The 285,483-nt window shown below is 49.2% G+C and overlaps 4 protein-coding genes across 18 annotated transcripts in view; 2 read left to right on the top strand and 2 right to left on the bottom strand.

Moving 5' to 3' along the window:
- Positions 1 to 239: 239 nt before the first annotated feature.
- SLC6A4 (solute carrier family 6 member 4) lies at positions 240 to 39,871 on the top strand. 3 transcript variants are annotated; one of them, XM_006122257.5, is made up of 14 exons: positions 240 to 484; positions 12,191 to 12,799; positions 14,354 to 14,488; positions 15,431 to 15,650; positions 15,897 to 16,035; positions 17,797 to 17,931; positions 19,731 to 19,834; positions 21,174 to 21,301; positions 22,176 to 22,288; positions 23,733 to 23,864; positions 25,400 to 25,499; positions 25,831 to 25,931; positions 29,321 to 29,488; positions 34,724 to 39,871. In XM_006122257.5, exons 2-14 carry the CDS (start codon positions 12,340 to 12,342, stop codon positions 34,796 to 34,798), a joined length of 2,010 nt encoding a protein of 669 aa, XP_006122319.2. In that variant the 5' UTR covers positions 240 to 484; positions 12,191 to 12,339; the 3' UTR covers positions 34,799 to 39,871. The 3 variants fall into 3 exon arrangements, with proteins under 3 accessions (XP_006122319.2, XP_006122320.2, XP_089628298.1); XM_006122258.5 differs by having other exon boundaries at positions 240 to 480; XM_089772172.1 differs by lacking the exon at positions 240 to 484 and adding an exon at positions 7,789 to 9,424.
- Positions 39,872 to 44,915: 5,044 nt separating this feature from the next.
- NSRP1 (nuclear speckle splicing regulatory protein 1) lies at positions 44,916 to 85,229 on the bottom strand. Of its 3 annotated transcripts, XM_075904616.2 has the most exons (7): positions 85,076 to 85,229; positions 79,246 to 79,333; positions 59,336 to 59,392; positions 54,891 to 55,022; positions 53,690 to 53,897; positions 49,180 to 49,288; positions 44,916 to 46,499 (listed from the first exon to the last, which is right to left on the bottom strand). In XM_075904616.2, exons 1-7 carry the CDS (start codon positions 85,093 to 85,095, stop codon positions 45,500 to 45,502), a joined length of 1,614 nt encoding a protein of 537 aa, XP_075760731.2. In that variant the 5' UTR covers positions 85,096 to 85,229; the 3' UTR covers positions 44,916 to 45,499. The 3 variants fall into 3 exon arrangements, with proteins under 3 accessions (XP_075760731.2, XP_075760732.2, XP_075760733.2); XM_075904617.2 differs by lacking the exon at positions 79,246 to 79,333 and having other exon boundaries at positions 85,076 to 85,151; XM_075904618.2 differs by lacking the exons at positions 59,336 to 59,392; positions 79,246 to 79,333; positions 85,076 to 85,229 and having other exon boundaries at positions 54,875 to 55,007.
- Positions 85,230 to 88,627: 3,398 nt separating this feature from the next.
- On the bottom strand, positions 88,628 to 151,226 carry EFCAB5 (EF-hand calcium binding domain 5). The gene is made up of 21 exons (XM_075904594.2): positions 151,061 to 151,226; positions 139,719 to 140,290; positions 135,724 to 135,880; positions 132,972 to 133,029; positions 130,668 to 130,738; positions 126,650 to 126,805; positions 120,197 to 120,296; positions 118,220 to 119,395; positions 116,789 to 116,881; positions 116,581 to 116,673; positions 114,850 to 115,064; positions 113,312 to 113,468; positions 102,285 to 102,574; positions 101,228 to 101,400; positions 99,756 to 99,984; positions 98,407 to 98,559; positions 96,868 to 96,971; positions 95,653 to 95,906; positions 94,951 to 95,180; positions 93,855 to 93,951; positions 88,628 to 88,842 (listed from the first exon to the last, which is right to left on the bottom strand). Exons 2-21 carry the CDS (start codon positions 140,282 to 140,284, stop codon positions 88,628 to 88,630), a joined length of 4,587 nt encoding a protein of 1,528 aa, XP_075760709.2. The 5' UTR covers positions 140,285 to 140,290; positions 151,061 to 151,226.
- Positions 151,227 to 155,685: 4,459 nt separating this feature from the next.
- The window catches only part of SSH2 (slingshot protein phosphatase 2), a 140,401-nt gene continuing 10,603 nt past the window's right edge, over positions 155,686 to 285,483 (top strand). Inside the window, exons 1-12 of one of the 11 annotated variants that reach the window (XM_075904604.2) lie at positions 155,686 to 155,908; positions 215,993 to 216,036; positions 265,466 to 265,569; positions 270,048 to 270,112; positions 272,106 to 272,227; positions 275,430 to 275,498; positions 276,060 to 276,125; positions 276,554 to 276,748; positions 280,464 to 280,557; positions 280,639 to 280,767; positions 282,616 to 282,662; positions 284,053 to 284,199. In XM_075904604.2, coding sequence (XP_075760719.2) covers positions 155,846 to 155,908; positions 215,993 to 216,036; positions 265,466 to 265,569; positions 270,048 to 270,112; positions 272,106 to 272,227; positions 275,430 to 275,498; positions 276,060 to 276,125; positions 276,554 to 276,748; positions 280,464 to 280,557; positions 280,639 to 280,767; positions 282,616 to 282,662; positions 284,053 to 284,199 — 1,145 coding nt within the window. In that variant the 5' untranslated portion in view covers positions 155,686 to 155,845. The other 10 variants (XM_075904603.2, XM_075904611.2, XM_075904608.2 and 7 more) reach the window with 10 other exon arrangements.

Below are 285,483 nucleotides of genomic sequence, written 5' to 3' on the forward strand. Positions count from 1 at the left end.
ACCTTTCTATAGCACAAACCCACCTGCACACTTCTAATTCACTGATCACTGAATCTTGTTTGCTGTCCCCGGGTCACCACCATCCCCTTGTTTCATAGCCGTAATTGGAAACATGAAAATTCTGCCTTAGCAGTGAGCTTCCCCTCACCTTCATCCTGTCTGCTTGGGCTGGACCCTGCTCTCCTGAGCTCATCAGAGCACACAAATGCAGCCACCCACCTCTAGGAGGAAAATTGAGCTGCAGCCCTGGTGAAACATAAAGTTTATTTGACTAAAAGTGACGCAAAAATTCTTAAAGAGCTCTTTGGCAGCAGATTATCTGGAAATCAGACCATGTGAGGGGGATTGGTGTACAAAAAGCTCACCAAGATGCTGAGTTGCCCACAGGCTGTGTTTCAGAGGCTCTGAAGCAAATGTAGGGTTACGGTTACTCCGGCTTGGATAACTCCAAGGGGAAAGCACCTCAAATTCATCCGAAAGGCAGGTACTTTTTCTATGTCTCTAGATTTAAAACAAAAGGAAAGTTTTATACTTTGTGAGCCAGGCAGACTCTTTGATCTAAAAGGGTCGGTCTTCTGCTTCAAGCAGATGTTGGCATTTCGTTAACTTTTACTGACTGTTTCATTGCGTCTTGCAAGTATGATTAGGAACTTTGAGAAAATGATGCTGACCTAAAGCTTATATAATGCATTTTGTTTTGTTTACTTTTAATGTTTGTTTTTAAATAAACACTTTATATGGCTCCCAGCACCCTCTGAAGTGTTGCGAGTAAGACCCGTTTGTCATGGCTTTGAGAAAAGATCTTGAATTTTGGTGGAAGTTTGCTTTGATTCATTAACCGTATGCCTCAGTTTGCTTTTCTGCTGCTACATGCCTGCTCTCTCATCTAGGCATTTGTCCAATACTTATTAATGTTGCAGACAAATGGCTGCAGCAGAACATGTTATGACAATTTGAAATTCGAATGTATGCTAATCTAAATTCTTGTTTTATGAATAGTGCATTTAATTCACATTCAAGAAAAATATCTGAAACTAAACTAGATAAGAATTATCTGAAAGTGGCAGACTCTGAGACAACCATCAATGCAAAATTCTAATTTACTTTAAATTTGGTTTATTTTTGTCTTTTTTTAATTAGCCATCTTAATTTATATTTGAAATGATCATTTGTTATTGGAGAATGGTTTAGCTAACTTGTTGGAACGGAATAATTGTCACTAATAGACTGAAGAGTATTTTGATAGTGTATTTCTTACCATCAGTGTTTACTTATGCAATTAAAGTTGTAACTAAGCCAACAAGCCTGTTGATAAATATCACAGAAGCTCCCGTCATTAAGAATATAATGTGATCAGATAGATAGTATCCAGTGGCTCCTCTTCCAATGACACACAAAGTGCCTGGAAAGGTAAAGATTTAATATGAGGCAAAAGCGAGATGGAAGTAGAATCCAGTGGGTTTAGATTCCAGGAGACAGGAGCACTGGAACAATGTGTAGAGTGGGGGTGCTCAGAGCCACTGACCCAAACTGCAGATCCTGGAGAGGATGGAAACATCTTCACCCCACCCAGATGGCAGTGGGGGGTGCATTTTCTAATTGAATGGAGGGAAAGGGGGTTAGTTTCAAACAATGCTACAATGCAACAAAAAGGGTCAAAACACCGCATGTACTCCCACATCGGGGAAATGCCTCCTCTCACTGGTGCCTTTCTGCGAGGATGTGAGCTGAGTTTTGCAACAGGAGGAAATGAGTCTGCCGCACTCGGGCGGCCTTCCTGGTGTCTTCATTCTTTTCTAAAGAGAGTTCTGTAGCCCTGGCAGTTTGACAAGGGCTGGTTTCATGCACATGGCTTTGTGCGATGAATGCCATGTGGGAATGAACTGTGCCGTCGCGCTTGGAACCACAGCGCTCCTGCCATACCTTGTGGATTGCCTTGTACCCAGTAGCCTTGTAGGAAAGATCAGCTTGACACATTTGTGACCATTGATTTACTCTAACATAAACATTTACCAACATAATTCTAGAGATGAGCGCTGCTAGAGTCTGACTGCACATTTACACGGACTCTCGTACTCTGTGTACGCACGCATCTATCTTATTATGCAGTCAGCATGTGGCATTACCTCCAGCTGCCTGTCTAGGGAAAGTCTGGACTTGCTGATGGGCCTCGAGTAATTTTGTGACCTTTACTGTATTATGTATGTTCCTTGGAGATTGCCTAAATGATTTAAGGATAATGTCGAGGGGAATGGCATTGTCTCTCAGCTCATCTGTTCCTTTGCACTGAACATTTAGACTCTGCAGCTGCAGAATGCATGTGTACCCTTCCTTGCTCCATAGTCTGAACAACTGTCTCCGAAAGATAGGGCAAGACAGACACAATCTACTTGAGTCTGTGACTTTGCCACTATTATGTGGTTTCCCTTCTCCCCACAAATAAGGCACTGTCACGTAACCATCTCTCAGGAAATGTTAGCATTCGAATGACATAAGAGTAAGGCTGTAATATAAAATTCAGAGTGAAGGCGGACGCATCCTCCTGAGTGCCCCAGCTGTGTGGCTGTGCATCTGCACAGAAGAAGACCATAAAGTTTGTAAGGTGACACGCAAGGCCCCCACCACATGCAACACTGTTTGTTCAGGATCGCTGTGATTGCCAGGGTAGCCTCACTGAGAGAATAGCCAGAAACAGTGAAACGTTTGCAGCCTACACACAGACATGTGGCTACCACCCTCACTCTGTCAAGTAATATTTCACCTGCTGGTAGATTTCAGACTCAGGCTACGCCAGTGAAGAGTGTTAGAATCTGGATCTTGAGTTATATCCCTTCAGTTGTCTCTTGTAAATGTATCCAATTATGAGGGGCTTGGCTTTTCTGGTGATGGGGGAGTGGTATAAAAATGTAAGATACAGAGGAGAGCTATTTCCATATGCATAGTGGATGTGATCCAAATCCCATGGACTTCAGTTGGCTTTGGATCAGGTCTGTCTGTTTCTACTTTAATCCTGTTTTAATAAAATGTGCAGACGACCGTTTTAGATCTCAAGCTGGTCAGAATCAGAGCTAGACACAAGGAAGGGCTAGTTCATGTCTAGTTCATCCCTCAGGCAATGTGGGGTTGATCTCTGCAGTTTGTTTTATCAAGCGGTTACATTCTTTTGTAGGCTGGTAAAACACAGTCCACCCTAGTGACTGTCGATTTGCTCAATGGAAAAGCCAGAGGAAGGGAAAGTTTTTCTCAGGGCCACGCTGTTTTGCAGGAAATCGATACACATGGGCCCCTTTGATAGGCGCCGATATTGAATGATTGCCAATTCGAAACAGTATTTTCCTGGTATAAATGGCAAGTAAAAGTCATTGGGACATATGCTGGGAGCAGGTTTTCAAAACAAGAGACAAACAGACCCATTCTAGCCAATTACGAGCAGCTTTCATCACTGTGGGAACTCTGCTCCTAAACTAACTGTCGTTTAAATATTTGAATTACAGCATCTCTCCTGGCCTGTGCCGGTGCAGAAAGCAAGAAGGGAGAAGGGGATGTAAAGAGCCTCTCTATTCTCCCCTCCACACGAACAGTAAAACAGGATCCTCCTTTCTCCAGAGCATTCCTGATTAGCCTCATTTCCTCAAGTCCCCTCTTTCTTTTGTCCGAATATATACTTTTGCCTCTGTGAACCTCCACTCCGCTGCATCTGATACCCACCAAAGCTTATGCCCTAATAAATCTCTGATGCTAGACCTGGAAGGTCGGCTTAAGCTACGCAACTCCAGCTAGGTAAATAACACAGCTGGAGTCGGCGTACCGTAAGCCGAGCTTGACGCTGTCTTCACAGCAGGAGGCCGACAAGAACAAACATTCCTATTGGCTTCCCTTACTTCTCACTACCAGGAGTACTGTGGACGTCCGCAGTGGTCGATTTAGTGGGTCTTTACGAGAGCTGCTAAAGCGAATGCCAGAAGATCGGTCTCCGGTGCAGCAAATAGAGACATGGCCTAAGGTGCCACAGGACTCCTCGTTGTTTTTGCAGCAGGGATAGTTTGTGCAAGCCCCGCCCCTCTCCGCAAGCAGCTTTGTGCAACAGGACAGAGGTGGAGCTAGGCAAGGCTGGACTGGAGAGAGGCAAGAGGGTTTAGACTTCAGTCCTACGTGGATCCAGTGTCTGGAACCTGTTGCACGTGCTGTGGAGAAGGATGGAGGTTACCCTTGCTGCTGGAGGCTAGAACCATCGCTGCAGAACAGTGCTGCCTTCTGCTTTGTGAGAGGAATGATTTGTTACCCTCAGAGACGCCTACCAAGTTCCCTGAAGATGCCCCACGTACTTGGGCTTTGCATCCATGTGTATGTGGTTCATCTTTAGCATAAAGTGTCTCTTGACCAACCATCTACATGTACAAAGCGAGAGCTAATTTAGGCCACATAAATTGAGATCACACCAGGTAATAGTGTACAAGAAAATAAGAACTAGCTTGTTCTGGTTTGAGTATTTGTATTTTCCTTTAATTCTTCAGTTCGGAGCACTTTGATTCTTAGCAGGTGCTGATACGTGACTGGAGGGTAGGAGTAAGCTAGATGGAGCACAGATTCCTATCACTCCCCAGGGGATAGAAATAACAGGAAAGTCCTATAGGAATTCAACTCTGAGGCTGAGAAATCAACAAGATCAAGGGCTGCTTTATTAAAATTAGTACACTTAAAGAGGAAAAGTAATAGATTTGAAGTGAAATACCCGTATTTCATGACTGCAGGATTTAATGTAGCCCAGATGACTTTATCCCTAGTGTGCACAATTACAAGAGTTGTTATAGGTCATAAACACATTTCAGGCTGCAGCGCATAAGCTATAATCATTGTGGGGGTCAGGAAGGAATTCACATACAGCTACTCCTCTGCATGCCCAGTGCATTTCGCAGAAGTCGCAAGAGGCATTATGGAGATTTGCCATAATGCCGGTGTGTTTCATGAGGCGTCTGGAGGGTATGCAAGATACCAGGTTTGGTTGGCTTAATCTTCGAGCCAGAATTCAGATTAAAGATACTAATCTTATTTTTCCAAAACTGTAGAGAAAGAAGTGCATTGATACTATGCGTCAGAATTTCCTCTCGCCTCTCTCACACGAGAGGAGACAAATTCTTTGTAAGTTAAAAAGAATTAAAAGGCTACCCCTCTGAAGCTCTTTGTAAGTTGTGCACCTTGTCACTAAAGGTCATCATATGCCTCATAAAAGCCACCAGCAGACACCAGTAAAACAATGAGCTGGAAGACTCCTCTTACTAGATGAGCCAACGATCTATGTCACAGTAACCATAAGTCATGACACTCTGAACCTCTCTAGTCTGGCACTCTGTGGTCCAGCAACATCCGTGGTCCAGTTTGACTTTAATTAGCTGGATGTCCACTTATCATGGGTGTGGCCAAGTTTCCTGCAGTCCCATAAATTTTGTTTATAGCCACCAGCCCTGGCTCTTCATGCTCTGTGCTGTTCTTTAGCTCGAATTTACCCCTACGAGCCCAGCAAGCAGTGGAAGTGCTGGTGATGCTGCTAGACAATACTGACCTCCCATGGTCTGGCACGTTCTCTGGTTCGGCACCGCTCAGGTCCCAAGGGTGCCGGACTGGAGAGGTCCAACTCATATTATCTAATGGCTGATTGGCCTATGTGAACTTATGGCACTGGTCTAGTTTCTAGTGAACCCATGTCCACAATTCACTGTGAGGCTGGCATTTTAAGCAGATAAGCCGAGGACAGACTGGGTACGGAGAACAGATTTCCCATCACACTAGCAGTGGCTTCTCTAGAGAACAGTGAGGTTGGCTGGAGGTGGGTGAAGCTTGCACAGCTATGGTCATTTCTGTGCAGTCCTCTGTGCACTCTATGGATAATGAGGACAGTGATTTACAGAGCTGTTGGTCTCACCTTTCGTGGGCTCCTAACATCTGTAATCTCTGTGTCCGGATGCTCTCTGCTCAGAGCCAGGAGGGCAGGGAAAGGTGCACTCTTCGGGCCTTGGAAAGGCTAAAACTGCACTTACAAACGAGAACTCCCCTTTCCAAGACACGGGTTCTTTATAAACATTCTCTCCCCCCCCCCCCCCCCCCGCGGCTGTTTCAATTGTTGATAAAGAGCCAATCAGTGCTGAAGTAAGAGTGACCTTTGCTGCAGCTCAGACTGAAAATAGCTAATGCACAGTTATCTCTTCTAGCAAATGGCAGCAGGAATGAGTGCTCTAGACGCTACAGTGACAGAGAGCGACAGAAAGCAAGAGGGATTTCCAGCACTGGCAGAGATCTCTCCAGGATCAGCTCACCTATCCCTAGGGCCCCTGCTCATCCCACAATGTGTTGGCTACTTCCAAGAAGTTCACTTCTACTCTTCTTAAATATTTATACTGTTCGTATAAATAGAATCCCATTGCACGGGGGCTGTCTTTTCTCTTACGTTGTAGCCAGTAAAACCACGAGACCGTGTCTCCTGTCCACACTCTGTGTGCTTTTCTGGGTGTTAAAATCCTAGGGCTGCGAGCAAACAGCGGCTAACATTAGCTCACGGAGGCTCCAGCATCACCCATCTCTGCTGATCCCTGCCCAGCTGCAGTCTATTGTTCCAGAGATATGTCTCACAACAAACAGCTGTAGCTGCGATTCATGCTCGGGCACCTGAAAGGACACAAACCATTCCATGGGCTTGAAATTACTGCACATCTTGCCCAAATATTCCAATTAATCTGGCACTGCCGCCTTCTCCATTTGAACAAGGGTGGCCAGAGCCGGGAAGGAGTTTTGTTCTGTGGTCACCCCATATCCCAGCTCCCACCCAAGCTGGGACATCTTGCCTGAGCCATGTGAGCCCAAGTCAGCTGTTGCGGCCCAGCCCCGGGTGGTGACTGCAGGGTAGAAATACCCTCCGGGCCCAAGCTCCCTGCCTTGGAAGAAGAGCAGCGGGATGAGATGCAGAACGCCAGGAAAGAGACTGGAAAGAGGCAGGAAAACTGAAAATAGGAAGTAGCATGTGTTGGGCTAAGATATGGTCACTGTTGTTAGCAACAGGTCGTGGGCAATAAACAAAATTCACAGAACCCTGTGACCTGTCCTTGACTTGGATCACAAATAATTAGGCCAACATGGGGGGAAAAGGGAGGCATCTCCCACCGGTGCTGGTGTGCCATGGTTCCGTTCCCCATGATGGCTGAGAAGTGGGGAGGGGGGGGGGCCCTTTGCTTCTGGCAGCAGCTTGGTGCTGTGGGCTCAGGGCAGGGAGGAGGGGGTCCCCTATTGCTTGGTGCTATGGGGAATACAGTGAAAACGCCACAGGGATCTCTGGAAGTCACAGATCAATGACATCTGTGACCAAAACTTAGCCTTAAGCATGTGTTAAACTCTGGATGTGTTATGCACATTGGAAAAAATAACCCCAACTATACGTACAGTATGATGGGGGCTAATTTGGCTACGACAAATCAGGAAAGAGATCTTGGAGTTATCGTGGACAGTTCTCTGAAAACTTCCACACAGTGTGCAGCGGCGGTCAAAAAGGCAAATAGGATGTTAGGAATTATTAAGAAAGGTATAAAAAATGACACAGAATATCTTACTGCCCCTGTATAAAACTATGGTACGCCCACATCTTGAATACTGTGTACAGATGTGGTCTCCTCATCTCAAAAAAGATATTTTGGCCTTGGAAAGGATTCAGAAAAGGGCAACTAAAATGATTAGGGGTTTGAAACAGGTCTCATATGAAGAGAGGTTAAAGCGACTGGGACTTTTCAGTTTAGAAAAGAGGAGACTGAGGGGGATATGATAGAGGTTTATAAAATCATGAGTGGTGTGGAGAAGGTGAATAAAGAAAAGTTATTTATTAGTTCCCATAATAGAAGAACTAGAGGACACCAAATGAAATTAATGGGTAGCAGGTTTAAAACTAATAAAAGAAAGTTCTTCTTCACACAGCGCGTAGTCAACCTGTGGAACTCCTTGCCAGAGGATGCTGTGAAGGCTAGGACTGTAACAGAGTTTAAAGAGAAGCTAGATAATTTCATGGAGGTTAGGTCCATAAAAGGCTATTAGCCAGGGGGTAGGAATGGTTTCCCTGGCCTCTGTTTGTCAGGGGCTGGAGATGGATGGCACGAGACAGATCACTTGATCACTGTCTTTGGTCCACCCCCTCTAGGGCACCTGGTACTGGCCACTGTCGGCAGACAGGCTACTGGCTAGATGGACCTTTGGTCTGACCCAGTACAGCCGTTCTTATGTTCTTATGGACGTGTTTTATTACCCCATCTTGCTATGAAACCACTCCCTAGGGAACCTGCTCCTTTAATTGCTCTCCAGCAGATGCAGGACGAGCACTGTGAAATTAACAAAAGATGCCACCTGCAGGGAATTCAGGCTAGATGTCTGTCTAGGGGCACGGGAGCTACAATACCAGAGAACATCATTGCTTGATCTAATCATAATACCCTCCCTACGCACACACACCTCCCCCCTCCTTCTTGAAGAAGTGCTGGACTGGAGGAGTCTCCAAGCTATTTACATTAGGGATGTGAATGGTTAACCTTACCGGGTGATGCTTACCATGTATTGGTTAACCAGTATCTGGGAGCACTCCCTGTCTGCAGCCTGCCGCGGGCTGCCCCAGAGTGAGCCAGGAACTGGCAGCAGCCCCAGTGCTGGGGCCAGGAGTGGGAGTCACGTGGACTGGAGGCTTCTCCAACCAGGCTGGAGCGTCGTTGTCCCCCCGTCCTCCTCCCAGGATCCCACTTAACCTAACGCTTAACCAGTTAACTGATTAACTTAACGTTTTACTGGTTAAGTGATTACTCCGGATCTTACACCCCTAATTTCTATTGTTTTGACTGTATATTTTTGTGTCATTGCACAGCCACTCCTTAAAGTTGGTCTCATTATAACATGCCTTTATTGTCCAGAGAATAAGCTTTCTGCAGAAATAGGCCGCTATGAAAGGCTTGGGAGAGGTGTAATTAGTGGAAAATCCTTTACTGATTTCTAGATTACAAGCACAGGTATAAAGTCCAGGCAGGCTCACAGTACTTCTCCACATTTGTATCTGGTGTTTAACGCCCTTGATGCAGAAAGGAGAGACAGAGCATAGCTCTGGCCGTAGGCAGGTCTTTTATGTTCACATCCATGCCGCGAAGGTCCTCCTAATCTGTATGAGTTCCTCTGGGAGACGGGCCAGGGCTTGGAGGCCAAAGATGCCCTGTTTTTATAGCCTGGCAGGCAAAGCAGAAACCACTCCTCTTTGCTGTCTTCTGATTTTTGCCGGGACTTTGAAGATGTTTCAGTCTTTGTGGATGATTAACTGACGTTAGTAAAATACCATTGAATCCTGTGATGAGAATATGGCGTGCCCTGCATTGTGATTGTGGCGAGTGTACTGCCTGGCTAAAGCACTGATAAGGTAGCTGTGAATTACTCTACTCTATTCATACGTCCTGGGGTCTAATCGAGGTGACTTGACAGCACACCTTTTTCCTCTTGCGTCCTTCCACCAGTTGACAGAACTTTCATCGTCCGGCACAAAACTGGGTTGCAGGTCATGGGTTTGATGGCTCCCTGCCTCCCGTTCACCCCCCTGCTTTTGTTTTCCCATGGATGGGATGGAGGGCGTGCTTACACCTCGGGCTGGGGGTTATGGTAATTGTTAGCAAGGGCAGGGCTTTGGAAAGGAGAGGTGCCACGCGACGATTACTCTGTGTGTGTATAAAACGGCAGGCAGGGGTGTGCGCAGCAGCTGACAGGCAGAAAGAAGACAAAGTCCACGACCCAAGGAACCTGCAATACGAGGGCTAAATTGCCCCCATAACCTCTCCTCTGAGCCTGTAGTGGAGCACAGTTGCATCACCCCTGCAGCGGACGAGAGAACGAAGTCACAGATTCTCTCCCGCTCCCTCCTGCCCCAAGGGAGATACGGTTCCTCCTTCTCCTGGAGCACCTGGCTCCCCCTAGGGCATCCTGGAGAGCAAGTGGGAGGAAAGGGAGGTGATGCCAGGGCTCCTTCCACTTCTTGCCCCTGCCTTGCAATGGGGAGTTGGATCTGAGCATCCTCTGGCTGGAGTCATCATCCTCTGGCTGGAGTCAAACATTAGGGGTGCATCTAGACTGGCAAGATTTTGTACAAAAGTGACTGCTTTTGCGCAAAAACTTGCCAGCTGTCTACGCTGGCCGCTTGAATTTGCGCAAGAGCACTGACTTTGTAATGTACAAAATCAGTGCTTCTTGCGCAAATACTTTGACGCTCCCGCTCAGGGATAAGCCCTCTTGTGCAAGAATACTTGCGCAAGAAGGCCAGTGTAGACAAGCACCTTAATTTTTTGCGCAAGAAAGCCCAATGGCTAAAATGGCCATCAGAGGTTTCTTGCGCAAAAGCGCGTCTATACTGGGCACGGATGCTTTTGCGCAAAAACACTTTTTGTGCAAAAGCATCTGTGCCAATCTAGATGCTCTTTTGCGGAAATACTTTTAACGGAAAAACTTTTCAGTTAAAAGTATTTCCGCAAAATCATGCCAGTCTAGACGTAGTCGAGGAGCGTGGGGGCGGGGTTACTGTCTCGAAGGTCAAGCAAGGGCTGTGACAATCTTGCTCGTTTTGAGCTAGCTTCTCAGGAAATGAAAACAAAGGAAAATGAAATGAAAACAGGAAATGAAAATAAACAAAAAGGGAGCCAGGAAGACCCTGCGCAAAGGACAGGAGGAATGCTCCACTGCTCTTGGGGAGACACTATTTGCAAATTGCCACTGTGTTGTCCATGAGAGACGTTCCCTCAGCTTGGAACGCACAAGCCCTAACCGTCCTCCCACTTATGAACATTGCACGGAACCTCAACAGACCTAAGAAAGTCTGTACTTCAGATACGTGCCTGGCCACTTGGCTACTTAGCTCAACCTCCTCCTACACCTCTTGGGTCTGCCACCTGTGGCTGGTTTTACAAGAAATCGGGGGTGAGGTTGCTGGAGAGGTGTGACTACCCTAACAAATCTCTACCCAGTTGCAAATTATTTTAAGTAGCACGGGCTCTCTCTTCCTTAGGGATGGAAGCGCCTCCACCAGTACAGCTAGAAGTCAGGGGCTACAAGTGCGAGTCTGGCCGGAGGTCCCTGATTGTCACACAAGGAGGGGAGGGAGGGCAGGACCAGGCTGGGCGGTGCCTCCCCAGGAATGCAGTGAGCCTGGTCCGGCACATGTGCCAGATGAACTTGGGAACAGGCTGGACTGGGGAACTCGCTGCACAGATCCCGCAGTGTAGAGGTCACAAATTGGTGGCTCCATGGAGTGGCTCCACTCCTGTTCTCTGTGGGTTTCCCCCACCCTGTTTTCTCTGTGGTTCTCCTCCATTTGAGACATTCTAGGCTTAGCCCCTAACTGGTACTTATCTCTTTTGGGGTAGTTTTATTTCAAGACTAGAAGAGGTAGCATTCCCAGGTCCTTCGGGGCATGGGGCTGGCGGTGTGGGGGTGCAGGAGTCAGGGCAGGACTTTAGGTATGTGGGGGGGACAGCGCAGGAGGCTGGGGATAGGAGGTGCAAGAGTGGGGGTTGAGGAGGAGTTCAGGGTGTGTCCCATCTGGCACAGGCCTTTTCTCTCCTCCAGCCCTCCCCTGCCACCAGGGCGTTTTCTCTCGCCTCAGCTTCCCCTCCCCCACCACCAGGAGTGTTTTCTCCCCCCGCCCGCACTCCCCAGCCACGAGGGGCTTTTTTAAATCTCCTCCTCCCCTTTGGCACAGCAGCCAAGGGCCAGGGAGAGGGCGAAGGGTTTGGGGCATGGGTGGCAGGGCTACCTGGTGTGCTCGCAGGCAAGTCTGTGGAGCCCCAGCTCTGGGGGCCACTCCCGTGTTGGTGCCCCCAGTGGCCACTCTCTTATTGAGTCCCTCCAAACAGCAGCCCCTCCCTTTGCACATTATGGAAAACAGCCCTTTTCCTGGGGCTTCCAGTTGTCCCGCACAACCGAGCCCTGAGTGCTGCAAGTTCAGAGAAGAGGATGCTGCATAGCACATTTGTGGTCCCAGCTCTTAGGGGGGTTCTTGAACAAACAGACAGACAGGCTGTAAAATATATATATTTATCAATAATGCGTTGTCCTCGCCATACCTGTGGTGCTATCCCAGTACAGCTGCCAGCACCCACAGCCATTGTAACAGTGTCCAACCCTTTTTTCTGCTTCTTTGAAGCTGTGCATGTCTGCAGTCCAGTGCGTGTGAAGACTGGTGAGGACCCAGCGGCCCGGGAAGGACAGAGCTTCAAGCAGCCACTTGACACAAAGGGATTCTGAGCCAGGTCACTCACAAATGGGCAGCAGCACCAGCTGTTAACCAGCAGAATGGAGAAGTCATCCAGCCCTGAGACCCAGCTTCTTAGTTCTAAGAAAGAGCCCTTGGACTGCACGGCAGGAGAAGACTGCACAGAAAATGGACTCCTGCTCAGGACCCCTAACTCCTCCCTGCAGCTGGTGGAGGACGGGAATAAGGCCCACCTGAGCCAGGGAGAGAAAGAAGCAGCAGGTCAGATCTCCAATGGCTACTCCGTGGTTCAGAGCCCAGTGCCTTGCAATGGAATAGGAGAAGGAGACGGCCCATGCACTGCCCCAGCTGCCACCACTACCACCACTACCACCACCACTTCCACCACTTGTGGCATGGAGGCTCAGCCGCAGCTGATGGAGCTGGAGGAAAGAGAGACCTGGAGCAAAAAAATGGACTTTCTTCTCTCGGTCATTGGCTATGCTGTGGATCTGGGCAACGTGTGGCGATTTCCTTATATATGCTACCAAAATGGAGGAGGTGAGTGTCCTGGCTTCTTTGGGTATCAATGGTTCGGGTCTATGGCTCAAGTTAATGTTTACAACTGGTCTCCTAAGTTTACGGGGCAAGAGAGACTGATTCGAGAGAGAGATGAAAAGAACAAACTATGTTTAGAGTCAGGACATATGCATCAACTAACAGTTGAGAGTTCTACACTCGAAGGGGGGGAGAGACATTCTCTAGAATGATGCAAGAGCCAGTACAGCTAGAAAGCACAGGCTGAACATAAGGAAAGAACAGAAGGAAAATGTCGACTACTCATTAGGCAAAGCGTCCTGACCATGAGATCAGTTGGACAAGGGAAAAGAGTGAGACGCCCAATCCCCAGAAACATTTAAATTCAGACTAAGCAATATAATTTCAGTGCTACGGTCAAACAGTGGTTGTAACCAGTGAGAGAGCTGAAGAAGTATCTGTGTCCCCATCATGCATCTAGGCAGTGTATCAGAGGAAGAAATTATTTTATTTTTTGCTCCATCCTGCATCAATGGGAGTGAATAAAATCTTAGAACCATAGAACTGGAAGGGACCTCAAGAGGTCATCGAGACTAGCCCCCTGCCCTCATGGCAGGACCAAGCACCAAGCTCATCCCTGACAGGTGTCTGTCCAACCTCCTCTGAAATATCTCCAGTGATGGAGATTCCACAACCCCCCTAAGCAATTTATTCCAGGGTTTCACCGCCCAGGCTATGTCTAGACTGCCGCTTTTTATCGGAAAAAGGTATGCATTTTTCCGATAGTTTTGTCGGAAGAGGCTTTTCCAAAATTTGGCCTGTCTACACTGGGCCAAATTTCGGAAAAACTTCCTCTTTCGGAAGAGCCTTCCTTTTTCATGGCACGAGGAAGACAGGGCTTCTGAAAGAGCACATCTGCTCTTCGGACATTTTTGCGGAAGAGCAGACGTGTTCCCTGCATGAACTCCTGGACGACTTCCGGTATCACAGAAAAACTCCGTAGTCTAGACATAGCCCCAGACAGTAGGAAGTTTTTCCTAATTTCCTAAAATCTTGGGTACCAAAGTCTGGGAGGAGACAATCTTGCAATCTTTCAGAACTTCATCCCACTGGAAACTTAGAGCCAGATTGTGACCTTACAGCGGTGGCTCGGGAGCGTTACCTGTGGCACTTGAGAATTGGACTCTTAGTCGTTTGTGATGCTCCAGCACGACAGGCAGTAATTTAACTGTTTTTGTGCTTATGGCATTGTCCATCGAGACAGCTGCCAGAGCCAGTGGTGAGCAGTTCCTCACATGTGTAACCCTGTTGAAGATGATGGGACTAGTCATGTGAGTAACTTCCCACAAGCGAGAGCAGAGGAGTCACGACCTAGCCCTTCAGGAGTAAGCCCACTTTTTGTGAGTTCTGTTCAGTGTGACATTACATGTACGTTTGACTGGACTGACCTCTTGAGATCAGGGGGCACCTGGGGTTTTACTGCTGAACTTCAGTGGTTGCAGCACATGAAGAACTGTTCTTTATGAAGTGTTGATACTATCCACGACAAGCTACAGTCATGTCCTTCCTTCCTTGCAGGAGCGTTTCTCATCCCATACACGATCATGGCCATCTTTGGAGGCATCCCTCTATTTTACATGGAGCTAGCCCTGGGCCAGTACCACAGGAACGGCTGTATCTCAATTTGGAGGAAAATTTGTCCTATTTTCAAAGGTAGTAAGGGGAATGGGAAACGTACTATGCTCCTCCAGGGATTTTCTATAAGGGTAGAACAATTACTGAATATAAGAGATAACGCAAAGGGTTAATCTCAAACGGTTTAGGCCCCCCATTTCGGTTCTATAAAACAAGCTTTCCTAACACCTAGCAGCAATCACTTTTAGAAATCATGTACTTTGAGAAAACAAGGTAAAATTGTGCTCTAGACATACACAGTGCCCAAATTGTTTTCCAACCTGGCAGATGCAGACTTGTGCTAGTGTACAAAAGCCAGGAAGGGAAACTGACTAGAAACAAACCACTCCTTCACTGTCCCAAGCCAAAAAAAATGCAAAGTCATATATAGACCATCATAATGGTGAAAGTCATATATAGACCATCGTAATGGTGAAAGTCATTTGAACTTTCCAAAATTTTCCATTTTTAATATTTGAAATGGTATTGGAAATGCGGACTGGGAAGAATATTGCAAATCCATTCTTTCTGTGCCCAAGAGAGATCTTTTAAACAAATGACCCTACAGCTTCATCTCACTTCTCTCCACCATCTCTGCTAGCAGTGATGCTAGAGTATCTGTCATACGCTTGTTATCTTGGCCTTCAGAACCAGAGCTGGATTTCCTTCCAACTTCGTTTGTTTGTTTGTGGGGAAGGAAGACGTGGGGAATATGCATCCCAGTCAAAATTCCAGAGACCGGGACCTGAGTCAGGACAGCTGTTATGCAGGTTCTGTTTAGAACTGGGATGCTTTTCTGAAGCGTGGTTTGGGCAAATCCTCCCCCCCCGCTTTCCCCATACACACTTTCTGAAGACCCCACAGAATTCTAGAACAAGGGCGGGAATGGGGCATGTCTGCTCTCTGATTGGGTGTCTCACTGATTGTCGTTCACCTGCTCTATGGGGCCAGCACTCACATAACTGTTTCCTGCCGTCCCAGGAATTGGCTTTACCATCTGCATCATAGCTTTCTATATTGCCTCTTACTACAATACCATCATGGCTTGGGCCCTCTACTACCTCGTTTCATCCTTCACGGCGGAGCTGCCATGGACTAGCTGCAAAAATGCTTGGAATACAGGCAACTGCACCAATTATTTCACCAACACCAGCGTTACCTGGACTCCACACTCCATCTCCCCAGCAGAAGAATTTTACACGTAAGTGCATGTAAGTGGAGACAGTGATATCAGAAAGCGAGGTAGAAATGCAGGGTGTTTTTTTTTTTTATAGGGCAACAGGGAGATTTATCAACCACAGGCCTTTTTCTAAACTGTCTAGGGATTAAAATTAATGCAGATGTTGGTATGTGTGTGGGGGGGTGTCTCTCCTCTCGTGACTTAGAGCCAAAGCACTCTGTGTTGGTTACACAAACATTAACAATGTGCTTTTCTCTCCTGTTTTAGCCGCCACGTTCTCCAGGTGCAAAGGTCCAAAGGGCTGGATGATCTAGGAGGCATTAGCTGGCAACTGACTCTCTGCTTGATGTTGATTTTCACTATTGTGTACTTCAGCATCTGGAAAGGGGTCAAAACATCTGGCAAGGTGAATGCAAAAGCAAGAGGAACTTGCTTGGGAGAGCATCATTTCTGCAGCGTGTCTGAAGCAGCCTATTAACGTGGGAGAAAGGAAGCTTAGATCGTCTTTACGACAGGGCCTGGAAAGTCGTGCACATGTACCGTGCAGTGAGTGCCACCATAGTCCATATAATAGAGGCTACCCATCTGTTGGGTTGCTGTTCTGGATCATCCGATCCAGGGGGTGTGCATGGGTGTGGAGGGTAATCTCAGATTACTGCTCTGTTGAACCACAGTTCCACTGTTTCTTTTTCTACAGATGGGCCTTGCTGTCTTCTGTCAGAGCAAATCATGTTACCAATCCAGGGCTGCTTAATACAAATTTACATTTACAATCGCCAGACCAGGGGAGATCATTTCTGGGCCCTCTGGTGCCACTCCCCCATTCTAGCCCTCCCCCAAGGCTCCTGGACCCTACCATGCAGCCCAGCTGGGCCACACGCTGGTTGCCAGACCCTCTTGCAGCCCAGCTGGGCTGTGCATTGCTCCCCCTTACATAGCGCCTGGCTCCTGGCCCCTCTATCCCCCTCAGTGAACCGGGACTCTCTGATCCTGGAACATCCATGGTCCCTTTGGATCATGGATGTTGCCTGACCAGAGAGCTCCGATTTACAAAGGTGCCACCTCTAATAATAAATCTTTCCACAGACAGGTCACCTCCTATGTGAGGAGCTCCCATCACTTTCCAAAGCTTGGTGCTGCTGTTCCCATTTTACAGGAGGGGATGCTGCAGGGCAGAAAGGTTAAGATGAATATTTTGAGGTGGGTCAGCAAACTGGGCCAAGTCTGAGACATGCATCGTCTGAGACAGGCAGGGCCCGACTTCCCAGGGTGCTGAGCTTGTGCATTTCCGAGTCTCTTCCTCTGGAGCTGACAACTCAGCAGCTCTGCAAATGTGGCCACGGGGGTCGCAGGTGAGGTGCTCGGCCCTTCTCAAAACTCCAGCATCTGTGACTTAGCTCTGGCTCACTCCGTTAGCAGCGGAGCTGGAAATGGAATGTGGACATAGGACTCTTTTCACCTGGCTAAGCTGACACAGCAGTTAAAGATGGCACCATGCACAGCAATGGGAAATGATTAAGCAATGTGCCTGTCACCTGTTTATTGACACAGCGCCAGCAAACCTGGCGTCAGAAACCAGAGCTGACTGCCTGAGAGGAGAATGTATAAGTATCGGTGGGGCAGTGAGACCAGTGATGCTGAGTAAACTAGTTTATACACCGTCAGCAGCGAGTTGGTGTATAACTCTTGTCTAAACACACTTCATCAGAGGGCGAGGGAGATGGAAGGAGAGAGGCCGTATGCAGAACTAGAGAAAGGAAGCTAGTAGGTCTGCTTGGAAATGGCCCACGTGTTTTCCTATTTGCACTGATGTTTAACAAAGGGGAATTTAAAAAGGAGCCCTGGGTGGGCACTGAAGGGCGTTGGCAGTAGGGAAGGCAACGTGGCCCAGGTGCTAAGAGGAGGCAAATGAGAGTCTGAAGTTCTGGTTGCTATATCTTAGCTCTGCTACTGATTCACTGCAGGATGTTGGGCATGTCATCTAGCGACTGTGGGATGTATTTTCTCCTTTGATAAAAGACAGCGATTGCCTTTGTAAAGCACGTTGAATGAAAGGTGTCATGAGTCTCAGTATTACTGTTCATTCCATGCACTGTGCCACTCTCATCATTTCAGTTTCCCTCCGTCAGCCCCCTGGCAAACACTGTCCTCGTGTTTTCTCTAACAGGTGGTATGGGTGACTGCCACATTCCCTTACATCATACTCTTTATCCTGTTAGTACGAGGGGCCACGCTGCCTGGAGCCTGGAGAGGGGTTGTCTTCTACCTGCAGCCTGACTGGCAGAAACTCCTGGCCACTCAGGTAAGGCTGTAGTTACAAAGGGGACATCCGCGTACGCGCTTACAGGCTGCAATTAGTGTCTCTCCTTTTCAGAACATGGCTAGTGCCAGCGCAGGAAACAGGGGCCCTCGGATTCGGAGGCCTAACTCTGAACTCCAGTTCTTTTAAATCTTTGTCCAAAGTGCAGTTGTAACAATTACGCAAGGTAGAGCTCACCACGCTGTCTCTGTTCCTGGTCCCACTCCGCTGGCTAACCTGGATCTGAATGGGGGGGGCACCCTGGCTGACCAGGAGACACTGGAATGGGCTAACTTACCTTTAATGGAGCCCATGGTCAGGCAGCTGGCCTCACAGCTCCCGTTTCAGAACCAGGATTATCGCAACCCCCAAAACTCAAGCTCCATGTCACGCCCTGGCAGGAGGCCCTGAAGAGACCTTCCCTTTTGGACAAGTGCTCCTTGACTCAGGTGGAAACCTCCCACATTCCTCCGTATCCACACAGGCAGCAGGAAAACGATCCAACTCAGCACACTCAGCCTGAAGAAGGGACGGCAGCTGGGGAGGTGGGGATGTGTGGGGAGAGGGAATGCCCCACGGAGGCCTGAAAATGCTCCCAAATGTAGGGGAGAGGGTAGGGATGGGGACGAGACCCCAATAAAATGAAACAAGCGTCACCCCAGTGTCTGGTTTCGATGTGAACCCGTCTGGAAGAGGCACAGAAGCCATCTAGCTCCTGGCTGTGTTTCCTTCGCTACCAGTGAAAGTCACTAATAGGGAGGGAGATGAAAGAAGCCCAAGGCAATAAATACAAAGATTAAAAACTCTGTCTGTGAGCCTGCAGCTGGCCAGCTGATCTGGAGCGTTTTCAATGAGGAGGAAATGAAGAGACGCCATTTTCTGATAAAGCAGCATCTCCAATAAGGAGCCACGTCGTCCTAAAAGCAATAAAGGACATGGCTATTGTACTGAATAGCTCTGAAGTGAGGACAGCAGATTGCAATCAGTGTGCTGGCTTCTAGCAGAGCTCTGTCTGGGAACATGCAGGCTCCCGGCACAGGGATGCGTCAGAACCAAGCTGCAACGTTCTCCACGCTACAGTCAAGAGGGAACAAGAGAGGCAGGACTCTTCCTTCCAGGGATGGCCCCGAGATCAGCAGTGTGGAGGTGCTGTTCAGTGCGACTCCGGCCAGGGTTACCACAGTGGTTTTGGAACCAGGTCACCACACTTGAATTTGACATGGGACAGCATGTTCAGGTTGTGTTCACACAGCTGGAGTTGTGCCCATACCACCAGATGGATTTAGCTCAATCCAGAGGACATGCCCTCTGAGACACGCAGGGCAATGCACTCCAGCTGTCATCCTGCAAAGGGATCCCGGAGGAAGGAAGGCAGGCCACACCCATTAGAGAGGCACCGCTCCAGGAAGCCTGCCAGCTGCCAGCCTCGGATCCCGCCAAGGGCGAAACACTGAGAGCTGCCACGGTTCGGGAGTCTTTACAGCGTGTGTTTAGAAATGTGGCAGCGTTTCACCCACGGTGCCCTCCTGCAAAGATAAACCCTAGTTATGGCGCAAGTGAAAAGGATGATGTTCTCACTGTGCCAGGTAATTGCCTCTGTCACAAAGCTACAAACGCATCTCTCATCCTTCTGCCCAAAACCTCTGATCCATGTAACGAATTCTTAATAAAATGTTTGTTAAAATAGGACTTGCCTGTACACAGGCTGTGGAAATCTAATTGGCAGCAGTGGACTAGAAAGGGGCATTTGCTCCGTGTTTAACAACCTCTTTTCTTCATGCTCTGCCTCTTATATTTTTCAGGTCTGGGTGGATGCTGCAGCTCAGATTTTCTTCTCTCTTGGTCCAGGTTTTGGGGTCCTACTAGCTTTTGCCAGCTACAACAAATTCCACAACAACTGCTACCAGTGAGTTTCACCTCGGTGTCACAAACAGACAATAAAAGGACAGTGCATGAATATAAAAAGTCTGGATGTTTAAAAAAAGAGAGAGAGAAATGTAATGCTGGTAAAAGTTCCCGGGTGGTCAGTCCCGTAGAGTGAATTCATCTGCAGAACAGATACGTTTAGCATCAGAGCAATCTTGCCTCACCCCACAACTGGGCCTCACATCAAGGCAAGATGGGGGGTTGCTTTCCATGTCTAGCTGCTTATTATTCTTTAGTATTTGTGTGGCGGTAGCACTTAAGAGCTCCCAGTGCAGCTCAGGATCCCCTTGTCCTAGGCTCTGTACCAATATGGAACACAAAGTTGGTCCCTCCCCCAGTTTAGAAGCCAGGCAATTCTTGATTTCTGCTGAGACTGCCCATAAAGGCGCAGTGAGGTAGATCCCTGTCCAGCTATGTCTGGACTGACTCCACCACAGAACAGCCATCAGATTGTCACAATGCGTAGTCACTGCAACCAGATCAGATATAACTTGGTAAAGGGCTCCGTGGGGCTGTTTTCTTATCTTCTTAAGGCTGTTTATTATGCTCCATGAAATGGAACCTGCAAATGGTCATTCTCCCTAAAGCTATTACTATAGCGCTCTGAACCCAGTATTAATCAGATTGGTGTGGTGTGTCTGGTATGCAGCCAGAGACAGCCAAGCAGCTGTTGCATGAACTATCCAAAGTTCTTACTCAGACACATATTGCGCAATTCAAAGTCTATCGCAAAGAGAGTGAAAGTATCTCAAGAGACAAATCTGTATTGCCCCGATCGGCTGGGGCTCAAGGAGCGAGACACCTTGTCTGATTCCAAGGCAAGACAGGGCGGGGGAACACATCACGCTGTAAATGCTAAATGGACGATCTCAAGGGATCTGGGAGCTTGTTTGATGATAATCTCAACATTTTTAAAAACGAGCAGTTAGTATCAGTCCAGGGATCGTTCCACCAGTGAAAGGCAGCTGCCTTTGGGGTAGGCCATGGGAGACAACTACCGTTTTCTCCAGCCCTGTTGGTTGTCCCCCAAGGACACCGAGACAAAGCCCTACTTTTCTTCTGGAAAATTGCAATGGGATTTTTAACATCCATGCAAAGACAGAACAGCCATTTTCCTGGGGTCTTTCCCATAAACACTCACCTATTGAAATATATGGGCCAGTATTTGTATACCCTGGCAAGCTGAAGGGTTGAGTTGATATTGCCAGTATGAAAACATGCCCCCAAGTGGTCTGGACAGTTCACACTCAATGCTATGCGAGACGCCGTCCTGTTTGGCACCGTCATTCTCTGACATGCATTGGGGTTTTCTGTTTCAGGGATGCACTGGTTACCAGTACCGTGAACTGCATGACTAGTTTTGTGTCTGGATTTGTCATTTTCACTGTGCTCGGATATATGGCTGAAATGAGGAATGAAGACGTGTCGGAGGTTGCCAAAGATACCGGTAGGGGAACTTAATTCTAATGCTATCTTAAATTTCCTCTAAAGTTTTGCTAGAACTTGTTTAATGACATTCCGGCTGGGAAAATATTCTTACCACCTAAACATAGATTATGGGATCCGTTTAAAATTCAAGACCAGGGAAGAGACCCTGGCTCTGAGAAACCAAATGATGCATGTTTTCTATATAATATGATTAATCATACTGCTTTATGCCAAGGGCCCTAACGTAAAACAGTCAGTGGCATTTGGGGTTCCATGAAAAGGACACACAAATCATGGCAACTAGGACATGTCACCTAGGGAACCTTATGTGACGTAGTGGGGGGGCTGTCTGCTCTGTGACCTGGGGTCCCCCTGTGCTGGGATGGGAGATTCTCACTGACTCTCCCAAATGTGGATTAACCCAGACACCCAGGCTCAGCCTCCCAGGGAGAGAGACAAAGGGAGGAAGGCGGAGACCAGCACCTGGCTGGGGGGCAGGGCTGGAAGAGAGTTTTTTAGTTTCTGTCTGGTATCATGGGAGAAGCAGCCTAAGCAAGGGGCTGGGATTTAAAGGCCCAGTTTCCCCCATCTCACGGGGGCTGAGGCATCCTAGGCTTGGCCCTGTAACCAGATTACATCTGTGCTGTGCTGTATCCCGGAGAAGCAATAAACTCCCTCTATTCTACTGGCTGGCGGAGTCTGTTTATGCCATTGAGGGGGTGCAGGAGTCGGGGGAACCCCGATGCGACGTCACACCTTACCACAGCTACACGTGGTAACACTACCCTGTGGGCAAAGGCATTTCCACTGGAAAGGAACACCAGGTGCGGGCAAAATGGTGCCGAGCAGTAGGCCGACCTGTAATAATCGCCTGTTTTCCTTCTCGGTACCAGGGCCCAGTCTTCTCTTCATTACCTACGCTGAGGCCATTGCAAACATGCCAGCTTCAACTTTTTTTGCCATTATATTTTTCTTGATGCTGCTCACTCTGGGACTAGACAGCACGGTGAGTGGATATCTTTAGTGAGAGGGCCCTCAATCGATGGGGGGGGTTAAGCATTTGGAATTATTCCAGCATGTCCCAAAACAAATTTCAGAATTAAAACATAACCTCTCCTTTTAATAATAGAACAACTCTACTAATATTTAGCACCCTTCATCCAAGGACCTCAAATTAAGTGTAAAATGCATTGCAAACATTCATTAATCTCCCCCGTCTCCAGTCACAGAAGAGTACTTATTATCCGTTCCAAAATGGGGAAAACTGAGGCATAAAAAGATTAACTGGCTTGCCCAAACTCACAGGCTGTGTCTACATTGGCAAGATTTTGTGCAAAAGCTACTGCTTTTGCGCAAAATCTTGCCACCTATCTACACTGGCCGCGAGTATTTGGCAAGAACACTGACATTCTAATGTAAGAAATCAGGGCTTCTTGCGCAAATAATCTGACGCTCCCGCTCAGGGATAAGCCCTCTTGCGCAAGTATTCTTGCGCAAGAGGCCAGTGTAGACAGGCAACGTTAATTTCTTGCGCAAGGGAGTGTCTACACTGGCACGGATACTTTTGCGCAAAAGCACATGCCAGTGTAGACGCTCTCTTGCGCAAATACTTTTAACGGAAGAGTTTTTCCATTAAAAGTATTTGCGCAAAATCATGCCAGTGTAGACGTAGCCACACAGTGAATCAGTTGCTTAGCTGGGAACAGAACCCAGAATATTCAGCTTCTAGAATCTTGCTTTTAACCATCACTTAACTGCCTACCAACATGCATGGCAGTGAGAGGTTTCTGGGATTTTTCACAGGTAACAAGATTTAGAAGGTGGGGACACGAGGTGGAGTTCTCATAGTGGGGCAAGGTGCTATAAAGATTTTGCCACGAGGCACATAGTACTTGCAGATTAAGGACCAAATTCGTTCCTGGTGTGAGAAGGCAAAACTCCATCATTTTCATGGACTTGGCTATAATGAGCCGTGTACGTGTTGCTGTTGTCTGTCATATGGTAGTTCTTGTTCTGTGGTAGGCACTTCCTCCATGTAGGAGACACAATCCCAGTCCTGAAGAGAGTAAGGTCTCTGAAGACATGGTGGGGGATGTCTCCAAAGCAGCCATCTCTGTCCTGTCCCATGCAGATACCATTAAAACAATGAACCTTTGGCACTTCATTGTATTTTGTGGTATTGTCTACACTTAACATGCGATCATAGGGCAGCTTCAGTGTGGACACACTACAATGACTGAGGGGTTCTCCCATCGCAGTATACAGCCCATCTGCCTAAGAGGAGGCAGCCAGACTGACAAGGGGGGGTGAGCTTGGCATAGCAATGGCCTTTGTGGGGTGGGGTTCGCAGGCTGGAGGGGCTTTTCAGCCCATCCCCGTGGTGGGGTGTGCCTGGGGGATGTAGGGTGGAAGGGCTGCTTTCTTTCTAAGACTCTTTGCTGTCATCTCAGTTTGCAGGGCTGGAGGGGGTGATCACTGCAGTGCTGGACGAATTCCCACACTTCTGGGGCAAGCGCAGGGAATGGTTTGTCCTGGGTCTCATCATTGCTTGCTTCCTGGGGTCATTAACAACCCTGACGTTCGTAAGTATCTTGGCATTGTGGGCCTGGCTTCTTGGCAGGAGACACTAACTGACATTTGCAGGAGGGGAGTGTTTCTCAGACACAACCTCCAGGAGTCCTATCAGACCTGGGAAACACACTCAGGCCAGTAGGGAGCAGAAGTTTCCCTTATGGGGTAGGAGATTGTGAGCAGTCGCTCTCCTGGGGGTATTTGCCAAGCTACCACAAATTTCCAGTCTACAGTACATAATAACACCATGCCACTGGGCAGGTTTATTCCAGGTCAGACCATGGCCCCAAATCCCAGCTTTGAAAAGTACACTGATTGTTTGTATGTTTGTAAAAGGGTTGGAAATAAATTTCAAACTAAGAACAGTCTGGATAAAAACCCATGTTCTAGAAACCATCATGAATGGAATTTAGGGATCTGGAGTCTAGAAACTCTGAACACTGGCTAATCTGCAGCATTGACCTGTTCCTTACATGCCAAATTCTGCCTGAAATTATACCTGCACAGCCTCTGTCTTGTTGTCAGGATTTCACTGCTGTAACTGGAGCACAAACTGGTACTAAGAGGTCAGCTTTTGCAAAAGATGAGGGGAAAATGCACTGGCTTTTACATGCCACTGCTCATTTTATGAGAAATTCCCTCCTTGTAAAGCATTGATAAGGAGCCAGCTTCCTGGATAAGACATAATTCTCTCTCCTTCTAGCTGAATCCAGATCCAAGAGGAAGCATAGAACCTGATGCTGCCCTTTAATGTTCATGGACAGGAAACAGTTATTGAGCAGGAAAGTTGCCATCAAAGGAGGGCATGGAAAGCACAGATCCCATCTGCTTAGCTCGTTAAAATCCAATGAGAAATGCCTTTCCCTTTCAGCTTGTCTGCATGACACTTTTACTGGCCCAGGATGATCCCAGGACGTTAAAGCAAGGATCCTGGTCAAGTGATTAGTACTGTCAAGGGCTATTAAAGGCCAGAGAAGCCAGGCAGTGATGGGACAGTGTATTTTGCTCTGCTGAATGCCCTCTTTCGAACTGAGGACAGCATGGATGCATCTACACAGCTGCGTTATTTTGGAATAACAGCTGTTCTTCTGAAATAACAATGCGAGCGTCCACACAGCAATTCCGTTATTTTCAAAATAAATTCGAAATAACAGATGGCTTATTCCGACTTCTGTAAATCTCATTCCACAGGGAATAATGGCTTTTCCGAAATAGCAGCAGTGGAGTGTCCACACTACTGCTACTCCGAAATAGCTACTCCCCAAGGCCATTCAAAGTAATTACTCCCCAGTGCCTCCTGGGGCTCTGAATCGAGGTGGCACGTCCACATTTGGGGAGCCTGCCTCAGACTAATTTTGAGGCTCCCCTGTAGTGTGGCCATGCTATTTCGAAATAAGCTAGTCCAGAAGAAATACTCCAAAATAGCTTATTTTGAAATAAGAGTGCAGTGCAGACGTACCCTATGGGACTAGATGTACTTGTCTACTAGCAGTAAAACTTCTGTTCTGGGGATTTTGGCTAACCTGTGTCTCAATCTCTTATCTAGGGTGGCGCATATATGGTGAAGCTGTTTGAAGAATATGCCACAGGCCCAGCTGTCCTCACCGTGGTGTTTCTGGAATCCATTGCAGTGGCTTGGTTCTATGGTAAGATTGTTCTCGCATGTACACCCCATCCCAGCCAGACTCCCTGGCATCTGCCGAATATCAGTCCTGCAAGCGCAGTGGACCGGAGCGCCCCTGTCACATAGCAAATGCAATTTACCGAGAACTGACCCTGCAAACAATATTACTTTGTCCTCTAAGCGCAACCCAGCCTGGATGGTAAGCACTGAATAATTCTGAATAATTCATGTTTTGGGGTAATGAAAAGGTTGCAGGGACATGACTACACTGCTTCATTTCCTGGTTATATCACATGCGTGAAGCACTTTTTTTCCCTCTGTCATTAACCTCTGTCCTCCAATTATTTTCATAGGAATCACCCAGTTTTGCAGTGACATGAAGGAAATGCTGGGTTTCACTCCAGGCTGGTACTGGCGCATCTGCTGGGTAGCAATCAGCCCCATCTTCCTTTTGGTGAGTTCCTGTTCCTCACCCAAGTCAGTCCAAGTTTACTAATGGAACACCTTAGCGTTCTAGACGTGGGGTTTCTATTTACATTATATTTGTGTTAAACTCTCTAGTGCCAGATTTTGGAAGCCAACAATATTCAGTCAATGAGATAAATCTGACAAAAGCAGCTAGGACTAGTTAGTAGATTAATACTGAGGGTTTTTTTGTTACTTACATATTACATAAGAACGGCTGTACTGGGTCAGACCAAAGGTCCATCTAGCCCAGTATCCTGTCTGCCGACAGTGGCCAGCACCAGGTTCCTCAGAGAGGTTGGACCGAAGACAATGATCAAGCGATTTGTCTCCTGCCATCCCTCTCCAGCCTCTGACAAACAGAGGCCAGGGACACCATTCCTACTCCCTGGCTAATAGCCTTTTATGGATCTAACCTCCATGAATTTATCTAGCTTCTCTTTAAACTCTATTATAGTCCTAGCCTTCACAGCCTCCTCTGGCAAGGAGTTCCACAGGTTGACTACACACTGTGTGATATTAAAGTTCTTCAGTATCATTGTTTATCTAGCACAGGACAAGACTAATTTTATCTTTGCCACTTTACATGTATGTGATGCTATGTCTAGACCGCAGGCTTCTTTCGGAAGAAGCTTTTCCAGAAGAGATCTTCCAAAAAACTTCTTCCGAAAGAGAGCGTCTACACAGCAAAAGCACATTGAAAAAGCGATCTGCTTTTTTGAAAGATAGAGTCTACACGGAATGGATGCCATCTCGCATTTCAGCTGTGATTACTATGGATGGAGTAGCCACCTGTGCTTTTTCCTCTTCCCTCGAAAGAACTCCCTTTTCCCTGTCCACACATGCCTTTTTCCGAAAGAGTGATTGCAGTGTGGACGTAACTGAAATTTTTTGAAAAACAGCCGTTTTTCTGAAAAAAAACTCTGTAGTGTAAACATAGTGAGGAAAAATAGTCATTTCTCTGTCATCATCATCTTTTAAGACTGTTTGTAAATCTGTTGTATGAACAGCCACTGCCTAGCAACCTCAGAATACACCTCCCCAAACTCTACCTCACCAGAGAGTATCCTTCACAAACCCATAATCAAGAACCTGGAGCCAGGGTCCTCACAACTGACTTGGTAGAGTTGTTACTAAGATCTTTAACCAAAGCCTCCATTCCCTGTTCCCAAATTAGTTCACCCTGTTTTTTATTGCTGCTTGGCTTGGATGCAAGGCAAGTAAGTCAATGTGGAGGTTTATGGAGGGAAAGAGTTTGAGTTCACAGGGAAGGCTTTAAATCTAAACAAACACTGTTGGGATGATTAATGTGTGTTTAACAACTTTCCATTTTATTACTTGTAGACAAAGGAGAAAAAAGCTATAAATAGATGTTTCGTCATAGAAATAACTTATACACTATTGTCCTGAAGCAATGAAACTAAATTACACAAAAAGCAATATAGTTTCAAGTGATGTGGTTACTAGGCAAAATTGATGTTTACACTCTCTATGGAAACTAAAATAAGAAAAGCCCAGAAGTTGTTGGCTGTCTATGGAAATGTTACTAAATTTCTAGTGCTGGGAAACCCCTGATGAAATCCTGTGAAAATTAAGTTAAGATGCTTCCAAGAACAGTCACTAACACTCATTTTGCAATGTACCAGTTTAATACTTAAGCACCTTAGATTTGCCTTCAATGGGGACTGAAAGCACCAAGCATCTCACAGGGTCCAATATGCTGTAGCATAAAACTGGAATTCTGTAGTCTTAGTATTAGAGTAAGAAAAAACATAAAAATCCAGGAATTATTGCATTCTGCAAGCCAATCAGAGGTACCAGGGATCAAAGCACAATGATTTCTGGCCTATAATCAACATCAAAGTTGGTAAGTTAATTTCTCAACCATACAGCTGTTGACAATGAAGCAAGTTCTGGAGAAGATTGCCAAATGCAGTGAGTTGTTGCTATAGACAGTGATGACTCCTCTATTTGGTGTTAAGGAAGAGTATTGTAAGTACTTGAAGAAAAACTAGAAATTCCTTGTGGCCTCAAAGAATTCTTGAAACATGTATACAACTAGTACAATACTATTAAAGTTTGACAAGCATGGAGTTACACAGGAAAATGGTCTCTCTAACTTTTCACCATCTGCCTGGAAAAAACATTCCAAAAGCTGGACTCAGAAAACACCTGAAAATTTGAAGTGGTTCGTGTACCATTTTTATCTTTATGCACGTTTCTTCAGTTTAATGCCGAAAGAACTTGAAGCAATAACCTGAGCAAGGGAGACAAAAAGCAAGGAATATAGATGTATGGTTAAATATACAGAACATAAAAAAACCTCTAATGAAATTGTGGAAGTAGAGAAAAAAAATCACACTAGGTCAGAAAAACTGTAAATGTGTATGGATGTGGGCTGAATAGTGTAAACAATAAAGGGAGAGAAGAATCCAAGAAAAAAAAATTGTTTACCCTGCCAGAGGATTCATCCGACTTGAAGACATTATCTCAGTTCATTATCAGACCTAATGATTGGTTACAGGATTCTTGACCACACAGAATTCAAACAGAATGGTCCAAAAATTCCATCTTTGATTACCAAGTCTAAAATTCAACTGAATTTTAGAATTGGCATTCAAATATGCAATGCCAGATCAGATCTGTGGACCAGTTATACTTCCCTGTTTATACATCCAATGATCATATTAGCTCTTAGCTGTATAAGGGTGATTTTTTAACTTCTGCATACAGTGCTGATAGCAGAATACTACATCTAGGTCTAGTGTCCATTAGGGATGCGAACATGTAATTATTTACACGATTAACCGATAAGCCTAGGCTTATCGGTAAATCCTAACGTTTACACACAGTGCCCCTTGCTGCCTCTGATACTGAGGCAGCAAGGTGGAGGGAGGTGGGAGCTGGTGCCCTTGGAGAGCCAGCTTTTAAGCCGACTCCCCGCATGTGCAGGCTCCTATGGTTCTGTCTGCTCTCCTTGTGCCTCCTCCCCCGCTGCCTCCCAGGCCTGTCTCTGGTCTGCAGTCTAGACTAGATGATCTAATGGTCTCTTTTGGCCTTAAAATCTAAGACTCTAGACCAATACCCTATCTTTGTTTGGATTCAAGAATACCCAGAATATGGAATAAATAGTCCGCAAGATAATTTTTTTCCTAATATTTTCCTGTTAGAGTGGCTTATGGCCTAAGCACGAGGGCTTACATCCTTTTTAATGTAACTGTGGATTTTGTCATTATTCACAGACATGCCTAACCCTTTTTTGAATCTTGCTACATTTTTGGTCTCAGTGACATACTGCAGCAGTTGGCCCCAAAGGCTAATTGTGCGCTATGCAAAAACATCGTGTATTTATACTATTGTCTTGGACTTTTATTTCAGTTCATCATTTGCAGTTTTATGTCCAGCCCTCCGGATCTCCGCCTTTTTGATTATAACTATCCCTACTGGACCACTATCGTGGGTTACTGCATAGGGACCTCCTCTGTTATCTGCATTCCGATCTACATGGTTTATCGGTTGATAATCACCCCCGGGACATTGAAAGAGGTATGTGATGTGTTTTATTTGCTAAAGTTAATTTTTGAGGGAATGTACTTCTGACCCCACTACTCAGCTGCATGTGAGAAGAGGTAGGTAGGAAAATACTGCATGCACACGTAAGATAAAAAGGTGGTCTATAAATGATGCTTCCTTATTTTCCAGTTGCTGGATGCATGGATCAGTATTGCAAGAATTACTTCTGTTTAACAGTGAAATCATGACATCAATTGAAAGAATTGGGTGGAGTTATGCATGATAGCAGAGTACCAGCTCTGCAAGTAATTAAGGCTGAGAATTCCTTTCTGTTTAAAGAACAGCTCTTCCAAGTGCTCTAAAATCTTTTTGGTTGTACCTATTGCTTTAACATTTGCTGTGCCTAGTGGGGATGTTGGCTAAAGTTAGTGATTGAAATAGGGGGTTCCCGAGCTACAGCTCTCCCCAAGAAACCAGCTTTTGACAGATTCTATCAATATTTTTTGCTTAGCCCTAAGGCTCAAACTCTGGCTCTGTATGCCCAAAGGAATTCAGTCACTCAGCATTTACCCCAGCTGGTGCAAGGTACCAACTAATCTTTAGGAGAAGCAAAATTGAATACAAGTCTAGCTTTGTAGGCAGACACATGCTTCCCCCTCGCTAGCCAACTGAATACGCTGTGCACATATGGATAGAATCCCCAAAGCCTTTCTAACCACGCACCCCTCACCGAATATACGTGACTTAAGTGGACGTGTTATGGTCACTGAATCTGCACACCACCTAGGCCCAGAAAATGCAAACCTTTGGTAGAAAGCTGACAGGAAACCGAGGCACGCTGAAGTAATCTGTCTCTAGCCAAGGGAAGTGTATGAGTATTAAATTTTTGAGAAATGTAATCTGAGCGCAGCAGAAGCTTCAGAAGGCATTTATGCTCTTTCAGAAAGAAAAGTTGCCCAGGAGTGCTTGCTGGGTGAGGAGGGGGACTGAGGGTGTGGAGCAGTAGGAGTGACAAGGGGGTTGGATTTTCAGGGAGGCAAGGGGGTTACACAGAGGGATAACTGGGGATGGGTAGCAGGGAAGGGGTTTCAGGGCAGGGTGAGGGTTATGGGGGGTATAAGGGATGACATGGAGGTGGGTGGCTGGCAGAGTGGGAGGAATTAGGGATGTCTGTCATCCTCACACGCTTTTCTTCCAGGTATGTGCTGGGAACAGGGGGACCCTAGTGCTCTTGGGGTGTCTAAGCTACTCTCCCGTCCCCCTTCTTATGTGAACTGGATCTGTGGGAGCCCCTCATCTCCTTCCCCTTCCAGGATCTGAAGCCCTTCCCAGTCTGGGAGGCCTGGTCACTCCTCAGGGGCCTGCGAGGGGGGAGGCAGGACCAGGGGCCCAGGCCCCTTCCAACATCCATTGAGAGGAACGGGCCCTTTGGCACCTCTCTGAGCCTGCTCCACTTTCAGATTCAGCCTGTGCTAGGAATCTGGGTGCAGCAAAGCAATGGCTGATTCAGCTGGTAGTGTGTTCCAGTGGAGCGCTGTCCAGTTCTGCCGCTGTTCAGGTTTCTGTTGGAAAAATTAGCCTTCTGGGCACGCTAACATCCTCATGGTTCCTCAGTAGGTCTTAAAATGTGCCATGTGCATCACTGGAGTAGGGTGAATGGTCAGAAAACCGGGCTGTACCTTGGGAATTCTTTTCTCACCTAGCTGAAACAAAAGACAGGACTATGTAGCACTTTAAAGACTAACAAGATGGTTTATTAGGTGATGAGCTTTCGTGGGCCAGACCCACTTCCTGAATCTGAGGAAGTGGGTCTGGCCCACGAAAGCTCATCACCTAATAAACCATCTTGTTAGTCTTTAAAGTGCTACATAGTTCTGTCTTTTGTTTCAGCGAGACCAGACTAACACGGCTACATATCTATTACTTTTCTCACCTAGGGACCATTCACATTTCTGCCCCCTTTCTTGTGCCCGCCTGGTTTCTCAAGTGCTAGGGACGTAAGAGAATGGGGAGGGTGGAAGGGAGCAAGAGATACTAAGCGTGCCCATCTTCCCCACCATTTCCACCTCAATCTATGCTCACAGACTTACAGTTCTCCTTGTGCAATAAAACTTGGTTTTGGGCCACAAATCACGTCTTGAGATTTTTCTCACTGGGCTTTTAGTAACGGCAGCCTCCAAGCATTTCAAAGCACAACGTTTCCCCTATGTCACTGTAACCGGGGGGTGGGGGTGGGGAGGCGCACTCCTAGGAATCCCGCAGATACCTACTGGAGAGAACAGTGGTCTGAAATGTGGAAAGCCTGCCTCGTGCTTGCTGGGCGACCCTGGCCATGTCACTTTGCGCTCCGTCCCCGTTTGTCCAGCTGTACAGTGCCAAGGAGGGAAACATCGTAGCCCCAAAGTGCCGTGAGCTCTACTGACATGAGAACAAGGTATAAGCATCATTACCTGGCCCCGCATGAATCTCAGCTGCATGCCTGCGTGATAACTACACCTCAAACTCCTTAGATTTCTCCTGTTAAAAAACATCTAGGAAATTCACTGACAAAAACGTCGCTAATGGAGAGTTAATGTTGCCCAGGGGTATCTTGTGTATGTCATGTTCAGCCAAACTCACAATGTCTGAAAGCCAGGAACTGGAGTTAAGGTTCACACCCAGGCAACTTCAGCCTTCTCCTTGGAGCAATGCCCCACTACACCCAAAGGAACACCAAAGGAACGGCCTACCTATGCCCACCACTCATACGCTAAGCTGCCTCCACCTGCTAAATGTTACTCCCTTGTCACCTGCATGCACATGGTGCCATCTCACTTACCTTTCTAACTCCTGGCCCACACTCCACTCTCCCCTCGATGCTGAGCAGCCCTGTGGCAAGATGATCCAGGAGCCCCACTGCCACAGAACACAGACCTCCAACAAGGCATTCGGGATCTCTCAAGTCAGCCATGGGCGCCTGTCCTTAACTTACACACGAGGGCTAGGGAGAGGCGTCATATGCACCCATGGAGGGGTGCAGACCACTCACAGGGCTGCAGATCTTCCCATATAACCCTCCTCTTTCAGTGCAGGTCAACCTAATGCAGTGAAGGCAGCAAGAATGCACACGGGTCAGACCCAGATGCTATATCCAGCTCCAGGCTGGCAGACTACAGTGGGGTGGGTGTGAGTCTTAACTCTGGCTTTCAGAAGTCTGGTGCCCCTGCAGAACTCTGCAAACCACCAAGAGCCCACTGTCACCTTCATTCACCGTGAGGGTGTTTGCAGTATTTTGGGTCCGTGAATAGTTAAGGCTATGTCTACACTACAGCCTTTTGCCGGCAGAGCATGCTAATGAAGTGCTCATTAGCATTTGTTGTGCTTTCATTTGCATATTATCTGCTGATGCTTTTTGCACAAAAACAAGCAGCGTAGCTGGGTCCATTTTGCACAAAAACCTTGCGCAAAAATCATTTGCATAAAAAGCATTGGTAGAGAATATGCAAATGACAGCACAACAAATGCTAATGAGCGCTTCATTAGCATACACTCTGCTGGCAAAAGGCTGGAGTGTAGACGTAGGCTAAGATGGCTACATGCTGAGAATTAATGTTTGCTAGGAAGAAGATACCGTGGTACGCGCTTTAAGATCTTGAATGAAAGGCACGATAAATGTGCAAGCTAGTAGCAGCAGTACAGTGTGGTGAGTGTCTCACCAATTACCCTGATTTAATCACAACAAGGTTTCTACTTGCACGGATTACTTCTGAATCCGTTGGGGGGGGGGGGGGGGGCATAGGGTGGTAGAAGAGAATTGCTTTGCTCTGACTGATGGAAAAAAAGGTTGTTGTTTTTCCCCCCAGATTTGGACTACACTAGGAAAACAGATCAGTGTAACAGTTGTTCAAGGGTATGAAAAATCCATACCCCATAGCGACATAGCAAACTGGGCTGGCATTTGGAACCTTTATTGAACACTACCCCTCTTAGTGGATATGTTCATGTAAATAATTAAAGTTGATAGTATAAAAGTAAATGATCACAAGAGCATTACTGCAAAAGCTCTGTAAATCTGCCTGCATGCTACTTTGTTGACTCAAAAAATACATGCTGTACAGCACTTTACAAATGTACAGGCAGTCCCCGACTTACGCGGATCTGACTTACGTCGGATCCGCACTTACGAACGGGGCTCTCTCGCCCCGGAGGTCGGGGCGAGAGAGCCCCGTTCGTAAGCTGCTCCGGTGCCCCTGGTCTGCTGGAGACCGTCTCCAGCAGACCAGGGGCACCGGGCGGGTTCCCGCGCTTCTGAGGCTTTGCCAGAGCAAAGCCTCAGAGGCGCGGGACCCCCCCGCGGCTGCGGCTTCAGTCCGGGAGCCTGTGGTCTGCTGGGGACCGTCCCCAGCAGACCACAGGCACCGGGACTGAAGCCGCAGCCGCGGAGGGGTCCCTCGCTGCCGCTGTGGCTCTGCTCCCCGTGTTCCTGGTCTGCTGGGGGGGGGGGGGGGGGCACAGCTAGTGTGCCCCCCCCCACCCCCCCCAGCAGACCAGGCTTTTGTTTTGGACTCTGGGGCAGAGCAGCTGGGGCGCTGCGGATTGGTCCTGCAGCGCCCGCTCTGGGCACTACTGGACCAACCCGGCAGCACCCCAGCTGCTCTGCCCCAGGTCCTGATTCAGCCGCTGCTGGTCAGTTTCAGCAGCGGCTGAATCAGGACGCCTGGGGCAGAGCAGATGGGGTGCTGCTGGGTTGGTCCAGTAGCACTGAGGAGCGGCGCTACTGGAGCAACCCAGCAGCACCCCAGCTGCTCTGCCCCAGGTGTCCCCAAGTCAGCTTCTGCTGAAACTGACCAGCGCTGACTACAGGAAGCCCGAGGCAGAGTTGCTCTGCCCCGGGCTTCCTGGAATCAGCTGCTGATCAGTTTCAGCAGCAGCTGACTTGGGGACGCCTGGGGTTCTTAAGTTGATTCTGTATGTAAGTCAGAACTGGCGGTCAGTTTCAGCAGTGTCTGAATCTGGACGCCAGTTCCGACTTACATACAGATTCAACTTAAGAACAAACCTACAGTCCCTATCTTGTACGTAACCCGGGGACTGCCTGTATAGTGCTACAGAAGCACAAACTGAGTTTCAGAATACCTGGGTGAGGCAGGTAAAAATGTGCATTTTGAAAGGTTGATCAGATTCTTCTGTCAGCTAAATCCTTTCCAGTGTCTCTTTTCAAGTAACTGCAAAGGTCTACCTGAAAGCTAGATTTGCACATTTGTCTAACATGTGTTTTCTTCTCAACAGCGTATTCTAAAAAGCATTACCCCGGAGACAGCCACAGAAATTCCCTTTGGGGACATCCGCATGAATGCAGTTTAAGTGAACACTTTTTGGGGAAGGGAAAAGGTGTAAGTTTAACTTTTCCCCACCCCTCCACACTGCCCTTTCCAAAGAATTGAGTTTCCAGCTGAGCCAAGGAATGGGAGGGCGTTTTCCACAGAGGCCCAGACTACGGCAATGTGCTTGAAAGTTGGTGCCTCTACCATACAGAGCCAAGCATTTCAACCAAATCTGCTACGCACTCCACACCAGACCATTCTTTTTGAAAACACGAGGCTGTGTGTATGTGAGAGAATGAAGTTACTCCATGCATGGGCCACGGGGCTGTATGAAAGCGTGTACGACTGCATAAACCACTAGAGGATGAATCTCATCAGTTTAGGATTAGATCTAGACTCTCAAACCTGTGGCAGTACTCCTGTATTTTTTTTCAATGTGATCATTTGTACTGGACCATGTTGTATTTGCTTCTAAAGATCTCATTGCTTAAACCAAGTTGAAAATACAGGAAAATAGTTCTTATAGCCATATATTACCTGAGTAATACGAGTGTTATTGCTTAAAAATAATAGGATCCTTGTTTTGCTGTGGAGTAGGCAGGCAAAGATATAGGAAACAACCTTGGAAAGGAATCTGTATGAAGATAATGCGTACTGTGGCACACCATTTAGTAGTCTCCTTCCTCCTTTAGCCCACTTACTTTTCTGCACTTTATGGACCATTTTATTAGCTGTTTCTTGCATAACAAGCCCTCCACAAAGAAGTTATTTTTAAAATTCTGGGCTTCAGAAAATGCAGATCCTCTTTCCCTATTATTCTCCTCTGATACCAATTATATAAAACCCTCAGCCCCTCTGAGGTCAGCTTGCAAATATTCAAATTGTTAACAACTGCTACAGGCCAGTGCACTCTCCCTTCGCTTTTGGTTGTATATTCATGATGACATTTTACACACGTATTGATTCCTTTGGAAACTGTAACCCAGTGGTGAAGTGTTTGGAGGTCAGATGCCAAAGGTCGGACCATCAGTGCAACAGACTTGTTAAAGCTCGTTTGTAAGAATCAACCTGTGGTATTGTTTCCCTGTTGCAAAACTAAAGCGTAGGGTGACACTTCATACTGATTTCACAACGTTTTGTAAGAACTTTGTGCCAAAGTTACTCTCATGTACTAAATAGCTCAGAAGATAAAGAGAACGAATAAATAATGCTATCTTACTCTGTAGAATTGTATTCACCATTGGCCCAAAGATGAATTCTAATTTGATAAATACAGGTTGAACCTCTCTAGTATGGCACCCTCGGGACCTGAGCGGTGCCAAACCAGAGAATTTGCCAAACCACGGAAGGTCAATATGGTCTAGCAGCATTACCAGCACTTCCACTGCTTACTGGGCTCTTAATTTAACCCTAAATTGAGAGCCAGGACTAGTGGCTGTAAACACTCTACATTTTCATCTTCTCTCACAAGACGTTTCTGCTTATGCTTACAGACATCCACCTCAAGAACACTCTCTTACACTTGAGCTGTAAACTTAAAATTACTTGCCATGTCACGCTCTAGCTCAGCTCATTACATGGCAATAATTTGAGTGATGACTGATTAATTCTGTCCCAACTGCTGGTAAAGGGTTACTAGGACCACGTGTCATTTTTAAAGGGAATAATGTCTCATGGTACCATGAGAAAGATAAATTGCTAATTTACTCCTTGCAAGTTATTAGACGCAGCTTCATTTTACCCCTCATGTATATTTAAAAATAGCTTGTACGAGGGCCTGAATTTTGAGATGACACACAGAGCGTAGCTGGCAGGATTGGAGGAAACTGAAACACGTCATGGGCTATTTTAATTTTGACTATTAGATGTTTGTATACACTCTATAAATATGACTACCCGGATAACGAGAAATCATTTGGTACAACTGTCAAAAGTTCAGCTTTTCTGTCGTAAGTTCATATATTTTCAGCAATGAAGGGACAGGGTGAGGCCTTTTATATTCCCTGCATCAAGTTTCAGAAGGAAGAAGCTTTACCGTATCCCCTCTATTCTACCCAGTTAGGGTATGTCTACACTAGCTCGTTAGTTCGAGCTAGGTAGGCAAATGAGGGCAACCGGAGTGGCAAATGAAGCCCGGGATTTAACTATCCCGGGCTTCATTTGCATGTTCCCGGGCGCCGCCATTTTAAATCCCCCTTAGTCCAAACTCCATGCCCACGGCTACATGCGGCACGAGCAGGTAGTTCGAATTAAAGATCCTAATTCGAACTACCATTACTCCTCAATTCCACGTGGAATTTTCCAAGTTTCCTCCCCAAGTCCTTCCACAGAAATTGAAACTCAGGACATGCGTTCTGGTGGAATAATAATTGTGTAGAGAAATAACTGCAGCAATCGCTGCTTTTTACTGGAAGGTGGAAGAGAACTGGGACTCATTGGCATTACAATTATGGTGCCATATTATGGCTTTATAGATGTAACTGTACTTGCAAAATAATGTCTAAATAATGCAAGTGAATATTTCTTTAACACACCACAATCTGACTTTCTGGCTGGTTACAGCCCAGAAAATTAATTGCCCTAGATGTACCAGTGTTTTCTAGAGGACTAGGAGACAACTATGAAGTCCCGAGTTTGAGAAAACAAAGGTTTGTTTGAGAAAACAAAGACTTGCCCAAGGTTACACAGTGGGTCAGTGACCTTGTTTTTAGTCTGTTTCCCAGATTAAAAATTAAGATAAACCTGCTTGTCTGTTTCACTGGAGTTTCATAAACACAGAGGCCTTTTATCAATCTTTACAGGGCTTTTCACCTTCAAAGTATTTGGAAATAGACATGCAATTTTCTATAAGTATGCTGCCAAATGGATCATAACTGGCATTACCCATTTCATATGCTGTAAAAAGCAGATGGGCTGAACTTTAACTTTGCTGACGATTACTGACAGGACTAGAACACTATGCCGACAGCTACTCAAGAAGTCCTACTGCCTTTTACATTTTTTCCCACCGGGCACCAAGAAAAGGCTTACATGAACTTTTAAGAGTCTAACGAAATATCAGCTGTTCCCTTTATTGCTTTTTCCAATTACAAACGAGTGTAATTTAGTTCCAAAGCATATGGGCCGCATCCCGTAGCACAATCGTTTCAGCCTGCACAAAGTGAATGTAAAATGCTACCAAATCAGCATGGTAGCACTTGACATGCTTTTGCACAGGCTTCCATGATTCCAACAGGTGCTAGGCTGCGTAGAATCCTGCCCATTGTCACTAAAGAGGGGATTCTGATTGGTCTTGAGTATAATGAAATATCAACCAAAGCAACAGCACTTCCCCTCTGCTTCCTGTTCCTTAGTAGTGATGATAACCAGGATGACTCAGTATTAAAAGATGGGATACAGCACAATCCGCTTAAGCAATGCCACCATTACACATCTTGGTTGGGTTTAATTATAATTAGAATGTGGTAGTATTGCTCACAATGTGCACAGCACTTTCCAAGCACAGATGAAAATAAAGGTCTGGTAAAGCCCATCCAGGAGGCACACCCTCTAAATCATTTCCTTTCCTCCCACTCACGGGCTATGTCTAGACTGGCATGATTTTCCGCAAATGCTTTTAACAGAAAAGTTTTTCCATTAAAAGCGCGTCTAGATTGACACGGACGCTTTTCCCAAAAGCACTTTTTGCAGAAAAGCGTCCATGCCAATCTAGACGCGGTTTTGCACAAGAAAGCCCTGATCGCCATTTTCGCCATCGGGGCTTTTTTTGCGCAAAACAGTTTTTAGCTGTCTACACTGGCCCTCTTGTGCAAAAACATGTCCGGAACAGGGCTTTTGCCCGAACGGGAGCATCAAAGCATTTGCACAAGAAGCATTGATTTCGGACAGTAGAATGTCAGTGCTTTTGTGCAAAATCAAGCGGCCAGTGTAGACAGCTGGCAAGTTTTTGCCTGCTTTTGCGGAAAAACTTGCCAGTCTAGACGCAGCCAAAATGATCAGTTGTCTTGGGTTTTAAAAGAATGCATTCATAAGCAGGAGAAGGAACCCCAAGAAACATTTCTTTGCATTTATCATCTGTTCCGAGGTAGGCAATTGCTATGTTTTCATTTCAGTCTTTGATCACCATGGAAGGCTGAAGCCTAGAAGTGTAATTTCATGAAGGAACTCTTTAAGAAGCAGAATGTAAATATGAGAGCACTGTATACTATCTGGCCTGTGGAAAACTTTGCTTTCCAGCTAGCTTATTTGCTGTTGAGTTCATGAATTGGTTGAGTAATTCTGTAAATACAAGGATAATTTTAAATGACACTGGGCTCTTCACAAGGAACATACAACTGAGGTCTTCGCACTGCATTCTAGGAACAGGGCAGGCAGGCAGCCTTTGAAAAGCATATGAAAACGCACAGATTTTTTTCAGTATAATGCAGATATACCACACACCTCTTTAAAAGCTGAGCCAGCAAGTTGTTCCTGTGATCTTTTTAACTGTAGGTTGGTTTGAATTTTTTTAAATCCTCCAGTCTTGACACCTGTTGATCTCCTAACAGTGTGTTAGAAAAATCAGCCCCATCAAATCTCTGACTAGCTCAGAGACAAAACTGAGACCATGATGTCTGAACATTATTTTATCATTACTACTTTGCATTCTTTTCACTTCCTTCTGAAATCATGTATGAATAATCAACTACTGTCCCTCAGTTCAACCAGTAGTTTTAGATACCTGAACATTACATCTTTGTGGCATTTGTAGAATTAAGGTTTTAGCCAGAGGCTACATTGAATCCATCTGCCTGAAATGCTTCCAAATCCATTCTTCTACTCCTTGGCTCACCCACCAGGTAACTTGAGCCGCTAGTAAATTGCTAGGAACAGCGATAAGGGAACTTCCAAAACCAGTTTTATCTTTGTGAACTGGGAGCGTGTTTACCTTTCAGATTTTAGTAAGAGAATTAAACTGGAGTTTTATTTGTATATTCCCTCTAACTTGTATATGATGCACTTGTATTAATTTATGCAGCTGTATAGTTATGAATGTTCCAAGCTGGATTGTAAGTCATCAGTATGTGCCTTGTCTTGTAAACTGTTATTGTAATAAATTTAATATCATAATAAATATGCATCTGTCTAGCCCATCTCTTGTGGAGGTAACAGACCGGATTCAGAACAACACACGTTTTCCAACAAAAAGACTCAAGTCTTGTCTGAAGTGAACTATGGGATAATTCTGCTTTTTACTGAAACTGACTGCTTTTGTGATTCTGTTTAATCAAATGTCATGAATATTCCTATTACAGTGGTGTTTTAAAGATGTGCCAACATACACGAGGATACTCCACACATTGTTAAAGCAAACTCCTCCATTTGATACCTAAGCAACTATTTCAAACCAATTAAGCACTAGGTATTAGTGAAGTGACATGGCATTGCAATTAGACTTACATATGCAAAAACAAGAGTATTAAAAATCTGAGGAACAAAACATGAGGAAAGCAAGCAGATGATGCCACTACTGTTGAGCACACAATGTATGAAGACCAGGACTTTTAGAAGGATTCAAAAAATAATTAGATAAAATAATGGAGCATGATCACTGCTTGTGTGTCAGGCTGGGCAGGAATGGTGGCCCTAGTCTCTTGTCAGAAGCTGGGAATAGGCAACAGGGGAGTGATCACTTAAGGACTCTGTTCTGTTCATTCCCTTTGCTGACAATGGCCAATACCAGGTGCCCCAGACAGGACACTGAGTTAAGTGGACCTTTAGTAGGACCCAGTCTGGCTGTTTTCATGTTCACTCACATTTGATTCATATTTCCATTCAAGACACATGTCAAAGATTAAATGTCACTTGTTTCAGACAATTCAGCTTAAGGGTTTGTCTTGATTCAAATCTAATGTAGACAGGGGCAACTCCACTCACTCAGACTGGGGTCTGGTTCCAGTGAACAGGAATTTGATCGTGATTGACAACGTTAGGCCAGTCTACATCCCATTTTTATTCCTTTTGCATTCTGACATTTAACCTGAGGGTACAGAGGAACCTCAAGCTATAGCCCATTCTATTACCTTTACAGACAGAAAAGAATTTTTTTTATTATTGAATTCCAATGGGAAACAGAAAATAAAGCAGATGGATCATATTCAGTATTTTGTAAATCACCATTTGCAGCAGAGAGAACCAAAATGTTTTTAGAAAGGCGTTGTCTGTACACACTCCCTTTCATGGAAAATGTTTTACAGCTCTGTTTACAATGAGTTAAAGGACCAGTCCTCACAGTTGTTGCTTGCACTCATCCCTGCTTGCTACTGCTAACATTTCCTCTAGCCCCTGAGGTGTATAGAAATGAATATCCTCTTTCCTTTGCATTAATGAAACAAAACTACATTTAACCAAAAAGCAAAATACACTGTTAAACATTACTAAAACGTACTGACATTGGTTTAGAAAAGGCTGAAGCAAGCAGATTTTGGTAAGGTCAGGAATGTTTTCAAAGCATGAGGGTGGAAGGCTAGCCACCAAGTTCTCTTTCTTATGTGCCCTACCTAAGATGAAGGGTCAGAAGATAAGGTATGGAGGCCTGTATTAGCTTAGCATAGAGACAGTCTAATTAAAGGCTGGGGGGGGAGGGGGGGAGAGAGGAAGAGCTGGCCACACCACTCTCTAGATCAGTGCTGTCACGCCAGTAAGACTGCAGGAAATCACAAGCTAACTGTAAAAGCAGATTCATCACCAATCAAAACACAATTCTGTCCTGAAAAACATTTTCTGAAGCTTCTGGCTGCATTTCCCAAAACGAAATAGTATAACAGTGCCGACTTGCTGGCTGTTCCTGAAAACACACTACAAAGTGTTGTAGTTTCACAAACCACAGCCTCGTCGAAGAAATGTTCTTAAACCTGACGTTCACTGGTATCAGTGCAGTGCTTTCCATCCTCCACAGCAGGACATGACCTGGTCACAAAATACTAGCAAAATGCAGGACAATGTAGCACTTTAAAGACTAACAAGATGGTTTATTAGATGATGAGCTTTCGTGGGCCAGACCCACAAAAGCTCATCATCTAATAAACCATCTTGTTAGTCTTTAAAGTGCTACATTGTCCTGCATTTTGCTTCAACTACCCCAGACTAACACGGCTACATTTCTATCACAAAATACTAGGTCATCAATTCTTTGTCCAAGGAAGCTCTGGAGTTTGCAAGAGTTGTATGCAATAACCAGCAACACAATTAGAGGTTTCATGACTGGAGTGTACAAACCCCTCTCTCAGCACCTCAAAATAGGAAGGGGTATTTTGAACAAAAGAGGATTTCCTAATCTTCTACTCAAGCACTGACAGATGAATTGCAAGGCATTTCTTTGGACCATTTTCACTTTAATGCCCTAGTGCAGGTAAGAGATGCCTTAGTGATATTAATCACTGGAAAATGCCTTGTTCCAAATTCCAATACAATGAAAAGTGAGTACACAAGGAACACAGATGTAAGGATATTTTATTGTTAATATAATTACAAACAGTTATATAGAACATTTGAGCATTCATGTCTATGCTGGACAACCGGACTGGCCAAATCTCCTCTCAGCATTCCATTCATCCGTTTCATAAATCTGACATACCTCACTCACTAGAACTGTGTCTGTACTGGACAGGAACAGAGACTGGACCAGAAGATGTAGGCAAGTGTAAGGATGATTATGATATTTAATGCAGGTTGAATCTCTGTAGTCTGGCACCCTCGGGAACCGACTGGTGCAGAACTAGAGAATCTGCTGGACCATGGGAGGTCACTGAGGTCTAGCAGCATTACTAACACTTCCACTGGTCACTGGGCTCTGAGAAGACATTTAGGGGTAAAATGGAGCTGAACAACAGTCAAATGTCAGCTTATCATGGGTGTTGTAGCCAAGTTTCCTGCAGTCCCATAAAGTTTGTTTTGCAGCCCACAGTGTTTGGTGCTAACTCAAATCATGCCAGACCACAGATGCTGCCAGACCAGAACATGTTGGACTAGAGAGATTCAATCTGTAAGCTAACCTATTTATTACAAACACACACTAATTTTCAGGAGCAATTCATATTGAGTTTATAAATCACTTCAAATTCTACATCTCTTTGCATTAAAAGGTCATTTGGCACAATGCCATGTCCAACTTCCTAGAATGGCCACTAGACTTTAGCCATGCCAAACTCCAGAGCACTAAGATAGATAACCAAGAAGATGAGTGAGTACCATCATGAGCACCTCTCTTCTTGTGCTGAAGCCCTATCCATTTCCCCAGACTTAACTGCTTTTTCCTAAAATTATCCTCAGATGCCCTTGTTAATAGTAGCTAAGGAAGAATGTTGAGCAAAGTGTATAAGTTTCAAGAGGGAAAGTCAGAGAAGATTTCTGCAATGTAAAACTGAGAAGCACAGCAGTGTAGACTTTGTCCATTTTCCTGCAAGCATAACGTGCAGACACCAGGTGAACCAATCTATGGAGTTGTCCCAATAAATCCCAAGTGAGTCAAAGACACTGCAGAATGAGTCAAATACTTGCCTACTGGTAACCCTTCAGAAAGCTGAACCCGACTTTTCCTTTTTTGTTTTAAATCTGTACGTGTGAATGTAGCACTGATGAACGATGGAGTGACAGCTACAGAGAAGGAAGGGTTCTCTTTTTCCACTTAACAGGCCTTGAACTGGCAAGATTCCTCACACTGCCCCATGAATGTGTCCACATAAGACCATACTGAGGGGAAGGGAGAAGATAGGTCAGCAGCCGTATCCATTAAATACTTGGCCTCAGTGTTCAGACAGCTGACAAAGGTGCAAATTAGTGTTAAATTTCACAAAACCTACCGTTATTATTTCTAAGCACTGTTGGCATGTACAGAGGCTGCATTCTAAAATAGACAGCATAGTTAGGATATACCATACACTAGCTGAACAGTGAGGTCTCAACTCAAAATGGTGCGGAAAAAAATCTTTGACAGACTGATTACTACTGAAAGCCTTCAAAGATTAATTAAGTTTTATAAAGGGACTGTATGAAGAGAGAGTAGCAGCTTGCCCAATAAAAATGGAAAACTATTCAAAACTTAGCACATACCACGAAGACAAGGAGGGGGATGGGGACCCAAGGAGAGCAGATAGTAAGAAAGCTTGGGGAAAAGCAAAAAGAAATGAGAAGAAAGGTACATGTAGGGGCAGACCTGTTCAGAGTCCACAAGGTGGAGACCACCAGCGTGAACTTGATATGAAAAGTTAAGGGAAGCCACTGAAAGGATTTTCGTATCTAACCCTTTACAAATCCCAGATCCCAAGCTGATAACCACTGATAAGTTTAAGTTTTTTTTTTTAAATGTCCTATTTTAAAGATTCTGCCTTCCTTGAATACCCAAATCTCCACCTGAAGCCAGTGAGAGTTACGGATGAACAAGGAATGCCAAAAAGCACTTTTTTGGGAGAAATAAATGATTGTGAGGATTTAGAAAAAGATATAGGACCAGACAAAGAAAAGTCATGGACATATTTTCTTTTTGATTGGTCATAATTACAGAAATTATGGCTATCTTGAGAGTCAGTTACAGACTACCTAAATGGCTTGTAGGAACTCAATCCCACTCTTACTATAGAAAAACCCTTGTCATATGCCTGGTAAACAAACACTCTCTCTCTAATTTGGCCATATAATTTAGCTTGAAAACACTCAAACGTAATGAGGCTGTATGCAAGTGGTCAGCTGCCATGTTTATTTGGGTTTTATTACAGGAATGCTGCACAATGACATTGAGAATGTCTAAACTCTCTTTTCAACCCCATGTGAAGCCCAAATTCTTCATGCTGGCACAGCCACTGTTAAGTAAAAGATACACACTTGCCAGAAAAAAAGATAAGAACTGCAAGGATGGTTGCTGAAAATATAATTTAAAAATATGTTTGCCCTATTTCCTGCTTGCCAAATTACAGTTTAGAATGATTTTTACTACTGTGCTGGAAAGACAAGTTTATTCTGGCAGGTTCAACATATTAACTATAGCACATCAAGTAGGTATGACTGTAATACATGAAGTGGAAAGGTATAATTGATGCCTGTTCTTTGCTAAGCTTTATAGTGGAAATAGCTGCAGTATTGCTTCCTTATGAGACAAATCAAAGAAAGACCTAAGCATTAGCTATAGTACATATTTTACATTTTATTTAAATATTTCTGTACAGCAAGCACTAGAAAAACAAAAACCCTTGAATACGTTATATACATTCAAATCCACATATGTCAAGATGAAATTTACCTGGTTTACAAAACACCACAATGCATACAGCATCACCTAAATTATTATTCTGGTTGTTTGCCTGTATATCCTTCCCATACACTCTGTGTTAATGCCTCTGGACAGTGATGTCTGCTACAGACAAGGGGCAGCACTGGTATAAACTCATAAGGATTACATGCAGGCTGGCACTGAAGTGTTCTCACCTGTACCAGACAGCTCCCTGTCTCTGAACAAATGAGATAACAAGCAGAGGCCATGGTGTGGAATGCCAGGACGAAGAGAACCAGTCAAATTAAATACCGTGCCTGTACAGTTGATTGGATGAAGGTACAAAGACCATCAAAATATTTCAAATCACAAGTTTGTTTTATTAAATTACCGAGCAGGTTTTCAAAAACTAGTCAGGAAATACTTGCACGTCAATGCTTTCCTGCTGCAGTGATTTTTCCACCAGTCTCCTCTTGTTTTTTGGCCACTGAAATTAAGCTAATCCTCTTCTTTCTCTATGTAGGATTTTGTGCTAACTCGGGCCATTTGTCTAGCCAAGTAGCGATCCCTTGCTGACACCACGGTCTCTTCGTTGCTCCGTTTGGCAAACTTGCTCACATACACTGTTTTTTCCCCCATTTGCTCTGCACCTTTTTGCCCTTCCTCAGCATCCTTATTTTTTGTTTCAGGAAATCTCTCTGAGCACGAATCTCTCTCGTCATTACTCCCTCTGTCCTTTGCCTTTGTCTCTCTTTCCTGGTCATGTGGTCTGTCTTTTTCGGAGGCCCTAGGACTACTTTCCTTCCTGTCCCTGTATTTTTTGTCATCTTTCTCTCTCTTTTCCTTCAAATGGTCATCCTTTTCTCTGCATTTCTCCCCTCTTTCTCTATCACTGTATCTGTCTTTGTCATTTCTTAGTCGCTCTTTTTCTCGTTCCCTTTCTGAATAACTGTCCTCCCTCTCTTTCTCTTTCCTACCTTCCTTGTCATATCCATCTCTCTCTTTTCTGTCTTTCCCCCTCTGTCTGTTCTCTTGTTCATCCCTCTTTCTGCAGCTCTCTTTAGTGGTACGATCCCCAGATCTGTGTCTGTCTTCCTTTTCCTGGTTCCTATCTCTTCTCTCATAATCCCTTTCCTTGTGCTGATCATCTTTTCCCCTTCTACCAGTTCCACTTTCTCCTCTCCTAGGATGATTTATATGGATTTTTGTGTGGTGACTTCTCTCTTCACTGGAAGAGTCTGATGAAGTGGAGTGCTTCCGGCTCTGGTGATGTTTGGAATCCTCGTCACTGCTCTCATAGCGGTCTTGAATTTCCTTCTTTTTAGTACTAGTTCTGTTATTTTTACAATCATCATCCCTACTACTACTTTCTAAGTCACTGTCCGCATCTGGGTTATCCTCTTCCTTAGCGGGGGTTTTAAGTATTGGTGTCTCATCTGGACTTTTATTTCTTTGGTTGGATTCATCAGACTTAGTGGTAGATTTTTCTTCCTTTATCCTACATTTTTTTTATTTTTTTTAGGAGGGAAAAAAAAGATATTACATAAGCCTGCAGTCACATTCTGGAATTGGCGATTTTTTGTTGGGACTTGAGCAACCGTGTTAAGAAGCGACGCAGCTGGAAATTACTGTTGAAAAGCTAAAAAAGTCTCTACTCTTCCAGTTCTAATATTCCAATTCTGAGGGATTTGTATTGAAAGTTTGCATCAGGTTCTTCTACACGTCATAGAAAACAGCTGCTTTGATTTTCAACACATTAAAAATTGCTGGGTTTGAATTTGAAGAATAAGTATAATTTTACAGCTCTGTTATACTTATTTAAGGAACAGACCAAAATTTGTATCCTGGTACTATTACTACATGGCACACCATTTCCTATGTGTCTCAATCCTACCCATGCCACATAATTCCATCTGGGGAAAAGGAGGGATTTGGGTTTGGGGGTTTGTTTATTTTTTGGTGCCTGAGAGTTACAAATACAACTCTTACTTTTTTAGTAATAGCCGTAAACAGAACACCTCATGCTAACATGCTATCCATGTCTCCTCATAAGACACTACAAAAGTTTAAATTTCAACATAATATTCCTGACTTTTTCTGTGCTTGTTGGCAAGATCTCACTCTTATGGTTAAAACGACACTAGTAACTCGTTAAATATAATAAATCAGAAAACAAGCGGGACAAACTCTCAGATATCAAACTTGGACAACACCCAACAACATTACCTCAGTCTTTTCGGACTGATAATGTGCATTTTAATGCCCTAGCCTACATGTCTGTTTTCACTGATCGTGTAGCTACAGCAACAGTCTGTGGCAATTCTCCTTGGGAATCAGTGGACCATCTAGCTAAGCTGGAAATTTGCTCTATGGTTTAAAATATGGATAGTCTTGGAAAGTCAACTCTAAAAATTACACTGTAGCATTCCAGAGTTATTCTCTTTTAGTGATGTTCCAGATTTATATGATGACATTTATAAGTCAAAGGTGAAATTTCTATTTGGCAATGCTGCAAGCTGTCTAATAGCTGAAAATCTAGATATTTTCTTTCTGTACCTTATACCAGCATAATAAAAAAAAAAACACACACACACATAAAAATCTACAACCAAACTTAGCTGACAGTTTTGTTGGATTTAGCAGAATAGATTCCTGCTTGTTTTCCCATAGATTAACTAATAATTCAACAGGACTCATAGCAGCAAAACGTATTTCTAAACCATAATTATGGTCTGAAAACAGACAGAAAGCAGATATACTGATTAAGCAGCCACCATTGAGAAATAGTCACTTCTCTGAACATAAACTAATTGTAGCAGTTGCAAATGGAGAGAACTGTTTGAGTAAATATAATACCAGGAGGGTTAATCACTACTGGTATTGTTTCATAAGCATAGATAAATCAGAGAGTAATCCATGGATAGCTTCATAAACAGATAAAAGTGAAAAGCACAGTTCATTTTACTATTATAGCAGAAGTTTTGTTGATGAACACTAAGATACTTACGAAATACAATGTGCTGATGAAACTATACCCTGAGGCAGAGTAGATTTTAAAAGAGCATATTGTTGTAGCAGCTGGTCCTTAAAATCTTAGCCAAGTTAGGGTTACTGTTGTTTGTCACTTTATTTTATACCTGACTAATGGAGGTAGGCTAGTAACTATTCTGAACTGCTGCTATGTCTTCTCCTGGCTTTCCCTCTTAATTCTGAGGTGATGGCTCAGCCTCACAATAAGTGCAGGCACGAAGTCTTGTCTCTCCGTAGAATGAGTAGCTTTAAGGTGATAACCTTCCTCACATCAGCTAAGAACTAACTCTTAGTTCAACTGAGACTCCATTCAATTTCACTGACTGAAGAGAATATCCATAGTCTGAAGGCACAGAACAAACATGTGATCACTGAGGACTTTGTAACATCCAAACAAATTAGTTTTTAACCGGAATGAAGTCCCTTCAGTGGTCTTTGGTTGCTATAAAGCCTTCAGAAAAATAAAAAAACCTAGCCAGCCCTTCTAAGAAGAGACAACCTGTGTTCTATTTCGGTCCAACAACACAGTACCATTTAAATTACTTTGTTGTACACGGTATATGTAAAATTCAAAATATTCCCAAAGGACTTGTTCTAGAAATGATTTCTTGATTTGTTTAATACCCATAATAAAAGGGAAGCAAATGGAAGTATTTTTTCATATGTACAGTTAAATGCTGCCAGCTAAAAAGACAGAGACTCAAGGCTTTCCAATTTTCCAATGGGTGGCAAAATTACGTTGCACAACCATTAAATATCATCCACCTGAATCCAAAACGATCTTCCTCTCGCACTGCCTCTGGGAGCAAAACTGTACGATTTTTAATAAAACCACATTAAATGAAAAATGTCAAAGTATAAACGGACTAAGAATGATGCTAGAACGTATTACTGGTGTACGTATCTGCTTGACAGCAGATAAACAAGATCCTTGCGTTGCTACCTACCTTCTCCTGTCCCATACTTTCACCCCATGATGATGAGCTTTCATTTTCCAAAGGATGGTGTAATCAGCTCTCAAAAGCAAGCTCCTCCCCCATCAGTGTTTTGGTTCTGACTCCCCTCTTACTAGGATTCTCGTGACACTGAATTCCAGAAGGATTTTACATGTAAAGTTTCTTCATGATGTTCTGAATTTTATGTCCTACCTGACTTCACGGAGGCTGCATTTGGGCACTTCTTCTTCCCCCACTGTCTGGTTTAAAAGATGTCTGTAAAATCCACTGAGATCCTTCTGTTTGGTCACATCCAGGCATGCTAAGGGAAGAAAAATAAAAATTATGTTAGTTTCATGAACGTGAACCTGATCCTATTTACATATGGCAAACCCATAATCCAGAAAGAGATGCTTGGGGGCTCATCTAGACTACAGGGAACGGTCAAAAGATATGCAAATTCTGCAGGAATTTGCATATCTTCTTCCAATCGCACTTTCAAAAACGGAGCTTTCAAAAGTGAAAGTAGTTAAGATGCGGATTTTTTCGGCGAACTTCCCCCCTTGTCGAAAAGCTATGTAAACCTCCTTTTTTGAAGAAGAGTGGCTTTCAACAAAAAGGGGGGAGTTCACCCAAAAAAAACACGTCTTAACTACTTTCACTTTCTAAAGCTCTGCAGAATCCCGCAGAATTTGCATATCTTCTTTCGACCATTCCCCGTAGTCTAGATGAGTCCTGGGATACTGAAAATGTAGAAGAAAGTAAATCTACCAGGCTTAACTATTTTCCATTCTAGTTATGCTAGCTACTGCTTCTTATGGCTAAAACAGCTGTCTTCATCTCAGGGACATGTGATTATAAATCTGGCAAGAGAATAGCTGCAAACTCTTCCTAAGCAGCACAGACTTACTAGTCTCCCTCTGACTGCTGCCTCTTTCCTCACATCCCACAGCTATCTGCCAGGTACATTACAGTGCCCTCTCATTCATTGCAATGTGTCACCCTCCGCTCTTCCTTCCCAGTAAGTACCAATAATTCCATGTCTTTCATCACCAGGACAGCTTTCCATGCCCCCACCTTCCGCCCAGCTCTCTCTCTGGCCACTGAGTCAGCTCTATGGTTTTGGAAGTCCCACCTACCCTTTCCAAGAACTGTTGGCCATTTAAAGAATATGCATTTAATTTATCCTTACTGGAAACCCAGATGGGTTGAACACTTCAAAGAAGTGCCTCCCCCACACCTCATCCAGCAACTCAGCTTAACGAAGAGAAGCTGCCAGATGAGGTTTTGGAAATTTTACACAAGCTAAAAAATAACAAGGCATCAGGGCTAGATGTCATTCACCCCAAAATGTTCAAATATGTGGGTGAAAAGTTGGCAAGACAAGTATGTTCATTATGTAATCAAAGCCACAGAGAAGAAAGAGATCCAAAAGAAGGGACACCTGGTACTATCAACCAGCTTCTGACAATGGGTGTCTGAAGTAATTGCTCTATTTGGAGAGGAATGACACTTCTTTCCATCACAGGAAGAGTCTTAGCTGGGAGTGTGTTAAGTAGGATGAAAGGAAAAGAGGATATCATTCTTCATGAGGAACAATCTGGTTTTAGGCAAGGTCACTCATGCAGACACAATTTTCACCATAAGAAGAGTTACTGAAAATGGGAATGAATTTCAAGGAATGCTCAGTATTAATTTTATAGACTTCCAAAAAAGCATTTGATAGCGTAAATAGGGATACAACGTGGAAAATTGTTAGGCAATATGGAATTCCGATGAAACTTAAAAGCGTTTTACACTAACTCCAAACGCTGTGTTTAAATGGATACAGGATTAAGTAAATCATTTTAAATTAAGACGGGATAAGGCAAAGGTGCATCCTGTCTCCATTTTTGTTCGCCACTGATTACGGCCTCAAGTGATGTAAAAATAATCGATGTGGCTTAAAGTGGAATCATTCAAGATTATTCAATCAAGATTTTGTTGGTGTAAGCATGCATAAATAAAGCTAAAGAAATGATGACGAGGGTAGGACTACGATTCAATGTAAAGAAATGTAAAACCACGGTAATCGGATACAGTCATTTAAACATTTAAAAAAAAAAAAAATCGACAATGAAGCATTCAAGAGGGTAGATCAATTCAAATATCTCGGAAGCCCAATGAGTGACAGGAGATACTGGGCTAGATGGATGTTTGTCCTGGCCCCTGCACACCCCACCCCACCAGGCCCCTGCCCTGGAGGACCCACTTATTTAACACTTCTGTTTGGTTTTTGGGGAAAACAAGAACATGTCATCATAACATATAAAGAAATACTTTCCAATCCAATAGTAACTTGGCAGGACGCAAAACACCAACCACAAATGTTAGATATTTTAAAATCAGCAGGTCTAGATAATTCACATCCAAGAATTTAAAAGGGCTAGCAAAAAAGCTTGCTGAATTGTTAATGTCAATTTTCAAAAGTGCCTTGGAAGACTGAGGAAGTTCAAGAAAGCTAATATTGTGCCAATATCTAAACAGGATAAATGGGACAACAGATAATTGCAGGTCTGTCATCAGTCCTGGGCAAAACAAAAGAATGGACTGACCAATACCGGACTCTATGAATAAAGAATTAAAGGAGGATAATATAATTAATGCCAATCAACATGGACTTATTGAAAATAGATGTCAAACTAATCCTGATGCTTTTATGAGATTACAAGTTTGATAAAAATAATGATGTTGATGTAATATACTTAGACTTCAGTAAGGCATTTGAGTTGGTACCATATGACATTTTGATTAAAAACTAGAAAGATATAAAAATCAACACAGCATACATTAAATGGATTAAAAAACTAGCTAAGTGACAGTCTAAAAATGTTACTGTAAACAAGGACTCAGCACTGGGTGGGTTTGTTTCCAGTGGGGTCTCGCCCAGCATCAACCCTTCCCAGCCAGCCCTTTAGTAATGGCTCAAGCTACAATTTGAATGATCTGGGGCTCCATTCACTGAGCAGTAACTGCGGCAACTGAGGGACCCAGGTCCTTTTAAACCAATGGACCCCAGGGCAGCTGCCCCCTCTTCCTACCCCTTGCCCCGCTGGCAGCCCTGCCAGTAGGGTCCTTAAAGTCCTGCTGTAGCATCTTTGGGCTGCATATGGACCCATACCAGTGGCCATTTTCTTACCGGTATGCCACACCAACCCGTACCAGCCTACTTGTACCTCTGCAATGACCTGAACAAAAACAAAATAATCACTGAAAATTTTCAGGAATGGTAAATAACCAAGAGCACAGGTCCCTGATCTGGACCGCACGGCAAGCTGGCTCAAGCAAGCAATATGAGTTGTAACATGGCCAAACATAATATATACATCTGGGGAAAAAGACTGTTGGCCAGACTTTTGAGATGGGTGACTCCCTCCTGAGAAGCATTGGTTCTGAAAAGACTTGAGGGCCATGGAGTTAATCAGCTGAACACACGCTCCCAGTGTGATGCAGTGAGCTAATGGGCCAAGACAATTCTTGGATATGCAAACAGGGGAATCTTGAACAAGAGATGATACATCACTGCTGCATTCCACAGTGGTACAACCCTGGCTGAAAAACGATGTGTACTTCTGGGGTCCATAATTTAAGTACATTGATACTTGCAGAAAGTTCAGAGAAAAGGCACAAGAATGGTTAAAGGCTTAAAAAACATGCCCATAGAGTCCAGTCTATTTGGGTTAAGAGGCAAAGCAGTGAATTGTTCAGTTTATTAAGGACCAATATAGGAACAAAAACATGATAATAGGCTCTTCAATCTAGCAGACACAGGAACAAGAGCCAATGCCCAAATGTTAAAAGCTAGACAAATTCAATCTGTAAATGTTTACCAATGAGAGTAATTAGCCACTGGAACGCTCTAGCAAGGCTCATAGTTAGTGGACCATCGTCACTGACTATTTTAAAAGTAAGTTTGTATGTTTTTCTAAAAGATATGTGCTAGTTAAAACAGGAATTAATTCAGGGATGTTTTATGGGATGTGTTATACAGGTCAATTAGACGGTCACAGTGCTCTCTCTGGGTTTTGGCCTTATAATCCACAAACACACTGGTGTGTATCAGCATTTCTTTCTTCCTCTGTCATTAAGACTTTGTACAATTAGTCAATTCTATACAGAACCATTAAATAAGTGCATAAAAGACACGATAGCTGTATGCATTAATTTATTGTTAATGTTTCTAGTAGGGAAAAATAAATTTTAAAATATTCCCTCCCTCCCACGGCATGTGTCCAAAAATGATAGTTGGGGCCCTGGAAAGGTTGGAAAGATGCTCAAAACCATGCGGCCAACTCTCCTATTTTTTGTCCAGTGAGAATAAAGAGTGGGGGAAGGAGGCATGGGAAACGGTGAATTGTACATGGATGAAAAGCTTCTGAGTGGCAGCTGAGTTAGTCTGTAACTAGAAAAACTTAAAGAACGAAAACTCTAGTAGCACCTTAAAGACGAACGAAACATGTAGAAGGTACTGACAGCTTGGATGGTTAATCCCATCTCAGTAAACTAACCTTTTGGTGCCCCTCCCAGCCCTACCTTTCTACGATTACCACAGAACCACTTTCCCCAGCCTAATTCAGAAGCCAGGATGAAAACTGCGCATCACCCCCGTGACCCTGATCTTTCACAGCAAAAGGCCAAACTCTTCTTTAGAGGGGGAATCATCCTGGTTCAGCATCAATCTCACCCTCTAGTGCTGCTTCCTTTTTTTCTCTTTCCTCTTCCTCTGCCCTCTCTTGCAGCTTCTTCTTATAGGCAGATGTCACAAAGGCCTCTTTGTCATCAAATGCTCCCCCTTCCATCTCACGCTCCTTCTGAATTTTTTTTTCCATTCTTTTTTCCTGCTCCTGCTTCCTTACCTCAGCTGCTTTGAGGATATGTTGGATGTACTTGGGCTGAGGTGGGGGAAAACAGTAATGAGAGAGCATCCAGGCAGTTGAGAAAAGACAAATGAAAGTTGCTAAGTAAAACTAAAAATCAATTTTTAGTAGAACAAAATTGGCAGTAGCCAGTCCAGCTAGTTTATACTGTCACCACTGCTGAGACAAGGATCTCCAAGAACTAACCCAACCTTTTCCCAGCTCCACATCATGGGAATTCTCTCCTTACGAATGAAACAGGTTGCTGCATTCCATAAAAATCTGAGCCTAGCTTCAGTGGTTGTACTGCTGCTCAGACTGAAATGAAGTGCTTTCAATACCACCTGTCTTCCAGCAGTTTTCTGTCTTGTGATAGGAAGTTGAGGAGGGCGACAACTATCAGGGAATGGGATGCACTCTTCATTTAGACCTTCCATAGCCTGACACACTTCATTACCAAATGCAATGAATAATAATGGAAAATGTGATTTGCCACAATAATTCAGCCATTTTCTGGAATAAGGAACTGGGTTATAGAAACTGGTTCATGTTACGGATTAAATGTAATTAGTTTTTGGCTTCTTGGCACTCCCTGTGGCCAATGACTAGTGAGAAGCGGCGTATACTCATTGCTACAAAATCTGATAATGCTGCTCTTCCCCTATTTAGTTGGGTTGCCTTTTAGGAGGAGTACTGTTGTAATGACCAAAAGCTCTCTTGGGATTATCCCATTGTAACAGGCTCTCCAGAAATTCACATGACCCTTGCCCCACAGAACTTGTGGGTGGGAAGCGAAGACAAAACCTGATGTCCTCCCACTCAACAGCAGAATGATGGGACTAGAGTCATGAAATACCAGGTGAACCAGCAGTCTTACATCATCACACTCTTATACAACACAATTCTGAGCTCAACACATGTAGGCCCTGCTACAGAATGTGCAACAGGTTACTTGGATATAAAGAAAAATAACCATGGTTATTCCCAGCATACAGAGGTAACAGATAGCATACATTTTCAGTTATGGACCTTTTTGTCATCTTTTCCTGAGAGTACTTGGGCATTACTTTCTTTCTTCTGCTGCTGCATTTCATCATAAATACTGTCATATTCATACACTGTAGAATCTTCTGCCAAGGCCTTCTGAATCTCAAGTTTGGTCTTAAAAAATAAGAGACAGACAAATGAAGCATAAAGCTTTAAGCTTTTAAAACTTTTTATTCATACACTTTGCTTTAACTAGATTAGCTCATGATATAAATCTATTAGGAAACTATATATGGAGTTGCGGTGAGCTTATGTTAAAAGTTCTTGGTTTGGTTTCAGAGTTAAAAATAAGAGTAATTATAAGAACAATATTTAAGAGGATAAGGAAGAATACAATGAGAAAACATAATTACAGCTATTGAGCTATTATGGATATACTGCTTACTGGACAATTACCCATCAAATAATATTCCTAGATCAAATACAATGGCATTTTAAATAAATACAAATAATAAAAAGTTTAGCCAATCTGTCCATCTATTTATCTACACTGTTTTATCTAAACATACTCCTGTAGGTTATTTGTCTGTCACCTGTAGAATTTTATCCTACACACATTACCACCTATCAATAGGCTTATGTAATTGTTTTCCTATAATTGGGTCTCTTTACAGAAGTATCTTGATCCTCCTAGACAACGTACCCCTGAACACTGTAGCCCATAAGGCCAAATTGCTATTTTATGTAATCTTAGTTTTGCCTATACTACTCTATCATATCCTATTATGGATTAGTCATATTATTTTCTTAGATTGTGTTTATATTGAATTCCAGTATGTTTTATTCATAGTAGTTATTCATACGAGCTGGCTGTAACACAAACAACCTACAGACTAGTTTACTGTAGGATTAGCTAAAGCAAGTCAGTTCCAGTGTTTATAACCTTTGGAATAGAAATGACCTACTGGCCCCTCTTGGCTTTGGAGGACTGAATGGAGAACCAAACAAAGAATTGAATATGTTCGTCATAAGTCTGGTACAAACTAGTAACCGCAGGATAGACCACAGAATGTGGAAGTCATAAGTTGGGTCAAAGATAACCATTTCGGGAATGAGATAATCAATGTATGATATAGGTCATAATATGTTAACCTACAGAATAAGTGTACCCGAAGATTTATGGAGGTGAGGAAATAGGATTTGAGCATGGGAGGTTGGGCCTAAATTAAGTCAGGCTACTATAAAACGACAACCAATCATGTGTAAGTAGTAGCTGTCACTTCCTCCTATCTTATCAAGTTATTAGCTAAGCTTTGCAATACAGCTTAGCTACTTAACATTCAAACCTAACCTGGACCATCAAATTCATCCAGCACGCCAGAGATTAATCTGGTCCTTTGTCTTCCACTACCAGGTCCTCAGAGAAGGGTATAAGCATGCTCACTTAAGGAGTCTTTTGGAACAGAGGTGCTACCACTAGTGTCCAAGAACTGTATTACTTTTTTGTGACTGTGTGTTACATCATTTATTGTTCTTTCATTAATTTTAATAAAGATCTTATCAATTTGGTACTGTCCTCAGTATAAGTGTCCTTGCCACATGATCCGAGAGGCCTTTCTTGACATTCAGCTCTCTGTTCTCTGACCCTATAGCCGGTATTGGGACAAGAATCTAAAAACCTTCTGGTCAGACCCTATTAGTGATGAGCTGTAATGTCTAGCTCAAATTCAGGTCAACGACACAATACAAGACTCTCTTGGCAAGAACTCCATTATGTAATTCATCACTTTTTTATAATCTTTAATTTCCTTAAAATATTATATTTTCCCTCCAAAATAAAGTTGTTTAAAATATTCATTCAATAAAGTATCACTATATGCTATGTCACACCAAGAAATGTAACTTCTTGTAGTTTTACAGTGTGTATAAAGTAAGTCTTCAAGTTTTATTGTGTGTTGTAACTATATCAGCTCTGTGGAAACTTCAGTTACAAAGTTTGCATTAGGCTGTTTTTCAACTATTCCTGGGCACAGCCAAAAGAATCCCAAGAACAGTCTTGTTCAGAAAAGAGGAATAATTTATTACACCCATAAAAACATGGAAGTTAAAAACCAGCCTTTGTTAGGTAAAAGACTACTACCTCACGTTTGCTAAATGGGAATAGGGATGTTAAATACTGGTTAAATGAATAGTCGAGTAACCTCATGAATTTTTAATCGGTTAGTCAACTATTCTATAGTCCCTGGGGTGGGGCTGGCAGCTGCTGTATCAGAGGCAGCATGGGGTGCCAGGAAGGAGCTGATCCACAAGGGGAGCCAGTTTAAAAAGCAGCTCCCCTTGCGGATCAGCTGCCTGTTGCCCAGTGCTGCTGCCTCTGATAAAGAGGCAGCAGCTCCTGTTTAAGGGGGATCTGAGCTCCTGGACCTGGTGTGAGTCAGAACTGAGTGGGGCTGCCTGCCCATCTGGCTCCTAATATACTTTAAATGCAGAGCTGCAGCAGGGGTAGGCTCTAGACCTGGTATGAGCCAGAACTAAGCCAGCATGCTGGCCAGCCTGCTAAAAAGTTTACTGGCAAGGGTGCGGGGAGGGAAATGCATGCAGTCTAAAGCATTAACCTATAAGCATTTGCTTATCAGTTAATTGACTACACTATTGCATCCCTAAATTGGAATACAGACAATTAGAACTACAGACTTTTACATCTGGTTGTAAAGACAACCTTGCAATACAGATGTGATCGAGAAAATCACCATAGGAGAGTGAATTTTTAAATATCAGTTCTAAAAATGTGTAGTAACAGAACCAGCTTTTGTGCACATCTTCTTAACGAGATGAAAAAAATTGAATAAATATCATTACTGCTTACCTATCATTTCTGTTCTTTAAGGCTGGTTACTAGAGAGCCTCACTTTTTGATTCTCATGCTTCTCACTGATTCATCCTGTGGTACCTCACACACTAACAAAAATACCACACGAACCCAAAAAAACTAATGATTCTATATATTTGTTAGTCTCTAAGGTGCCACAGGGCTACTCATTTTTAAAATTACAGAACACCACAGCTACCCCTCTGAGATAATTATTAATGTACCTTATGATTTGGAAAGCACGTTCCCAATGGATATAATGCACCTTATGCATACTTTTGACCTTAATCGTAAACAGGTCAGTCTAACTCCAACTAATCATAACTTTCAGTCTCCCCACACTTGAAAACCTAGAGCTAAAAATAGTAAATGACACCCATTCTAAGGCCTTGACCACAATAAATGTGCAATATTAATACTTTTATATGACCTGGTGGCAAATAAAGTTTGAATTACAGGCAGTCCCCGGGTTACGTACAAGATAAGAACAAACCTACAGTCCCTAAGTTGAATCTGTATGTAAGTCGGAACTGGCATCCAGATTCAGCAGCTGCTGAAATTGACCAGCGGCTGACTACAGGAAGCCCGAGGCAGAGTTGCTCTGCCCCGGGCATCCTTGAATCAGCCGCTGATCAGTTTCAACAGGCTGAATCTGGACACCAGTTCTTACATACAGATTCAACTTAAGAACTCCAGGCGTCCCCAAGTCAGCTGCTGCTGAAACTGATCAGCGGCTGATTCCAGGAAGCCCGGGGCTGGACCAACCAGCAGCACCCCAGCTGCTGTACCACAGGTGTCCGGAGCAAAGCCGCGGAGCACGGGGGCAGCGGGACAGCCCAGACGCATCGCAGCTGTCCTGCTGCCTGCGTGCTCCGCAGCTTTGCTCCCTGTCTCCCTGGTCTGCTGGTCTCCAGCAGACCAGGGAGACGGAGAGCAAAGCGGAGCAAAGCCGCGGAGCATGCCGGCAGCAGGACAGCCGCGGTGCGTCTGGGTTGTCCGCTGCCCACGTGCTCCGCGGCTTTGCTCCGCTTTGCTCCCCGTCTCCCTGCTCTGTTGGTCTCCAGCAGACCAGGGATACGGGTAGCAAACCCCATTTGTAACTGCGGATCCGACATAAGTCGGATCCGCGTAACTCGGGGACTGCCTGTATTTTCATATTTCAGCTATTGTACGAGTCATAAAATTTGTAAGTGGGTTTTACGCACGAAAGCTCATGATGCTGTATCTTTTTTTTTTTTGTTAGTCTCTAGGTGCGGTAGGACTAATCATTTTAAAGTTACAGACTAACATAGCTCTAAGACTACATACCCTCTAAGACTATATAATATTGGTGCACATATCAGAGCCTGACTGTTGTTAGTAGTGAATACTGGAGAAATCTGAGGACAAAGTCCCTGAAGGGCATGTACAATTGGATGAGCAAAACTAGTTATAAATGCATAGTCATGAAGGGAGTCGTCTTATCCACACCGTAAAACATCTGCGTTCTGAAGTGGTTATAGGAAGGCAGCCAGCCTAGGTAGCTGGCGAGGGCAAAACACTGTTAGCTGGCATGGTTACTAATCACTGCAATTTTTTACTTTGTTATATGCATGAGGACTCCCACGGCGCAACTTACTTGCTTCATTACTTGCTTTTTCAATGCTTCTTTTTGAAGACTCTCACCCACAGATGTCTATTAGAAGAGAACATTAGCAATAACATTATTGTGTTTACACAGGTTTTAGTGGATGTTGTTTTTCTAACACCATAATGATCCGCAGCTTATTTTTAATAAAGTCATTTCACTGCACCATTAAAGTTTTTTTCCCTGAAGAGTCATAAAACAAACTGAAAATTAGTTAATTATCAAACATATAACAGAGCAGTGCAGTTGTACCACGGAAAGATTTTTTGCCAAATTAATATAGAAATAATACAATTGTAGAATATTAGATCTAGACAGGACCACAAGAGGTCATCGAGTCCAGTCTCCTACATTTATGGCAGGACCATGCACCATCTAGATCGGGGTGGACAATAATTTTTTGTAGTGGCCCCGGGCCACACTGGAAGGGGAGGGGCCAGGATGTTTCCGAGCTTCCCCACCCACAGACCATGACTGACTTGGGGCGGGAGAGCGTGTGAAGCCTCCTCCCACCCTGCCAGGAGCACGTGGCGCTTCGAAGTGCAACACATTCCTTGTAGGGTGGGGTCAGGGCAGAGGAAACTTTGCGCATTCCCCCTGTCCCCAGGCCTATCAGGGATTTGGGGTAGGGGAGCATGCAGCACTTCTAAGTGCCATGCACTCTTGGCAGGGCAGGGGGAGGGTGGAGGAAGCTTTGCATGTTCCCCCGTCACCAGGGCAAACAGGCCTTGGGGGCGGGGGAGCATGCAACGTCTCCTCCCATCCTACTGGGAACATGCGGCGCTTCAAAGTGTTGCATCCTCCCGGTAGGGAAGAGGAAACTTTGTGCAACTCTACCAGAATTTCATCCTATTTACTTTAGACCATTTCTCCAGTTTGTCCAGATCATTTTGAATTATGTCCCTATCCTCTAAAGCACTTGCAATCCCTCCCAGCTTCATATTATCTGCAAACTTTATAAAAGTGTACCCTCTATGCCAATATCCAGGTTATTGATAAAGATATTGAACAGATCCCTTTCACCCAAGCTGCCTTGCACTTCTAAGTTCTCATCCAGTTCCTCCCTATGTAGTAATCAAATCTAAAACAGCTTCCCCATTAGTAGTTTTCTTAGCCTTCTTCTGAAACAAATAAAAAAAATAGTCTCCAATACATGCCAAGAACTTGTTGCATAATCTGTGCCCTGCTGTGTTATTTTTCCAACAGATATCTGGATAGATGAAGTCCTCCATCATCACCAAGTCCTGTACTTTGGATGATTTTGTTAGTTGTTTAAACAAAGCCTCATCCATCTCTTCTTCCTGGTTAGGTGGTCTGTTACAGACTCCTATCATGACACTGCCCTTGTTTTGTTTTTTTACCACTTTTAATCTTATCTAGAAACTCTCAACAAGTCTGTCTCTTATATTCCTCTCCACCTCAGTCCAAGTATATACATTTTTAATATACAAGGCAAAGCCTCCTCCCTTTGCTTCTATACTGAGCTAGCTGCACCCATCTATACCAATATTCCAGTTATGCATATGCTCTTACCACATCTATGTGGGTATGACTAGACTACTGGGTTTTTTTCGGAAAAAAAGTGGCCTTTTTTTGAAAAAACTTCACCTGCGTCTAGACTGCCATCGTGGTCTCTCAAAATTAAATTGAAAGAATAAGGCAGTTTTTTCAACAGCGGTAAACCTAATTTTATGAGAAAGAGCTCTTTAAAAAAACGCATTCTATCGAAAAAAGGCATTCTTGAGCACAAACAGGGCTTTTTCAAAAGTCACGTGGCTGTCTAGATGATCTCTTTTGAAAGAGGCTTGTAGTCTAGACCAGTGTTTTTCAACCAGTGCTTTGAGTACCATTAGGGGTACTAGAGAAATCTGGGGGGTACGTCAACAACTGAAATTTGGAGAAAACTGAATTTGCGTTTTCAGTGCTTTATTATTTTTGTACTTCTTACACCCTAAAATTTCATTGCCCACCTAGCTACCAGTAAGTTGTTTAAACAAATGTGTTACAATGGTAGAAAAAAGTGTGTGGGTCTAAACTGTAGGTACTGAGGGTACTTATATTTTTTTAAAGGGGTACTTTATAAAAAAAATTGAGAAACATGCGTCTAGACGTACCCTATGATACCAACTATGTCATAGTTGTGTTTATTTACTAGCATTTCAAGTTCTTCCTACTTATTCCCCATACCTCTTGCTTTAATATACAGACAACTAAGATACTGATTGGATTTTGCCTCCCAAATTCTGCCTCTCTCTCCTTTATCACAGCCCATGCTTCCCCCCAATTTCTAGCCCATTATTAATACCACGGAACCAGTGTCCTCTGTAAGCGGAGCACTTGTGTGGGCACCCAGCATAGATTCAAATGCTGCCCAGCTGATTAGCAGAGTGCCCACAATGCCCAGAAGCATGTGTTTCTACTGGTGGTGCACATCGGCACATGCCTTGGTGCACATGACAATTCTGCACGTGGGTGGAAAAGCTTAGAGAGAACATTGCACAGGACTCTCTCTATATATACTTGCACTGGTGTACCTTAGTAGAGCAGTGGTGTGAGAATTGAAGACAAATAGCAAAGGGTAATTCAGATCAAACTAAAATGCATTAGAAGTGACACAGAGAAGCTTAAACTGTGACTACTCAGATTATGATTCTAACTAATGCAGAATCAGCCCCTCAATTTCTTCAGCACTAAACCTCACTCTGTTTTTGCTACCAAAAATACAGAAAATTAAACATAATAAATCCTGAGTATGCTAAGTAGTTAAAGGTCTGTTCTCCCATCAATAAATTAATCTAATTTCTATTAACATCAGGGAGTTGTATATGAACAATGAAGGTTAAATATAGCTCAGGTTTTTTAAAGGTTAAGATTTCTAATGCCACAACAGGGGAAGGTCCTTGGTCAGAATTCACATGGCCTGTTTCTGATAAGTGAAATTCGTCAGATCTACAATACTGGACACACTATGAACAGCAGAGTTACAAATCTGTTAGTTTAAAATGTAACCATAATCTTAAAAACTCATCATGACCATTATAATACCATGAATATGAATGCCATTTAATTAATCTCTGAAGATTATGCTAGTTGATCTGTCCTCTTCTCTTGCTTCCACTCTTTACATCTGTTTTTTTGCTGCAGTCTAATTAGTGTCCATTAACAAGCAGACACAAAACCACAGTAGTTTTGTGTATCAGTACGTCCATAAGCTATGTGTAAAAAATTTCCCATGGAATCATAATTACACAAAACCTGTGTTACACCTCAGATACACATACACACAACTCATTGTACAATAACAAACATGTAAGAATTGTACTGAACGTCATAACCAGATCAACTGAAGATATTCTTGCAGTTATAAAATGGTTGTCCAGATAAAGTCCTTTCATTAGAGGCTGGGAATGAGCAACAGGGGAGGAATCCCTTGATGATTACCTATCCTGTTCATTCCCTCTGGGGACTTGTCATTGGTCACTGCTGGAAGACAGGATAGTGGGCCGTTCTTATGTCCTGAGCTATGTTAGTAGTTCAGCAATTTGAAGATACAAAATACCCCTGTATCTGAACGATGGTCATGTTGCGATAATCAGTTTCTTAAAACCCCCAGAAAATAGCAGGATTAGCCTTCTTGAGCATAATAAAATATCCATTGCTGAAAATGTCTGTTAGACCAAGAAAAACCTCTCTCTGGTTTCTAATTTTTAACTGTAAAAGTGTCTTAATGACTTTGTCTTTTTAACCAAATCTCCCCCCCAAAACAGGAGACCGTATTTTGTTTGTTAAATAGGTTTATTAAAAAGGACATGGCACGGTGCCTTGTTTAGGTAGTTAAGTATCAATTTCCAGGGGGAATACTGAAAAGGGGAACAAAAAAACCTCTTGCATTTTGACAAGTGATTTTTTTTCAATACTGCATGGAACATGCTCAACATCAGATTTTAAAAGGAGAGTTAGTATCATTAATCCCTAATAACTTTTCATTTAATTTTATTGTTTTTCAGCAGGTGGTTTATGCAAAGAGCCCACTATGCACTGAGGAAAGCCAAATACATAAATATAGCAAACACACATTCAAACAGATCTGCTGATAGAGGCAGCTTCTGCTTTCATTTGCAAACTAGCACTGGACCTTGTCCCTTGTTTCTTATGCTGTTGAAATTATAATAGAGATGTCAACATGGGAAAAGCAGAATGCTGCTTCTCAAGCTTTGAACAGCATTCGGTTTTATCAAATACAGATCTCTTGGTTAGCTCATGCCAGCAGCGAGTACACAACAGAACCAAACTTTTAACCTCTTTTGTAGCCCATCTCTACAAGCAACACCTCTGAAAGGACCCCTGGGTGTTTTCTATCAACCGACAAGAGAACCAATGGCCCTAAGATGATTGTCAATATCCTGAAGGCTGTCTAGCGATGTTCAGTGCATAGTACAACTCCTATTAAATTTACCTGCACTCTTAACTGTTTCACAAGACATCTGCTATAATGTAGTCTATATTCAGGTAAAAAATAGTAAAACAGAAAGACTTAAACCACTCAAAATTCCCCTTTCAACCCCCCACCTCAGTAACTAACTCCCTTTAATACAAGTTGGCCAGTATTAGACAGGAAAAAGGGAAGGATCTGAAAAAGCAGCTCTGAAACTTTGCACATACCCAAGCTTTATTTTTCTAAAGGTCAAATAGCTGTGCATGGAGAGAGAAAAATCAAACATGACAGCCAGGCTTCAAAATGGTAGAACCTGGAGCGGAGTCGTAAGTTGGGAAGCAAACCGGGGTGACTCCCGAATGGAAAGCTGAGGGTTACACGAACAGGAAGCTCTTTTCTAGCAGTGGGATAATCTACGACGTGGAAACAAGCCACATTCTAGGCCCAGGGCGTGGGGAACCAAGCATGGCACACAGACAATGCACTTATTGGGAGGAGGGTTTCAAACCCACTGCCATTCTGCCACAGTCATTGGCCAAATCACAGAATTACTGCAGTGGAGCCATCTGCCCTTCAACTCCTACCCAAATGTAAACCATTCACAATCAGCTCATACGCAGTCTAGGGGAAAGCTCATGGTAGGGATGTGAACAGGTAACCAGTTAACCTTAATGGGTCCTGCTTGCCAGGTAATAGTTAACCATTACCTGGTAGCACTGCTCCAGTCCCACGGGGAGGGGGAAGAGGTGGAAGTGGGGGAATAGAGAAGGAGGGCTGCCAACTCCCAGCCTGTGCAAGCCTGCTGACTCCCAGCCTGCAAAGGCTGGAAGCCGGCAGCCCTCCCCCCTGCTGCCACTTCTGCCTCCCTCCCCCTGCATGCGAGGCTGCCAACTCCCAGCTTAGATGGGCTGGGAGCCAGCAGCCCCTGCCCGTGGGCCATTCCAGCCAGCCGTGGTGGGTGGGAGGCTGTTCCAACCTAGCGGACTGGAATGGCCTCCCCATCCCACCCGTTTAATCAATTAACTGGTGTCTTAACGTTTAACCGGTTAACTAATAAAACAGGATTTTACATCCCTAGTCAGGGCTACATCCTTTTCACTGCAACATATTTTGGACTAGAATTAAGATGTATTCATCCACAATGTCTCTATTTTCAAACATTCTGAATTAACCCTGACTTCATTAATCCATTTCTTTTTTATTGTGGTTTCGGCAAGCAAATTTTAAAAACAGCATTTCAGATTCTTCTCAAATATTTATTTTAAACTAAACAGCAGCATTGGTTTTAATGTCACAGACATTACATATCTTCACGACATACAGTGACCAGGAGGAGTAGAACTTTCCCACTGTAAAAGACCATGTAGGGCAGACTTTTTGGGCTAGTGAGTGTGTTTCACAGGACACTGGGGACAGGCCTGGGCTTACTCGAAGATAACCTAAGTCACTCAAGGTGTGGAAAAGCCATCCCCCGACTACGAGTCGCACCAACCTATGCGCCAGCATGGACAGCACTGTGTCGGTAGGAGATGCTCTCCCACTAACACAGCTACCGCCACTCGAGGGGTGACGTAATTAAGCTGAAGGGAGAGTGGCTGGACAAGCAGCACTGTAGTGCAGACCTGCCCTTCGATACAACTTCAGTTGCTGGGGGCAAGACTGCCTGGCATATTCATAGATTCCAAGGCCCGAAGGAATCACTGCAATCACCTATCTGACTTCCCCAGAACTTCCCCCAAAGTAATTCCTAGAGCTTATCTCTTAAAAACTTCTAGCTAACTTTCCCATGAGACCCAGCTATGAAAGAAAGGCCTCTCCGAAGGGCTCCATCAGGGTAGAATGGAGGGGAAACAGGAAAAAACTATTGCTGTATTCATATCAAAACATTTAAAATGCTGGTTAGAATGTTTTTCTTCTTACACTGCCTACAAGAAATCAATTTGCTGGTCTATAAACATTACACAAACACAAAAGTAATATATGGTTCTTGGTTTTGTACATAACATCTAAAGAGGTCCACCTGTCATTGTTTGTCTGGAGTGTCAGTACGTTTAAGGAAAACGGCTCCAGTACAAAGACCTCTTCTTATAGCTCGTGGATGACAATTTCCTGTGCTGCTATGAGCACTGATAGATGAGAACTTCCTGTTCTTTTGTATTGTTTTTACTTATCAACAGCCCGTTTATTAAAGGGCCTACAAACTCAGCAATCTCTCTCATGCTTTCTGTTTGCCCACAATCAACCTATTCTTTAGAGGCACAAAGCTTATAGTGTCATATTTTCTGTAAAGAGCAAATATTTTAACCCTATAATGAAAACACACAGAATTCTCCCGTGCAAAACAAGGAAAATGTCTTGGGATAGCATTCGGGCACTACGATAAATTACTGATGAAAAATATTCCCAAATCCCCTCTTGATTTCTTTTCCCCTCACATTTGTGTTTGAGCCTCTTTCACTATTTTCGCAATACTAACACCTTCCTTCTCCTAATTCCAGTCTGTCAAGCAACTTGTCCCATTTTCTCATTTTAAATAATGTCTTAAAATACATTTATTCCTTGCAATCCTTCCTATGTGGGTGTGGAAGGATGTGAAGACCACACTACTGAACTGTGTTTTGAAATGTCTAAGGTACGTCTGTGTTCACACATGACTATGTATTTTATATAGCACTATGAATGCTGTACAAAAAGCTCAATTTTAAAATTCCTCAAATGCCTAAATCAAAACGAGCAGAATAAATCATAGGACTTCGTATGTGCGGGTTTTGAAGAATTTAAAGTTCAGTCTGATATATTAAATTAGAAGAACAGAGAAATTAAGTTAGGCACAATGGTCCCACGTGCTTTAGAAAATGGACCATTTGCTGACAGTGGGTCATGCACAATGGTTCTCCCAGAACTGGTGCTGAAACACATTTAATTGCTAGTGCAGATTAAGGTCGTTAAATATTAATTGAAAAGAATTCATGAGGTTAGTCGACTAATCGGTTACTCTATAATCCTTGGAGGTGGGACCGGCAGCCAATGAGCTCTGGCCCCACTCCCACGGAGACCCCTGCCACTCCACACTGCTGCCTCTGTATCAGAGGCAGAAATGTGGGGTGCCAGGTGGGAGATAGACCACAAGGGGAGCCAGCTTAAAAGCCAGATCCCCTTGTGGACCGGCTGCCTATCACCCAGTGCTGCTGCCTCTGTTTCAAAGGCAGCTGCGTGGGGTAGCAGCAGCACCATTCCAGGTTGGGGGGGGTCTAAGCTCTCAGAACCAGCGTGAACTGGAACTGAGCCGGACTGCCCGCCTGGCTCCTATTACACTTTCAATGCAGAGCCACAGAGGGAACAGGCCCCAGACCCAGTGCAGCCAGGACTGCTAGCCAGCCTCCAAAAAAAAATGTGCTGGGGGGGGAGGGAGAGAGGGAGGAGGTGCACGTAGTCTATAGCATTAACCAATAAGCTTTTGCTAATCGACCACACTATTACATCCCTAGTGCAGATGTAGCAAAACCATATTCTGCACAATTACAGAAAGCAGGATTGAGGGCCATAGCGGACACATATTCAGCACTGAGTCAGTGTCCTAGTGTAGATGGAGCTTTATCATCTGGGTTTATATATTTTACAGGAGCTTTGTAATTTTAGATTACATGGAAAAATGTAGGACATTCAATTACCTCAAATTAGGATCTCAATGTGCATGAGAAATGCCAGTGCATTCTTCCACTAATGTCTCTGGGAAGTATGTACAACTCCGATTAAATTTTAGACCACCTACAGTGAGTGTATTTTTACTACACTGAATCAAGGTATTTTTGATGAGGGATAAATGTTCTTATCTTTTATGGATTTGTGAGGGAGGGAAGCATGGTCTGTGATTACCACCCAAACCTTAAGTACTATAATTACTTGTTCACTGGACATTATATACTGCATTTTCTTTTAAATGGCTTCTCACTTTAGATGTTCACTGCCACCTTTGATCTGCATCTTTCTCTGACAAGATACCTCCCTGTCTTCTGGAGGTTTCTCCTGCAACACTTTCAACACTGGGCACATGGGATCTATTATCTCCCTTTGTCTCAGAATTCATTTCAAAGGGACATGACTTTATATTTAATAACCTGTCATACAATTTAAATGAGAGTGGATTTTAATCTAATTATAACCAGTGCTTTTTACCCTGGTATGCAGAAAGTCCCTGGCTAATCACCAAGCATAGTGTAAGAAGAGTTATTAATTGGCAAGTAAATGAGGAACGCTGAGATGGTTAACCTGGCCTCAAAAATCAAACTTTCAGCGTCAGATTTTAGGCTATTATAGTAGCCCCGAGGCTTAATTATAACATGCTATCCTGACCGAGTATTCGCTTGAAATAAAACGCTCAGCTGGAAAGACAAGCTCTCATTTTGACAATGTGAAAATACAGAGTAAAGATTCAAAGTGAGGGACTCAAATAAATAATACACAAATCTGCGCGCACACACAATACTGGTTTTTATCTCACATCCAAAGGCCTAGAGGCTGAGCACCTGCAAAAACTGAATTAAAGCAACTGAGTTTAGCGAGCTAAGGGCTTGTCTATATGTCAAAGGCTACAGTAGCACTGCCTACAGTGTTGGAAGGCGTGCTCCTGTCACAGAAGGTAATCCATCTCCCCAAGAGGTGGAAGCTAGATCAACAGAAGAATTCTTCCACCAAGCTAGCCCTGTCTACATTGGGGTTAGTTTGGCTTAACTCCCTTTCGCTGGGGCACGATTTTCCCACCCAAGTGATATAGTTTGGTCTACCTGACTTTTTAGCATAGTCCAGGCCTCAGTTTCTGCCGCCCCCTCATTGATAGGTGCTGGAATCTGCATATGTGGGTGCATGGCGAGAAAGACCGCTTCTCCTCTTCTTTTAAATTCCTTCTCTTTGCTGTTGTGTGTAAATTCTACACTTCAGTCTGACCTTGGGAGATCTACGTCCATCCTTCTCTTCTCTGGAAGAGAGGTGTATGATTCTTGTTGACAGAATCCATCATCCCACATCTGGAAAATCTCCCATGGCATGTGCTGGTCTCTCTCAAAGCAGGAGGTACTGGCTTCCTGGGTAGACTGTACGTAACCTGGACTGATGAAGCAATTTATAGCCTGGAAAGCCCAGACAGTACAGTGGCTGCAATGACCAAGAAAACAAGTGACCTATTTGATTCTATCCTATTGTCAATTAGGACTGCAGGAGATTCCTGTATTGGATGCTTCTGCCTTAAATTGTCAAGCTGGGCATTCAAATGTCCTTCCCTCCCTCTTTCATTGCTAGACTATCAGAGAATCAGGTTGCTAGGATAGTGAGATGTTTTGGTGCCATCTTCCAGGCTATTCACAGTGTACAATCAGAGCCCTGAGCAGATTCAAAACTGGTATCCGCATCTGCAAAAATGACCCATGGATAACTGCATCCATGTCTGTAGATGTGAATAAATGGTGGCTATAAAGTAGATATCTGCAGATTTGCAGGGCTCTAACAATCATAGCCCAAGGAAAGGAAAGCTAGACAAAATGCTAGCTGCTCTCTGAGGATGCTGCTCTGTTTATCTGGACCCGTAGTTAGAGATGAACTATAATGAGAGTCACCATCCTGTTTGAGGACTGTGCTTGGGGAAGGGAGCAGGTATGCCAAGAATAGAAAGATGATTTTTGCTTGCCCTACAGCCCCTCCTAGACTGAAAAAACAAATTGGGGCCATATGTGTAGGACTGGATCATGGCTGCTGGAGACAGGATGGAATGCTCCAATACAAAGGTGTTGAACTCTCTGAAGAAAACTTCAGACCAACACTCTGGTCATCTGAAGAAGTGGGCTGTGCCTACAAAAGCTCATGATACCATCTACATATTTTGTTAGTCTATAAAGTGCTACCAGACTATTTGTTGTTTAAGTTTTTCTCTGAAGAAAGGAGGCTCTTGGGCTTTGCCACCAGAACAGTCAGCATACCTCTGGGTCACCCCAGAACACCTTTTCTATCTGGAGGGCTGCGGACAATTAGTACATCTATGCTGATTTTAATAACTGACTCACAGGTTAAGTGGATACATTTAGATCGGATTCACAGGGATTAAAACACTTTTTCCATTTAAGGATAGAATGGAATAGTAGTAATAATATTAACAGCAACAAGAAGCAGTATTTCTAATGTTATATTTTATAAATTAAGGAAGGGAATAAAATGCAGGGCTATGAAGAACAGAAAACAATGCGGACTCAAAGTAAGAGGACATCTCTAATAAAAGCATAGATGTGTTCCAGGATATAAAAGTGTATTCTAGTACTATTTCATTAACTTCATAGCTGAAGTCATTTTAATTGTGAAAAGTCACAAAACAAAATTCAGTGGAAGCCAAAGTCGATTCCCAAACAGACAGCATAGTTAGAATGTCATATTAATCTGTCACATTGTTACTGAAAACCCTACTTTATATAGATTCCATACATTTAACAGCTAAACATGTATTTAAAAAGTAATACAGGACAATATCCAAGAAGTAGAGCAAGCAACAATACAGAGTAGGACAGAGGAGGAGGAATGAAGGAATACAGGGGACAAGTTCTTTTGAGAAAAGATATCAGAAATCATTTCTGTTCTGCCTTATTTTTAAAGGCAGGCAAATGATTTATTGCTTCCTTCGTGGTAAGGGAAAATAAAACAGAATTTTAAGGATTTTAACAGTGAAAGAACAGAATACTTTCCCTTGCTATGCCGGCCACATTCTAGGGTTTACCTAGTGTACTAGGATTAATGAGCCTCCTTTTCTTGCTTTGTTATTCATGACTAACATTTCATTTAAATAGAATGTCTGTCCTACTAAGAAACAGACATTTTGCTTCAGTGAACGAGCCAAAGGACTTTCTTCTACAGCAACTTACCTCCACTAACTGGCTTGGCTCCTGTGAGCAGACTTTATAAGACATTATCATCTTTCAAATCCCCTCTAGCAGATGCAGCAAGGATGCAGGCAAAATCTTAATGAAATATGCATAGTAACATTAAAAAAAGAGAACATGAGTTTGGTATCTAATATATAATCACAATGACCAAGTCAGGTGTGCAGATTCCCCAGCATGGACTTTATTAGAGTTCAGTTATAAATACACACTCTTCAGACATTGGAGATGTAGTTCTGACTGATAAAGTAGCAGACAGGAAATGAAACCCCTCCCAAATGCTGCTCCTTATCTTGAAAAGCTCTGAAATTATTACTGAACTAATAAAGTAATTTTGTTTAAAAAGAAATGATTTTTTTTTATAAAGGCAGTTGTGAGATTATTGCATTTTTCTGGCTGTGTACTGTGCTGACATAACATGGTAACTTCTGTGTGATTTGTTATAGTGGAGTCTGATAGTAAGGACGTAGTTAAACAGTATTTCAACTTCCATTCTAAATCCTTTGGAGGAAAGGGAATTTAAGCTCTTGGTTAGTGATAAATGTCACATTAAAATTTGCCATTTGCAATCTTTGCTTTTCGTTGTTTTGGTTTTATATGTAGCATATTAAGGAAGTGACTGAGATGCTTTCATGAATCTCAGTGAGGCTTTATAGAGCAATGACAGTTTTAATATTACCTACATGCATAGAAAAATGTTCCTGGACAAAAGCACTTGGGTTCTGAGACATAACACAGTTTGACTGGCAACCAGTAATTTTCCCACTGTCACTTTCAAATCACGGAGGTCTCTGTAGCTGCAGAGTCCTCATTCTGCAACCCAATCCTCTCATTCCGTGTGGAAGGACATACATTAGACAGCAAGGTGATCACAGGCATTGCCTTGGCTTGGGAGACATGGGTTCAAATCCCTACCACAGACTTCCTGATAGACCTTTGGCAAGTCGCATAGGCCTGGACCCACAAAGGAGACTTAAGTATTGTGATGCTGAGCTCCACAGCATGTAACTTTTAAAGGCCTAGGGGGGAAAAAAAACATCACAGGAATAAATGCATGCCACAAAGCCTGGATTAGGCTACTATAAAAGGAGTGGGGGGAGGAAGATGTCTCAGAATGTGATGCACAAAGACAGCATGGTATGCAGGAAGCCATCCAAGGCACACTATGGAAAATGCAATAAGGTTGTGTGTGCTTAGCTGCACCCCCCTCTCTGAATTTGGTGCCAAGTCCTGGATACAGGGGGGCACCTATCACATGCTCAGTCACGCAATGGGGTAAGACATTCAGCTGCCAGGCAATGGCCAACTTACAAATGAATGCCCTCACCACTAGGACACACAATCTTCCAACTCTTGTTCTGGCATAATCAGTATTTAATCATTCATTCATTCAAGTGGAACAACTTTAATAGGAGATTCCGCAGCCTAGTGGTTAGGGCACTCTGCTTCCCTTCCCCATACCAGGCAAGGAAGACCTGAACCAGCAGTCTTCCACAGCCCACATCTCATAGGCTTTAAGGCCAGAAGGGACCGTCCTGATCACCTACTCCAGGGGTTCTCAAACTTCACTGCACTGCACCCTTCTGACAACCAAACTTACTACACGACCATAGAAGGGGGACTGAAGCTAGAGCCCCATCATCCCAGGTGGAGGAGCCAAAGCTCATGGCCCTCAGACCCAGGCTTCGGCTCCAAGCTACTCTAACTCAACCTTGGCAACCCCATTAAAATGAGGTGGCAACCCACAGCTTGAGAACCATGATCTATTGTGGCAGGCCAGAGAACCTCACCCACTCCTGTAAAGGACCCCTAACCTCCAATTGATCTACTGAAGTCCCCAAGCCATGATTTAAAGACTTCAGGTGAGAGAGAACCCACCGTTTACATGAGTGTAAACTTGACCCATGCGCCTGCTGCAGCACAAGGTGAAAAATGGTAACCACTCAGCTATAAATTGTACAAGTCCTCCTCCTGCTCCTCCCCTTGGCTGTTGCTAACTAAGAGCTTGCTGGATTGGGCCCTGCATGCGACTTACATGGCCAAAGGCCCATCTCTCCCCTAATTCGTGAAGGACTCCAGGACTTAGGCTGCAGATAGGGGCCAAGTCACCTAGAGTAGGGCTGCAGTTCACATGATCAGAGATCATGTGCACATCCATCAGGAATGATCTGGACCAGGGGTGGACAACCTTTTTGCATTCGCAACCCCTGGATCCAATAAAAGGGGTCCGGAAAAAAAATTGGGGGGGAGGGGCGAGGGAGGGAGGGAAGCACAGCCATTTTAATTGCCGCTCTGCTCCTGCTACTCCCGCCACATGTATGGGCACTGAGCCAGGAAAAGAAAATACCGGCTGGCCCAGATCAAGGCACTCCGACCCCGCTGGAGGATAGCCGCACTGCACTGCTGATCTAGACCGTGCTTGGTTGTGCCACAAGGGCAGGGGACTGGACTCAAGGTCCCTTTCATCATATAATCATGGAACACTAGAACTGAGAGCAGAACCATAGGCCCCTAGGAAGCTTTTACAGCAAAAACTTAGGCACCTGAGTTGAGATGCCTACAAGACTAGCTGAGCTGGAGGTTGTGGATCACAGCAGAGCCTAAAATCAAGTTTAAGGAGCCTAAACAGCTCTGTGGATCCCATCCTTGGTCGCTCTGCTGTGCCCATTTCTCTTCTGTAATATATGACATTGCTACTTCCCAGGGGCAGTCTGTGCATTGCCCAGGAACTATGCGAATGAAGGACCTGTGTTTCTTTTCCACTCTGGTTTGCTCTAGATTGTCCCCACGCACAACAGAAAAAACCCTCAAAGATTAGTTTTAGAAAACCAACATTAATACTTGGGTAACAGAACTCTTCTTACCGCCACTGAAAAATTTTGGAGTGGCAAATGGAGTGTGCATAATATTAAATGAATTATAACATTTGTAAATTAGAGTTTAAAATTCAGACTATGGGCATGATTAATATTCTCAGGGGTAAATTTTGGTGGATAAAAACATAACATTGTAGTTATCTGATGTAGAAGTTAAATATGCTGTAACTCCAGTGCCATAATTCTGAATTTACTTATCTTCTCTTTATCTACAAGGCAATATTTAAAGAGGAGAGAGAGCCTGGTTTCAACTCCTTTGTTATATAACAATTTAACAGATAATTATTGTTATTTGTAAAATAATCAGATCTATTCAACACCCATTACACTGTTGTCTCAATACCTTTGACTGTGGCAGTACTCATCAAAATGTAATTTGTGTGGGTTGCTGCACCCTCTGCTGGAGCAGAGAAATTATTAAATTATTACTACTTTTTTAAAAAGTAGGCTGCACAATTTTACATAACTAATTTCTTGGTTACTAATAAGGCCACAGATTATTTAAAATAATAATACAATTTCCTTTTCACCATTTACTTATTTTGCATTCCTTCAGCTTGGACAATAAAAATTAATGAATTGGTTTCAAAGTTTTGTTTGTAATCTGTTCTTTCAGGTTCTGACTGCTGCAAAAACTATATTACTGTTATTCTGAATAGTTTAGAACAAATTAATAATTTCTGCTGGCCTTCTAATTTGTAAACATTTGATTTTTAAAAGGTAAATGTCAACTCAAATTTGAGCCAACAATATTTTCCTTATTAATGTGCCAAATAATTTGAGCATAAAGTATCAAGTAAAAATGTTAAGGGAATCACACTGCTATCTGAAAATTCAATACTAGTACTATGAACTGAAAGGGATTAAAGAGGGAAAATAATTGTCTGTCATGAATTTACTTTGTACATATGCTAGCACTTCGGATATAGCCATTTTCACTGTTTCCCATACATAGGCCTCCACTATGAAAATACACGTGCTTAACTTTCACAAGAGGAGTCCCATTGAGGTCAACTCATGTAAAAAGTCAAGCATTGGCATAAATGTTTGTGAGATCCAGAGATCAGTAAATTTTTCCTGATGCTCATAAGTATCCATCACAGAATAAAGAAGAGAAAAAAATACAATAAACATGAAATTATTACTTATAAAGCCATAAAAACCAGCAGGGGAATTCATGGACAGGCAATATAGTAGTACTTTTAAAATACCGGTATTAACATCTGTTTTTATTTACCACAACAATAGTTTAAATTATAATTCCTCACTATAATCTGCTAATGTGGGGTCTCTGCATTTTAATGGATCTCTGGGGTTATGGGGGTACAAGGAATCCATGACAATGGATCTTAAAGCAGCACAGGAGCCTTAAATGGAAACACTTCCAAAGTTAGGGTCTTTAGTCTTGAGACCTGAGAACTGGGAAGAACATTCACACATTCAAACTCTCTTACTAGTTTGTGCTGTATGTTGTATTTATTAGAGAAATAAGATGTGTGCTATATTTATTAATTACAAGAAAAATATGTTCAGCAAATAAGAAAACCTGAATATGCTTATGTCTTGCAATATAAGGTCTCAGCTTTGTGCAGTAAAGCACCTAAAAACAAGTTGCCTTTCTCCCACATCTTGATTTACACTTTTCTTTCCATACAGCAGCATAAAAATGATGGAAACTCTCAGAAGATATTTTTTCTTTCAGACACTGTTTAGTTTAAAAGCTTTGTGGTGGCAAACCTTTCAGCCTACTAATTAAACCTTTGGGATTTACCTTCTCCTTGACCTGTTATCCTCTACTTAGGATGCCAGCTTAGAAAAATTTAATGATTTTGTGTGAAATCTTGCTTCCACCAACTCCAGTAGGGCCAGATTTCATTCTTGATTTGCTATCTTTCGTGTCACTTATCTACAGAGCTTAAAATTGGTAAAAAACAGGAATTTGCGTATCAAATATGGAAAACTTGCATATATTTTAGCATATTTTGCACTATTAAATGTGAGAGAGACTACAGGAATGTTTCCAGAGCTTTTGATGAAACTTATAAGCATACATCAAATTGTGACTAGGATGCTTAGTATGTTTTTCATTTTAAACTTTTTACTGGGAGCATTGTTATAGGCAAATTGAATTCACTTTCACTGCTCTAAACTGAAGCTGACATCAGCTGTATTTCTTAAAAAAAGTCTAGAGTTAAAATGTGATATTTTAACAATTTTCCCTACGTCTCAGTTTGAGGGTTTTTTGAGTTTTAGAACTTGAAGTATTGTTCTAACAGTGGTGACCAAATATCTGAGATAGCTGCCAAAATATGAATGTTTAAGCAACACTGGGAAAATCTAGTGCCAATATAGATCAATTCATTTAAAGGAAAAATTGCTGAAATTTTCAAAGGAACATAGAAGAAGAACTACAGTGCCTGTTTATTTAAGTCAAGTACTAGGAGAACTATACACTGTTCTAATGCTCAGTTGGAAGTGTCATGGAAATCATCATCCAGAAACTAAATTGCATCAACAAGGACACAAAATACAAAAAGTATGCAGTGTTCTTCCGTATCCCAATTGACTAACGGCACCGCAGGAATTCTTTAAAATGTACTAAGTTTAGATTTCCAGAAGATCACTTCACTCCCTAATTATGATCCATGCCAATTATGAACTCAGTTTTTATGAATGCTTACCAAAAATTAGCTGCAAAGAATCTTTCTGCAGTTGGCCCAGATCCTGCAAATCCTTATTCGTGTATTTAACTTCACTCTTACAAGTGGCACCACTAAATTAAATTAAGTGTGTGGGTAAGTGTTTACAGGACTGGGACCTTTGTTTGTGAAATGTTAAGGATGAACAATAATTCATCCTTGTGTTTAATCCAACTTGTTTACAAAAACATCTTGACTAGTGAAGTTATTTCATTCTGTTCCTTAGATTTATGAGACATTTCATATTTTATTTTGTCCACATGTATAGTATGTTTAACTTGCTCACCCAGCCACCCCCAAACAAATCTATGGAATATTTCCCTTTATATACAGGAATAGAACATGTTGACAGAGCTAACAACATAGGAATATAGTGTAATTTTATCTGTTTTCCAGAGTACAGGCAGTCCCCGGGTTACGTACAAGATAGGGACTGTAGGTTTGTTCTTAAGTTGAATCTGTATGTAAGTCGGAACTGGCATCAGCTGCTGCTGAAACTGATCAGTTTCAACAGCGGCTGAATCTGGACACCAGTTCCACTTACATACAGATTCAACTTAAGAACCCCAGGCGTCCCCAAGTCAGCTGCTGCTGAAACTGATCAGCAGCTGATTCCAGGAAGCCCAGGGCAGAGCAACTCTGCCTCGGGCTTCCTGTAGTCAGCCGCTGGTCAGTTTCAGCAGCAGCTGACTTGGGAACACCTGGGGCAGAGCAGCTCGGGTGCTGCTGGGTTGGTCCAGTAGCGTGGCCATTCCTCAGCGCTACTGGACCAACCCAGCAGCACCCCAGCTGCTCTGCCCCAGGCATCCTGATTCAGCCTCTGCTGAAACTGATCAGCAGCAGCTGAATCAGGACTCGTAGGGCAGAGCAGCTGGGGTGCTGCCGGGTTGGTCCAGCAGCACCAAATAGCGGTGCTGGGGGACCAACTGGCAGTGCCCCACCTGCTCTACTACAGGCCCCCGGCTTTGCTCCACGTCTCCCTGGTCTGCTGGGGGGGCATTAGCTGCGTCCACCCCCAGCAGACCAGGGAGACGCTGAGCAAAGCCGCTGAGGACCGGGCCGGACCCGCGGCGCTTCCAGCTGATCTGGAAGCGGCCGCGGGTCCGGCCCCGGGTGCTCCGCCGCTTTGCTCAGCGTCTCCCTGGTCTACAGACCAGGGAGACGCTGAGCAAAGCTGCTGAGGACCCAGCGGGACCCGTGGCACTTCCAGCTGATCTGGAAGCGGCTCCAGGTCCTCCGCCGCTTTGCTCCCCGTCTCCCTGGTCTGCTGGCTCCCCCAGCAGACCAGGGAGACGGGGAGCAGCTTTTCTCGCCCCGGAGGAGGCGGGCGGCGGGACCAGGCGTCCCACCGCTCCAGTCCTCCGGGGTGAGAAATCCCCGTTCGTAACTGCAGATCCGACATAAGTCGGATCCGCGTAACTCGGGGACTGCCTCTATAAACTCGCAATTCAAGGGATCAACCTATGATAAATTATACTCTATTTCAAACTACACAAAGTAACTTCAAATGAGTATGGCATAGCCAGACAACTCTCAGGTGTATGGCTCTGACTGTTTATACCTAGCGTGTTAAAATAAGTAAGAATTTGCATATACATCAGTGCTAATTTTGCACTGTTTTTATCAAGTTCCAGATATGACTTCAAAAGAAGTTGGATCAGACTATGAAAGCACTGAATTGCATTTCAAAAATACCTAAAACAGAACATAGCCCTTTAAAAATAGTACAGATTTCTGTGAACTGCACCCTGTTCTTCAGAAATACCCCAGACAACACACTTAGGGTACATCTAGACTGTAAATTTCTTTCCAAAGACAACATCCACACCTCAAACCGGATCGTAAAAGCAATCTGCTTTTTCAAAAGAGAGCATCCAGACTGCATGGATGCTCTCTCGAAAGAAAGCCCTGACTGCCAGGGCTCGACAAACCACAGCAAGATTTACTCGTCAGCCACGCCCATGCATGCACCAGACCGGCGCTGAGCATACATGCAGCGCCAGTGAACGGGGCGAACGGCTGAAATGTACTCGCCACAAGCGAGTAGAAACAGCAGTTTGTCAAGCTCTGCTGATTGCTATTCACAGAACAGCCACTACAACACTTGTGCTTTTTTCGATTGCCTCTTCTTACGAAAAATGTCCCTGTTTTGCATCAACACACGTCTTTTTTTGAAAGAGCTCTTCCTCATAATTTGAGGTTTACCAATGTCGAAAAAACCCCTGCATTCTTTCAATTTAATTTCAAAAGAACGTGATTGCAATGTGGACGCAGGTGAAGTTTTTTCAAAAAAGGGCAGTTTAAAAAAAAACTAAAAACAATGTAGTCTAGACATACCCTTTTAGAAGCACTAGGGAAGACTTATTTTAGATAGAGACAAGCTGAAGAAATAAGCCATTCGCGGTCTTTTGAGATTCTGGAGGTAACATTTCCAGAACAGCACAAATCTAAAAAAGTACCTTGCTCAAGTCACACAAGTCAGTAGAGAATCAGGCAAAGAATCCACATCTCCACATCACAGATTTTTGCTTTAACCACTAGTCCATGCTACTCAAGAAGGCTTTTTAGAAATAAAATGTATATTGAGTTTGTTCTTCTTTTATTAGCAGTTGCCGGCCCATAAAATGTTCCCAATTAATACTCAGCTCAAAGTAACCCTCCACTGAACATACAGGGGAACCTCTCTGGCCCAGCACCCTAGGGACCAGCTCCAGCCAGGGCTATACCCTCCACTGCAGCAGCTCTGGACAGCCCCACTGCCTCTAGCCATGGCCGGGGCTGTGCGCCCCACCAAAACAGCCTCCACTGGGGCTGTGCTTCTGAATCTGGCCAGAGGAGGCTCTCAGATCCAACAATACCCATGATCCTGCCAAACCAGAGTGTCCTGGATTTTAGAGGTTTAACCTGTACTGAAAAGCAGCAGAATGAAGTGTACATTTCAATGATATTCTGGAGAAATGTATTGATAACTGACCTCCTCCTCAGAGTCATCTGCAAAGACTGAATGTTTCTTCAAAATCAGAGTTTTCTGCAGTGCTTTCTTGGGCATAATAAGCCCGTATCTGGAGTAAAAGGTTAGAAATCACCATTTTATTATTATTGACCACAACATGGTAAATAAATCCACTATGTAAATAATAATATATTCCAAGACACAGAAAACTACTCAAGCCAATTTAAAAAACAGAACTCGCACACTGCCAAGATCAGTATCCGTGCCAGTTACTGGGCCATAAGTCGGACGTTACCTGACACGATGAAGCCAGCCTTGCTACCCATTCATATGCTTCTCCTACAACTATCTTTACGCTTTTTTCCATGCCATCTACTAGGGATGTAAAATCCCATTTAAAAAGTTAATGGTTAAATGTTAAGTTTAACCAGTTAACTGGGATCCTGCCCGCGGCAAGCCTGGCCAGGCTGGAGTAGCCCTCTGCCCTGTGGGAGAGGCCGGCTGGAGCGTCTCCCTGCGCCTGGGACCACACCATACCGCGGCCAAATCGAACCTGCCGCAAGCGGGAGCTGCTTGGGCTGAGCCAGCCACACTGTGCCACAGGCAGAGGACTGCTCTGGCCAGGCCACTGTACCACGCCGTGGGCAGGGAGCTGCTGGTTAACTGCTTACCTGGCAAGCCTTACCCGGAAAGAGTGATGCTTACCAGTTAATCCTTTACATCCTACCATCTGCTCTGCAGTCAGAGCTGGTCCACAAAGCCAGTACTCTCTCACTTAAATCCCTCCTTAAAGTCCACTTCTTCCACAAGAACTGAGCAGGGCTCATTATTCTTCAAAGGATTAAACATGGCTGTAATCGCGTACACAATAATCAAAATTTACAGTAAGAAAAATGCTGCTTGAGAATTTACAGGAGTTTGATCAAAGGACATTTACTTTGAAAAAGTTAAATTTTATAACCATGAGAACACTCACTGTTAATATATCAAAATATACAATCTCAATATCTATTGTGGTTAAATAATTATTGTCTGCCCCTGTTGTCTCAGCTCCCACAAGGTCACACAACTGTGAAAATTTAAATAGATAAAAATAGAAAAAAGTTAAATATAAAACTGATATTGATTGTTGAAATGATGGCAGAATTTCATTTTTCTAAGTCTACAAATAAGCATTCGTCTTTAAGAGATATCAACTTTTTGGGAAGGGTCTGAAACTCAGAATGCTACTGCATATTTCCTCAGCAACACATGAACTCACAGTATCCTAACACCTGTACTTGCCCTCTACAGAGGCACCCTGTACAACACTAAGGCTATGTATAGACTGCAGGCTTCTTTCAAAAAAAGTTTTTCCAGAAGAGATCTCCTGAAAAAACTTCTTCCGAAAGAGAGCGTCTACACAGCAAAAGCGCATAGCAAAAGCAATCTGCTTTTTCAAAAGGTAGCGTCCATTTAGTGTGGACACTGTCTCACATTTCAGCTGTGATTACTATGGACGGAGTGGCCACCAGGGCACCTGTGCTTTTTCTTCTTTCCTCTTCTTTCGAAAAAAGTCCCTCCTTCCTCATCCACACACACTTTTTTCCGAAAAAGCTCTTTCGGAAAAAGGCTTCTTCCTTGTAGAAAGAAGTTTACCAATGTCGGAAAAAACCTCTGTTCCTTGTATTTTTTTCCCCCGAAAGAACATGATTGCAACATGGATGTCCGATTTTCAAAAAAAAAAAAAATATGCAGTGTAGACATACCCTATGTCTCAACCAGGATTAGGCATAACCTGGGAGTTCACAGAGGTCTTCCAAGAGGCACATCAACTCATCTAAATATTTGCTTAGTTTTACAAGAAGCTACATAAAAAGTACTAGCAAAGTCAGTGCAAACTAAAACTGCATACGACTTATTTATACTTGCCTATATACTATGCACTGAAATGTAAGTACAGTATTTATATTTCAAATTTTATTTTATAATGATATTGTAAAAATGGAATAGCGTGCTATGACACTTTGGTAATTTTCTCTCTGATTTTGTAAGCAAGTAATATTTAAGGGAGGTGAAACTTGGGGCACGCATGACAAATCAGACTCCTGAAAGGGATACACCTGGATGAAGACTCACTTTGGGAAGGCAAGGCTGCTGACCACACCTTTCCACCTAAGGCCCTGCCTCCACTCTGAACTCATCCTCTCCTCCAGAATAAGAGGAAAAGCCCTGAGAGACTACCCTGGACAGAAGAGGGACTCCACCTACCCCAGCCACATCAGGTCAAGCCACCACTGCTGGCCCCGCAACCCAGCAGCACCCCTAGCACTAGACGGAACCTCTACTCTCCTGGACTCTGAATACCAGGCCAGCCCCAGCACCTGCCTGAGCTGGCAGCCTCCCAGAGTGTCAGGCCAGCCCCTGTGCTGCCAGAGTCAGACCAGCCCCAGTGCCAAGCCAAGCTCCTGGCCCCCGCAAGCACCAAGCCAAGCCAGCAAAGGCAGCTTCTTTGAGTGCCAGCTCCTCTGACTCTGAAGACCCTGCCCCCTCTCCCAGGCCAGCATTCCCTGTAAGCTGAGTGTTTAGGCAGCCACCCCAAGAAAGGTTCAAATGCAGCCCAGCTGATTAGCTGAACGCCCAGAGACAGCAGTATCTGTTGCTACTGGTGATGCACATCAGAGCATGCCTTGGTGCACATGACAAAATGTATTCTGTACAGGGTTGGAAAAAGTTAAAAGGCACATTGCTGCCAGCCCCAGCAGAGCCTGGGCAAACTCCACAGTCCGCCAGCTGCTGGCTCTGTGTCATTCTTCACTCCCCAATCCTCAGGAGGAGAGATGCAGTGAGCAGTGGGGACCTTCGGGGTAGGGTATGGAGTGGAGGAGACTGTGGCATTCCAGGGAAGGGGATGCAACAAATCCCAGCTGTCCAGCAGCAGGTTGGTGGCAACACCAGAGAAGGCAATGCCTTCCCTAGCCTAGTATACCCACCACCCAAGAGGCACAGTAGTTTGTGACTTGATGTTTTATAGCCGTGGCTCTCAACCTTCCCATTCAGGGTCTCAATACTATCTTCAAGGCATGCAAAGGCCTGGGCCCAGGACATTGAAAAAGATCACCTATTATTATTATTACTTGTACTAAAGAAGTTTACCAGAACTTAAACATCCACTCCCCTGCACAAATTAACTCTTACAATGCAAGCAACAAAGGACTCTCAGGGAGCTGGTCCTGGATTGGGATGTTAAATTTAGTTTAATCAATTAATTGACTACTCGATAGAATTCCATCAACTAGACAATTAGTCGATAAGCGGGGGAGCCGCAGCAGGATTAGCTCCCAGCCCCGAGAGCTAACCTCACTACAGCTCTGCCTTTTAAATGTATTAAGAGCCAGCAGGCTTATTATAAGTTTATGTTTATCAGCAGGGCTCGACAAACTATGTAATCTACTCGCCCATGGCAAGTAGATTACAACCCGGAAGAGCCAAGTTTGGGCAATCTGCACATGCGCAAAACGATCTGTGCATGCACAGATCGCTGGACAGCACGGCTGGCAAGCAGGGCTCGCCACGGCTCGGCAAGCCCTGCAAAATAGTCAACTAATCACTTACATCTCTAGTCCTGGATAGTGAAACAAACGCCCACACAAACTAAGGACAATCCCAAATCTCACCACCTTCCACTCCAAATTAAGGGACACCTCTTTGACTTGCCCTCTCATACATACACACAGAACAGCAAGAATATTTTCTAAAAAAAACAAACTACCAAAACATTCCACTGCACATACAATTTTCCAGTTAACAGGATGAGAGAGGAGGAACCACGTGACATATTAGCCATGCCATTATGCAGCTACTAGAAGGTGCTCTAACACTAAGGTGATGAGTGCAGTAGAAGGGGAGAGGTATCTGCTTTGAATGACATAACTAGGTTGACCCCGTTTTTATCATAGAATCCTAGGGCCGGAAGAGATCTCAGGAGGTCAGGTCCAGCCCCCTGCCCAAAGCAGGACCAACCCCAATTAAATCATCCCAGTCAGGACTTTGTCAAGCTGGGACTTAAGACCTCTAGGGATTGAGATGCCACCAACTCCCTAGGGAACCCATCCCAGGGCTTCTCCACCCTCCTAGTGACAGTTTTTCCTAATATCCAACTTAGACCTCCCCCACTGTAACTGCCATTGCTCCTCATTCTGCCATCTGTCACTACTGAGAACAGCCCCTCTCTGTCCTCTTTGGAACTTTCCTTCAGGAAGTTGAAGGCTGTTATCAAACCCCCCTCACTCTTTTCTGCAGACTAAATGAGCCCAAATCCCTCAGCCTCTCCTTGGAGGTCACGTGCTTTACCCCCTAATCATTTTGGTTGCCCTCCGCTGGACCCTCTGCAATGGGTGAGGACTAGGCCTGGGAGGTCCTAAAAGCAGGGAACACAACTTCTTTCTTCTTTGGACAAGCTTTGTGAGTTGTACAGGAAGCAAATAATAATAAATTTGACCCCAAAATTAGATTTTAGGAAAAACAAATTTACTAGCTCTAAATCCAATGACACGTTTCTATTAATTTGGTTCAAGAAACTACCAGACTAAACAGCAGCTTTAAAAAAAAAAAAACATTCCCCTTGCAAATGTTTGCCCTCTCCAAAGTTGCATCCCTAAGACACTGGAGCCCAGACTGAATACAACCAAAGTGAAAGTGATTTTGTTGCTTTCTAATTCCATTGTCCGCACTAAGAAAAATATAGAAAACAATTACATATTGAGGATGGGGAAAGGTAAAGAGAGCATTAAACCCTCTTTGGGTTTAATCATTTCATTTCTGGGGTCACTGACATGGAGACAGAAATTGGTTACAACAGAATTTTAAAGTTTTCAAAGTCATTTGTAAGTCTTCCTTGTATCACACAGGTGCAGATTATTTCTGAGCACACCTCAATCCTCCACACTGTTTTCCCCAAAGCTTAACTATTAACTGGGTCTTTGCAGGAGCTGCCCAATAGCCCTAGCTCCTGCCCCAGGTCCTCAATTCCCTTCCTCCCCTTCCCTAACAGGTCCCAGGCTCCCCTCCAAGCCCAGGTCCTGGTGACCCCCCCTCTGTCTCCCTAGGGTCTATCAGCTTATTACACAGGACCTCCCTCCTATGCCTAAAGCCCCCATGCTCCACGCTGTCCTTCCTCCAATGCCACCATCCCCGCAACTGGCTCATATTCCCTCACCCCACCCCCATCCCTACAGCCTCATGGGCCTCCCCCCAGCCCTACAGCCTCCCACGTCCCCATGGGCATCCCCCCAGGCCCAGAGCCCCCCATGCACTTGCTCCTCCCAGTGCCCTCTGCCATCGCCCCTAACCCCACAGGCCTCTGCCCCCCTTCTCGTCACCGCCCCGCCCCCCAGGCCTCTGCCCCCCCGTCACCGCCCCCAGCCCGCCCCGCCCCCCAGGCCTCTGCCGCCCCCAGCCCGCCCCGCCCCACAGGCCTCTGCCCCCCTTCTCGTCACCACCCCGCGCCCCAGGCCTCTGCCCCCCGTCACCGCCCCCAGCCCGCCCCGCCCCCCAGGCCTCCCCCCCCCGTCACCGCCCCCAGCCCGCCCCGCCCCCCAGGCCTCCCCCCCCCCGTCACCGCCCCCAGCCCGCCCTGCCCCCCAGGCCTCTGCCCCCCTTCTCGTCACCGCCCCGCCCCCCAGGCCTCTGCCGCCCCCAGCCCGCCCTGCCCCCCAGGCCTCTGCCCCCCCGTCACCGCCCCGCCCCCCAGGCCTCTGCCGCCCCCAGCCCGCCCTGCCCCCCAGGCCTCTGCCCCCCCGTCACCGCCCCCAGCCCGCCCTGCCCCCCAGGCCTCTGCCCCCTCAGGTCCCTGCCCCCCCGCTCCGCTCACGGCCTGCTCGGCGCCGCCATCTTGGGCTCGTCCGCGCTGCTGCATCCGGGTCTCGCCGCGCGGCGCGATAGTTCCTCAGGCCCAGCCTGTCCGCGGGACTCAAACGCGGGGCGGGGCGGGGCGGGGCGGAGCCAGATACCCTGTGGGGGAGGGGCACATACCCTGTGGGGAGAATGGCGGGTAGATACCCTGTGGGGGAGGGGCACATACCCTGTGAGGAGAATGGCGGGTAGATACCCTGTGGGGGAGGGGCACATACCCTGTGGGGAGAATGGCGGGTAGATACCCTGTGGGGGAGGGGCACATACCCTGTGGGGAGAATGGCGGGTAGATACCCTGTGGGGGAGGGGCACATACCCTGTGAGGAGTATGGCGGGTAGATACCCTGTGGGGGAGGGGCACATACCCTGTGGGGAGAATGGCGGGTAGATACCCTGTGGGGGAGGGGCACATACCCTGTGAGGAGAATGGCGGGTAGATACCCTGTGGGGGAGGGGCACATACCCTGTGAGGAGAATGGCGGGTAGATACCCTGTGGGGGAGGGGCACATACCCCGTGGGGAGAATGGCGGGTAGATACCCTGTGGGGGAGGGGCACATACCCTGTGAGGAGTATGGCGGGTAGATACCCTGTGGGGGAGGGGCACATACCCCGTGGGGAGAATGGCGGGTAGATACCCTGTGGGGGAGGGGCACATACCCTGTGGGGAGAATGGCGGGTAGATACCCTGTGGGGGAGGGGCACATACCCTGTGAGGAGAATGGCGGGTAGATACCCTGTGGGGGAGGGGCACATACCCTGTGAGGAGAATGGCGGGTAGATACCCTGTGGGGGAGGGGCACATACCCCGTGGGGAGAATGGCGGGTAGATACCCTGTGGGGGAGGGGCACATACCCTGTGAGGAGTATGGCGGGTAGATACCCTGTGGGGGAGGGGCACATACCCCGTGGGGAGAATGGCGGGTAGATACCCTGTGGGGGAGGGGCACATACCCTGTGAGGAGAATGGCGGGTAGATACCCTGTGGGGGAGGGGCACATACCCCGTGGGGAGAATGGCGGGTAGATACCCTGTGGGGGAGGGGCACATACCCTGTGGGGAGAATGGCGGGTAGATACCCTGTGGGGGAGGGGCACATACCCTGTGAGGAGAATGGCGGGTAGATACCCTGTGGGGGAGGGGCACATACCCTGTGGGGAGAATGGCGGGTAGATACCCTGTGGGGGAGGGGCACATACCCTGTGAGGAGTATGGCGGGTAGATACCCTATGGGGGAGGGGCACATACCCTGTGGGGAGAATGGCGGGTAGATACCCTGTGGGGAGAATGGCGGGTAGATACCCTGTGGGGGAGGGGCACATACCCTGTGGGGAGAATGGCGGGTAGATACCCTGTGGGGGAGGGGCACATACCCTGTGAGGAGAATGGCGGGTAGATACCCTGTGGGGGAGGGGCACATACCCCTGTGGGGAGAATGGGGGGGTAGATACCCTGTGGGGGAGGGGTTGGGAAGGGGCAAGTACCCCGGAGGGCAAATAACTTGTGGGGGGGAGAGGGATACTCCAGTGGGGGAGGGATTTAGGCAAGGAGGGTGCATAACACTGATTGGGAGAATGGGGGGGACAGGTACCCCCATGGGGGATAGGGTTGGGGAGGATCATGTACCCCCAGTGGGGACAATGCAGGGAGGGCTTTGAGGAGGAGTATCATACCCCCCCATGGGGGAGGGCGCTGGGAGAGATGAGTAACTCACACTGGATAGATCCAGCTGGGCAGTAAGGTGTGAATTTGGCTGGGGAGGGAATTAACCCTTGGAGGACTTGATCCAGAGGCAGGGACAGTTCCCCACCACTGGTGCTGTTGAAGGCTGGAGTGGCTGTTGGGGGGAGCTTCGGGGGTACAGAGGTCAGACGAGATGCTTACTGTGCTCTCTTCTGGCCTTGCAGTATATGAAACATAGGGGGGCAGTGAATGGCGTTTTGCTGGGACATTTTACCCTCATTTTGGACTTTCTTCTCCATTACCTTACAGGGTGAGAAGTTGCTTATGCTAGTGAAAAATGGGTATCCAAGGCTGCCATTCATGTAAAAGAAGAACTCTCATTTGGTGGTGTTTTGCAGGCATGCTCCACAGGCATAAATATCTTCACAAGCTGCGAAGAATCAGGACTTGGAATCAGAAACCTAAAATCGGGCACCTTGTTTGTTGTAGGAAACAGTCTGAACAGTACAATAAAATGCTGTGAGATGTTTCTGCATTCAGACAGATGGCAAGGGGGTTTTCTTTTCAGAGAACTGATCATTTGAAAATGTTCCTGGTGTGAGAGGATGGGAAACTGGCTTTCTCCAATTGATGTTTAATCTAAGACAGCGGATACATACAAATACTGGTACTCCCACCTTCTGTTAGTGTGATCTCTACCTGAATGAAGTTCCCGTCTCTGCTGCCTGCCTCACATTCAGCTGTGTGCACTATAACCTGCAGTTGACCACTGGCTCCTCCATATTGTGATCAGGCTCCAATGCAGTGCAATATTCAGGTGGGTGATAGCAATAAAGGGAAGTGTAGTTGTGCTCTTAGCTTGGTTCAGTTGCCTGAAAAGGTGAAGATACTGAACTAGACAAAATCCTGGTGTGTTACATGACTCATTCATGCAAACTGTAATATTTAAGCATCCTACCTTTTTGTTCCATTCATAATGCTTAGTAAGTAATTTGTATTCACAATGACTTGTTTGTGAGAATCTTCTAAAGGAATAAGTGTTTGTGGCTATCAGTATAATATCTGTAAGGACATTGTTCCTAGAAATATCACTGCAAGTGACCTGAAAAGCCTTTCCTCCAACAACAATATGAAACCCACTTGCCAGTTCGAAGCAGGGATCAGATAATCACCGTCATCTTATATGAGGAGGTTAAAAGCAACCTGCAATCTCAAATTAGAAAGTATTTGGTAGACATCACACTTTGTCAACTAAATAAAGAAAAATAAGTTTAATTTCCCAACATTTTATTAAAAAATTGATTCTGCCAAAAGATTCTTTATTGCAAAGATGGAATCTTGCAACAGAGCAGTAAAGTTTGCTGTAAACAAGCTTCAACCCAATAAGAAAACTCCTTCTCTCATCTTAAAATTTGAAGGATTTTCCAGAACAAGCATACTGCCCATTGGGAGTAACTGAAAGCATGCTCTTCAACAATTCTTTCTAGGCTTAAAGTGACTTTGAAAACGTCACTTCAGGAAAATGAATCTTAATATGCAGTTCAATTCAGGAGGATTTTTTTCTGTTATCATTTATGAATCATGTAATGTGCTAGACATACAAGTTCCATTTTTCTTCTTGCTTAATCCTCTTCTCTTTTCAGAATTAAATGTAAACCAGGGAGTATTTTTTCAGTCAAGTACCCTGAGTTTTGACTGACCCACCAATGCTATCAAAATGGTTCCTTTTAATGTTTCTAAAGAAATTACTTATATATTCCTAATGCTTTTCTATAGCTGTTAAGCAGCTTAAGAATAGCAAACCTAAAGCCAAACATTTAAAAGTAACATTAAATAACAGATTCACTGGGCTTAGAGGACAGTAAAACTTCTCTTGACTTATTTGCAATCAGGCTGGGTCTTGGAGTCAGAGATGTTAAAGGTGAATCGTTCGTGTGCTGTAGTTCCTTTGTGAGCTCTATTAGCGTTAGACAGGTAAGTGCCCAGTTATACAGGTATTCAACTGGAACTGAGTTATGCTTCCACACCTCTTCTCTCAGTATATCTGAAACAAACGAAAACAACAACAGAAGTCCATTCCAAAATTAGGGCTAGTTCTCTAGTAGGGATGTAAAATCCCATTTAATTGATGAACTGGTTAATGTGATGTTTAACTTGTTAGCCAATTAAGGGGGCAATGGGTGGGGGAGACACTCCACATGAATTCAGGTATGTATGCTAGTGAATCATGCTAGATGAGAATAGGGATGAGAAAGATTACCTAGCTAATCAGTAAGCATCGCCCTTAATAGGTAATGCTTACCGGTTCTAGTAAATGGGTGGGGACTGGAACAGCTCCCTGCCCACTGTGGGTGGGGGACTACTCCAGTCCCGTGGGGCCCGCCACGGACAGGAGCTGCTCCAACCCCCACCAGTTAACCAGAACCAGTAAATATCACCCATTAAGAGTGATGTTAACCATTCACATCCCTATCAAGAGCATGATCCGCTAGCATAGATGCCTAAACCCACGTGGAGTCCAGCTGAAGTCAGTGGAATATTGCACAAGCTAAGGGGCTCCATACTAGCAGATTCTGATGCAGAAACATGACCCAGAGTTTTTCATTTAATGAAGGAATCCAAAATGAGTATCCCAAAAGTCATACTCAGTAGGAAGTTCCTACTTTAGGCCTTGAACTACAACAGACATATTTTCTAGCTGGGTGAAAATGAGTCACCTACATCCAAGGCTGCACATTTCATTGCTCAACGTGGCTTTTCTGCAGTAGAAACATACTAATGTTCGATGGCTGGTTATAAAGTTATTTGCCTTTTCAGTCCATTGAATTTGCTTTACAAATGCGATAGCTTTTTTAAAAGGAAACAAACAACATTCATGATTGGTATGTTAGAAAGCTGACACCTGCTGGGAGCAAACAAATCGTCTACCATTACTGTCTGACTAATCTGTGCAGTGTAGTTAGTTGTAGCAGTATCAGCGAGACAAGGTGGGTAAGGTAATATCTTTTACTGGACCAACTTCTGTTGGAGAAAGAGACAAGCTTTTGAGCCACAAAGAGCTCTTTTTTGTCTGCCTTGCCAATAGATGTTGGACCAGTAAAAGATACCTCACCTACCTTGTTTGACTATTAGGAAAGTTCGTTTTTATATTGTTAGATGTGTTTGCGTGTCTTTCATTTTGGATGGTTGGAATAAATCAGCACTGTGAATATCCTTGGAAAGATCATGTCTGGATTCAGTAGAGCAAGTAAGTCGACTTTCACCTGTGCTGAACTTTGCCCATAGAATTTTAAAAGGTCTTTTTGACATGTTCATGGTTGAACCCAAAGAAACACCAGTGTGTTGTGTATGCATCCCAGTGTGTTTTGACCCAAAGACAAGGTAATGGCATAGACACGGCAGATGCAGGTAGAAAATCCTGTTGAAGGGTAAATACCAATATTTGATATTGTATATGAAATTCCCTTGATAGTTATTCTTAGAGGAGTTGTAGAAAGGTGACGACTTCTCTCTGGCTCACTAAGATCATAAGTGAGCTCTAGAAGCCACCATCATGTTTAGACATGGTTGTAGCCAACAAGGTAGTAGCCTGGTTTCTCTGAGCAGCGTTTATTTTTTTCTGAGAATCATGCTGTAGCCTAGTTAGTCTATAGCACAGTTTTATTCTCAGGCATGCATGCTACCTTTTAAGCCAGGCACCCATATCCTATGTGATTCAAGCCAGGATGATCCGTTCCTTTCCAATCCTTTATTTCTTGTGCAGTTGTTAATATGCATTCACTCTTTCAGCTTGATGCCACGATTCTTCCTAATTATTTTCCATTTCTTAAATCTGAATTGTGTACCAACCAGGGATAATAATTGCTGTCCTGGATTGCCTGTGATAGCAAAAGTCTGGACTTGACCCCAGAGGTCCACCCCAGTTCTGTGCCCTATAGTCCTGTGTTTTTATTTGTGTTCCTGGTCACTTAGGTGCTGCAGAGATTTGTATAACTCGCCAAAGTCAGGGGTAGTCAATAGGTGGACTACAGACCAAGTCCGGACTGGCAGACACTTTTGACCAGAATCTGAAATCATTTTTTCTGGAGTCTGGCCTTTGACAATACCTTGACCAAGAAATTTGAACCTTGACACAAAATAATTACACTGACCTAAGCTGTGAGAGAGATCAGATGTGTCCTTGTTGTTCATCAGGTTGCTTTAGAATGCAGACATAGGCCTACATTTTTCCTGACCTGTTTTAATTCATCCTGCTCTAAAACAGATTAACTGTTCATGCTAATTTTAAATGAAAGTCTGACAGTTCCCCTAGCTAGAATGTCTGCATGAATCCATAAATGAGTTACGTGCTTTCAGAAAGTTTCTTCCATGGCAGCTTGATTTTTCTTGATGGACTAGTTGTATGTTTTATAGATTCTGCTTTAATAAAAAATGTAATTAAACATGACAGCTGTTATTCTGTAATATGGTTTGTTGTAGTGGGCGGTTTGAACTTAATAAATCAGTCATGTATAAATCAATTCCATCTTTAAATTACTGTTTATTGGTATTAAGATAGGGTTTGGCTAGGTGCTGCGCTGGACTTTAATACTAGACTTATGACATTAAAATGCTAGTGAAGGTGAGAAAAGCAAAGTGATTTTTCCAGGTTCGGATTCTGAGGACATTTAGTTGCCCTTTTTGGCTATTTTGATATGTAACAATTAAAGGTCACTTGGAGGTACATAGCATTAAAAGGGACCTGGAATAATTCCGATGTGTATATCACTGAGAAGTTGTATTTCGCTGCTCTCTGTTGCATTACTGGTGCATGCTGTAGGCAGTTAAGTGCTTAATATTCTATTAGAGTCCAGGTGGGGACATGTGAGGGCCACAGGAACATGCATCTAACTGGTGTGAAAGTTGTAGGACATTTGAAATTGATACATATGACTGTCCCTGTTAACTGCATGTAAGACCACTGAATTGTCCTATCCGTATTTGGTTTGAGTCCCAGAATAGTTTACATGCTAAGTAATTGTTCCTTTGTAGACTAGCAGCAGCTTGTCTTTACAAATGCAGAACTATATTTTCTCAGTCTACATGCAGGGCTTGAATTGCGGGGCAAGTGGGACCATGTGGGGGCTGCTCTTGTTGCTCCAATATTTGAATATCAGAAGGGAAGCAGCCAGGCTTTGTTCCATGTTTACTCTTCCTGCCTAGGCTATAGCTATAAAAAGGTACATGTGTCAAGATAGGATCAATAAATAAGCCAAGTTTAATTAGTGCCAACCACTCATCTGCTTTTAACAGACCCTCCATCTAGCATCAGCTCAGCAAAGGATAGTTTGTTCTTTAAACAAATGAGAGTATTGAAGGGGTTTTATGTAAAAAGATGCTGCTGTTAAAATTGAAACAAATCCTGTGGGTTTGTTACAGGGGACTAGAAGATGGACCCAGTGTTGCTCAGCTCCGTAACTCAACTGATTTTTATTTTTTGGAAAATAAAATGAAAATGTATGTGCTTCATTTAAATCATTGCTCCGGGGTGGAGCTGCCCTGGGGAGAGGGCACTATCCTAGCCCTCCCTCACCGCAGCAGCTTGGGGCCAGGTGAGAGGTGCCTCTTCGTGGCCCCTGCAGCTCCAGTGGGCAGAGCTGGAGAGGAGTGCATGTCCCCCAGCTGGGGCAGGTCCAGGCTTGTGAGCTCCCTTGCCCCCCAGCCAGAGTGAGGAATGCAGCAAATTGTGAACTCTTCCCTCACTCCCTGACAAAGGGGAATAGCCAGCAATACTCCTGTACAAATTGGGGGGAGGGGACGTTTCAGCCCCCTCCACCCTCCCTAAAGCGTGCCTTGGGATTGGGAGGCTCGGGGCTGGGGTAGTCCCAGATGGAGGTGGGACGTGCCTCCAGCCATCCCCTTTCACCTGCCTGGTGATTCTGTCCCTTTTCTGTATGGTTTTATGAGAAGCAATCCCATTCTAGGCACATCCCGTTTTCCTGGCACAACCCAACCCTGATCTATTATGTTAAGAGGAAGCTGTATACCGAATTTGGTGGACCTAGCTCTTACTGTTTAGGAGGCATTCTTGAACAAATAAACAGACACACGAACAGACAGACTCACAAACTCTTAAATATATAGAAGATGTTCAGAATTATAGCAGCCTCTTCCATGGCCCTACTGCCCTGGGAAGCTCATCCTCCTGAGAAGAAGGAGAGTGAGAAAAGATGGACTGAGGCCAGACCCTTACTTGCAAACAACAAGCACTTGGGGCTCGTCTACACTGGCCCCTTTTCCGGAAGGGGCATGTTAATTTCAACTATCGTAGTAGGGAAATCCACGGGGGATTTAAATATCCCCCGCGGCATTTAAATAAAAATGTCCGCCGCTTTTTTCCGGCTTTTAGAAAAGCCGGAAAAGAGCGTCTACACTGGCCCCGATCCTCCGGAAAACGCTTTTTCCGGAGGATCGGGGCCAGTGTAGACGCTCTTTTCCGGCTTTTCTAAAAGCCGGAAAAAAGCGGCGGACAGTTTTATTTAAATGCCGCGGGGGATATTTAAATCCCCCGCGGATTTCCCTACTACGATAGTTGAAATTAACATGCCCCTTCCGGAAAAGGGGCCAGTGTAGACGAGCCCTTGGTGTGTCTGTAAGCTGTTGTTTACAAATATGGTGATTGGCCACTTTTATGCTCCCCCAATCCTGGGGTGGTTCTCCCCTGTGTCAGTTCCCAGGTACAAGTCAGAGCAGGCTGATATGTGTACAACAGGAGTTTACTCATCAAAGTAACTTTTGTTATCTGAATGTCTGGTGTCTGCTGGCCTGTGCTGAGATTACTTGCCCTGACGTGTTGACGGAACCCAGTTCAAAGCAGATCAGCTGCCTTTTCTTAGAGCTGTGAGTTTTGATTTCATACCTTGCAGGATTGTCTTGTTGATCAAAAAAGATTCCACAGAAGTTCAGAATGCTTTGTCTGTGGTTTCATTAGTTGGGGAACCAAAAATTTACCCGGGAGTTCATGGAGACAATACTTAGCTGCAGCATGTGACCCCAGAATTTGTTTTTTATATATACCTTTTATACAATTAGCCAGCAGTCTCTCCTGAACTGGCACATATGTGGCAGTTGGGTCAATGCAGCAAATCTTCTGAATCAAATCACCATCAAGCTTCTGCAGTGAAAAGAATAGAATCACAGAGTGGCCAGGAAAAACAGGAAAGGATTACAATGTCACTAAAGGTATCCAAGCCAAACTGCTGGGAAGTTTGTGGGAACACTGATGGCGATGGAGAAGCAGAAGGGAGTGACAGCAGCAGGAGGATGGGACAACTGAAAAATTGAACAGTGGGAGGGCAGACGAGTGAGCATATGAAGAGCAAAGGGACAAGAGGGGGTCTAAAAGTCTTCCAGTGGTTCTAAATAAAATGTCCTTTCAATATAATAATAAATTGACTAATGCTACAGCTGTTTATTCCACTATATTCTCTATGTCTATTTATACAGAGAAATATGCATTAGAGTTGTATTTTACACAGACACCTTTGCCATATATCACACCTCTCTAAAACCCTGGAGAAACAGAAATCATCACTCCTAGTTCTGCTGTCCAGGCTTGTAATTCACCATCTTGGATTATGTTTACTATGGAACTTTTTGAAACAAACAAACTGCCAGTTGATCATGACAGAAGGGAACCCAAGGATGGGCAAAGTAACTACGAGGAACTGGAAAGAAAGAGAAGGATGATAAAGAACCAGGAGAGGGCTGTGGCGGGGTGTGGAAAGGAGGACAGATGGCCCATTGCAATCAGATTTTTTTGTAGAATAAGCTGAAGTGTTATAGTAAATCACATTCCATATTACATTTTAAAAGATTTTCATGGTAAACTAACGTCATTGTTAATTCCTGGAACTTGATAGGAAATGGATATTTTTTTCCTTGTTTACCTACTGTTCAGGCATAGACATAGATTTATGAAGTTTAAGGCCAGAAAGGTCTCTGTTCACTCTTTTGTTTTCCACTCTTAATTAAATCTGGCCTGCTAACCCTGTAGGCCTACAACCACTTCCCAGAACATATCTCCAGGAGCTTATTTCTCATATCTTCCTTGGCAAGTCCCACTGTGTCTTTTTACCTAGACAGAGACCTGCACAAAAACTTGATATCTCACCTGTACGCAATGACTCCAGTTCTCAATCTTCCCAGAACCCACGTACTCTGGGTAGGAAAGAAGCAGCACAGCCTTTACTATGTTATGCACCATGGCTGGAGGCTCTGTGTAGCTCTTTATGTCGGCAAATGACTCAGGATCGAGTTGCTGGACACACTCACGCAAGTCCTGCAGCATGAGCCGATGGAAGAGAATCTTTGTACGCCTCAGATCCGCAGCATGTTCTGCAACTGGAATCACAAGCCAGCCTTTCAAGGAGAGGCTCAAAAGCACCTGCTACTGAAGATGCTAACCCTAACCCTACGGTTTTGAATGCAGGGAACTGTCCTCCCTGTGACTCACTTTCCCTCCCTGTTCTAATTCAGATAGCATTCGCAAACGGTCGATTTCCAAACAGCCCAGGGAGACTGCCAGTGCTTTCAAAATGGATGTGGGTCCGAGGAAGGGAGGCAAGGCTCACGATCTGGATTTCAGCCTGAGCACTTCTGAGGAACACACAGACCCAGATCCTCAAAGGTTGCTAGATCCACCTATCTCAACAGTAATAAATACCTGTGAGGAGCTGGGCCTGAGCCTCTGAAACATTTTCCCTCCCTTGATGTTTTCCTCAGCATCAGCTGATTGTCTGAGTGCTGTCCTAGCTGTACCTTTACTGAGATTCCTCAGAGCAGCCACAGAAACCTAGCCCTGCGCACCCAGTACCTAGGACATAGATTGGGTCTGTTTCTCCTGAAGACTCCTTCAGTATCTCAGAGCAGGCAGCTTGGGTCATCTTCAGCATTATGCGCAGGTCTCTGTGCTCATGAGGTGGAAGCCCCTGGTAATGCGCAGGGCTGAGGTCGAACACCCCGAGGGCCCGTCCTGTTGGCTCACGGAGTGGAACTGCCATGTGAGGCTCTCCAGAGACGAAGCTGCTAATGACCTCAGAGCTGTCTGTGCACTTAAAGAGGTAATCTCTAAAATGACAGCAAAGTGAGGACAAGAACATGAACTCTACAACTCCAGCCTTTATGGCAACTACTATTGCATTTATAGGGAACGACCGACATAGCTCGCTGGGAAAGGGAAGGAATTTTTATGTCACTAAACCAGCTGCTTTCTTCCCAGCTGCCAACATGCAGGCAGATACAGGCATCTTTGCAGCCATATAGGAAGGAGAGAAATAGCATTTCGGATCACAGCCCTGCTCACTCTAGTCTAGTACTGAGCATCGTAAGGGTATAAAAAACACTAAATTAGTGCTGTATTCTTGCTGCAAACACAGTTTCCAATTCATAACTATGTTGACATTGGCTCTGTGGAGTTTCATAAAAATAAAAAAACATTTGCTGGAACAGCAAGTAACTTCTTGACTAAGTTTGGCAGCAAGGGAAGGTGTATTTAATAGCTAAGCCTGTGAGGACCTTGGTAGTTGAAGGTAATAACTATACAGTAGGGTGCTTCAGGGAAAATGAAGATGACAGGACCAGGAAAAAAAGATAACATTCGTTTCAAGAACCGAATGCTCAAGATATGCGGCCTTGTCCTGCAAACAGCCACCCCCTGACCCAGTGCTTTCTTAGAGTATATGGAAGTACTGATGTGAGTGAGCAATATGCTTGGCGTGGAATGTTCACAGGATGTAGCCTAAAGAAAAGGTCCCTAAGCCTAGATAACTCATTACCGCACACACAGCAGATACCAAGGTAGAGAGCATGTGACAGTCACCATTCCCACTGACTGTCTACAGCGCATGCATATTTTGCCAGCCGTAGGCCAGACATTGCAGTTGGACTTAACCTATCAGCCTAATCTTCTATCCAGCAGCCAACAGGAATGCAGCAGGAATTCTAGCCACTTAGCTCACCTCTGGTGAGTGCTCTTTGCATGTGTTACAGCACCCACAGGGACGGCTACAGTAAAGAGTCTTCAACCCACCTGAAGATATTTTCTCTCCTGCGGAGCACAGTGGGAGGGGAGAGGTTTTTCACAGGCCCAGAGTGATCTGTAGTCATTGTCATGCGCAAAACATAGTCACCTGCCTTGAAAAGAGGAAAGGGCATTTGTGTTGCATGCAGGAAACAAACATCCACTTTGAAGCTACTGAGAGCCACTGCTTAATTCCCAGGGCTGTGCTCTCGTTCACATGCAGCCTCAGTGGGACAGCTTCTAACCAGGTGTGGTGTTATCCCCACAGGCCCGGATTTGAGTGCTCACTGTGCAGTACGGGTGTGTGCAACATCTTCCTTTGACTGGCCTAATGGAACTTATCCCCACGCTCCAGACCTGAAGGATACCAAGAGGTGGGTGAGCCTCATCTGCACTGTCAATAGCTCCCATAGATAAAGCCCCCAGGGCAGTGTATGTGCCAGATATGAAGCACGCTGCCATCTTTAGAAGCAAAGCACATGACTAATGGGGAGCCAATCAGACGAAAAGGAAAAGCTTGGACTGAAGAGTAAGATGCCCATGGGAACCTGTTCAGTCCCAAATATTTCATCCTCTTGCTTTTCATCTGCCAAATTCAGTTTGAGGTAACCGGACAGGTGTGCGAGTGTCTTGAGGCCTGCTGCGTAATTGGCATGTGAGCTGCCGGCAACTGGGCTGCCCTTACATGCAAGCTAATTGGGAGCAGTCTGCCTCAGGATTTGTCTTTACACTTTGCCTGCTGAGGTCGTTTCAGGATGAGGAGCCAGAACATTGACCACTTGGCCGTTCCCTTCCATGGTTCTGGCTGGTTTTCCCTTCCATGGTAGAGCAGTTCCCTTTTAGGATCCATTTGGCAGACAGCTGCTGAGTGGGCTAGCATGGTGACCATGAGGGTACTGTTCTCTACTTCCACAGGGCCCTGTGGTGCCAGGAATACTAACAATCCAGTTCCTGCAGCTCATAGGAGAAGCTTACTGAGGGTGCTGCTGTTGAGTTTAATGCATTAACTGATGGGAATCCCTATCAGCCTTTCTTGATTGAAGGAAGATCACCATAAGAAACAGCAAGAATAAAAAGTGGCATCCCCTGGAGCAGGGACCTTCCTTCCCTTTTCCCCCACAGACTCTGCTGACTGACAGCCTCAGGCACTGGGATCTGTGGCAGGATTAATCTGGCTGGGAGCTAACAATGCTTGGTCCCTGCCAAAATGCACTGGCACAATTCGTCACTATGGGCACATCTGCACAGCAGGGTTTAAGCTACGTCAATGGCATAGTTGGTTTTGAAATTGAAATTGGGAGTGTCTACACAGCACGTATTTCGAAATAGAGCACTCTTCCTCCGGCTTCCCTTACTCCTCACACAATGAGGGTTAGAGGAGTCAGAGTAAGCAGGCCTCTAGCTCGACAGTATTTCAAAAGAACTGCCTGCTGTGTAGATGCACACTAAGTGATTTCCAAATAATGTTGCTGTCTAGACATAGCCTAATATAGCAAGAGGTCTCTTCTGTGCTGTGGTCTAAGCCCAATGTGAAAGGACGATGCCTACCTTATCTTTGCCAGGCTCTACCAGGTACATAGTGATGTTGCGGATGGTGGGTGCCCTGGTGCACAGCCAGCCCACAGCAGTGAATGCAACCTGCAATATGTTTTCCAGTGTGCGGACATGGTGGTAGGCGTCGCTGAATACATGGGAAACCCCCTATGGAAACAGCTCTTTAAATGATTTGCAGATAAAGTCGGCATGTTTTCATAGTACATTAAGCATAACAATTAGCAAAATGTTAGTCTATCAAAATCGCTTTTCAAGGGGAGAATCTCTAAGAATTCAAGCTATCCTGTGATTGCCAGGGCTCAGGGGCAGGCCAGTACAAGATCTCTGAGGCCTTGCCTCCCATTGCTGGCATATTGTGCTCCCTTCTGGCCAAAAGGAGGAACTACAACAAGGCTGGTTCCAACTGCAGGTATTTACCTGCATTCTGGCCTGGTAAGAGGAAAAAGAAAATACAAATATAGAAGAGAGAGAACTAAGGCTAAGTGATGCCTACCTACGGCTAGACTGTGTGCCGCTCTCATTTCTGGCTACCGTGTATCTCTGTAAAGTTCCCTTCCTATTGCATCAGAACAGCCACTGAGATTTTCAAGCTTCTATTTCTGTTGCACCCATCCCTGCATGACCTGGCTGCTTATGCCATCTCCAGCTTGACTTCAGCTCATTTGAATCATTATCAACCAGCAAAGTAGAAATGTTTGAAGAAACAATACTGAAAGTTTTAAGGCACTGACCCAGCCTGAAACAGCAGCATATTTGGCAACACTTGGAAAGGAAGCTGAAGTGCAGTGGTTTGCAATTAATCCAGAAAGTATAAAGTGAACAGATTCATGGCACAAATATATAGCTATGTTCATGGCGAGTTGGTTCGTCAGTGGCTATTAACCAAGATGGTCTGGGAAGGTACCCCATCCTCTAGGTGTCCATAGACTTCTGACTGTCAGAAGCGAGGAACTGGACAACAGGGGATGGATCACTTGACAAATTGCCCTGTTCTGTTCATTCCCTCTGAAGAATCTGGCACCAGCTGCAGTTGGACAGGCTACAGGTCTAACCTGTCCTTATGTTAAAAACACCCCACCCCTCTGGTTAGTAAATAACTGCCAATGACAGTGACTTTGTACAAACGATTGCGCAGTGCCCCACTCACATGGAGAGGGGAAGCCTCCTCAATAAAGAGCTACTACAAGGACAGTATCTGTGCTATGTCCGTCCCATCAGGGGACGTGGATGGACAGTGCGTTTTCAGTTGTACAGCTGCTGCACATCCACAGTGAGGCCTGGAAGGCCACTCAGTCCCTAATATCTGAAGCCTTTAATGAACCTGCTTTTCTCATTCTGCCCACCTGATAGAACCTGATCTCGTGGGTTAGGAAGATGGTTTGCTCACACCGGTCCCGTAGGGTGTCAAGTCCTAAAATCCCAAAGATCCTCCATCGGGAATCCTGCAGTGGCAGCACCAGGAATGAGCCTCTCCTCTCCCGTTCTGGCCGATCATAGTTCCAGAAATGGATATTCCCATGGAGCTGAACTCTTGGCACATGGACTGGCTTCCCCTCTTCTGCTGCTGCAAAACTGAGGGACAGGAACACCACAAGGAGGACAGGAGAAAATTAAGTTGGCAGAGAAAATCTAGGAAAGCTCAGAGGATTTCCAAATGCATCTAAAAGTAAAATAACCCAAACGTGGGTGTTTTAGGGGAAAGGGACCCTGAAAGCAGCAATGCCTTGAAGACACCTCCAGCCAGGAAATGGTGGATTGCTAAGGAGACAGGAGGATGCAATGCCACCTAGCAGCACACGGGCAAACCAAGAAACAGTGCAGTCTGGGGCTCTCTTATGGCGTGAGTAGCATTGGAAGGTGATGGTCCCACTCTATCAGGCACCGATGAAACAACCCCCAGAATATTGGGTAGTCCTGGGGCACCTGAGAAGCTAACAAAAATATAACAGATAAGACCCACTTCATCATCTGCGTCTTGCTTCCCAGAACTTTAATGACAATCACACTTAGCACTTTACATGGCACTTTTCATCTTTAAAGTTTGGAAAATACCTGTCCAAGAATGTAATTAATAGAGACAAGTGAAGGGGACAGTTCAGAGGGGGGTAAAAGCACTGCATGGTGTATAAGGAAGGAGGCGAAGAGATAACGATGTAGAACTTCCATATGCAATAAGGGGACCGGATGATGGTTTCCTAGTGCTCATAGGGTGCAAGAGATGGGAAAGTACTTTGTAGCAACAGGTGGAGGCGGGGTGTCTAAGAAGCAGTAATGGAAGGAAGTGGAAAGAAGGAAATCGTAGGCTGAATATGACCCCGCAAGGGTTCTCAACCTCATTCTTTCTGGGCCTCCCCCCAAGATGTTATAAAAACTCCCTGGCCCAGCTGTGCCACAACTGCTGTTTTTCTGGAAATAAAAGCAAGGGCCAGCAATGGAGCATAGCAAGCAGGGCACCTGCCCAGGGCCACAGGGGCCACTGCAAAGCTTTAGTTTCCGCCCAGGGCTGCAGCCCCATGCAGCAGGGCTTCGACTTCCTGCCTGGGCTTTATTGAGGCTAGTGCTGGTCGTGCTTGGTGCATCCCCTCAAACCCGCTGGCGGTCATGCAGGGGGCCCTGGGCCTCTGGCTGAGAGCCACTGATATAAAGTGCATTCTAATCTATATGGAATATTCCTGTGTTGGCCCCTGGGAGATGGTCTTCTCTATCATATCTGTCAGTCAGGGCTGTCGGTCTAATGTACCCGTAGTCCCTGCACTCTACATTCTATTAGCCAAGTGACTTTAGCACAGTAACAGCTCTGCACAGGCCTCCTTACCTCACTCCTTTCATGTCCCCGTAAAGGGCCTGCTTTAGGATGTATGGAGCATCCTCTGAGGTGCAAGCCACATACCGCAGAAGCACTTTTCCCCGCTCTGGCGAAAGCTCGTTCTGTTCCAAAAGGGCAATATACGCACTGATCTTCTTGTTATTCCCATGGGCGTCTGCATCCTAGCAACCAAATGGTTCCCATTACATCTGTGCATTAGCCACTGGCCATCCCACCCATTCCATGTGCTTACAGCTTATGTCATGTGCCATGGGATGTTATTCTAAGCCAGTGGCTTTCTACCGCATGATTAGCAATGTCCATGCTGCCATTTGTCTCATGGGGTCTGGGCCAGTTCACAGTATCATCAACTCCACGATGCATTATGATGGACAGGGAAGATGGGTTTGTTTCCTCCCTCTGCTAAGAACATTCCATTTTGTTCTAAAAATTCCATCTGCCCCTAATGACCTACGCCCAGTCAGACTGGCCAATGAATTTCTCTCACAGGGCAGACTGTCTTGGAGCTCTCGCTCGATGTGGGACCTTGGCACCACTTGTTACTCTGCAGCAGCTGCCATCGTACTGCCTAGGAAGGGAGCAGGGTCCACTATGTAGCTAGGGGTCACCAGACAAGCCTTCAAAGGTCAATCCCAACACCTTCAGTTGCACCTGGAGCCAGATGTGACACCACTTCCGTTACACACTTTCCATGTGCATGGCCAGCAGAATATGTATGTGTTGTCCGCAACCATCGCACTGGGAACCTGCATTTTGGGATTTTATTGTATTAAACTTTCCAAGCCTTGAGGTGATCAGGTGATTGTGAAGGTGAGATGCTGACGGTGCCCAGGATAGGGAGCAAGAGTTTCTGCATCTCATCGCTGACCTACCATGGCCTCTGCTATTTCATGTGTCAGTCTTCTGAAAAGCAAACGATTACCCTCTCTGCACGCTGAGGGTAGGGGATGTGTCAGCTTCCCACCCCATGTTACGCCCCCTGGATTGGTGGTGAATGCAGCCGTTTAGCAGAAGACAGGGTCAGGGTCACTCAAGCAATGCGTACCTGGGAAAGCGCCTTAAAGACGGCCTTGTACACTGGCTCCATGCTTGCCCCACTGGTCTCCGCTGCATCCTGGATGTTGTGCAGCCATTTCCTCCTGGCAGAACCTCGCAGGCGTTCCAGGTGGGTTCGTGCCACACTCATGGTCAGAAACTCCACCAAGTTATCAAGCACTTCATCTTCATTCCCAGTGAGCTCAGAAGCAACCAGTTCCAGATAAGTTTGGAATTCCTTTGGAGACAACTTCACCACCCTACCGGGGCGTGGGTGGGAGCAGCGAAGGTGCTTCTTGGCTAAGGGACGAAACAGCAATAAGGGCACAGGCATGCCTGTTGGTGGCAGTCTGCTTTGCTCTCCCTCTGCAGCAATGCCAGGCCTGTCCCAAACCTGATGCAGGGGCGTTCCCTGTCCATCATCAGAAAGAGTCTCTCTTTCCCCTTGTTTCTTCCTCCCCAAAATCAAACAGAAAAGTGCCATGGCAGCCTCAGAGGCAGGATGCGCTCTCCCCTCTAGATCACTGAGAAAACACCTGGACAGTGCCCCCAAATCCCCCCTCCCCCCAACACACACACCTCTGCATGACCGCCAAGCTAGTCACAGCAGGAGAACATCTGGAGCAGGGCTGGAGAACCCCTTTTGGGTCGGGGGCTGTTGATCCACAGAAAAATCAGTCAGTGGCTGCACACGAAGAAAAGTCCTGAGTGACGTGGCCCCCAGCTGAGAAGAAGGACACTCCCCCACATTCCCCTCACACACCAGAGTCTAGGGGGGCCCAGGCTAGTCAATTATGTATGCTACAGCCGTGTGGGGGATGGGAGGGGTAGAATGCCAGTGTGGGCTCCCCAATGCTGGAGGGAGAACCCCAAATCTCAGAGGCCAGATCCTGGCAAGCTGGGGGCTGCATCTGCCCCCCAGGCCTTAGGTTCCCCATCCCTGATCTAGAGGTTGCTCTTCATTACCCCAGAATCACATTCACCTCAATCACACTGCCAAACAGACCCCCTGCAATCAGGTGTCAGCACAGCAGGCTCCCAAAGGCAGCCACAAGTTCTGCAGAAGAATTACTGGCCATGCCCATAAAACCTTGATGGCAAAAGCCTACAGCTGGCCTTACAAGACAGCCATGTCTCCAGGGGTTTTCATGATGTACGGCACTTAGATCTCTTGTGGTTATTTAAGACCTTCCCAAGTAGCTATAATCTTCACTAATTCTACTTTGGTTGTCTGGGCTGAATTACTGACATAACATTTGGATTATATTAAATCTCATTGAGGATGAAACAAAATTAAAGCTCCCTTTATAGTACAGAGATGACCGGAGGATGCTCTGGACTATGAGAAGTTCACCAGCAGGCGCAGACAGGGGAAAGCCAGAAAGGAAAGCATTGTCCTCCATGGTTCTCCGCTGAAGAGCGCGTTCTCTGTAGTTCTGGTCTCCCCGTTTCTTTCAGGTTTCATGGCTGAGTTAATCTACGATGATTTATTTAAAAAATAAATCAGGGCTCAGTCTTGACCCAGTGAGCATTTCCTCCCCGGGTAGCAAAGGAGCTGCACACCCCCCTTGATGCCAGACTGCCATCTCCCATCCTGCTCATGTGAGCAGAGGGTAAGTGAAGAGGGAGGGGATGGGGTGGAGCCACATCCCCACTTCCAAACCCGCCAGCCAGTGCAGGGCAGCCAGACTGACAAGAGAGCCCCTACCTTTGAGCTAAAAGCCACCTGGCTCTCAGCCCATGTTGTAGAGGTCTCTTGGTCCTATCTGTTGCTGTGGTCTAGGGGCCACTGCATGGGCCAGTGAACCACACTAGGGCTACACTGTCTACACTGGCGGGTTGTTGCGCCAGAAATATGCAAATGAGGCTAAATGTGGACTATCGCCGAGCCTCATTTGCATACCTAATGAGCCGCTATTTTTGCGGAAGAGGCTCTTACGCCAGAAGGAGCATCTACACTGCCCCTTCTTGTGCAAGAAAAACCCTTTTGCACAACGCCGTTATTCCTGAAAATAATCAGCGTGGCGGCATTGCGCAAGAGGGTTTTTCTTGCGCAACAAGGGGCAGTGTAGATGCTCCTTCTGGCGCAAGAGCCTCTTCCACAAAATGGTGGCTCATTAGGTATGCAAATGAGGCTTGGTGATATTCCACGCTTAGCCTCATTTGCATATTTCTGGTGCAACAAGCTGCCAGTATAGACATATAGGTGTGTGGGTTACACTAACACAGTAGGTGACACAACTTGCCTCCCTATGGAGAAAGGAGGGAGCATGGAACAAACTGTGACGCTCCTGGGGCAGGGTAGCTACTCATTGTGATGCAGTGGGGGGGCTGTCCACTCTTGTGGCGCTGGATCCACTCTGGTTTTGCATTCACTGGTTGCTGTGTTGTGCTGGGTGTGTCCCCTCTGCTGGGCTGCAGAGGCTCTGTGTGTCTGTGTGCAGTGCCCAGCGGGGGGAGGCACGTAGGCATGGCCCAGCCGCCTGACACCTGGAAGGCTATCTGAACAAAGCAAGGGGCGTGGCTTCCTGCGGGCTAAGGGACCAGTGGCTGAGAGTTGAGTTAGTCTCGGCTGGGCTAAGGGAAGGGGGGATGTTTTTAGACTAAGGAAGGGGTGAAGCCCCTTCCCCCCAAAAGGACTAAGGCTCTGCCCTGGCTCCTATGTCAACATCGACCCCGTGCTGCTCTGTATCTCTGAGAAGCAATAAAACCTTCTATTCTATGGGCTGGCCAAGTCACATCTGGCTGCAGATGAGGGTGCAGGGTCGGGGGCTCCCCGACACGTCGTCATACTCATGCTGGGTGCAAAGAGCCTGCCTACCACTATGTGATGAACCCTACAAGGGTTAACATCCATGGGACACTGAAGGAGTCTCTTTCAAAAATAACCTCTGTAGCGTCAAGTCACCTTAGCGGCAGAGAACAGAGTAGATGAGATATAATCTTATTCCCACAGTTAATTCCAACTGGCTTCCTTATGAATACTGTCGCAAGAGAGGAACCCGTCTGGTGGGCAGTGAGAAAGGGTGCTGGGTGACAATGCATCAGGCGGTAGGGAGGTGGACGTGAAGGTGATGGTGACTGACAATGAACATGGTAGCACAGTGGGCCCCAATCATGTGCTACCCACAGTGAAAACAAGCACATGGATCTGCCCCAAAGAGCTTTCAATCTAAATAATGCACAACACTTCAATGGCATTCACAGAAGATACTAAACCGGGAGGTGTGGCAAACACTAAGGAGGACAGAGAAATAAGACGAAAGAACCTAGTCAAGTTAAAAACAATAGGAAAACAATAAAGACTCAGCTTGAAAAAATAAATGCCCCTACATCAGCTGGGGAAATAACCCAAAAAAGAAATATGCAGCAGGAGAGGGACACCTGTAAAATCACAATGGCTTCAGGAGATCAAGCATTGAGCATGGACAGGAAATTACTCTCCCTGGCTCTGGTACAGCTAGATCTGGAGTGCTGCACTGAATTCTGGGCACCTCATTACCAGACAGTTACAAACTTGGAGCCGTTGATAGACGAGCAGCCAAACGCTTGCGGTAGGGTGAGAGTGGCATAAAAAGGGCAAATCCCCAGAGCTACGCAGGCAGATGTTGGCTAAGAGATGACTGAGGGGCCAGAGGGTAACCATCTGGAAATATGTGGAGGAAGGAGAGGAAGTGTGAGAGAATACAAGAGACTCAAACAATAAGGGGATGAAACTAATCAGAGGAAAAATCAGGCTGACTTCCATGAAACAAGTCATAGCAAAGCTATCTAGCAGACCAGGGTAGTCTTTCAAGAAGTAGCTGAAGAGCTTTCATTTGGAATATTTAAAGGGCAAGTGGACAGAGCACTAGAACACGGACTGTAAGGTACAAGCCGGCACTGGACCTACGACAGTCAAAGCAGAATTAGTGACGATTCTAGCTAACTGCATTTTACCAGAGCTGATTTTCAGGGCTAGCTAGGCATAAGTGGAGTAAGCGATTGCTGAGGGCCCTACCCAGCTCAGGGGCCCCATTTGCTTTTGTAATATGTGTTGTGTGGGAGCCTGCGTAGGGCCCCTAATGGGCTAGCATCACCTCTGCTGATTTCTACCATTCTGGGGACAAGTGCAAAGACCTAGGGTACAGACAATTAAAAAAGAGACTCCAAACTCTACACTGTATAAGTAGGATTAATAGTGGGCCAGTTCTGAAAATGTGAACATCTCATATTGTTTTCTACTCAGCTAAGTCCTGAACTGATCTATGCAGGGCGTTTTCTAAAGTACCCAGCCTTCCCCACTAACGAACCAGCTCTTGGTACGCACGTTACCTCCCATAATGCTCTATTTGCACACAAGAGGGTGCTCTTGTACAATTCTTTGAATGTGCGGGCTAAGCTTTCTTTTTGAAACATGGTATTCATTCATCCCCTGCCTCACTGCAAGTGCAAGCGCTTGTCTTCCGTTCATCTGAGCCACACCCTGGCCTGACATTTAGCAGTTCCCAAACAAGTAAACTGAGGGAGGGAGAGAGAGAGCTGCTTGTTCACAGGGTTCAGTGCCTCCACTAACCGATAGTTCATGAAGTGTGTGTGGCAGTGAAGAGTGCTGCTAGGGGAGCAGTATTTTGTGATCAATACATGTAATGGTTTGATGCTTTGACAGAATGGAAAATGCTTTGAGAAATTACATGCCGGAATAGGAAGGAAACAACTCTGCCTCTCAAAGCATCCAGGACCCTAAGGCCCTGATATTTATGGGAGTTGAGAGTCTGCTCCCTTGGAAGTCAATGAGAATTTTATCATTGATTTCAGTGGAAGCACAAGTAAGCCCTAAATGGCTCTGGACCTTTTAGAAATGTTTGCCAATGACTTATTGTCCTTTGGAGTTTCAAAAGTGCACACAATTTTTTTTCCATTGAATTTTTAGGTTTTGTGACAAAATGAATAATGTTTGGGTTTGGATTACTGCTCCCCTTTTGCTCCCTTTCTTCTTTCCTCACTGTCTCTTTTTTTAAAAAAGGGAAAAAGAGCAGCAGGCATAAAGAAATACCCAGCAAGCCAAACAATGTTTCGTTTTGGTTTTTTTTTGTCAAAATCCCCCTAAAAATTTCAGTCAAAATAGCGTCTTGGAAAAAGCCATTACTCATCAAAATTATGAGACAAAGATGTTTCAAGCAGCTGCATGTGCAAGAGGTCACCATGTGGCTTGGGTGGGAGGTCCTAAGGTCTCCAGCACAGATCAATGATGCTTTTTATGGCGAGGCTCTGCCTGCACTAGCATCAGGCTCGGTTCAGTCTACGTGAACGTAAAAGTAATGCTCTCCAAGCCACATGCCGTGCTGAGCCCTGTGTGTGCACACGGAATGCGCATCACGCAGGGTCCATGTGGAAGGAGAACTTTCCATCGAGTTGAATTATTCTTTCAGCCACTCTGATGTTTGTTTGGGGGCTATCACTAGCATCTGGCTGTGTGTGACATTCTTTTGGCTGCTGTGTAATCAGTGTGAGGCAGGGGAGGTACGGTACCAGAACACAGACTAACTGGCAAGAGGGAACTGGTACCATAGGTACAGAGTTTTTCATTTGCAGAGAAAACACTGATTCCCCTTCTGAAAGAGTCAATCTCCTGGCTTTGCTGGGAATGGAGAGTGCATGATCCTGTGCGAATAGACCTTTGGTAGCAGGGATACAATCCAAGGAACTATAAGACACAGGTATAGTAAGTTACATCAGCCTGTTTCTGCGAATTTGAAAGGCCACATCACTGTGCTGGCCCTCCTCTTTGTGATGACACTCATATTTCTAAGGCCTGTTACATTGTTCCAATGAGTTATACTTCTCTCCCAAGATAAGAATTGACTCTCTGAAGACAGATGTGCCAGGATATATCTGCATGGCAGTGCAAGGTGTGAAAGAAGCACAATTAGACATACCCATGCTTGCATGGTTAAAGAGAGCAGTGTCGATGAGATGCATGGACATCACGGCGGTCTGTACAAGCCTATTGGGGACCCCAGTTTTATACTAACATTGGTAGCCCCTGTTCAAGTCCTGCTGCTGCATCTACACTGCTCGCCTTGTTTAAGTGGGTGAAGCTAGCCCAGGTGTGTCTGGGTACTTCTACACTACAGCATTATTTCGAAATATCTTATTTCAAAATAGTTATTTCGACATAACGTGTCTATACACAAAATGCATTTCGAAATAGCATTTGGCTATTTCGAAATAGCACGTCCACACTGAGAGGACGCTGAATCGCATTTAAGGCCGGCCAGAACCAGGTTCCAGCAGGGCATCAGGTCAGGAGTCACTTTGTGTGGCTGCTGCCTGAGGCTATCTGAGGCCTGTGCTTAAAGGGACCCCCCTGGACAGCCGGTTCTCAGCTTTCCCTACTTGCTTTCCTACCTTACTGAGGGACAGCAAAGCATTTTTTTCTCTGTATGCTCTGGTTGCCCTCACTCGGGACACCACAGCACTCTGCACCATGGAGCTGGAGCTGCCCCTGGGCACTCTGGTGCTTCTTTTGGTTGTGTTGCTGCAAGCCCGGCTGTGCTTTCTGTAGGCTGCCTCACAGCATCTGCTGCAGCCCAACCCCCACACCGTCATCCGGACCCTCCTGGGGTACATGAAGGAGCAGCTGCAGCTCCTGGATGTCAGTGTGCCCTGCCGCATCTGGCATCTGGACACCAGCAGCAACTGGTGAAACCACATCATCCTGGAACGCTAGGGAGACCAACAACAGACCTAGAACTTTAGGATGAAGAAGGACACCTTCATGAAGCTCTGTGAGTGGCTCGCCCCTGCTCTGCAGCGATGGGACATGCACATGAGGCCTGCTGTTCCCCTCCAGAAGCATGTGGCCATCACCCTCTGGAAGCTCTCCACACAGGATAGCTACCGATCCATGGGGAACCAATTCGGCAACATTAACATGGGCTGGTCCAGCAAAGCACACAACGCGCGGGTTTACCACAACTCCTCCGTGTGCCAAAGGCTGCACACTGGGACTTTCTTCCCCAACTGTCACATCAGGGTCGGAGATGTGGACATGCCTGTGTCCCTGGTGGGGGATGTGGCCTATCCCCTACAAACCTGGCTTCTGAAGCCCTACATGGGACATTTCAACCCTTCCTGACAAGCCTTTAGTGCCAAGCAGGAGCGGCCTAAGGCCGGCTGTGGCAGCTGGTGCCCAAGGAGGAAGGCGCGATCGGCACCCCTGCCTGCATGGCTGTCAATGGTCGTGATGTCATCACGGGGCACCAGGGCCAGTGGCACCCCAGGCAACTGCCTAGTTTGCCTAGGCTCACGGGCCGCCCCAGGTGCCAAGCTCAGCAGGGCCCGTTGAAGGCCCATTTTAGATGCCTCCTCACCCTCCCGGACCTCTCTGAGCGGAATGTTCCGCACGTGGTGGCAGCGTGTTGTGTGCTGCATAATTTGTGCAAGAGGAAGGGAGAGGCTTTCCTGCCAGGCTAGATGGCAGAAGCCAACCACTTGGCTGGCCTGTACATGCAGCCCCACACGGCTGCCAGCAGGGGGGCCATTGGGGGGCTGTCCGTATCTGGGAGGCCCTGCGGGAGAGCTTCCACCCAGAGGAGGACTAAAGTCTCCCTGGTGTGCCACACTGGGGGCTTGTGCCTCATTTCACCCTCACATCCTTTCACTGACCCCTCCCTAACTCCCCCTTACTCATGTAAATAGAGACACATGTGTTGACAAAAACAAACTCTCTTTATTGAACAAAACTGGGGTGGGGGAAATGAGGGCGGGAGAGGGGAGGCGAGACGGTGGGAGAGGGGAGGGGTAAACCTGGGAGGAGGGAGCTGGAAGGGGGAGGCAAGAGGAGGAAGGGGGAGGAGAAGATCAGGGTTGGGGGTCTTGCTGGTCCACCTGTCTCCCAGCACTGCGGGTGCGGGGTCCTCAGCGTCCCTGGGGGGGAGAGGGTATGGAGGGTGAGGTGGGTAGAGAGCAGGGGGAGGAAGAAGCAGGAGGGGGAGCAGGAGTGGGAGGAGGAGCGGTAGCTGGGCGGCTGCAGGAGCTGGAGTGGCAGGAGGCAGCAATCTCTGCACCAGGGTCTACAGGTGGTTGGAGATGTCACGGCCCTGGGCAAACAGCTCCCACCAGCTCTCCTGCCACAGCTGCAGGTCTTCATGCACCCAGTAGTCCAGGATGCGGTGCTGGCCTTGCAGGATCCCCAGGTGCTGCCGCTGGTACTCCTCCTGGTTACGGGTCAGGCTGCTGGCCTGGGTGCTGGAGGATTTCCTGGGTGGGGTGGTGCGCCCTGCACTCGCAGCTGCTGCGGCTGTGGAGAAATCAGAGAAGTGGTCAGTTATCCTGGGGGACACAGCAAGTGAATCCCAGCCCCCCTCTGCAAGGTGAGGACGGCAGGTCTCTGCACCATTGGAGCCAACGTGCCTGCACGCAAGTCATGTTTGGTATGTCCTGCTATCCGCAGGAGTGGGAGCTGGCCTGGGACTGCACCCATGCCCCTGTGCTGTATATAGTGCTGGGGCGGGGAGGGAGGGGGGGAGATGTCCCCTGCCTCCATGTAGAGGGGGCTTGTGGAGGGAGGGAATCATGCAGTGTCCCACCCCAGGGTCAGGAGTATGTCATGTGCCTTCATACATACACGTGTGTGGGTAACAGGCCAAGGCCCCTGTGTGGCAGCCAGCTGGGGCCACGTGCCCAGGGGTGGCACGGCACATGTACAGGTTGCTGCGTGATCCATGGTCTCCCTCTCCTGCTCTCCCCCCCGCCGCATAAGGGGACAGTGATGGCACTCACATGTCGTTGCCTCCCCGGCCTCGGATGACACCGGTGACAGGCTCGCTGGGACGGCTCAGACATCCTGGGTGCATGGAACGCTCCCTCCAGGGTCCTCCTCCTCCTCCTCCTCGGTCTCATGGCCAGGGCCCTCTGCCCCAGGGTCAATGACCATCTGGGGGCACAGACCATCCAGCCCTCTAGGATGCGATCTAGGGCATCAAAATAGGGGCAGGGGTCTGGGTCTTCCTGTGGTTGGGAGCTGTCCCCTGTGGCCCTGGCATAGGCCTGCCGCAGCTCCTTGATTTTCATGCGCACATGCTCCTGGCTTCGCATGTGGCCTTTGTGGCCAGGCTGGCAGCCATCTGCCTGTAGATGGCCATGTTCCTCCGTCTAGAGCAGAGATCATGGATGTTGGAGGATTCCCCCCAAACATCAATCAGGTCCATGATCTCCGCACTGGACCAGGAAGTGCCCGCCTTCTCCAGCCCCTGGCAGGCTCCTGGGAGCTTGCAGACTGCTACTGGGGAGCGGTGGAGGGCTGGCTGGCACTGGCTGCCTCGCTCATGTTGAGGCAACTGGATCAGGGGCAGCAACTGCTGGCTCTGGTCTGGCAGGCCTGGAGCTGTCACAGGCCCTGTAGCCAAACTGGGTCTACCCCTTTAAGGGCTCTGGGGAGGGTGGGGAAGAGAGGAGTTTTCCTGGTTGTGGCCAGAGTGGCCACCAGGGCACCCTGGGAAGGGCTGGAGCCCCCTATTTCAAAATAAGTGTCTATACAGCACTTATTTTGAAATAGGCGCTATTCCTCGTGGAATGAGGGTTACCAAGTTCAAAATAAGCCCTCTGTTATTTCGAATTAATTTCAAAATAGTGGTTGGCTTGTGTAGATGCTAACGAAGTGATTCCAAAATAACTTTGCTGTGTAGACATACCCTCTGTCCGTGCTGCAGCCACACTTCAGACGGCCGTGGGAGACCCTCCGTCCCTGGGCTTTCTTCCACACTGAATGCAATGCAGATCTGGAGCTGGTCAGCAAAGCCACGGCCATCTTGTACCCGATGTCAATGGAAGATTAGCCAGAGGCAGCTGGGGACAGTTTGATATTGCTTCTCTGTTGTGTCCCTTTTCCTTCCACCCATGGTAAAAGCTTCGCAAAGCAGGGACTGCACCTCCCTATTTTCTGTGCTGCACCCTGCCTGAGTTTGGGGCTACTGGCTCATGAATAGCCGTAGTTTATAGCCCTGCAGGCAAGTGAAGCTGGGATGGCGTGAATGCTCCATGGCAGGGTCACTTTCACATGGCAGTGTTAAATCCACTGCAATAGGCTACCCTACAACATGTGTCCCTAAGACCTCAGTGCTGGCACTTTGCCATAGGGCAGGGATGCAGTTGACTGAGACATGAGAGGGCTTCTCACAGCGAGTTGGACGTGAGGTGGGGAGCAAGGGGATTTGGGAAGGTTGCCAAAAGAAGCCGTATTGAATCATTTTTGTCAGCAGTGCGTAGCCAGGACAAATGTAACGCGCAGCATTCCAGGAGGAAGCGTGGGAAGGCGGCTGTCCATGGTGGCCGACTAGTCTACCTGGTACCCAAAGCCCCCGCCACATGGTGCTTGGTAGTACTGGAGCTCAGCAGCGTATCCACCGAGCTGCCAGATGCATTCTGCCGCCTGCTGAAGGTTTGTCCGATCCGGCCTGTTTAACAGGGCCCAAGGTGGTTCAATCAGAGAAATGAGCTGACCGTAGCTGTTAAAAACCCCACACCCACCACAACTCCGAATCTCTGGGTCACAGGAGCTGAACTCCTTGAGGGGACTCTGAGAGGCCATTCAAGGCCCGCAGGGAGCGTGGACAGTACCATTCCAGAGGTGGGCTGAGGTGCAGCTGTGCACAACAGAAGGCAAGTCGGACCCAGAATGTCACATGCTCCCCCATTGGGGTTCTCTATGGGCTTGGGTTTTCACATCCAAACCACAGTCATGTACTGCTCAGTATCACAGGGACCTTTGCAGCATTTCACTGCACCGTGACAGCAGCACAAAGGAACCCCAACTCTCCGGCCTGGATAACTGAAAAGAAAGGGCCCTGGCTGCTCTCTGTAGACACACCCCTCTGTCTCCACTTCATCGACTGCTCCTTCTGTTTATGGTGGCATGTGCAAAGTCAGTAAGACACAGTCTTTGCCCCGCCTTCATTAGCACTATCTGTGAACGGCTAGTGACTCAGCACATTGCACGGCCTTTTTACTGACTGCACAGCTCCAAACTAGTGGTGGAAAGTGCTGTTTTCTTACCCTTTTTCAGAGCCTCCTTTTCCATTCCTTCCTTAAATGTGTCAAGAACAGCATCCACCTCTTTCACGTCAAGGTACCCGGAGCACTCGTTGTCCCACTTCTGAAAGAGTGCCTCCAGGAGCAATTTCCTTCGGGCCAAGAGAGCCTCACTATGAACCTAGGGCAGGGAAGAAGCAAGAGAGACAGGCAAGCGGTAAGGAAAGACTGACAATGCATAGCGCCCACAGCCGGAAGGGAATTGCTATGGCTGGTTTATTACTTGGACATTTGACAACTCGTGATAGTCACAGAAAGCCTGTCATCCCGGAAGTCAGGGTAAAATTACCATTAAGATCTGAAGTAGATGGCAGTCCTATGGCAGTAAACGGCAGCTCACTTTTAGCTTGCAGACTGAGGCTACGTCTACACAGCTTCCTTCATTTGCATAATTAATTAGGAGCAGTTTTCACGCAAGAGGTTTTTGCGCAAAAAGGCGCCATCTACACAGCGCCTTTTTGCACAAAAAACCCCTCTTGCGCAAGAGCCATTCTTCCTCATTTTTTCAGGAAGAACGACTCTTGCGCAAGAGGGGTTTTGCACAAAAAGGCATGACTAGGCTTTTGCGGAAGAGGGAAGCTGTGTAGACGTAGCCTGAGAGTTAGTTTCTCAAAGGGACTGAGCCCCATTGTACCTGCCAAAAGCCAAGGCAAGACAGCTGTTCCACACTCCAGATTCGTCTTTCCTGCCACAACCAAGTGACTCCTTGTAAATGACACCACAGTATTTTGCAGTGTTTGTTCTTTCTGTTTGAGTTTGTACACTGTTGATACTGATAGTACCTTTCACTGTGCAGGGCCCTATGGGGCTGCATGGGCTACTTGCTGATTAAAGCCAGCTTTTGCACAGCACCAGATGCTAAACAGCTGGAAATGGAATTCATTGAAAGGACAGAAGATCAGCAAAGAACGTAGTGCTCCGCATAAGGATGGCAGAGCTGTCAGATCCAATATCTCACCCAAATTAGGTCAGCAGCACAGAGGGAAATGAGAAAGCAATCTGGAAAACTGCAGCTAAAGAGGCAGACATGATGAGAAATGTATCAGCACTTTGTGGAGATACTGGGCGGATTGGGCTTGTGTGTGAGTGAATGTATTTATCCAACTGCTGACAAGGTTACTGAACTCCCAGTGGGTGTGACAAACACACCGCTGCACATGCTCACTTTGGCCAGCCTCCCACATGCACACACGTATGAATACAGGCAAATGCAAGAGTTGAAATCTTATGGTATTCTCTAGAGGTAAAAGAACAGAACATCTTAAGCGATTTTACAGGTGGCTGCACACCTGGTGCCTTACAGAGTCAGGCTCGGTTACAGGCAACCAACCTGTGGCAGATTTAGCCCAGCATTATTCCCAGGGCTAATGTGGGGAAAGCTCATGGAAAACAGAGGGACAAAAAAGCTCAACAAAAGGACCGGAGAGTGTGGGTGCTTAGCTCTGCCTCTCTAGCCATTTGTGTGTTCACACTTAACATCATCAAAGCCTGACTGCATTTACTTTTTCCAACTGTTTGATTTTTTCCTCCTCAGTCTGAACGTAACCTTCTTTCACAAACGCAACAAGTTTCTTCATGGTTGGCAGAGAGCTGCCTTCGCCAGCAAAGGTCTCCATGAGCTGTACGAACTGCGGCAGGGTGAGGCAGCTCTTGTCAAAGGCACTCCTGGCACCGGAGGCACGCTGGGTCTGAATAGCTCCTATGCTCATGCGCAAGTCTAGAGGAGAGAAAACACATCACCCAGCACCACGCCAGATGCTGATCCAGAGCTGTGCAAGTGACAGGTGTGAAATCCTGAGCCAAGCCCTGAAGTCCTGATTCAGTGGAGGGTGACTGAATATGGACTGAGTAAACACTGAGTAAGGGCTTCAGGCCATGGCCTTATGTATGCTTATGAAGCAAAACACCAGTACTATTTCTTTACAGATGAGCAGCAATTTAAGGCAAAAGATATCATGTACTAAGGTGAAGTTACACAATGCAGCTTTAGCATAAGTCACTGTTATACCACCAAGGGTCTGCTCCTGACACACAGTCCAAATACCCCTGGGCTGTGTCTAGACTGGCCACTTTTTCCGGAAAAGCGACTGCTTTTGCAGAAAAACTTGCCAGTTGTCTACACTGGCCGCTTGAATTTCCGCAAAAGCACTGACAATGTCATGTAATATTGTCAGTGCTTTTGCGGAAATACTATGCTGCTCCCGTTCGGGCAAAAGTCTTTTTCCGAAAAACTTTTGCGCAAAAGGGCCAGTGTAGACAGCAGATATTTGTTTTCTGCAAAAAAGCCCTGATTGCAAAAATTGCCATCGGGGCTTTTTTGCGGAAAAGCACGTCTAGATTGGCCATGGACACTTTTCCGCAAAAAGTGCTTTTGCGGAAAAGCGTCCTGCCAATCTAGATGCGCTTTTCCAAAAATGCTTTTAACGGAAAACTTTTCCGTTAAAAGCATTTCCAGAAAATCATACCAGTCTTGGAGACCAGAGGCTCACAATAAGCAACAAAAGCTGCTTAGACAATGGATAAGCTCTCCCCCAACCCAAGCCAACACCCATGAGGTTCTGCAGATGTGGAATGGATGCCACCCTCCACACAACTACCTGGCAAGGCCACATGTATTACCACAGAGTCCCCCTCGGCGATAAACACTGAAGGAAGTACCAAACTGTTCGGAATGCCAAAATGACAGCTTCCCTTGCCGTTGTTCCCCATGAAAGGCCAGGCAGAGGCCTAGGAAGCATCCGTGCAATCATAGAATCATAGAATAATAGAATAATAGGACTGGAAGGGACCTCAAGAGGTCATCGAGTCCAGCCCCCCGCCCTCAAGGCAGGACCAATGAGGCAGCCTCCCCTGCCAGCTCTAGCAACAGACCAGTCTCTTGGCTACTCCCAGACTCCCGACCTCGTCTTGGAACTCAGCATCCACCTTTGAGCTCCAACTCTGAGTCTAACCCCTGCACTTGGATTCTGCTACTGGCTTTCATCCCTCCCTTTGGTAATGGGACTCCCACTCCAGCTATGGACCTGGCTTTGCTCCTTGACTCTTAGCTCTGTTCCTACCCTTGGCCAGCAGTACTAGGACTGATCCCAAACCTCAACAACACCTGAGCCTGAGCCTGACCTCCAACTGAGGCCCTGGACTCTGGCACAAGCCAGAAGTTTCACAGCAGTGCCCTGATTTCAGTGCCTCCCACACAAGGGCCACAGTTCACATCCAGCACTGTGATCACTTACCGGCAAATCTGGAATTTTCATCGTTCCAGTCCTCCTGAATTTTCTCACCATAGCTTCTATATCTGAAACTTAGGTCAGAAGCCATAAGGTCACCTGACAGAGGGACAACACGTATTATGTAGAGTGAAACCATAATTCACAAATCATTACATTTGTAGCAAAACAATCTCTAGAAAGCAAAGCAAAAAGTGTGGAAAACTGCAGTCACCTGACCATGGTATCCCATCTATCAGCTGGGCTGCCTTTTCAAATGCCTCTCTAGCTTGTGCCTGGGAAGCTTCCCTTGGTGGATGAGATAGACCTGAAATTTTAAAAAGGAACTGATTATAAACTGGAAGTGGTTCTTGAAGCTGGAACTACATGCAGCCCTACAGGCAGAAATCCATTCACACACCACACCTGTGTCACTGCAGTGCCCTTACTACATATACTTATTCATTTTCAATGTATTAAATTGCCCCCCATACAAATTCACAGGGTATGTGTTACATTTCTTAAGGACAGCTTCAAATGGCCATTTTAAACAGCAGCATACACTCCTCCACTAACCTCCTACTCCCACCCCCTCCCGTGGCAAATCCTGGAAAACAGACTTATACCTCTGCCCAATCAAGAGGGGAATCAATTCCCACAGTGAAGGGAAGATGTACTCTGTACTCATTCTACAGTGTGGTGAACACTTAGTGCATTGTATGAGTAATGCACATAGACTGTTCTCAGAGTATCTCCCATGGCCTGGACACCCAACAGTAGGAACCAGTGTCCTGCACTCTCATTTACGGGGCACTTTAACCAACCTCCACCTGAAATAAGGGATTTTTCACCCAGCATTGAACAGCATACAACTCAGAGCCAGGCCTTGCCAATCTTGAACTGGTGGAGCACAAGAGGATTGACTAGTGGAGCGTCAGTGGGGAAGTCTGTCCAAGTGTTAGTATTCAACAAAGCGTTTAGCATGGCTTAGTGGGAGCGCTGGAATTCATCAGTTGTAGCCATCTATAACTGAAAAGTACAGTCTCCCTTTTAGAAATGAGGCACTTTAAAATAAATGCCTTTTGCTATCAGATGCTATCATCTATCTCCTTAGGGCTCTTTGTTTCATTTTTCTAATAATTATTGAAACCCATTTCTATATTTAATGTTACCAGATTCCCCTCTGTCATGGAAATGGAAACATGAAGATTCTCTCTCTTAGAAAGGCAGTGTTGCTTGAAAAAGCACCATTTTGCTTTCAAATGGCTGTTTAGTGTCTGGAATACATATCACAGATCAAGCAAGTGCTTGGTATTGTCTGAGTGGAACAGACTGTAAAATCTTGATTGGAAACATCATGCTGAGAAAATATAAAAACCTAAGGTCTTGTCTACTCGTAAACTTGCAACAGTTTAACTTAATACGTTTTTAAACCAGTGCAGTTTTGTGTATACACACTGTTATTTGCTTTAAAAGTGTCTATTTCAATTGACCTTACTCCAGGGTTTTTAAATCAAAATAAAGGAGTCCCAGTCTGAAATGAGAGCGGCTATACATATACTTGCACAGGCTTTACATCAGTTTAAATCACACCTGTGGTTAAACTAGTACAATTTTGCATATACCCAAAGCCTCAGCTCCAATGTCACATCCGAAAAGGGTTTACCTGTACTCTGGTCTTGCAAAAGTGTTTGCTCCCGGGAAAGGGTTGGCGGGGAGTCCTCAGCCTGCATGTTGGTCTCTGTGCTTGCTTGTAATCCTGATTGACTGCCATGTACCTCAGAACCACTCTCTTTTCCCTCAGGGGGTTCTTTCCCAAGCTCTGCAGTTTCCTCTTTATACTCTGGAATCAGAGCAGCTCCCTCTGCTGAGACTGTGCTTTCTGCCTCAGGCATTGGTATTGAAACTGCCTCACTTGGCTCTGCAGTCACATCCCGTTTCCCCTGACAATCCTGTGCTTCTGAACCAAGTTCCTTCTCCAAGATTAGATTCTCTTCTTCACAGTGTGGGGCTAGAATGGGTTCACGTGGCTCTGTAGCCACCTTGTGTTCCTCCTGGCTGACCCCTTCTTCGGAACCATTTTCTTTATCTATGGTTACATTCTCTTCCTCCGGAGCTGCTACCCGAACATGTTCATTCTGGCTCCCTGGATCTGCAGTATCAGTCTGTTTTTCTGTGTCTATGTCCTCTCTGGAAGTGGTTTCCTTATTAAGGATTGTAGATCCCTTTCTACTGTCAGATTTGGAGACCTCCTGGCTCACTGTAACATCACTTGCTTCCATTGCCAAGAAGGTGTTTGGTTCCTCCAAGTGTGGCGAGGGGTCAGTTTCTTCCTTCTCTGTAGTCTCTGTAGTTACATAGAGACCAGGTTTCTCCTCTGAGGTTGGATTCTCTTCTCCAGGGGTTGGTGCTGAAACAGTCTCATACAAATCAGTCATCAAATCTTCTTCCTCTTGAGGCCCCTGAACTTCAGAGCCAGGTTCTATGGGCGAGACAATCTGCTCTTCTCCGAGGGAAATTGCTGGGACAGTCTCACTAAGCTCGCACGTTAAACTGGGTTCCTCCTTACTGACCGCATCGGTCCCAGAGTCACTCATCTGTTCAAGAGCAAACACTTGGTCTGGCTCTGCCTCTGGCTCTCTGGGTCCATCTTCCAAGATACACGTTTCAAATGCACCTGGACTATTAGCAGTTCGCATTTTAGAAGACAGAGTCCCTCCCTCAGAAACTTCTGTTTGAGACAATACGAATACTTCACTGGGTTCCTTGGAAGCTATCTGTCCGTCATTAAAGTCTCCCCAGAACTCAGTAAGCTCTAGCTCTTGCAATTCAATGATTGGCCCTAACGTAGAAAAGCAGTTGTTCAGCTGATAATCTGCATTGTTTTATGACTGCTAACTAAAGGTGAAGTAGAATGCAAAAGAGTAAGAAACTGGAGTAAAGTACTTTCTTGTGAACCTAGAATTCCCTGTAAGTACTACCAGTACATGCAACCTCAGAAACCCAAAGCTTAGCTTTGGAGATAGAGCTTGTGCAAATTGGGCATTTTCTTTACTTCTAGAAGGATTCTTCTTGCTATCAAGAAGACTACTATGCCACATGCCATACTGCCATCTTTGTGTTCTTCCACACTAAAAGGGAAGCGATGATGTACATGTTACAATTTCCATTGTTTCTCATCTAAGCAAGATTCTCTCAAGCAGTTTATTCCCAATATCTAAAAAGCATTGTAATTTTAGAAATTTTAGGTAGAATATCCTCTATATTCTCTGTTCCCTTTAGTCTTCTATTCTGACAGAGAAATGTTAGTTTAGAAGTACAGGTAGTGCTAACATTTATCTAATGCGTCCCAGATTTAAAAAAAACAATTATTTGGGGGAAAGTAATCATATTTGGACTACTGCTTATCGTAATAAAGTATTCTACAGCAAAATATATATATATTGCAATAAAATCTTGTCTAAAAGTTGAAAGATTTAGGCCACTTCTAATTGTGATATAAATGTTGCAGTGTTGGTCTAGGAGGCTTTTAGGTTTCATCTTTTGCTGACAACACTTATATAGATGTATCATAATTGGAAAACCTCGCATGAAGTGTTAAATATGAATGTTTAAATATGTTCCAAATATGCTTTGTACTTACATTGTCTTGGATTACAGAATCTCCTCCTAGCAATCATTGGGATGCTGTCATAGAAGTCTTCCAGTAAAGCCAGTGTCCTCTGCCTGTCCAAGAGGCCAGCCTAAGCATAACAGTTATTGTCAATGATTCAAGATAGATTCTTTAGTTCTAGGGGTTTTTTTTAATCAAAACTTAACAGAGACGCATCTTGTATGATCTATGAAACCTAAGTGCTTTATTCCTTGGCAGTGGGCCAGAACAAGACCTATGGCCCAGATCCTCAAAAATATTTAGGTGTCTAACTCCCACTGATTTCAATTGAAGTTAGTTGCCTAACCATCTTTGTGAATTCAGGCCTACATGATGTATGTCCCACTTGTACCATCAAGGGGAAATCCTGGTTCCACTGAAGTCAATTTGATTTTGCTGGAGGTAGGGATCAGCATGATTGCCTGGAGGAGAAACGAGGAATTTTCTCCTCTGGATATAGCACTGGGCAGCAGTAGTGGCTACATGCATTAAGTATGAGTGGTTTGGTTTTCGTCCCTCCTTCACTTCCTTTGAACCGTCAGGCACTGGCTACTAGCAGAGAAAGGAGTGTGACTGTGACGTAGTGTGGGTACCTTGCTGGTTGCTAGGCTTAGGTTGTGAGTGACTTCCACTAGCTGCTGGCTGCAGCACGGCCCAGCAGGGCAGGGGATGAGTCATTATGCAAGGGGGTTTCAAACTTGTCTGACCAGTGATCTTCGAGGGAGCGGAACAATGGGAAGAAGGGGAGTGGAGCCCTGGCTGGGGGCAGGGCTAGAAGTGAGTGAGTTAGGTTTCTGTCTGGGAAGCAAGGGAGAAGGAGCTAGGGAGGGGGGCTGGGCTTGTAGGGCCCAGCCACCCCCCATCTCAAGGGGGTGGGGGCACTGAGGCCTCCTAGCCCCAGTTCCTGTAACCAGATTACATCTGTGCTGTGCTGTATCCTGGAGAAGCAATAAACTCCCTCTATTCTATTGGCTGGTGGAGTCTGTCCATGCCATTACGGGGGTGCAGGAGACGGGAAAACCCCAACACACCATCACAGTGACAAACCCCTATGTTCCTGTTAGAAGGCACACATATTCTTGATAGCTGATGTCACAAAGAGCTCTGATGCTCTAGCAAGCAAAAGAGCAGTTTCCTGGTGAGGTCCTGGAAAGAGACCAGCATTCAAATTACCTACAATGGTTCTGTGTACATGGTCGCCTATTTTGAAGCTTGCTAGAAAGGTTGCTCCTACTCATAAGAACGGCTGCTTGTCTTGAATAGACTTGTGCCTCATGCAGGCCTTGCAGAGACACATCCTGGAAGTGAGGAGCTTGACCTTTGGGAGCCAGGGGGAAGCAGGCCTCAGTGCTCTCTGACATTCTGGGTAGCATTAACACCCTTGCTGTTTGGAGACAGGGGAAATGGATAGTAAAGGCAGGGAAAAGATGAGGCAATTGGTAATTTCCCATTAGGAAACTGTGATTTAAAAAAAGTAAAGCAATCTCAGGATTCCGACGCTGCTAGGTTGGAGGCACCACCCTGGGCAGCTATGAGGGGAAACGGTGGCCAAGGAGACCTCAACAAACCCCATCTGTCAGTGAGGGGGACACAAGTTCTTCAAGAGCCATAAAGAGGAGACAGAACGTGGTTTTAAATGATCAGCCTCCTGTAACTCAGTTCAGGCTGGGCAGAAGTGCAGGGACTTCCAGCTGTATTTCAGCTGCACATGCCATTGGGACAAATGTAGTCACATAATTCTCTCTCTGAGACTTAGCATATTAACCGTTTGTTTCCAAGTCCCTTATTCTTCTTGACATTAGAGTACAATTCCCTTGGTACCCAAGAAAGGAGCATGCTTTTTACACAGTGTGCTTTTATATTTAACATCCCAGATCTGCACCTCCTTAGCATCAACCCAAACACGCCTATTTTTGAAGATATTACCATATCACCAGAGGAACGCATTGATACTCAATTGAATATTCCCATTACACCCTCTTATTTTCCCCTGAGAGTCTCTGCCCATCACAATCACTAGAAAGTTTCTCTGACAGTTGTCAGGACTAATGCAAACTTTCATTTTCTCCAAAAAGCAACTAAAATGAATGAAGTAATTTGTTTGAGAGAAAATAAAGATGATGTTCATGGTTACAGATGCTTTTTGCCAAGGAAAAAACTAAATTTTGGAGACAAATACAAAGACATGGAGAACAAGTTTGGTCCTACTGGGAATAAATGTGCTTTTTGAAATATGAAAACCAGTAAAAGCACATGATATTTAAGTGTGGAAAGAAATTCCTGGACATGCATTGTGGATGGATTCCTGTTTTGTTTTAAATTTGATGTAAGCTCTTGGACTCCTATGGCTTTGTCAGAGCATCACCAGTCACATGCTATCACGGGACGAGGAGCCCTTACAATTCCGTTTGGGGATTACGATAGTACAAGGCTGGGAGAAAGGATGGGGAGTGGGTTATTATACCAGGAAAATCATGTTGATGCTACTCACAACCCAATGTAATGGGGTCTTCAATATCCTTGCAACACTGTTCCCTGAAAATTATGTTTCATAAGCCTGGTGTATGAATTTGGGGTGATGAAAGATTTCAGCCTACCATCCTGGAAGACTGAGCCCTTCATAGATCTGCAGAGAAGGTTCAGCACGCCATAAATAGCAGAAGGTAGCTGTTCGTGTACTGCCCCACAAAATATGCCTTCACTTGACCTAGTGGGACTACCCCTAGCACGGAAAAGAGCTAGTTCAGACTTCATGGCTCGTTCAGCTCTTGGCTTCCCTACTGAGATTGATAACAAAGAGGCCAATTAGTGCCAGCTGCAGTGGTGTTTTTTTATCAGAATTAGACTGAGACACCCTAATTCATTTCACCCTCCAACACATAGTGACAATCCTGAGTCCTTCCAGCAAAGGATCTATAGCCCACTGTCATATCCCCAAGCCATGCGAGTCAGCACCTTCTGATCCGTTACATTTAAAATATTCTGCACTGTGTGTAGGAGATGTGCACACCATGACAACCAAATTCCCTTGATGCTGCCCAGGGCAGTATTGCCATGATGGCTACGGGTAAGGAAATCTTTGTTCTTTTTCTGTCTGGAGAGGTATCAGATAATGTGCTACTCGTGCCTTGTTTTCAAAAATAATCTCTCACTATAATCAGTTACTTTTTAAGATCCTGGGCAGAAAATGCCCTGAAAATTAATGTCGATATAGTTGTAATGTCAAATGGAACACATCTAGGCACAGTGAGGACAGAAGCATTAAATCCAAAGTGTCTTTTCCTTTGTGGGATTAGAGTAGAGTTTTACATGTTATTCTGGCATTGTTTTGGGGAGTGATTGAGTAGGCAGCCTAGATATTCCAGGAAGTTCTGGCTGAGCTGACATCCTCACATATGTGCATTTTTGAAACCATAATCATGATTGTGAAGATTCCTTGTAATCAGACTGTACCTTAGATACTCCTGTCTCAGTTTTGTATTCATTAATGGCCCTATTAGTAAACAACTGAGACAGAGAATACCACTCACCCCTGCAAAAGGGGAATAATTACCTGCCACCAAACAACTGCAAATTAGGAAACTAGCTTGCTGTGCTTCACAAAATGACGACCACAGGTGATAGATCACACTCAACAAGTCAGAGGTCTTTATGGATTAGCTTGCACCTCTGCTCCCCCTGTGAGACAGCACAGCACAGACTGATTAGCACTCTCTGAGGGCAACCATGTCAGACCCAAAAGAAGGGCACTAATGCCATTTGTAAGCTGGTGAGCAAGTCTGCCTAAACTGATACCAAGAGTGGCCATGTTTCAACTGTGATTCTTGTTCTCCCTCCAAAGATGGAGGGTGCTGGGTGCTGTCCCTCATTTGATTCTAGCATTAATGAGTCTTCGCTGAGGTCATTGTTTATCAGAGGCAGAGGGATGGCGATTACTAGACAACAATGGAAAATGTCTGATACCATCTCTTCTCACATACGTCTGTGCTTGTACGTGCAGTACTTTGTCAGACTCAGCCAGCAAAGAATGAGAGGAGAAGGGACTCCTTCAAAATGCGGAGAAATAATACTGACCGTGTTCCCCTCTCTCGAGGAAGATGCCCTTTTGATCTTCCTGAGACTAGGAATTTAAATATTTTCTGGATGAAACAGAGACACATCCCTTTTTCCCTCTGCCCCTCAACTGAGCAAACAGCTTGCCTATCGTTCTCTAAAACAGTGTATTTGTAGCCATATCAGTCCCAAGATATTAGTGAGACAAGGTAGGGGAGGTACTATCTTTCAACAGAAGCTGGTCTAATAAAAGCTATTACCTCGTCCACCTTGCCATTCTAATTCTCTAAGCACACGGTTGTGGCTAGCATGTGCTGTGTGATTCTATTTCTTAGAGGCAATGACCTCCCTAGAATGACATTACAGGGCAGTCCACTCCTTGCTGGCAGTCTTGCAGTGAACATCAGCTGATGGGTGAGGAACGAAATACACAACACAGGTAAGGGTGATGTCACAGGGGCTGGCCAGAGGGCTACAGCAGAGATCTTGAAGGAAGGCATGTGAGCCTCAGATTAAGGAGGTCTCTGTTTCCTGGTAAACTGGCAGGGGCTGACCTAGTACTAGCAGGAACTTTGCAGAAGCAGGCTGGACAATCAGACCAGTTGGAACACCTGGAGCCAATTAAGAACCTTCCAGAGCCAAGGGAGTCAGGCTACTCAGACCACCTGGGGCCAATCAAGAACCAGTTAAGACTGGTTTAAAAGGGCTCCTCTTCTACTGTTAGTTCAGGGGTGTGCAAGGAGGAGGGAAGGAGCAAAAGCTCTGAGAAAGAGAGGTGTTTGAGAGAGATCTGGGACCTGCAGCTCAGGCAGAGTGTTGTGGAGGAGCAGGACAGGATGCTCAGGTACCAGAGGAAAGATACTGGGAGGGCTTGTTTGGGAAGCTTCCCAGGGAAATAGTTGTCAGTAAATCAAAACAAAGCCTGGGGCTACATCTACACTGCAGGCTTTCTGTGCAAGAACTTGCTGAGTGTCTATGCTGAATGTGTTCTTGTGCAAGTAAATTTACAGTACAGAGTTGGAAAACAGGACTTCTTCTGAAAGGCTATGTCTATGATTTTCTGGAAATGCTTTTAATGGAAAAGTTTTCTGTTAAAAGCATTTTTGGAAAAGTGTCTAGATTGACATGGATGCTTTTCTGCAAAAGCACTTTTTGCGGAAAAGTGTCTGTGCCAATCTAGAGGGGCTTTTGTGCAAAAAAGTCCCGATTGCCATTGGGGCTTTTTTGTGCAAAACAAATCTGAGCTGTCTACACACTGGCCCTCTTGTGCAAAAGGGACTTTTGCCCGAACAGGAGCAGCATAGCATTTCTGAAAGAAGCACTGACTTCTTACAGTAGGAAGTCAGTGCTTTTGTGGAAATTCAAGCGGCCAGTGTAGACAGCTGGCCAGTTTTTCCAGAAAATCTGGCCAGTCTAGACACAGCCCAAGAGGAATAAGTTCTCTTGTGCAAGAGCTCTTGCACAAGAAGGCAATGTAGACAGGCAATGTGACTTTCTTGTACAAGAAAGCCCTATGGCTAAAATGGCCATCAGAGCTTTCTTGTGCAAAAGTGTCCACACTGCCATGGACGCTTGTGTGCAAAAGCACATGGCAGTGTTGCCGTGCTCTTGTGGAAGACTTTTTGCACAAGAATTCTTGCACAAAACAGTTCTTGCGCAAGAAGCCTGCAATGTAGATGTAGCCTGGGCGTAAAACAAACCCCATCTGTTGCCACTGCTTTGGGTTCCCTGGGCTGGAACCCAGAGTAGTTTGTTGGCCTGGATTCCCCCCCCCCCCCAACCCTTCCCATACCATTAGTCAGCCCCTGGGTAGGGTGACCAGAACTGTAGAGGGGTTTTGCCCCATATGGACTAGCCTGTGATGAGTATGGCTGTGTGGAGGGTCACAGTGAGCCTGAGGCTGAACACTGTCTGCCAGAAGCACAGGCCCCATGGGCACAGCCAGAGCTCTGCCACTGGGGGTACATGCAGGGTTATGGAGATAGCCACAGGATTTTGACTGTTTTTTATCTCTGTCTACACTGCAGTAACAAACCTGCTGCACTGAGCTTCAGAACTTGGGTGAACAGACTTGTGAAAGGGGTTGGGTGCAGGGCCCAGCTTCAGACAGAGTATCAACTCCACACTGTTTAGTTCTGGATCCCATGTCCTGCAAGCCTGAATCAATTGACATGGGCTAGGGGACTCAGCACTGTGGGTTTTTCATTGCATGATAGAACAAGTCTCAGCCCATTTCACTGTGTAACAACTGCTCTCTTCCAAAAGAAGGCTGACTCAATACCAAGAAAGAACTTGGAGCCACTGACGAGGTATGAAAAAAAAGCAATTACATTAATGAGAGATACCAGATCAGAAACATGACAGTGTCAAATGTGTTGTTTCTTTACCTACCTTTCCATGGTCACAATGCAAGAAGAGGTCAGCAAACATTTGCCGCCACATGTCATGTCTTATTATATCTCGGACATCATCAGCACACTGCCAGAGGTGCTTCAGGAATTCCTGGAACATATCACTTGTAAAGTTTTTGATGTAAGAATGGACATACTGTGGAGGGAAAGATGAGGTATAAATGTTTAATTTCTTTTCCAATAGTCCTTTTTTATAGATACATTTTAAAGTGTACTGCATAAGATGGACATCAAAACCAACTTAATAGTATCTGCAAGTTAAAGACAGTCTCCACAAGAGTAACACCAGCTTTGTTGCATGGCTGCTACAGCTAGCCAATTTTATTATGGAAGCACCTGCGTTGCCAGTCAGGATTGGGGGCCCATCGTGCGAGGCACTGAACAAACACGAATGAAAAGTGTCTGTCTCGTCCCTGATCTAAAAGGTCACTTAGCAACTTGCTCAGAGGCTACATCTAAACTGGCATGATTTTCTGGAAATGCTTTTAATGGAAAAGTTTTCCGTTAAAAGCATTTTCGGAAAAGAGCGTCTAGATTGAAAACAAAAAGAGCGATTTAATTTTCAGTTCAATTAACAATCAGTAGTTTCCAAATGTGAGAGGCCCACATCAGTCTGAAGCCAAACCTTTCTTTTCAGTCTTCCAGGAAGATGATGCTAACTGCTCATAAAGGTAAATGTAAGATGAATAGGGCAAACGGGGAGAAGGAATGACTGGACAGTAAGGTCTATTCAGACTGTGGGATAGTCTCCCAAAGGAATTGCTGAAAGCTACATCACTTGGATCATTTAAAATGGATAGGAAAAAGCCCTGGAAAATACACTGCAAAAACAATCTTCTAGTGACAGGAAATAAGACTAGCTGAGCTGATATTGTAGGTACTTTACATTTCTGATTTCCATTACTGTTTGCCTCAATTGCCAGTTAAAACAAATGGTACACACAGCGTTATTTAAAGCATTCATTTAGTCTGAATGCAATAGGAATTTATTAAGAACTCATTCATGTATTTCACAAATTATGGATTGACACTCTTTTTTAGTGATAAAAGGGATATTCTGAGATTCCATTATCTGTAATAGTTTCCTTAGTTTAGTCACATGGAGGTTAAATTTTAAAACATACAATTTCATGATGAACAAAATAAATCCTCAACAAAATACCCCAAAATGCATCTCTTTGCAAAATACTAAATGTGTGACTCCCTTGGGTGTGCGGAAGGCAAAGAACTTACATAGTTGCATGGGATTCATCTCTGCACAGCTGCTTTATACTCTGTTCTTAATTATCCTAACAGCACCCACTAGAACTGCTAAAGTTAAGGACTCTCATCATTTCTAGTCTAAATGTTCCTTTTCACAGTTTATAGCCCAACCATAAAATCTAAGTCTACCGTAGGTGAAAGCTTGACCAGTAAAGTCTCAGCTCAGAGAGTTTTTCCAGTAAATTTAGCATTAACTGATCTGATTGTTTTTAAGTTAACGAAGGGAAACGTGATAAAATGAAATCCTTAACTACATTCTTTGACTTTGTGAGTTAGACACACGTTATGTTTCTTAACTATACATTTTTGTTATTTTTTATTTGTCATTTGTTTCCTAGAGTGAATTCTTTTCTATTTTGGTAGATCTTAGAAGTCTGAGCACAGTGGAATAGGGACAGCTTCTTCAACTACAGGCGAGGCTAAGAGATGGCACATACAATTGCCGGTCACCAGGTTATTTGGCCCATAGAATGCTATTCCTTTGGTGTGCTATTTTGTGACTCATCATGTTCAAGGTTTTTGAAGTCCCTTTCATCTGAGCAAAATGAAGCCCTTAACAAACAATCTCCTAAGCCTCACACGAACAAAAGGAAGTAGTACTTATTCTCACGATACCAATAGGTAATGTGAGGCACGGGTCTAAGGTAAATTTTCAACTCTCCCACCATTTTGGGTATCCAATTTACAACATAAATTAGACATTTTAGAAAGTATGATCTTAAATGACTTGACCAAGACCACAACACAAGCCAGTTTTGTCTATTATTCTTTAACCACCAGGCAACAGCACTTGTTATGTATTCTGTTCTCACTGATTGATGGGAACTGCTCAGGCAGATTAAGAGCACCATTAGTAGCAGAGTTAATGTGGATGCATTGGAGTGCATAGTAATCCCCTTCAGACAGCATGCTTTAAATTTATGTCATGGGGCAGTGACCCACACATACAACCAACCAATGGCCTGAGTGACTTTTGGTTTAATAAAGAGCACACTTAATTCTGGATGCACAAGGGTATTAAACAAATAAGAACTCAAATCATAACCATACATTTGTATCCCGATTTTTAAAGTTTTAGTAGCATTTTCTTCAGATTAGTTAAATCTTCTTTTGTCTTCCACCTTCCTTTGGGAGTTATAGGACAAGTTAGAACAGGGATACAGAGACTTACTAGGAAAGCTGCCCATTTGCATGCCTGTTACCAGAGCAGGTAGCAGTCACAAAGACTGACAATCTGGAAGATGGAGTGAGAGGGAGGGCTGGATTTACTACCTTCTTATAGCTTTGTCACTGTAACACTTCAAAGATGCCCGAGAGACACTGACCATTGCTCAGCCTCGGGCATTCCCCTATTTGCTGACACACATGCTTGTCTGTTCACAAGCACACACATGTTCAGGCTCACATGCTCACACCCACACAGTCTCCAGCACCTGCACGAAATAGGAAACAGTGGGGATGCTTCCTTGAATTAAGCTGATTTAGAAAAAACCCACTCATGGTACAGAGGGGTTAGGGGTAAGAGGACAAGGAGGCAGGGCTGATCCATTAAGATCCTTTGGTTGCTATGATAATGGACTACTACCCTAGTTCCCCACAGATGCCTGGGAGCAGCCTAGACCCACTGAATCCTTGTGTCACATGGGCGACATGCTGTGAAAAGAGTCAATATTGCTTAAGTTTGTTGCAACAGGAACCAAGCACTTATCTTACGTTTCATAGGCTCCCTGGCATGGATTTTAAACCAAAATGCCAAGATGGCAAAATATACTCTCTCTGTGGGCAACAATAGTAATGCTGTTCTTCCCCGCTTAGCTTCTGTTGTCCTGCACTTTGGAGCTATGTCTAAACTATGATCCTCTTGCGGAAGAGCAAATGCAAATGGAGCGCTCATTTGTATATATCGTGCTCTCTTTTGCATTTCCTCTTCCTTTCCCTTTTGCACAAGAGGTTTTTGCCCAAAAAAGCCCTGCATAGATGGTGCCTTTTTGCGCAAAAACCCCCTTTTGTGCAAGAGCTGTTCTTTTTGAGGAAAAACAACTCTTGAGCAAAAAGGGGTTTTTGCTCAAAAAGGCACCATCTACACAGCACTTTTTTTGGGAAAAAAATCTCTTGCAGAAAAGGGAAAGGAAGAGGAAATGCAAATGAAAGTGCAACATATGCAAATGAGCGCTCCATTTGCATTTTCTCTTCTGCAAGAGTATTGTAGTTTAGACGTAGCCTGGTTAACAGAATTCCCACCAGCAGGGCAGTGCTGGGGGGACCATACCAATTGCATTAGAATGCTAGTTACACTGGGAGGAGGTCTCTGTACATTGCTGATGCAAAATCTGAATTCATCAGTGATTTGAAACTCAGCTGCTTGCAGCATGGCTCAGGTGGTGCCCTCATGCACATTAAGAAGGAACCAGGTGTTAACAACATTGTTTTTCAAATATCCCTGATCATTAATCCATAGAGCCACCCCAGGCAGCAACTCTGGAGGAAGCGACATGTTTCAACCTACGGGGTGATGAGGTAGGTCTACAAGATAGGGATGTGTATGTGAATATAAGAAGATAATAATGGCAACCCGGAACCATGGGATGGCCTAACATTGCCAGAGTCACAGCCAAGGACTGGGGAGAAGGCTTTCATCTTCTATTGTCAGCACCCACCAGGGGAGGAAATACTCCTACAAGGCCTCAATAACAGGAACAGAATTCGGACTCAGGTGCAGTTATTGGGTTTCTCACCTCCCTAAACTCTTCCTCATTCACTTTTTTTCCCAGTGTATCGAGGGTTTCCAGCTTCCTGCCATAGATCTCTAGTGGAGAAAGAGCGGAGATTAGACAGGAAACAGGCAGCTGCATTTGTGCAGTATTGTCTTTCTACCTAGAGGTACTCTGGCCTCTGGTAGGGAGTGGCAGGAAACTGAAGTACCTGCATCTACCCTGCATGTTCAGCTCTCATTCCGAATTAGTAGTGTACTTTCCGGCTATATGAATACAGGTTGAGTCAGTGTCTTTCCATTGCTGAGCCCCCCTGGTTCCCATCTCAAAGGCCAGCCATGCTGGCTGGTGCAGACAAGGCTATACGGCCAAGAATGACAAAGAGCTGTAAATCACAGGGAGCTCAACGAGAGCTACACCAGCTGATGCAAGGGCAGAAAGTGTTTGGGAGGTGATGAATGGGGATAGTTCCCTTACATGTTGGGAACCAGCGGTCAGATTCCTTGCAGCTCTGGCATGACTTTGGAATAACCGGCAAGGATTCTGAAAACAAGACTTTTAGTGTAGCCACCATATGGAGACATTCCCGCTGATTTTACAAACTCTGAAGCCACCTTTTGGCCAGTCAGAGCCACGTCATGCAGCTAAGAAAGGCCAAGGGTTTGCATGGGAAGTCTTGAAAGAAGAAACACTACTTCCTTTGGGATTATTATTCTGTTATTCTTGCTTCTACAAGATGGTGAATAGAGCACTAGGAATACTGAGAACACACTCAATGGAACCTATACATTTCTTGCCCCCTTAAGACGTCCATAAGTTCCACATTAGCTTTATAGACATGTAAAACATGGCTTAATGCTCACTTAGTGCACCGCACTCTCTTAAACGAAATACACCAGGAAACAGCAGGGCTGTGAGCAAAACACTGCCAGTAGTGTCCAGAATGTCTGTAAACAACTGGCCAACTTCCTTCTTCCCTTAGCATACTGGTGTCCCCATTGGTACCACAGTAGCACCTGAGGGCTGGTTTACCATTCCGACTGTCTGCTACTGGTATAAGCTGAATGCTCAGGGCACGGATTTCTAACGTAAAAAGGGATCAGGAAAGACAAGCTCTGAATAAAGAACTGCAGTGTGCTTTCAAGTACCCTGAGCAGCCTTACATCTTCCAACGAAGACAGATTGGTTGTTACTGATGATCATTATACCACTATTTATTTTAAAGGTCTGACAACACTCTTCACACGTCAACATTTCTAGCTCTCTCTATTCAATCATCATGATTAAATTAAGTCGAGCGGAAGCCATAAAGAGGACATGCAGTACTGAGAGCTCTGGTATGTGGGCCCTGCCTCATCCTACGTCACTGGCATTCCTCTGACTGGCAAGAGGAAGTGGCTAGCAAAGATGAGAATCCTTTTCGTGGAATCCTCAGGCACGTCAGGGTTTCCCCACAGGCCTTGGAAGGTGACAGATCTGCCTTGCTTCTGTTTTTAACCTCCCCTAAGCACACCAAGTACGGTCCTAGTAGGAAAGGAGATTTGTACGGAGGGATCATCAGCTGCTTGCCATGCACACATGGGAAACAGGTTTGGCTACTCTGGGGGAAAGGGAGGCGGGACAAGCTACTTGTCACTGTCAGACTTGGATTATGCACAGAGGGAGTCGGAGTCTGTTACTGGCAACTAGAGAGGCCCATAGTAGATTAGTCTAAAATGACTAGGCCAAATGCTCCATGTTTCCCCCCATTTCCACAGACATGGAGCAGAACTGGTGCGGGTCCACGTGATTGGGGCCAGCCATAGGACAGAGAGGCCATGGAGAGGAACTCCGCCTGCCTTTTCATCCTGCAACAACATGGCAGAGGGGCCTGTGGTGGGGGCGGACGTGGGGAGTGTTAGGAACATGACACAGAATAGAATCTGTATGGCCACAGCGGCGGCAGCCGCTTCTGTAGCCCCTGGGTGGTAGGCATAGCTGAGGCATGGTGCACATCTGCACCAGGAGACCCCTCCAGATGGGGAGAGGATTCCTCGCTAGATAGACACTCTATCTATCCCACCTACCTTTACTCAGGTTTCGTGCTGACCTGGGGGGAACAAGCTGAGGTGTTATTTTTACAGACTTGTATGAAAAAAATCGACACCAAGTCAACATAATGTTTTGCCCTCTGCCCTTCCTTCCCCACTTGAAGTCTTGCAAGCGAGTATTATGGCCAATGTGTCAGGGCTGTCTGTACAGATTCCACGCCTGCTTTCTTTTGCTCCCATTCTGCGCCACAAGTCAGACCAAGGGAAATAAAACCACAGAAAACACTTGTGACCTTACCTGGCCCTGCTCCCAAAGGAGCAGAAACATCCAGAAACGACCGCAGGGCACTCTGAACCTACAAATCAAAACAACAATTAAAAGCCTGATTCATGGAATGACTCTTTGCTCATCTCCATTCCTTTCTAAACACAAAGCTGCTCTGGTTTTACTGTCTCTCCCATGCCTGAACAGAAAATGGGCAATGACTTACCCTGCATTGGCACGCTGGCCCGGGTTATAGCCATCCGATCATTATGAACAGATTTAGATACAACTGCTCTCTAGCAATGGGATGTTCAGAAATGTCTTGCCATTTCTTTTCTTCCTGCTTTATTTTTGCCCTGGGCTGCTCAAATCTGTATGGCAACACAATGTGCTACGGGTGCTAAAAAGGATGATTGCTTCACAGGCTATCCACAGAGCCCTGTGATCTCAAGTTGTCCCCCTCTCTCCCAAATGTCTAGACACTAGATTGCCCTAGTGACGTTAGAATAGCCCCTGGTCTCCCACCACCAGCTGAAATTCAGGCCATGTCTGTATTATGTGCCCTGTTCATCCCATAAAGCTAGTGGGAAGTTACACAGGTGCCATCAATGGAAGGTGTTTGTACCAACACCCTGCCCAGACTGGTCCATTGTGATGGCTTCAAGTCTCATCTTCTCAAACAGAGAGTCAAGGGCTTGGGTCTGAGGAGGACAATGGGGATAATGGTGGCCCTGAAAAGACAGGATCTGAGTGAACTACCCAGTGCCTTTTGAGACGGATTTTGAGTTGTGACCAGCTGTCAGGAGTAGACCCAGTGCTCAGACATGTAAAACTATCTTGGGCACTTATCTAGGCTCCCTTATGGTAGCATGTGTGGACTTCACAATAATGGATTTACCCTCAAAACTAGGGATGTAAAAGTAGTCGATTAGTCAATAAGCCTAGATTTATTGCAGGGCTAGTCAACTTTGGATGCCCCAGGGGCCACAATGATACTCACAGCACATGCCAAGGGCTGCAGCTTAGGTGTGGTTGCATATACATGCAAATATATATGCAAACATATGCAAATAGCTTCTTTCACACTGATGGGCATGAATACAAAGATTAAGGCAAGAGTACACAACACACAGGCCCCATTTAAGTCAGTTCTACTGATATTAATAAAATGCAATATTTACCAGATTTCCCCACCACTTTTAATGAGCCATGACAGTCCAGGAATTTAACTACTAAAACACATATCAGCAGAAGACCATTATATTGGCTCCTTTTTTTGTTTTGGCTCCCACCCATGGGCGCTGCAAACAAATGGGCTGCGGGGTGCATGTTGAGTAGCCCTGACTTATTGGGTAGTTGAGCCGACTACTCGCATCCCCTCCATCCGCTTCTATATCAGAGGCAGCAAGGGGGGAAGCAGGAGCTGGTGCTGGGGGAAGCTGGCTTAAGAGCCAGTTCTTCCTAGCACTGTCTCCGCGGTACTGCTTGAGGCAGCAGCATGGGGGGCTAAGCGAGGCTTCTCTGGCAGGAGTCCCTGTCCACAAGGGGTCACCCCCACAGACAGGAGTTGCTGCCTACTGGGCAGGCAGCCCGGCCCTACTGCGGCTCTGCAATTTAAAAGGCAGTAGGAGCCAGGCAGTCTGTCCCCTGTCTCCTAGTACATTTTAATTGCAGAGCCACAGCAAGGTTTGGTCCTGTTGAGAGCAGCGACTAAGATGGGCTGCCTTCCCCTATTGACTAAATGATTAGTTGATAAAAATTCTATTGACTACTCGATTAGTAAAATAACCTCATTTTAACATCCCTACTCAGAACACCCCTGGGCTATTATCCCATGGGGCAGATAGAGATCCAAAACACAGAGTAAGAATAAGAGCCTCCGGAAAAGGGCACTTTTTCCGGAGGATCGGGGCCAGTCTAGACGCTCTTTTCCGGCTTTTTTAAAAGCCGGAAAAAAGCGGCGGACATTTTTATTTAAATGCCGCGGGGGATATTTAAATCCCCCGCGGATTTCCCTACGACGACTAGTGAAATTTACATGCCCCTTCCGGAAAAGGGGCCAGTGTAGACGTAGCCAGAGAGACTAAGGCCAGGCCTACACTAGACCTGGAAGGTCGGGTTAAGGTATACAACCTCAGCTACGTAGACTATGTAGCTCTAGTCAGCTTACCTTAAGCCAGGGGTGGGCAATAAAATGATAGTGGTTCACCAGGTGGGCCGCTGCCACTATATTTGCCTGCACGGGTGATTGCAGCTCCCATGGGCCAGGAACGGTGATCTGCAGCCAATGGAAGCTGCGATCCCCTGTACCTGCAGAGGTGCAGGTAAATACGGCAGTATGCAGGCCCACACAACCCTGCCTTAAGCCAAGCTCGGTGCCTTTTTACAGAGGGAAGCTGATGGGAACAAACACTCCTGTTAGTTTCCCTTACTCCTTGTGACTGTCAGGAGTACCAGCGCAGACTGGGCTGCCCTTAGCGTTCAGTTTAGCGAGTCTCAACTAGACCTGTTAAATCAAATGCCAGAAGATCAATCTCCAGCATGGCAAGAGAAGACATGGCCTGAGTCACTTGCCCTAGGTGACACAGAAAGTCAGAGGCAGATCAGGGACTTGGAGGCAGGACTCATGGATTTTAGGCTAGTACCGCTAGTGCCTAACCACTGGACCATCTTTCCTCTCCCTTCCTGCTATCTAATATAGCAGCCTCACTTCCACAGTAGCCTCCATTCTTCTCTTCCCAGGTGTGAGCACAGCAGAGTTTCTATGAATATCTGCCCTAGTTACCAGTGCAAGCGGTAGCCTTCCACTGACATCCAATGTCCATTCTTTGAACTGCACTGCCAGGGCCTCCTTTCGCATCTCTGCCACCTGAGCCTTGATTTGCTCCACCTGCTCTCGCTGCTCACGATTTTTCTTTACCTCAGACTTCATCCTGGCTAGCCTGGAGGGCATGGGCATATGGTTCACAAAGTTAACTTAGCTAAACTTGTTTAGACCTCTCTGGAAGAACAGCGGGAAACAGAAGAAAATGGCACACTGTAATTCTTATACTTTCTAGTACATGAGGTCTTTCCCCCCATTGAATTAGTGGATCTTTTGAGCAACAAACTACCAGTCAAACTCTATAGAAACACTCTCAATCTATGTCTTCATGAGGCAGCTCTTGGAAAGTGAGAACATTTGTCATGAAGTGGATGTTTCTTCTGAAGGTGTAACTAAGAATTTGAATACAGAGTTTGCGTATCAAGTACATGACTACAGAGAGGGACTTTTGTGGAAGGTGCATGGAACTCTTTCTGAGCCTAGGAACAGTTAGACATTTAGAGATAAAATTAGCAACTCTTCTGGCTAGCAGACCTACACAAAGGGGAAAATCCACCCTCAATGAATACATGTTTCTAGAATGGTGCTAGTAATTAATTTTGGAGATGTTCTTCAATTTTTCTGCTGAACATTCTAGCAGGAGCGGAAGGGTATAATTTTGCTTCACTTAATTTAACAACAAAATTGCATTATTATGCATTTGTCTCAGCAACTACGTGCCATTTAATGTAAAATTGCATTGGCAATGAACTATGTTTAATTATTTTTCCAAAATACTATTGCACAAGAAAATCCTCACTGCTTTAGGATGGGGATAATTTACCGACCATGATTCTGTTTTTCGTTGAACACAGAGTTTGCAAGTCTAGACCAGAAATGCCTCTCTTTCTTCTTGATTATAACTGTTTTCCTTCTCTAACCTGCAGGAAGGCTAGTCCTCCATTTTGCACCCAGGATAAAAGGATTTTATTAAACTGCAAGTCTTCAGGAAAACAACGCCATGAATGGCATTCATTATGCCTATAGCTACAAGGTAATAGCTCAGCTATGGGGGAGCGGGTCTGGAGTGTTTTATTCCCATTTCAATGGATTGTTAAAGCGTCTTTGTCTCTATATTGAGAGCTCTGAACTGTTCCTTTCACCCGCGTACTGTGCATTTACGGAGCCAGATATTGCTCTCTGTTATACCAGTCTATAGACAGCAGGAGTAAGTGGACCTACTCCTATTTGTCTCTTGTCACTGAGAGCAAAGGCTGGCCCCAGGACTGTAATCTAACCAGATTATTTCTCTTTTTCTGCTAGACTGTTTTTTCACATAAGCAGTGATAATAATCTGATACGGTCCCTGACCTCTCACTATAGTTTAGGAACAAGGTTTGCAATTATAAAACAATTCCATTTTAATTAATAAACAATGACTATTTAACATATTATAACAGAACACTGACTACAGTAATATTTATCACTAGGTCACTGTTAATTCATGATCATTTATCATGGAGGCTTCTTAATCAATCACTCAGTTACCGGGTATGTGATAGGCATATGAATGAATGAAAAAGAGTCTTGTGAAAGTTAACCTTCTTAGACCTTCCACAATACTTGTGGTTTTAGTTGGGGCTCTGCGCTTCACAGCCCTACTTTTAATGGGATTCTGGGAGACTCCGTGTTAGGAATGCATTTGATAAGCAGAGCTGCCTTTAGGGTGATTGCCTGCCCAATGAAGTGTGTTTGTGAAGGAAGGCAGCCCCTGTTCTCCCACAATGGGCTGGCTGAATCAGATGGAAGCATTGCCCTCCTTTGACCAAACCCAGGCATTAATTCAGGTGTGAGCTGGTTGAAATAAGAAGGAATTTCTCCCGCCCCACTGCCATATATTCCCTGCCCCCCAACAGGATCACAATGAAAGTGAGGATGGAAGAATTCTGAGAAGGTTCAGCTAGAGAGGGTACATTTTGGATAAGCAACTGAGGTGAGTTAATGGCAAAACTTCCATTGATTTCAATGGAGTCAGATTTCCACCCCCAACCCCGAACTTTGGGTGCTTACATGAGGCATTCTGAGCTCCCTTTGTCATTCCTCTCCTAAGTTGTTCTTATGAGAACAACTTTATTTGGAAAGCCAAGGATTCATGGCAAGTATTTCGCATCAGTGCACGAGGAAGCAAGAGCCTGCAGTGAAGCGATGGAGACCCCCAGGTTTAAGAACACTATAGAAATCCTGTGATTGAGCCAGACACAAATATGGAAATCCTAAGACAATGCAAACATAAATCCCATGATACTACCAAACCTGTGTAAATCCCCTGCCACTGCCAGCCACGGAAAGGCTGACTGCTACAACTCCTCAGACAAATTTCCCAAAAATCAACTCTGACTCTTCCGTATCTGCCACATGGAGAACTTATCTCTCAAATCTGAAACTGGAATAACCACCCACAGCAAAGGTAAAACATGAAATCATAAATCTCATACTAAGTGGCAAACCACAATGCAGAGCTCTCATGTGATGATCACCAGCCTCACAACACTTAAAGGCAGGTAAATAAAGCTAAGTGCATTTCATGAGATTCATTTTATTGCTGCTTTAATTGCATCAGATATAGGTTATATAGGTGTCTATGTACTACAATAGCAGATGCATTAGAAATATGAAAGAGATTTAACCATATTCCTTTATTATTTAAGGTACATCTACACAGAGGTGCTATTTTGGGATAATGTCCATTATCCCAAAATAGTGTTCTGTGCATCTTAACAGCACGCCCGTTATTTCGAAATGCATTCGAAATAACTGGCTTCTTATTCCAGCTTCCTGTAAACCTCATTGCATGAGTATTAACGAAGACACTAGAATAGCAATTTATTTCAAAATGAGTGCTGTGTAGACAGCACCAAATTTCAAAATAAGCTATTTTGAAATAAGCTACACAGTTTGGGTAACTCAAATTGAGTAGCTTATTTTGAGGTACACATTACTGTGTAGAGGTATCCTTAGATATTGGGAACTTTCATTATTTTAATTTGTGTTTAGGCATGAGACATTTTATATCAACATCTTCTTTCCCTGATTCCTGACACACAAATCTTGAAACCAGTTTTATGTAAATAGATGAAAGTGCTGTACAAATCCAGCTACCCTCTCTCATGCCTTTCGTAAATACAGATGTTCACTTGTATATTTTTCTGAATTGACAAATTGAAATGAATGGATTATTTATTAATGCAATGTACTAAATTTTGTAATTCTAACATGTTGTGATATGCTATAGAAAAAATACAGTAATTAAATAATTCTGGGCCAAACTGTGCAGAGAATTCCAGCTCATCTGTTAATTAAGGATTGGCAATAAGGATCCAAAGGGAAGTGCTGACATAAAGAAAGTCTAAAACGATAAAGGTTAAGTGATCTGAAATGAACCTAGCTGCAGAGGGATTATAGCAAACCTTTTCCAGGAGCGAGTACCCCAGGAGAACCAAAACAGCTCTAACCGTGGTCCAGTCCAGAGAAATTTTAAATATGGCCAGCAGAGGAAACCTTGGCTGCTGTTCATGATCTTTGGAGGGACATATGGGGAAAGGGCCTCAGGAGTGTCAGGACTATATTAATACTGGTGCTAAAAATGTCCAGAAAGGTTATACAGTGTCTTCATTCCATGTTTATAGTGTCAAAGCAAGCACTATAGACACAGTAGGGGTACTGCCCTAAGTCTGCATGAGCCATTGCTCAGCTAGTCTGCCATGTGCTGGCATTTCTCTTTCTTCCAAGATTTGCAGGAGAGATCACTGGCCATGGCACCAAACTCCATGGGATTCATTTGGTGCTTCAAGATTCACTTTTGTCATCCCAGATTACACTCGCTGCACCTAATGCAGGAATGAACTGCTTTTTGTAAAAAGGAATACAGAGCTACCGTAAGGATATACTGAAAGCAAGCACAGTTAAAACTCACTCACCTGTTGAATGCCGTACCAGGCACCTGAGTTTTCAACTCCTCCATGACAGCCTTCATCCCTCTCTTGTAGGGCCCTGATTTTGCAGAAGTTTCAAACTGAGGGTTATGCCTCATCAGATATTCTCCTAGGAAATTAATGGGATCAAACTTGGGTGGATCTCGGTCTGTGTCAAGCACCTTTTTTCTTTCCACTTCCATTAACAATTTTTCTACTCCTGGGACTAATGTGGGTAAGAGTTTGTCGAGCAAATAGGCGCGGGTATCCCTTGTCATCTGCTCTTCACTGAGCCATTCCTGAGACAGCCAGTCCAGAGGATCTTTCTTTTGTACCTTTTCCTCCTCTGCCTTACGCACATGAATCTTTTCCACTTTCTCTCTCTGCAGGTTCAGTGCTCTCTGCTGCACCTTCTCATAGAATGTTTCTTTCCATTGAGCATCCTTCCTAAGACTTGGCAGCATAGCACTCTCCTGGCTTCTTCTGTCCCCGCTGATGGGTATATGCTTAACACTAAGCTTGGGAAGTTTCAGTCCAGGAGTTTGGGCTTCATCTTTTGGCTCAGCAGCCATATTTCACTACAAGATGCAAAAGCAGATCAACACTATGTAATTCTGAAAGGCAGGGCAGTATGACAGAAAATACAAGAGAAAACAAGTCTGTACAATTAGAAAACGATCAGTAGATGATTCTTTTACATTCCTTTTCTAATTGGGAAATTATTACTTTTGCAGCCTAATTCATCTGAGGAGCTTAAAATGCTTTAGGAAGATGAATTAATTATGCCTCACGATGCCCCCAAGAGATATTGGAGGTAAATATTTGTAGCCCCTTTTATGGAGGGGTAACTGAGCCACAGAGAAGGGTGCTCAAGGTCACCCAACTAGTGAGAGGCCAAAGTGGGAATAGACTCAGAAGTGCTGTCTATCAGTTTCATGTTTTAATCACTAGACAACAACTCTCCCTAATTTGAATGTTTTCCTTTAGTCCCCTTTTCTCGTTTCCAACTTTTCTAATAATTGGCATGAGACAAACATGGGAACAGTAGGAGAACCGAGTGCTGTAACAGATGATTAGGACTGATTTTCTGTGTAACATTGATACACCTATTTTCTGCTATTCAGAACCGCCTATTTTACCTCCATCTTTCTCACAGCCTTGGGGAAGTGTAAGGCCACTTGGCAGATACAACGCCTACATTATTTTATTTTTTGCAAATGTTTGTCATCTACACCTTTTTGCTCTGTGGAATGGTCCTCTGGGGTTGGGATCTGCTATCTCTGCAATGGGATGGAGAGCTCTGTGTTAGGAAGATGTGATGAGACACTAAACAAGATTCTGAGGCTAAGTGGTTTTAAGAACATGAGAATATAAGAATGGCCATACTGGGTCAGACCAAAGGTCTATCTAGCTCAGTAGCCCGTCTTCCGACAGTGGCCAATGCCAGATGCCCCAGAGGGAGTGAACAGAACAGGGAATCATCAAGTGATTCTTCTCCTGTCATCCACTTTTCCAGCCTCTGACAAACAGAGGCTAGGAACACCATTCCTACCCATCCTGGTTAATAAGTATTGATGAACCTAACCTCCATGAATTTCTCTAGTTCTTTTTTGAACCCTGTTAAAGTCCTGGTCTTCACAACATCCTCTGGCAAGGAGTTCCACAGGTTGGCTGTGTGCTGTGTGAAGAAAAACCTCCTTTTGTTTGTTTTACACCTCCTACCTACTAATTTCATTTGGTGACCTCAGTTCCTATGTTATGAGAACAAAATTATAACTTCTCCTTATTCACTTTCTCCAGACTTGTCATTATTTTATAGACTTCTATCATATCCTCCCTTTAGACTCCTCTTTTCTAAACTAAAAAGTCCCAGTCTGTTTTATGGCACTCATTCCAAAACCCTAGTAATTTTTGTTGCCTTTTCTGAACCTTTTCCAATGCCAATATATCTTTTTTGAGATGAGGTGACCACATCTGTATGCAGTATTCAAGATGTGAACATATCATGGATTTACATAAAGGCAATAAGATATTCTCTGTTTTATTCTCTCTATCCCTTTTTTGATGATTCCTAACATTGTTTGCTTTTTTTGACTGTTATTGCACATTGAGTAGATGTTTTCAGAGAACTATCCACAATGACTCCAAGATCTCTCTCGAGTGGCAATAGCTAAATTAGTTCACATATTTTGTATGTGTAGTTGGGATTATTTTTTCCATTACTTTGCACTTATCAACATTAAAATTAATTTGCCATTTTGTTGCCCAATCACTGAGTTTCGTGAGATCCTTTTGAAGCTCTTCACAGTCTGTGGGTCACTTTGAAAATGGGGTAAGCTAAACAGGAACAAGAGTGCTTGAACATGGAGTTATCCAGAAATAGCTATTGTAGTTTAAATGTACATCCTACCTTAGGGTATGTCTACACTACAGCGCTATTTCAAATTAACTTAATTCAAAATAGTTAATTTGAATTAAGCTAATGCGAATTAACGCATCTGCACACAAAAACTATTTCGAAATAGCGTTTTGCTATTTCGAAATAGTGCGTCCACACTGAGTGGACCCTGAACCAAAGTTAAGGCTGGCCAGAACCAGTGCCGGCAGGGCATCAGGTTAGGACTTAGTGTGTGGGGCTGCTGCTTGAGACTAACTGAGCTCCGTGCTTAAAGGGACCCTACCCCCACCCTGGAGAGACAGTTTTCAGGGTTCCCCGCTTGTTTGTCTACCTCGATGAGGGACAGCAAAGCAGTCCTGTCTTGAAGTGCCCTGAGTGCCCGCACTCGGGACACCACAGCACTCGGCCACATGGAGCCAGAGCTGCCCCTGGGCACACCGGTGCATCTCGTGGGGTCATTGCCATCAGCCTGGCTGCACTTGCTGCAGGCTGTCATCCGGGCGGACCACCAAGGGGCTGTCAGGATCCAGGAGGCCCTGCGGGAGAGCGTCCACCCCGAGGAGCCCTCAGAGCCACTCTGGTCCTCTCCACCGGGGGCTCGTGTCCCATTCCTCCCTCACGTCCTTCCACTTATCCCTCCCTAGCCCCCCTTCCTGATGTCAAATAAAAGACACGTATGGTCAAAAATAGAAGCTGGGTTTATTGAACAAAACGGGGGGGGGGGTGAACCTCTGGGAAGACTGGGAAAAGGAGGTGGGAGAGGGGAAGGAAGAGGGGAAGGGAGAGGGGAGGGGGAAATCTGGGAGAAGAGAGCTGGAAGGGGGAAGCAAGGGGAAGAAAGAGGAGGGGAATCTCAGGGCCCAGAGTTGGGGGTCTTGCCAGACCAACTTGATTTTCATGCAAACCTGCTTCTGGGTTCGCATGTGGCCTTTGGTGGCCAGGCTGGCAGCTATCCTGCCATAGACGGTCACATTCCTCCATCTAGTGTGGAGATCATGGTTGTTGGGGGCACCCCCCCACAAACCTGAATAATGTCCATGATCTCCACCCTCAACCAGGAAGACGCCCACCTTCTCCAGCCCCTGTCAGGCTCCTGGGAGCTGGCAACTGCTCCTGGAGAGCGGTGGAGGGCTGGCTGCCAGAGGCTTGCTGGCTCATGTTTTGGGGCCACTGGGTCAGAGACCCCAGTGGCCACTGCTGGCTCTGGGCTGGCAAGCTTGAGCTGGCACAGGCACTGTGGTCAGAGTCTACCCCTTTAATGGCTCCGGGGCTGGGGGAAAGTTTTCCTGGTTGTGCCCAGAGCGGCCACCAGGGCTCCCTGGGAAGGGCTGGAGGCCCCCTATTTCGAATTTAAGTGTCTACACAGCACTTCATTTGAAATAGCTATTTCAAATTTGGCATTACTCCTCATAGAATGAGGTTTACCAAATTTGAATTAAGTGCTCTGCTACTTCGAATTAATTTTGAAATAGCAGTTTGGATGTATAGACGCTATTAAAGTTAATTCGAAATAACGGATGTTATCTCGAATTAACTTTGCAGTGTAGACATACCCTCCATTGCTGTTAACTTTCAAGTATAAACAAACCCTAGTCTTAGAGACCCTATCTCCCTTTCAAAGAACCAAACTCCACAGCTTGGTCTCTCATAATGGTCAGTCTATGGAGCAGCAGGAAGCTGTGTGGTCCTTACGTGGTACAAGAGCCCAAATTTGAAAGCTGCTTTTCTAACCCTTCACACACAAAGCTCTTATCAGCTTCTACAGGACACACACACCTTCCACACACAGGGCATGCAGGCAGAATCTGGCCTTAATGGCCAATTCAGAGACTGAAACACCATCACCATCCTCCAAAACACCCCTAACCCAGGGGCTCTGTCTACATTGGCATCCCTTTCCGGAAAAGGGATGCTAATGAGACACTTCGGAATTGCAAATCCGCGGGAGATTTAAATATCCCCCGCGGCATTTGCATTTACATGGCTGCCGCTTTTTTCCGGCTTGGGGTTTTTGCCGGAGAAAAGCACCAGCCAGTGTCGATGCGATTTTCTGGAAAATAAGCCCTTTTCCAGGAGATCCCTTATTCCTACTTGGTGCTTTTCTCCGGCAAAAACCCCGAGCCGGAAAAAAGCGGCAGCCATGTAAATGCAAATGCCGCGGGGGATATTTAAATCCCCCGCGGATTTGCAATTCCGAAGTGTCTCATTAGCATCCCTTTTCCGGAAAGGGGTGCCAATGTAGACACAGCCAAGGTAAACAGTAAGGATAATCTTAGCCTCATTGACATCTCTGAGGACAATTTGACCCAACTTCCACGCCCCTAAAATATGGGCATTTTTAAAGGGGTTTCTGAGGGTGCGTCTACACAGCAGCATTATTTCGGAATAACGGCTATTATTCCAAAATAACACTGCGAGCATCTACGCAGCAATTCCATTATTTCAAAATAAATTTGAAATAACGGACGGCTTATTCTGACTTCTGTAAACCTCATTCCATGAGGAATAACGCCTATTCCAAAATAGCTATTACTCCCCAGTGCCTCCTGGGGCTCTAAATCGAGGTAGCACATCCATATTAGGGAAGCCTGCCTCGGACTCATTTTTACCTATAGTGTAGATGTGCGATTTCAAAATAAATTATTTCGGAGTATTTCTTCTGGAATAACTTATTTCGAAATAAACGTGCAGTGTAGACATACTGACTGAGTAAGGCTGCTTTTGACATATTTTGCTATTTCCACTTCATTCCAAAATACTTGTTCTGGAGAGTTGAGTTTTTCAGGAAATGCACAAAGGTGATACATTGCCACCTTAGCACACAAATGTAATTGCTAGCATGTTGACCTGGTTCATAGTCAAATACTGCCTGAAATGGGGGTGATGATCCCTAGCAGTAAATGTCTGTGTTGGTACTCTGGACGGGTCTGGTGGAGCTCTTTAGTCGTTTGTGCAGGAGAGCAATTATCTGCTTCAGGTAAGAATGGGGAGATGGATTGAAGTGCCAGGCTGCTTGCTTGGCTCAAGCAATGCCTTATAAAAATGAGAGCTGTCTTTCCCGTCAGCAGATATGACCTGTAAAGGAGACAGACTTATAAAGGCAAGAAGGGAATCTGTCAACTCTATCAGATTGCAACTTGATAGGTGAGCTTCTTTCAATAAGATGTGAAACCAATCTCCTTTTGAAGAGTGGATTGTAAAATTGGGCCAAGTGATTATCTGTGGAATGTCTGAGTTACTGAAGCACTTTCAAAAGAAGAGGCAAGCCTGAGAATTTGTGTAGCCCTGCCATTGCTCAGAAAGAACTGTCTTTCCCCAAAAAGTCTCAGGAGTTGTATCTGCTTCATCACAATGGTCCAAATGCTCCAATCTATTTAGACACCTACCTACCTTTGAGGATCAATGCCATTGTACCTAGCACATTTAGAGGGTTTTTTCTTCTTTGAAGTCCTGATTAAAACCCACCTTTAGAAAAATTATAATTTTACTTTCTAGATCTTTACTGATGAGCTGTTTTTCTTACCTTCAGAACTTGTACCGAATCAGAAGTCTCCTCCTGCTTTCAGAGAGGCATTGCACATGAATAAGAATGGAATATATATCCATCTGTTCCTTGCCATTAGAAAACTTACAAGTGAATTAGGGATCTCTCTGTCCTGCTGTAGAGTCGGACTGTGAGTTTTACGCCTGAGTGTGTGTTTGAGGTTGCAAGCAAAAACCCAAAGGTTGCTATGTCTCATCTACTACCCAGAACTGCTGTAGATTGTCTTCTGCCTTTGGCAGGTCAATATAAATTCTTCCTTCCTTAATTTACATTTGTGTCATATGACCAGAAAAAAGAAGGTCTAAGGTCTAGCGACATATACAGCACTGAATTGCACTGCTGTCCACGAGAATACTCCTAAGTACCTTGGCACAGTAGGCAGATCTTCACACGCAGGGATAGTGAATTCCAGTCCTGCCTCGTTCACCAGGGACAGAAACAGAGAGATTTTAGGCCAAGTTGAGGATTGTACCGAGCAGATGTGCGAGCTGGGGAGCACAAACAGAAATGAATTACCGGGCAAACTGAAATACACATTACCAGGTTCTTCTTTTCATTAAGAATCAGAGAACTTTGGAGTGGCCTGTGGATTAAGCCAGCTGCAGCGAACACAAGAGAGTCCTTCAATAGATTTAGACTGGAAGCTTCAGGATTCTGTTTAGTGGAGAACCCATTCCACAGGAATGGAAAGGAGCCGTGGAAGAAAAGTGGTCTGAGTGACACCAATTCTGTCCTCATTCACGGCTGCGTAAATACAAAGGCACGCCCATGGCTTCACTGGCATAACTGACAGCAGAAATTCTCGCAATGTCTTTATTCTTTCAATTACGAATTAGTACTTATGGAATGGCAGACTTTTCCAGTAATTGTGTTTATCTCGTGCTAATCTTTCTGCAGTGTTTCTATACTTTTGGCTTTTAACGATGTAGGACAATGTGGATTGAGCCTCCATCTGCACAAGAACTCTGCACTATGCCTTCTCTGTGGTACTTATCTCTGGGACTACTGCACCATCCTCTCCCCTGAGCTTATGACTGCACATTTTATGGGATCTCAGAAACTGTCATAAAACATGAGCTTTATAAATGTTTACCTACCAAAACAACGGTTGAAAATAGTTGGTTTCCAAAATCTGGTGCACTGTTTGAACAATATTGTCTGTCTAATTCAGGAACAACTGAGTTCTAATTCCAGATCTGGAGTACTCTGTGACTCTGGAAAAGTCACTTAACCTTTTTGCCTCAGTTTCCCTTCCCAAAGAGGGCATGAATATTGATATACCTCTGTAAAGTCCCCTGAAGATGAAAAGAACTACAGGTGAAATTTACCGCAAGGCCAGAACATCACTTACGGCCCACTTAAACTTTTGATATAAAGTTGGTTCTCAAGTGCTAACTAGAACTTAAATAGTACATAAGCCTCGTGTTGGGCCTCTACAGAGGGGTGAAGTTAACCCTGCAGTGACTTAATTATTATACACTATTGGTGTCTATAAACCTTAATGGGGAAATATCACTTTAAATAAATAGTGCAATTTATAGAAAGGATTCATAGGTCATCTAGGCCCGTATAACCATTCTAGTGTTGTCCCTGTCACAAGGTTGTGGGCTCCATTAAGAAAGACTGGGCTCAGGCTACTCATGATGAGTTACTTTAAAGGGAAAGAGTCTAGCTAGGCAGTTAACTGCATAAAAAGCACGTTGGCCTGACGGAAAGCCGTCTAGGCTCAGTTGTAGGCAAGTCCTCAGAGAGAGAAGCTCTTTGAAGTGGGAGGAACTTCCAGAGAATACAGGTCCCAACAGTTCAAGCCTTGCACAGATCTTGTCAAGCGGAAAGACTTTATTTCAAGTGTATCTGTACTGAAGTAGAATCTTGGCAGGGGAATTTTATCTTAGAACCTTCTGAACTAGGAAGAATTCTTAAGGGGCCCCAAGAGAAGGGAAACTAAGCAGGTCTACAAGGGATGCACTACCCTGAGATCTTCCATTTTCCTCTGTGTGCTCCTATAAATACTCTTTCAAAGGTCTGCATGGTATAATGTAGGCCTTTAGCCATCTAGTCTGCTTATTTAATACCCTGTAAGGTGTTTTTTTACTATTATAATTAGCAAAACAGATGAATTGACACTTGTTTTAGTGCATTTGCAAAATGTGTTGAAATAAACCCTAGATTATTGTAATAAAATGCTTCTAAAGCTTTTGACATGAGAACATTAGAATAATCTAAAATGTGGCTTTGAAAAGTATCCTAATTCTAGTCAATCCAAATCAGGTTCCGCATGATTAATTCCTGTTTGTCTTTTCATTCCTTGGTGTACCTGATGTTTCTCTTTTGGAATTCAAAATGTTATTTTTGTGGTCAACTTATGCATATTTCTAAATAAAGGGAAACTATCAATTATAAAAATACACTAATTTTCTTCAAAGCTGCTGTTAAGCCACCAAACGAGAACAGGTGGAAAAAACCTGGCAGGTATGATCGAATGGCTCTTATTTTTTTAATCTGAGATTTAAATAGGGTGGGCTATAGCAAAGCAGTAATCACACCCTATTTAACTGGGCTGCTATATTTTCTCAAAACAAAGCATATTCTTCTGCCACCAAATACTAGTGCTGTGCTGCTGACAAAATAACGTGCCAAATACGTTATCACAAATGTTTTGCTGGGGTAACTCTTTGTTATATGTTAATTTTGGTTTTGTACACAGGATGCAGTCGAGGGCATGCTGTCCCCTTGCTCACTTGATATGCTGATGTTTAGTAATACTGAAAATAAAATAAAAGGTGTGTTAACAAGGGAACTATTTTCATATTTACTGAAGACAAAAATAACTCATGGTTTGCAAGTGTCAAAAGATCTATGGGGCCAGTGCTGCTGAGCACGGTAACCACAGCAACTTGCAGGGTTTGGGCATAAGTTTATGACCCCTGTTCTATAAACCACTGGCGGTCATTACCACAGGCTGCATTTTAATTGCTCTTTTAATTCCGAATACATTTCCCTTATAGCTTCCTCTGTACATTTAAATTTTGCTGCAGAAAACTTCTCCACATGCAAATTATAGTTTTCTAATGGCCTTAAATCCCCTGACTATCTGTGGTTATTTTAGTTAACAACAGATGTATTAGACCTTTAGCTGGCTGTAGAAAACAACTTGGTTATTTACTTGTTAATAGTGCTTTTTACAAGTGTTTGCTGCTTAAACATTCCTAGAAGTGCCAATGAATATGTGCACACCAGAGAATGATCTCTTGGGAATGCAGGTTCAGATCAACATTTCTCTAATTACTCCTGGACAGAAATCTCAGGACTTCCCCTTTTCCAAATCTATTCAAAAACGAAACTGCAGTCCTGTCTGAAAGGATCACTGCAATGCACCGGGAGCTCATAATCTGATTGTATTAAATATGCAAATTGAGGATGGATAGGTGTGAAGCCCAGCAGTGTTCACCCCCATGCCTGCAGGAAAACATCCACTGGAATTAATCAATATAGCGAGCACAATGCTTTGCATTGAATGATGAAAAACAATAAGATCCCTCTAATAAATCATGGGGTAAAAATCCTCCCCATCCTCAAATGTGAAGCCTCTTCCTGCTTCCATTGAAGAAAATGGCAAAAATCCAATGGGTGCCTGGAGCACGAGTTGACTGTCAGTTCAACTCTGTACCCATGAAAACATCTCCTTTTATGCTAAACTTCTCTGTCCTGTCTGGCTACGTCTACACGGCAGTGGTATTTTGGAATAACTGACATTCTGAAATAACATAGTCAGCGTCTACACACCAAGCAGTTATTTCAACATAATGTTGAAATAATATCGAGCTGGAGGACTTCTTACTCTGACTCCTGTAACTCTCATTTTATGAGGAATAAGAGAAGTCGGAGGAAGAGTGCTCTAACTTGGACTTCCTGCTGTATAGACAGCGCCAAAAGCTGAAATAAGCTATTTCAACTTAAGCTACACAATTGATGTAAAAGTGGCAAGGAGTCTTGTGGCACCTTATAGACTAACCAAAGTGTTGGAGCATAAGCTTTCGTGGGCAAAGGCCCACTTCGTCAGATGCATGTAGTGGAAATTTCCAGAGGCAGGTATAAATATGCAGGCCAGAATCAGGCTAGAGATGATGAGGTGGATCCAATCAGGGAGGATGAGGCCCACTTCTAGTAGCTGATCTGGAGGTGTGAATACCAAGAGAGGAGAAGCTGCTTTTTTAGTTAGCGAGCCATTCACAGACTTTGTTTAATCCTGAGTTGATTGTGTCAAACATGAAGATGAACTGTAGCTCAGCAGTTTCTCTTTGAAGTCTGGTCCTGAAGTTTTTTTGCCACAGGATGGCTACCTTTAGATCTGCAATTGTGTGTCCAGAGAGATTGAAGTGTTCCCCTACAGGTTTTTGTATGTTGCCATTCCTAATATCTGATTTGTGCCCATTTATTCTTTTACGTAGGGACTGTCCAGTTTGGCCGATGTATATAGCAGAGGGGCATTGTTAGTAGATATGCAGGAGAATGAACCAGTGACAGTATGGCTGATCTGGTTAGGTCCTGTGATGGTGTCGCTGGTGTATATATGTGGGCAGAGTTGGCACCGAGGTTTGTTGCATGGATTGGTTCCTGAATTAGAGTTATTATGGTGCGGTGTATAGGATGGGTTGTTGCATCCTGGACAATGATCCCTCACTTTCACAGGCCTTGGGAGGCAGGCCAGTCCTTGCCCACAGACAACCCGCCAACCTGAAACATATTCTCACCAGTAACTACACACCGCACCATAATAACTCTAAAAAAACCCATAATAACCTTTCCTCAGTCCACCTCAGTAGAGTTCCCGGAGCACAGTTTGAGAACTTCTGGTCTAAATGAAAGCTTGTATTTGCATTAAGCCAACATGAAAAATGTGTACAAATAAGATGTGTAGATGTCACATGAATGGAAAAATAAAAGTTAACTTCCTCTGAAGAAACGTATTCAACTTGAAAAAAAAATTCAGCTAGCTTTCTTTCTACACTTTTTCTTTACAAAATCGTCAATTAAGTCATTGTAATAGTTTGTAAAGAAGCACTTTCAATTGTCACTGTTGCTGAACTTGTCAAATGTTCCTCCCTGCTCTCTTGCTCCCCTCCACAGCCCTCTTTGCCGAGGGACTGCCCCCTCGCCCAGAGAAGTTACCTGCTGCAAGAAGGTAGGGGTGTTGCTGGACCCAGTGCTGCTGGACTGCCCAGCTCTGGGGGCCCCATGTCATTGGGGGAACCCTGTGCCAGGGCATGGTATGTTTCATTGTAAGTCTGCCGCTGGATCTAAGTATAACTTAATCTCATAGACCTAGGCTCTGAACTCTTAATTACAGTATATGGTTTAAATTGAAAGGGCTGAATCAGGAAAATAGTAAAGAATTCTCCGCACCTGTGGACGTGTGTTCCTTGTATGGGATTCAGCAGTTTGAGTGCTCCTCCTCCCTGATTTTATCCTTACCTCTATGAAACTCTGCAAAAAGCAATACAAAACAAAAAAACTCTAGGCACACATGAGCCCAATCCTGACTTCCTTACTAAAGAACTGCAATGAGCTCTGTGCAAAGATCTGCATTGCTGAATTGGTATTGAAGGCAAAACTCCCAATGCAGTCAATGTGAAGTGCAGCATCCATCTCTGAAATGAACATTTTTATTTGCATTAAGATATTAAAGAAATGTAAACAGATTGTTTTTTACCTTAGGGACTCGTTTTCTTTGGCCAAAGATTTCTGTTTCAATGAAACAATCCAAAGAATATACATTATGCAAATGTAAAATACAGTGTAAAATGCATGATGAAGATATGAACAACCTTATACATGTTTTAAATGTATTAAAAACAAAACTGTCCCCCCTCTGCCCAATGAAATTGTGTTTATCCATAGCATGATGTTATGATTTTTTTAAGTGAAGTATCATGCTGCAGTATTTTGCTGAATTAAGGCCACAGTGATGAACTGGAGCTATAGTGCTTACTGCAAAACTAGAGAAGTTGAGCCTTGTGGTTAAGACTCAAAAGCCACAAGCCCACAATTAAGGAAGAATAATGTGCTGATTAAAGAATGACATAGTTTAGAAGGGAAGTAAAGGCAGCTATAAAAATAAAAAATAATATATAACACATGGAGGAAAGGGAAGGTGTATAGTAATGAATATAAATCCTAAGTTTTGAATTATAGAACATTGATAAGGGAAGCAAAGAGATACATGAAGAAATCTATGGCTAGCAGAGTTAAGGACCATAAGAAAATGTTTTTTCCAATATATTAGGAACAAAAATAATTTTGACAAAAGTATTTCTCCATTACCAGATGGAAATGGTAAAATTATCAATAATAATGTAAAATAGGGAGACATGTTCAATAAATAGCTCTATTCTGTACTGGAGCTGGGGGGAGAAGATCATCTTATCATACAGTCTTACTCTTATTTCCATTCTACCAATATCTCTGGAGGATGTTAAAAAGTTATTAAAGTTAGACATTTTAAAATCTAAATGTCTAGATCCAGGTAACTTGCAACCAAGAGTTTTAAAAGAGCTGGCTAAGAAGCCAACTGGACCATTAATATTGATTTCAATAAATCTGAGTGCACTAGAGAACTTTCAGAAGACTAGAAGAAAGTACACGTGCCAGTTTTTAAAAAGGACAAATGGAATGACCTGGGTAATTATAGGTCTGTTGCCCAGGATCAATGTCAGGCTAACATAATGGAACAGATGATATGGGACTTGATTAACAAAGAATTAAAGGGGAAATGTAAGTCATGCTAATCAACATGGGTTTTTAGAGAAAATAGATCCTGTTGAACTAACTTGATTTTTTTATGAGATACTACTGTAAAGTCAGCAGAACTATGTGTTATGCCCAAAACCAAATGTGTAATGATCAAGCAACTGAAAGCATTTTAAAATGAGATTTCTTCTCCACTCCACTTACGCTCTTCAATGTCAAATTTTTTAAAGAACCCAATCCTGCAATCCTTACACAAATCCAGAGGGTAGTAATGTTTTATCCTAAAGGACTAAAATAAATGAAAGGTGGTGAATTTGTTACAGGGGTTGTAAACTCAGAACTTTAATTTTTAAAGATAACATAATAATGACTTCCACTTACTTTACATGTGAAAGAATTGTTCACAAACACTTATTTTTGCCATAGATGAAACCTCTTAAAACTTCTTTGATAATGAACATCTCATATTATGTAAGAACAACTTTTTTAAACTTAATCAGCTATATGAGAGTCATGGCAACACATGGGGAAATTTTAATAAGGAAGTGAAGGGAATAAATGGGGTGGGGAAAAAGCAATCTAGTTACAAAACTAGATTCGATTGAGGATCACAACACAAAAGATATGCCCTTTTCTATCCCTTAGAAATGTAGGTGAAACCAGAAATAATGATCTCCTGAACAACCATACATATACTGTATACTCTATCCAACAAGAGTGCAGTACGTGGCTGAAAATAAAACTAATACAAGTGGTGATGTTACCTAAAGGTTCAAATCTAGGGACTGTAATAAATAGCCTGTCATATATTGCAAAGCATAAACACATAAAAAGTAAAAGTAAAAATATTTTCTGGTTGGGGAGCCATGGAATATTTAGAGCCAGGGTGAGGATAGCTTATAAGAAGACAGAAGGATTTTCCTGACCTCTCCACTATAAATCATGTAGCAGTGTTAACATGTTTCCATGAAAATTGTGTTTCAAAATAATATGATGTTTTATAAGCAGCTCAAGTACACTTTCTTTATGTATGCAGTGTCATTGTAGCCACCTTTGTCCCAGAGAGACAGAAGTCCCAGAAAAAGATATTACCTCACTCCTGACTTGATTAGCTTCATTAACACAAGCTGCGGCTACGTCTACACTGGCCCCTTTTCCGGAAGGGGCATGTAAATTTCACCAGTCGTCGTAGGGAAATCCGCGGGGGATTTAAATATCCCCCGCGGCATTTAAATAAAAATGTCCGCCGCTTTTTTCCGGCTTTTAAAAAAGCCGGAAAAGAGCGTCTAGACTGGCCCCGATCCTCCGGAAAAAGTGCCCTTTTCCGGAGGCTCTTATTCCTACTTTGAAGTAGGAATAAGAGCCTCCGGAAAAGGGCACTTTTTCCGGAGGATCGGGGCCAGTCTAGACGCTCTTTTCCGGCTTTTTTAAAAGCCGGAAAAAAGCGGCGGACATTTTTATTTAAATGCCGCGGGGGATATTTAAATCCCCCGCGGATTTCCCTACGACGACTGGTGAAATTTACATGCCCCTTCCGGAAAAGGGGCCAGTGTAGACATAGCCTCAATGTATGCCATAATAAATCTGTTAGTTTCTAAGGTGCCACAGGACAGCTTGTTATTCTCACTCACCTTGTCTCTCTACTTGCTTTGGGAATGTTTCTTTGCTTATTTTCCCCTTCAAATTTGATCTCAAACAGGTGAATTTTTGTGGATTCTGTCTGATCCAGGTTCTCACTTTCTGCATAGCCCTGAGTGAAGCATTCCTACAAAAATCACTTTCTGAACTCAGTTTTATTTGAATTAGCCTGGTTTTCATCCTCCTTCATCCACTAGGAGGCAAACATGCTCATTAGTGAGTTTAATTTTGTACCCTGGTAAAGGATAACTGCCATACAATCTGCAGAACCTGACTGATAATTATTTTGATTGCATTGGGGAATAGACCAAAGAACTAGTACTGAGGGGTTTTCTGGTGCTTAGATTTAAAGGGGCCAAAGCTTTCTTGACAGTTCTGACTACGTGGAGAAGATGAAAGCAAAATGCACAAAATGTCTAAGAGGAACTGATGGGTTAATGCAAGCTATTGGAGAAGAAGAGAGAGTGCTTTCTGGTTTATATTTGTTAAGGTCTCTGATAATCATATCTAATGTTCTACAAAGGGTCATCTCTTCATCACATTAACTTCTATGGCAAAATTCCCATTAATGGCATCCACACATGACCCAAGTTACAGAACTCTCAAAACAAGTATGTTTTGCTCAAGCCATTAACATAAAAGTATTGCTGCCTACTACCCACATAAAATTATTGCTCCCAGACTTCCACCCTTTGAATTTTGGAGATCTCTTCTGGCTTCAATTTGTGTGCACACATCACAGACCCATTACGTTCTAGGTATCTGGGCCTCTATGGAATTAATCAGAGAATCTCACAGAGAATACCAAAAGGGGATTGGATACTGTTTTCTTTAGACCCAGGATGTCCAACCAGTTCTGAAGTAGTAGCCATTATAGCGAGCTAACCACATTAATTCTGAAAATGTAAATAATATAGCTGCTACCAGGTGGGGCTCAAGGTGACATATTGTGGTTGGCTGCACCATGTGGCTGGGCGACTCCCAGGCAGGGCAGGGAGCGAGCAGCTGGGCGGGCAAGTGCCAGGCAGCACAGGGACCTGAAGGTGCAGGGGACCAAAGCTTGCCTTGCCCTAAGGCTGGGCCTGGCTGCTACTGCAATAGCCAACTAGCCATACTTCAATCGGCCAAATAGCCACACATGGCTAGCGTGCTGGACACCATGGCTTTAAAAGATGGCTGGAATAGTGGGGAATTTGTCGTGGTATTTTTTACAAAGCCCCAGCCCCTGGAATCATGGGATTGCACCTCAGCTTTCATGTCAGCCCCCAACAAAGAACAAGCTGCAGCAGCCGCACGTCTCCCCCAGAGGGCTGCACAAAAAAGCTGCAAAACGTGCTCCCAGTGCTCCCTGCAGACTCAAAGCCCAGACAGGAAACAGCGAGCACCAGCAAATAGGAATGAGTATTTAACCCTAATCCTCCTTAGCCCACCTCATGAGTGTGGGGGCGGCTGCCATAGCGATGCCCTTTGCCAGGTTCCTCCTGAGAGCCCTTGGGGACGGGCAGGGCCGAGCCCGAAGCCCCAGGGGGCGCCCCAGCAGGGCAGAGGTGTGCTTCGCGCGGGGCCAGCAGCGCAGGGGTTAAAGCCTGCTGCAGGGAGGAGGCGTGGCCGCGCTGACAGGTGGCGCATGCGCGTTGGCGCCGTATTGTGCCCGGCCGGCCCAGCCCCGCCGCGCCTCACTCATTCGGCGAGGGGCAGTTGGCGAGAGCGCAGCTGCTGCCCCCGGCGGTCACCGCCGCCGCCCGCCCCGCCATGGAGTAAGACCCCCTCCCCCGGCCGGACGGGCCCCCCCCGCGCGCCTCGATGGCTCTGGTGACGGTGCAGCGCTCGCCTACCCCCAGCGCCACCTCCAGCCCCTGCGCCTCGGTGAGTCTCCCCGGCCGGGCGCCGCCTGCCCGCCCGCCGGCCGGCGCGCGCTCGCTCGCTCGCTCGCTGAGGAAAGGCGGTTGGCTGCCACATAGGGTCCGGCCGGCGCTTGTACGCATGCGCGCGCGGTGCCTCCTGCCCCCACCGCCCCTCTCCCGGGCCTGACAGTTGAGCGCGCGCAGGGGCAGCCCCCGGGATTCTGCAGGCGCGAGCCAGCCCTGAGCCTTGCACCCCTGCTGGGCGGCACCGCGCTGCCAGCCCCCCTTGTCCATTGCAAGCGTGCCATCGCCGTGCATGAGAATCCGTGCGGGGGGGCTACTGCTAGCCCACTGCACCATGTGGGGCTGCAAAGCGCTAGCCGGGGCCGGGGGTTCTCTGCTGGCCTGCTGCTCTCGAGAGCCGGCGGGTTTCTGCGTGCTGGCTGTTGGCTTTTGAGGGATTGACAACAAGCTGGTCAGGTCAAGTGAGTCTTCAAAACGTGGCTCTGTGGATGGAATATCTTCGCTCCAGATGCCACATGTCTGCAATGACATACAGTTTCAGTGGAGACACTTTTCCCCCCCGGGTTTAAATGCTGCCCCCCCCCCCGGAGTGTTTGTCACCCAGCACAGTTTAGGATGTAAAGGGGATGTGTGAGAGACATCAGAAAGTGAAATAGTCTATAAATCAACTGGGTAGTCTTTGCTTTCCTTGTCCGGTGTGAGAGAAATGGAAAAAGCATCAATTAAATGGAAACTGGGATCTGGGATGGTAATAACTGATGGTTATATTCCTCACCTACTGAACTATACTCTAAAAATGATTCAACCTGGTACTTGCCTTTAGGTATCTTCCATGCATGAACTTTCTTGAGTGTTGCATGTAATCTTCAAAAGGCTATTTCAAACCGAGACAGAGTTTGAAACAGGAAGACTTTAAATCTCTCAGTGGCAGCAAAAGTTCTCGTTAAAGGAGTCGTAAAAAAGATCTGAAATTAATCCCAAAGCAAGGAGTGTGGCAGGTAGTTAAAAGGATGCTGTTATATGTAAACTCCTGTTTTGTTTAAAAGGGGGGGGGAGCTGATTGTGAAGCATCTAAATTACCATTTACAATTATTATAATTTGTTCATGTCAGTTAATTGAGGATGGCAATGAAAACTACTAAATCTCTTTCACTTTGTTTATATTTGGTTTCCTGCTAATGTCTTTCACTTTTGTTTATATTCGGTTTCCAGTTGGCTTTACTTTGCAAGACTCATGTATTATCACACTCATGCTGAGGTTGTAAATGCTTCAGAGGAATGTTGAAATCCCAGTTGTTTTCACTAAATTAAAAACCACTGTGAAAATACTTCTTGTTGGATTGGTTAAAATCAATTTTGATCAAAATTCTGGATTAACTATTTGATAATATCACCTCAGATGTTATTTTGGATATAAGAGTATTAACATTTTTTTTTTTATCCCCTGCTTGCTAAAACATGCCTGTCTTATTGGCAAGTCAGATTAAATACACTTGTGTTACTTTGCTATTAATATTGATTAACTTGGTTATTTCATCATATGATGTTTTCACAACCATGCAAGGAGAAATCATCAATGCTTTGTTGCACCTAAGTTTCTCTGGACCATGTGTAAAAACGCTTCAACAGTTAGCCTACTGCCTCTTTACGGTAGGAATTATCTTGCTGACAAGACTGCATTTAATAAAAATCAATTAATACCCCTGCCTACTCTCAAATAGCTCCTTCTGTTTAGACTTATGATGAGCAGTGCTCTGCAAGGCTGCCCTGTTCATTACAGCTAACCAGCCTGTTTCCCTACTAGGTTATCAAAAATTTGCTGTGGGTCAGGATTGCTCTGAAGAGTTAGGAAGGCGAGTGCATGCATGAACGCTCTGTGTATACAGCCTTTAGCGTATTTAGCAGCATTATCAATTTGTTCAATGCCACTGGCATATGTGAGAAGGTTGGACTAATCATTTCTTGGTGAGGTGGCCCAAAAATGCCAGGTGATGGTCCCAAATGAAATGCTCAAGACTTGTGATTCGGACAAGCCTGTCCTCTTGTTAATCCTCCTTACAGTCCATATCCCGAAACTGACTTTGTGTGGGCGGTCTACCCAAGTGGGGTACTACCCAAGTGCAGGAGCCAGCTCACAGAGTCTATTGTTAAATTGGGGCCTGCAATTCTATGGAAAAATTCCTCTGTAATGTAGCAAGATGTTCCTTTCTCCACGTACGCGGGATCACAGATGGATCAGTTAATAAATAAGACTGGCTACTATAATGTTCTAATAGAGTAATCTAAAAGTTGTTGAACTTTTATATTGCTACATATAGATATTTTCTGTGTGGACATCAACATCTTATATCAACTGGCGTTAAACGTAACCCCTAACTTTTTGTTCCTTCTCTAGGTAACATGGGGATGAGGTCACGTTAAATCTCATAAACTAGCAACTAGCGTCCCCCGAGCGTAGAGGTCTGACATGTAGCTTGATATTTTTGTGTCTTGATAAAAAAAATTCTCAAACTGCTGCTTTGCCATCTCAAACTGGGAGTAAGGAGAAAGTGTTCCACTTGTGTGTGCCTCAACTGGTGACTACATGGGGAAACTAAATCTATTTCCAGATCACCAACGGCCTTTGAGGACAGAGCCCCTTGTAAATTGCTTGATGCTATTCTCTTGGGAGCAGTTTCCCTACACAAGAAGAGGAGGTTTAAATAGTTCAGTGTCCATGTCCTTGAACCACAGGAGATTTCTGCATTGTGTGCTATAGAAGTATTATAATTGGCTTCCTGGATTCAGGGGAATAGACCATTCAAATCACTTTGAAATAGGGTGGTTTTATTTATAGATTTTTGTCTTCATTGCCATAAAATTTGAGTACCTCACAGATGTATGTTATATGCATTGTACAGGAGTGTTTCATTCCATGATTTGCCTAGATAGTTACAGACAGGAGTGGCCTGAGGCCGGCTGCGGCAGCTGGCGCCCCAGGCGGAACGTGCGATCAGCGCCCCCGCCTGCACAGCCATCAATGGCCGTGACATCATCATCGGGTGCCCCGAGCTGGCGGCGCCCTAGGCAACTGCCTAGTCTGCCTAGGCTCACAGGCTGCCCCAGGTTACAGATTTGCAGTATACTGAATGTTTGTCTGGCTATTTACAAACTATGATCTCTCAGTTGTCTGAGTTTCTGATTGTAGTTTGGCTTTTGACTGTGCAGGCCTTTTATCAGATAATAGAGACTTCCTGAGCTGCCCCCTACAAAGTAGTCCCATCCTTTCTACTAACTAGAAGCAGTAGCTGAAATTATCAGAATTGTCTTATGTACAGAGTATGGGTTCAGGGAAGACTTGATCAAGATGGAGCACGTAGTTATTGTGAGATACCTTCATCAACATGGCAGCCTGTGTTTACGAGCTGGAGGATTTGAACTTTGAAGATTTCCATTAAAGGTGATGCTTACTGGTTGACCTTTCCCATCCCTGGTGTAGCACACCTACCTTGTAAGGGAGGTGTGGTGGCTGCAGGTCCTGGGTGTCTTCCCTTCCCTGGTCCCCTTGCTGTGACTGTCTTCTCAAAGAGGATCCTCGGAACCTTCCCTTGCAAGGTTCTTCTCCCTTCCCTTGCTTCCCCACACCATAGCCTTGTGTCAGTGGAATAGTATGTTAACTTACATCAGCTGACCTGGTATTGCCAGCAGTTCCAGCCGGCTCTATGGAAACCTGCTGTCTGCATTTGGACAATGCCAGAGAACGCACTGCCACCTTCTGCTTTGCTGTATGTCGTGCACAGCCTTGCCTCTGGTCTGTTCCCAAAAACACCAGTAGATGCCTTGCAGATTGCCAAGGCTGAATCGAGCCTTGTTCCAAGACGTAATAAAGATTAGAGCTGGAGGTTTCTTCAGGGTTTGGTAAAGGTGGAGCGAGTTCTCACGCAATTCACTGGCTCCTCTACTCTCCGGCTAAGCTAAGACTAAGAGAAATCTGTGAATTGGTTGCATGCGTATGGTTCCTCTCCCCCACTCTGTGTCTTCAGGAGTTGTGATAGTGGCTCAGCCCGGGCTTTCTGAGACTTCCAGCTATAGGCCAAAGAGCTGAAAGCTCGCATAGCAAAGGCTGTCGTGAAGGAGTGTTGAAAACAGGACAGCTCTTCTCCAGATGCTATGTGTCTATGCAGTATATGTCCACAGCAAATTGACTTTTGCTGATAGTTAAGTGCTAAATGAGACTTCTTGGAATCCATCTCCTAGTTTTCCTGCTTTCTCCTGTTTAGCACAGAAATGGATCGGTCAGAAAAACCCAGACCAACCTTGCGTCCTAATTGAATCATATCTGTTACTTCCATAAATTCTCTATTACCACACACGAAGATTTGGTCCTTGATGGTTAGTGAATGGTAAGCATTTCAAATGTACCTGTGAGTATAGGGTGTAGGCACCATTACTAAATTCAGAATAGCCTCCTTCCTGTCTGAACAGGAACCAGATTGTCACCCTTCTCCATTTCATACTAAGTGCTGTTGTCTCAGGAGAGATGCTGAGGCATTGAACCTGCTGTCTTCATGCCAAGAGTCTTCTGCTGTTCTCTACAAGTTCCAGGACTTGGGCTTGCACTAATCTCTGATACTTTATGGATATCTGCTTTTTTGGGGTGGAGGTACAATTTTCTGAGGAGATGTGTCAAGTTGGTCTGAAGTTGTGATGCATAAGGTGAAAATGTAAAGCCCAGTAAATTAGACTTCAAATCTGCCCTGATCAGTGTGCCCAGTTGTTTAGTATGCCCCACATCCATGGTGGTCTTCTCAGTCCTGCAGCTTCCATCTCAATATGCACTAACCTAAAATGTTAAAGGGAAAACTTGTTGAAGTCTTGCAGAGCAGAAGTCAGGGGAGGGAGGAGTGTTTGATGGGGTAACCAGAACATCGCTGATATCCTATATCCCCAGTGTAAAAGTTTCTGCGTGAGATTTACAGTTTGACACCAGAAGATATTAGCAATGTCCTTATTGAACAGCTTAGTATAGGATCCCCGTTGACAAGCGGTGAACAAAGGAAAGCAGCTCTGATGTTGCAGGACGCTGCCCTCTTCTGAACCGATTATTCTAGAACTGTCTCTTCTCACTGGCTTGCAGGAAGGACAGCTCCACAAGCAAAAAGCAAAATAATCCAGCCTGACCCCTTCTGGGCCAGAGTGAAGAGTCTGGGCAGGCAATCAGGCCCTGACTCCTTTCCAGCAAGAGAGCGTCTTGTTTCCTTAAGGGTAGCAAAAGCAACTGACCCAGAAAGAGGAGATGCTGTGTTCATTGTTATAAATTTCATAACTTAAAACAAACAAAGTCTTAAGCTAGTCAGCTTCCCTCTCGATCCCAGGAGGTTAGCTAAAATGGGAAGCAGAACCTTGTAAATATGTATAGGAACCTGTGTCATTTTTTTTCTCTAAGTTCCTTGCTGGTAGAACATGGTTTCCTCACTAGTTTAAGGAACTAACTACATCCTTTCCCTGTTTTTTTAATAGTGCTTTCAGGGCCTGCATTAGTAGTATCTTCACAATAATATTTACACAATATACATATATAATAATAAAACAATTGCTAGGCAAAAGGTTGACTGACCTCTTAGCCCAAAGTGGTTTTAACAACACCGCAAACAACTCTCTAAACTGGCCACTTTTATTATTACCTCTTAAAAATCTTTTCTCTCCTCTGCAGTATTTAGCCAAGCAGCAGTCTATCGCTGGGTTGCATTAATCAATGACGTGAGCCATCACCAGCTTTTAATAAGATGGGCTAATAGTCATGTGGTTTTCTCCTTATTTAGCATAGGCCCCTCCTAGAAATCTCCCGGGTACCTCCAAATGGAGTGAGGCCACTTGCGGGACAGAAGAGAAGGTGGCCGTTCTGAGATCTTTCTGACGTGTCCATGGCTCTTTCAAACAAAATCTTTGAGAGACAGTGAGTGAGTGCCAGACTCAAGTCACACCATGGCGTCTGGCAAGCAGAGCAGGACTCTGGTGGTGGCATAGAAAGGTGGTTGTGGATCAGGCTTTTGCATTTTTCGTTCACGTTCCAGATCTAGGAGATGCTGGGGGCCTCAGTCCCCGGCCTCATGTTTTGCTGCGTAATAGAAGGGTTGAGGCTTGTTTCCTTTTAAAATATCTGACACTGGCTTTTAGCCTGCTGCCCAAGACGAGACGCTTTGACTTGTGTACCAGGCGCTAACGTTCCCTGTGGATCTTGAGATGCTCTTCTCTGCAGTGGCCAGCGTAGTTAGGCAGGGGGCAGATAAGTTTTCCTGCTCCGGATGCGAATGGTTATCCCATAAGCCTCGCTCCTGACAGGTGAGACTTACCGGTTATGGTTAATCGTAGGGGCTGGAGCAGCCTGCTACGTGGCTTCCTTATCCCCTCCCCCTCCATTTAACTGATTGATTAAATGGGATTTTACATCCCTAGTTCTTGCAGTGTCCAGTATGGCTTAACCGCCTTTTGCATTTGTCAGGCTTTCACCTGCAGCACTTGTTTGTTTTGGAAACTAGCAAAAAGTAACCCTGGGGCTGATCTCTGCCTGCAGCTGTGACTGGCTCCTTCTTCAGTCACAACAAACCACATCCTCCTGGTGCTGCAGACTTCTCCTTTCCGCCCCTTCCCGCTTTCAGGAGAGCGCAGCACTCGCGAGAGGTGGCTGTGGAGTAGTGCTGGACATGAAAGTCCTGCACTGAGTGGCTCTGGCCTGGGTGACAGCCATGAAAGTTGCTCTTGTCTTCAGAGCAGGGTTTCTCAAACTTCCTTGCACCATGACCCCCTTCTGACAGCCCAGGGGCGACTGCTCAGGACAGACACGAGGGGGTACTGGCTATGTAACCACCCTCCCCCTGCACCTGACTCCTCCCCATGCCACCCCTAGCTTGGGGGAAGGCTGGGACAACCCTCCTGTCCCACCTCTTCCCCCAAGCCTCCTCCCCAAAATGCTGTGGACTCTGTAAAGTCCCCCATTTTCTGGCTGTGTACCAAAGTGGCCAGTAGCAACATGCACGGTGCTGCTGCTTTAGGCAGCAGTCAGCAAACTCCGGTTACTCCTTAGTTGTACGGGCCAATGCAGCTAGCTCCGCGGCGCTGTCTGGAGCTATCCCAACCCCTAGCAGCATGAAGCCTTCTGCGGAGTAGAGCTCAGCAAGTGGAGCCCAAAACAAGAGCCTATTCCTATTTCCCTCGTTTCTTCCCTTGCCCCCTGAACAAGGAGGTCAGAAAATAACAAGGGAAAAAGGAGCCACAGTGCTGGGACACGGCCTGAGAGGGGGAGTTGGGGACGAGGTCTGCTTAACCTCCAGCCTGGTAGAAATAGGGTGTTGGGGAACGTCTGTGCTGGACCAGTCTGCCCTTGACTTTTTGCTGGGTAGTGCAGTTGACAAATGAACTGCCACACTGATAATTTGGCTTCGTACTGGATCTCTAACACAATGTGGCCGTCTTTCACCTCCTTCTCTTCTTCAAAGACAGACATCGCAGGAAACTGCAAAAAGATTTGGCAAAAGTCATATTTTTAGGGCTCAGTTCACAGCTGAGTTTTGAGAACCACATACAGGACCAGTTGCGGAATGAAGTAACATTTGCTGCTCCCTTCCTCTTTACATGAAAGGAAGTTACCATGTGCCCTATAGGTGGGAGATCCTTTCTCCACATAACAGATGTTGTGGTACCCTTCTAGCCATGAGTGACCCCGGGACTGATCCTGCAAAAGTCAGAGTGTCTTACTGGTGGGAGTTAAGGGTTTTCACTATCTCGCTGCATGTCGAGTGCTAAATATTTCTCCATTAGAGGAACAAAAACGTCTAAATTCTGTCTCTGCATGTCTGCATTGTGCTTGGTCTGTCTGAGGACATTCATGCTGGGTTTTTCCCCAATAACATTTTCTCAGCAAAAATATGGCCAGGCTTTGCTGTCATTGCAACAAACTGTCATTACAATTAAAAACCTTCTCTTACCTCGTTGGTCTTATCTATTCCTTACACTTGTAGAGAGGCTGGACTGTGGGTGTGTTATCTGTCAAAGTAGACAAAGCCAGGATAGAATTTGGGACTGGATTGAACAACCGCAGAATATTTATAGCTGGTTGGAAATTATGAACAGGGCACCGTATTCCTGGAGTTCTCTCTGAAGTAGAATGATGCACTTTGTTTTACATTATACAGCTTGAACCTCTCTGGTCTGGCATCATCCGTGGTCTGGCATGATTTGAGTTAGCTGGATGTCCACTTATCATGGGTGAGGTCGAGTTTCCTGCAGTCCCATAAAGTTTGTTTACAGCCTCAGTGCTGGCTCTCAGTGTTCTGTGCTGCTTTTTAGCTCTAATGTACCCCTAAATGTCTTCTCAGAGCCCAGGAAGCAGTGGAAGGTCTGGTAACGCTGCTAGACAATATGGACCTCCCGCAGTTCAGCAAATTCTTTGGTTTGGCACTGCTCAGGTCCTGAGGGTGCTGGACTGGCGAGATTCAACCTGTATAATGTCCACAAACGTTGGCGATCTCAGTTAGCACTGCTATGGTAATAGGCTTGATACACTATAACACGTAAGCTCCTTTCAGGACTAGCAGCCTGCCACCAGAAGAAATCTACTTCTGTTAACTACTGCACACCATGCAATCACGTAATTAATCTACCCCATCTTACGGTATGTTTCAGTAGAAATAAGAAATGCCTCCGCTAAATGCTAGCTTGTAACACTGACAGAGGCAGGTTGTGGGCAGCTGGGCTTGAACGTGTGAGCTTAGGAGCTAAACCCATGTGCCTCTACCACATGAGCTAAAAGCCAGCTGACTCTCCACTCAGGCTGTAGAGCACCCTTCACTCTCCCTTGATTTCAGTGGTCTCTGGGTTACACTAATGCCTGGCTGGACTAGGCCAAGCCGTTCTTTTGGAGAAGCTTTGCAGCAGTCGTGGAATCTGGAGCCACAGCCTGATGCGTCTCCCCTTCAAGTTCGCAGTCCTGCTCTGAAGGGGTCTCTGGCTGGGGGCACTCTCTTAACAGGAGCGCAGACTTCAGGCAGTGGCAGTAGAGCCACCGTAAATCCCACCTTTTCACCATAGCATTTCCAAAGCCCCTGAAAGGCAGCTGTGGCGGCAGGCTGAAAGAGAGCAGCTCATCACTAAAACATGACTGACTGGACAGTCCCAAGCTGTGTGTAAACCTCACCCCAGTCGGGTGTAGCCTAGATACAGGGGCTAGCTTCAAGAATAGACAATCAGGGAAACACCTAAAATAGACAGATCTAGCTCGTCTGTGAAATAAATAGTAGTGGGCAGCGTTTCCCAAGTGGTGTTCCGTGGAACACAGGGGTTCCGCGAAGAGAAACTAAAGGGTTCAGCGAGAATTTCAATACAACATTTTATGACTCAAAAAAAATGTGAGATTTTTGTTTTTAAATATGTGTAATTAAACTAAATGTCGATCTCATGACCTTGTTTAGCATTTGTTTATTATTATCCTTACTTATTTGTGGTCAACTTTTTCAGATCCATATATAAGACTGTAATTAAGGGTTCTGCAAAATTCTTTCAAGTTTAAAAGGGTTCAGTGGCCAAATAAAATTGGGAAACACTGGCATAGGGGCTTCCTTCAGTGGCTAAGCAAGCAGCAGCTCGATGAAAGGCTGGGCTATATTAACTCTTCTAGGTTGTCTTGTAATGTTGGGTAGTGATACGAAAGAGAAATGCAACCTCCTTTTCCCCAAAGTAGTATGGGTCCTAGCAGTTAAACAAGGCCCTTCCATATACAGGTCTCCTTCTGTGCAAAATAAAACTTCCACTAGTGCAGTTTACCTTTCAATTGACCTTTATTCATCTTCTACACGACATACAAAACCACGTAACTCAGGCTAGCTGTATTCTAACTGAGCTTCCCCTTTTTTGTTTATTTTGTTCCTCTTGAGTTTGCTTGGCCAGAGTGAGGAAGCCTGCTGTGGTTTTATCGTGTTACTTGAACCGGATCACTCAGTCTGGCTACTTGGACAGTTCTCCCTTCTAGCTGGCAGTCTGACTAGGCTGCAGTTAGTAGAATGCGGAAGACTGCGCTGTTCAACTTCTCAGATGCTAATGCACTCCCCAGAAATTTGGCTCTTCAGCAGGGTGGAGTATGTTTTGGTTTAATTTGTTTTGATGAGAGGACTTTCTACAGTGGAACAAGGAAATGTTACTCCCTGCGACTCCTCTTTTCCCTTACGGATAGGCTATTGTACCGCTTCACAAACTGCTAGGGGTGGCCAGCGGCCGTAGCCAAAACGTCTTGTTGGAGAGGCCAAGTCTTGTTGGGGGTCCAGGGTATTCGTTATGTGCTTAGTTCCACCTATTGTCTAAATCCTAAACGGAAAAGATGAGGGCAGCAAAACTATAGAGCTAGGTGATCTTAAACACCACCAAAAAATTGGGCAAAGCTGGCTTTGTCCGAAATACCACGCTGGAGTTGTCAGCATGGCTTCATTGAAGGTGCTCAGTCCCCCAGTGGGTGGAATTAGTTATTTGGGTCCTGTCTATTCTTATACACTTACGGTTCTGTAATTCCATTTCTTAACACAACATTGGGGATTACCACAATGTAAAGTACCGAGACTGGATTAGACTTTTTTAAGCTGGCTCTGGAGGCTGCCAGCTCTTTCCCCACACAGAACAGAAACTGGGAGGGCTGCTCTGGAGGAAGCTGTATTCGGAACTGCACCCTGGGTCCAGAAAGCAGCAGACTAAGCCCAGCAGTTGCTGTGTGGTCTTTGGACTAACTTTCTGCTTCCCATTACTGCAGCAGACCTGCTGCAGGACAGCTAAAATGCCCAGGGACTACTTCAGAGAAGTTGTCTTTTCTCCTGCTGGGGAAGCTGAGCTAGCCTCCTGCAAGCTTCTGGTAGCACCCAACTGCATCTATCACCCTTGAATTCAGTCTGTCATTTTGTTGGCCAGTCACCCAGTTTTCTGAGATCCCTTTATAACTTTTCAGTCTGTTTTGGACTTAACTGTCCTAAGTAATTTCATATGATTTGCAAATTTTGCCACCTCCCTTCTTTACCCCCCTTTTCCAGATCCTTTATGAATACATTGACCAGCACAAGTCTCATGCAGCATTTGGGGGAATCCCATTAGTTACCTCTCTCCATGTAGAGAACTGACCATTTATTCATACACTTCATTTCCTGTTAACTAGTTAATGATCGTCTTATCCCATGACTGCCGAGTTTGCTCAAGAGGCTTTGAGGAGGGACCTTGTCAGTAGGTCAGTAAAATCCTGTTCCATTAGTTAACCGGTCAAATGTTAATTTTAACCAAGGATGGGTGGTTTAAACAAGGACGGGTCGGTGGGGGGGACCCTGTCCAGCCTGCTTGGGCTGGAGCGGCCCCCCTAAGCTGTGGACAGAGGCTGTTTCAGCCCGGCTGCTCCCAGCCTGCATGGACCAGCATAGCTGACAACCCCACACAAGGCTGGCAGAGTTGGCAGCCCTGCTCATGCCTGGAGCCACTGCTGCTTCCAGCCCCACGCCGGGCTGCCGGTTCTCAACCTGTGTGGGCTGGAGCAGCACTCTGCCTGCAGTGGGCACAGGCTGGGGGCTGCTTCCTGGGTACCGTTAATATCCCGGTTTGTCAAAGGCTTTCTGAATATCCAAGTACACTGGATCAACTCATCTACATTGTTGTTTGACCCCCCCCCCCCCGAAAGAATTCTACCCGATGGTGAAGTATGATTTCCCTTTACCAAAGCTGGGTTGACTCTTCCCCCAACAGATCAGGGGTTTGGAACAGGTCCCATGAGAAAAGAGATTAAAAAGACTTGGACTTTTCAGCTTAGAAAAGCGGAGACTAAGGGGGGATATGATAGAGGTCTATAAAATCATGGCTGGTGTGGAAAAAGTGAACAAGGAAAAGTTATTTACTTATTCCCACCAAATGAAATGAATAGGCAGCAGGTTTAAAACAAACAAAAGGAAGTTTTTCTTTACTCAATGCACAACCCGTGGAACTCCTTGCCAGAGGATGTTGTGAAGGCCAGGACTTTAACAGGGTTCAAAAAAGACCTAGATACATTCATGGACGTTAGGGTCATCGATACTTATTATCTGGGATGGGAAGGAATGGTATCCCTAGCCTCTGTTTGTCAGAGGCTGGAAAAATGGACAACAGGAGAGGAAGCCTGTGATGATTCCCTGTTGTGTTCCCTCCCTCTGGGTCATCTGGCATAGGCCACTGTCAGATGACAGGCTACTGAGCTTGATGGACCTTTGGTCTGATGCAGTATGGCCATTCTTATGTTCTTATGTATGCCAGTTTCAACCAATATGTCTGCCACCAAAGTGTATGGTTTACTGGCCTGTGATGACAAGAGTCTTCTCTGGAGCCTTTTTAAAAAGTGTGTGTGTGTGTGTGTGTGTCTGTCTGTCTGTCTGTCTGTCTGTCTCTCTCTCTCTCTCTCTCAATGTCTGGTACAGAGGCAGATTTAAGCTATAGGTTACATACCACAGTTAGTAGCTCTGCAATTTCATATCCGAGTTCCTTTGGCTAGCATCTGGTCCTGGTGACTTTGTTTAATTTGTTCCAAAACATCCTCAGACACCTCAAGCTGGGACAGTTCCTCGGATTTGTTACCTAAAAGGACTGGCTCCAGTATGGGAATCTCCCCCGTATCCTCTCCAGTGAAGACTGGTGCAGAGAATTCATTTATCTTCTCTGTAACCACCCTGTCTTCCTTTTGAACTCTTCTATCACCTTATTTGACTCGTGGCCCCTCTGACTGACTGTTTGGCAGGCATCTTGCTTCTGATAAACATTAAAAAAAAAACCTGTTCCGGTTTTGTGTCTTTTGTTAGTAGCTGTTCAAATTCTTTTTTGGCCTGGCTATTTGTATTTGACTTCAAAGAGTTTGTTTCTTTTAGTTTTCTTCAGTAAGATTTGTTTTTCAGTTTTTAAAATAAGCTGGTTTTGCTTTCAACTGCCTGTTTTACTTTGTTTAGCTGAAGTGCATTTTTTTCGTCTTTTTTTTTTTTTAAATAATTTGGAGGATACATTTAGTTGGAGCGCCTATTACAGTTGGCCTTATTGAATAAAGTATAGATTAGGATGGCTTTGGTTCCATGGTTTTTATTTTATACTTGAGGCATTTCCCAGTTGTTTCAGTGTAGCTAAACATTCAGTCTCTTTTGGTCCCATAAATTCACTTACTAGTATTGTAAATGTCATCTATTCAATCAAGTGTTCTTTATAAAACTCCTTCCTTGTGCCTTTTAGACATTTGCTCTTACACTTGTGGTACTTGAGCACCTTAAAACTTTAACTAGCTTATGTCTATGTATGTCTCCCCTTTCACTGGCAAGAATCTGTTTTCCTCTTAGTCCCATTACAGAGCTATCTTAAAATATCGAACTTCCCAAGCTCACCTAAGGCACCAGTCTCTCTGAGTTTGCTCCATCCATGCAGCTGCTTCTAGTATTGACCCATTTAGAGTAGGTGGCAGACTTGTTATGCCAGCAATAATAAGCTTGGGCATGATTTTCAAAGGTGCTAGGCAAGCACAGCTGGAAATGACGCCCACGGAAGTGGGGTAGGGGCAGTGGGCCAATGTGAGATGTCTCTGAAAACCTTGCAGTTACAGAGGTCTTTTAATTAGATACTGTTTCACGGGCTCAGGCTGCAGCTTACTCGTCTACTATCCATGCTGGTCAGATTCCAAAGACTATTGTAGATTTCAAACACTGGCAGCATCTGATCTGTAGCTTGCTTCTGGAGATGTGCTTTAGCACTGGGCAGAATGAGAAAGCTCAGACAGCAGTGACTGGTTAAATGCAGAGATATTAAATAATGGCATTATTACTAAGTCCTTCGGCTTCTGAGTGTTGTTTGTCATTAGTCTGATACAAACTCACTCTGGTTCAGATCCCCAAAAATAACTTATTAGGGCTTGTGTTAAGTCTCTTTCTTTTTCAGAGTACTGCTTCACCACGGCTGGGCTTCGCTGAAAAAGGTGTGGTGGTCACAAGGGGACGGGTTATTTAGCGTCACTCGGAAAGCAGCTTGGGTTACCTGATAAATCAGACTCCCGTCTTCCATTTTCTTTTTCAGCTTCTTTTTACATTCCATGAAAACGTGTTTTAATACTATAGTGGCACATGACTATATCTGGAGACTATCTCTGGACTATATCTCTGGAGATATTTAAGAACAGGTTAGATAGACATCTGTCAGGGATGGTGTAGGTGGAGCTTGGTCCTGCCTTGAGGGCGGGGGGCTGGACTCGATGACCTCTTGAGGTCCCTTCCAGTCCTATTATTCTATTATTCTATGATTCTATGACTAAAATGAAATTCTTTGGAATTTAAAGAATGGCGGAGCTGTCCAGCTTGCATTTAGGATAAGATTGTAAAAGCATTCTGCGCGCACGGGATTTGAGGGAGGCTAATGTTGAGGAAAGAAACCATATGTATTTATTGTCAGTCTTCCACTTGGAAAGAAATCTGAGAAATTAGCATTGCTGTGATCCAGTTTAAGGGCCAATGAGCAAGTTTTTTCTCCTGTCTGAGTCTTCCAGCTCATTCCCAGTGAATAAATAAGGGTCATATGAGGACGGCACAGACAGTATTGCTGATTGCTGTCGCCTAATGGAAACTGAAGTAGGTACCAATGTTGTACTCCTCCAGATGCAAATAAAAAGTGTAACAGAATTTGGAAACCTGCATGCTGGTGGCCTCTAGCACACCTCTTCCTTGCCTCTGAAATCCACCTTCGGTGGTGTGCGGTGTGCATAGAGGACCTCTGAAAATGAGGAGATCGGTCTGGAGGCCACTTGCTTTACAGCTTTCCTACAAAAGGCATGCCAGGCATTTCAGCTGTGAAAGCCGACCTGTAATTGCTTATCCTGTGCCAAGAATGGAATCTTCCTTCCCACAAGTCAATGTCCTGCATGGAAGTAAGCACTGTGTTCTTCTATAGTCCTGTGGGTGTGCTTCCCAGGGTAGGTTTGAAGAACTGTGTTCAGTGGAGCAGTGTATGATCTGAGAGCTTTTTCGGAGATCACGGTACATGCTCAGATATTTTACCTTTTGTGCATACGTACCGTAAGCATCTGTGTGAAAGGGGAAACTAATGCGCTAACAATCTGTGCCCGGCTTGAAGCAATAGATCAGATGAATTTACTGGCTTCAGGAACTTGGCTGCTGCAGGGAAATACTCAAATAATAAAAAACCTGGTGGCTAGGTGGATTAGATTAGAATACACCATTGTAAAACAAAAAATGTGTGTCTGTTTTCGTTTGTGTTTAATCTGCGTCCTTCAGTTTATCTAATAGTAAGATGTCTGGTGTAAACTTGATGCGATTCTAGAATGCATAAGAGACAGTGTGGGTGTAGCCTAATACTCACTTTGTTAGCACTGTATTATGCTGAGACCTGATGCCAGAGGCTGTATATACCTAGAGCACGAGACAGACCCTAGTCCAAAGAGGCTGCAGTGGAGACAGACAGGGAGAATAGTGATAAAGTAAAGAGGAGGCACAAAGAGAGGAAGTGACTTGCCTAACACCACACAGAGAGTCATCTGAAGAGCTGTGCATAAACAAGTTCTCCTACTCCCGTTCCACTGCCATAGTAACGAGACCTGTCTGCTTCTCACTATTAAAATATCATCAGCCTAGTCACATCAGTTTCAGGTGGGAGGATTCTCAGTCAGGGTGTGTCTACACAGCATTCTAAACTTGAAATATGAGGTGCAGTTTGTGCTACGCAGATGGCGTATCTTATTTCAAAACTATTTCGAGAGAGCTTATTTTGATATTTGGCGCATCTACACAACACCAAATTTCGAAATAACATGCTATTTCAAGCCATCCCTTATCCCTTGTGCATCCCTCCCGGGGAGGCGAAATAGTGCACCCGTTATTTTGAAAAATATTTTGAAATAACAGGCAGCTCGTGTAGACGCGGGGTAGCTATTTCTAAGCGTCTTACCCATCTGTTATTGGAAGGAACTTGTGGAATGCTTCCCACGGAGGCTGCTGCTGGTTTTGGCTCTGTGTTAACATGTAGCATGATCTTGCTTGAGCAAATCATTTCTCATATTTGTTCTGTGACAACCAGCATGGAGGCTTTGCATGGTAAGAAGAGAATTTCTGTCAGGGCTAGCCACAAAATACTTCACCACTGCATCAGGCCAGTGTTTGGAGTTGGCAGGCTGAAAGGCAGAGCTGTACCATCCTCTGCATTGTGCTAGTGTGATAAGAGCTCTGGAAGTGAGACGCGATGCACGAGAATTTTTATTCCGTGTTTTGTGTTTTGGTGTATGTGTGTACGTTTTTATTTTTCAAGGAAGCACTGAACCACTAAAGCACTACAAACATTACTTCTGGATGTTTAGACTTGAAGTCTTTTATTCACTGAATCATCATATTTATTAACCTGACAAATTAATAACAAACTCTTCTTTCAGTTCATGCATGTGCCGTATCAGAATTCTGCTTGTCACCACACATAAGAACTTCATTCATCTGCTTTACAATGTCATTGATGACAACCTGGCCGGAGCCCAGCTGGGAGCAAGTTAACAACAAAAGGCTGCATTGTAAACCTCTCTGAGAGTACATGCTACATTAAGTCTAAAATTCTAAAAAAATCTACAGGCTTGTTTAGGCCGCATATAACTGCCAAGTAGTAATAAACCTTTGAACGGATGATGGCTTCAGAGGAGTTTTGGCGTTAAAATGGGCTGGAATTAGGGATGCACTCTTCTGGTTTAGGTGAGGCTTCAAACATTAGTGCATCTGAGGTGTTTAACAAAGTAAAGGGACATTTTCACAGTGAACCAGAGGTAGGTAAATGATGGCTTTTACTGAGCATACAAGTTGAACTGCTTAGCTTCTTGGAATTTGAGTAGACTGTTTGGTAGTGCAACTGCTCCTATATAGCCTACATTTTACAGTGTGTATTGGGGTTAAGGACATGATCTAGAGAATGGGGAATGCTGGGGAGATGGCGTCAGTTAGTGGCATAGTACTATCGTCTCGGAGTGCTGTGTTGTCAAGCTAAGCTCCAGTGCAGACACAGCTAGCTAGAGAGAAGCATTCTTCCCTCCGTGCAGCAACAGCCATTTAGGGGCATGGATTTCCTGCAGTGGCCAGAATCTAGCACCAAGTAATGTCTGCCTGCTGCAACAGTCTGTAAACTCTGGGGCGGATCTTCATCTTTGTGCTGTAGGTTTTGTGATATGCGGTATTTGGTTCAGCATCCCAGCCTGGAGTGTGCCTGAATGTCTCTGCTTTGCTCTCCATCCCGGTAATTTCCTGGCTTTGTCTGTTCTTACAGACACATCTAGAAATATTTCAGTGTGCGTGCTGTACACAAACTCACCTGCCTGGTGATAACTGAGCAAACACTCAGGACTGAACTTCGGTGGGATGCTGCTGTTCTGTTAAAAAAGGAAATAAAGACTTGGCATCTGGAAGAGTGCCTTTCACTGCAGGGCCAGCTACTCCAATGATGAGACGCTTCAGGGGGTAGCCGAGTTAGTCTGTACAGGTGGTTAGTCTGTACACATGCCATCTACATGTTTTGTTAGTCTGGTAGCACTTTAAAGAATGTTGTTTTTTAAGTTACTCCAATGATGTGGTTGTGTTACCTTAGTAAGTGCTTGTTCTCTAGCACTCTGGACACTAATAGCTCTCGGCACAATTGCTGAGCTAAGTTTTCACTCCCTCTGTCAGCTGGAGGGCAATCCACAAACAGGAAAATTTGTTTATAAGAAGCTAGGAAAAAGTAAAGCACAGTGGTAGTGAAATGGATACCCTGATAAGGCTGTGTCTGTCTGTCTTGAGAACTATTCTCATAGCTTAAAGTAAAACGTTTTTAAGTGGCCAAACTTCATCATGGAAATACCAGCTTTTAGGTCCAAGTAGCAGTTGCCAGACCCAACATGGCAATTCATTAGCCAGTCGTGTTGAAATGATCAAGTGGCTCGTCTGTTCTCTTCATTAATAGAGAACATTTAAAATATCCAGCTGCAGACTGTTCCCTCCAAGCATGTGACACTGACATCAGACCCAGAAGCAGTCGTTGAATGGCCTCCAGAAGTGAGTTCATTCAACCTCACTTCTGTGTGCTGCTTTAACAAAGTGTTGTGAAACTTGATTTCGTGGTCACTTGTACGTCAATTTATTTTACAAGATGGGCCTTGGCCCGGTTCTAGCTGGAGTTTTTGAAAGACTTCGAAGCCCAAATGTGTGTCCAGTTGTTCTGGACTCCTGTTGCATTTCTAGTAGGGATGTTAAAAATAGTTGTTGTTGTTGTAACAGTGTAGCTGCTAAAAATGTTAGTGGTTACATGCTGGCTTCCCAGGAGTCAGCAGCATACAGAGGAAGCAGACCAGGACATCCGTTGGCTCTCCTCATGTACCAGCACAGGACCACAGTCGGCTCCCCGTGGGGTGGCAGCCAGCTGCCCAGGAGACTGACCGTGAGCTGGCCTGGAACCATTTGGATAACCGATAAGCTCTAGCTCCGGCTTATTGGTTACCCATTTAAACAGTTACACTCTTACATCCCTAGTTTCTAGGTCTGGCCAGAAAACGGGGAATTGCTCCAGCCTTGCCTAAATAGCCCATTTGGCCACCTGCTGCACCATTAATGTACAGTGGGAGGCCGTGCCAGAGCAGGAGTGCTGGGAGTGAACTGTGCCAAGTAGTCCTTAGCTCTGTCATTCTCTTGCGGAATGACCCACTGGGGCACTTCCCCTCTCAGTGCTGTGTCTCGCTAGATGGGAAAGGGGCTGGCCGCTTCCTCCATCTGGTGTCGAGACTTAAATAATATCTGTGTTCAAATGTAGGGCAAATCATTTGTCTCTCTCAACCTGTCATAAAGCTCACTCTGCTTCCTCACTGTGGATCCTTACTTGGCTCAAACAACTGTAATAATGACAAACCCATTTCCCTTCCCTGGAGTCTGGGAACGGTTTCATTGAAATCTGACCCGACAGCCTAACTGGAGTGACTAGTTGTGACTGAAATGAGCGCACCCTGGCAAAGCAGCTCTGGAAGTTCATTCCTTTGCGGATAGTGTCGCTCAGCTCCTCTCTCTTGCGAACCAAAATTCTTTGCATTCATCATAGGGCTGCTGCTTCTGTGGCCTGCACAGATGTCCTCTGCACGCCGCCATCAGTGACTCCAGACTGGCCCGCTTTCCCATGAACCTTGTATATGTGACTTGTCTCTGAACTCGCAGTGTTTGGCAGTCCCTAGTCTTTTACATTCCATGCCCCTTCCTGTTCGGATTGCTTGGCTCTAAACCCCCGCTTTCTGCTGACTCCCTTTTGGGCAGTGAGGCTCAGTAGCGCACACGGCAATCTAGCTGAGACGCGGCTGCAGGAACTTCTGTCACGATGCTGCGGTATTTTCAGTGTTATCCATCCCATTCCTAGAGTATCTTAAGAATTCTTTGTTTCTTTATTTAGATATACAGCTACACATTGAACAGAGCTCTTCACAGAGCTGTCCATACTGTTGCCATGGTCTTTCTTGAGCTGTTACTGCAGCATAGGACCAAACAAGGTATATGAGTAACTAAAAACTGCTCGGGAAATATCTATATCATGGTGTAGCAAGGGTACTACAGAATGCTGCCAAGGTTCATGAAGAGCTTGAATCTGGATAAGAGGAAGTAGAAACCGTAACCCCTTAGAGTTGCATGGATGAAAGAGATGGTGATCTGGATTACAAGAGCTGCACTGGGAGACAGTCCATAGAAAGCTAGCACTTTGGCTGCTTTTTAGCTCCTGTAGGGAGTCATCTTGATTTTCACTGTAGACTAGAGGCCCATAAGGCTGGCTAACGAAATCTTGGGAGAATTCCAGAGCCCAAGTTCTGGCTGGAGCCCAGAAGTCTACACAGCAGTGAAACGGCCCAGGGAGCCCAACGCAGCTAGCATGGTCTTTGCTGTGTAGACAGACAGACCCTGTAAAATCAGAAAGCCGTTCATGCCTGCCTAGTAAGTGTCAACTCTAGGGATGTATAGTCCCGTTTAATTGGTTAACCAGTTAAATGTGATGCTTAACTGGTCACCTGATTAAAGTGGGAGCACACAGGGGCTCCCCTGCCTGCCTCAGTCAAGCGCTGCTCCAGCCCAGCCAGAGCAGCCCCTACCTGTGACACCCCGGTGCCCACCATGGACAGGCACTGCTCTGGGCAGCTGGAGCAGCCCCTGTCGGTGGCGGGCCCTCTGGGGCTGGAGTAGCCCCCTGGACATGGTGGGCAGGAAGCTGCTTCAGTCCCCACCACTTAACTGGCAAGCCTTTCACTTCCTGGTCAATTCCCCACAGCCCGGCACCCTCAGGCTACATCTACACCGCAGGCTTCTTATGCAAAAACTTCTCGTGCAAGAGCACATCCACACTACAAAAGTGCATCAGAAAAGCGATGCGCAAGAGAGTGTCCAGAATGCATGGACGCTCTCTCGCAAGGAAGCTCTGATGGCCATTCACAGAATGGCAAAAAATCCTGTTTCCCGATCACACACACCTTTTTGCACAAGAGTTATTCCTTGTAGAAAGAGGAATACCTATACTGCAAAAACCCCTCTGTTCTGTCGATTCACTGTACATTTTCTTGTGCAAAAACGTGCTCGAGGTGTGGGGACACTCTGAGTTTTTGCGCAAAACAGCTGTTTTTGTGCAAAAACTCTGCAGTGTAGAAACAGCCTCAGTCTTTAACAGGACTGCAATTGCAAAAGAATTAACAGTACAGGCCACATCTTGGTTAAGTTCTGAAGGTCTGTTTCCAGAGGTAGAAAACAGATGTTCTTATGGGATTCCTTGGGATACTAACAGTGTGATTCTTAGACGTTTTTGCCACCTTGTGAATCTGTTTTCATGGACTCTGTATCCTGCTAACAAGGGATTCTCTCAAATGGGGGCTCGCAAATAGAGACTGATTCGCCCCAGAGATGAACCCACAGTTATCAGTATGGGAATAGAAGACTGTTATCATGGCTCATATGCACTCTTTACTGCTTTTCCTCACCGCAACCCTTGGGAGGTCTCTTCTTGGCCTGGCGCGTTGGGCCACTTTCTGCTGCATGGTGTTGAAAAGGGAAACAGAAATCGGAGCTGTAAGCAGTGCTTGCCCACGTGAATCATCTGGCAAGGACCCTTCAAACAGAATATTGTCCCGGGATGTAAATCAGCCTTACGTGTGCTCAGTCCACTTCCAGGGTGACCTTATGTAGAGCAGAACAGTCAACTTTGTTTCTGTGGGTTGCTTATCGCTGCAGCCAGGAAGGCTGTGGAGCTCTTTTGTGGCTAAGCATCTGCGCTGGCCTTGTGCATGCTATTGGCTTTGGGAGGGTAGGATGGCATTGTCAGTTGTGCACCCGGAGAACACCTGCATGTAACATCCACCCTTCTCAAAGGGCAAGTGGGAGTGCACTCTGCTTCTCCCAAAGCATCTCAGGCTACATCTACACTACAGAGGGTTTTTTGGGGAAAATGGCCGTTTTCCTGAAAAAACTTCACTTACGTCCACACTGCAATCGCGTTCTTTCAGGGAAAAATTTGAAAGAACAGAAGGGTTTTTCCGACATTGGTAAACTTCTTTGTATAAGGAAGAAGCTTTTTTTCCAAAAGAGCTCTTTTGGAAAAAGGTGTGTGTGGACAAGGAAGAAGGAGTTCTTTTGAAAGAAGAGGAAAAAGCACAGGTGCCTTGGTGGCCATTGCCTCCATAGTAATCACAGCTGAAATGCGAGATAGCGTCCATTCAGTGTGGATGCTCTCTTTCGAAAAAGCAAATCCCTTTTTTGATGTGCTTTGGCAGTGTGGATGCTCTCTTTCGGAAGAAGTTTTTTCGGGAGATCTGGAAAAGCTTCTTCCGAAAGAAGCCTGCAGTCCAAACTCAGCCCCAGCCTGGGGCTACATCTAGGCTTCCTCTTTCTAGCCCCGTACAGCTCTTGCTACAGTTGATGGGTAGGGTGCGTGTCTGCAGTGAGATAAGTCTGTCAGTCTTCAGAGATGACTTCTCAGCTTTCATTGCCTAGAAGTAAGTCGTATCTATAAGGGCACGTCTCTGTCGAAAGAGGAATGTAAATGAAATAAATCAAAAGTGCAAATGAAGCATGGATGTAAATATAGGCTCATAGACTTCAAGGTCAGAAGGGACCATCATGATCATCTAGTCTGACCCCCTGCACAATGCAAGCCACAGAATCTCACCCACCCCTCCTAGAATAATCCTCTCACCTATATCTCAGATATTGAAGCCTTCAAATAGTTTAAAGACCCCAAGATGCAGAGAATCCTCCAGCAGTGATCTATACCCCATGCTGAGGAAGGTGAAAACCTCCAGGGCCTCTGCCAATCTACCCGGGAGGAAAATTCCTTCCCGACCCCAAATATGGCGATCTGCTAAATCCTGAGTATGTGGGCAAGACTCACCAGCCAGACACCCAGAAAGTTCTCTATAGTAACTCCTATCATCCCTCCATTGGCCCATTTACCACTGATAATGAAAGGTCAATTTGTTACCAAAGATCATGTTATCTCATCAAACCATCCCCTTCATAAACCCATCTATCTTAATCTTGAAGCCAGATAGGTCTTTTGCCCCCACTACTTCCCTTGGAAGGCTGTTCCAGAACTTCACTCCTTTAATGGTTAGAAACCTTCGTCTAATCTCAAATCTAAACTTCCTACTAGCCAGCTTATATCCATTTGTTCTTGTGTCCACACTGGTATTAAGCTTAAATAATTCCTCTCCCTCTCTGGTATTTATCCCTCTAATATATTTTAAGAGAGCAATCATGTCTCCCCTCAGCCTTCTTTTGGTTAAGGTAAACAAGCCAAGGTCCTCGAGTCTCCTTTCATAAGTCAGGTTTTCCATTCCTCAGATCATTCTAGCGGCCCTTCTTTGTACCTGTTCCAGTTTGAATTCATCCTTCTTAAACATGGGAGACCAGAACTGCACACAGTATTCCAAATGAGGTCTCACCAATGCCTTGTATAACGGCACTAACACCTCCTTATCCCTACTGGAAATACCTTAACTAATGCATCCCAAGACCGTATTAGCCTTTTTCACGGCCATGTCACAATGACGGCTCATAGTCATCCTGTGATCAACCAGGACTCCTAGGTCCTTCTCCTCTTCCCGTGCTTCATTTGCATATTCACGGCCGAACTCTTTTTCAAAAGTGAAAGCGCAGTCTAGACAGGGTTTTTTCGGGGGGGGGGGGGGGGGGGGAGGAACAACCCTTTTTCGGAAGAACCCATACTCCTCATTTTTTCAGGAGTTCGGGTTCTTCCGATAAAAGGGTTTTTTTTTTTTTCGAAAGAACCCCATCTAGACTGCACTTTCACATTCGAAAAACTTTTTCGAAAAAGCGTTCGGACGCGAATATACAAATGAAGCGCAGGATATTTAAATCTGCGCTTCATTTGCACTTTTGATTTGCTTCATTTACATTCATCTTTTGACAGAGGAATGTAGCCTAGACATCGCACCCCGGTGGTGCTAACCCTCCTAATAACGTTCTGCGTTCAGTGTTCCGGAACACACTTGTGAGGATGCAGGAAAAACCTGTGATCAAACGAACAATTCAAGTCTGATTTACTCCATTTCCTTATTAATAGTCCCACAACATGGAAAAATAACAAGCAACGTTGCTACCAGTATGTCATGGAAAACCTTGATAGTAGATGTTTGGAAATAATCTTACAATGTGAAGACCTTCATTATGGCATTCTGGTTAGCGTAATGACCTTTGAAGCGCTGTTTGTTTGGCTAAGTCTCCCTCCTAAGGTAAGTCCGCTTCATTCACGTAAGAGGTTTTGAAACACCATTATTTTAAAAAAATGTGATGCCTGTGGATATCTGGAAGCTTAAATTACACGTTTCTTACATTGGCCTCTTGTGATGCTGTCATGTGGTAGTTCATGAGTCCTAAAGAATGTGCTTCTGGGTGATGTTTCAATCGTGTTTTGGAGGAAACTCTAACCCAAGGAATATGAAGTTACATCATTTCTTCTTGGTGTTTCTTTCACTTGGATTTTAGATCTAGGGAGTGCCAGCTGTACTAGAAAATGAAAGGTTCAAAAGGCACTGAGTGCGAGTGAATTTAAGAAGAGTGTAGATAGACATTTGTATGGGAGCTAGTGAGAGGAATTCTAGGAGGGTAAATTCTAGGAGTAAAGATGTAAGCGGCTAGTTAAGTGGTCGCTCCCCAATAAGCATTTGCTTCTATCAGAGGCAGCAAGAAGGGGGAGCAGGCGCTGGTACTGGGGGGAGCTGGCTTAAAAGCCTGTCCCCTACCCCCAGCACTGTCTCTGCAGGTGGCAGGGGAGGGAGAGAGCCAGGCAGCTGTTATAACATCTAAAAGGTAGAGCAACAGTGGGTAGCCGGGAGCTAACCCCGCTGTGGCTCTTCAGTTTCCCCCCTTATCAACTAATCGAGTATTACTTGATTAGCTGATCAAACACAATTTAACATCCCTAGTGCAAAGATAATTCTGTGACTTGTGACTAATTGACTTTCTGTTCAATAAGTGCCTTGGGAATGTTATTCCTTTAGAAATTGCCAACTAGTAAGAATACTGCTATTTTTGGTGATTTTTTTTTTTTTTTAACAGAAGTAGACATATAAGCAGTTATTCATTGACTAGGTTACATGCAGGATTCCTCTCAACTTTTTTCCTCCAAAACTTGCTAGGAATATTTATATGTGAGATGTGTCCCCTCACTAGTTACTTTTGTAAGGCTTGGAGATTTAAAAACACTGCTTTCATACCTTTTAGGATTGTTTCTGAGTGGGTTTTCGTTGTTGGATTGTGGGTTGGTTGGTTGGTTTTGTTTTAAGAACTTGGCTGCTTAAAAAGTACTTGGCTTCCAACTCTTCTTCGCTAGTTTATAACTAAGTGCCCTCGTCTCCAGAACCAAGACGTGTCCCAAGAATTAAGAGTTGTGAAAATGTTGCCTGTCTGTAAGCTGTAGAACTTGCGCAGTAAACAACCAAATATCTGTGCAGCAGGAGGTTGTGCTATGTTTCCACGAGGGCCAGGATCTGCAAGAGCAGATGAGCAAATACCCTTGACTAATTTGTTAATAAATACACTGATCATTGCCTGTCTAAAGATGAAAAGGAAAAGCCCGCAGCAAGATTAGTTACTCAGTTGAGGAAATTAAAAAAAAAAAATCATGTGATCTTCATTCCGTTGAATGGGTGGAGCTGGTTTGACTCTGCCCTTGTGGATATGCTAAAGTGCACTTCTAATCAGTCAGGCTTCCACAGTTACCGACCCATAGCATGTGGGGGTTTCCCTGTGACTTAGCTTGAGGAATCCTGACTGTGTCATGCTTTAATCGCTGATCACGGCGTGTGTAACTTCCCACTTGTAGTGTGACCTTTTCCAGGCCTTTTTCCATCACGCTTAGCAAAGCTGTAGGATGGCAAAGCTGAAAATGCCACCGGTAGGGTTTTCTACCTGCAGTACTCTGCCTTCTTTGAACTTACCTGTTCCTACAGTACTGTCATTCTCAACATACCTCTGAGGCTAGCAGTCTAGAATTGTCTCTATTTTGACCAGCGTGGAAATGGAAGCACCAGGAGACAAAATGATTTCCCTGGCCACGGAGAGGCAGTGGCTGAGTTGGGTGTAGGATTCATGAGTTTGTGGCTCCCAGTCAGAATAAGGAGGGCTAGAAGCCCAGAAGCCAAAGAGTATTCCCGCTCTATGGACCAGAAATAGATTCCAGCCCTGCAGTGGGCTGTATTAAGTCTGCTAGACTCAAAGCTGAGAAGACGAAAGTAAAATCCAATGACACAGTTAACCCCACGGTCCTACCAGCCACCCCGGTTTATTTCTGCCTTTCTGCTTTACAGCTGCACACGTCTTGTAAAGATGAATGTGAAACAATGGAGTAGCCCATGCTGCTCTCTGCAGATGGGCAGTAAATTACATATGACGTGGTACCAAGTTACTCTGTTTTTTCTTCTATGTCTAGCAGTGGCTCTCTGCATGGCTTTTGTGCAGGGTTTTCTTGGTTGTGTCACTGGTGTACAAGCCAGTCCTTTCACAACTCGGCTGCTTCTCGGTCTGCTTAGAAAGTGGCTTCAGGAATGTTATGCGAGATGAATACCTCCTGCGTGGAATCTGTCTGAGAGAGTGAAACTGCAAAGGAGGTCCCATCCTCATCCACTCTGGTAGCAGCACTTGTCAGTCCATCTAGGCCTGAACTAGCAACTGCCATGCTGGCTTCCCTCGGCAAAGCGTGAGGCTTTTTGAAACAGCCCCAGTCTCATGGGTTTGCTAAGTAGCAAGAGCAACGAGGAGTGCTGTAGCACCTACAGACTAACGGCTTGGGTTGGGCTCATGTCTTGAAGGTGCCACGGGTCTCCTCTTTGTTTTTACAGATGCCGACTGACATGCCGGCCTCTCTGAAACTGACTAGCAAGAACTGTTCAGTGAAGGTAATGAGGGGCGTGGTGTCTGGAGAGTGGCACATCTGGAGATTATCTTGCAGAATTATTGAAGATAGACTAGAAAGCTCCTGTCCAAGGGAAGGGATACTGGCTTTGGTTTTCCACACAATAGTGTGACTTCATGTTGGTTCTGAGTTTCAGCCGTAACTTCAGAGCTCCCTGCCCCTCTGGGTTTAAGTGAGATTCATTCATTCTCATGCCTTTTTGTTACATGAACCTTTTTGATGCTTACAGTTTCTGTGCTGTTTCCACTTGGCTCGGGAGAGCCATGGATTTGGGGGATGGTCCTCCCTTGATCGTCTCAGTGCTCAGAGGTGCTTTCTTCAAGAGAATTAGAGGGATTGAAGGCTTAGATGCATTAAGGAGGACTGACCTCTTCTCGTTCTAATAAGATTTGATACCACATGTGCGCACCTTTCCGGCTCCTCTGTGTTAGTTGTTAATGCCGACTGAGTTACCCAGTGCTCTGTGTTAGCGGATCTGCAGGGAAATGCATTACATTTCCTGTACCAAACTCTCTTGCCAGAGGGGTAAGATCAGACTCCCAGGTCAAATCAAGTACAGGTTCATCTTTATTCTCCATCTGAATGGCCACTTCCGTAATTTTCTGTCTAGTTCTACCACTTCAGGAGTTTCTAACAGTTATCCTCTCTTGATGTATGAGCAGAAATAGATCCACGCAGTCTTATGTCCCTGGGGAGATGGCTCCCTCCAAATTCTTCAGTTTCTACCTATACTTTATAAACGGGGATATCATCTATTAGTTGCATCAGTACCACATGCACTGCTGGCTCCCATCTATCTACAAACTTCTGCTTTCCTCTAAGACTCAGCTTGTGCACTAGAATCCTATCTCCTGTTTCTATTGTTAACATAACTATTTTGGCATCCATCAGAATTTGTTGGCTAATTGGCTTATTTCACTTTCTTTAGCAACTAGGTCATTTGCATAATAAAACCTGCACTGTACATTTCTTACATATTCCTGATGAGTCATTTCTTGTTGTCTTCTACCTTTAATCCCACAACACAAATTAATCGGTAATCTAGGTTGCCTCCCAAACATCACAAAAAATGGGGCGTGTCCTTTAGTATGATTTCTGGTACAGTTGTATGCACGAACCAATGGCTTGACATACTTCCTCCAGTTGATTGGGTTTTTTTTAATGCTCTTCCTGAATGCCTAACATATTTAGTAGAGTACAATTAAACCTCTCCACTGAGTTCCCTCTGGGGTGAGAAGGAGTGGTACGTGATTTTACTTTAGCGATCTTACTTAACCTGATAATCAGTTCTTATTCAAAGCTGGCACCCTGATCGCTGTGGAATTGGTCAGGGAAATTCATAGTGAAAGATAAAATTCTCCCTGAGCACACATGCTACAGTGCTGGCTGGCTGATCTTTCGTTGGATAATCCTGAGCACCCTTAATGAAATGATCAATTGCCATAAGAATATTCTTCGTGCCAGAAATATCTGACGCTATGGTTAAGAAGTCTATGCATTCCAGATCCATAGGCGCACATCCTTTAACGTTCACAAGCTCAGCAGCTTTTTCTGCTCAAGCTTTTCTCCAAATACAGCGCTCATAGTCTTGGCATTTTCTTTCTACTGCTTTGGACATTCTAGCCAATAAAATTGGTCTTTAGCTAATTCCAAAGTTCTCTCGGTCCCAAGATGACCCATTTCACCAAGGAGGCCTTCTAATGCTCTATCCCAGCGTTTCCCAATTTAATTTGACCACAGAACCCTTTTAAACATGAGAGAATTTTGTGGAACTCCTAATAACAATGAAATCATAGAATCATAGAGCTGGAAGAGACCTCAGGAGGTCATCAAGTCCAGCCCCCATATACATAATATATGGAGCTGAAAAAGTAGACCACAAATAAGTATGGATAATAATAAACAAATGCTAAACAAGGTCATGAGATCAACATTTAGTTTAACTGCACATATTTAAAAAAAAAAAAATCATCACATTTAATCATCACAAAAAATAAAGCTCAAATAAAGCTCAGAAACTAATATGCATTATATTGACAGTCTTCAGTGTGAAAAGTGGTTTTCTTTTCTTGGCAAATTCTTTTTTATATTTGGTTTAATACTGGAAAGTTGGATTCACATATTTGGCGTGGCATTCAGTTGATTTCTGTATTTCGTTTTTGTTGCTGTGTAATTCGAGAACCCAGTTTCACACAAGTATGTGCTAGCGAGGGGTAGCAACTGACAAATTGCACGTCTTAATAAAGCTGAATATTCTTGACATAAGCTACCTCAAAATGTAATCAGAGAAACTTCTTTACATTTTTGTATTAATTGGCTGTCTGAAGCGATTTTGATCAGGTTTTCATAATCTTGCTCAGAAAAACCGACTGGCTTTGCTGTTATACTTAATGGATTTTGAATCCAGTTATTGTTGTCATTTATGGTTGGAAAATACTTTGATGCTTGTGTATAAATTGCGAAGATGATCTGCAGTGTCGCTGCGAATATCTTCATCGAGTTCGCATTCAATTTGTGGTGGTCTATAACAGGCGATCACACCACTGACCGCACGTGCAGTGCTGAGTAGTGACATCATCGTGCCCCCACTCTGGCTAAGCTGGCATTACACAGGGACACTTATTGTGGCACACACACATGAAAATAGTTTTCACTAAAATTCATAAATGCGTAAATATTAATTTTTAATCATAAAATGTTATTGTAATGGAATTTTTTTGCGGAACTCTTATTTTCATTTTGCGGAACCCCATTTGGGAAACCTTGCAATACAGAAAATCATTTAGATCCTGTCAGTGAGGCAAAGGTTTCTTCTGGCATCTTTTCTGGTAATGCAGTTGAGTTTCCTGTAATCCACCACCAGTCTAAGAGCTCCTGACTTCTTACTCACCAGCCCCACAAGTGATGCGTATGGGCTGTGTGTTTCCTCAGTCACGCCAAGGGCCACCAACTCGTAGAGATGCTCATGCAAATCTTCAAAATCTGAGGGTGAAACCCTTTTAGCTCCTTGGGTGGACTCCTTTAAAAAAAATGTTTGGGGCTTATTTTGTTCCCAGTGAACTTAAGCTAAAGCAGAAAAAGCCATTTGTAAACCAAAGTAAGGGCGTCCATGCAAGGGTTGCATCATTTTAACAGTTGATTTTAAACAGGTGGATACATTTCAAATAGACAAAGTCAAATATTCCTTCTATAAGATATAAAAGTACCTGGTCTAAGTACCCAGGCTCCCTTTCAATAAGAAGGAAAGCTCTGTGTAAGCACAATGGTTTGTGAATGTCTCTCTCTGGCGTTGGCTAGAAGCCAGCATCTCATGTGGGCAGTTTGTATGTTTCAGTGCGTGGTGACTTGAACGCCGACATATGCATAATGAAGAAATTGTTATCTGACTTCCTTACTGAAGTGGAGTGTGTTCCTGTCTTAGCCCCAGGGATAGGGGCACCGTCAAGCAGCTATAGCTGAATTTCCCCTTGCAGTGATATCCTGTCTGTCAGCACATGCACGGAATAATCCAGGCATGTATTGCACACTAGGGAGGTAAAATCCCAGTTAATCAGTTAAACCTAAGGTTTAACCAGTTAACTGATCAAGGTGGATCTGGCGTAAGGAGCCAGCAGGCCCAAATTCAGAGGAGGGGTTGCCTGCTCCTGCTCCCAGTCCCCACCCAGAGCACGCCACTCCCAAGTACTGGTGAACCAGTACCAGGTTTGCATCATCTGTTAATATGAATCTTATGAGGTAACCGATTACCCATTCGCATCCCTAGTGCAGACTTGTATCGTTAATATTTTCCATCTTGGACAAAACACAACTGATACCTGCCTTTTCAAATTCCCTCAGAGCCTTGGTGGTGGATGCTGTTTTTAAGCTGGGTTTTCTGCAGTGGGCTCTCTAAACATGAGCTTCTCCAAACAATCTCCTTTTTCATTACCAAAATCGCTCCTATGAAGCTTAGGTTTAAATCCATGTTTACCTGTTGACATGAGGTCTGCTGGGTTTTATTTTCAGCAGGGATTTTCTGGTGCGGTTGATTGCGTGAACTGGCCATCCGACTGAAGTCACGCCTGACTCAGACAGATGGGTTTTACGCATGCTTCCCCCATGTCCCCCAAAGGACATGCAATGTCTGATCCAGAGCTAGAGGAGAAATGCTTTGTGTAGGGATCCCTGGGAGAGAAAGCAGTGGTTGCATTAGCTGGAGTTTCGTTACGCGTCTTAGGCTGACAGCCTCTGAGCACAGTCCTGGAGAAGCAGTGACACGTAAGGGAGGTGCAGTATCTTGGGCGGCTAGTCTTCCCTTCCGAAAGGGGCACGCCGCCATGCTGCTGGCACCACTGATGTGCCCATCTGTGCGGAAGGAGAGTAGCTGAGCTTTGCCGTGGGATACGAGCAGTCAAGCAGAGCTGCGTGGAGGGAGCTTGCATAAAACCCATCTGTCTGTGTCGGGCGTGACGAGTCCCCTGCTCCAGGAGCATAAAAACTCACTCTGTTGCGGGATCAGCACCTCAGGACGTTTTAGCCACACGACTCCTAACCGTAGCTCTGGGAGTCGGATTCTTAAATGACCCCCAGCTTGGCAGCTGTTCGTGCTGCATTCCTGAGGACAGAATTCAGCTGTGTGGCCAAAATGTCCAAACCTGGGTGTTTGGCGTTCGGCTCTCACGGGCCATCTGCTCGGTGCTGGTTTAATAGATTCCTGCAGAGGGCCCTTGCATCTGTCTAATGTTCGTCTGTTTCAGGGTGCTCTCTAATGCCTGCCTGGTCGTATCTAACCCCTTATGGCGGTATACTTGGTTTCTCCCAAGACTTGCTCTGCCGTGGAGTGTCACATCTTGCAGGTACAGACTTCTCCAGTATCGCTTCTCAGGCGGTCACCGTACACGCTAGAGCAAAGGAGAAGGGGTGGCTTTTAACCAGATTAAGAGGAAGGAGAAAGTGTAGGGATTTAAAGCTTAAGAAACCAAAGGCAGCGTGCAGTTGCTGATTAAAAGCCTGTGGTGGAGAAGCCGAGCTCTGGATTGGAAATCAAGCTCCGTTCCCGTTCCCCTTCCCCTCCCTCACCCCCTACACCCCACACACACCTTTTTTTAACCTACATAATATTGTGGGTCAGAGCAATTCTATGAGAACTATGCTGGTCATCAGCTGGCATCAGCTATCTTTTAAAACTTCTGGTAGCATTTAATGCTTCCTGCCGGTCACGTCCGAAATCTCTTTGACAGAAGGCTCGTTGGTGGCTTGTTTGACAGAACAAGAACATCTGGTTTTAAAGATTTTTTTCTCCCATCTTTCCTGCCGTCCCTACCCCCGGTATTTTGCACAGATGTCGTCATGCCGCCCCTGCAGAGAGTCAAATCCTGGGTAGCTTGCAGGATTGGTAGAAAGATGGGGTGGGGGGGGAATCTGTTACTAAGGAGATCTGCCTTGTCGTAGTCTGTCTCTAATGGCCAGTCTGCCAAAGGGAAACAGATGGCCAAAAGGAGATGGGATTATACACATACACATGGCTACTACCTAGCAACTGTGGGGCAGCAAGAGCGGTGGGTCTGGTGACCCTCGGGGGGTCAAACTAGTCCTGTTCTGTGGCAAGAATGACAATCTGATTTCCCGCTTGTCCTGTGGCTGGTTCAGGTCGTGGCTCAGATCCCAGAAAGGCCTCCTGTTATGCTTTGCTGGCCAGCGCCAATGTTGCGTTTTTCGTCTTCTCCGAGAGGTGGATCTGGCACAGGGTTGACAGCCGGCATAGGGTGGAACTCAAAGGAAACATGTCTTCAGCAGGATAGCCCCTTGTGTCCCTGATACACGCAGATGGGCTATTCCACCTTTTCCGTGTGGATCCCCCCATTCTCGCTGCATCCGTGTTTGCTGGTTGGGGGTTCCGCTGGGAAAAGGTCTGAGTGTGTTTTCCTTGCGGGCCAGGAAGGAAGTTGAGAGACCTCCGAGGCTTTCTGAACACACGCTGTGCAGCAGTGCCGGCCTTGGCTGATGAGGATGTAGTGAATTCAGAGCTTACCCTTTTTATTTGGTAAATAGGCAGCGACGAGCTCTGCCCGGGGTGCCAGTTTGTTCTAACACCGTCCCCGTGCAGTCTGTGCAAGAGGAGGTGCTTAGCCCCACGGAGGAAGAAAACACTTGATCCGAGGGGTTAAGGAACAGCAGCTCCTGGGGGGCAAGAGGTCTTTGCTGTTCACAATTTAAGCTCCTTGTCGGCCGGATCCCACAGAAGAGTGACAGGAGATAACGGGGCCACAACGGAAGCTGCAGTACCACAGAGCGGAGTGACTGCTCCTGCGTTAGGCGGCTGGAGGGAAGAGCTGGTAGAACAGTCACTTGCTTTCCTGTGCTTGCAGCGGGGGAGGCAGAGCTGCTTGGACGTACAACCCTGACCACAGTCTCGTTCTGCAAGGCGGGGGCGACTGCCTTGGTCGGGCTGTTGGGTTTTGTCACTGCCTGAATGGATGGGGTGATGGTGCAAACAAAATATATTGGGGAGTGCCTCAGGGAAGCAGCTCAACCCCCCTGCATCAGGATTGGTCATGGCCGGAGATGGGACATTGGGTGGGACCAGGGCACTGAGTGCTGTGTGTCTGTCTCTAAGAGTTTGTCTGGCTGGTGTATGCTCCCCTGGATGGGGCTATCTGACAGCTGTGTGTGGGCCTGGAAGGGACTGAGGGGGAGGACAGGTGACAGTAAGGCAGTGTGCCCCATTGCACCACTGCAGTAATGCGGAGCAGCTGGCTGGGCACTCCGCTGCAGGAGAGGGCATAGCATGCTTCCAGGTGGGCTCCTGGGGCTCTCCTGCAGGCTGGCTCCCCACCAGTCTGGGAATGCCTCAGTGCGCCCCCCCTGCTCCCCCCGGAGCTATATAGGGAAGAGAGTCCTCCCTCCTCCCGAGAGTCACACCAAGATGCTGCTGGCTTCCGTCACTGTCAAGGAGCGAGGGGAAAGTGCGTAGCATGGCTGCTTCCCTCTCCCTCCTGGCTGGTAGGATGGGGCGGAGCAGTGAGTGACCCAGCTGCGTGCTTTCCTCTCCTTCCCCAAGGGGGATGGGAAGGGGAAGAGCAAACAGCATCCTGGTATGAATCTTGGGGAGAGGAGGGCATCAGCGTTATCCCCCAGCACTCCCCTGTCCTGAGCCCTTCCTCACCCCTCACTCCTGCACCCCCTGTGACATGGGATTCTGATGTGAGCATGCAAAATATTGTTGCAACCACTGTTATGTGCCTCAGCTATGGAATAAAGTGGGCCAGGTGAGGTGTCCGTTGGAAGTTGTGCTTTGCTGGCTCTGTTAATGCTGCTCATACGCAGGTATCAGTTGTGTACTTGGAGGTGGGAGTATTGGCTCAGTGCTCGTCTTGCAAATGTTTGCTTGTGGGAGGCATCAGCAGGAGTCTTGGCCAACCCATGGTGAGGGCGGCTAGTCACGTGAATAGCCGCACTTGACTGACGTTGGCCTTAACAAGTGCCCATTCGCATGTGAATGTTCTGGCCATCATGGAATCCTAGAGCCCTGGAACTGGAAGGGCCCTCGCGAGGTCGGTCCAGTCCCCTGCCCTCATGGCAGGACCGAGCCCCGTCTAGACCATCCCTGCCAGGTGTCTGGCCAACCTGCTCTTGAATATCCCCAGGGATGGAGATTCCACAACCTCCCTTGCTGCAATGTAAGCCCGTTGCTGCTTGTCCTGTCATCAGCGGTTAAGGAGAACTGTTTTCCTGCCTCCTTGTAACACCCTTTCTGACACTGGAAAGCTGTTAGCATGTTAACTCAGCAGCCATGGCTTCCGTGCTATGTATGGACAGTGCTCATGTGACACGCTGGGGACATGCTTGAGCACAGTAAGAACAATGGGATTCCTTCCACGTGCTCAAAGCGCCCTGGAGGTTCCTCCATTTTGTCTTCACTCCAGCTCATCGCTTCTGAAGTATCTTTGCTATGAACTGGACTGACGACCCGCCTTAACAAAGGGTGCATTGCAGAGACTTGTAAGACAGCAGATTAATCCATCTCTGCTACACGCCTGCACCACAGAGTTTGCATGGGTGCGTGTAATGATTCCTTTCACAATTTTACTTTTAATCTTTTTATTATTAAAATAAATAAAAACCTTTGGCTGTTATTCGAAAGGCTTGGCCCAGCCTGCTCCTTTGGGTAAGATCTGAGGTATAAATTGAGCTGGGACGGTGGCTGGTGCTTTGGAAGGAGGGGGAGAACCTGTTTGGATCTGTGTAGGGAATGATGCTGGTGGTGGCACAGGGAGGCTGGAGTGTCTAAGAGGGTTGCTTGTGAGACTTCTTGCTGGCCAGTCAGGTGAAAAGAAGTGCTCTTTTGGACTGGTTTGCTGTGCCTTTTTATAGTGGAGGGCCCTAGTCTTGGGCTAGAAGTAGCCCTGTCTCTAAGCCATTTGCTCTGATTTGGTTGTACCTCCAGAAACCTACTACAGCTCCCCAACCTTCTGTCTTGAGTCCCTCCTCTCACTTCCCAACCCCAAACTACTGCACCCCCACACCTCCAAGCCCCTGCCTTGGCTCCTGCACCCCCAACACCCCTTGAGTTCCCCTCCCTCTATCCCACACTTCTGTTTCTTACAGGTACTGTTGCACCCTCCCCCCAGGGGGTGCAATATGACAGTACCTATAACCAGTGTAAGTTACTTTCACCCTGGGTCACTTGTCAGGATTACCCGAGTGTGTCTCATATGATCACTTCCATTGTGCACCCTCGTTCCTCCTGCTCTCTGCCTGTGACCCGTAACAGGTTCCTGTGCTGTGGGCTCCACTACTTGGCTCTCCGTGAGGGTGTTGAATCGTGTGCGTCTGCTGGTGGCATGTGATAAACAGGGTGTGAGGCTGGATCTGCCGGACCCCTCTAGCCTTAAGCTCTCTCCAAACCAATGCAAAGACTCAGACTTCAGGCCTGGTGCCTGCAGCTGCGCTGCGCTCTAGCTGGGCTGCTGCTCCACGTGCCGTCACCTGGAAACTCTCAAACACGGAGCCACAGAGCGGGCGAGCCTGCCAGTGTGCAAACTGAGCTGAGCAAACAAGGAAGAAGAGTTCACTTGAGCGCAGAAAGGAAACCACACAGATGGTGCTTTGCTGAGAAATGAAGCAGCTTTGGGTGTCTGCCCTGTACAAGGGAGGCCTAGAGAACCTGCATGTGTGTTACCCAGGTGGAGGCAGGAGAGACATTTGTCTCAAATTGCTCTGGCACGTGTATAAATCCTTTCCAAAGCCACCCGTTTGGACCAATGCAAACGATGACCCACTCAGATTTCGGGCTGTCGTGTGGGGGCTTGGTGGCTAGGAGAGAATAGTAGAGTGGCAGGAGGGATCCTAGGAATGCAGGCTGACCCTTAGGAAAACCCCAGCACTACCCCAGATGTTACCCAGCCCTAACCTGGAGCATCCTAGTCCCAGAGGTTAGGCGTGCAAGGAGTCATGGCTGGCGTCCGCCCCAGGTTGAATGGCTGGAGTCTCCTGGCAAACCTCTGGTAAGGAGTAAGGGGCAGGCTGTCTGGAACCAGGGCGTGTTTCTGCAAAGCATCCGTGCAGGGTCCTAGAAGGTTGTGGTGCCCTTCCCCAGGACCAGGCCTGGGAGGTCTTGAGGCATTTCTGTCCCTGCTCCTGTCGCATGGCCAGCCTGGCCGTGTTCTGTACGTCATGGGAAGGGTGTGCAATGAACTGCCCTGGCAATTGCTGCCTATGCTCGTGTGGGAAAAGACCCCATGCTCGTGTGCTGGGGCTCCAGCCAGCCTCCCGGCTGCCGAGCAATCCGTACTTGGTGCACTGACGCTTCGTGCCTTCCTAATGCTTTCCGCCGAGGGAGCTGCAGCCCGTTGCACGCTGCCTTGCGTGAAAGCCTCCTCCACCCCCGCCAAGTAGGTCAGGATCCTTATCCCCGCTTCATTTCACCTCCCGTCAGGACAGAAGTCAAGCGGCTTCCCCTTGTCACCAGGCAGCGCCAGCAGTGGGATCAAAGCCTTGCTCTAACCATTAGATAGGCTGTCTCCCAGGCATTTCCATTGTAGACACAGAGCCCTTTCAAATGGAGGAGTGGAGGCTTCGTGCCGAGGCCCTGCTTTGGAGCATGCTCTGCATGCACACTTAGCTGCCGGTTCCTACGATGCTGCCGTTTCCAGACAGCTCTACAGGCTGTAGTTTCTTGGATTCCTGCCTCTTGTTTCCCCTACGTCCCAGGTAACAACCAGCTCTGAGCACAGATCCAGGCTGAGTGGGGTCAGCAGCTCCCCTCGGAAGGACAATTCCATGGCATCGGACGGGCTCTGAATGCTGCTCTTTACAGAGCGAGGGCTGAGAAGAGGAAAGTAGCTTCCAGTTCCCCAAGAAGCAGTTTTCCACCAAAATATAAGGCTGCCGTGATAACCCTCCTGCCCCACATCTCAGAGCCCAGGCCGGCCAGCTTGGGCTGCAGGGGCAGCCTGGGCTCCAAGATTCACCCCCTCATGGGCTCCAGCCCAAATCCAAACACTTACACTGCAGTGTTAGAGCCCGAGTCAGCTGATCCTGGCCCAGCAAGCCACGCTGAGTCTCTTATCCCCACGTAGATGTGCCCTCAGAGATCAGATGGGCACCAGGGGCCTGCATGGCCTTACACGGGGTGGGCAAGATATGACTCTGGCCCACCAAGCTGTTTGATCTGGCCCACGTCCTGCCCTGCCACTCCCCCGCCCCCAGGCCAATCAAGACCTGGGGGCAGGGGAGTGCACGAAGTCATTCGCTGTTCAAAGCAGCTGGCGGCGCCTTTCCTTTGCCAGGGCAAAGTGCCAACAGCGAATGACTTTGTGCACTCCCTCACTCAGGTCCCACTTGGCCTTGGGTCGGGGGAGCTCACGACATTCTCCCCCACACTAGGGGTGCATGGTGCCTAGAGGGAACTGCCCCTTTGCAGAGGCCCCGCCCCTTCCGCCTGGGGCCCCACCCTTTCTGGGGTGGGGCCAGCCTGCGACCCCCTAGCAAAATTCATGCAGTGGCCCCCCTACAAACATCATTGCCCACCCCTGGTCTGACATCTGTGCTTCTCGCTACCTCATCCTTCCATCCCGCACTCCTGCTGGGAGAGGGTTTGCTGCAGCCGAGCGGGTGCAAATCTGTGGGAAGTCTGCGTGTCTGCTTAAAATGCCTCCGCAACGGAGAGGGAGCCTGGGGCTTTCGTCACTAGGAGACTTGCATCGGCAGATGCAGGTTTCACTTTTCCCCCACTAGGGATGTGAAAGGTTAAGCAGTTAACTGGGGCAGGCTGGAGCAGCTCCCTGCCAGCCATGGGCAGGGGGCTGCTCCAGCCCCGTGGGGCTGGCCGTGGGCAGGGGCTGCTCCAGGGATGGAATAGCCCCTTTCCGCCGCAGGCCCAGGTGCCCCGCAGGCAGGAGCTGCTCTATCCAGGCCGGAGCGGCCTCCCTCCCATTCCCCTTAAATACATTTAACTGGTTAACCAACTAAATGGACTTTTACATCCCTAACCCCTCACCCCCAACAGTCCAGTGTCTAAATGCAGATCTCTTAGGGCTGGCCCACAGATGCCTTTTCTCCCTGGGTAACTGGCTATGGTGTGAGTACTGCATGAGTGAGACAAGCGATAGACATCTTGGCTACCCGGGGCCCAGAGAGAGCCCGGAATAACCTGTATGGTGACAGGAAGAAGTCTCTCTTTGTTTTCACGACCAGCCCCTTCCTTCTGCTTGCAGCGTACTTCCCTCCCCTCCCCCATAGGAAATAACCCCTTTGCATCTGTAAAGATTTTATCTGCACGGAAGAGCACCTTTGTGCTTCGCATGTGTAGTGACTCTCTAGTCCAGGGGTGGGGAACCTAAGGCCGGGAGGGCTGGATGCAACCCCTGGCTTGCCTTGATCTGGCCCCCAGGACTAGGGAGCCCATCCTGGCACTCCAGCCCCTCTGCCGCCCCACTGTGGTGCTGGAGTGCAAACTCTACTAGCCTCCCCCCCCCCCCTCCCCAAAGGCTCTGGTCTGCAAAGGGACTGCAGGGAGGATCTTTCTCTTCTCAGTCGGGGACCACGTCAGAGAGGGTCTGGGTTGGGGTTTTTTTGCTCCTCACTTGTGTGCGGCTCCCGACTGATTTTGCTGCTGGTTAGCGGTCCCTGCCCCAGAAAAGGTTCCCCACCCCCACTCCAGTCAGTATACAGAGTGGGCAGTCTGTGCTGTGGGAATCTTGGTTCCAAAAGGGCAGGAGGGGGGCTGAAAATTGACAGCGCTTCTTCGAGGCTGATCGTTGATGTCCTCCTTGAGCGGAACGGGGTGTTAGCGTTGCTCGTGCGTGATGAAGGATGGATCTGCAGTAGCCTGAATCCCCTGGTCTGTTGGCTAGAGAGACTGTTCTGAGCTTCTCCGGGGCCATTTGGCTCAAGCTGTCTCTTATATTCTGCACTTCTGGAGTCTGTGTGTCCTGGAAATGCAGAGCCAGTCCTAAGCAAGGATGTGACTGCTTGATCGTGCTCTTGTGGAAAGCACCTGGTATGGCTGGTTACATTGGTTGGCATCCTTCTATGTGCTAATTTACCAAGTCCTGGGGGCTATAGTCCATCTGAGGGAAGAAGGGCATTCCTCCCTTGTCTTTAAGGGCTGCTAAGATTTGCACGGACAGCGGACATGCATTCACTGCTGACATCCTTACCACTGCATGCAGGAAGGGATTTTCTTTTAATCACTGATTGTTTCTTATCCAGAATAACCCTGCATAGAATGGCTCCAGGAAGCAGTGCCCTGAGATTCACCCCGTGTATGTGTAAACTCACTTGGTCTCCAATCCAGTTTTGCCTCTGACATCAGCAACAGTTATTGGTATGAAAGCTGGCGCTGCGCAAAGTCATGTCCATGCCAAGAGCTATCGGCAAGTGTGTCACAAAAGAATGGAGGGGGAAGTGGTATTTCAGGTAGTGCCGCAGAGGAAATGAATGCTTGTTGCTTACATGGAACCTAGTGCAGGACTTGCCTACGGGGAAGTGACAGATCTTCAAAGCTTGAAGATCTAGAAAATTGTATATGGCTTAAAAAATCCCAGATCACTTCAAAGAACTCCCTCCCTCTCTGTCCTTTGTCCAAAATGTCCAACCGCGCACATGCAAATCTGGAGGCTAGCGAGTATGTTTGCTTGGTTATAATAGGGCTGCAGCCTTAATGTTCTGGGTGGCCACTGTAGGCGTTAAAAATTGATCCTTTGCTTTGTACTGTTATTCATTTTAAGAGAAGTCGCACTATATTAATGCTGATTTAATGCCGCATGTTAAATAGGAATATATATGTATGCTGCTCATGCCGTTCCCCTAAGGCAAGTCGGCTTGATGAAAGCAAAAGCAGTTGTACTCCCGGCAGGCAAAACTTTTCCATTTAATGTAAAAATTCAATTGGCAATAATCTCTTCTATTTTTAATCTCCTCTTGTGGTGTACTGCAGTGGGTCATGTCGTGCTGTATTTCACATCCTGACTCTTGTGTTACCAGCTGGAGGATTTTAGATTTTGCCTTTAAGATGGGAAAGGTTTTTCTTTCTCTTGTTCCAGTGGTAACCAAATTTTAAACAGGGTTTGCATATATCACTTGCATCTCCAGCAGAAAAGATGAAAGGCTCCGTTAGGAGGAGCTTTTCCTTTCTGCGAGCAATAGCACAGTGCCTTTGACCCAAATATGCCAATTCCTGACACAGCAGTGTTGGAGAACAATACAGAAGGGGTGCTCGCATGTGAACGAGAGTCTGGCTGCTGATAGGGTTAGCATAGGCTACCTTCCTCCGCTGCCATAATCAACCGTGGAGGGAATGATGGGAGGGAAGTGAAGCCATATTGTGAACCTGCCTTTTGCACTGAGGCTTGGGCAGATGTTGGTTCCATTCTACAATCCTAAATTGGAAGGGACCTCAGAGGTCAAGTCCAGTCCCCTTCCCTCACGGCAGGACCAAACACCGTCTAGATCAGGGATACTCAGCATGTGGCCCGTGGCCTGTTTGTTTGTGGCCCGCAGTGCAGATTGATTTTACGCGGGACTCAACACGCGGCCCGCGGGTGGGAGCCAAAACAAAATAGTAGTCAATAGAATGGTCTCCTGCTGGTATGTGTTTTAGTAGTTAAACTCCTGGACTGTCCTTGCTCATTAAAAGTGCTGTCGTGGGTGGCAATCGGGGAAATATTGCCTTTTATTAATATCAGCAGAACTGACTTAAACGGGGCCTGCGTGTTGTGTAGTCCTGCCTTCACCTTTGTATTCGTGCCCATCAGTGTGAAAAGACACTATTTGCATATATTTGCATATATTCGCATGTATATGCAACCACACTGAAGTTGTGGCTCTTGGCATGTGCTGTGAGTATCATTGTGGCCCCCGGGTTTTCCAAACTTGAGTAGCCCTGATCTAGCCCATCCCTGCCAGGTGTCTGTCTGTCCTGCTCTTAAATATCTCCAGGGATGGAGATTCCACAGCCCCCCAGGGCAGAGCCGTCCTGTCCATAGGGTGTTTTGGGGCGGCTGTCCCAGCCTCCACACTCTGGAGGGCCCCGCGGCAGCGGCTTCAGCTGCCCTATAGATGGGACCCACAGGGTCCAGGGCAGCCCAGGGAATTACCTGGAGGAACGTCAGGGTGTCAGCAGGACTTGGGGGGCAAAGGGCCCTGTGCTCACTGTGGTGGTGGGAGCTGGAACAACCCTAGCAGCCTGCTCCGCTCCACGGCCCATCTCCCAGCCCATGGCACTCTGCTTCCGGCACCGCGGTGAGTGCGTGTGCGGGCGGGAGGGTAATCTCCTCTCCAGATGCTTTGGGGGACGGGGCTTCGGAGAGGAGTGCTGTGGGGGTGGGAAGCGGCAGGGCTTGAAAAGGGTGGAGTGGGGGAAGAACGGGCCAGGAGCAGAGGTGGGGTGAGCCCCGAGCCTAGAGATCTCTGGGGAGTTGCCCTGAGCCCTGCGCCTGGGACACCTTGGGGGGGGGGGGGGGGCAGAGGCGCCCTGTCCCTAGGCAATTGATTCCAGTGTTTAACCACTGCAACAGGAACTTTTTGCCCAACGTCCAACCCAAGCCTCCCTTGCTGCTGCTTCTCCTGTCTTCAGAGGTTGAGAATAATTTTCCCCTCTTCCTTGTAATGAGCTTTCAGATCCTTGGAAGCTGCTCTCCCACCCCTAAACAACTAAACCAACCCAACTCTTTCAACCTTCCCTCGTGTTTTCTAAACCTGTCATCATTTCTGTTGCTCTTCTCTGGACTTTTTCCAGTTTAGGATGTGCAGACCCAAAATAAATAGGAGAGAGAGGGTGGGGGGAGGAGAAAAGGAGAGGGGTGAGAGACAGGGAGCAAAGGGTATGGAAAGTCAAAAGGAAAAACAGGAAGGCAGAGCTGGGAATCAGTAAGCACCTGAGATTGGGTAAGTAAAACAAAGATAAGAATCAAAGTCTTTGCTTCGTTTTACCTACCCAATCTTCAGGTGCCTACTGATTCCCACTCTGCTTTCCTGTTTTTCCCTTTGATTTTCCGTGCCCTCTGCTCCCTGTCTCCCACCCTCCTCCTTTTTTTCCTCCTTCCCTCACCTCCCCCGCCCCCCTCGGTGCCTTCTCTCCTATTTATTTTGGGTCTGCACATCCTAAACTCAAAACTCTGGTCATCTGAAGAAGTGGGCTGTGCCCACAAAAGCTCATGATACCTTCTACATGTTTTGTTAGTCTATAAAATGCCACCAGACTATTTCTTGTTTTTCCATATTTAGCCTGTGGTCCACTGTTACCTCTAAAATCCTTCCCACCGCACTCCTTCCTAGACAGTCCTGTCTCATTGTGTGTGTTTGAAACTGATTTTTCTTTCCTAAGTGGAGTTCTTTACATTTTGTCCTTACTGGATTTCATCCTGTTGACCTCCGACCGTTTCAGTTTGTCTGTATCCATTTTTGAATTCTAACCCTTTCCTCCAAAGCACTTGCCAGCCCTCTCTCTGTGGTGGTGTTGGCAAACTTTGTAAGTGTGCGCGCTCTGCCATTATCTAAATCATTGATGAAGATATTGAACAGGCCCAGAACGATCCCTGAGGAGCCCCATCATTATGCCTTTCCAGTATAACCGTGAATCACAAGATGCTATAGAACAGTGTTTCCCAACTGCTGCTCGGCGTGGGGTCTCCCCCCCCCCCTTTTTTCCCCTTCTTTTTTCCTCAACAAATTTTACCCTGGCAACCCTAGGGGTTCCTTGAAATTCTTTCAGGCTGAAAAGGGTTCTGTGGCCAAATAAAATTGGGAAACACTGCTATAGAAAGATAAGGGTTGCCATATCAGATTAGACCTTTGATCCATCTAGCCCCATATTCTGCCTTTAGCACCAGCTAATACCCGATTCTTCGGTGGGAAACAGCCCCATAATGCACCTATCAGTGCCATACACGGTAGAAGTGCTTTCCTCATTCTCGCACCAATCAGTTAAAGCCTTGAAACATGAATTTGGTTATTGCCTTATCTGGAGTAGCTCCAATGTTATCGCTGGCCATTAGGGATGCAAAATCCCATTTTAATCAGTTAACCTGTTAAATGGGATTCTGTGGTGTAATGGGCACAGCTGGGCTGGAACAGCCCCTAAATCGCATTGAGTGGGGGGCTGCTTCAGGTCCTGGTTAAAAGACAGGAAGCAAAAGGTACAAACACAGGATCTATAAAACTAATAAGCGAAAGTTCTTCTTCACACAGCGCATAGTCAGCCTGTGGAACTCCTTGCCAGAGGAGGCTGTGAAGGCTAGAACTATAACAGAGTTTAAAGAGAAGCTAGATAACTTCATGGAAGTTAGGTCCATAAAAGGCTATTAGCCAGGGGTTAGGAATGGTGCCCCTGGCCTCTGTTTGTCAGAGGCTGGAGAGGGATGGCAGGAGACAAATCGCTTGATCGTTGTCTTCGGTCCACCCCCTCTGATGCACCTGGTGCTGGTCACTGTCGGCAGACAGGCTACTGGGCTAGATGGACCTTTGGTCTGACCCAGTACGGCCGTTCTTATGTTCTTATTTTCAGAATGGAGAGGTGCATAGTGTGTCCTCTGCAGTGCAACCGATGCTGTTCTACATATTCAAAATGATCTGGAAAAAGAGGTGGCAAAACTTGTAGATGTTACAAAATGTCTCAGGATCATTAAGTCCAGAGCAGACTGCAAATGGAGCTTGATAACTGCCATGTTTTGTCCATTTCTTCAAAAGCATGTGGTATGGGCCGCTGGCAGAAGACAGGAAACTAGGCTGGATGGACCGTTGGTCTGTCCCTCTGTGGCTGGTCTGACATTCCTATGCTTCTAACACTTTCTCTGTTGTTGACTCTGATGCAGCAGAGCCGTTCGCTGCTTTTACTGGTGTGGGTGAAACCAACAGAGGATCGTCGACATTTGGTCTGGAGTGTGGGTTTTGTCTCGTTGGGGTGAAACTTGCATTCCTGCTTCCCAGTGACTAGAGTGGGATTGTCGCTTGTGGGGGTGTGATTCGGCGCCGCGGGACCCTCACAGATTTAGCAATGGAAGGGACGCCCTGCTGTCCCTGCGTCCTGGCCAGTCTGCTTGCACCCGGTCTCCTCAGTGTTTCTGCTAGAGTGCTGTTGTGAGGGAACCCTTTCTTCTCCTGGACCAAGAGTGCTGTGCGTGCTGTCTGGGGATGGCAGGCAGAGCTGCGCTTTGCCATGCTCAGTCTGGGGAGGCAGGCTTCATGTGAAGTGCCGCCTGCGCTGCCTGACTGCTGTCCCGCAGCTGCGGTGCAGGTGTTGTCTACTAGAAATTCTCTGACCACTTTTGCTCCTGAAATCGGCCCATGTAACTGTGCTGCTTGTCTCCGGGCTTTGGGTGACTCGTTCGTTGGAAAGCAAGGTGTTCTCCTATACGGGCAGGCACCAGGGACTGGCTGAAAACACAAATCGGTCACCGAGACCCCAGAATGAGGAGCCCAGCAGTGACTGGCTGACGGATCCCTTGCAACCCGGCTTTGCAGAGATCGGGAAGAGATTTAGACCCATTCTCTTCATCTTTCTGGTGGCCCGGTTTCATCGTGCTGCTTTAGGACTGGGGGCTCCAGGGTCACACACAAGCCTTTCTGATTGGCGCCTTTTGTTGTTCAAGTGCGTAACAAGCAAATGTCTTTGTTTCAGTGTTGTGCTCTGCTGTGCCAGGCACGTTACCCATACACCGCTCACCTGCACGCTGATCTCCCAGGCTCAGTGACTGCTTAGTTCATCTTCATGCTCCTTGGAATATATTGGGTAACCTCATTGTAAGGTGCATGCGAGAATATGAAACTAATCAGGGTTTCACTCTTCCCGGCAGCATGTGGAGCTTGTAGAATTAATTGGCTCTGTATTGAGGTTTATAGGGCACATGCGTACCCGTATGGGTGCTTTCACGTTACTGCCAGGGGAATGCTATGTAGAATCAACTCAGTTGAAAATCTATTCCCGACTATTCAAAAACATTGCCGTAAACAGCTAGTAATCTTCATCCTCATCCATGCCGCAGCTGAGAGGTCCGTGTGCCGTTTGATCCTCTGCCCGCTTTCTGTGGCTAAAACGCCCTTCTAGGCGTCAGAGAACTCCTGAGCAAAGCCTGAGTGTGGAATGCAAAATTGTGACATTTCAGCGTTTTTTCAGACATTCAAACTAGAGTTAATTCCTGTGCTGCCTTGGATCTTTTAAAAGGTTTAAACTTTCAGCCCAGGCTTTCAAGTCCAACCGTGTTTCCTTGTACCAGTCTGGTGTTATTGCTGGCACTCTGGCCTTGCTGTAAACACAGTCGATGTGGGTTTTATGTTAACACAGCTTGTTTAAGAGAATGCTTAACAAAACTTTCTCGTGTAGCTCTGCAGCGGAGAGACGTGCGAATGGTGCTTTGGACTGAATTGGTCTGACATGGTACATTTTGGGTAGCTCCCAGTAAGTGATTTTCAGCTCACAGTTCATGTGACCAGCCTTCTCAGTAGGGCATCTCGTACCCAGTTTGTCCTTGGAGCTTGGGGGCTTCAGTTGATCCTTGTTGTGCATTCCTTGTGCAGCTCAGACTCCCTTTGCCTTCCACAGCCTGGCTGTGCAATGGGTGCATTTTCTCCACAGGCAGTGAAGGAACTTGCTGATCCGGGGGTAGGCCAGGAATTGCTCATTCTGTTGATGTGCTTGGTGCTGTCCCGAAAGCGCCTGTCCCCGAGAGCTTGCAATGCCTGGGACAGCTGTTGGGAGACCTAGAGGATTCTCTCCTTCCTGCTCATGAACATCATTTGCATGGATTCGCTACTAGACGAACGCTCGAAAGCATAGCCAGCCGCCTTCTTCCCAGCACAGACCCTGCCCAGCTGAGAGGTTCTCGCGGTGTGATTTGGGGAGATGGACAGGGCTCCAGTCAAGGCATGCGGGGGGGGGGGCAGAGTGGGCACACCTTCACTTCCACAGTCTACCATCAACAGGGCAACAGCAAAGGATGCCCCGGTTCTACTCTCACGTGCCCATTCTCTTCACTGCCTGATGCGACTCAATAGCCACAAATGGACGTTTGCTCTGAACCAGTCCTGCCTCGAGCTCGGAGCACAACGAAGCCCAACGATCCCTAGTGGTGACCAGACCCCTCTACAGGGCCTCCTGCAAGGTAACTGGCCTTGGCAGAGTGCTGAGCACCTTGGGCCGTCTTGTCTGTGTGGGGCGAGTCACTGCTGCTGGCCCGTCCTGGCGAGTTGGGCACAAAGCATGTTCTGTCGTGGCTGGAAAGCTTCCTGCGTTTCAGAAATGCAGATAGCACTGTATGCTCCTGTCTCCCAGGGCATTCGGCCTTCTGCTCTTGTCAAAGGAGGCCCTTTTCATCCTTAAAGGGAGGGGCATTCCAGCTGGAAGTCTAGGCATTTAAAATAGCTTCATGCCCTACAGCCACCCCCGGAAGCTACCTGCCCAGTCAGGATTTGCTGCTGCTTGAGTGAAAGATCCCTGCAGACGAAGGAAGAAACTGTTTCTACAGGGGAACCATGCAAAGAGTTGAAGATACCAAATCAGGGCAACTGGAAATGGAATCCCCCCCCCCCATGAGTCCCCAAATCTCCTTCCCTGAAAAGCTAGCTGGTGCAAATTGTCATCTCCGTGGAAGCCAATGGGCTAGTAACGCTGGCTGAGGATTTCGTCCAGGGTTGCAGAGTCGGCGATTAGAGAGAAGAGCCTATGTTAGTGACACCAGCAGGGTTGAACTTGAAGGCACGCCTGGCATCTCTTCTTGTGCCTAGGAGTCCCTGCACGCAGGCAAAGGACAGTCTCTGCACTAGAGGGTCTAGACACAGTTAGAATGACAGTCTGGGCTCTGAATTGGCAGCCTTTGGCGCCAACATGGCTGTTTTAACTGGCTTTTGGGGTTAGTCAATGCGTTACAATGCCCTGGAGAAAGTCCGGGTAGTGGTGGGAGGTATTCGGGATGTTAAGTAGCAATTAATTTGCTTGTTGAGTAGTTGATGGAATTTCCATCGACTACTGGACTAGTCGATAAGCACTTCCACATTCCGCCTTTGAAATGTACAAGAGACCCAGTGGGGGCTCTTGTGCATTTCAAAGCTCGAATGCTGCGTGGAGCCCGGGGCCAGCGGGAAATGCACAAGAGCCCCCATGGGTTCCATTTCAAAGCGGAAGCGCTGTGTGGAGCCTGGGGTTGGGAGGGATTCCTCTTTGAAATGCACAAGAGCCCCTGCTGGGGACTTTTGTACATTTCAAAGCTGGCACACACAGACCCTGGGGTCAGCTGGTCTCCAGCCGATTCCGGGCTTTGCTTGGCATTTCAAAGCAGCAGCGTGCATGGAGCCTGGGGTCAGCTGGGGAGTCCTCAGATGATCCCTGGCTCCATGCTGTGCTGCCGCTTTGAAATGCCGCAGCGAGCAACTGACCCTGGGCTCTGAGTGGCGCTGCTGTTTTCATGTCCCCCCTTCTTCCCTCCCTCCCTTGCTACCTCTATCTCAGGGGTCTTCAGCCTTTTTAAGCACAAGATCACTTTTTGAATTTTCAGTGCAATTCGGGAGCTACCTCAAACCCAAATACCCTTGCTTGGCCTCCTTTGTGCCCCTTCTCCAAGGCCCTGCCCCTGCTCACCCTACTCACTCCATCCTCCTCCATTCTCCCTCCCTTTCCTCAGGCAGTGACAGTCGGGCACAGGCTCTGCCCCAGGCTAAGGGATCTGGAGTGATGGAGGGGTCTGAGCTGAGCCTGGGGCAGGGAGTTGGGGTGCAGAAGTGGATTCAGGGTACAGGCTCTGGGAGGGAGGCTGGGGCAGGGGCTTGGGGTGAAGTAGGGGGTTTATGCCTTGGCCAGAGGCTTGGGATTCTGGCTCCAGCTGGACAACTGCTTACCTCAGGTGGCTCCTGGGTGGTGGGGCAGGTGGCTAAGGCAGGCTCCCCCCGCCCTGGTCCTGCACCATTTCCAAAAGCAGCCAGCAAGCTCCCTCCATCCCAAGCCCTGTTGTGTTGTGCCCCCAGCCCCATTCTGTGGAGATAGGAAACGGAGTGGAAGAGTGGGCATCCTGACATCAACCCCCGCTCCTTGCCCTGCCCTGCCCTGCCCTGTACAGCAAGCAGGAGGCTCACGGCGGGTGCAGGGGAGGCACATCTGCAAGGCAAAGGGCAGGAGACGCACAACAGTTGTGGAGAGGAGCAGCTGAAGTTCTGGCACTTGACAGCCTCCCAGCCAAACCCCTCTGGATACCCTGTCAGAGGCTCCAAGATCTACCAGGAGATCCCGATCGACTGGTTGGTGACCCCTGCTCTATCTGACAGAGGCAGCAAGGCGGGGAGCGACTAGTCCTTTACTTCCCTAGGAGGTATTTGGGTGGAGGGAGGTGAAGGGCGGATCTGAAACTAGCTCAGTGCATGGCCACACAGGGGTGTTCTATTCCCAGCCCCTCACGAGAGAGGGAGGGGAAGACGATTAAATGGACCCGGCTTGCTGCTGATGGAATTTGTAGGCGTATTTTTGCATTTCATTTATAAATTGATTTGACTCTCCCATTATCACATCCAGCTAGGGCAGCCTAACCCCAGACTAATTCTTGTGATCGTCTCAAGGCCATTCGAAGTGTGGCTTTGAGCATGCACAGTTGTGGGAGCAGATTTGATACCAGGAATCTTTTTCTAAAGCAGATGCTGCTGGCGGTTACAATGGAGAAGAGGCCACTTCCTCTGTTTTTAATAATTCTACATGATTAGCTTCCGCCCTATGAACTGTAATGGTTTCCTAGTTCAGATCTCATCTGGTGATGTCGCCAGGCAGTGGGTGATGGTGCCAGGTGTGTTAGACTATAGGGGCATCGTCCAACTGCGGGTGGAGTGGACAAAACCTAGTGGCCCATTAATATCCCTGCTGCAAACCGAGAGATTAACTCACCTGCTTGTGTTTATAGACGGGCCTCCGTGATAACAGCTTCAGCTGCCAGCATGTCGCTTTGCAAAGGGTGCAAGCAGCGCCGGAGGCACATTTCCAACAAGGCTGCTGTTCGTAGCGACGTCACCAAACTGGCGTGCTCAAGTTGAATGTACTTTTGGGTTCCATCGTGTCGGTGGCACGAAACCTCACTAACGTCTTGTGGCTAACAAAAGCGTAGCAAGCGTTGGATGCCGTTGTTTGGGAAGGAGGTGGTGGAAACGGTAAATCCTCCAAAGATTGTGTGTGCCGGGGAACTCCGAAAGGTGCCATGCAGACGGAAACAAGCTGGCACCTGAATTTCAGAATGCCCATGGACACTGTTTTTATCTCCACCCGGGGTTCGGAGGAGCTTCCCGGGGACAGGAAGGCGGCTTGTATGACATGGAGAGAGTTCTGTTGCTTGGGTTTGAATGATGCTATAATTCCTCTGTTCTCCTTTGCCCTTTTAATGACCAGCACCTGGCAGATGCTCAGAGTGAAAGCTGGGGTTGTGTTTTGCATATTCTGTTTTGCATAGCCTGAAAGGCGCGGAGTGGCATTTTCATCTTTCATGTTGAGCTTCGTTAATATTGTGCCCTAGTTAGAGCGGCGAGGCTCTCCTTCTCTGTCCCCTGAGGCCCCTGTTTCTGCTGTTGTTCTGCCAGGGCATTGAATTCCTTTGGCCCTCCTGAACAGCAGGCATTGTACGTTGGTACCAGGGACTGGCTTTGAGGATGAGTCAGGAGCCTCTGCGTAGCACTAACCACAAGCTACTGGCCAGGTGCTCAGAGCTGCATTTTGGCTACAGTGGATGTGCCGTAGGGAATGGGAAATGCTTGTGTTCCAGGGAGGTAGGTGAGACACTTGCACGTGAGTCGGCTTTCCACCCAACAGACACCCTGCTGTACGCACCTCTGCACAGCCTTTGGATCTCACATAGAAAAACAACGCTGCTTACCCAGACTCTAGCTAGTCTCTGTAGCTGGCAGCTGGCTGCAGTGCAACAGAACTCCCCAACATCCCATTACCCACTGAGAAATGGCAACAGTACCTGCCAAACACTTTCTAATAAAAAGAAAGGCCCATGGGTCACTCCTGAACCTGTAGTGGGTGTCCATGCTGTCTCTCTCCTGCCCTCTAGTGTCCTGTAAGAAGAGAGATTAAAGAGACTGGGACTTTTCGGCTTAGAAAAGAGGTGACTAATGGGGATACGATAGAGGTCTATAAAATCATAACTCGTGTGGGAAAAGTGAATAAGGAAAAGTTATTTACGTATTCCCACAATATAAGAACTAGGGGTCTCCAATTGAAATGAATAGGCAGCAGGTTTAAATCAAACAAAAGGAAGCTTTTCTTTACTCAATGCACAACCTGTAGAACTCCTTGCCAGAGGATGCAGTGAAGGCCAGAACTATCCCTGTGTTCAAAAAAGAGCTAGCTAGATTCATGGAGGTTAGGTCCATCAATGGCTATTAGCCAGGATTGGTAGGAACGGTGTCCCTAGCCTCTGTTTTTCAGGAAGTGGGAGATAGGGGCAGGGATCACATGAGGATTCCCTGTTGTGTTCCCTCCCTCTGGGACATCTGGTATTGGCCACAGTCAGCAGACAGGATACTGGGCTAGATGGACCTTTGGTGTGACCCAGTACAGCCGTTCTTATGTTCTAGTGGAGAGCTTGTAGTTCTGGGTGTAGTGGCCCCTCGTCTTTACAGTGGGTTTAGTGGTTAACAGTCATGGAAAAATACACACGATTGCATCCTAGCTCAGAGAATAATGCAGTAGACCAGAAACGCAGCATGTCTGGTGATGGTCCGAGCTCATCGTGGAGAAATTCCACAAGTTATTGATCATGGAAGAATAAAAACAAGGAGCAGTCCTGTGGCACTTCAGAGACTAACAAAAATCTATAGAAGCATGAGCTTTCGTGGGTAAAACCCACTTCCTCAGATGACTGAGGAATAAGGGAGTGTTTGAAAGGGAAGGCAGTTAAGCATGAAAGGAGCAGGACATAAGGTAGCACCAAGATGAGGCTGCAAAGGAGGTAGTGATGATTAAAAAAGGGATAGAAAGTAAGATGAAGAATATCTTACTGCCCCTGTATAAAACTCTGGTACGCCCACATCTTGAATACTGTGTACAGAGGTGGTCTCCTCACCGCAAAAAAAGATATTTTGGCATTAGAAATGGTTCAGAAAAGGGCAACTAAAATGATTAGGGGTTTGGAACGGGTCCCATATGAGGAGAGGCTAAAGCGACTGGGACTTTTCAGTTTAGAAAAGAGGAGGCTGAGGGGGGATATGATAGAGGTCTATAAAATCATGAGTGGAGAGGGTGAATAAAGAAAAGTGATTTACTTGTTCCCATAATAGAAGAACTAGAGGACACCAAATGAAATTAATGGGTAGCGAGTTTAAAACTAATAAAAGAAAGTTCTTCTTCACACAGCATGTAGTCAACCTGTGGAACTCCTTGCCAGAGGAGGCTGTGAAGGCTAGGTCTATAATAGAGTTTAAAGAGAAGCTAGATAATTTCATGGAGGTTAGGTCCATAAAAGGCTATTAGCCAGGGGGTAAGGAATGGTTTCCCTGGCCTCTGTTTGTCAATGGTTGGAGATAGATGGCAAAAGACAAATCACTTGATCGTTGTCTTTGGTCCACCCCCTCCAGGGCACCTGGCACTGGCCACTGTCAGCAGACAGGGTACTGGGCTGGATGGGTCTTTGGTCTGACCCAGTACGGCCGTTCTTATGCAGTCAGGAGTGACTGAGTTGAGAATCAGCTGTCCTGAAGATGCAAAGAGCCTCCAGTGTGAGGCAGAAAAGCCTGAACCTGATGTGGAAAGTCAGGGAAAGAGTCACAGGGCGAGGGAGGAAGCCATGTTTTGGGAGCAGAACTCTGAATAAAGGGGAAGGATGGAAGCGAGCTGAGAGGCTCCTGCGTTCCGCTGATTCTTGGGACGGGGCATGCCTTCCGAGCAGGGGTGGCCCGTGGCTATAGGCCAACTCGGGCGTCACCTAGGGCGCTGCCTTCAACGGCACCTGATGATGACGTCACGGGACGCCCGGTGATGACATCAGCCCATTGACGGCCCATTGATGGCCGTGCAGGCGGGGGCACCAATCGCGCTTTCCGCCTGGGGAGCCAGCTGCCGCAGCCCGCCTCAGACCGCTCCTGCTACCGAGACAGATACAGGGGCTGCAGACTGGCCCGAGGGGACAGGGGAAAGACTGATGGACAGGAATCTTGGTAGCAGAGACAGAAAGGGAAGACAGATATGATGAAAGGTCTAGAGAACATGACCAATGAGGGAAGGCTGAAGGAATTGGGTTTGTTTAGTTTAGAAAAGAGAAGACTGAGGGGGTCATGAGAGCCGTTTTCAGGTGTCTAAAAGGGTGTCATAAGGAGGAGGGAGAAAACTTGTTCATCTTGGCCTCTGAGAATAGAACAAGAAGCAATGGGCTTAACTGCAGCAAGGGAGGTTTAGGTTGGACATTAGGAAAAAGTTCCTAACTACCAGGGTAGTCAAACACTGGAATAAATTGCCCAGGGAGGTTGTAGAATCTCCATCTCTGGAGAGTAGGTTAGATAAATGTCTAACAGGGATGGTCTAGACAGTATTTGGTCCTGCCGTGAGGGCAGGGGATGATCTCTCGAGGTCCCTTCCAGTCCTAGTGTTCTATGATTCTATGATATGGCCATAAATCCTGCAGGTTATAGATAAGAGGTTTCAGACATGGCAGTCTGTACAGCAGCCTGCAGGTAGCGCTGTTAGATCTTAGCAGCTGTGACCAGAATCGCATGTGTCTGTAGGCCAGTTTAGCTGATCCTAATTGGGGATACTCTGAACGGCCGAACGCCTGACACTAAGATGTGCTGTAGTTATGTCTCATGTTTAGATCCCATCAAATCTTCAGCGGTCACTGATGGCAATCGAGGGGGTCATGTCTAGCTGCTTCCCCATTTTCAGAGAGCACATGAGGTTTGATTTCTGTGGCGCTAAGAGAATTGAAATGCTCTGCCTACTTCAGGGCTTGCTTTGTTGAGCGGATGTGGTGCTTGTTAGTCGCCCTGGCTAGGGGATTTTGGTATCTGCAGCTGGCCGCTTGCTGTAAGGACATGGTTTGCTGCCTGTTCCAGTCTGCAAACAGCATTGTCTGCATAGCTTTGATTGCTGAGCCAGGCAGCCGGACCTGAAGTGCTTCTCTCCATCTAATCCCTGGTCTGAAGAATGCATTTAACTAGAGAACAAACCACTTGGAGCTCCTGGCTTGCCCAGAACCGCAGCTGCTCAGAGCTGCTATTGGCCAGGTAGAGTGTCCCTGTCCATGGGAGCCCATATGGAGTGTTGGTTCTGTGTCTTGTAACCTGGCAGAATCCAGCTGGTTCTGAGGACAGTTGGTAGAGCTAGACCGGGGGAACCTTTCCAAAAGGGCTTGAGTGATCTACGCCTTTTTGAGTCTTTTACCTTGCCCGGCAGCTGACTCACTGTAGGGAAAAGTGACAGAGATGCAGCCGTGTTAGTCTGATCTAGCTGAAACAAAAGACAAGACTATGCAGCACTTTGAATTCTAACAAGATGGTTTATTAGGTGAGGAGCTTTCATGGGCCAGACCCACTTCCTCAGATCAGTTTTGTGGAAGAAAATTGGCACGACCGTATACACCAAGGTGATACAATCAAAAAAAGGGAAAACCCATAAAATTGACAAATCAGATTTTAGAACAGAGGAGGCGTGAGGGGGGGAGGAGGTTAGTGTCTGAGGTAGTGATATTAGGGGTGGTGATTGGGGAAGCTATCTTTAAGGTCCATATGTAAAGTGTCAAATTTAAGCATGAATGACAGTTCTGAGGCTTCTCTTTGAAGTCTGGAGTTAAAATCTCTTTGAAGCAACAGTGATAGAAATGTAGCCGTGTTAGTCTGGGGTAGTTGAAGCAAAATGCAGGACAATGTAGCACTTTAAAGACTAACAAGATGGTTTATTAGATGATGAGCTTTCGTGGGCCAGACCCACTTCCTCAGATCAAATAGTGGAAGAAAGTAGTCACAACCATATATACCAAAGGATACAATTAAAAAAAAATGAACAAATATGAAAAGGACAAATCACATTGCAGAACAGAAGGGGGATGCGGGGGGGTGGGAAGGGGGAGGAAGGAAGGTAAGTGTCTGTGAATTGCTGATATTAAAGGTAGGGAGAGTGGGATGTTTGTGAGTTAATGGTATTACAGGTGATAATTGGGGAAACTGTCTTGGTAATGGGTGAGAAAGTTCAAAGTCTTGTTAAGTCCTTGTTGACAAGTGTCGAATTTTAACATGAATGACAGTTCAGAGGATTCCCTTTCAAGTGCAGATGTAAAAGGTCTTTGTAGCAGAATGCAGGTGGCTAAGTCATTTAGAGAGTGTCCTTTCTGGTTAAAGTGGCAAGAAACTGTTTTCTCTTTGTGATCTTGTCTGATATCTGTTTTGTGGGCATTAATCCTTTGGCGAAGTGTCTGAGATGTTTGTCCAATGTACATAGCAGACGGACACTTTCGGCACATGATAGCATAGATTATATTTCTGGATGCGCAGGAATATGTGTTCTTGATCTTATAACTCACTTGGTTAGGTCCAATAATGGTATCAGCAGAATGAATATGTGGACAAAGCTGGCAACGGGGTTTGTTGCAAGGGAAGGTACCAGGGTTGGTATTAGTGTGGTATGTCCTGTGGTGGTTGGTAAGAATCATCTTGAGGTTAGGTGGTTGTCTATAGGAGACTATGGGTCTGTCTCCCAGAGCCTCTTTGAGTATGGTATCCTGTTCCAATATAGGCTGTAGTTTATTGATAATGTGTTGGACAGGTTTAAGTTGGGGGTTGTAGGTGATGACAAGTGGTGTTCTATTGTTGGTTTTCTTGGGTCTGTCTTGAAGTAGATGGTTTCTAGGTATTCGTCTGGCTCTTTCAATTTGCTTTTTTATTTCTCTCGGTGGGTAGTTGAGATTTATAAATGCTTGGTAGAGATCCTGAAGCTTCTGGTCTCTGTCAGTGGGGTTAGAGCAGATGCGGTTGTATCGAAGGGCTTGGCTATAGACGATGGATCGTGTGGTGTGTTCTGGATGGGAGCTGGATGCATGTAGGTAACTGTATGAGTCGGTGGGTTTTCTGTAGAGAGTGGTGTTTAATTTTCCATTGTTGATTTGTACGGTGGTGTCCAGGAAGTGGATCTCTCGTGTAGAATGGTCCAGGCTGAGGTTGATGGTGGGGTGTAGGTTGTTGAAATCTCTGTGGAATATCTCCAGTGTTTCTTGGCCATGTGTCCAGATCATAAAGATGTCATCGATGTACCGTAGGTAGAGGAGGGGTGAAAGGGGACGGGAGTTGAGGAAACGTTGTTCTAGGTCAGCCATAAAGATGTTAGCATACTGTGGGGCCATGCGTGTACCCATGGCTGTGCCGCTGATCTGGAGGTATAAGTTGTTCTCAAACTGGAAATAATTGTGGGTGAGAACAAAGTTACATAGGTCTGCTATCAGGTTGGCAGTAGTGTCCTCTGGGATAGTGTTTCTAATTGCTTGTAATCCGTCTTCATGTGGGATGTTGGTATATAGAGCTTCTACATCCATGGTGGCAAGGATGGTATTATTGGGGAGGTTATCGATGTTTTGTAGTTTCCTTAGGAAGTCAGTAGTGTCTCGGAGATAGCTGGGGGTATTGGTTACGAAGGGTTTGAGAAGAGTGTCTACATAGCTGGATAGACCAGTAGTGAGCGTGCCAATACCAGAGATGATGGGACGTCCGGGGTGCCCAGGTTTATGGATCTTGGGAAGTAGATAGAACAATCCTGGTCGGGGGTCAGAAGGTGATTCTGTGAGGATTTGTTCCCGAGTAGCTGTGGGGAGGCTTTTAAGGAGACAGTGTAGTTTCTTTTGGTAGTCCAAGGTGGGATCAGAGGGGAGAGGTTTGTAAAATGTGGTGTTCGAGAGTTGTCTGGTTGCCTCCTGGTTATAGTCGGCCTTATTCATAATGACCACAGCACCCCCTTTGTCAGCTGGTTTGATTACAATGTCCAGGTTGTTTTTGAGACTCTGGATGGCATGGTGTTCAGCGCGGCTAAGATTGTGTGTCGCTTGTTGTCGTTTGCGAATAATGTCAGTCTGTGCGTTGTTGCAGAAGCTGTGTATATAGAAATCCAGATTGTAATTCCGACCGTCAGGGGGAGTCCATATAGAATTATTTTTCCTTTGGTGTTGGTAGGGGGGATCTGGTAGGTCAGATTGATGTTCAGTGGTGGTTTGGAAATATTCTCGGAGACGGAGGCGGCGAAAAAAAGCCTCAAGGTCACCACAAAATTGTATCCAGTTTGTGGGGGACGTGGGGCAGAAAGAGAGACCCCGGGACAAGACAGACTCTTCTGCTGGATTGAGTTTGTAGCTGGAGAGGTTAACAATATTATCCGGTGGGTTGAGGCAGTTGCTGTTGTAGCCAGTGGTATGGAGCAGGTTAGAAAATTTATTGTCTTTTCTTTGTTGTAGGGAATAGAAGTGTGTATAGTAGATTTCTTGTCTGGTGGAACAAAAGTCTTGCAAGGTGTCAGTCGGTGTGGATGTTTGTCTTGAGATGAGACGATCTAAGTTAGAAATGTCATTCTTGATGGTTTTCTGTTTCTTGTATAAAATACTTATCAGGTGGTTTCTTAATTTCTTGGATAGTGTGAGGAGGCAGAGTCTTTCACTGTAGTCAGTGAACTATGTTGATCTTAGTGGATTGTTCACTTTCAGTCCTTTGGGTACGATGTCCATTTTCTTGCACTTCGATAGAAAGATGATGTCTGTCTGTATCTGTGCGAGTTTCTTCATATGAAGCAACAAGCATGTGTTAAGGTCATTGAGAGAATGGTCAGTCTGGTTAAATGGCAAGCAACAATTTTCTCTCCTTGAAAGAGCCTGATGTCTGTTACTCATTGATTCTTTGGCGAAGTGTCTGAGAAGTTTGTCCAATATACATAACAGACGGACACGTTAGGCATCGGATTGCCACGTTGACGAAGGGTTCCCCATTCCTCCTCTTGCTGAGGACTGGTTCTTTCAAGTCCCTTGACTTGCACCAGTTAGCTCTACCCTAAGTTGGTGTTTCCTTGTAAGGAAATGTGTTTGCAAAGAGAATTGCGCCCGCACTTAGGGCTTCATAGCCAGCCCAGGCACTTAGTCCTGAGACTACTGGTCACCTGAGTATTAGTGATTTGGCCTGGCGGTGAGAGACCGCTGCAAACGCTGGTGGTTGTTTAAAGGTCCCAGTGATGATGAGGGCTGTATGGTTAGGGGTGTGCAGACTCCTGGGAAGACACAGCCCATCACCAAGAGCTTACAGCAGGGCTGGGCCAGGTACGGCCTGGGCGCTGGATCCACCCCACCACGTCACTGGATCCAGCCTGCGGACCACCCTGCCGGGATCCTCAGGCATGCGGCTGCCATGGTTTCAAGTGCAGTCCCTATGTTTTTTCTGCTCTGCAGGGAGTGGGGAAAGTTTGTGTGATCTCCCCGCCCCCAGCCCAATCCTCAGCTTCTATTGGCCAAAAACAATCGGCCAATAAAAACTGACCTCAGCCAATCTCTTGGCTCCTATTGGCTGGAAGCAGCCAGCCAGTCGGAGCTGAGAGATTGGCGTGGGAGCTGGGGGCGCAGCGCAAGTCTCTTCCTCCGCGTGGCTCTCCATCCCGGGTGAGGGAACCGCCTGTATTTTCAAGCGGTCTGGGGCTGCAGCAGGCAGGGAGCCCAGCCTGGCTTGGGGGTGCTGCAGGGCTGCTGGCCAGGCGATGCTTAGGTAAGTACCTCCCAGCCAGAGCCTGCCTCTGGCACCCCAGCCCCTCCTGCACCCCAACTCCCTCCCCCAGTCACCACCCCAACTCTCTCCCCCAGTCACCACCCCAACTCTCTGCACCCGCCTGCTGCAGGTGACAACACCCTCCCAGATCCTGTACCCCCTCCTCCAGGCCAGAATCCTTTCCTGCACCCAAGCATTCTCCCAGACCCTTCCCCCTGTCACAACCCACTCCTTCACCCAAGCACCTCTCCGACCCAACACTGTCTCCAGCATCCCAGTCCCTTTACCCTGTGTGCCGTTCTGTACCCAGCCTCTATCCTAGACCCCACACCCCTTCCACGGAAAAGTGCGGCCCTTAACCACTTATCAAAACCTTGGAGTGACCCCCCCACCAAAAATTATTGCCCACTCCAGCTTACAGGAGAGCCAGTCCTTGGTACAGTACACAATGACACCCCGTCCTGAGCAGCTTGTGTGGTGCGGTCAACAAGTCGCTGGGAAGCTCCGGCTACAAGCTTGGTCTTTCCAGCTCCCCGGAATGACATTGCGGGTTCAGCTGTGGTGGGCATGGTGTGCCACAACGTGGCTCTGGGGAGCCCACGCCCATGCCCGTCTCGTGGGTGCCCACCTAACTGTAGCGGCTGGGGCTTGCAGCATGCCGATGGGCTGAGCCTGTCCACGCTGGCGGTGGGTTGAGTGCCGCAACGCTTCGCTGCGGGGGGGCGACGCTCTCCCTGCGCGGTTGTGCCGGTTTGACAGTGCGAATACTCGCATCAGGCTCTCTGCGTGGGGGAGGGGGGAGGGGTTCGTAGCTGGGGGCAGCTCCCAGGCCTGTTTCACGCTGCTGAAAGGACACTAGTCCTGAGGCCTGGGGCGTGGAAGAGATTCCTGCCGACTTCCCTTCCACAGGTGTCGCCGGCAGTTCTCGCTCCCCTCGGTATCCGCTTTGCTACTTAGCTCCTCGTTTACGAGGCATTAAGTGGGATTTGGTCCCGAGAGTGCTGAGCATCCGCACTGTTCCCGGAACTCTGCTAGTGTGCGCCGCTCTGGGTCAGACCCTCACGGAGCAGAGATGCCAAGAGTTCCGTCGCCCGTGCTGCTTCCGTCCCTGGCGTTGCCTAGAAAGAGAGGCCGTGTGCTCTGCGTGTCGCGGCGATGCCCTGCCGGCCGTGTGCTCTGCGTGTCGCGGCGATGCCCTGCCGGCCGTGTGCTCTGCGTGTTGCGGCGATGCCCTGCCGGCCGTGTGCTCTGCGTGTCGCGGCGATGCCCTGCCGGCTGTGTGCTCTGTCTCACGTTCTGCCAAGTTCCAGGGAACAGAATCTTCATGTACCATTCCCTCGGGGCGAAACGTGGCCTTTCCCTTCCACCCTTTGGGAGCATCTCACCTAGCCATTGCGGGGCTGAACTTTTTTCCAAATTCTGCAAGTGCTGCTGGCTGTTTCTGAACCCGCCTGTCCCACTGCTCCACTACTGCCTCCGGGTGGCAGGTCTGCACTTACCCTCTGCTGAGGCTGCAGAGGAGATCGGCAACATAATGGCTGATTGGGGACTGGGTCTGGCTAGGGCAGCAGAACCACCTTTTTCCCAGCTTTTGGCCACGTCTGTGGAGGGGCGAGTCAGCCCACTCCCGGTGCGCATGGGTTGGGGAGCACTGGATCAGACTGCCCAGGGAGGCTGTGGAACCTCTCATTGGAGGTTTCAGGCACCTGGCAAGTATGGGCTGGCTATTGTATAGTGGTGCTGGGGGCTGGAGTGGGTGACCTGTTGCCGTCCCTCCCAGGCCTATACTTACAATTCTATAAATCGCAGCCTAAAGCTCCCAAGTGACCTGCACTTAGACTTGAAAGAGTAGCACCAACCCATTTTATTATTGCCACTGATTTAAAGCAAATTCTCCCCCCTCCCCCAGTCTGGCCTGCGAAGGTACATTTAAACCCGCTGCGAAGTAGAATGAATCCCCCGAGATGTCCCTGCTGAACTATTGCTTCGGGCTCAAATGGAACGTCCTAGTAAAATTCCACCGTGCGTTAGAAATTGTGCCAGTTAATTTTGCAGCGGAAGCAGCGTAGCTTGTCAGATTTCCACTTCGAGTTGGTCTGCACTTGCCCGGCCGGTGCGCTTTTTTGTTCTTTTTCTCTCTTTCGTTCTCTTTTTTGGCTTCTGAGCCCCTCCTTGCCCAGGCGCTGGGATGTGTCCCGCAGAGCAGCAGGAGCGCTTGGCGGTCAGAGCTCTTGGCTTGGCAGGGGTCTTTGGAAGGCCAAGCCACCGCATGTTACGTTCTGCGGCCGCCACAGGATTCCCATGTGCTTGCTGAAAGGCTTTCAGCAGTTCAGGCCCAGGGCAGCAGCAGCGAGAGGGAGGTCCAGGGGTAGTAAAGCCCCCACCCACAGGCCCAGGCCTGGCTAGTGATGTGAAGCTGGTGGAGGGCTAATATTCTAATCCGTCCTGTTTTTTTCTCCTCTGCACGCAGGAGGCGGACAGCGGGGAAGAAGAGTGCCGGTCCCAGCCCAGAAGGTAAGGGAGCCACCCTGCCTTAGCACTTGCGGCGGCTGTGAAGTTCTCTCCCCCAGCAGCTCCCGCTCACTTCCTAGCTCTCGCGGCCGGTGGATCACCCTGGAAAGTGGATGTCCGTGCCCCTGCCTCAGAAGGCCTGGCTCTGGGGGGCCCAGAAGGGCACAGCCAGGCCTGCTGGGAGGGTACAGGCAGACTCTGGGGGGAGGTTGCTTTGCTCACCCTCACACGGGCCTGTGCCTCTGTGGGCGAAGCTCCCTTTGGCACCCAGGCACGGCAGCAGGGAGCGCACCCTGCTCCAGCAGGCACGGCCCTGTGGTAAAAACGTGGGCCTCAGCCGCTTCACCCTCCTCCTCCTGTTGGGGGTGACAGCAGGTTACTCAGTCTGCAGGGCAGCATCTCATCCCTCCTCTGCCTGGCGCCTGTCAGCAGTGGCGTAGCAAGGAGGGGTGGGGGGGCCGTTGCCCCCGGGTGCCACGCTGGGGGGGGCACCAATATAGTCCCCCTTCACTCCCCCTGTCATCCCTCTGCTCGCCTGCTCCTCCTCCGCCTGCCGCCTCCACCTCTCCGCCCCAGCCCGACCCTCCTCCAGCTCCGCCGGCGGGGTAGTGCCCTGCGGGGCCTGGCCCCAAACTGGAGGGGGTGGGGGAAATGCAGCACGATCTCCACCCCTCTCCTCCCGGGTCGGCCTAAGTGTGCACCAGGGAGGGCGCTAATTTTGCGGGATTACTTGCTGGGCCTGGTTCAATATGCGGAGCGGGGTCTGTTTGTCCCGCTTCTCCCCATTGGTTCGGGCGAGTCCTGGGGCTCCCGGCCCCTCTCCAGGCAGCTGCGGGCCAGGCCGGGGGCCCCGTGCTCAGCCAGGAGAGCGGCATCTGGGCGCGGCAGCAGCACAGACTTGGCTCCAGAGGGGGTGAGCAGCAGCACCAACCTCCCACTCCAGCCCGTGCCCTGCGCCCCATGCGGCCGCCACCTACGTGCCCCCTTGCCCTCTAGCTATGGGACACTGCAGCCAGTACGGCAGGGCGTGTCCGGGGCCCGCACTGCTACAAGGAAGCACCAGGATTGGGCTTTTCTCTTGGACCAAAATCTTCCTAGAGCCACATCCCACGCAAAGCTGTGGGCTGGTGCAAGGGATTGGGGTGCAGGAGGGACGTGGAGTCTGGGAGGGAGTTCGGGTGCAGGAGGGGGCTCCAGGCTAGGGCAAGGGGTTGGGGTATGGGGTGCAGGCTCTGGCCTGGAGGCACTTAGCACAGGTGGCTCTGGGTGGGCCATGCAGCAGTGCTCAGGCAGGTGCCTGCATGCCGTGGCCCTACGTTGTTCCCAGAAGCTGCTGGCCCGTCTCTGCTGGTGGTGGGGAGACAGGTCTCTGTGCTGCCTGTGTCCATCAGCGCCACCCCACAGCTGCCACAAGCCAGTCCCCAGCCAGCGGGAGCTGTGAGGATGGGGCTGGGGGCAGGGGCAGCATGCAGAGCCGCCCCCCCCCCCCCCCCCCCCGCTAGATGCACGCCGAGACGTGCCAGCCGCTGCTTCTGGGAGCAGCATGGGGCCACGGCATGCAGCCACCTGCCCCAGCCCTGCTGCACTGTCAGGTGGTTCAAAAAGTCACTTGTTTCAAAACCAGCCAAGGAGCCAAGCGCGGCGGCGCAGCCAGAGGCTGCAGCTCACAGAATGGAACCAGATGTCCCCACTGAACAGGGCGATCCTCGCCCCGGACATGGAGTCACTGCCCGGGACACATCTTCCCTGCTAGCTGGGGCCTGCCGTGAGGGCAGGGGACTGGACTCGACCTCTTGAGGTCCCTTCCCGTTCTAGTGTCCTGCCATTCCGTGCTCTCATTCAATGGCGGATCACACGTTTAATGCACCAGCATGCCTTTCAAAGGTGACTGTTCCCAGCGATGGACAGGTGTGTGCTGGCTCCTGGGCCGTGGATCCGGGACCGGGTGCGCTGGCTCCTGGGCCGTGGATCCGGGACCGGGTGCGCTGGCTCCTGGGCCGTGGATCCGGGCCCGGGTGCGCTGGCTCCTGGGCCGTGGATCCGGGACCGGGTGCGCTGGCTCCTGGGCCGTGGATCCGGGACCGGGTGCGCTGGCTCCTGGGCCGTGGATCCGGGACCGGGTGCGCTGGCTCCTGGGCCGTGGATCCGGGACCGGGTGCGCTGGCTCCTGGGCCGTGGATCCGGGCCCGGGTGCGCTGGCTCCTGGGCCGTGGATCCGGGCCCGGGTGCGCTGGCTCCTGGGCCGTGGATCTGGGACCGGGTGCGCTGGCTCCTGGGCTGTGGATCCGGGCCCGGGTGCGCTGGCTCCTGGGCCGTGGATCCGGGACCGGGTGCGCTGGCTCCTGGGCCGTGGATCTGGGACCGGGTGCGCTGGCTCCTGGGCCGTGGATCATCCTGCACAGATGGTCAGGCAGTATCAGCGGCTCTTTCTGTGTCCTGTTGTGCTGGGCATGTCCATGGCGGGTTTTCCTCTCGCATACGTGTCCACACAGCTCCCCCGGCGTGGGAGAATAGTGCGGGAGGCGAAGGAGCTGCAATGGCATCCTTCGTTGGGAGGAGTGGTTTGGGAAGTCAGCCTTTATTCATTCTTTCTGTAAATACCACGTCCAGTCATTTCCAACAGAGCTGCCCCTGCCACCAGTCTCTTATCTGAGCAAGCCCAGCTCGCCAGAGCTAAGCCCGCCGGACAGTGTTAGGAGCTGGAGACCGCTCAGACCTCAGTCGGTCACACTGACTTCGCAGGGGTAACTTTCCACCAGTTCAAAGCGTCCTGCTGCTTTTACTCTGAACATTGGATCACTTCCCTTGGAGCTACTTGGACAATTGCTGCGTGGAACGAGGTGGCCTGTCCAACAGCACCAGAACTGTCTGCCTGAAGTGTCTCCGTTGGCTCTCTCCTTCGCTTCAGATTTTGACGGAGAGAATGACCATCTTCAAAGGGAGGAAGGGAGACTAGTTCTTTTCGGCTGTTGTTTCGTAGGAGGCCTGGGGGTCTTCGCTCTGTCCAGCCTTGGAGGCAGACCGCATGGGTCATTCGGGCCAGGGCGATATGGTTCACGGCCGAGACACCGCCCACTTCAGCTGCAAGCCAGCAGAGCTGGTCCCCACCTGTGCAGAGCAAACATAAAGAAAAACGTCCAGTCAGGCCCCGATGGGCTGGGGGGTTTCAGCAGAAGGGCCCCCCCCCTTCTCCGCTCTGGGGCTAGACTGTCCGTGCCGGATGCTCCTGTGCCGAGTGCAGGCTGGTGGGGAAGGCTACGAGCAGGAAAGCCAGGGGCTGTCTCCTGCACTTGTCAATGCCTGCACCTGTGCTCACGCCGGGCAGCGTTTTCTGCTGCCTCCAGCCCTGAGCAGGAGAGCTCCCACCTCAACAGCACAGCCCCCCAGGGCTGGCCCAAGCAGCGGTTCCCTGGCCCGTGTGGGCTGAGCGGAGGCTGAGGCCCAGTACCCCGTGCTCACAGCAATCGCTGGCTGCAAAGTAGCTGCCCGGTGCCCTTCCTGCCCCAGCGTGGGCGGCAGGGAGTCCTGCAGGGATCCCTTGTGGGAGAGCCCTCTAAGGGGTCCTGCCCTCCGTGGTGCAGCCCTACGACCTGCCTCAGCCCTGCAGCCTTATTCCCAGCCAGCTGGGTCAGCCACAGGCTCCCTTTGAACCCGGTGCCACGGGGCCTATGCCCAAGCCACGTCCAGGGGAGTCTTGGCCAGTCAGACCCTTCGGGTCCCTCTGGCATAGAGCCCTGGTCCCCATCCTACTCAGAAGAGTCGCGTTCGTCTAGGAGCCACCAAGGAACGTGAAACCCGTTTCCCTCCAGCGATGCCAGTCTGCAGGGCCGTTCCGAGAGACCCGGCTCCCCCAGAGCCCCGTGGACAGCAGCGCAGGAAGGGCCCGGCTGCTGCAGGGAGGGTTCCCGCAGCCCCGCACCAGGAGTTCTCCGCCCTCCCAGGGTTTTTGAAACCAAGGCCAAGCGCCGGTCTGCCGCTTCCCAAGCAGCAGGGCCAGGCCCCTCCTCAGCACCTGGGGAGAGCGCAGCACCGGGCGGAGTTTCCTGGCCCCTCCCAAGAATGGGAAAGCGTCGCGCTGCCCTGACGGTTGAGCGAGCCTAGTGCTGAGGGTCACCGGGCTGACTTGGCCTAGTGATTGCAGCAGGGTGTCCTGCCTGGCCCCGCCCCCCCAGCTCCTCCCACTGAGGGAGAGGGACAGCAGCCCAGACGTGGATAAACCGGCACAGGCCTAAGGGGAATTGGCTCGTGTCCCCTCCCGCCCCACAGTGCCCATTCTATAAGGCCAGGAGGTTACTCACTGTGCACCAGCCAAAATCCAAGAAGAACTGCGGCGCCTTGGCCTGGTGGTGAGCGCATCTAATGGAGAGATGTCCACCTGAACTGTGGCCACCTTGCTAGGCAAGCCCTGCCCATGCAGCCACGCCCAGGCCAGCTGTTTCATCCTCCTCCTCTGGGCATCAGGCCAGCGGAAAGAAGCGGGCCCGTAAGAACTGTCACCTGACCCCTGACGCGTGGCCGCAGGCCCTCGCAGGCTGTGCGGACCGGAGCCGACAGCATTGCAAGTGGGGTGTGTCTCATCCATGCATGGAATAAATGTTGTTAGGTGCACCGAGGGGCATGAAGATGTGCACCACCAGTGGGAAGGTATTCTGCTGGCTGTCGGCGCTCTGCTAATCGGCTGGGTGACCGCCCAACGCGCTCTGCTTACAGGGACCACCGCTCTCAATCTGTGAAAAATCACACTGCCACAGGGAGGAGGCATGCAGAGACCCCCTCCCCCGACTTCCTGCAGGAGGAGCACCCGAGTCCCCCTCTCCTCTGTCGACTGGCAGGACGATTATTTCTAGATCCCCCGTCACGGCTAGGATGGGTCCTTCCCCGGGCTGGCGCCTGCCCCTCCTGTCTTGATGCGGAGGTGGAAGCACTAGAGCAGCGCTCAGGCGGGGGGAAGTCGTGCCTGGGTGACCAGCAAGCAGAGCCTCTGCCCAAGCGGGGTCGCGGCACCGTGGCTTTGAGTGAGTCTTGGCGGGTTCCCGAGATCGGGACTGGCCTCTCCCAACTCTTATTGACGGAAAGATGAGGAGAGCTGAGACTAACCTGGGAGCAGCCCCCTGCCTGCAGCCTGCCGGGCGGAGGGCTGCTCCACCCCCCGGGGAGCCCCATGCCGGGATCCTGCTTAATCTTCTCACCAGTTAAACCCAACGGTCACCCGATTAAGTGGGATTTCACATCCCTAATTCATGCTGCAAATGAGCCCCAGCAGATCCCTACTCCCTGAACTCCAGCGTGGGGGCCTGGAGGGATGGGGCACTCACAGGGGCTAGGCCAGGGATCGGCTCCAAATGAAGGCGAGCGCAGCATGCGACCAAGCTCAGAGCAGCCCAGACCCGGCTCAGGGATCAGCCGGTGAGAGGAGTCTGGGCACGGGAGTGGCTGGAGGTTTCCTAGGCAATGGGGTGCGTATCAGCTGGCAGTTTCCTCATGTAGAACCACACCTCCCTGGCGCTGGCGTGGGTCGGGCTGCCTGCCAGGCCGGGTTAGTGCAGAACGTTTGCAGGAATGGGCGCAAGGGGGGTGGGCTAGTCCAGTGGCCAGTGAAGCCGTGACTAGGTGCTCCGCCAGCGCTCGTGACGCCGAGGTGGCCGCCGGGCTCTTGCAGCGTCTGCTGGCATTCCTGTTGCCACGTCTCACGGGCGCTGTTGCCTCAACTGGGGTTTCTCCCGAGACTCCCCCCAGGCCCGGGGGCGGGCACCTCCCCGAGACGCTCTGCTCTCGCTACCAAGTCTCTGGCTGTGGTGACTGGAGAAAAGCTCGAAAACATGCAGTTCTCTCAAATAACACGGCCAGTGTCGTGGTGAAACGCCCACGGCTCTGTGGGGCCTCGCTCGTGCCCGAGTGTGGGATCTCCGTGTCTGCTCAGCTGCTGTGGCCTGGTCAGGGGCCTCTCTGTGAGCTGGGTTCAGTGGTCACATTTTATGCATATTTAAGATATTTCTTTGGGATAGGAAATCCGTCCCCTCCCCCCCGCTCTGAGCCTTCCTGTTGCTGGTGGAAGGGAAGCTAACGTCCACCAAGACCCTTGCTAGGGGGGCTCCCATGGGGCTCTGCCTGCAGACCTATTACATGGCCTAGCCGACGAAGCCAGCTAGGAGGCTGCCGTGCTGGTCCTGGGCAGCAGAGCGTAGCCTATCTTGTCTGCAGACTGGTGCTAGGGGGCAGCTTGCAGTTAAAAATGGGCTGAGTTAAATCCAGCCTTCACTACCAGCTGCCATAGAATTAACTCTTCCAGGGCATCCGGGAAAGGAATTTGAGGGCTTGTCTGAGCAGGGCCCAGGCGGTGCAGCTTTCCTGGGGTGAGGCAGAGCTGATGCAGACAGGTTAGCTTACCTGCTCAGGCCCTGACTTATCGCTGACTCGGCTCCTGCTGCGGGTTTGGCTTGACTGGCTTTCTCCAAGAACATGCCCTGCCTTGCCTGGCCTCGTGCTCAGTCGTGATAGCCCCAGCCTCGGGCTAGCAGCCTCTGCCCCAAACATGCCTCAGCGTAGCCCGCTGACTTCAGCAGAGAAATGGGGGGAACTCCCGGAAGCCTGTTTCAGGAACAAGTTAGCAGTTGTTAAAACGGGAAAGGGTTATTAGGTCATTAAAGGGGATTTTTTTTACCACTTAATTCTTCACCTTTATCAGTGTAGTTTAAATATTGGGAATAAACAAGGAATGTAACAGAATAACCATTTAAACACTTACCCGATAAGCATGAGCTATTGGTACCGTGACAGTTACATGCTGGCTCCCAGTCCTGTTCCCAGGAGTGGGGCCTGGAGCTGGCTGCCACCCCACGCTGCTGCCTCTGTATCCGAGGCAGCAGTGCAGGGCAGCAGCTGGCTCCCTGGGAGCAGGACTGGCAGGCAGGAGCTGGTACGCACTGGGAGCCGGCTTCAAAGCCAACTTCCAGCACGAACTGACTGCCGGGCAGCCGGCTGCCACCCTGCACTGCGGGCTCTGCAGTATAAAGCTTTCTACTGCAGAGCCTGCGACCTGGAACTGGACGTGCATTTTCCCCTGCACTGTTCATTCCCTAGGCTTATCAGGCACGGGTGCCTGTGTCTTCCCTCTGAGCAGGTTGTGGCGCTCCCCAGGGGAACCCAGGCTGGGCAGCACCTCTACCACCTGTCCTTAGCGTGAGGAAGCCCTCCTGTGGCCGCACCAGCCCCGCCCCGAGGCCTGGCAGGTCCCGTTGTCTCACTGCAGGTTGGCAGTCCTAACCCTCGACCCTCTGAGCGGCTCCCTGGTGCGCTGGACTCTTGCACCGCTCCCGGAGACACAGGCTGCGGCAGCGTATCAGTCCCGCCTGGGAGCACGCCGCGCCCCGACATGTTTGTAGGGAAACCGTAGCGGAGCCCAGAGGTGCTGGCAGGAGCTAGCAGACGTCTCGGAACTGGCTCTCTGCCAAATAAAACCAGAGCCTCGCTTTGCTGAACAAGGTACTCTCCGGTCCCGTGTCGCTCGCCCCACATCCTGCCCGGGCTTTCCCGCCAGCCTGGCTGTGCCCGCCTTTCATGACAAGCACCTGGCAGCTTTTGCTCTCCAAGACCTACCCGTTCAATCCTTTGTTCTTATTCAGAAACGGAACAGCCCCTGGCCTTTGTGTCGTGTGCATTTCACAATCCCGCCGGTGCCGCCTGGCTCCATGTGTAAACTGGCAGGCCGTGCAAGGCCAGGGGCCGGAGAGCACCGTGCAGGATCGCCCCCAAGCATGGTCCCTCCAATCCAGCAATGGGCGACCGAGGCTGGCGAGTGGCCCTCCTCCATCTCCTGGGCTGCAAGGCTGTCCACACCAAGGTGATCTTCCGGGCGAGGGGCACTTCACGAGCTGCGCCTGCATGCCTACACGCTGCGGGCTGTGCCTCAGTTCACGTGCCCTGGCTTCACGGGCGTGTCGCTTTAATAACACCAATGGAGAAAAACCCACATGGGTGGAACCCAGACGCCTGCCCATGGGCAGTGGCAAACAGAACCCTGGTGGGCTGCACGTGGCTCTTCGCTGCTCTGATCTTGTCCGTCCATGTGCAGAATGAATGTTTTTGTGCACTGCTGCATGCGGGAATGTGCACCACCAGTAGAAACACAACCCTAGCTGTGGGCGCTTTGCCCATCAGCTGGATAGCATGGGACTCTCTCCTGATCAGAGGCACAAGCACCCAGCTTACAGGGAACAGTCTCCAAGGCATCGCTTTTTAATTCCATCTTCCAAGACCCTTACCTCAGTGGTCCCCGAACTTGTTAGGGCCGTGCCCTCTTACCCCCATCTGTGCTGGGTGGGGCCACGGCTCCAGGGGAGGGGGAGGAGACACGGACAAGAGTAAGAGGCCTGAGGCTGGGGGGCCACATCTGGGGGTGGGGGTAGAGCTGGGGGGCCAAGGATGGCAGTTGGGTGGAGGTAGGGGGTTCTCCCTATCCCCTGTGATGGCTGGCCCTTGTCTCAGCTGCTTCCCCCCGAATGTTCCTCTGCCCCCTCCGAGGGTGCACCCCCAGTTTGGGGACCTCAGCCCTGGCTCCCTGGCCCTGCTGTCATCCTGCTCTCTGTATGTGACTCTGTCAGGCTGTCCTCTCGCATAGGGTCTGATCCCTGTGGAAGTGTAGGTGAGAAGCCCCCCGGGTCCTTCTAGCCAGGAAGTGTCGTTTCTATCCTCACTGATGCAGCGTTTGGGAAGAAGTTAGAATTCTGTTCTGCTGTATACGGACCGTTGCATGCAACCCTGAATACCCCCCCCCCCCCCCCCCCCCCCCCCCGTTCCAGCACCAGCTCGCTAGGCCATCATCTTCGCCCTGGGAAGCAGTTTTGCATGTCACTTGCTCAGCCTAATGTCTGTTTGCACATGGATAGCTCTGGACCCAGTAGGGTCCTGTCTCTTTCCAGAAGTGTCAGGAGCAAACTTCTATGTGGTCCTCATTGTAAGCCTATTAATAAATGGAAATGAGGAAAACACCATTTCAGCACATAACCTGGCAGGCACTGCAGCCTGTGGCCCAGCCAAAGAGCCATTGCGCTTTCTGTTGCAACTGTCAAAACACACCCTTCCGGGAGAAATGCTTCTGGCTGTGGCTGTAGTGATGGCTCCAGGTAGCCAAGATGCCTCAGGGTTCATAGAATCAGAACATCCTAGAACTGGCAGGGACCTCGCGAGGTCATTGAGTCCAGCCCCCCACCCTCACAGCAGGACCAAGCACCGTCTAGATCATCCCTGACAGGTGTCTGTCCAACCTGCTCTTCAATATCTCCAGTGACTGAGATTCCACCCCCCCAGGCAATTTATTCCAGTGTTTAACCACCCTAACAGGCAGGAAATTTTCCCTAATGTCCAACCTAAACTTCCCTTGCTGCAATTTCAGCATTAACTCCTTTCATTGATATCAGAGGAGTAGCTGTGTTAGTCTGTAACTTTAAAACCCAGTAGTAGTTCAGAAGAAGTGGGTTGTGCCCACGAAAGCTCACGATACTCTATATGTTTTTGTTAGTCTCTAAGGTGCTGCGGAGCTACTCGTTCCTTTCATTTGGCAAGTGGACATCCATAATTTAACGCAGGAGCTTCTGGTTAATAACAGCAAAGAGGTTGCATTCCCTTGTCTTGAGGCTGGGCTGGAAGTGAGGAGGGGAGGCGCGAATGTCGTAGTGCAGGGAGCCTGTGCACTCAGAAAACCGGAAGCCTCCATATTTTAACCTGCTATTTCAGATAGTGGGGTGACTTAGGCCCAGGGGTGGCCTCGCTCCAAGGAGCCTGCTGTGGTTTCCCAAGGAGATGGGGAGAGCTTTGGGGAATTTGAAATTCTCCCCCCCCCCACTCTCTATGCCAGGCAGTGTGCGTATGTAGCCCCCACACCTGCTGGGGGTGGGTCACTGGCTCTCGGAGTGGCACAGACCTCTTACAGGCCATGTCTACACTAGGAAACTACTTTGAAATTAGTAAATTTGGCTTAACGCCCGATTTAACACATTTGAACTAGCGGCTCCACGCTACGGGGAAGCCTCGAAAGCTCTGGGGAGTCGTTAATTCGAAATAGCAGCACCAGAGCGTCCACACTCCCACTATTTTGAAATTAGTGTTATTCCTTGAGACACAGGAGTACAGATTTTGAAGTGGCCCATTGTTTCAAAATAACGGGCTTGGTAGTGTAGATGCGCCGCTTATAAATTCGCCCTTGGAGGGTTTATTTTGCAATAAAGTCCTACTGTAGACCAGGGCACAGAGAGAGAATGAGTTTGCTCTACAGCCTTAGCTGAGAGCCACCTGGCGTTTAGGGCATGCGGTAGAGGCTCCTGCACTGAGATCCCAGGCTCGGTTCCGCCTGGCAGCATTACATGGAACTGCAGACTCCAGCGATGGTTGCAAACTTTCACTGGCACAGACTCTGAAAATTCCCGCTGTCTGCAGAATCCAAAACCCACACGCCTGGCTCGTCTGTGGTTGTGATCCTGTCAACCCCCTCCCCTGGAGCTGGAGCCTAATATTGTATCAAGTACATATTTTCACTTGTTTCATAAACCACTTTATTTGCCCAATAGAACAGCTCAGGTTGTGTGTGGGGGTTGGATCAGTATTCACACGCTCCTTTCTGCTGTAGTTACTGCTAGCAGGAACAATGTTCATTTGCCAGCTGTGCTTTAACATCAACGTGAAGATGTAAAAACCGAATTTGTGGTTCCTACGTCAGCCAAGAGAACGGTGACGTCCGGATTTGCACTGTCACTGTGGTGACCGCGCCATGGCCCACTTGATAGGGTAGGTCCCCCCCTGAGGAAAGGAGACCAGGCAAGAGGAAAGGAAAACTCAACAGTTTGAATTAAGCACAACTGTGGATGGGGCGGCATGGGACTCAGTAACGCAGCATGGCCCTTCTGACACCTGGAGCCCCAGATCTGGTGTATCCGGGCTCTGTGTCTTTTGAAGGAGGTACCAGCTGCTTTATTTATGGTTGGACCAAACCCCTGTTACTAACTAACTTCCCTTGAGGGGTGTCTATATGGGAAACGCTAATTCACCCCCTTGTGGGATCTTCGGCTGTGTCCACACATAACAGTTTAAAGCCCAGCTGCAGCAGCCCCGTGACCCGAAACAGTGGCCACGGCCGAGTGCTCTGTGTGAACCACCTCCAGGAGGAGTGTAGCTAGCTGTGCTGGGAACGTGGGTCCTATCACCGTAGTCTGGGTCACACTGGGGCTTTACAGCGCTGTAACTTGCGCTCGGGTGGGGCTGGGGGTCAGACCCCTGAGCCACACAGTTAGAGCGCTGTCAAGTGCCAGTGTAGACTGGGCCAGGGAAGCTACGTGTGGCTGCGCTTGAAGACAAAACTGCCCCTTTTCCGTCCGGGAAGTCCTGGTTGAGTCCCGGGGGTGGGAAGGGGGAAAGCTGGCAGTGCCGCTGCTGCTGGTACTGGTGGATCAACAGATCACTCCTTGCTTCAGCTCTCAGGTCAGAGACCTTCTCCCCAAGACTCTCTCAGCAGCGCAAAGAGCGGAGACAGAGGCAACAAGAGCTGTGGCCGTGCTGCTGGAGGGTCATTTGCCCCTGGCTGTGTTAGGGAAGATCGCTGCAAGAGCTGCCTCTCCTGGCAAAGAAGCTGTGCAGCCCAAGGAAGGAGAGACAGCGGCCTGTTTGGGTACGGTGTGTGCTAAGGCACAGCCCAGCAAGCCTCATCCCGGACACACAAATGGAGAGGTGCTGCCACCTGATGTTAAAAGGCAGCGATAGAAGTAACTCCCCCAAAATGATGAATTAATCAATATCTGCTGAGACCTGGCACTCTCGTTAAGAAGCACTCTAGTTTTTAGTGCTAGGAGATTATTGATGGCACCATTTTTCCTAAGCACCGTTACATTCCTGGAAAAATCTGGCTGGGGTGGTAAATTATTATAAACTACTTAACAGCCAAAAGCCTTGAGTTAAAAGAGCATTAAACTTGCAAAGGGAAGCACCTAGGAGCTACAGAATGCTTGACTCAACAGTGCCCGGGCAATCTTAATTTGACCCCTTTCATACGTGTTTGTGCATTATGATTCATGACCTTTCTAAATTACACAATCACAGACCTTTTTTTAATAGGTCCCCTATTCTGTACAGAATGTACAGTGCACAGGCAACCTTAATTCCAGCACTTCCTAATTGATTGATTTTTGCCACTGCAACCTTAACATTTTCTTTTGTCACTTTTTGGAGGTAATATGTCATCTCTATGCAACACGCTGGTGAAATACTATATGTGGATTTAATCATTAATTGGGAACTTCCTTGTTGGGTGTAAAATGTAAAACTCAGACAGAACAGAATTCTGATGAAGCAGTAGAGAGTTGTGCTTTTCCGCAGATATTGCAAATTGGAGTTTCCACAAGAACAGCCAAACAGGTTTTGGTTCTAAATTGGTGCCTTTGGTTTTATTCTGAATGCCTTTCAGGTGTGTGGATCCCAGCAAAATTACAAAATCATTTCCTTGCATGAGCTTTATTTACTTGACACAGAGTAACCTCTGGAACTTACTGCTGCAAGAATAGCCGAGGCAAACATGACCTATCTTATCAAGCGTTAATAATCTCCTATTGGAAGCCTGTCTGGGGAATGAGAATAGCTGCGGTTTTATATTAGTTGAGATTTTAAAAAGTCTGACTTTCGGAACAGATCTAACTCCTTTGTGCTTCAGGGGACCAGCCAATTTCTAGCTGATAAAAGGGGCAGAAATGTCTCTTATGGGCAGATGATTCTATAATTAGTTTCTTGTACCTTCCTTGGGCTTGTTTGCCACCAGCTGTTGTTGAAGACTAGATACTAGACTAGAGTAAACACTAGTCTGATCTGTTCTGATGATTCAGACTTTCATGGTAAAGTCTCAACATTACTGCAGTTGGGTACTGCATTGATTTTTATGGTGGGGTTACTAACATGGTTTCTGTTTACAGAGCACAAGTGCAACATGCTAGTCCCGTGTTTCTCAACCTTATTTTTATAAAGTACCCCTTTTTCCAAAAAACCTAAAATTAGGTGATCACGTGGGGTGAGACCAAAGGTGACCAACCCTCTAGCTAGACTGGCTAATTACACCTTGGATTGTATCTGCACTACGCAGCTTCAAATGACAAGGCTGTGTCCGGCTGAGTCTGCCGGACCGTGCATGCGTGTTAGGCACCTTGTGCTGTTCACGCCGTTTCTTAGAGCGCGCCATCCGGCTCCCGCCAGTTCCTCCTAACCGTCCTCAGTCGCCAACGGAGTGAGCTCCCTCTCGTCAGATCCTGTCAAAGTAAACGTTGTTAGTTAATCATTCGATAGTTAATTGTAGTGCTAATAGTTCTTAGTTGAGTTAATCTTAGCAGTAGGTTTATAGCCATGGAGGGGAGGGAAGGGGGCATTAAGAACAGAGAGAAAGAAAAGAAAATCCCTTGAGGAAAAACCACACCAGGATCAAGTGAAAAAATGTGACACTTGCTGGGAACCCATGCCTGCTTAAATGGGCACTCCTGCTGTATTAGGTGCCTAGGTGAGTGGCATACCCTGCAAAACTGCCCTCGCTGCTCCAAGATAACAGCGTGCGCACGAAGGGACAGGGAGATGAGGCTCAAAATGCTTTTATTTAATAAAGCACGGCAGCCTTCACGGACGGAGCCCTCCCCACTCAGATCAGCCTCTCTCTGAGCCAGGAAGCACCGGGCCGTCTCACCAGAGCCTCGTACTTTCACGAAAAAGAGGCCCTCTCCAACTCGCTCACTGCCACCAACCCATATTAGCGCTGGAGAGAAGCTGGGCACTTCAGGGACGGCTCCTACCCGCCGTTTGGAGAAAGCGAAACCAAGCCATAGCACGTCGGCATCAAGGCCGAGTCTACCACGAAAATCACCACCAGCAGCACTGGCGTCATTTGCAGCACCGCTAACAGCCTCGGGACTGGATTCAGCACCTACATGGTGGCACTGCCAGTGCAGTCGGCACGATGAGCACCGCTGGCACGGGCTCCACTGGCACCATCTTCAGCACCGCAGCCAGCACTGGAACCACAGCCAGCACCGACTAGACCTTATATGCAGCCTACAGATAAGTCCGCATTAGCGCAGTTGTTGACACCAGCTAAGGCCCACCATAAATCACACACGGTCATCGCTCCTTCCCCCAGTCCGGAGCATGTCACATTTTCTTCTGAGCCTCTTTCCCCTTCACCAGCTCCATTGGCTCTGCCTGCAGACCCGCCATGGCATTGAACTATGACTGAATACTCGTTGGCATGCAGTTCTTTCACCCCCACTATTACCATCAGCACCGGCACACATCCCTGTCTCCTATGCCGGCAAGGCACAGATCCAGGTCACCTAGATCGCCCACACTCTGGCTGTGTCTACATTGGCACCCTTTTCCGGAAAAGGGATGCTGATGAGACACTTCGGAATTGCAAATGCCGCGGGGGATTTAAATATCCCCCGCGGCATTTGCATGAACATGGCTGCCGCTTTTTTCCGGCTCGGGGCTTTGCCGGAGAAAAGCGCCAGTCTAGACGGGATCTTTTGGAAAATAAAGCCTTTTCCGAAAGATCCCTTATTCCTCTTAAATTCAGGAATAAGGGATCTTCTGCGAAAGGCTTTATTTTCCAAAAGATCCCCGTCTAGACTGGCGCTTTTCTCCGGCAAAGCCCCGAGCCGGAAAAAAGCGGCAGCCATGTTCATGCAAATGCCGCGGGGGATATTTAAATCCCCCGCGGCATTTGCAATTCCGAAGTGTCTCATTAGCATCCCTTTTCTGGAAAAGGGTGCCAATGTAGACACAGCCGCTCCGTTTACACCCGTTACCATGACAACCATAGGAGCATGTATTCCTCCAGGCATGCCTCGCCTGCCAGACATTACCATAGCCACCACCATGGTCACACCTATTATGAGCGCCATTGCCCTACACATAACTCCTCACCGCGTTATTCCCACTGTTGCTCACTTTGCTGCTACTGTGCTAATTCGCCCACCCCTGCCAAAACGAGACACCCTCCCTCCCCCCAACACACACACACACACACACACACACACACACACACACACACACACACACACACACTCTCTCTCTCTCTCTCTCTCTCTCTCTCTCTCTCTCTCCTCCCTTCCCCCCCCACCCAGAGCGCATCCCAGGCATTCCAACATTCTGAGCCTAAGGAGGGTCAACTCTCCAACCAAGAACAACTGCAGGGAGTTTCTCCGACTGCTCCATCGTCATCTTCTCCCCACGGGGCGGTGTTTCCGGGAGACTCATTGCCAACTGATGAACTCTGACAATTTCAGGACCTTTTCAAGCGGGTTGTGGACAGTTGGGAGGTCCAGCTCATGGAAGTACAGGAAAAGCAGCACCGTCTTTTGGAAAATGTGCAGCCCTCAAAAATCCAAAGTCGCTTTGCCACTTGATGAGGCTATTTTAGAAGTGGTGGACGACATTTGGCAAAAACCGGCTTCTGCCCCTGCGACTAACAAGAGGGCCAATAAGAAATACTTTGTTCCTGTTAAAGGGATGGATTTATTCACACATCAGCAACCTAGCTCCCTTGTGGTTGGTGCGGCACAACAGAGGGCCAAGGCCCCACAATGTAAGAACAGCATCAAAGACAAAGAGGAAATGGTTGGACCTTTTCGGCAGAGAGGTTTATTTGTCGGCTACTCTGACCTTGAGACTGACCAACTCTGCGGCTCTCCACCCACCTGACTTTTTCTGGGTAAGAAAATAATAGGACTAAAATCCCTTGCCCCTGAACTCTTTGGGTACTCCTCTACCGCTCCGGTGGTGAGGCTCGTGAGAGGGGTCCCTGAAGAGAAGAGGCTCGTGAGAGGGGTCCCTGAAGAGGGATGGGGAAGGAGGAGAGAGCGAAATGAAAGGAATCTAGTAGCCGGATGTTACTAGCTCTAGGACCCACCGATCGGAGGTGATTGTGCTCTCCCTTCCCCCTGCCCCCGAAGGGAACGGGTGGGAGACGGGTCTGGACCCCTTTTAGCAGCACTGGCTGCATCTCTGTGCTGAAGGGCTCTGAGAGCTTAGCTGGGGCCTGCAATCTCCAGGAGGCTTTGTCATTCTAACCAGGCTTATCTAAAGAATTGGTTTCCTTAAATGTGGCTTTAAAATGCCTGTTGAATTACAAATAAAGCTTTTGTTAGGAAAACTGCCCAGTGAGCCGGAGCAGAGTTGCTGAGGGACTTAGCACCCTGACGGACTGTCTGTCAGTCCTGCACCACCAGCACCCAGAGTAAATGTCTCCAGGTGGTAACAGGAGGGGAAGAAGACTCCGAAGTGTGTAACTTGTTCAGCTTAGCAAATACAAATTCCCTATCAACTGTCTGTTTCCAGCACATGCTCTTCATAGGGGACTGGCGACCACAGATTTAGCTGCAGCTGTTCTATTCCTGGCTCTGCTATTAGCCAGTGGATGACCTTGGGACCGTCATGTCCTGCGCTGTGCCTCGCTTTACCTGCCTGTCAAACTGGGATAACGATACGGATCTTCTTTGCCGAGCATTTTGAAATGGCTGTCAGAGCCAGGGGCGGCTCGTGAGCCTAGGCAGACTAGGCGGTCGCCTAGGGCGCCACCGGCCCGGATGCCCAATGATGACATCACGGGGCTACCTGTGATTATGTCATGGCCATTGACGGCCGTGCAGGCGGGGGCGCCGATCACGCCTTCCACCTGGGGCGCCAGCTGCTACGGCCGGCCTCGGGCTGCTCCTGGTCAGAACTGGGTATGCCCACTGCTTGAGTTAAGCCAGGACTCGCCTTGCAGGGCTTTTGCAGAGCCAGTGCATGATGTTCGTACTTCAGAGTTGTTGATCGTGCTTATCTCATCCGCTGACCTGATCAAAGAGTTAAGTACGTTTCTCTTTGCAGCTATTTCCGTGGTGTTCATCACCATAGCACCCAGCTCTCCTTACTTACAAGCTGTGAGTAAGAACCAGAAGCCTCAATGTTTCTTGGCATCGGAGACGACCAGGCTTAAAAATGGAACCTGTCTGAATGGGATGAGACAGGGTTAAGTACAGCTTTCTGTAGCACCTATTTCTTAATCTGTGGGCATCGGGACAGCTTAGTAACTCTGGCGTGAAATCCCCCTCGCTGTGGGACGCAGCTGCTGTCTATACAGCCAAGGGCCACTGAGCCATGTGCCCTTGCTTCACAATGGAATGAGGTTTCGCCCCGCCCTGCCTTTCCTTCCATCCTGTGCTTCACGCTCTGCTTTGCTCAGGACTCGCATGGTGCTGCAGGACTGGTTGGGGCTTTTGCGAGGGGAAAGCTTTGTCCTGTGTGTGGGGCTGTTCCAGTTGCTAAACACGTGGGCCGGCTAGGCCTGCAGTAGAAGGACCTCTCCGGAGGCGGCCAGGTGTTGTCTAACCAAGCAGGCTTTGCCTGTGTGCATTCTGCCGCATCTCTTTGGCTGCAGGCTCTCCCCAGATACTCTGCCGTGTGTCTACCCAGACCCAGCTTTCTGCGAGAAGCCAGGCCTGACGCTGCGTGGCTCTGGGGCACAAAGCAGTAGAACATGACACCCAACCTTTCCCCTGCACGGAAAGGGGAGAGGAATGAGCGCGGGCCCAACGGCTGCTGTGTGGGGGCAGTTTGGAGTGTGATCACGCGCCACCCGACTTAAAACTCCGTGTGAAGAGCCGGAGAGATGCATGCGCCTAGCGTGGAGAAGCAGCTTGCTCCACGCGGAGGAGGATGGCTCCCCAGAAGGCAGGCAGTGCGCTTCCTGACGTGCCCGTGCAGAGGCAAACTTGGCCTTCCCTTGCGCACGCGGAGCAGACGAACAGGCTGCCTCTGTACCCTTCCCTGCCGTGTGGAGGCTTCCTGGATGCACCAGGTGCTGCCGCTCGTCTCCACAGCAGATCGCCTAGGCCCGGCGGGGTTTTGTGGGGAGCGCTGCTGTTGTTTATGAGAAGACAGGAAACAGATGTGACACTCAAGCTGCCGTATTTCCGTGGGCCTGCAAAAGGTGACTGAGCAGGCAGCCCAGTAATTCATCCGGCCCTGCGTTTAGGGTCAGGATTGGATGGAATTCCATCGCCCGGAGGAAGGACAAACGAGGCTAGTCCTGCCCCGCCCGGAGTAGCGCACTGACGCCAATAGGCCTGGGCAGCAGCCTGTGTGCACAATAACGCTCCCCCCCCCCCCCCGACTTTTTCCCACACTCTGTGTAGCTCAGCCAGGCCCCGCACACCCTCTTGCACCAGGTAGAGCCCGTTTCTGTCTGCCCTCCCAGCCCAGACCCCTGGCTGCCACCCACCCCCTGCACTCACAGTGGCTCCCTACTAGTTGCAAGCCTAGAGCCTGGTCTACAGGGCAGCAGAGGCAGGCTCCAGGCCCCCTACAGTAATGACGGGGGCAACAGTTTTAAGGTTGCAAAACCCAGGCATGGAATCCCTTAGTGCTTTTGGGGAGGGCAGGGTCCAGCATCTCCCTGTTGCACATGAGCCCCGTAGATAAGTGTGTGTCCAACCTGCTCTTGAATATCCCCAGGGATGGAGCTTCTCCCCCCCCCCCCCCCCCCCGGCAATGTATTCCAGTGCTTCACCAGGGCGTTTTTCCTAATGTCCAACCCAAACCACCTTGTGCAGTTTAAGCCCCTTGCTCCTTGTCCTGTCCTCAGAGGCCACCCCCTCCCCAGGGCCTGCACGCTATGGGGGCCAAGGCTCTTTGGGCTGCTCCCTTGCAGCATGCCCCACCTCTGCAGGCTGTCGGGGGTGTGAGCTCTGGGGGCTGCCCCCCCCAGTGTCTCCCACCTGAAAGCTGTTGAGGTGGGGGGCAAGGCTCTGGAGGCTGCAGACCGAGAGCGGTGCTCCTAGTGCTTACCGCGTAGGGGGAGTTCTTGCACAGATGGACTCCCAGATGGACAGGAGCACTCTGAAAAGGAGCCGTCCGTGATCAGTAGTGAGACCACGTTGCCAGGCAGCAGTTTGTTGCACCAAAAGGCCAGAGACACTGCTGACTGCCCTTACCCCTCCTACTGGAGTATTGTGTCCAGTTCTGGGCCCCCTATGCAGAAGGGATGTGGACGCATTGGAGAGGGTCCAGCAGAGGGGAACCAAAATGATGAGGGGGCTGGAGCACATGACCTATGAGGGGAGGCTGAGGGATTTGGGTGTGTTTAGTCTGCAGAAAAGCAGAGTGAGGGGGGATTTGAGAGCAGCCTGCAACTCCCTGCAGGGGGGTTCCAAAGAGGCTGGCGAGAGGCTATTCTCTGTAGTGGCAGATGGCAGAACAAGGAGCGATGGTCTCAAGTTGCAGTGGGGGAGGTCTAGGTTGGATATTAGGAAAAGCGATTTCCCTAGGTGGGTGGGGAAGCCCTGGGATGAGGCTGGAATCTCCATCCTTAGAGGTGTTTGTCTCAGCTTGACAAGGCCCTGGCTGGGTTGATTGAGTTGGGGTTGGTCCTGCCTTGGGCAGGGGCTGGACTCGATGGCTCCTGAGATCTCTTCCAGCCCTGGGATTCTATGATTCTACCCTGGACAACGTGATGATCCTGTTATCACCTAGAGTGCTAGATAGAACCCCTAAAACTGCAGGGGGGTGTCTGGGGACAGATGTCCTAGAGCAGCTGAGCTATGCGTCCCCACTTTCCCAGCATTGTCGTAACGTAGAGCAGCAGCCCTCTCTTGTACGGCCTCCATGCATTTTAAATTCTGCACATGCTTCTACCTGAGTCACCACTTCAGAGTGAGGAACGTGATTTTCTTGCTAATATTTTAACAGCCTTCTGTGTCTTGCAATAAGACACCAGGAGTCAGATCCTTTTCTTTCACCACCCTTTGCCTGTGCCTGATGTGCACAGCATGTCGGGGGGTTTCTTGCTGACCTTTCCGTTTCTGCTAATGTTTCACTTGGAGCCCTGAAATGCTGGGGTAGTGCTTTGGCAAAGAAGTAGGTGGCTGTTTTCCTCCCCCAGAGGAGGTAGGATACGAGAGCAGCCTTTTTCAGTTCCTACAGGCCATTTGAACAGCGCATCCTACCCGGACTTGTAGCACCATGTCAAGAGAGGTTTGACTAGGGGGCTCTTTCAGTCTGTTACAACCTAACTTCTTTCCTAGATATAAGAGGGAGCTGGATTCTGTTTGTAGCGCAGATCTCGGTGCAATCTTAATTTTGGAATTGCTGCTGACGCTTTCTACTATTCTCAAAATAGTGAAGCATCTGTTAGATTTTTGGGTCTCAGCGTATGGGTTGCACTCTCAGAGTTTATTAATCCAGGGTTAATTCCTTTAGAAATGTATTATCCATATGTCAAATGCGACGGCTTTAAGAAGCGCTACGTGTGATTAATGACGGCATCTTTGTGTTTCTTGTCTATGAAGGGCCTACATTGGGCATGTTTGCTGGACATATTAAGATATTTCTGGCAGCTCTTTGGGTAAGATTTAAGGAAACTAAATGGATTATCTCAAGAGTCTTACTCGAGCATCGTGCGGGTTATTCATTAGCATGGGACAGAAGCGCCGGGGTTGTTTGTCTGTGGACATGTGGCATGTACTAACTCTAGATGGGGCCCTCTCACCAGACACTTGAGATGCTGACGGGATCCTGTTTCCCTAGTGCCCTGACTTGTAAACCCTTTTGCAATAAGATCGACTAACTCCCGTCCAGCAAAATCCTTCTCTTGCTGGAAGACAGCTGGCTACGTTGAGTTGTCTTACGTTAAAATATCTTTGGAAGCCTGTTAAACCTTAATATGCAAATGCTCCTGACTGTGCAGTAAAATCCTTGAATTAATGCAGATTCCGGCAAAGACTTGCTGTGGCAGAGCCTACTAGATTCTCTTTTTAGTCCTACTTCAGCTTTTAAAAAATACCCTTTCAGGGGAACTTTGATGGCCTTCAAAGTGTCTGTCCACGTTGGCTTGTGCGTCCCTGCAGCTGCAGAACCTCATGCTGTGTAGCTTCTAGGTAACCCCAAAGCTGGCCTTTATGATTTGACCTTTTCACATTTCCTTGCTTTAAAAGAAAAGAAAAGGGAAGGGGAATCTACTTTTGTGGGACAGAGGAGTTGGAGGGGGAAAGTGAGTGGTGAAGCAAGATGCTCGAAGACACCTTTTTCTCTGGAACTTCACTCCACTGCTGGCAGAAACTCAACCCATTGATCTTTTTGGAAGAAAAGCAACTCATGCACTTTCTGTTTCTTCTTCCTGGCAAGGTACATGCCGTGAATGACCCAAGCTCAGTGCTCTAGTGGAGGAGGAGGAAAACAAAGACCTAAACTGTGGCCAGAGAGGCAGGATTCTATTTTAATTCACCCCAACATATGTATTTTTTTTTAAAAAACTCGTCTGCAGAGATGGGTCAGTTCTGTGCCTGAAGCCTGTTGTCTACACCCCTAATGGATGTTGTGTAACAGGCAGACACATCATGCCTGGTTTGTGCAGACGACCTGTCTGCCATGGAGCAGTTCTCATAGAAAAATGCCTGGTACCTGAAGTGATTCGCAAAGTGTTTGTCTGCCAGACTGCTGGCTCCCTGCGGAGTTTTAAAGATAAGATGGGTCTGCCCCGACAAAAGGCTCTGCAATTCTCTTCTCCCTGCCCAGGGCGTAGAGCTAATTGGGTTGGGGAGGGGGAAGGGTGGGGGAGTCAGATGAGCTCCCAGTGTGATGCTGTGGTCAAAAGGCTAATGTGATCCTTGGGACTGGTCAGCAGGAATCCGGAGTAGCAACAGAGGTTATTTTACCTGTGTGTGGCACTGGTGTGTCGGGCCTGGCGTCCGCGGGTCAGGAAGGGTGTTGACAAACTGGCGAGGGTTCAGAGAAGTCTTAAGGATGATTAAAGGATTTGAAGACCTGCCTTACAGACTCCGGGAGCTCAGTGTGTTTGGACAAGAGAAGGCTGTGGGTGCCCCGATTAGTCTGAGAACCTGCCCTGGGAACAGACTTGATTGTTCCAGGTTTAAATCCCCTCTCTTACAATTTACCAAGGCTCTGTCCCTGACCCTTTTTTAAATCCCTGTTTGTGCTCCGGGGATGGCTTGGGGGCAGCTCTCTGGCCTGTGGTGCAGGAGGCCAGAGTGGGAGCTGTGAATTAGGAACATGGCCCCTCTCACTGTCTGCCCCGGGGGAAACTGGCTTGGTAGCTTGCAGCATGTTTCTCGTCCAGTCTAAAGTAATCCCTGAACTCCTGGCTGGCAGGTCTCAGAGCAAGAGGAGGCGCCTCAGGCTTGTCTCCCGGGGCCCAGAAGAGGAGTCAGTGTTCACTTCTGTGGGGAGAGAGAGTTTTCCGTAATGCCCTCTCCCCTGTAGCAGGCGGAGACCGATGTTCACGGTTTGCTAAGAACCGGAGAGATGCTTCTCCTGGCTCTCTGGCAGTGGCTGCTGCTTGCTGTGCTGGCCCAGCGTTGGTAGGGGCTTTCCAAGGGCAAACAAAGGGATGCTCTGGGAGGGTAGCTCCCCTCTCTGCAGCACCTAGTGCACCCTGCTCTTCCTTTGAGCCTCCTCATAGGGGGCTGCTTGAGCCTGCCATGAACTGCTGCATGGAGGAGGATGCAAGACTGGCCGATTAACAGGGTGCTACATAAACTACAGAGAGGGATAGCAGTAGGGTTGGGCTGGTGCGTTGTAAAGTCCAGCCTGGTTACAGGTTCCTTGCTAAACCCTGGAGGCTAAAGCTGTGTTTATACTACAGCTTATGTCCATCCCGTGTATCGTCCCCTTCCTCCCTCCTACCCCCCATCACCCATTTATTTTGGACCTGGACTTTTAATAACACTCCGGTCATCTGAAGAAGTGGATTGTAAGTTCATGACACCAGCTACATGTTTCGTTAGTCTGTAAGGTGCTCCTGGACTAGGGGTTGTTTTTCTAGTTACAGACTAACTCGGCTCCCCCTCTGAAGCGCTGTGGGCCAGCCGGTGCTCAGCTGTGTGAATAACCCACTCCCCAGACAGACCTAAGTTACGCTCACACAAGTGTGTGTGTGTGTGTGTGCGCGCCCAGCGCTAGGCCGCTGGGACAGCTTGTCCCTGGGGGGAGGTGGGTTTTTATGCAGACGGGGCGAAAGGGTGGAGCTGCCCCCCGGTGAGGGGCTGAGTCCCCTGGAAGCTTTGTGTGCTTGAGGCAGATTGTTAAATTGCCGTAGGCTTTCAACCCTGGTTTTCCTTTAGCGGGTTCTAACTGGGGGCAGAGGAGTGGCCAGAGTTATTTTTCCAAACGTGGGCTACATCTACACTGGCATGATCTTGCGCAAGAACTCTTCCAGAAGAGCCTCTACTCTGGATGTGCTTTTGCGCAAGAGCATCCGCGCCAGTGTAGACGAAAGCTCTGGTGGCCATTTTAGCCATCGGGCTTTCTTGTGCAAGAAATTCATGTTGCCTGTCTACACTGGCCTCTTGTGTAAGAACAGTTGTGCACAAGGGCTTATTCCTGAGGGGTGTATCTTCTTGCGCAAGAAGCCCTGATTTCACACGGTAGAACGTCAGTTAACTTGCGCAAGAACTCGGGGCCAGTGTAGACAGGCAGCATGTTTTGGCACAAAAGTGGCTGCTTTTGTGCAAGATCGTGCCAATGTCGCCACAGCTGTGGTGCCTCTTCTCCCCCCAAGCCGCGGGGAGTGGTCACTAAGGGGGAGCTGGGAAGTGTCCCGGCCTTGGGTTAAAGCGGACCCTGCCCTTTGAAGGGAGTCTGTGTGAAACCTCCCCATGGGGCCCTTGGCCGGCTGGCGCAGCCTCGCCTCGGGGGGAGAGTGGGGCAGCCTGGCCCCACTACCAAAGGGATCGGGGAGCTGTTGGGGGGAGGAAGCTTGACTCGTCTGTGCTGCGATCACGGCGGCTCCCCCCTGCGCGTGGGAAACCGGCCCGGGCGGGGGGAGCACCCAGCGGGGCCCCCGCTTTGGGGCAGGCGCCGGGGGGGCGGGGCGCCCCGGGGCTCCTGTCCCGCCACGTGGGGGCCGGGCCGCTCCTGCGCACTGCGCCGGGGGCGGGGAGCCGGGCCGCGCACAGCTGGGCGCCGCGGGGCTGCCGGCCACAAGCGCCGCGTCCCCTGCCCGGCCGGGCTCTCCCCGCCGGGCGGCCCCATGACTCGGAGCAGCCTCGCGGGCCCGGGCCGCGCCTGCACCTGCCGCCGCCCCGCCATGATCCCCTACTTCTCGGCCAACGCGGTGATCTCCCCGCGCGCCATCCGCCAGCTGTGAGTGCGGGCCCGATCCGGCCGGGGCGAGCGGCGCCGCAGCCCCGCGAACCCCCGCTGCTCGGGGAAAGTTTGCCCGGCTCCGGACCGCGGAGAGCTGGCTGGAAGCCCGCGAGCAGGCGGCCCAGTGGCCGGCCCGGGAACGGCAGCCGGAGGGGGGCTGCGGCCACCTCCACGGAGCAGGCGGATTCTTGGGAGAAGGGAGGAAATGTCCCCTTAGCTCCGCCTGGGTCCCTTCCCGGCCTGTCTCCCCGCAGCTGCCCTTCCAGGGACCGAGCTGATGAAATCCCTGCCCGGGAGCAGAGCTGGGTTTGGTCATGTGGGTCAGAAGTGCCCACTGCTCTTTGTCTTTAGGCTGGCAGGGCCCCCGCCTTCCGTGGGGCGGGAGGAACCCTTCCCCTGCCTTGAGCACAGGCGCTTTGCTAGAAAACACTCGAGTTTGTCTGAGCGGTTTTGTTCCTGTCTGGTTGATGTGGTGATTGTGATCCCCCTGTGATTTCGGGCCAGTAATCCAGGGAATGTGGGTTCTGCCGCGTGGCCAAGCTTTTCGCCAGTGGCTAGTGACTGATTTTTCAGAAGGCTGGTGGGGGTCCGCTTCTGAACATCAGATTTTTATGATAGATGCCACCCAACATCGTTAGCAGCTTGTGAAAATCTTTGCATGGATGTGCAGAAGCTTTGGAAAGGAGTTGTCCTCTTAAAGATCCAGACCGAACGTCCCGGAGTACTTGGCTTGGGTATCCGATATCAGCACATGCTATGAAAATAGGCACGGAGATTCTTCAGTCAGCAAATTAGCCTTTTCGTTTCTGTCTTGTACTGTGCTTCACTAGACTGCAAGCTGCAACAATTTACCAGCCTCCAGCTGCAGCTTTCTGCAAACTTTCTTCTCGCCCACACCTCCCCAGACTCTGAGACCGAGCGTGCTCTCTTGCACAATGTGGGTTGAGGCGCGATTGCTGGCTTTCCTTGCCGGGCTTGTGTTGAGCTGCTCTTCTGTATTCCGCACGGACACCCTGGAAACTTGAAACTTTGAGACCAGCTCTTAGCTGGATGCTGATGGTTTGGTTAATGCTCGGAGTCCCTCAACAGAAATGAGGTTCAAGGGAACACATGGCAATTCAGTTACCCCGCGGCTCTGGTAAATTCTGCAATGATCAGCCATTCCTTGTCCTGTCTCCTTTCCATTCAGGATAATGGGCAGCTTTTGTGTGGCGAGCAAGGCCTGTGTTAACTAGTTGTTGATGGAGGGAACAGGAAATGTGACCCCTTCCACCCACTTTCCCTCTGCTCTCTTGCAAACGCCTCAGCTGGAGTCCAGCTTGCTTCATGCCCCCAGACAGTGAAGCAGCTGTCACCATCCACCCACCGCTGCTCACCCCAGCACGGTTACAGGTCACGAGCAAGCTTGGCCAGCTTCAGACTGCAAAGCTCCACCTCCCATTGCCATGCTCTTGAATAGCCAGTCCCTCTAGGTTTGGGTTGGGCATTAGGAAAAACTTCCTGTCGGTGGTTAAGCCCTGGAATAAGTTGCCCAGGGAGGTTGTGGAATCTCCACCACTGGAGATATTCTAGAGCAGGTTGGCCAGACACCTGTTGGGGTGGGCTACATGGTGCTGGGTCCTGCCGTGAGGGCAGGGGACTGGACTCGATGACCTTGTGCGGACCCTTCCGGTTCTAGGGTTCTGTGATTCTCAGTGCATCTATACACAAGCACATGAATTTTGAAAGACTCAACAGTGGCTGGGGGGAGGGGTTGGTAGTAGGGGAGGATAAAGGCTCAAGGTAGACATTGGTAGTGGTGGTGTTACGCCAGATGGCTATTTTAAGAACTCAACTGCTGTTGTAACTTCTGAAGAGCCCAAGACCAGCTTGAGACTAGTTTTGATAAAATGCTGGCATGACCCCAGATGAGGCAGTATGCCTATTGTGGAGAGCTCCCATCAGAAATCTTGACGCTGCATTGTGATATAGATCGATGAGTATTCATAGATTTGTCAGAAGTCGTCACTAGTCACTGTTGTATTTCCTTTGTGTCAGACTAAACAATTGAGGCTATGTATTTGTTAGCTTTCTCTGTTTAAGGAGGGACCTGTAAGCCTTCCACCCTTGACCTCTAATGTTTGTAATCAGTTTCTCTGTTTAATTGACAACTTGCCCATCAACATCACAGCTCTCCCTTTTGTGTAAGAGTGTACTCAGGTTTTTGTAAATAGAAATCAAAATATGTTTACTTTGGGGAATCTGAGACAGGAAATCATAGGACAGGAAGAGACCTCAAGGTCATCAAGAGCAGTCCCCTACCCTCAGGACAGGATCATGCACTGCCTGATCATCCCTGATCGATACCTGTCCAACCTGCTCTTAAATATCTCCCCGATGGAGATTCCACAACCTCCCTAGGCAATTTATTCCAGTGTCTAACCACCCTGGTTGGATATTAGGAAAAACTTCTTACCTAGCTAAACCTCCCTTGCTGCAATTTAAGCCCATTGCTTCTTGGTCCTATCCCCAGAGATTAAGGAGTACAATTTGGAGGTGGGGGTTGTTGTTTGGGAACAGGATAATTGCTTGTGTTTGCTGAAACATTTCCTTTCTAATGCCTTGCTTACGTGAAGTAAACATTTTGGTGGTTATGGATACGTTTGCTCCATATACATTACTCAGCCTCAGACTGTGGGTTACAGATTTATCTGTGGAGAGAAACAAGCCAAAATGGTGGGGTAGGGGAGGGAAACGAAACTTTTCCTGTGTCCGATTTAGTAAAGGGCTTTGGGAGCCCAAGGGGGCAGTGTCCAGGAGCAGCTGCAATTGCAGTTTACGCGGAAGGGCCACCCTTTCCTTTCCTGGAGTTGGTGATAACTCAGTTATCAGAGGAGCTTGCCCTGTCCTCAGCCTTCTGGAAGTTGAGATTAACAGGCATTAAGGATTGTGTGGCCCTTCCGCTGGAGCCCAGTTTTGTATTAACACATCCATCTGGGGCAGGCCTCTAAAGGGGCAGTGGTGTGGGGTTTGTGGCAGGAGAGCGGGGAGTTTGCAGCCGTTGCTCTGTAATGAGAATGTTTTGCTTTGCAAATCAGGAATTCGGTTTGCACTCGCACGTTTTCATGCAGTTACCTGGAAAATCAGACAGTGAGGTTTTGGGGCACCGAAGCAGCCGTCTCTGTGTGGAATGGTCAAGACGGCTCCTGGGTTGCTAATGGCAGTAGTTTTGCACGTGTGTGTTCATTAGTAGATGCCCTTAGCTAATTGGCGTGCTCAGATATCTGCAAAACAAAAATGTCCCAGGTTCATGTTTTGAGTTGGTGGTTTAGTCAACTGGGCCTTGACTATCTCTCGTTCACAAGATTCAAACCAACATTTAGGAGTCTTGTTCATCAAAGTACCACCCTCAAAATGGTATCTTGATTTAGGGCTAGCTGCTACCTCTGTTGAACTCAGAGGGAGCAGCAATTGGTGGTTAGTTTATTCCCGTCTAGGACCTAAAATTTCACCCAGAGATCATGGCAGCTGTTGGAAAGATCAGGGTAGATGAGGCTGAGCTATAAATGCCCAAGAGCTGTTACAGAAGACACCTGTAGTAATCTCCACAAGTCGGTCTCCACTCTGCTTGCTCATTCTTTAGGGTTCACACCAGGTTTTGGTATATTCTCCTGTGAGTCAGTCCTTGAAATGTCTGATACTCAGCCCTGAGAAGGCAGCAAATGTTCCTTGATGTTACAAGCAGGCCTCTTCCTCTGCCTTCTGTGTTTTAGAGAGGAAGGCAGGTCCAGTGGTTAGGGCTCTCCCTGCTCCACCACAGACTTCCTGTGTGACCTTCGCCAAGTCACTTAGGGCCAGATTGTCAAAGGTCTTGAAGTGCCTCGAACTCCCATTAGGGTCTGTAACAATGGTTAACCTCACCCAGATACTTTTATTAGCGCTCTGGCTCTTACCATAGTATTTTACCAAAACGGAATTATTTATACATGTCTTATTTACTATTTTGTAAACTGAGAGAGATCTTTAATGAGTCTAGTTAAAGCTGGCCTGTTCCCTGTGATGGGAGAGAAGCTGTCCATATGTTGAAGAGACAGTTTTAGACTAAAAGGAGGCACGAAAAAGATCAGTTTCTCCAAATAAGTTTTACGTGAGCCTTGAAGTCCTTTACAGCCATGGCTGTCAACCTGTGTACCATTGTGGGCAGCAGGCAACGCCACATACGTGCTACCCGTATGGCCCTGAGGATGTCACGAGCCACAGCTGTGGTGACTGGGCTGCCGAGGGAGAACGGCTGCTTTAAAAGAAAACAGCTGAAAACTCTTTCAGCAAAGGGTTAAAGCTAGCCCGGAAATGTCTTTGCAGGTTTGGATAGCGCAGGCTGGTGCTACTGCTCAAGGTAACCAGCTTCCTTCAGAATGTGTGTAATCTACAAAGGGCGTGACAAGCTGTTAACAAACAGGGCATTTGTTTTGTACACAATGTCAACAATACTCTTTTTGACTCATTTCTTCCTCTCTTCACTGTAGGCCCTCTCCTGGGTTCCCTCTCCTGGGTTCCCTCTCCTGGGTTCCCTCCTAGGAAGCCTGATCACGCCCTTAGACCTAACTTTGCAGATTAAGCTTTACAATGTAATTCCTTGTGTGGAGGTAGGTATGTGTTCAGCCATGAACTGTGTGGCTGCCGTGTGTGTTTCCAGTATCCTGGAGGCTATTCTGTATCTCGGTGAACGGCATCCTATTGAAGAGCTTTAATTGCTTTTCTACCTTTGTAAATATTTTACCATCGTGGTGCAAATTGCTGACGCTGGGGATTTAAAGAGAGAGCTGCAGACAAATGGTGATTCCAGGAAAAGGCAGTTCCACAGGGTAACTCAAACGGCTGCTTCCAGCTGCAGGTGAAGTCATCTTGGGAATGAAGGGTCATTTGTGGTTTTGGCTGTTTGACCTCTCCAAAATAGACTGGTTAGAACGGGGGTGGGCAATAATTTTTGCTGGAAGGGGCGTGGCCTCAAAACTGAAGGGGCGGGGCCAGGATGCTTTTGGGCTTCTGCGCCCACAGACCGTGATTGGTCTGGGAGTGGAGGAGCCCCTGTGGGCCCTCCCTTCCTGTTAAGCACCCATGCCCCTGGTGGTGGGAGGAGACTTCCCATGCTCCCCCACTCCCAGGTCAATCAGGACCTGGGGGCAAGGGAGCACGCAAAGCCTCCTCCTGCCCTGCCAGGAGCACACAGTGCTTTTAAGTGCCGCATGCTTCTTGCAGGGCACAACCAGGGTGGAGGAAACTTCACATGCTCCCCCAGGCCAATCAGGGCTTGAGGGTTGGGGAGTGCACAAAGTCTTCTCCTGCCCTGCCAGAAATGCTCAGCGTTTCAAAGCGCCTCGTGCTCCTGGCAGGGCAGAGGAAACTTCGAGCGCTCTCCCTCGCTCCAGGCCCTGATTGGCCGGGGGGAGGGGGAGCATCAGGGCCTCCGCCGGCTGGATCAACATGCTTGGCAGGCCAGATCCGTCCTGTGGAGCCCCGGGCTAGCGCGTTCTGCTCAGCACTGAATGGCGATACGACGTTCCTGGCGTGCTAGCGACAGCCTTGCTTGCCTGGGCAGCCATATTGTCTGTTCCATCTTTCGTGGTAAGGAGTTGTGAACTGAACTTCGTTTCTGTGCCGCCTCTCCCCAGCAGTTAGAATGATCAGCCTGTCTGAGCATCCCCGCTGAGCTGAGTGCCCTTGCTTCCTTCTCTCCTCCTTTCTCGTTCACCCGCACACAGCTCGGGGAAGGCCTGCCACTGCCCAGTGTTTCTCCCCTTGAGACTTTTTTCCAGTGACCTCAGTGCATTTGCATAGGTGTGTTTGAGCGCTCTGGGGATCATTAACCCAGGCCGTGGATGTGTTTTCCATTTCTAGCCTTCCTGTTGGACTTCCTGTGTGTGTTCCTGGAGGTGGTGTGTGTTTGGTTTCACTGATCTTTTGTGGGCCATTGTCAGAGACAGAATATGGGACGAGACGGACCAGGATGGCCATTCCTACGTGGGGAAGAGGAAGGGATGCCTGAAATAGGGCCAGGACTTGAGCACGCTATCAGTGATCCCTGAATAACAAGTTGTCAGGCAATAAATATTTAGCTGGTCTTCCAGATTCACGTTGGAAGGGCCATGAACCGTGCCAGTCGCCTCTGAGATGCTGGGGTCTGGTGGGACTGCCGTGTCAATGTTCACTCCCAGGGGAAAAAATGGTTTTCCTGTAAAAGTTACTGGTCGCTCCCAGCGTCTGTAAAGACAAGAACCCATCAGTAGAGAATGGCCCTTCTGGGGCCAGCTGATATCTAGGCTGCCTGGTTCTTGCCCAGGACTGCACCTCTTTGGGGTCGTTGTTACAGAACCTCAGGCTAAAGCAGGATTTCCGGGAAGGGATGTAAATGCCTTCTGGCTAATGTTGCTGGGATGCTGATTATCTGGCCAGTCTCTCCAGGGTCAGTCAGTTCAGTCAGTTCCCTGCCACACTGGCCTGACCCACAGCCCGGGAGCCATATTCTCCGGAGCTGGTTTACAGCTAGTTCAGCAGGCCCGTTTCCTACCTTCTGCTACACGCTGAGCAGAATCAGAAATTCAGCGTGAAGTCTGACCCCCATCTTCAGCTGGATTCTCGTGTGACGTCAGCCTGCTATTCAGAGAACCTTTTTCCCACACACAGGAAGTCAGGCCAACCCTGCGCCCTTAACTTTGAACTTCTTAGCTTGTGTTGGCCTGTTGTTGACATAACGTGGCGTCATTTGTTTGCTTAAAGGCAGCTTTGCGCTGGGAGTGTGTTTATAGACACTTAAGTGTTGGAGCTTTCATTCAGCAATCGACAGCTACCTGGGACTAGTCCGACTGGGTACCTAGCTACACCCAGTTACATCATGTAAGATCTGAAATCATTGATGAAAGAGACTTCCATGTCGTAAGCCAGTCGCTAACTGACACACATGCTCCGGGCGCTGTTTTCATTGGCTTCCACGTTTATCGTATCCGGTTCTGGCTGCATGGGGGTGAGTGAGGAGACAGATCTGATTGGACTGTGGATGCCTCTGGCATAGCAACACTGTTCCAGAGGAGAGGTTTTACATTGGGAATAAAGACCTTAGAAAACAGGGATGTAAATTTGGTAAGTATCACCCTTTACTGGGTGTTGCTTACTGGTAATGGGTTAACCGGCACCCAGCCTAGCCGGAGCAGCCCAGGCGGGTGGTTAATCACTTAAACATACAGTTTAAACATCGTTTAACTGGTTAACATTTTCAACACTATTTTCATCCCTGATAGGAAAGGTGGAACCAAACCTAGAGAGCAGTTCACGTGGGTCAGGGAGTGATCCTTGAGAAGCACGTCCTAGCCAGTTGCTGGGCTGACTGGAAAGGTAATTGGGTGAAATTCTGTCCTGCCTTCTCAACAAGGTCAGCCTGGCCGATCTAATGATCCCTCCTGGCTTTGAAGCTCTCTGAATGTGTATTGCCCCCTAGAGTGTCGTCCCAACGGGGAGCGGTCCAGGGGCCCCGTCTCTGCGAGCCCAGCCCCTGGTCTGCATGCTCTCCATTGGGAAATTTGTGAACTCGAGAAAGGAAGGTTCTGGCAGTTGGCCAGTCATGTGCACGTATCTGTGTCTCCTCGTGAAGTGCGGAGAACTAAGTGGTGAAAAAACATTTCCAAGAAACTAGAAACATTCTCTGAAGTAGGGGCACGTGTGTCAACTAAAGTAACAAGCGGGTTTTGTTTTCACAGCGTGGAACGACCGCATTTACTTCAGTGCATCTGTCTGTCTATGCGAGTACTTGACTGAGCCTCGTCGCCATAGTAGCTGGACGTGTGCGGCACTTTCCTTTACTGACAGCGGTGATTAACAAGCAGAGATTTGCGCTTTCTCCTGAAACCCCTCTTGTTGCCTCCTAGGCTAAACCCACAAATCGTTTGTTCTTTCTCTGAACAAATGTGTGTGTCCTTTGAGTAGCCAATACTGAAGACCACGTGTTTGCATGTGTATTTTGTAAGGATGGGCTTACACAAACTGTGTTGTCCGATATTGGTGTGACCGTCGCTCAGCTTCCCAGTAAATAACCCTCTTTTCTGGGCTTTGTGTACATGTGGCTAAAACTTGTGGCAGACATTTGGTTTTTGGTGCAGATATAGCCTGTCTGCCTGTCCCTCTGGTTTAGAGTTTGTGACGTGGCTTGGGGGAACAAGTCAAATTAAGTTCAGATTCATCTTTTGACCCAGCACAGCCTCAGAACATTCTAGGAGCTGAGAGTTGCTAGATTACTGCGATGCCTCCAAAACCGTGTATTTACAAAGCCTCATAGACCTTCAATCACAAAAGCTATTTTCTGAGCTTAAGTGTTAGGGTGTCTTGAAGGTTCACGTCGGGTCTTACTGTTGCAGGCTGTTTACTATTCCGCTCAGAAACCCTCCTGTGCTGTCACAGGTAAACAAGCCTGCATTTCTCTTGCTTTTTGAATATTGCAAGTTGAATAGTGTCTTTGCTTGGGTCCGTCTGAGCCTCCTGTTCGTTGTATGGTGTCACCATGTATGATGTCACCATCTTCTTACATCATAGTTGGTTGCTGTGGCATCATGGTCACACCAGAAGGTTGATCTCTGGTGGGAAATAAGTAGTAGAAAAAAAGCTCTCTGAGGAACAAGTGTCCACCTTTACTACCAAGGCTCTTTGTAGGAAAAGAAATCGGAAGAGAAATATGAGGTGTGTGCCATGTTTATACAAAGTGATCAGCTGTGTACAAGCCTTCAGTTGGTTTGTTTTTTCTTCCTTCAGTAAAGGTGTTACAAGGAGGTGGGAGGAAAAATTGTTCATCTTGGCCTCTGATGACAGGACAAGAAGTAAGGGGCTTCATTTGCAGCAAGGAAGGTTTAGGTTGGACATTAGGGAAAACTTCCTACCTGAAAGGGTGTTAAACACTGGAATCAATTGCCCAGGGAGGTTGTGGAATCTCCATCGGTGGAGATATTTCAGAGCAGGTTGGACGGACACCTGTCAGGGATGATCTGTGGTGGTGTTTGGTCCTGCCATGAGGACAGGGGACTGGATTCGATGACCTTGCGAGGTCTCTTTTAGTGCTAGGGCTCTATGATTTTTGCACAGGGACTATTGTTTGCAGGAACCGTATTCCACACGTGTGCTTTAGACAGTCGTCGTTTCTCCTTGGATTGTATTTTGCACGGTCCGTGTTCACCTTGGACGGTGGCAGCTCGCCAGTGGATTGATGTGAGTAGTCAGACTTAAACCACTGCTGGAGTCTCCAGGGAGCCAGCGAGGCTATTTTGGGTCAGACAGGCTGGGGTAGGTCACTCTGACTTTGCAAGAGAGAGATTCACCTTTGGCCTCTCCTCATCAACAAGCCAGACCAGTTGCACTTGAACATTCAGTGGACGAGGCGCAAGTAGGAGTAACTGTAGCTGGCCCAGTTTTCAGGAGTGGTCAGAATTCAACGAGTCTCTTCGCCAGCCCCAGGCTTTCTGAAGGAGGGGATGCAAGCCGCGCTTGGAAGGCAGCTGAGCTATGGAAAGGCGATTGTGAGGTGGTGAGTGCTCCCGAATGGCTGCTGAGCTTTGCTGCCCCTTGCTGCGAAAGGGCAGGTGGGGAAATGCGAAAACAGAAAAGCCAGAACCGCTGGGTTCTTTGGGGAGTTTCAGGCTTGGAAACCAGTGAGCGGGTATGGAAGCAAATTGTTGCCAGCATCCCCATGAGCCTCCCATCCCTCCTCGGCCGGCCGGGGAAGAGCAAGCAAATTGGGACTGTGCGCACTCAGGCACCCCACTAGCAATGGAGCTTGGGCGAGGGTGGGCTGTGAATTGTCTCGTGGCACGTGCAGCGTGGGCCTGCCGAGCAGTGGCGGCGGGTGCTGCTATCGCCTCTCATGAGATGGCAGGGCTGGTAAAGAAGCCGGGCACTTGGGGCTCCAGGTGTCTGAGGGCTGGGTCCCTGAACGGACAGGCGCCCCGGCCGTATGCATGGGGAGTGGGCAAGGCTTCACTTTGTGTTGCCTGGCTCATGGGAGGCGAGGCGCCGCTGCTTTCGTGTCCTCCCTGTGTCGCGTTACGAAGCAGTGTCGCACGGGCCTTGATCTTTAACTCCTTACTGACCCGGGAGAGGGCCCTGCTGTGTATCCCGGGACTGCGTGGGCTGCTTTGTAGCTTTTGGGAGGGGCCTTGCCTCTTAGAGTGCGTGACGGGCCTTGTTGACTCCAGACGTGGCTTGTGGGGTATTACGCTGAGCTAGAAACCCCTGGCAATGGGGTAATTGGCATGTTGAGTGGTCCCCGAACTGTGGGGTATACCCACCTAAAGGGACACAGAGGAGAACATTCAGGGGGCACACAGAGGGGCGCAAGCAGCACCCATGGGTGACAGGGAGAGAGCACCATGCTTCCAGCCCTGCTTCTCCCCCAGACCAGCTCCTCTCCCAACCCCATTCGCCCCCAGCTCCGCTCTGCCCCCCCCCAGCTTTCTCCCCTCTCCCCCAGCTCTGCCTTCAGCCCAAGCGCCGTTGCTGCAGTGGCCTGGGTTGTGCAGTAATGGGGGGTGGGGAGGACAGACAGACTGCTAATGGTAAGGGGGTGAGGGTGACTGGAAAAGTTTGTGTTGCATGGAGACTAGGTAGGCCTCAGTTGTTGAAAGATCGCGTCAGTACTGCCCACTGGATCCTTCTCACGGAGCTGTATCTTGTGGGCTCCCTGAGTCAGTCCCGGTGCTGACCCAAGCAGCGTTTTCATGAATGCCTTGGCTAACGGAGTGGAAAGTGCGCGGGTCATGTTGGCAGGGGACCCCGTGCTGAGAGGGGTGCGAGCCCCGTGGAGGGCAGGGTTAGCATTAAATGGCCTTGACCGATTGGAGAACTGGTCCCAATTCAACAAGGTGGAATTCAGTGAAGGCAAGTGCAGAGTACTTCGCGTCCGAGGGCAAACCAAGCGCACCGCTCAAGTGGGGGATAACTGGCTAGGCAGGAGTGCGGCTGAGGGGGCCTGGGGACGATCGTGGATCATGGGATTGACTATGAATCACGAACAGAAGGCTGCCACGGCTCTGGAGCTGCATTGTGGCGTGGCGTGAGTGAGGCCCGGGAGAGCCCTCTAGGCTGCGCTTTAGGGAAGATGTGGACAAACGGGAGTGTCCAGAGGAGAGCTCCGCACATGATCAGAGGGTTACAAGCCCTGACCGCTGCAGAAGGGTTACAAGCTGGGCAGGAAGACTGAGGAGGATCTGATAAGCCTTCCAGTAGGCGAAGGGCTGCTATAGAGAAGACTGCAATCCTAGTTCTCCATGCCCACTGGCGAGGGGAGAAGAAATGGGCTTCATCCGCAGCCGGGGAGAGTCAGGTGAGATACGGGGAGGAGGAGGATGCTTTCTAACTCTCGGGGTAGTGCCGTTCCCGAGCCGGCTCCTGGGAGGTTGTGGCATCCCCATCGCTGGAGGTTTGGAAGAGCAGGTTGGACAAGCTCTTGCTGGGCTTGGTCCTGCTTCAGCCCGGGGGCTGGACTTGCTGGTTTCTTGCGGTTCCTTCCAGCCATGCTGCTCTGAGAGTCTGAGGTGCCCCAGCAGTAAGTGAACATGTAGCTGGGCCCGACAGCGAATATGGGGCTGCAGGGACGTGTCTGAAAATTCCCCTGGTTGCTCCTGGTTCCTTCCTCTCCGCCTTTGAGAGGGGAGGTTGGGGGGCTGTTGGGTTTCTCTTGGCGCTCTGGGGGAAGTCACAGGAATGCTCGGTGTTTTGCTTCCTTGTGCCAGACGACTTTCTTTAGGGTAAGTCTTGGTAAGGCCCATTGGCCAGTGCTTGAAAGCCGTGCTTGGAAGGTCTCTCGTCCTCCAATGCCTCTCCACCCCAGCAGCAGCCCTTCTTCAGTGGGACTTGACGAACAGCAGCGATGTTTGTTCACCCTACCGGCCGCCAGCCGCGGTTTCAGAGGGGCAGGGAGGGTGATGGACAGGAACGTGAGGAATGAAGCACTCTTGGTAAGTTGATCCTGAGCCAAGAGCAAATTGGCAATGTCGCTACCAAGGAAAACTCGCCAGGCAGACTTGGAGGGCCTGGGAAGCCACGCTGGATTGGCATTTAAAAATCAATCTCAGGTTCATCTCAGCTTCTGATTGGGGGTGTGCTCAGTGATTCCTGAGTCCTAGTGGTTATCGCAGCGGATACGTGTCTGCACTGAGAAAATGGCGGTGCACCTCGCCGTCCTCATGGTGACATGCTGGCACCTCTGCCAGCTGCCTTGCACATGGAGGAGCGCAGTGAGATGCCACAGTGGCTTAAAAATTCCTTCCTGCCTCTCTGCTGCACCTGCCTCATAGATATGCAGGGGAAACGCTCACAGCAAACTTCCTGAGGGCAGACAAGTCCGTGGGGCGAGGGGGGCAGGAGCAGAAGTGACCTGCCTGCCCCACAGTACCATTCCATCCAGCACAGCTCACGGCCCCTCTTCTTTCCCGCGCTCTACGTTTTGGCAGTCCAGTGAGCGGTGACGTGTGGCTCGTCACACCCCTGCTGGTCTGCAACGGCCTCTTGAGACACTGCTCCAGTGTGTTTTGCCTTGCGGCGTTTTATCAATGAGGTGGTTCTGCTTCAAGACTAACGTGTTTGCGAAGACTCCCCTACATCCGCCGCCGCCCGCCGTGGTTTTAGCGAGCCGGAGGGATGCGCTGCATGGGTGGTAGTGCACTCTGCTAGGGTGAACAGGACCCCGGCCTCTTGCGGGGGAGCACCGCGCTAGTTAGTCCCAGGGCAGAGTACTGCCGCTTTCCCGGGCGAGGGCTGCTGGCCTAGAGCCGACAAAGGGAAGCGCCGGAGTCTCTGTCTAGGTATTTCACGTATCAAATGGATGGTTTAGTCAGTACAGGAAAGTCTGTCTTTGCTAACCAATGGTCATTGCTGGGAATTGTTTCCAGTCCCATTAGGAGAGAGACATTTTTGCTTTCCCTGTCCCTGTGAACGGGGCTCTTGCACCAAGTGAGTCACTGTCCTGTTTGCAAAGCTAGAGTCCCGTCCATCGCAGCGTGGGGGTGGGCACACCGGGCGCTCGGTTACGGCGCCGTCACCGGCGCATCCAAAGCTCCCAGCGATTGCCAGTCTCACTTCGGGGCTGCGGAGAGAAGCCTGAGCACGAGCGTTCAGAACACCCTTCATTGGGATTGGTTGTTGCCTGTCTGGTAACCGAGCGGGCTGTTACATGTGAGAGCGGGGTAGAGATGTGGGTGGTTAACGAGTAAACGTCACCCTTACCCGTTCTGGTTAACCGGCCGGGGCTGGAGCAGCCGCCCGCCCCCATTTACTTGGTTAACTGGTTAAACAGAATGCTTCACTAGTTAACTAATTAAATGGGGTTTGACATCCCTAGTTGCCTCAGCACAAAGGGCTGGTTGAGCCCCAGGTGGACGCGGGGAGCAGAAAATGCAGTGGGAGCGTGGGAGAATAAATACAGTGGCAGGTGAGCAGCTGTGCCACAAAACTCCTGCCACGTCACGCGAGTCTTCTGCTGAGAGCGTCGTCACCGCGTGGCTCCGCACCTGGTTCCAATTGCAGCGTTGGCCCTGTGGCCGGAGGGGGGCAGCCATGTGTCCTCCTCCGACATGGGCCTGCTGCAGGGAGGTGCTTGGTGGGCCGTCCTCTGAGGCAGCCCGTCTTCTCCGCAGCAGAAGGGGCCCTCTGATCCGGCCCTCGTTCCCAGCGGTTTGGGGCCGTGGCACTGCACTTCCGCAGGGTCTGCAGCAGCTGCCTGCTTTCCTCGCCTTGCCGCCATTGCTGGCTTCAGTTCAGTCGTGCCAGGGTAGCGATGGAAGCACTAGCACCACACCGCCAGGTAGTTTCAAGCACCGTGCTGTCGGGGCCTGCCGAGGGAGGCGTCCGGAACATGGTCGTGGTGCTGGTACGCCTCGTCATGGTGAGAGGGCAGTAACCGTAGAGACCAGGCTACCTCGCGGCTCCAAATGCAGCTTGCGCAAGATTTGCTTTGTAATCCCGGTCCCCCTTGTACTGTGCGTCCTTCCTTCCGGATTGGTTTCCCTGGTTGCTGGCTGGCGCCCTCCAGCTCACATCTCCGTTAGCTGCCCCCGCCGTGCGTGCAGCAGCCGTGCCCCCAAACAGACTGAACGTTTCCCTTGGGCGCGGCAGCCCTCCTTGTCCCTGGTGAGCCGACCGATTCCCGCCCATCTGCCAGGCCAGATTGGTGTGCAGGAGGGATTGGGAGTGAGCGTGGGGGTTAGGGCAGGTGTGAATCAAGACCAGATCCAAATTCAGCTCAGTGCTGGCAAGGGGAGTCCAGATTCCCCACTTCATGGGGAATGCAGCCAGGACACTCCATGTAGGAGAGCCGGCGGTCCCGGTTCCTTTTCCATCTTCGTCGCGCTGGCCATGCTTTGGCTAAATATAGATGGCCCTGGACTTGACTAATATGGAGAGGGACAGTATGTTGACCTCAGTGTGTCTCCCTTGACTTCTGTTACAGTAATATTTAAAGCAACAGCGCCTCTTTGGTTTGAAACTACCGGGCTCTGCTAGCCAGACCAAACATGGTGCGGTCTAGGGGTGCAGAGAGTCTCGCCCAGCTACACTTAAAGAAGTTTGTGCCTTAGATTAGCAAGAACCTGGTTTTTAAGAAATAAATCTGTTTGGAGCAGAAGCTGCCGTAATGGGGTTTGGCTGTTCGGGGATGGTTAAACCTAACACACTTTGTAGAAGGAAGCCGGGCTTTCAACCTTTCAGTGACTAAGGAAATGACAGATCCAGTTCAAAGAATGCCCCCAGGACTGTCGGTGGGCACATTGGTTTTCCACAAAGGAGTCCCCGTTTTACAAACTAGCAGCGTGCGCTGCCTCTTTGGATTCTTAACACGCAGAATAAATTCCGCCGTCTGAATTCTCCCAGATTGGTTAAAGTGCATTAAAACTCTCCCGGCGCGTACATCTCGCCACTGCGCTCGCAGCATAAAGGGCAGCTCGTCTTGGACAGAGCCAAGCACTTAAATAAGTACGGCGCATGCAGTCACAACGTTCCCTTGGCTATAACTTCTCTGCTTAGCAGGGCTGATTGGGTGAGGCATCCGTGGATGTTTAAACACTGGAGCGCTAGATGAACAGATCACGTAGGGGTTTAGTCTGGGAATGTCTTGACCTAGGAGTCTTTGGGGATGTTATCATTACAAGCCAAGCCCCTTTTGCCTCCTCATTTCCAGCCTCTATCACTGGTTGAAAAATGCCTGGGATTCTCCATCTGCTGGGTATGTTTCCTCTGTGTGAGCTGCTGTGTCCCCCTCCCTTCCTAAAGAGCTGGGAGCACAGTGCGCTTGTGCATCTCGCGAGCCAAGGCGCTTTACAGCCCTCGGGTAGGCAGCTGCTCCCCTTTCTCCTGAGTAAACTGAGGCAAACGTGGTGATGCTGTTTGGCCAGAGTCATGTGACACTTGGTCTCTGGAAGCCAGATTCTCCCAGGCTTTGGTGTTGGGAACCCGAACCGGTTTCATGGCTCGCTGTGGACAGGTCTGCCCTTCACACGCTGTGTCAGAGCAGCTGCAGTGCATGCGCGAAGGATCTCCAGTGCCGGCGGGAGAGCGTCTCCAGAGAGGCACCAGCTATGTCAGCAGATCTTTCACGTCCCTGTGCGATGTGGTTCCAGCGTGCCGGTGCGCAGCAGACGCCTGCTCTCGGGGGAGCTTGCATGGTCTCTGCCTTGCCTGGTTACGTGGCCACACGCCGAATGTACTTCACACCACATCACAGCACAATGGCTCGGTCACGTCCCCAGGAATGGAAACTCTTTCCGGAGTTTGCAGCACCTCCCCTGTGGCAGAAGGATGGTCAAGGTGCTATTTCACCTGAAACCTAGGCTGTTAAAAAGGCTAACGAGGCAAACAGCAGCACTTAACCGGTGAACTGATTTACCAGTGGTCCCGCTGCATCCAGGGCGCCCAGCACGCTTGGGCCCGGCGTGGCTGCCACTGCCAGAGTTCTGGACAAGGGCCAGTGAACGGGTAAGCCTCAAGTTCCTGGCATGCTCACCTCCCTAAAACAGCATCCGCCGTCCTGGTGAAAGGTGGCGACACTGCCTTGTTCCAGCCTGCGCCCGCCAGCTGCATGGGAACTGCCGCCTGGGGTGCGCGGAGGAAGCCTGTTCGCTTTTTCAGCTGGTCCTCTTTGACCCCGAGGCCCTTGCCAAACAGGAAACGCCGCCGCCTCCCATGCGGGTTCTCTCGCGTCCCCTCAGCGTGGCGACCGCGCTGGTTTCAGGAGCGCGCTCCCGTAGCCCAGCTTCGGGGCAGGGCATGACGTTGCTAGCTGGGTGGGGTGGGAGAGCTGGGCTTCCGGCCCTTTTCTCTGCCGTGGAGCCCGTGTGAATGCACTTGCTGCGTCGCTTCCTTGGTGGGGTGCTGGGTATCGTGGGCAGGAGAAAGCCAAAGGCCCTTCCGATCTGCCTCGCCAGCCCCGTCCATGCTCCGCTGGCTGTTGTGAGGCCGGGGCAGGCACGTTGGGGGCTGTGCCCCGTCCTCCGGGCGCTGGAGCTGGCAGGGAGGGCCTTGCTAGTCCGGGGTGTGGGCCCCAGCCTTTGCCATGCCTGCTGGCCAGCTCTCCAGATAGACAGAGCTGGGGCAGGCTGTGGCCGTGCTACTTCCCAGCTCTCTGGGGCAGGCCACGGCCGCATTGCCTGCCAACGCTCCAGGGCTCAGGAGCTGGGGGCGCTGCCCTGGGGCAGGGAGGCTGGTCTCTGGTTGACAGGGCTGAGGTAGCCACTGCTCAGGTCCTTGGGACAGGTGGTGCGTGGCTGGGCTCGTCCGGCCGCAGGCAGGGCAAAGGGGAACCAGGCAGGAGCTGCTGAACTGGGGGGTGCGTTTGACTCCGGTCTCTGGAGTCTGGGTTTAAGTCGGCGGCCCTGTTGCTCCAGTGGGCAGGTTCTGGATGTGGCTGCCAGGGGGTCCCGAGCACAGCTGGTTTCAGGACCCCGGAAGAGCAGGAGAAATGCTCGGGGGGCCGGGCCAGCTGCGTGGGTGGGAGCCTGGCCTGGCGCGGGGCGGCCCCACCCTTGTTGGCGGAGCCGGGCGCCCTTTGCTTAGCCCCAGGCAGCAGCCTCTAGCACGTCGCCTGCTCTCGGCCTGGGCAGCGCTGCGTCGAGCTGCTGCCCCGCCAGTCGCTCCATGATCCCACCCCCAGCGGCTCTGGCTCCTGCGTTTCTGGGCGGCTGGTGGAAATACCAGAGACGTGCTCTGAAGAGCCGCAGAGCCGGCCTTCCCTTGGACAGGCCCTCTGGCAAGAGCGACGAGACAGGCGGCCCCTGAGGAGATGCTCCCTGCCTTGAGGTGCCAGCGCCAGAGCCGCAGGGGCCCTGCAGGGGGTGCTGGGGAGTCGTCTCCCTCTCCCCCCCCCCCCCCCCGCGCTCCGCGAGCGGCTGTCTGCCACTTCAGCCGTGGGGCACTCTCGCAAGGGGGAGGAGAGGGCCAGGCGCACACGAACTCCGGGACACGCGATGGATCGGCAGGCGGCTTCTCAGCTGTGGGCCCAAGAGGTGGCTGAGAATGAGCTGTCAGGCCAGGCCTGGGAACGGGGGCTCTGCCACGGACTTGCTGGGTGATCTTGGGCCAGTCGCTTTGCCTGTCCGGGGTGGGCAGAGCCCTCCCTATCCGTTCCGGTGCTCGCAGCGCGCTCCTCCCCGAGTGCCATGCGGCTCACGAGCAGCACTTCTAGCAGCGGCTCCACGTAAGGACGCGGTCGCGGGAGACGGGCGTGACGGAGGGAGAGAGGCGGGCAGGAGAAGCTGTTCCACCGGGGCTACAGTGCTGGAGTGTAAGGCGAGTGCTTGTTTCATCCCCCCTCCCAGCAGCGGAAATGCCTGTTGACAGCTCCTTTGTGCTCAAGCGCTGTGCGAGTGCAGATGTTGCTAAAAATGCCGCTTGCGTCACGCGTCTGAGCCGGCACTTGGTTCCCACGCTGGCCTGCTTCCCCCTGCGGTTTCTCAAGTTGCAGAAGAGCTGAGTGGCATGTGTCTGACTTCTGTCCGAATGCCACTTCCCTGTTCTCCCTTCGGCCTGAGCGTCACTTCCCCAGAGACGGCGCGGTGCCCTTTCCGTAAGCCACAGCCTGCCCGCTGCACAGCACTCGGCTTGGCATCTGCTCCTGCACTGGAGAGGCCTGGGCACACAGACGCTTGTTGTCAGCCAGCCTCGCCGGGCTGCCTTGGCACGGTTTCTAGTCTCAGGTGGTTCCACCTTGCTGGCATGCCAGCCTCAGTCAGTGAGTTTTAATCAGCACTTGTCTATGGGCCTCCCAGTGTTCCCCTGTATTCGGCAGCGCGAGGAGCCAGGCAGTTTGCGTGGAAAGCCCTCGTGCCTGCAACAAGCAGCTGCAAGCAAAACGCCAAGTGGAAGGCCCGAATAGTTGCACAAACGACTCACGAGTGCAGTTGCTTTCCTGGGGGGTGACCAGAACCTGATGCTTCAAGACAGGCGAGATGGAAATGGGTCGCAAATGGCTTTGTCCTGACACACATCAGACGGGAGGCCCAGTGCTTGGAATCTCCCAACCTTGTGCAGTTGCTTCCAGAGCGTCCGCGTCTGTTTCTTATTCAGTCTCGGTCCTGGGACTCCTGGGAAGTGGCTTTGGCTCCCTGCACATGGATCCCGAGCGCCCTTGATCATGTCACTTACGCCCTGCGCTGCAGGTCTCCGTGCCAGCGAAGGCGATAGCCCTTCCCTCCCTCCCCCGGGTGGTCGGATAAATGCCCAGCTGGCCGTGTTCGTGGCTTCTGTGCTGGGCTGTGGAGGCATGTGGAGAGCAGTGGCCCGTGGGTCTGGGTGCAGCCCGCCATCCGTGCACCGTTGCGGTGCCTTTGTCCCTCTGAGGCTCTGCAGAAGGGCCCCGTGGGAACTGCCGGGCCTCCGCAGCGGGGCTCATGCTCTGTACACCACAGATGTTGCTGCCACCCCGGTTTCCTCTTCCTGCTGGGGTGGGTGATGAAATGCCCTTTGCGTGGGCTGGCATGGCCTGGGGCCGCGGCGGTGGCAACGCTTGGTGATGAAAGCAACACGAACAGCGGCTCGTCCCTTCCCGTGCGGGAACCAAGACGGGGAGAAACGCGGCTGGGGGGCCTGCTTCCTCTTGGCACGCTTTGCATTTCCTCTGCACCCCACACCTCGGCCGCTGCGGTCCCCCGGCCCTGCCTTTCTAGTGCCGTGCCGGCGGGGGCTCAGCACTGGCCTCCAGCGGCGTGCAAGTCCCTGCCTTGGGCCCGGGTGCCCACGCTGCTGTCGAGGAAAGCAGCCTGAGCGTTAGGACTGGACCGATCTGTCCAGGCCCTGAGGGACCGTGGAGGAGCAGCGTGTCCGGTCTCAGATGCGCCCCCCTGACCGGCTGCCCTGAGAGGGGGGCGTGGGCTGGTTGCGGGACTCGGGGCACCTGGACGTCTCTTCCAGGGGCCTGGCGCCGCCTTGTGCAGACAGCTCCTCGGGGCAGGGCTGTGTGTGCCCGGGGGCGGCTCGTCGGCCCCACTCCGGACTCCCGCCTGGCCGCGCGGCGTCCCAGGAGCCGGCCCTTAGGGCAGCCTCTGCAGCGTGCCGGCTCCATGGCTACAGCAGAGCTGCGTTGTCAGGGTGACCCGCCGCCCCCGCCTTGGCACAGAAATCGGGCCGCCTCTTGGCTGGCCGGGCGGTTGCTCTCCGGGTTGGGAGGGGCTCCGGCCCGTCTCGGCAGAGCCCACGCCGCCGTTGTCCGGGGCGCTTTGCTGTGCGCTGCGGGGGGCTCTCAAATACCGAATCTCGGGAATCTCCTTTCTGGAAAAGGACCTGCCCTGCTTAAAGTGCCCTCCCCCCGGCCCCCTTCCTGACTGAGCCCCGCCAGCCACAAAGGCTTGGCTCCGGCGACTCCTCCCTCCGCCTCCTGCCGGCTGCACCTGGCTTCCCGAGTGGCTCTGCCTGTCCCCCAGCCGGGCTGCTCTGTTGGGGCTGAGGCAGGCTGGATTTTTCGCCTTCCTCCCGGCGACCCCGAGGGGTTCTCACGGAGGCACTGTCCCACGCGCTCGCTGTTGGGAGTCCCCCGCCTTTGGGTGGATTGACAGGGCCGAGGCGTAAATACATAGCACCCAGCGTGGGGTGTCTGAGTAGCCTCGGGATGCGTCCCCTCAGTGGGCGGGACAGCTAGCTTCCTGCCAGCCGTGCTGGGGCCTGAGCGCATGAGGACGGAGGGCGCCTATGAAAAGTCTCTTTCCAGAACATTAGACGGGAATAACGCTGAACTTGGTTCTGTAACTGGCGGTCCCCTGGGAACGCCCAATCCAAACCCTGCCAGCCTGGAGCGACTCTCAATTTCAGCAACCTCGTTTAACCCAGCAAGACACGGAACGCTCACTCCCATTTTCTCCCGAGTGGCTAGACCTTGCCCGGCAAGCCTTCGTCCCATGGAAACTGCTAACCTGCCCACCTGTCTGACTTCTCTGGGGAAGAAACCACATCGTTTGCAGAGGAGCTGTGGCCAGGCAGCACGTAGCCACGGTCCAGTCCAGTCCTGCGCTCCGTCCCCACTGGCCGTGCGCTTGGTCTGCTGGGAGTCAGCCTTTGTCAGCAGAGAGCTCTCCACAGCCGTGACTTCGGTCTAGGACGTGTCCGTGAACTGGATCTTCAGAAACACGTACAAGTGTGTTCTGTGCCGGGTGGTGCACGCGGGGATCCAGGGTTATCCGCACGGCACCAGAAGGCCCATCCAATTCAGTGGAAGAATTCCTCTGTGCTCCGTTCTGCATTTCAGCATTCCCGCCACACCACCCTTCCCCTTATGTTCATGCTCACACACGGCATCCTCTTGCCACGTACCCGAGGCTTGAGGGGTCTGTGGCCTGAGCCTTGTATCTTACGGGGAGAGCGCTGGGCCGGGTGTAAACTCTGCGGTGGAAGTGAAAGTGACCATCAGGCAGAACAGATGGGAGCCTGCCCAGGAGCACTCTGCCGTCAGCAGGCGTACACAGGGCTAGGGATGTTTAAATGTAATCGACTAGTCGATAAGCGGGGGAGCTGCAGCAGGATTAGCTCCCAGCCTCCCATTTAAATGTATTCAAAAGGCTGGTGCGCAGCAGGGGGACCCTGCCAGCTCTTAATACATTGAAAGGCTAAAGCACAGTGTGTGTGGGAGGGGGGAACACAACGCGAGCCAGGAATCAGCTGTCCTGGCTTGCACCGGGTCCCCCTCGCTGAGCCAGCAGGGCGCAGTGTATGGGACCGGGCGTGAGCTGGGTATCAGCTGATTCCTGGCTCGCGCCCGGTCCCCACTATCCCCCTGCTGGGGGGAACCAGCTTTCAAGCTGTCTCTCCGCACTGCCTCTGATGGAGGCAGCAAAGGGGCGGGAACGATGAGTCGAGGGACGAGTCGACTATCCAATTGAGCTTTTGCTTACTGGATAGTCGCCTAGTCGCTTGCGTCCCTACACAGGGTGGCAAATCAGAAGCCTCCCTTATACTCTCGAGGGAGGGCCCACCTAAGAGACTGAGGCCAGATGATTGGCTGTGAATGTCCTTTGGGAAGGGCACTTTCCTGTTCACACCCAACAGCTTCTCGCTGCTTGGATCCGGAGCACCCTCCTCGCCCTGCGCTCCACTGTGATGTCACGCACGTGGCATTGTGACGGCACAGCAGCTGGGGAGGCTGGGGCACGCCCTCGTTGAAATGTCAATGACTTTGCTCCTGCGGCCAAGGAAGGGCGAAGCGCAGGGCAGCCAACGTAGCCGATGTGTTTGCGAGCTTTGCCAGCGTGCGCCTGTTCCTCTCCCCGCCCCAGCACAGGCAGGCAATGGGGAGAGCTACTCTGACCGTAATTCAAAACGAATGCCAGGGCAACCAGACCCTCCCGCGGCTCGGTTGGCAGCTGCCGAGCACAAGGCCTTCTCTTCAAACAGCAGGTAGGGGGAGGGCGTTCTGATTGCGGCCTTCCCCACTCACCCTTGCGTCTGTCCCCACGTGTGCTGGTCACTCCCTGCCTCTCCCCAGCCCCCTGCTCCTGTGCTGATTGTATAAGTGCCCACTGGCTGGGGGTTGTAGCCGTCTCTGCTGTCAGCTGCTTGGTTCTGGTTACTTGATCGTCCTGCTGCACATGCCTGATCCGTTTTTCCACATTCCTAAAAACGTGCTTTCCGCCTCTGGGACTGGGGAAGAGACTCCTTCTGAGGCACGCGTGTCTCCCCTGGGCGCTCGCAGAGTCTCTCTGGTCCGCACTCCCGTTCTCGCAGGCGTAGCAGGTGAGTCGTGGTCCTGAAACACTGACTCTGGCTGCACCAAGGGAAACCTCTGCAGGACAGTTCTGATCTGATCCCCACCCCTGGAGATCTGCAGCGCAGGCTCAGGTAGCCAGTGCCAGGGAGTGAGAACTAGAAAAACCAGAAAACATTTTTGTACTGGCTGAAGTAAACGTGCTGAACTGTTCCTTCTGTTCCTGTCTCCCCCTCCCGCAGCGATACAGATCAGCCTCCTTTCTCCCCCTGCGCATCCCTGTTCATGCTGTCCAGGTTGGGGCCTTAGAACGTCTAAAAGCGGGAGAATGTGAGCACAGAACTTTCTCCTCCCTGGAAGACTAATACCGATGTGCCTGAGCGACGTCCGCCAATGGATTTTAATTCCGTCTTTGAGCTGCCCAGCCCTCCGTGCATGTTCATTTTAATCCCCTAAAATATCTTCAGAAATGGTCATGTTTAGGGCCTGACCGGATCCGTGGTCCGTTGTGGACGGTTTCGCGGTCATAGGATTCTAAAAACTGGGACATTATTTCAGCCAGTTAAATCCAAAATGTCACAGCGTTGTAATCATTGGGGTCCTGACCCAACAAGGAGGTGTGGGGAGGGGTCACAAGGTCGTTGAACGGGGCTTGTGGAACTGCTGCTCTCGCTCCCGCACAGCTGCTGGCCGGGAGCCCAGCTCTGAAAGCAGCAGCCAGGCGACATGGGTCTGGTATTGCCACCCTTGTTTCTGCCCTGCTGCTGGCAGGGCGCTGCCTCCAGGGCAGGGCACGTGGCCAGCGGTAGCTCTCCACTTGCCCAGTTCGGAAGGCAGTGCAGAAATAACAGTGGCAATACCGTGGCCCTCTTCGTGGCCTGGGGCCAGCAGCTCCCTTTTGAGTCAGCCCCTCCCGCTGGAGAAACGCTGGTCTCCCCTGTGAAACCCGCACGGTGCAGGGGGACTGCGCCCAACGGGCCGGAAGGTGCTGTGCATGGCTGTGCATGGTAGGACCCCCGTGGTGGTGTCAGCCTTCCGGGGCCCCGGGCGCGGGTGGAGCAGTGCTGAGCGGGATGCAGAGAGCACGGCTGGCTGGCTGTGCCCGTTCCCCTGGGTCACTAGCTTTTGCTCCCCTGTCGTCTTGAGGGAGTGGCTCAGCAGAGCAGAGAGCTGGGCTGCATCCCTGCGATCTCCAGCCGGTGGGTCAGACACCTTGTCCAGCAACCTGTTCCTCCCGTGGTAAGCTCAGGAACAGGCTGGGCAAAGCATCGAGCCAATACAGACGCTGGGAAGACGAGGTGGGGACTGGCAGGAGGGCTCTGCAGAGTACGTGGCTTCAGCATGCCAGGAAAACGTTCCGTTCCGTCCAACGTGCACTTCAAGGGCCCGCGTCGCCTAAAGGCTTTGAGGACACGGTTGTTGTTCCATGGTGTCAGGGGAAGAGCTGTTGGCTAAAATTCTTGCCCTGGGAGGCTCGGAGGGACTGGTTTCTCATGAGGGAACATCTGTTCCACATGCCTGGTGATGCATCTTTAATGTAGCACAATAACAAGTCTTGATGCTGTTTGATCTAGGAGGAATTTTTGCTCCTCTGAAAATTCCAGTTTGTTGGCCCAGCACACTGCAGGGCTGGCGAGTTACCGGCAAAAAGGAAAAGGCCTCGGGGGGAGTCTGTGGGGTGGGGGCTCGGAGGCTCCCCTGAGATGTTGCTAGGAAGAAAAGGGGTTCTCGCAAGAGTTCCCTTCTTGGGCGCCCTTTGAGGGCAGAGGTAATGCACTTTTGTCATGGACGCGTGGGGAGCCAGAGCAGAGACCAAAAGGTGACACTTCCCCTCCAGAGCAGGCAGGATAGCCAGCATCAAGGCCCCGCTGGGCCTACTGACCCCTGGCAGTGGGCGATGACTGAATTCTCCACAAAGCCTTTCTCTTCAGAGGGGCGGAGGCGTGTGCTCACCTGTACGTCTGGGCTTGGATGCTTCCGTCCCTCGGATTGCTGAGACGCCGGTTTGCTCCATCCGCGGCTGGGAGAAGGAAGGATGCACAAAGGGTGTGGACATGGCGTGGTTTAGCTTTTATCTGTGTCTCGTAACTTGTCATTTCCTTCAAACATGCGGCAGGGTTTCTGCTCTGTTTTAACGTCCTTTTCGTTTGCTTGAGCCCCGAGGGGGCGGGTAAGCTGTCGGCTTTCTCGAGAGAGGAGCGTAACGACGCTGTCCGTCTCTTGGGGGACTAACTCGGGGCTGTCGGCGTGCCCAGTGCAGGGGCTCTTGGGACCCTTTCCCTGTGACTCTGGCCTTGTCGTTTCTCACTTTACTCCTTTGTAGTGTGTGGGGTTTCCCCTTTCAGTGTGGAGTAAAGTACCCCGACCTCTGGGTGACAGGACATTCAGGTGTGCTAAGAATGGTGTGTCCCTACAAGAGAAGTACAGTTTAAAAAGCAAATTGCGTAGGGTTTTCTTTGTGTAAAATCTTTTTCAGAAGAGGGTTTCCGGCTTGCTCAGTCTGCAGTCCGCTTCATTCATCCTGTCACTTGATTTAAGGGCAGAGTCAAGCCAATGAAAAGGTGTCTCTCAGTAACAGCATTATGGCTTTGCTTTTAATGTATTTGAGTCTCTTCACGAGCCAATTATCGTGTGAATCGCCAGACAATAGAGTTTTATGCCTCATTAATCTGCTGTACGGACTGATGCTCCTTGAGCTAACTACAAAAGCAAGACATCTGTTGCTAGGGAGCATCTGCTATCTCTGACCAGCAGCGCCCGGGGTAGCCAGACCCGGTGCAGGACGGATTTCCAGCATTGCAACACGCTTGTGAGGTGGGAATGTCCACCAGGCATCTGGGTTCCCAGGTCCAAGCACCTCTTCGGGGAATGCCCCCGCTTTCTCTGTGTTCTTGCTCTCAGTAGCCCTACACGCGTGAGTCTGTTACACGTGTGCTCTGAGCTCTGTGGTATTTCTAGAGGGGAAAGAAACTTTGAATTGTCCTTCGCCAGCACAGTGGTCTGGCTCTAAGTGCCTTCCCTGTCGGGCCCTTGTTTGTCATGTTGCCTTCTCGCCTTTCAAGCGACTCACTGTGTGTCTTTCCCTTGCAGCATCAGCGAAAGCTTCCTCACTGTGAAAGGAGCGGCGCTCTTCCTGCCCCGGGGCAATGGGTCGTCTACCCCCAGAATCAACAACCGGCGCAACAAGCATGCAGGTAAATACCCCAGGTTTCCTGACTGCCCTCTCCCCAATGTCTCCTCTTTGGGGCTCTGTGCCAGCCCATGGAAAGCACCACACTGCCACTCTCGGCTTTCCTGTCTAACGTTGGCCTGCCCAGGCCACTGCACTTTGTGTTGCTTGGCCCACGGGTCCCAGCAATAAAACTCTTAACGCGGCGCTGCCTGTCCAGCAAAGTGCCCCAAACTCCGGGCCACTTGCTGTCTTTTCACCACCGTGGCGATTTAGGGAAAGGATCGTGAAGGCCCCTGGTTCTCCAGAACTGCTGAATTGTGAACTTCCCATTCGGTAACGTTCGTGGAGGCGCGTGAGCGCGAATCCATCCGCCCCGCGGGACGACGTTCTCGTTACTCGCGCACTCGGTCCCCTTTCCGTTGGGGCCCACGTCAGACCCTGGGCCGGGTAACGGCTCTCCTGGCCCTGGAACCGACTTGTCCAGTGTCAGCAAAAAGAAAGGCCTCTTTCTAACTCTGAGTGGGGTGGGGAGCTTCAGGGGCCTGTAAATGTGGCTTGTGTTCGGATAGACGCGTGTACTGCATGAATAATATGGAGCCGGTCAGAATTCCACCCTCGCTGGCAGCTCGATTTGTTTTCTGTGTGGATCCTTTGTTGGAAAAGTCAGTCTCTGAATAATGAAACCCAAACGCGGCAGGGAAGCTGCTCTTCGGTGTGTCTGTGGTGCTGACTCATGGACGGTGCTCCGCAGGCCGCGGGGAGTCTCAGGTTTGGTCTCCCTTCGCCGAGCAGGCCAGGGGGCGAGGGCAACACGAGAACGTGGAACTTGCACCTGGGGCAGAGGGGCCGGATTCAGCTTTGTCCTTGCCGAAGAGCGCCCACCCGAACGAGAGTGCAACCGAGTCCAGCCCCGATTTCCATGGCGCTTCCGTGTCGTTAGCCCCTCCCCAGCGATGATCCGCGTGAGGCGCCAGCGCCCAGTGGTAGCGCCGCTAGGGAGGAGCGGACTGCCGATGTCAGGAGTCAGGAAATCGTCTCCCCTCTCCCCTGGCCACAGCCCTGGCAAGGAGCAGGAGCTGAGCCGTGGGAGGAAATCCAGTGGGCTGCACGTTGGTTGAAAGCCCGTCTCCATGGCTGGGGATTTAAGTGAATCGGTCTGTGGTATGTAAGTGGGGCTGGAGGCCTAGAGCTGCTGCCCTGACCTGTCTCCTTGGACTCTCCAGAGCCCCGGTGCCCGCCTGCCGCGTGCTCTGTTAGCCGTACCGCGCCGACCAGGCCTTCTCTTAGCCAGCGGCGTGGGGTTGGTGGTGAGCCTGGCCAGAGCGGCAGCACAGGCAGCTCTCTGGTGCTCAGACCACACGCGAGGGAGCTGCCTTGCAAAGGCTTGACGGCCTTAGATCGGGGGCGCAGGAAGAAAATGCTCCTGTAGTGACGCTGGCGCCTGCAGAGATCGGATTTCTGCTTGGGGGCGGTTGCTCACGGCCTTGCGTGTTCTGTTCTGGGAGGCAGTGTGGCCTAGGTGATAGAGCTCCGCGTGGGGACTCCGTTTTGTTCTGGTCTCTGACGACCGGGGACACGTCGCTCCCCCTCTCACACGTCCGTTCCCCCGCCTAAGTGGGGATGCTGATCTGTAGCTCGTCCTTCACACGCGCCTCTCCGGTGGAGGGCCTGCAGTCGTCCTTGTGTCGGTCATTGCCTGCTGAAATGGAGTACGCCCCGCGGGCATGCGCTGCGCACCTCGGACACCGCACGTTCCAGCTCACGAACCAGCCACGTGGCGAGAACCTCCATCTCATTCCTGGCACCAGAGCTTTCTGCGCGCAACACTTTTCTGACCCCTCCCCAAATCCAGCTAGAGTCCCCGCCAGCCACGAGGTTGTCACAACAGGAAATGGTCTCTGCTCGCCCCCTGGCTTTTTAATAGCGCCGCCCCCAAAGGGGGAAACTGATTAGCTGGAAGATCGTCCGGCTAAGAGAACAGCCTACCACGTGGGGCTGCCCTCGAGCAGTGCCTGGCCCAGCCCCCTGCGTGCAGCTCGCTCGTGGTCTTCTGGATTTGGCCGGGACCAGACTGAGCCCGGAAAGGGGGCCCTGGCTTCCCGAGATGCACCCCCCCAATGAGACGTGGCTACTGAAAAGTCTGGCGCCCCGCCCTCCAGAGCTGGCCCGGCAGTGTCCCCCAGAGCGCGAAACCCGCTGCTCTGTCTCGCCTGGGAGGGAAGGGAGCAATAGCGCCTCCCTCGGGCCTGCACCGCCTCGGGGAGGTTGACAGCCCCAGTGGGACCCCGTGGCTGATGGTGAGACCGGAGGGGCAGGGGCTGGGCTTTGTCCAGTCTCCCCCGGAAAAGGCTCAGGACCCAGCGCGTTTCACTGTCACGGCCGCTTCCTGCGAAGGACGCCCTCCTGCTCCGGGGCGCCAGGCGCCAGACGCTGGCCAAGCCAGGCTCCGTCCAGGAGCCGTCTGGGGCAAGGAGACGTAGACCTGCAGGTGCTCTGAGCTCCCCTCAGGGAAGACACCGCTTCTTCACCCGTTCAGCCTGGGGGCGATTCCCAGGGGCCGACCGGCAGCGCCAGGGTCTGCAGGGCTGAGCGCGATGGGAACGGCGAGGCGCAGGGAGTCGCGTGTATCCCCGGGGCGAGCCCGTTACCTGTGTCCAGGTTGCCGGGAGCAGCCGTTCAGTCCTCAGCACTTCCGCGGGGCAGTGGCTTCCCAGAGGCAGCTGTTTCTACCCGTTCTCCCAGCTCCTGCCTCCTTGGATACACTCCGACGAGAAGTCCCAGGGCTGCATCTGCCCAAGGGGGTCTTTGCCCACGAAAGCTCGTGCTCCAATAAATCTTAGTCTAGAAGGTGCCGCAGACTCCTCGTCGTTCATGCGGATTCACTCGAACTCGGCTCCCCTCTGATACTTGGGGACACTGGGGCCCAGGTTCCCACATGGCAGCGCAATGTGCCCCCTAATAGGAGGCGCAGGATTAAGGTTTCCTTGAACCAGAGCCCTGCAGATCGGCAGATTCCCACTAGGGTTGTGCCCAGGTAAGCGGTTGCCTGGGAACAGTCCCTCCCCCGTGGCCTGGTGCGGGGGGGGCCCCACCAGGCCCATCGTGCAGGAGCCAGCGACCAGGCTAGGGGCTGTTCCAGCTGGGCTGGAGCGGTCCCCAGCCTGGGATCTCGCTTAATCGGTTAACCCGCTAAAGCTCCCGTTCAACCGCTTAACGGATGAGGCGGGATTTTACGTCCCTAGCATCCGCCTCCCTGGATGTTGATGCAGGAATCAGCAGCTCGTTTGTGCGGATACGGATGCGGCTATAAATCTGGTGTCTGGAGCCCTGCATAGTTGGGGACATCCCCTTCCAGCCGCGGGTATCTACACCCGGATAGCAGAGCGGGTGGCCGATGCCGAGGCCATGCCCACGCTGGGCTCAGCCTGGAGTGACCGCAGGCCTGCGCAGCGCTGAGCACTTGGCCTCTGAAGCCGTGGCCTTCCCCTAAGGAGCGGGCTGGCCAGTCCGAGCGTTCCAGACGCAGAGGGCGGACAGCCAGCACCGCCCGGGGGCTCCGTCCCGCTCCCTGGGGATCAGCCCCTGGCCAAGCGGGTCTCGCTGCCGGCGGTGCTGCTCCCTGGTGTTCCCAGGGCCGAGGTGCTTGTGGGAGACTCCTCCTCCCTTATTCTCCGTGTGCGAAGCCGCAGCCCGGCTCCCTGCAAAGTCCCTCTCTCGAGGCGGGGACCGGATCCCTGGCGGGCGTGGCTCTGGGCTGGGCTTGCGAATGCCTGCTGGCTGGGGAATGGCCTGGCTCGCTGCCAATGTCTCGAGCACTGGGAGAGCGCCAGTGGCTCTGCCGCCCACAGCCCGGGAGCTCCTGCTTCCCCTGAAGCCCGTGGCTCTCCGGGTAGCCCGGCCAGCTGGCGGTGGGGCGGCAAGGCAGCCAAGCTGGGAGAGGGTTGTGCTCGGGGGGTCCCTGGGCGGGTGGGACGTGCTAGACTAGCAGGGGTCGGCACTTGGAGGGGCTGCTCAGAGGGGCTCCGGGATGGGTGGAACCCGGGAAGCAGGCGGCTTATCGGCCTCCTTACGAGGTAACCGGTTAGCTGGCCTGGCTGGCTGGTCCCTGCCCGTGGCCACAGTGGGCCCAGCTGAAGCAGACCTCCCCTCCCCCTGCTTGTGGCCACGGCACAGCCAGGGCTGGAGGCTGGGGACGGAGCAGTGCCCCCCACTCGCAGCCTTGGTGGGGCTGAGGCTAGAACAGGCCACCCCCCCGGCCACGGCCTGTCGCGCTGCAGGCGGGGGGGCTGCTCCGGGGCTAGCTGGTTCCACCCAGTGTTTAACCAGTTAACGTTTAAACCTGAACGGACGCCCCGTCCTGGAATGGGGGGAGGGGCAGACGTCCCCCGGAGGCGACGGGCTGGCACAGAGCGAAGCGCTGACGAACGCTCGCTTCCGGGCGGCCCAGGGGGTGTGAGCCGAGAGGGGTTGGCGTGTCCTCACTCTCCCTCTCTCCTGCAGGGGACCTCCAGCAGCACCTGCAGGCCATGTTCATCCTGCTGCGCCCAGAAGACAACATCCGACTGGTAGGTTGGCTGGCTGAGCTGCGCCCCGTTGGGTGGGGCGGCTCGCGCGCCAGGGACAGGCTGCAGCACGCCTTGCCCGGCATCGCGGTTACAGCCCAGACGCTCCCCGGGAAACGCAGCCGGCGGCTCCCTGGCCATGCCACAGGCAGGGCTTTGACCCCAGGGTCCTGCCCACTCTTGGCGACCGCGCTCGTCACAGACCCTGTAGCGGTCGTCGTGAGAACGCCGGGGCCTGGGTGGATTTTAAATGCAGGGCGGGGCTCTCCTGGGGGGCGGGGGAGGGGTTTGAGGTCCTCTGTCGAACCTGCCACAGCAGTGGAGACCCCACGAGGCTCCAGGAGGGCTTGCAGCTTCCTGCTGGCTCCACCTTGCCCCGGGCTCAGGAACGCGGCCGTTTGGAAAGGAGAATGGCGAGTGCGTAGCAATTGCACGTCTGATCGCTCAGCCCAGCAGCGGCTGTGGGCGTCGGGGGCACTCGCGTCCCAGTAATGCCCCTGGCACCGCGCGGGATGGGGCCCTGCCTCGGGCTGTGCGGCTGTTGCGTGTGCGCTGCCCAGCAGTGTTGCTGCCTGCACTGTGCGGCGCAAAGCCAGGTTGCCGCTAGCACCTGAGAAGGGCCCTGCCTGGCGCTGTTTGGAGGCTGAGCTCAGCGGCCCCCCGAATTGGCCTGATGCCGGCGGGCGAGGGCGCTTGCGAGAGACTCGTGTCCCAGAATACGAGCGGCTGAGACTGGTGTGAAGAGCGTCCAGCTGTGTCGGTGGCTGCGGCCCCGCCCCGCCCAGGGGCCAGCTGGCAGAGGGCACTGGGGTTTCAGGAGAGCAGGATTGGGCCCATTAGCGGACCTGGGTCACACCAGTAGCAGGCAGGCAACGGGCTCGGTTGTACGAGGAACTCCTCGAACTCGGCCCAGTGCAGAGCCCGGGCAGCTGGCTTTTAAACTTCCAAAAAACCAAATCTTGTTCCGCACCCAAACCAAATTTGCGGCTTCTAAGTTCTCCCGGCCCTGCTGCAGGCCTTGTGGGTTTTACCCTCCCTCGAGGTGATGGGCAAAACCTCTGTATCCGCTCCGGACCCACCTAATGTTACACTGCATGCTGGAATCTGGTCAAAACAAGCCAGCGGCTGAGGGGGAAGCGGTGTTGTAACCACAGCGTGCGGTCTCAAGGCAGAAGCTGGGTACAGGAATAGCTGCAAGAGAGTTTCTGTTGCCGGTCCGTTTCTCAACGGGAGAAGGGAATGTTCCCTCGTGTGGGTCAGCTGCCCGCCCACTGCTGCTTACGACAGCCGTGGCGTTGGCCGGCAGGGACTGATGCAGCTGAGTCTCTTGCGGTTCCTTGCGGCGTGCGATTGGCAGTGAGGGGGATCCCTGTTCGGAGGAGGAAGCTGAGAATTTCAGCTCCCTCTCCAGCCCCGGGAGACTCAGCTTGTGAATTGCTTGAGATGTCACCGGTCTAGGCGGACAGAACTAATCACTGGCTGCCCTGGGAAATGTTGCGGAACAGGTCTCCTTGCTAGCTGCGCCCGCGGTGGCTCGGCAGAGCGGGGTGGCCAACGCCGCTCCTAAAAGGTCTTTCTCTTCGCGGTGCCTGTGGAAATCCTGTCCGACGTGAGGCCATGTGACCTTTGGCACCCGCTCTAAGGAGTCTCGCATTGAGACCGGACATCTAATTACAGCTCCCCAGACTAGCTGAGTGAAGTAAATGAGATTACGCTAATCCCCTGGCTGAGACGGGCCTCGGGAGCCGCCTGCTTTAATTGTGTGGGGGTTGCTCCCCCGCTTTCGGGCCAGGTCCCCCCTGGTTTAATTGTGTGGGGGTCACCAAGACTCTGCTCTTTGGGCTCAGGAGTGGCCCCTCCTCGGGCGAAGTGGGCCAGGCGTGGCGGAGCCCGGAAGCAGCCGGCCCCAGGTTCCGAGGGCGAGCGTGTTTGAAGGCAGCCCTGGGCAGGACCCTGGCTCTGCTGCTGACGTTTCTCTTCTCTCCGTGGCCCGTAGGCGGTGAGGCTGGAAAGCACGTACCAGAACCGCACGAGGTACATGGTGGTGGTGTCGACCAACGGCAGGCAAGACACCGAGGAAAGCATCGTCCTCGGAATGGATTTCTCTTGCAATGACAGGTACCCGGGCAGACGCGTCGCCCTCTCCCCTCTCCGGCCCCCACGTTCCCGTCTGCTATCCTGAAAGGGGGGGGGCGGCCATTGGGGGGGCGCCCCCCACGTTCCCGTCTGCTATCCTGAAAGGGGGGGGGGGGGCGGCCATTGGGGGGGCGCCCGGAGTTGGAGCGGGCGGAGCACGTGCAGTGTGTGGAAGAAAGCCTCGCCCGGCTCCCATGTGCGCACAGGAGTCGAGAGCGGTCAGTGGCAAGAGCCAAAGCCCTGCGGCAAGCACAGGTCGCCGGGAGTACTGGCCCCACTGCCCCTCCTGGGGCCGGGGGGGGCTGGCGTGTGGGCTGAGGCAGGGTCAGGTGCTCTCCAGCCGTGCGTGTGTTGGCCCGAGCGAGGGCTTTATGGAAATGGCGGCTGGCCTCGCCGAAGGGCTGCAAACCACGGCCACGGAGCCACCCGGCCTGTCCGTGCGTCCAGCAGCCCCGGAGGGGCAGAAACTCCCCAAAGGACGCTGGGCCCTTTGTAGAACACGGGGGGCCTGCAGCCTAAAGCACTGGAAACCCATCCGGCTCTTAGCTAACGGGGGGGAGAAGGACCCTGGGCCCTGAGACCTCCTGTTCGTTCACTTGGCGTTCACATGAGAACGGCTGCGTAGAGCCTCGGTGGGAACGAAGCTCCCAGCCGGTCGTGTGCACGGCCTGTTGGGGAGAGTCCTCCGGGCGGCCCCACGGAGCCAGGCTGGCTGGAACCGCTCTGAAGCCGCCTTCCTGGCTGTCGTTTAGCGGCCACGGCGGGGCGGAGTTTTTAGCGGTGCCTGGAAGCTTGGCTCGGAACTGGGCTAGTGTGCAGCTGGGGCTGTGTGCCGCGGGCGGAGAATCCCAGCCCCGTGCGTGCCGGGGGGGCTCTGACACAGAATTCTGGGGGCTGGGCGATTGCCGGCGCCGCCCCGGGAGGCAGATAAGTGAGGGCTCTCTGGCGCCGAGTCGCAAGCACTCAGATAAAGGTGGCGCAGGCCTTTGGCGAGCTCCTCGGGTTCTAGGCTGCCCCCCCGCCCACTCGCTATTTATAACTCGACACAGGCTTGTTGCTAAGGCCCCGCTAAACGCTTGCTGAAAGGGCCCCTAAAAATACCCGGCCACCTTGGGAAGCCGTTTCCAAACACATTTTCCATGAGCTCATCTCGTGCAGCCGACAGAAATAGTCGCATGCGGCGGGGCCAGGCATTGTGGCCATTCCTGCAGGCGAGTTCCACCGCCCGGCTGGTCTCAGCTCGGCCTCTCGTGAGCCCGGGCTGGGGCGAGGTGGCGCGGACAATCCGAGCAGGGCAATGGAGCGGACGCTCCCCGAACCCACCTGCTTCGATCACGGGGCAATTTCCTCCTCCCTTGGGCCAGCCGCCCCGCAGATTTTCTCGTTTCCACCCTCCCTTTATTTCAGCTCCTGTCCCAGACCAGGTCTGCACTGGGCCTGGACGGCCGGGTTAAGGCACTCCGCTATGGCGTCAGCCTGCCTGAAGCCGAGCTTGGAGCTGTCTCCACAGAGGGAGACTGGCGGGAGCAAACGCTCCCATTGGCTTCTCTTACTCCTTTCGAGTGGCAGGATTATTGGCGCCTGTGACGGTGCGGCGGGGACCCCCCGATCCCGCAGCCCCGGAGCAGCAGGAACAGACTCCACAGCCAGTAGAACAGGGGGGTTATTGCTTCCCCAGGATCCAGCCCAGCACAGACGGGATGTGGCTGCAGGAATCAGGGCCAGGCAGCCTCAGACCCCTTGGGTTAGGGGGTCCATCACCCCCCCAGATCCTCAGCTAAGGCTGTTTCCTTCGTGTTTCCCAGCCAGCAACTGCCTCTGCTCTCCGACCCTGCCCCCAAACTAGGTGTTCGTCTCCACCTCCCTCCCTTCCTCTCCGGGGCGGGCGGGGAAAAGCCTTATCTGCCCAGGCTGGGACTGGGTGTCAGGGCCAGTACATGTGGGTGAGTCAGTGGGAATCACACAGCACCACGCAGGGAAACCCTGGGTTACAGAGCAGACAGCCCCCCACTACGTCACAGCACCCAACACAGGGCGCCCTGGGCGTTTGATTTAGTGGGTCTTAGCTAGACCCGCTAAATCGAACACCAGAAGAGCGATCTCCGGCCAGGCGAAAGCATGGCCCCAGTTCCACTCCCTGAGAGCGGACAGCGCATTGGCATGTGACCAGACTTGGCAAGCTAGTCCAATGAGGGAAGCGACAGCTGATGCCGGGCCAACACTGACGTTTCCCATCAGCGTCTCGAGGCAGCCTGTGCTCCTCTGCTGTGGAGGCCAGAGGACTCGGGGCGGGGGGGGCTGCGATGGGCAGGCTGCTGTTCGGGCAAGCATCCACTCTCACTCCGCTGAGCTCCTAGCAGCTGCGGCTGAAGGCCCAATAAAACCGGAACGGGGGGGTGCCAGACTCAGGACTGGAGCGGAGCCGCCTGCGCTGACGGACCCAGGAAGCAGGACGGCTCCGAGTGCTGAACTGCTGGAGGCCCCCTGTTGTCCCGCCCAGAGCATGCTGGTCCCAAGCAAGGATGTTAACCTGGGGTTACCTGGCTCACTGGGTCGTTGATATGATTAGTCGTTAAGGGGCCACTCTGCAGAGCCGCAGCGGGGGGCTCCCAGAGCCGGCGGGAGCTGGGACTGAGCAGCCCTGCCTTGTGCCGGCTCCGGGATCCCCCTGCCTCCCCCGCTGCGGCTCTGCATTTGCAGTGTAGTAGGAGCCAAGGGCAGGTACCATGCAGACACGCGACGTCCCGGGCTGGCGCAAGCCAGGACTGCTCAGCCCTGCCTCGCGCAGAGTCCAGCAGCCCCTGTTCGCAGAGCCAGGGCTGGCCACAGACCAGGGCTGCTGTGGGAGCAGTCTCTGCCCGTGGCAAGCCTTGACCTCCCCTATCCCCCCACCCCCGCTGCCTCTGATGGGGGTGGGCAGGTGGCACCATGGAGCCAGTGCTGGGGGGAACCAGCTTTTAAGCCAGCTCCGCCCCCCCCCCCCCTCTTCTACAGAGACAGCGGGCGAGTTGGCGACTCCCCGCTAACATCCCGAGTCCAGGCCGGTTCGGAATTCGCCCTGGGAACGCGCCAGGCACGCGAGCTCCAGCACCCCCGTGTCAGAGGACCAGCCCCGGGGAGCAGGCCCGCACGGGGGTTTGCAGCCGCTGCTGTGCCTGGGCTGACCCTCTGTTTCTCCCCACAGCAGCACGTGCACGATGGGCCTGGTGCTGCCCCTGTGGAGCGACACGCTCATCCACCTGGATGGGGACGGGTAAGCGAGCGCCCTGCCCCGGGAATTGCACGGCCCCGGGGGGAGGGACGGCGCTGGCCCTCATCGCAGAGCATGGCCTGGCTTGCAGCCTGAGATCGACCTGCCGTGAGGCCACAGCGGCCGCCCGTCACGCGGGCCTTCCAAGGGATCCCAGCATGCTGCACGGCTCTGCGGCGGGAATACCAGGGCGGCGTCTCCACTGCCAGGGTTCCTCCCGGGGCCAGCTGCAGAGGACGCCCTTAGCTCGCGTGGGCCTGCACAGTGCGGTCTCCAGGCCTGGCCCAGACCTGGCTGGGGCCACCTGCTCACCCGGACGCTGCTGCTGCTGCCGTGGCTGGCGAGTGCCTTTCTTGCAGCCGGCGGCCTCGCGGATCGGCCGCCACTGGACACTCACCCGCCTGCCGTGGGCCCTGCTGTTTGCATCCGTCCCCCAGCCGGAGCGGCGCAACACACTGGGCCTGGGCCTATCCCCACGCCGGCCTGGCTGGCGGGAAAGGGCTGGGCGGAGACTCCGGGGTGAGGGTCTCCTCCTTACTGGAGCCTCGTCTGCTCTTTCCCCAGGGGGTTCAGCGTCTCGACAGACAACAGGGTCCATGTCTTCAAGCCGGTGTCTGTCCAGGCCATGTGGTAAGGACTCCTGGGATCCGTCCCCGTGCGCCTGGAGCCAAGGCTCTTCGGGTCCCAGTGTCTTGCGAGACGCGGCACCTGGCTCCGGCGCCCGGGGAGCGTGCGGCATGAGCACCGTGGCCACGGGGGGGGGCGCTCGGCCCTTGGTCTGCAGTGTCCGCATGGTCGTTTCTTCCGCTCGGGGGGCCCTGACCTCGTGCGCTGGGCAGGCCTGAGGGGGGCGCTCATCCCCGGGGCTTGGCGAGCACGTGGCATTCCGCGGGGCTCTTGGGACCCAGCAGCGCAGCCCTGGCCGCCGTGCTGACCCGGCTGGGCGCTGCATGCGGCTGTGACCTTTGCAGGGCGGGGGTCCCGGGGCTGCCCCAGAGCCGCAGCCAACGGGCGCTGGTGGGCACAGGGAGGTGCTGACGTGTGGGGCTCTTCTCCAGGTCTGCCCTGCAGAGCTTGCACAAGGCCTGCGAGGTGGCCCGAAGTCACAACTACTACCCCGGGAGCCTCTTCCTCACCTGGGTCAGCTACTACGAGAGCCACATCAACTCCGACCAGTCGTCCGTCAACGAGTGGAACGCCATGCAGGACGTGCAGTCCCACCGCCCCGACTCCCCGGCCCTCTTCACCGACGTGTAAGTCAGCCGGGCTGCGTCCCGTGCCCACGGGGAGCATTGCAGGAGCATAGGTGGATCCTGGGCTGAGTAAGCAAAAGGCTGGGAGGCTGCTAATGGAGACCTCCCCGGTGTCCTTGTGCTGAGTCTCCGCATTTGTCAGGCACTGCTAGCGCTCTGGGCAGCGCTCTCCCCTTCAGCAGATGGGGATGGCAAAGTGACTTGCTCAAGGCCCCAGAGGGAATCGGTGGCAGAGCTCAGAACAGAACCTGGGAGTTCGTCTCTGTCCTGCCCCTAGACCAACTCAGGCCGACCTGGGCGAGTTGCTGGTTTAGAATAAACTGCTTGGTTCTTGCTGTGCGGCCCAGAGACGTTCAGGCCTCCTAGCCGGCGTGGCTGACCCCCCTGGGCTGGCGGGGCGTGCTGTCCCGCTCCTGCAGGAGGCGGTGGGAAGAGGCAGGCTGCGCAGACCCTGCCGTGGCTCGCAGCAGGCCGGCCACGCTGGCACTGGGATTAGTTCCCAGTCAGCTGCCAGGAATCGGGATGCGACTGATTAACCTGTCAGCTGGCGAGCATCACCCTTGCTGCTGTGGTTAACCAGTGGCTGGAGCAGCCCCTCACCTGCGGCAGGCAGGGGGAGGAGGGGGGGGCTCCGCAGCGGGTGGGGGGCTGCTCCAGCCGGAGGGGGCTCTGCGGCAGGGGGGGGGCCGCTCCAGCCGGAGGGGGGCTCTGCGGCGGGGGGGGCTGCTCCAGCTGGACGGGGGCTCTGCGGCGGGGGGGGGCCGCTCCAGCTGGACGGGGGCTCTGCGGCGAGGGGGGGCTGCTCCAGCCGGGCGGGGCGACTCCGCAGCGGGGGGGGGGCCGCTCCAGCCGGGCGGGGGGACTCCGCAGCGGGGGGGGGGGCCGCTCCAGCCGGGCGGGGGGACTCCGCAGCGGGGGGGGGGCCGCTCCAGCCGGGCGGGGGGACTCCGCAGCGGGGGGGGGGCCGCTCCAGCCGGGCGGGGGGACTCCGCAGCGGGGGGGGGGCTGCTCCAGCCCACCTGGAAAGTTTAACGGGTTAACTGATGAACTGGGTTGTGACGTCCCTGGCCGGGAAGCTCGTCAGCGCTCCGGGAGCAGAGGCGTTACCTCGGGGGCGCCTCCCTGCTAGGCTGAGGACCCAGAGGCCCACGCTGCCCCAAGGGTAACGGGACCCGCCTTTCGGCCCCGAGGGGCTGCTTGCCTGCGCTGGGCGTTGCTCCCCGTGGGCTGGGGGGCAGGGCGGGGTTGTCTGAGCAGAGCAGGGAATGGTGAATCCTGGGGGCGGGGCGGCTGCCAATGGGCCTTCGCGCCTGCTTGTCCAACGTCCCGGGGAGCAGGCTGCCAGCTCCGAGTCTGCCATATTTAAAGGGTCCCTTGCTCCCTGCGAAGCTCGGGCGCAGCCCAGGCGGGCTCTGGGATTCCGGGGGCTGCAGTTTTCGTGATTCTCCAGCTCCTCAACCACCTGGTGGGAGGGATTTGGGTGGCGGGATAAGCAGGCGCCTCCGTGCGCCCGCGGCTGGGCTGGGGCGGTGCTGTTACCGCTGGGCCCATCTCCGGGGGCTGGGCTGGGGCGGTGCTGTTACCACTGGGCCCATCTCCGGGGGCTGGGCTGGGGCGGTGCTGTTACCACTGGGCCCATCTCCGGGGGCTGGGCTGGGGCGGTGCTGTTACCACTGGGCCCATCTCCGGGGGCTGGGCTGGGGCGGTGCTGTTACCACTGGGCCCATCTCCGGGGGCTGGGCTGGGGCAGTGCTGTTACCACTGGGCCCATCTCCGGCGGCTGGGCTGGGGCAGTGCTGTTACCACTGGGCCCATCTCCGGCGGATGGGCTGGGGCGGTGCTGTTACCACTGGGCCCATCTCCGGGGGCTGGGCTGGGGCGGTGCTGTTACCACTGGGCCCCATCTCCGGCGGCTGGGCTGGGGCGGTGCTGTTACCACTGGGCCCATCTCCGGGGGCTGGGCTGGGGCAGTGCTGTTACCACTAGGCCCCATCTCCGGGGGCTGGGCTGGGGCAGTGCTGTTACCACTGGGCCCATCTCCAGCGGCTGGGCTGGGGCGGTGCTGTTACCACTGGGCCCATCTCCGGGGGCCGGGCTGGGGCAGTGCTGTTACCACTGGGCCCATCTCCGGGGGCCGGGCTGGGGCAGTGCTGTTACCACTGGGCCCATCTCCGGGGGCCGGGCTGGGGCAGTGCTGTTACCACTGGGCCCATCTCCGGGGGCCGGGCTGGGGCAGTGCTGTTACCACTAGGCCCCATCTCCGGCGGCTGGGCTGGGGCGGTGCTGTTACCACTGGGCCCATCTCCAGCGGCTGGGCTGGGGCGGTGCTGTTACCACTGGGCCCATCTCCGGCGGCTGGGCTGGGGCGGTGCTGTTACCACTGGGCCCATCTCCGGCGGCTGGGCTGGGGCGGTGCTGTTACCACTGGGCCCATCTCCGGGGGCCGGGCTGGGGCAGTGCTGTTACCACTAGGCCCCATCTCCGGCGGCTGGGCTGGGGCGGTGCTGTTACCACTGGGCCCATCTCCGGCGGCTGGGCTGGGGCGGTGCTGTTACCACTGGGCCCATCTCCGGCGGATGGGCTGGGGCGGTGCTGTTACCACTGGGCCCATCTCCGGCGGCTGGGCTGGGGCGGTGCTGTTACCACTGGGCCCATCTCCGGCGGATGGGCTGGGGCGGTGCTGTTACCACTGGGCCCATCTCCGGCGGATGGGCTGGGGCGGTGCTGTTACCACTGGGCCCCATCTCCGGCGGCTGGGCTGGGGCGGTGCTGTTACCACTGGGCCCATCTCCGGCGGCTGGGCTGGGGCGGTGCTGTTACCACTGGGCCCATCTCCGGCGGATGGGCTGGGGCGGTGCTGTTACCACTGGGCCCATCTCCGGCGGATGGGCTGGGGCGGTGCTGTTACCACTGGGCCCATCTCCGGCGGCCGGGCTGGGGCGGTGCTGTTACCACTGGGCCCATCTCCGGCGGATGGGCTGGGGCGGTGCTGTTACCACTGGGCCCCATCTCCGGCGGCTGGGCTGGGGCAGTGCTGTTACCACTGGGCCCCATCTCCGGCGGATGGGCTGGGGCGGTGCTGTTACCACTGGGCCCATCTCCGGCGGCTGGGCTGGGGCAGTGCTGTTACCACTGGGCCCATCTCCGGCGGATGGGCTGGGGCGGTGCTGTTACCACTGGGCCCCATCTCCGGCGGATGGGCTGGGGCAGTGCTGTTACCACTGGGCCCATCTCCGGCGGCTGGGCTGGGGCGGTGCTGTTACCACTGGGCCCATCTCCAGCGGCTGGGCGAGCCAGCTCAGCGCCCCGGCACTACAATACGACTGCCCCATCCCTGGGGCCGAGGGAAGCTGTTTTTGCAAGCGGCGGTCAGGCGCCCGGCAGCTGCAGCTGGGGGAAGGCACGCAGGGGTGGCTGCCCTGCCTCGGTGTAAGGTGGTGTGGAGCCGTTACCTTTGCAAGAGACGTGGGGGGACGGGCAGGAGAGCAGGGGCAATGCGAGGTGTCTTATGGGGCCAGCGAAGCCCTGCTCCGAGTCGAGCCCGGCTGTGAAGCAGATCTGAGATGTAGGGGAGCCAAAGCGCTAGCTTCCCCCCAGACTGTCCCATTGTAGGCGCATCTGCCTGGTGTCATTCACCCGGGAACCCCCCCTGCTTCGCCCCTCCATGAAGCAACTCTAGCCAAACTAGCAGTCAGTGGCCTCTCCTTCCTCCTAGCCCCACGGAGCGCGAGCGCACCGAGCGGCTGATTAAAACCAAGCTGCGGGAGATCATGATGCAGAAGGACTTGGAGAACATCACGTCCAAAGAGGTGAGTGGGAGCGGCCCGCGGGGGCGGAGAGGGCTGGCGGGGGCCGCGGGAAGAGGCCTCACCCGGCGCTCCTCCCCTCAGATCCGCACGGAGCTGGAGATGCAGATGGTGTGCAACCTGCGGGAGTTCAAGGAGTTCATCGACAACGAGATGATCGTGATCCTTGGCCAGATGGACAGCCCCACGCAGATATTTGACCACGTCTTTCTGGTAAGGCCGGGGCCTCGCCAGGCAGAAGCTGGGTAATCCAGCGATCCCGGCGTGGCTGAGAGGGGGCACGTGCCCTCCGGCGGATGGATCTCTGTGCAGAGTAGCTCTGCCATCAGCGGGGCAGGAGCCGCTCCCAGGCCGGCTGCTCTTGTGCCTTCAGCTGATGCACGAGGCTGCGGGCCGGCTGGCCTCTTGGAAGCACTCAGCCCGGCGAGGGAAGCGAGTCTCCGCTCTGTGTCTCCGCTCGCTGCCCTGCAGAGCTGCTTCGACCGGCATGTCACAGATCCCCAGTCCTGGTCTCTGCCTGTGCCTGCGCCGCGTCCCAGGTCACTGGGGGAGCCCTGGTCTTGGGAGGACCCTGCAGGGGCCGAGCAAACTGGAGCCCGCTGCAGGGAAGGCTGGTCAGTCTCGGGTGGAGTTCCGCTTGCTGAGCCGGGAGCAGCAGGGCCTGGCCTTGCAGCTGGCTCGCCGACGGCCGGGGGAAGGTTTTGCCTTGCTGTGTTGTGCTTGCGTAGCTGCCAGGGCCTGTCTGCTTACTGCTCCTCCCGGGAGGGGTCGGTGGGCAGAGAAACAGCTGAACTGATGTGTAAAAATGACCTTCCAAAGGGACCGACACGGCACGCGGGAGGGGCCGGAGGACTCGGTCCCACCCAGTAATGTATCTCCCGGGGGAGAGCAGGCGCCTGGCCTGGTGCCGGACATGCCGGGAAGGGGGTGTGTTTGCACAGCAAATGTCCGTGCACCTCCGCGCTTCTGCCGTGGCTGGCTCCGGGCACCGCCGGCCCTGCCACCTCCACGCTTCTGCCGTGGCTGGCTCCGGGCACCGCCGGCCCTGCCACCTCCGCGCTTCTGCCGTGGCTGGCTCCGGGCACCGCCGGCCCTGCCACCTCCGCGCTTCTGCCGTGGCTGGCTCCGGGCACCGCCGGCCCTGCCGCCTCCGCGCTTCTGCCGTGGCTGGCTCCGGGCACCGCCGGCCCTGCCACCTCCGCGCTTCTGCCGTGGCTGGCTCCGGGCACCGCCGGCCCTGCCACCTCCGCGCTTCTGCCGTGGCTGGCTCCGGGCACCGCCGGCCCTGCCACCTCCACGCTTCTGCCGTGGCTGGCTCCGGGCACCGCCGGCCCTGCCGCCTCCGCGCTTCTGCCGTGGCTGGCTCCGGGCACCGCCGGCCCTGCCGCCTCCGCGCTTCTGCCGTGGCTGGCTCCGGGCACCGCCGGCCCTGCCTCCAGTGGGGCTGCGCTAGGGGCTGCCTGACCAGTTTTCCCAACGGGGGCAGGTTTCACTCTGCTCGGCTATATTCAGCCCCACTGCACACGCAGCTCGCTCCAGGCTCGGGTGCACTGGATGGAAGCCTTCCCTTCAGGCTGGGCGCCTGTGCACTAGGGCTTGGGACCTGGCTGCTGGTTCTCTGATCATGCCCTCGGGGTGCCCGGCTCTTCGCCCTCCCTGCCGCCCCTTCGGCTTCCCGGCCCTGCGTCTGCAAGCGAGACAGCTGCCCTGCTGCCCTGTGTGAGCCGGTGTCGAGAGGGCCCGGCGGCTTTTCCTCTGGCACGCTTGCTCCCCCCCAGCCCCTCTCCCCCGGCGGCGTGGGGGGGAGCTCTCTGAGCCAGGTGTCTGTGGTGTGCAGCAGGCAGCGAGCGCTCCCCCTGGGCCTGCCTCTCAGGGCATCCTGTTGACTGTGGGCGGCTCTGATGGTGCAGCGAGATACGGGCGCGCTTGGAGACACGAGCCCTGCGGTTTCTTGCCCTTTTGCCGTCTGTGTTTGAACTCTGGGTTTACCGCACCGGCCTGGCCAGCTCCCTGCCCCGCGGGGCGTGCCCCCCCGCTGACGCCCCCTTTCTGTGTTCACAGGGCTCGGAGTGGAATGCCTCCAACCTGGAAGATCTGCAGAACAGAGGGTAAGCGCTTGGGGCTGGGGCGCAGGCCCCTGCATGCGAGCGGCTGGCTGGGCAGGAGAGGGGATGCCTGTGGAAGTCGCTGCATGGCCGAATCCCCCGCCCCGCCTGCTCCCCGCCGGCTGGCACGGCAGCACCTTGGCCCCAGACCAAGGCGGGGAAGGAACAGGCTTCATAGCCATGCCCTGGCCTCCACGCGGGCAGGCAGCTGAAGTCCCAGCCAGGCCCTGCGGTTCCCTAACCCCATAGGCAGGGCAGAGCTGGCCTTCGGGGAGGCTCTCACACCTCTTGCAGCTCCAGGGGAAGGGTTCCGTCGGTGCTGGGAGGTGGAGGGCCAAGCTGGCCTGTCTGTAGGCGACGTGGGTTGTTACACCCATCGCCTCGAACTCCAGAACGGCCCAGCCGGGTTCCTCGTCTTGAGGCCATGGGCTAGGGCCGGCCGCAGCCGCGTCTCCTCCTCCCGCGCGGGCGCCTTCCGTCCCAGCCCCCCGACACCCGCTCCTAGCCTGGCCAGCATTGCCCTGGGAACCTCGGCTGAGACCCGGGGGCTGGCAGATCTCCTGGGAGCATAGTCTGACAGGCAGGGGGAGTCGGGCACGGGGGGTGCTCCTGGTAGGGGCACAGGAGTTGCAATAGGACAGAACCTGTAGGAAATGTCAGTGGGGGGTGGAGCGTGGGGAGCTCGAGGCCGGGAGGGCAGGGGGGAGCTCGGGGCAGAAGGAAGCTCAGGGCAGGGTCCAGGAGGGAGCTCTGGGCTGCGGGAGCTCGGGGCAGGGGCAGGAGGGAGCTCGAGGCAGAGGGAAGCTCAGGGCAGGGTCCAGGAGGGAGCTCTGGGCTGCGGGAGCTCGGGGCAGGGGGCCGGGAGGGTCCGAGCTAGGAACCACCTTGCTGTGGCCTTGGCTCTGAGCATAGTCCGGTGTCCTGGAGCACCGAGGGGGGCCTGGTGCGAGCCCCAGAACGACGGTGGCTCCGCCTGCTCCCCCAGGAGGGGTCCCACGTTGCCGAGAGCCCTGACGTTCTGCCTGACGCCTTCTGGCCTGGCCTCCCCGCGCCGGTGGCAGCTGGCGCGGTTGGAAAGGGGCTGCCTGTCCCGGGGGATGGTTTCCCGTTGGCAGGAGCAGCCGAAGCTGCATTGTCGCCCCTGCCAAGTGTCGGCTGCTGGCCCATCTGCGGCCTGGCCCGGCCTGGTTTCCCTTCGCAGCCGACCAAAGCCGCTTCCCAAGAGACTCGGTTAGAAATCCCACCGCAAATCCTCCGGCTGGCCTGGCCCAGCCCCCCTGCGCGGACACCCGCCCCCAGAGGGCTTGCTCTGTGCCGGAGGCGGGTCGCGGCCGAATTCCAGAGGCGCCCGTGTGGAGACGCGCTGGCCGACCCTGCCCTCTTATGCCCGCAGGGTGCGGTACATTCTGAACGTCACTCGCGAGATCGATAACTTCTTCCCGGGGCTCTTCGAGTACCACAACATCCGGGTGTATGACGAGGAGGCCACGGATCTGCTGGCGTATTGGAACGACACTTACAAATTCATCTCCAAAGCCAAGTAGGTCTGCGCTTGCTAGCAAACCGGGCTCCCTTCCGGCCCTTCGTCGGGGGCAGGGCACGTGCCGGCGGGTGCCGCCTGCAGGGGGCGCTGCGGTCGGTCCGGATACAGCCCCGCGCGTGGTGGGAAGCGGGGCTGCGCTGGAGCCGGGCCTTAGGGCAGCCGCCAGGGCTTCGCAAACAGCTGTCCGGGGGCTCACCCAGCGTCTCGTGCCGGAGGAACGGGGTTCCTGTTTCACCGCCTCGGCGCTAGCAGGGTTGCGTTGTGAGCGCATCAAGGCCCCCACTGCGCTAGGCAGCGGGTAGCTGGGTAACAGGCTGGTGGCTTCTGGAGAGTCCCCGTCGATTGGGGGGTAGTGGGGGGGGGCGAGGCCGCAGTCACGCAAGCAGGGTCTGCGGAAACAGGAGCCAAGTCCAACGCGTTCCCTGCGTGCGAAGCGGGCAGCCATTGCACCGAAAGAAACCCTCGTCGGTTAGCACGCGAGTCGCTTGCCAGGCCACCTGCGGGCGCTGCCATTTCGGGGCGGGGTGGGGGCCCACACGCCCTGCTCTGTGTTCCCTACTCAGTCCAGCGTGAGTGGGGAGGACGCAGGCGGCAGCCAGGTGGGCACGCAGAGCCGGCTTTCCAAACAGCGGCCTGCCTTCGGCCCTCGGGGGTTCTGTGTGCCCGTCTCCTGCCTGGGCCACGCAACGGCTGCTTCTCCCCCGAAGCATTAAGCCTCTCGCATCCGCCCGCATGCTGCCTACAGCCCTGTTTCAAATACCTTGGCTGGAGCCTTGTCAGAAACCTGGGCAGTATCTTTAGGGGCCGTTTATTCCATTTCCCCGGGGGCTGCGCCGGGGGACGGTCACCCTGCCTCTCCCAGGAGCTAGTAACAGCGGGGCGATGCAGGCTGGGTGCTGAGGTCGAGACTGCCCCCGTGGGGGGGGGGGGGGTGCTCCCTGGGGGCGAAGGCGCCGGCTTAGTGGAAGCGGCGTGGTGAGGAGCTTGCAGCCTTGGCAGAGAGCAGTGCGGAGCTGCGGGCCCTTCGGCGGGCAGGGCTCCTCCCCCGCGTCCTGACCCCTACCTGGCCCTTCCAGAGTGGCCCCTGGCTCCCTCCCCCTGACAACAGGCCCCACGGCTCCACCTGCCCCGGCCTGGGTCGGGCCCCGCTAGAGACCTCGCTCCTGAGGGCGGTGAGCTCCACGCCCTGGCGCCTGGCGGGGCGCGTTCCAGCTGGACGCCAGCAGGGAGGGATGGGATGGGAGAGGGCAGCAGGCCGGGAGTCGGAGGCCTGCTCCTTTG

Source organism: Pelodiscus sinensis, chromosome 21 (genome assembly GCF_052426305.1).
Source record: "Pelodiscus sinensis isolate ZL-2025 chromosome 21, ASM5242630v1, whole genome shotgun sequence".
In the NCBI taxonomy this organism is placed as follows: Eukaryota; Metazoa; Chordata; order Testudines; family Trionychidae; genus Pelodiscus; species Pelodiscus sinensis.

Bases quoted from the DNA above. Each gene is read 5' to 3' on its own strand.
- SLC6A4 (XM_006122257.5), top strand. From the start codon at position 12,340: ATGGAGAAGTCATCCAGCCCTGAGACCCAGCTTCTTAGTTCTAAGAAA. The intron at 12,800-14,353 runs GTGAGTGTCCTG...CCTTCCTTGCAG, and splicing joins ATGCTACCAAAATGGAGGAG to GAGCGTTTCTCATCCCATAC. The intron at 15,651-15,896 runs GTAAGTGCATGT...CTCCTGTTTTAG, and splicing joins CCAGCAGAAGAATTTTACAC to CCGCCACGTTCTCCAGGTGC.
- NSRP1 (XM_075904616.2), bottom strand. From the start codon at position 85,095: ATGGCGGCGCCGAGCAGGCC. The intron at 79,334-85,075 runs GTGAGCGGAGCG...CTTTTACTCCAG, and splicing joins ATGGCGGCGCCGAGCAGGCC to ATACGGGCTTATTATGCCCA. The intron at 46,500-49,179 runs GTAGGACATAAA...AAAAAAATGTAG, and splicing joins TGCAGCCTCCGTGAAGTCAG to GATAAAGGAAGAAAAATCTA.
- EFCAB5 (XM_075904594.2), bottom strand. From the start codon at position 140,284: ATGGCTGCTGAGCCAAAAGATGAAGCCCAAACTCCTGGACTGAAACTT. The intron at 120,297-126,649 runs GTAGGTAAAGAA...TGTTATGCTTAG, and splicing joins TGCATTGTGACCATGGAAAG to GCTGGCCTCTTGGACAGGCA. The intron at 116,674-116,788 runs GTGACTGCAGTT...TCCCTCTGTCAG, and splicing joins AGATGGGATACCATGGTCAG to GTGACCTTATGGCTTCTGAC.